The sequence below is a fragment of the Asterias amurensis genome, chromosome 21, assembly GCF_032118995.1.
Source record: "Asterias amurensis chromosome 21, ASM3211899v1".
NCBI lineage: Eukaryota > Metazoa > Echinodermata > Asteroidea > Forcipulatida > Asteriidae > Asterias > Asterias amurensis.
This window is the reverse complement of record NC_092668.1, coordinates 4,366,527-4,654,884: the sequence shown is the minus strand read 5'-3', so window position 1 is coordinate 4,654,884 and position 288,358 is coordinate 4,366,527. Positions and strand designations below refer to the sequence as shown.

Genomic DNA, 288,358 nt, shown 5'->3' with positions numbered 1-288,358 from the left:
TGGTAACATTGGTATTAATGTGAGAAATTCAAGATGGCTGCACCATGATAAAGGTCTATTGGTTATCTGCTTTCGCATTTTCCTCGGCCATTGCTTTGTGCGTTTTGTACAACAATATTTGGTCAGCCACAGTGCTTGGTTATCGTTTGAGCTTCAACTATCTTTATTGAAATTAAATCCCCGGATTGGTTTGTTGACAACAGTTTCACGTGATTAAGTGGTCTTATGTTGCTATGCAAAGTAGAGACAGAAATATGATATCTATTTTCATATAAAAAGGAGACTTACAAAGATGTTTTTCATTTATAAAACGCTTGGTATTATCAACTCTTAGATGTCAATGTCAAACATTGTGAGAAACGACTCCCTCTGAAGTAACGTAGTTTTTTCGAATTCAAGCATATGAAAGCACACAGCTTGTGCGCCAAGGGTGTTTTTCTTCCATTAGGCCAAATCTCTCGCAACTTCGACGACCAATTGAACTCAAAGTTTCACAGGTTTGTTATTTTATGCATATGTTGAGATACACCAATTGAGAAGACTGGTCTTTGATAATTACCAGCGGTACTGTCAAGTGCCTTCAAGTAGCTTATGTTATATAAGTTCTGGACCCAACGCACAACAAGTAGCAAAGCACTATATCAATCATGCGTACCAGAATAAAGTTACCAGCCAAACTTTTATGTCAATTGTAGGCCTACAAGTTGTAAAATGGTATCCTGCGCATTTCTGCTTATTAGCTATAATAAGCACTATATCAAACATGATTTTTCTACCGCAGTAAAGTTACCAGCAAAACTTCTAAGTCTAAGTCACATGTACAACTTGTGAAATGGTATCCTGCTCCTGTCTGCTAAGCAGGAAAATGTTAAGCAATATTTTCTGCGTAAGCAGCTCTATTGACCCAGGTCTTTAATCAGTTCCTTACTGTTTTAACCTGTTTTGTTTCTGTTCTGTTTTAAAATGTAACGTGACTTTCATATGCGTGTTTGCAGTCACGGTTTGCATGGCTTGTGCCTGGATTATGTTAAAGCCATTGGACACTTTCGGTAAACAGTATTGTCCAAAAGCCCACACTTCGTGTATAAAAACTTATATATAAAATAACAAACCTGTGAAAATTTAGGCTCAATCGGTCATCGGAGTCGGGAGAAAATAACGGGAAAACCAACCCTTGTTTCCTCACGTTTCGCCGTGTCATGACATGTGTTTACTATAATCCGTAATTCTCGTTGTCGAGAATTGATAATTGTTTTAATGTTTTCTCAAAAAGTAAAGCATTTCATGGAATAATATTTCAAGAGAAGTCTTTCACCATTACCTTCTGTAAACCCTGTAAGTTATTTGTAAATCTGTGAACTTTTTCTTTTCTGTGCCGAAAGTGTATAATGGCTTTAAAACCGCGGGACAAATACCAATAACGATTGGATGTAACGCTTCAATGGTGCATGTAGTCATGGCTAGCCCCAATCTACCATCAACTTATAACATTTGTTTACGACCACATTCACAATCTAGGTCTACTTAAAGGCAAGGTACAAGTATTGGTAACGAGCATTGGAGAGCTGTTGATTATATATAAAACATTGTGGGAAACGACTCCCTCTGAAGAAACGTAGTTTTAGAGAAAGAGGTAATTTCTAACTAAAATAATTAAAGACTTCTAGCTAGATAGAAGTCTTTTATTCTTTTCTTAAAACACACAAATTCGTCCAACAAGGGTGTTTTTTTCTTGCATCGTTTTCTCGCAACTTCGATGACCAATTGAGCCCAATTTCGAGACCTCAGATTTAGAATTAATTTGAGAACTCGAAATCAACTAACTAAACGCACACAATTTCATGTGACAAGGGTGTTTTTTCTTTCATTATTATCTCGCAATTAAGCTCAAATTTTCACCGGTTTGTTATTTTATGCATATGTTGAGATTCATCAAGTGAGAAGACTGGTCCTTGACAATTACCAATAGTGTCCAGTGTCTTTAATAAAGGTACTCTTTGCAAGCTGTCCACGGAATACGTGACAAAACAAATGAATTACTTGTTATAAATACCCTTTGCTACTTACTCCGATGATTAGGTTCAACCAAGCATGGTCAATTTTATTATTCTTTTTGTTTCCTCAGACAAGCAAGACATATTGTCTTAATCTTCACTGGTCGTTTTGAGTGTCAGTTGTTGTTTTGTTTTTAAATCATATTATTATCAGTACATCAAGGACATAATCTACTGACAAAGAAGTCTCAACAATATAAAACTTTATTGTTGTTATAGTTTTTTAATCCAAGTTGGTTAATATTTTAAAAAGAAAAAAAAAGAAATTAAATACGGAATTAAATACGGAATTAATAAGTATTAAAAGAATGTTACAAAATATTGGTAAGAATTAAAAATCGTGAAGACTACAGATTTACATAAAACTTAACCGGTCTAATGACGATGATAGTAGATAACATCCCTTGAAATTTCTGTCTGAATTTTCGTATTAATTGATGAGAAATAAACAAATCTAATTTCGCGTTTGGAGTTGATCGCTCAGTGGGCGTTTTATTCATGTTTTGTTTTGCCATCGATGCATTAATTTGTAATCGTTTTTTTTTTCACTATTCTCTCGTGATCCAGATGGCCGATCGATTTTGAACTTCTACTTCTTCTAATTTCTTCTTCTTGTTAATTTCACTCTGAGGCCAGAGGATCCAAGTTACCGTGGGTTTAACGCTTCTTTGACTCCTGGTAGGATTCTGCAAAAGAAGGAAATGTTAAGTTGGCTAGAATTTGTTTTTATAAAATTGACAGATTTGCTGTTGCACTTCATTCGATTATCTTTCAATTTGGGAAGACAGCTATTTTTAAATTGAACTATTCACTAAAGTTAGTAACGAATCCATACCACTTAAAAGCCTGTTCCTTCCTGCGAATGTGAACGTGATGCAAATTTTCTGACTTCACATGGATTGATTCTTGCTTTCTGCTGTCTCTATGTGTTTGAATAGGCCGAATAGTTTGCAGAAAAAAATGGGGAAAAAAGGTGTACAAAAATGGGACAACCTTCAAGAGTGTTCAATGTGGTCCATCAGTGCTCAATGCATGATGAATTTCTGTTTTGGACGGTGTTATGACCATCCACACCAGCTATACTCTTATTCATAGTCACGTGTTACTTAATGAGTAATTTCAACTTAATGTGCTTTTTTGTAATGAATTACAGCATTGATATAAAATGTTACTGATTATTGAATATTATGACCCGGCCCTTGTGAGGCTTGGTTTTGTGTCACTTACCCACGACATTTCGCAGAGCTGCAAGATAACCAGCAGGGGAAGTGTCGGTATTGTCGTTCGCCGTCCTTTTAGCCTGGTAAAGATCCAATTCTTCATCGAGCACTCTTTCGACCATCGACTCTAAAATGACAACAACAAAAACCAATAATATTCAAACAATAATGCACTGGTATCAAGTCAATCGATTACCACTTGCATTTTACATGTGAAATGACATGTTTCTAGTCGTTCGTTTACATCCTCCTGTTACCAATGGGTAAAACTGGTGAATCCGAGTTAATTAATATCCCATAGTTTTTAACTTTTTAAAGCCATTATACACTTTCGGAACAGAAAACAAACAAAAAAGTTCACAGATTTGCAAATAACTTAGAGGGTTTACAGAAGGTAATGGTGAAACACTTCTCTTGAAATATTATCGGCACGAAATGCTTTACTTTTTGAGAAAACATTAATACAATTACCAATTCTCGTTGTCGAGAATTTCGGATTTATTTTGAACACATGTCATGACACGGCGAAACGTCCGGAAAGAAGGGTGGGTTTTCCCGTTATTTTCTCCCGACTCCGATGACCGATTGAGCCTAAATTTTTACAGGTTTGTTATTTTATATATAAGTTGTGATACACGAAGTGTGGGCCTTTGGATAATATTGCTTACCGAAAGTGTCCAATGGCTTTAAGTCGAGATGGGCAGACCACCTATAAACAGCTATATAGTTTGGTAGATACGTGCGCTATATAAGACTTCGATATTATATGAGGCATGAAAATAGATGGGCATGCAAAACAACCAACTGAACTCTAAGAAAACAGACAAGAAAATGAGGGCGACAAAACAAAAGATGGGGAGATGAACTAAATGGGGCATTGCTTGGCAACAGACTGCGCAGGATAGAGTGAAATGGAGAATTGGTGAAGAGGTATTCCTCCTGCAGTGGAGTGAAACACGATGAGTTTGCAACCACTTTCTAAATCAGAGTAACCCGGACACGGGCCCCAGGAACATTGATTTCACAATGTGTACTAGAAAAAAAAGACACTCATACCTAGCTCAGCGCGTCTGGCGACGGAGCCTCGTGTTTTAACAACTGATCTTCTTCTATGAAAGCTAGTCATCTCCGCCGATCCTGAAATTGAAAAAAAAAATCAACAATACAATCAATAAAAATAAACAAGTAACAGTTAGTAATAAAATAATAGCCCTGTACAACTGCTAAGCCAAAAAAACAAAAAACAAAAAAAAACAAGCAGAAGCGATGGGCCAGCATTATTCAAATACAAAAATGTAAGCAAGAAAGTTTGGATTTTTTTGTGACATGGCTTATCGAAGGTGAGATTATAGGTAAATTTTAACTCACACCTTAAAAGTAAGTGACGTTTGAAGCTTTGCTTACTGTGGAACATTTTAATTTACTTTGATACAAAGTTGCGGGAACAACCATTATTATGTAATAACTCTTTTGGGGGAGTGTTCTGAAAAAAAGAGCCGAGTATCTTGTGGGCGCGCTACTGAATTAGCAGCTGCACCCACAACTTGCTCTCCTGCAATAGACCTTGACCCAATGTCATAGAGCTGCTTTGCACACAAATTTGCTTAGCATGACATTTATTCCTGGATAAAGACAGAATTACCAACCAAATTTCCATTTGTTGCCTATTGCTTGTTAAACTGGTATTCAGCTTTTGTTTGCTTACTCTGAAAGTCACGCGAAAATTTGTTTGATAATCTTTTATATGGGGGACGGAATACATGGCGGAAAGATTTTACTGGGGACACCGCAATCTATAGATGATGTAACCTATATGTTTACATTCAAACTGTTGGCTGCAAGAAACAATTCCAAGTAACGTTTATTTTCTTATACAAAGGCACTGGACAGTATTGGTACCTAACTCAAAATAATTGTTAGCATAAAAACTTACTTGGGGTGCGTTCGTTTAGCTTCCCTAGGTCGACTCCGGTGTATGACAACAAGAAATTCCAGGACGTGTGCAGATAGTTACCAATGTTCGTCCTGAACAAAAATTTCGCCACATACCGGGGTCGACCCAGGGAAGCTAAACGAACGCACCCATTGTAACGAGCAATAGACTGCTAGAGGTAGTGTAAAACATTTTGAGAAACGGCTCCTCTGAAGTAACGTAGTTTTTAGAAAGAGGTAATTAATTTCTCCCTCACATTTTTTTTTAGGCATTATGAAAGCACAGAAATTTGTGCAACAAGAACCCCTTTTGTTTCATTCTTTTCTTGCAACTTCGATGAACAAATTGTGTCAACATTTCAAAATTTCAAGGATTTGTTTTTCGAAGTTATCCAAGGTACGAAGTGTCCAAGGTACGAAGTGGCAAAGGTACGAAGTGTCCTGACACCGATTTTATGCACATGTTGGGATACACCGAGTGAGAATACTTCCCTACTTTAATTGCCAAATGTGTTTAGTGCATTTAAATGCTTTGAAATACCTGTTTGAATGTTCAGAAATAAGACAAGTGTTTTAATAGGAACCAAAACTATCTCAACTGCTATCTTATAGGTCAGAATCCAGCCCCAAAACTGAATACAAAAACATTTGACTGAATGAACTCACAGAAATTACTAAACTAGTCAGAGTTATTGAGAAGGCCCTGGACATTTGCCCTATTGATAATTACTCAAAATAATTGTTAGCATAAAAACTTACTTGGTAACAAAACAAGCAACTAGCTCTCTCAGAAGTAACGTAGTTTTCGAGAAAGCCATCAATATATTTGAATTTGATTTCGAGACCTTAGAATTAGATTATGAGGTCCCGAAATCAAGCATCTGAAAGCACACAACATCATGTGACAAGAGTGTTTTTTCTTCCATTATTTTCTCGCAACTTCGACGACCATTCTTGAGTTCAACTTTTCACCGGTTTGTTATATTATTATGCGTGTTGAGATACACCAAGAGAGAAGACTGGTCTTTGACAATTACCAAAGGTGTCCAGTGTCTTTAAAAAACTATGAAGTAAACTTACCCGGTGAGTAAGAACGGGTCTTATCGAATGCAGAAACACGATGAGAATAGTGGACATCAAACATGCAACAAGCTGCAAAATGTTTCTTGCAAACTAATGTTACATACACCAGCGGCCGAATTCCAATGTAATTTAGTTGGTTCAAGCCTGAGCGCGTTATTTGAAAGAATGTGTTTGAAACCTTTCACTATGTATGAGCAGCAGAACATGAAAGAAGAGCGTTGGCACTGACCAAACTCATTACTGTAGGCAGGCTACTGTAGAGTAATCCCTTTGCAGCCTAAAGACGTCTTTTATTCTAATAGCTCCAGTCTCCACAGACTGGCCCTCTGGCTTTATTAGTCTGGTTCCCAGACCCAAAAAACTCCGACTAGGCTCTGTCGAATTCAGGGTCCGGTATCACCCAAAAAAGGAGGAATTCCTCCTTTTTCGAAGTTATCCAGAATGTTCAGAATGTGTTGTCGTCAACATTCGGACAGTATCGTTGATGGTCGGTATTAAATCATATTGTCAGTCCTGTCGGCCGTAGATCCAGGAGTTTGTATGCCAGCTATTGTTATTTAAAGCCAATGCAGGCGTTGTACAAAGTGATGCGACAAGTTCAAAATATAAACCTGGGAAATCGCTCCGGGATCTGGTAAGTTTTTGTCCTTTTTCTTCAAAAATATTTTCTCAGTATGAGTCAACTCAATGGTGTTTTGACTTGAGTGTTCAAGTGGTAAAAATGGGGCAAATCTGGTGACTAGCTGTCGAAATTATACGTGTTGAACCAGATTGTCTTTTGCCGATCAAAAGAATCGCGTAACCCTCCGGCAACTAGTGCAGACATGGTTTCACTGGAGATGACCCCGACCCAGACAAGTTGCGCCATGCTCTATTTTTAACCGTGGGTGATACCTGACCTAAGATTTTTAACAAGAGACGTCAAGGAATCTTTGGTCAGGGAATCAGACTATGGCTTTATCCGCAAGTAGGTCACTTTTGGGGGGCTTGCCCCAGGTGCATGACGTGACTACGAGAGCGGTGAGTGTGATCGTTCGATTAGCTCTTGTCAGGGGCTCACCCGAGTGAGCACCGCGGGGTCGACCCAGGGAAGCTAAACGAACGCACCCATAGTTTCATTTGATAAACGTGCAGTGACGTCACAGAGCCCTTTCGAAACCACGGCTTCGACTCCGGATTCAGCTCAGGCTAGCTTGGCCCCACGGTTGCTTTGACAACTGCGCGTGCTTCGCGTACGTGATCATGGCTTCAGACGAGAAAAGGAGACTGAAGCCGAATCCAAAGCCGAAATGGTGGCTACATAAATAATAATAATAATTCAGACTATATTCAGCAGATATAATAACAGTTGTATCCCTAAATTGACTAGTCTGCTTAATCACAAATCTTAGTGTTTTTATCTGTTGTGTTCTGTTTTCTTAACAACTCTCTGGCTGACCCAGTTTTCAGGTTTTTTTGTTTTTTTAAATTGACTGTTCGTTTTTATGTCTAATCTCGTTTTGAGGTATTTTTAGTGGCTTTTTGGATTTTTTTGTATACCTGCTCCCTTGTGTAAAATGCTTTTTTTTCAAATTTTAATATATTTATAGTAATAATTATTGTGTTTACTCGTTGTATATAATATGCATACGCAATTCGGCTTTTTGGTCGCCATGTTTGCTTTTTAATAAACCAATAATGATAAGTAAAGGGCCATGAGCTACTTATATCTCAGTTTTGATTGGTCCGTCTGCATATGAGTGTAGGTGAAATCTGGCACGGATCGGGGGTCGGGGGACCCCCCCCCTTTTTCATTCAGGGTAAGGGAAAAGGATGCAACACCATGCAATGCCTCAAATCATATCATCTATCTGTGAAAGATATTCTTTCACTTATTTAGCTTTCTACGAGCATATCTGATCGAAACGTCGAGTTGAAACAAACGGCTCTTTTCAGAACCACCTGTACTCATTTAGAGATACATGATGGCGTTAACGCAAACCTTTATACTATAATCGTATTTCCACCATGCAAAGTTTCAAACTATTGTTTGTGTATTTTATTTACTTGAACATTTATCTCTTGTTTTCGGAATAACAAATAAAATTGTACTAAATAATTTGAGTTGGACTCCAAACTACATTAAAGTGGTTAATTAGGCAGTGCAATATCAACATGCTAAAGGCATTGGAGACCTTTGGTAGTTGTCAAAAGAAAAACTCACTTGGTATATTCCAACATTATACATAAGATAACAAATTTTAAAAATAGGGCCCCATTAGTCCTCGAAGTTGCACGAGAGTAATGACAGAAAAAACAACCCTGATGCACAATGTGTAGGCTTTCAGGTGCTTAAAGGAACACGTTGCCTTGGATCGGATGAGTTGGTCTTTGAAAAGCGTTTTTTATAAAATGCATATGGGTAGAAATGTTGTAAAAGTTGTTAAAGTGGAGTACAATCATCCACACAAACATACATCGTCGACTAACACGATCGGCTATTTATGGGAGTCAAAAATTTGACTCCCATAAATGGCCGACCGTGTTAGTCGACGAGGTAAAAGGAAAACCACGCAATTGAGGCATATTTGTGTAGGATCGTTTTATTCTACTTTTACAACATCTTTCTAACCATATGCATTTTATAACAAACAGTTACAAAAGATTCATATAAACCAACTCGTCCGATCCAAGGCAACGTGTTCCTTTAAATATACATAGAAATTTCAACTCACTTTGCCTTGTAAAATATAATAAGGGCTTTTTATTCCAAGACTCCCGATTATTATGCAAAATCGTACGTCTGTCATGGCCCATTTTCTCAGGACTCATGTTCCGTAACTTACAGATTTTGGGATCGAATCCTGGCCTGGTCAGTCACGACACTCTTTTGTGTCATTGGGCAAGGCATTTAATCATAATAGCTTCTCTCCACTCAGGAGTACAATGGGTACTAGCAAGAGCTGGGGAATAATCTGCGATGGACTGGCATCCTGTCCAGGGGGAAATAGAAATAATCTCAGTCGTTTAATGCCAATTGAGACTGGGTATAAACATCGGCGTGTTTAGCCATGTTGGCTCTGGGCAGACTTTGTGTGTGTGTGTGGGATTTTTTGTGTTTTTTTTACTGAGTACATCTCTCACAATGAATTCAAAATGCAGAAGTCCCACGATAGATTGTCCTATAAACACCCAATGACATCATTATCATATCGTAGCGTGGCTAGCTCTGCACAGTGTATTTATGGTACCATATGCTCCATGTTTAGGAATAATTGCAACGGGTATAAAGATATTCCCGGCAGTGTACACGCATCATGTGATAATTCATACGCTTGCCTGCCACAAAGAACCCGTACAGAAGAAAAAAATCCATACTGCGCAAAAAAAAGTGTCCAGGTAAAAGATGCACGTACAACTGCCTATGCAGCCTCTGTGTTGCCTGTACCTTGTTTCTACAAAATATGAAAGTTATTTTAATGCTTTAAACACAAAAACAAACTATTTTTTTTCAATGCTTGTGAATACAGACTTACAGAAACATGCATCAGTGTTATAGTGCGCAAGCTTAAAGGCTGTATCCATGTAAAGACACGAGATGTACAACTGCCTATGCATCCATTGTATTTACAAAAATAACTAATTTTATTGCTTTGCATACAAAAACAAGTAATGTTAATGCTGTGATTATAGAAAATTGCATGACATTATGTCCACTGTGCAAGCTTGTGTCCATTGAAGACGCACGTACAACTGCCTCAGATGAATCTATTGTGTTACTTAGCTTGTACTCGTTGAACACAAAAACATGTACTAATTTTAATGCACTGAATACAGACTTAACTGTATTAAAGAAACTTGCTTCAATATTACGTCCACTTCGCGATCTTAAAGGATGTGTCCATGGAATACGCACGTACAACTGCTTCAAATGAATCTATTGTGTTACTTAGCTTGTTTATACGAATACACTCTTTGAACACAAAAACATACTTATTTTAATGCAGTGAATACACACTTAAAGATGCTATGTCAGATTTTTGGCCAATTTGACCCCAAAATTGTGATTTAAAATTAAATAGGTATTTTGATGGGGGTCGAGAAAGTTACAAGCTTTCATTTAAGCCATTGCTCGAAAAAGTCCGCCAATTATTAGTAGCAGTGAAATAAAGTGCTCAAAACTAGTTTTTGTTGGGACCCCGACAATAATTATATCACATGACCAATTCTTATGTGTTTTATAAGAAACGTTTTAAATTTTTGTCATGGTTTCGGACCGTTAAAAGTAAAAGTTAAACTTTGTTCGTTAGAGCGGGTGATACTCTTTGAAAAACCATTCACTCAAAAAAAATCTATTTTTTAATGTTTGGGGCCAAAAATTTGACATAGCATCTTTAACTGTATTAAAGAAACTTGCTTTAATATTATGTCCATTGCGCGATCTTAAAGGATGTGTCCATGGAAGACGCACGACGTACAACTGCCCATGCAGCCATCGTGTTACCAATAGCTAGCTCGTTTCTACTTATATGAAATGCTCTGAACACAAAAAACAAACTATATTTTGAATGTTGTGATTACAGACTTCACTCTATTAAAGAAACCTGCATCAATATTATGTCCACTGCGCACCATGCTTAAAGGCAGTGGACACTATTGGTAATTACTCAAAATAATTATCAGCATAAAACCTCACTTGGTAACGAGTAATGGGGAGAGGTTGATAGTATAAAACATTGTGAGAAACGGCTCCCTCTGAATTTGATTTCGAGACCTCAGATTTAGAACTCGAGGTCTCGAAATCAACCATCTAAACGCACACAACTTCGTGTGACAAGGGTGTTTTCTTCTTTCATTATTATCTCGCAACTTTGATAACCGATTGAGGCCAAATTTTCACAGGTTAGTTATTTTATGCATATGTCGAGATGCACCAACTGTGAAGGCTAGTATTTGACAATTACCAATAGTGTCCAATGTCTTTAAAAGTTTTGTGCATGTAATCCATTGTGTTACTATGCTTGTTTATACATAACACTAATTTTAATGCTTTGAGCACAAAAACAAACTAATTGTAATGCTGTGCATACAGACTTAACTCTGTTAAAGAAATCTGCATCAATATTTTGTCCACTGCGCGATCTTAAAGGCTGTGTCCATGTAAAGACGCACAACGTACAGCTGCTATGCATCCATTGGGTTACTCAACTTGTTTCTTAAAAAATAACACTAATTTTAATGCTTCGAACACAAAAACAAAATAACTGTAAATGCTTTGAATACATGACTTAACTCTATTTAAGAAACCTGCATCAATATTTTGTCCCGTAGCGGTTGGGTTTTTTACATTGCCTCCAAATTTCCCTGAAGAAATGAAGTTGAAAAAGTCACATTTGTATATCTTGATCGTGAATGTTGTTGACAGAAGTAACAAATCCTATACCAGCCAAAATAACCTGTTACAAGACTTTTTTTATTATCAAATCAGCCTGTCCCAGTTATTAATATGAATTTGCTGGGTGTTGAGAATATTGAACCATTTTTATTGTGGTTGGTTAACCAGCCTCACCCGCGTTCCCTCACTGCTGTTTATGTGTTAATTTGACCCCGGGGGTAGAAATCTTAAAGGCACCGGACACTTTTGGTAATAATTACAAATATTTGTTAGCATAAAAACGTAATTGGTAACGAGCAATGGAGAGCTGTTGGTAAGAAAACACATTGAGCAAACGGCTTCCTCTGATGAAATAAGGTAGTTTTTGAGAAAGAGGAAATTTCTTACTCAAATATTAAAAGGCCTGAAGCATTTTATTAGGCGTCTGAAAGAACACAAATGTGTGCAACAAAGGTGTAGTTTCTTTCATTATTATCTTGCAACTTCGACGACCGATTGAGTCAATGACTTGTTATTGTATGCATATTTTGGGATACACAAAGTGAGAATACTGGTCTTTGACAATTACCAAAGGTGTTTCAGCGCCTTTAAAGAAGAAAGAGATAAGATGCCTCGCGAGGTTGTGTTTTTGAGGGACAGACGTTGCAGTCTCTAAACACATGTACTTCAACGCTAAATTGAACAATGTTCGGGATTACTCATGACCATGACATCAAGATGCAAATTGCCATTGATAATGCTAGAGTTAAACATCGTGCATCGTGAATACATCCCCCGTTTAATTACGTAGAGTCTTTTCTCAGAGTAGAGCGGCACTATTTCGAAGATTATTTAAGGCAAAGTTCGATCGTTGTATGTATTCCTTTATACAAACATATTTAAGTTGTATAAATACCTCCAATGCATTTACCACTTTTATGGTCCAGTAATCCACCCTTTCATTACAAACCATCCTTTGTCCTCGCCACTTTTACTCTTTTTGGTTCGAATAAGCCACCAAATTGTTTACAAATTAGTAGCTTTGGTTGGCTATAGTTTTCCCGCTTTTTCTGGATACATTCCCTTTCTCCAAACGTAAAATATAGGCATGCCAGTTTAATTACATCAAACCTTCTACAAATATAGCGGTATTATGTTAACAGTTAAGCTTGTTTGCTCAATTACTGAGTATTATACTCAGTCCAATGTAATTGGTATGTATTCTTGTATTCCAATTGCTATAATGAAGGATTGTTATATGGCATATATTATACATTTACTCGAGGAAAAACAATCCTCACATTTTTAGCTGTGCGTAGAACAATAATGTATGCACTGATTTTAAATAATGGCTTTCAAATTCCTTGAGAATAATAGAACAATATTTGTAAATGTCAAGCTGTTATTGCCGCGCTGTGGCACCCCCATGGGGTTGAAGAATAGTCCATATTTTAAGGAAATCTTCCATCAAAGATTCTGTCTGAAATCCAACCTTAAAGGGTAACGATACCTTTTGTAGATCACGTTTTTGGCCATGACATAGTTCCCTCAACTCACTGTGAATGAAGATGTATGTAATAAAATGTAGAAGTTTCAGCTTCATTAATACTTGGAGAGTTGCGTAAATCCGTACGGTTGTACATGCTTAAATGTTTACTCGTTTCCCAAAAACTACAGCACCTCAGCAAAAAATATTTTAACTGAAGATTTCTAATACCATATTAAAACCGTGTAAGTTTAAAGACACTGGACACTATTGGTAATCGTCAAAAACCAGTCTTCTCACTTGGCAGACCTCAACGTATGCATAAAATAACAAACCTGTTGAAATTTGAGCTCAATTGGTCGCCGAAGTTGCGAGATAACATTAATTATTATCAGCACCCTTGTTACACGAATTTGTGTGCTTTTAGATGGTTGATTTCGAGACCTCAAAATTCTAAATCTGAGGTCTCGAAATCAAATTCGTGGAAAATAACTTATTTCTCGAAAACTACGTCACTTCAGAGGGAGCTGTTTCTCACAATGTTTTATACTTTCAACCTCTCCCCATTACTCGTCACCAAGTGAGGTTTTATGTTAATAATTTTTTGAGTAATTACCAAAAGTGTCCACTGCCTTTAATGTAAATCTATGGACTATTGTGTTTTGCGTCCTACAAAAAGTACCCAAAACCCTTTAGGTACGATCAGCACAAAAGTGACAACTCTTTAAAGTCCTTCCTTGATTACATTACTTGATAATGTGTATCGCAACATAAACTCGAACATTCGGATCGCTACAATCCTCGCTAGATAATTCCAACCTCCAAGACGATTCTAATATTTCCTCCAATAACTGGATGGATTCCGGAAATATTGAGCAAGATGAAAACAGGTTAAGATAGTTGCAACGAAACGGGGTTCTCAACTCACTCGGCACCCCCATCAGACTTTGGTAATCTCAGACAAAATTATATATCCGATGCTTTCATCTGCTTCTTATAAATTGCTTTAAATGTATCGGCTTTCATCCACACTTTCAGTAAATAGGATGCTCTTTATTACAAAATAGCTATGATTCTAAATAGTTCGTATATTAAATAAAAATTTTAAAAAAGCAATAAATTTACAGACGCAGAGACTTTTCCATTGGCACCAACGATATGTTTTTTGTTCTAATTATCTCCAAGCAAACTTTGCAGATGCTCTTTTGTATACAAAAGATAGCGAAAATAAATGTTTCATTTGTATGTCTTTGGAGACTGTTCCGTTTTCTTGTCTTGTGACAGCGATGAATTTGCCTCCAACCACAAAAAGTCCCCGGGTAGAGAATTCAATTATGAATTAGCAATCCTGGGGGGACTTTGATAATTTCCCAATGTCATCTTCAAATTGGTGTTTAGTTTCCGCGCCATTAAGAAGAAGCAAAAAACACCAATGCCACGACCGCCCAAGGGCCAGCAATAGCACATTTAAATTTCACAATCAAAGGTCGCGATTTGTTTCTTTCCCTCTGTTATACTACCTCCGTCTTCTCATTGATTGTCTTGACATATTTTGTTATGGATCTTGAATTCGTGTCTCTTAGCAACGGGCTGAAGATTTCATCTCAATTCATCCCCAGCAGAATCGGTCAAAGGTCAGTCCCGTGTGCAGAATGCGGGACGCTGCCGCGGCCGAGGGAATATTTTGATGCAAGGGGTTGTAATTTGAGAAGCATGTTTACTATACGCACGGTGTCAGATTGAACTTTTGCAAAAATGCGGTAATAATGCGCGGGGATTAGACAGCATGCTGAGGATCATGTGTACTCTCCTCCTAAAACCCTCCCTGATTGTACAGCCATTATTATCTTCCATTCGATAATTAATGAAACCCAAAACGAGGCTGAGAGGCATTGTAGTCTGGTGCATAATTAATGAGTTGAGTTGAGTATTGCTTACATAGGGAATCAGACATTGATTGTGAATTCGATCTCTGATAACTATAACAAAGAATGCACTTTCGTTTCATAATTATATTATTCTCATGTTGTTTTGTAGTTCAGTTTAGCGGAGTACTCTCCATCATCCCCCGCACTGATAATTTCTATAACACTCCGGGACTACTGCATCTATAAATCTTGGGTAATTCAAGATATAGGGTGTAGGGTGTCGGACAGTGAAAGCTTTAAACCACATAATAAAATATTTAAATGTATTCAAATAATATTGGTCGGTCCATTTGGTAAAAACCCACCGCGGTCTCTTAGGGTACACCCACGACTGTCAATATTTGACCGTAAATTCTACGGAATCACGGGATAATTTATAGAGAGTTGACCTGGAAATCTACCATGGGCGTGCATCCATTGAGCTGTTAAACCAAAGTATCTGCGTTTGGTAATTACTAGAAAAGAGTATGAGCATAAACACCTTCTTGCTAACGAGCTACGAAGAGCTGCTAAAGGTATAAAACATCGTGAGAAACAATTCCCTCTGAATTAACGTAGTTTTTGTGAAATAAGTTTATCGCTAAAATATTTAAATAATGAAAAGGACTTCATTGTTTGAAGCCTTTTTCAAGCATCTACAATGACGCTAATACAATGGTGTTTATTTCTTGCAACTTTGATGCCAAATTGTGCCCAGTTATTAACAGATTTTCTTTCGTTATGCATATTATGTTAGAACACACAAGCAAGAACAGGTCCTTGTTAATTACCAATTGTCCAATACCGTTAACCAAACTCGGTCACAAATTACGTTTCCCGGCCATAAAGCTTCAATTAACAGTCAAGTCCAATGATTGAAGTCAATAGGTTACCAGCTAAACTAATTATGGATTGCACATTGGTGATGACTGTTTCCCGTAATGTTTTCCCCTAATAACTACTATATTTCCCTTAATAAGATGACTATTTCAGGTAAGATTCCAACTATGCAGCTGTCTGTTCGCTAGGCCTGACCTCATACAGACCCTTCCATCCTCCATCACCTGTCGACCCCCCCCCCAAAAAAAAAAAAAAAAAAAAAAAAAATCCACGTCTTGCCCGTCCTTCTTCAGCCTGCACCCCCCCCCCCTCCCCAATCACCCCCATGTCAATTTCCGCCACCTGTCTTGACATTTTCAAGCAATTCTTTATTGACCCTTATTTTCTAGTGAAGATTATTCTAAAAATCCAATCCACATCGTCGTTGGTTAAATTGATTTTTTTGTTTTAAAGGTCAGAAGAAGACAGTTGGATATCTGAGGTTTATGGATGGAGTTTCAATGTTAATCGCGTAATCTGTTGTTAAAAAAACATTAAAAAAAACCTGTACTCAAGAACTAAAATTGACAGAGTTGTTAAAATGTTGACCAGAAAATAGCACTCCGTTTGGGGATTGTGATGATTGCATGAATAAGCAAGTTTTCCAGTCAACCATTGTGCTATATAAAAGGTTATTATTAAGATACCCGGACATTTATTCAATAAAGCATACAAAATGGAAAGGTCCGCGGAAAATGTCGATTGAAATTATTAGATATGCAGCTTTTTAAAACCGTAAAGGGAGATAACAAGTATTCTGTTGCGCTTGACGTACTATTATGAGTTTGAGTGGCGCCGCCATTTTGTTGTTCTCGTTCAAATCGACGCATAAACCGATGTTTGAGCTCAATTGGTTGTCGAAGTTGCGAGATAATAATGAAAGAAAAAACACCCTGGTCACACGAAGTTGTGTGCTTTCACATGCTTGATGTCGTGACCTCAAGTTCTAAATCTGAGGTCTAGAAATCAAATTCGTGGAAGAATACTTCTGTTTCGAAAACTACGTCACCTTAGAGCGAGCCGTTTCTCCTATCAACTATGTTTTATACTATCAACCTCTCCCCATTACTCGTTACCAAGTAGGGTTTTATGCTAATAGTTACTGTGAGTAATTACCAATAGTGTTCACTGCCTTTACTGGCCTGTTTGGAAACCATGGATCCTGGTTCTGTGTTGGGATCCGGTTTGTGCGCATCCGGCTTGCTAGGTTCTTGCTAAGAAGGGTCCGGGTCCAGCAGGGGTCTTGTAGAGGATGTCTTGCTGAGGGTTTGGCAGGGGGTCTGGCAGGGGGTCTGGCTGAAGGTTCGGCACGGGGCCGGCTTTGCTAAGGCTCCGTGTCCAGCAGCGGTCGGGTAGGGGTCCCTGCTGGGGCTTTGATAGGGGGGTCTTGCTGAGGGTTTGGCAGGGGGTCAGGCTGATGGTTCGGCACGGGGCCCGGCTTTGCTAAGGGTCCGTGTCCAGCAGAGGTCCGGTAAGGGGTCCCTGCTGGGGCTTTGATAGGGGGTCTTGCTGAGGGTTTGGCAGGGGGTCTGGCTGAAGGTTCGGCACGGGGCCCGGCTTTGCTAAGGGTCCGTGTCCAGCAGAGGTCCGGTAAGGGGTCCCTGCTGGGGCTTTGATAGGGGGTCTTGCTGAGGGTTTGGCAGGGGGTCTGGCTGATGGTTCGGCAGGGGGCTCGGCTTGGGCTCATCCTGGGGGTCAGGCTTGGCCTCTTAGTTGGGGTCCGCCTGAGGCTTCGACAGGGGGTCCGGCTTGGGCTCCAACTGAGAGGCTGGCTGAGGGTCAAGTAGGGGTCCGGCAGGGGGTCTTGGTTTATTAGCTTGTGAGGCCCGGTTTCTTTTTCTATTTGTGTAGGTTTTAAAGAACAAAATCTACACAGCAAGTTAAACACACGGTTACCACAAACCAAATACGTTGATACCACTCTTGCCTCAAAACCCGCGTAGGCCTATACGTTCTTCGTTGTTTTGTGTTTTTTATTAAAGTTTTCTCAAACAAGGGAATAAAAAGCCACTCTTTTTAAAGTGATTACGCGAAGAAAATATGTTTAGCTTGTGTTTAGTAAAGGTAGTTTAGAAAATGCCGACAACATGTCGTAAGTGAAAAACAAATGTTTTTGTTATTTGTATTGATCAAAACTTGCAATCAGCTTCATCGCAGGAAAGAGACGACGATAGAGCAGAGACGACGGACAGTATAATAATTCAAATTGACATTTCTTCTGCCTTTCATGTGCCGATTTATTCATTCTATCTTTATAACGGCAAGATATAGTTCACATTTTACATAAGTACAAAATGTTATACTTCACTTATATCAGTTATATCATAATATATCACGAAATATCAAGGATTTCAATTTCATGTATACCAAACTCTGTGAGAATATAAATAAACACAAACCATAAAGAAATATTACAAGTGCGGTTAACAAAAACCATTTAAAGAAAAACATTACATTTAATTTGTAACCGTGTATTATTGTTCACGCTGTGTGCTTTCCATTAGAACTGTTAATAACATGAAATCATATGTAGAATTATAATATTTCATAAAAATATAAAGTCAATTTATGTCAGCGCCTCATTGCGCAGTCCTAGAAGTCAAACCTTCTCAGGTATATGCAGTGGTGTTCTACAATCTTAAATTAAACATAAGGTATATTACGCTTAATTACATCTCGGGCAAACCTTCCACAGTGCTTGCTGTAATTTTCATAATTCATACATGGGACTGGCAACCTTGCAAATAGAAGTCGACACGGCGCCATATCTAATACCCCGAACGTCTCTGTGTCAAGTGGGGCAGTTCCATCCGGATAAATTCCCTTCTTAAAGGCACCGGGCACTATTGGTAACTTCTCAAAGCAATTCTTGGTAACGAGCAATGAAGAGCTGTTGATAGTATAAAACATTGTGAGAAACGGCTTCCTCTGAAGTAACGTAGTTTTTGAGAAAGAGAAATTTTGTCACTCGGATAATTCAAGACTTCAGCTGAAGCTTTTAGCTGAAAGCACACCAAGTTATGCAACTAGGGTGTTTTTCTTTCATTGTTCTCTCGCAACTTCGACGACCAATTGAGCCCAAACTTTCACAGGTTTGTTAATTTATGCAAATGTTGAGATACACTAAGTGAGAACACTGGTCTTTGACAATTTACCAAACGTGTACGTTGCCTTTAAAACAATACAAACCATAGTCATCTTGAGGAAAATTTTATTCGTGTGTGACTATGAGTCACATGCCCATTTTCCACGCATTGTAATAAAACTACTACCGTCATTTGCAACGTGTGTATGCTCGTCTGAAGGCTATAAATGCAAATTACAAAATTGTTAATGGGAAAAGTGGAGGCGCCATGTAAAGGAGTTAAAATGACCATGTAAACCGTGTTGGTAATACAATGGGTTAAAATAGTGTAGTATTGACTTTTGCAATCCGAACAGTAATGTCCAACAGAGTCGCTGGTATACCATGCTATTCTAGAACAGTGTCTATACATGTTTCCTACATGTGCCGTAATTCCAGTGTGGAGTATGCTATAATCTTTAAAATAAGAAAACCCTAAAAGTTCACTTGCAGGTTTAACCAAAACTTTTATCTTGTCTTTTCTTTTGAAAATTTGTTGATGTTTACAATAAGAACATATTGTGATTTTAATAATATAAACAAAATTGTAGTTAAGTGGCCTGACTTTTCGCCCTAGCAGAGTCTTTCTTGAAGGTATCGAAAAAATCCCCTCTAAAAAAAAATTGTAAACATGCGTTAGCATAATTTATTTCGAGAAACAGTTGCGACAAGATTGGACATGGAAACGACCTTATAGTGATATCTGCTTTGACTTCAAAAGTTAAAGACAGTGGACACTATTAGAATTCGTCAAAAACCAGTCTTCTCATTTGGTGTATCTCAACATATGCATAAAACAACAAACCTGTGGAAATTTGAGCTCAATCGGTCGTCGAAGTTGCGAGATAGTAATGAAAGAAAAACACCCTTGTCACCAAAGTTGTGTGCTTTCTGATGCTTGATTTCGAGACCTCAAATTCTAAACTTGAGGTCTCGAAATCAAATTCGTGGAAAATTACTTCTTTCTCAAAAACCACGTCACTTCAGAGGGAGCTGCTTCTCATAATGTTTTATACTATCAACCTCTCCCAACTACTCGTACTCAAGAAAGGTTTTACAATGATAGTTAGTTTGAGTAATTACCAATCGTGTCCACTGCCTTTAAGCACACTACTGAAAATAATTTAAAAAAATGCTGAGCGTGGTGACAAAAGAGCGGGAAATTTTGTAATGTGTAGTTTGTTGTCCTTTCCTTTTGAAAGAGCAGATGGCCTTTGTTTTCGCGTCCTTGCCCTCAACAAGTTCACCCCAGAGCCCTCCTCCGATGCAAATTTTGACAGCTGACAGTTATTACAATAATCTCAACAGGGTGCTTCAACTAAAAGTGCAACAGACCGTTATGAGTTCATAACTTGGTCATTGGCTGTTTACTTCGAAATTCATAAACAAACCCCAACCATATGGATACGTGTCACGGCATCAGGTTGAGTTTTGTTTCATGAGGAATAGGCCTATACTTCTTTTACTTTACAATTTACAATTCTCCATCTTAGTTATTATAAGATTTCAGACAACTCTCAGTAACAATATTCCCGTATATTATCATAGGCATATATCTGTCACTATTCTTTGTAGTAATATAACAGTTCTAATAGCTATCAGTATAAACTGTTAATAATATACTATTATAATGTTCTCTTGATGCGACTGAAAAGAATCGGCAAGTTCTCATTGATAAACCTACTGCTGATTATATGTTATTCTTTGACTCATTTTTTCCATGTTTCTCTCATCGTTATCGAAACCAGATTTTTACCAAACTGGTCGGGATAGTTTCATGGCTAAATGCAAATAACTTTCGACTTTTATCTTTTGATTCATCGACGTTCTAAAATAGTATTCCCGACCATTAAATAGATCAATATTCTAGGCTCTGGCGACGGAATAACTATATATCAAACCATTTGCGTATAAAATTATCTTTTCATAATAATAAAATAAACTGTAAAATTATGTAAGCTTTTTAATAACTCAGCGTCCAGTTTCAGTAACACTTTTGCGTGTTTTTTTTTGACAGTTTCAAATGAAAAATGTGAAATTTCCCAGTCTGTTTTTTCTGGGTTTGAGTTTAATAAGACATCGAACCAGCGACGAATTGTAAAAGAAATAAATATATTCGTGCAAAAATAATAACTTCAATATATTTTATAGTTTGTGATACTCATTCGTAAAAAATATGATGTCAAAATGTTATAGTCTCAAGTATATCGTTTATGATTTTAATTTTACACTCAACATTAGATGTATATTAATGAAATTGATAATTTGTTATTTTGCATTATGGAACTGGTGATAGTATTTCCTCTAACTAGTATTCGTTCTGTTTAAATAGTTCTTTTATATCTTGAATATATATTTTAACAATGCGGTTCCCAACTCCAACTTTGGAAGAGTTTTAAAAATTGGTCCCTTTTTACTATAAGTGTTCTGCTGTATTTCAGTCAAAATATCACCATCTCCTCTCCAGTCATTAATATGAATACACACATTAATATTGGGTTGTGCGTGATTACTGGTAACACATACGTGATATTTTATGAAGCAAGTTATATAACATTGTCGAATGCATATTACGTTTCCTGTTTCTGCATGGGAGGTACAACATCGATAATGAAGTATGATTTTGTAAAACTTCAGAAGTTGTTTTTACATCTATTGTTTGAGTCAAGTCTTCACTATCAACCCTGCAAGTATTCCAAATGAAATTGTTTTCTCTTAGGTCATTGAAATTTATTTCTCAAAAAGTGAATCGTCAGCACTGCTCAAGAGAACAAAAAGCCAGTAAAAATCTACATCTAAAGTTCATAAATTGTTAGCAGGCTCATGTTTAAGGAATATGTTACGAACCAATGGACTTCAGGTCAATTAAATTGGCTTGCTTGATGAAGCTTTCATGTAAAACAAAAATGTTGTACCTTCCCTTTTATAAAAAAGCAAAAGCAGTTTCGTCCGTCTTAAAACGTCATTCATAAATATTCTAGACATTTTATATTTACAATTTTACACATATGATTATTAGTCAATGTTTAAACAGTTTGTTTGTATTGTTTCAAACGGCTGCAGTCGTTGAATTTTCTCTTCTGAACGGAAACCTGGTGACAAGGTTGCTGATTCTGTTCTGTGTCCACATGTTCTTTATGGATCCGGACCTGCTACGGTCCGGTTTGGACTCGTGTGTTGGACTCACCTTAGCAATGGATAGGTGCCTCTCGATTGCCTGTCCCAAGAGCTCCGGATCAAATCCCGTACAAACGATGGTCTGAGGTGCGGCGGGGGCCTGACTCGTGCTCGGTTGGTCCTCAGCTTCACATTTCGTCACCGGTTTCGGGGTGGGTTCGGTCGGGGTGGTCGTGATGACTGGTTTCTCAACCACCTCGACCTCAACCGTGTTACCGTTATCGTCCTGGTCGCTCTCGACCTCAACCTCTCCAAGCATGGGCTCCAGTTCGGTTGGGCACTGGGCAGTAGTGGGGTAGGACCGGACTCGGCAGTACCCGTTCGAGTTCCTCTTCTCGCCACGTGAGAAGATCTTGGCGGGAAAGTTTGCGGTTGTGGTATTGTTGTTCTGGGTTGCACTGATGTGTTTCGGGGACCAGCCCTGTAAGTCCATGGCACGGGTGTTGAGATCCGCTGCTGAGGAGTGGTTGTTTGTGATTCGCATGCTGTGGTGTCGAGTGGCCCATGAGCGAGGCCCGATAGCTGAGTTGGTGATGGGTGGTGCTTCTACGGTGCTACTCTTTGGTGAGGGTAGCTCACCGAGATTCTCGTCCAGACACGTCTCTGCCTCCCCGTTCACCGATGTTTCCTGTGGTAACTCAGGGGTGGCATCGAGTCGAGATATGATGGTGTTGTTCCTCTTTCTGGAGAACTTGTGCTTCTTGGCATCTGAGAGTATCTTCATGAGGTCTTCATTGGAGCAAACGATGCCTGATTTTGGGGTTCCACGTCGCGGGTCATCTTGAAGCATGTTCTGTGGTCTTCTCAGCATCGATACATCAATGGCGGATTCACTGTGAGATCTGAGCATCTTCTTCTTTGGATGTGGTCCAGTTTTAGGTTTGGGTAGAACTACCTGTTCGACTGAACTTGAGCTCGACATGGTAGTGTCGGACGGACTGCGTGATATCTTACCCTCGCCGTCCATTTTACCGATGATCACAACACTATCAGACGACTGGTGGCGAAGGGATCTTTTATACAGCCTCGTTCGTGATTTAGGTCCAAATCGGGTCTCCGATCGTGTTCGTGGGAGCGATGAGGACTGATTTCGTCTTGCGAATGAGATGGCTCGAAGTGATTTTATATCTACCCCGTCGAGGCTTACACACGAGCGATCGCTGCTTGTGCTACTGGCTGAACACGTTGATAGACTTGCACGCGGTGTATCGGCACTGCTCGTGCTGGCGGATCGGTTGAGTTTGCTCGTTCGTTTCATACGGGATCGCCTATATCTACCTACGTCAGAGATGACTGTCTCCTGATTGGCTGCTTGCTCCGGTACGTCCGGCTCATTTGCATTAATGTCAGGTGTGTCATTGTCCTGGGAGCTCATTTTATTGGGCTCTACGTTGCTAGGCAGTGTAGTGATGACATATTCCGTACCGCTATATCCAACTTGTCTGCTACCGCTGTTTGCCGTGTCGCTGCTGCTACGTCGTGGCGATCGCCTCCTTCGGAACAGGCCCTACATAGACAAGATGATCAAACAAATGTTTAATTACATAACAATTAAGTCAACGGAAATTACCCCGGTCATTAAATCGTGCAAGGTGCGCCTTGGCCAAATTGAAATGACGACCCGATAAACAAATTTCGAAGAAGAAGGAACTCGCTGGAATGCGAATGAATAATTTTGTTCGGCTCGCTTAAAATAAAAAATAATTATAAGTCGTTTAGCAGTAATCACTTCCCGTCTAATTTATTATGTGCAGTCTCTGATGAATAATGTGTGGTAGGCCTTAATGTCAAAGGTGTATCTCAACATATGCATTAAGTAGCAAAACTTTGAAAATTTGAACTCTTGGTCGTCGAAGTTGCGAGAGATTAATAATAGAAAAGAAAAAACACCCTTGACGCACAAGTTGTGTGCTTTCAGATTCAAACACCTTGAATTTGAAACCTCCGCTGAATTCAATTCAAATATTTTAGTGAGGGAGTCCTTTCTCACAATGTTTTATACTACCAGCAGCTCTCCATCGATCGCTACCAAGTAAGTTTTTATGCCAACAGTTTGAGTAATTACCATTAGTGTCCAGTACCTTTAAGGCCAATCTATTCAGTAACTTGATAAATTTGTTTGAGCACATGGCCGTCTACTGTAACATTTCATAAGGACATGTGACGGCAACCCTTGAAGTGGACAGTACTGACGAAAAAAACTTTGCTTCCGGCCTGCCAAAGTCAGCTGTCTAAATTGTTTTCACCAAGCTCCTATAGTTCTTGAAATAGTAAACAAACAAACAACGTCAGTTCCAGTATTATTCATTAATTATGCCGAGTAGGTTGGGATTCACGCCTACTCTGCACCTGGTTTCTTGGTATTTTTGGTTGTTGTTAATCTGTTTTGTTTGTTGTTGCATCATGGTGGTTCTTCTGTTTTTTTGTTTTTTTTTTTGGTTGCGTGTTTTGAATGGATGTGTATTTTTCCCCCGTGTATTAAATTTCTTCGTCCTATTTAAAAACGTTTTTTTTTTTTTTTTTTGTAGTTTTCAAAATGTATGTGTGCTTGGATCTAGTGCTTTTTTAAATGAATGTGCAATGTTTTTCTGTGTAAATTTGTAATATTTTATCTTAAGTTCACTTCTGTACCTTGTTATTAGCTGGGATCCATGGGAGATCAATGAGTTTTTCTTACTGAATGGATTTCCCAGGATAAACAATAAATAAATAAATAAATAAAATAAATTAATAAATAAATGTTATTTTTCGACCGGTTATTTAACCTTGTCTAACTCCCACTCTCAAACCATACACAAATTTTTACAGATGTTTATATTTCCCAGCATTTGCCTTTTCTGGGTGTTCGTGGTGACATCTGGGTCCAATTTCATAGAGCTGCTAAGCACAAAAATTTGCCTAGCACGAAATTTCTTTCTTGATAAAAACAGGTTTACCAACCAAATTTCCATGTGATTTTCAGGATAAGCAAACAAAAGCTGAATACCAGTAACAAGCACTATGTAACAAATGGATACTTGGCTGGTAATCCGGTTTTTATCGGGGAAGAAATTTCATGCTTAGCAAATGTTTGTGCTTAGTAGCTCTATGAAATTGGGCCCTGGTGAGATTTCAGCCGATTAATCTTAAAAAACTGTATTTCAGAATAGTTGTGTGCAATCAATATTTATTGATGGGCAAATCAATACATGCATAATATCAATAGGTAAAGGAAAAAGATTGCACACTTTAGCCCAGGTCATTTATCATGGTCAACAAAGATGCATATTAAATATAAATAAATTATAAAATAAATTGTTGTTAAGTTTTTTGTTCAAACTATCTCTTCAACATCTGGGAACGTTATTAGTTTTGCAAAAAAATATTAAATCAAGACAAATAAGATGTTCACCGTAACCCGATGGTCTACTGGCTGTACATGATGATATTCGTGTACAACTGACAATGGCGTGACATGTTTGGAAATGAAGAGTGAAATCATACATGTAGCCTGCAGAGAAAATTGTGTGAATAGGGAAAACAGTGTAGCCACGAAGACAGTTTGATGTGATTTTTTTCCACAAGGAAATGTGTGTACGTTTGGTAGTCACTCCTACAGTATATACATCAACGGCAATATTAAAACGACTGGTTACAAGCCTATACAACAGCGTTGATAGTATAAAGCAGTTTGAGAATCCTTTCACTACGAAGTAATTTAAAAACATAATAATTGTCAGTTTTACGCCATACACATTTGAACCCGAGAAGCGTTACCGCAGTAACGCGTCTCAGAGTGTGCACACCTATGGGTTATTCTTCGAGCGTGGATAAGTTATTCGCTCCGGACTTTTAGCGATATTTCAAAAACGCTACAAATGCCTTTTGAAATGAAATTTCCCCATTAGTATGACTGTTTATGTGTAAATTTAGATTTTATGTAAATTTAGGATTAAAAGAATCGATTGTTTCCAAAAGTACACTTTGCCTTTACGTGACAATGATAATGAACTACCGGGTTGTGTACGCTTGACTAACATTTAAATTTCTTCATTTTAAATTGTGTGATACCAGCAAAAACAAAAAACCAGCATTTATAGGTTGCACACTTTTGAGTTTAAGTGCTGTATACAGAGGATTGTTAGTGCTGAATCAACAGGGTTTTCAGTCCGTAACGGCTTTCTTTTTTTTTTTGGAGTGTGGAAAATATCACATCTGGATATAGGCGTGCAAATAATAATATTACGACTGACGATGCTGTTAGTGTTTAGTGACTGTGGAGGAACGCTTCAGTAGTTACTTGATGGAACACTGTGAAATCGTTTATTCGTACAGGAATGCAAGCATGACAGAAGAATAAATTTATTATATTTTGTTTAAAGGAGCAGGTTGCCTTTGCGAGTTGGTCTATTAAAGGCAGTGGACACTATTGGTAGTTGTCAAAGACCAGTCTTCTCACTTGGTGTATATCAACACATGCATAACATAACAAACCTGTGAAAATTTGATCGGTCGTCAAAGTTGCGAGATAAAAGAAAAAACACCCTTGTCACACGAAGTTGTGTGCTTTCATATGCTTGATTTCGAGACCTCAAATTCTAAACTTGAAGTCTCGAAATCAAATTCGTGTAAAATTACTTCTTTCTCAAAAACTACATTACTTCAGAGGGAGCCGTTTCTCACAATGTTTTATACTGTCAACCTCTCCCCATTATGTGTTACCAAGTGAGGTTTTATGCTGATAATTATTTTGAGTAATTACCAATAGTATCCACTGCCTTTAAAGGGTCTATGTACTTTTTCCTAACAAAAAACACAATGTCCACAGATTTACATTAAACTTACACAGTTTGAAGATTATGACAGTAGAAAGCTTCCCTTGAAATTTTACTTACTGAGGTGCTGTAGTTTTTGAGAAATGAGTAAAAGTAATAATTTTCGTCTCAGTTTTAGCATGTAAAAACGTATTAACCAGTTATGCTATGGTTTTGGTATAATATCATATCTGGTTAAGGGGATTTTACATGCTAAAATCATTTTGGTCTCATGAGACCAACACTATTTTGTGACTTGTTTACTCATTTCTCAAAAAACTACACAACCTTAGTTAGTAATATTGAAAGGAAGGTTTACACATCTTCAAACCCTGTAAGTGTAATGTAAATCTGTGGACATTTTGAAAAAGTACCCGAATCCTTTAAAAAGCGTTTGTAACCGTTTGTTATAAAATGCATAATTATGGTTGGAAAGATGTTTTAAAAGTAGAATATAATGATACACATAAGTTTGCCTCGAAATTGTGTGTTTTTCCTTTTACTAACACGGACGGCCGTTACTTATTATGGGAGTCAAAAATTCATTGACTCCCATATAATGGCCGACCCTGTTAGTCGCGAGGTAAAAGGAAAACCGTGCACTTTCGAGACATGTTTGTGTGGATCTTTGTATTACAATTTTTACAGCATCTTTCTGCCGATATGCATTTGATCACAAACGGTTATACAAACGCTTATCAACGACCAACTCGACCGATCTAAGGCAACGTGTTCCTTTAACTTGATACCATTCAGCTTGATCAACGATATTCCTGTAACATGACCGTGCTTTTATTTTTTATTTTTGAAATAGTTTCTTCGTATATTTTGTGTTTATTTCCATGCTTATGGTTTTGTTTAATACTATGATCAAGATGACAGTGCCCCTTGGTGGCCCCTTCAAGATCAGTCTTTAATTAACCGTTTCGTATTGTATATAATAATTGAGGCATAATACACAGACCTATATATTAGTGTCCAAGGCGCTTGAACAAGGAACACGGAATACTTTTTTATGACCTTGTTTAAAAATATAAAAAAAAATGAAATATGAGACCCAATTATGTAGCATCATTCAAGAAACTAAGGAACCACTCAATTATTCGCATTCACAATTAATCGAATTCCTTGGAATTAAAACCTCTTCAGTTTAACCAAAAACGCAAAACTACTTTATGATAAACCCTCGTCTCATTTAATCATAAAGTCTTACATACAAATCAAATCTTAATCCATATTTTTGTTCTGTTCCATTTTGCTCATTTCCACAAACCGAGTTCCGATAAATATAGCGTCAGAAAAATAAATTTAATGAAATTTCATTAATTTATTTAAATTTATTAATTTATTCCACCGGTGGTGTTTACTAACAGTTATGCATGATACTGCATCAACAAATAGTTTAACTTTCGTTTAGTTTGACACACAGATGTTTTTATTTCCAATCAGTAGAACAACTGGTTGAATTACATAAGTGATTTAGCTCAAGTTTTAAAATTATAAATCTAATTGTTCACCACAAATTTGTGTGTTTTCAGATGCCTAGTAAAAAGCTTCATGCCTGAAGTTAATATTTGAGTGAGAATTTACCAAAAATTATAGGGGAGCCGTTTCTCACCATTTAACTTTGTACGTTTAAACATCCTATGGCATAAATTTAGATTTTGTTTTTGTATTTATATGCTGCGACCATTGGGTCAGAAAATAAAAACTCTAGTTTTAGCAGTGTAGAGTTCCCCACCCACACCATGCTTTTAGATTGCTTAACAGTGTGTACCATTTGGTTCTTTTGTTTGCAATAGTAACTATTCGAGACTTAGTGCAATACTTGACGATGGCTCGTTATCCAACATGGCCGCTTGTACTTCATGTCACAAGTTATTCCAATAACAAAATATTGCATCTCCAAGTTTGAAAGCAAAGCTTCATGTAGGACAGATAAAACATCTCTCCAACCATACGCATTTTATAAAAAATGATGATTACAAACACTTTTTAACATCTAAGACCAACTCGTCCGATCCAAGGCAACGCGTTCCTTTAACAAATCTGTAGCAATTTCACAATGATTTTACAATTTCACAATAATTTCACAATTTCACAAAGATTTCATTCGTATTGTCCACACAAACACAGCATTTTATTTGGTATGTTGCCGTACCACCATAGAACTAAAATATTCAAACATGTGTTACAAGAAATATCAAATAATTTCCAAACATAAATACATATCACGTAAGGGCCTATCACGATTAAAATAGATCGCTGTAAGAAAAGACATGACCTTTTAAAAGTTTAAACACAGGACCCAATTTCATAGAGCTGCTTAAGCACAAAATTAGCTTAAGCAAAAAAAATCCTTGCTTAGTAAAATCGGATTACCGACCAAGACTCCACTCAACTGTTATGCTAAGTAAACAATAGCTAAAAACCAGTCACAAGCAATGTATATGGAATGACATTTTTTCCAGTAACATGTGAAAAATAAGCGAGCTATTTTCGTGCTTAAGCAAATTGTTTGCTTAAGTAGCTCTATGAAATTCACAGTACTTAGCTAAGTACAAACCAATGCGCGTACGGATTTTGGAAACAAGAACCAAAATGCAATGTTACCAATAAATTTGTGACTGATTGCCTTGAAACAGTTGAGCACTTAAAGACAGAACAGAAACTCCCTTAGATTTTGTAAACCAGAGGAATTTTGTTGTGATATTCGATTCTTTTAAATTAAAAAATAAGTCCACCTTATATTAAACACAACATCGGCTGAAAATATTCACTATATAGTGCTTATTAAAATCAATAAAATATGTGCCCAACACTAGACTGTTCTTGTTATTGTTTTATTACGATCGCCGTCTGTTATTAAAATCAACAGAAAACCTACTTTGGCCTACATATCGAGTCTTGGTAATCTGACTCATTTGTTATTACATGTACATTTCACGAAACGTACAGAGCTATATGCATTGTACATGCAATGCAACTACACCATGCAGTACCCGAACCCCGTAGAAAAAATGTCCATGTAATTATTCACGAACGCCTAGCCTTAACGTCAGTTCGTCCTTTCAATTCTCTCCACACGCCGGGTCGTTTTACCCTTTTTGAAACCTTGATTAAATTATGGCGCGCAAATGATATTCCGCCGTTGTGATTTCTTCCCATCAGAATTATTTGTCCCTTTCAGAGACTCAATGTAAAGGTTAAGTTACACGGTGGTTTGGAGAAGACGTTGAAATAAAAGTGACAGCGTGCTATAGCTCGAATGGATGGGTGGGTCAGGTCACTCAAACACCGTCTTATTACTAGAGAACTATCGTTCTATTTTTAGACGCCGTGTATCGTCAAAATAACACTCTTGAAACTGTGCTGTACAAATGCCAAGTGGTGTTAGATTTTCTATCATTTGTGTGAATGCAGTCGGCATGGTGATATGAAAAGGCCAAAATATTAATAAAGAAGTAATTGATACACGTAAACAAAAACGAAACCGTGGATATGGGGAAAACAAACAGCTGGCCGCTTTTACAAATAAGCAACACGAAAACGAAACACTCTCTCCGCAAACAAATAGCAGGAAGACGAGAAAAATTATGAACAAAAAAGAAGTAGGTCTTTTCTTGTTGTTTCTATCGAGTAGCAGCCACATGTTTAATGTTCGTTTAGACAAATACTAACAGTCTAATCAATATCATTTTATCCTGAATGACGTCAATGCACCTGGATGCATGGAGTGTAGGCCACCGCCTTCATCAGCTATCAGCAGTAGGCAGAGTATGGTATCCCCATATTGCCTCCGAGCCTGAGTGCAATGATTCTGCTACAACGTGCCTGCACAACGTAGCAATTTGATCCTCTGATATATCTTTAGGGTTTGTGCAGACAACTCATCAGAGTTTGTCTGCTGTCAGAATATCCACGACTGATGACAGGTCTCGGGGTTGTTTTTCTCCCAGCTGAATCCCAGCCGAGATGACCCCTGGCTTTCAGACCTTGTACCTCAAGTCGAAAATAACAAAGTATTTCATCACCGCATGGGTTATAGAAATATCACTGACCGTTCATTGAGTTCCTTGACAAAATGTCATTAATTGAACTATTGCTAAGTGTTGTTGTCCTGTTCGTTTAACAAATCTCTGTATCAATTCTTGAAATGGGTGAATTAGTCAAGGAAATTATAATCTAAAAAACGTTTTGCAGGCTAAACGTTTTGAATCAGTTATTTATGGTTGCAAAACCAAAATGCATGTTATCAGTTATGTCTATATTTGTACTATTGGTCTAAAAAAATGTTTCCCAGTCCGTTTAACCAATCCCTTGTCAGGCTCTTGTAAAGGTTGAATGAGTTAAGGAACTTATACTGTAGAAGACTAAACGTTCTGCAGGAAAACGTTTTGAATAAGTTCTCTATGGTTCCAAAACCATAATGCATTTGATCAATTATTGAACTATTGCGAAGTGTTTTCCTGTCCGTTTAAACAATTCCTTTGCCAATTCTTGAAAAGGTTGAATTAGTTATAAGGACATTAAAGTAAATAAATTGTAAGACTTTATAAACGTCCTGCATGGTAAACGTTTTAAAGAAGGTTTCTTTGTTGTTCCAAAATCAAAATGGATTCGATCAATAGTATGTAAATAAGTAAACGTGCCTCTTGAATATTCTGAATTATATATGGTTTAGCTCGAAGGCATTCGTATCCGTTACTATCCTCTGTTTTGTGTAGCATTTAAGACCACAACCCGCGTGCCTATATTATAGCATACCTTAGAGCCCCTATATAAATTGATTTAAGGATAAAAATAGACACACAATCATGTAGATATCTTCGCAACCGAACCAACCATAAAAGCCCAAATGCGAGACCTATTTTTGGCGTGCTATTATAGAGCTAACTGCTGTGTTTACATTGCCGTGTTATTGTTATCCATGGGTATCCCTCGACGCGTGAGGGCGCAGTCTTGTGTGAAATTACAACAAAAAAGGCTCCTCCGTGGCGTGAAGTCCCCTCGACTGAATTGTTACGATAACAGAGTCCTTCTACGGGGAATGAGCGGTCACTTCATGAAACTGACCGAGAACATGGACAGAATATGCAAATAATTAAAAGAATCCATCAAAACTTGTAAACAGAACTCCGGAAATGTATGTTCGTTTCGAATCGTAAATTTACAAACGTTGATGTCATTTCGACACACCCTCATCCTGATACGTCAAATTTGTCCTTAAAATGCAAAATTTAATAATTGTACACTGGTACAACATGGAGGTATAAATATTTCTACCTCCATGGTACAACTGTCGTTGATTTTCCCGTGAGTTTATATATTATTAGGTTGTGCAAATTTTCAACAAGAAGTCACCTAAACCTATAGACGATGTGACCTGTGACATCACTATATTTACAAAAGAGCCACAGAGCCTGGACCTCCTGCAGGCATGATTTGTACACAGCTCAATGGAAGTAAACATAAGATATTATATTTTATAGAGATTGCACTCTGTCTATTAAAGTCGTATCAACTTTTGATGGATGAAAGGGGGCACATCTCAAAACTTGTCCACAAAATGTCAACTTTCCCATATGACCAGTACAGTATCTTGCCGGCCAGTACTCAAAGAATGCACAAGGTCACACTTTTTGTAAACAAAGGTAACGTGGTCTATGGTTTACTTGATCTTATACATTTTTTCTCGTTTCAGTTCTTTTAGATTATGCTTTGAAAGATTCAAAATGGGAAATAAATTTCCGGGGAAAAAAAACTACATCGCAAAGCGAGTGTATGACTTTATAAAAAATTAACATTTGGGTGAAAAAACTCAAGCAAGTTTAATGACCATTATAACAACTTACATGAGAAGAACTTCAGCTGTTGAAAGAGTGTAGGCCTATACACTATTTTGAGAAGGGATTCCATTGGAAGTAATAATGTTTTGGATAAATTGTTCACCCAGAAACATTTTGAATCAACGAAACGATTCGTGCATGAATCTTTTCTCAGACTGATGTCTTGTTAGCGAATGCTGCGACCGGCAAGAGATGCGGTTGGTATCAGCTGTCAACTCGCTAAATACGGATGGAGTCGACGTTCGTGTGAAATACAACGTTCGTGTGAAAAACTTTTTTTTTTTGCTTTTTGTCTCTGCAAGTATACATTGAATTGAGCTTGAAATGTTCCATATAAATCATCATTATATTTGACCCCGAAACCCCAATCTATGACGACTCTACCTTTAACCACGTATATTTTGTGTTGTATAATCTATCAACGGGAAAATTTGTCATAAAACAATCCAACAACGCAAAGCGAGTACAATTTAATCATAATTTAAGGGAAGAGTTCAGACTGTCAGTTAAATTTAAGTAGGCGATTTGTTTCGCTATAAACTTCAACCTGCTCTTCCTTAATAGGCAAACCGACTCGTGAAATGATTATTTGAAGCTCGTCTAGATAAAAAAAAACAGTCATTGCAGAACGATGAGGGGAAAATCGTTTGCCATTCAGAGAGACGGGAAAGAGCAAATTAGGTGAACTGAATTAAATCGTAATTTGGGATGGAGGAAAAAGTCACGTAGACCTTTCTTGGAGAGGTTGATGACGACAGATTAGACCTTTAGATTCATCCAGAAGCGGCCATCTTGTCGTCTGGTTGTCTGCATCCGGTATGCGGTTTAAAGTGCTTCTCGATAGAGAAACTGGATCCGACTATTTTACAGCTCCAGTCTCAGTTTGACGAAATGTGTTAATTTTGAGGGAAACGAAGCATGGCTGCTCTTTCATTATATTTATCATATTTTTGTTTGCTCCGGGCCTTTTCCCAAAGCCTATGTACGCCATTTTGGAAAGTAACATGGGCTAAAGGATGTTGATTAAAAAGAGGGCGCTATCTAAGAAGTTTGTACACAGTTCGCCTTAAGGGGGTACATAATCTCCGGGGAGACCGAGTCTCCTGCCACACCGGCTACAGCTTTGGCTGTGTGTACTTTGCCCGGTTGTTTGAACACCAGATTCAGCATGGAGCCGGAGCCTGACGATGCGACGCTTGGATAACGCCCCAGTATTTTCCTTTTCATGATTCGTTGAGTAATCAGAGAGGGATTTTGATTTCATTCAAAACCGTATTCAAAGTGCCAGCACTGCAAAAACGTTGGTCAAATAGTTTGACACATAATACTATTGTGTACCAAAATCTATGGGGAGGTTCTTTTTAAACACATGGACAAAGTAAAGCAAATACGATGTATCCACAGGAATGCCAAAAATAGAATGTGTGTAGTTTTTGGCACTCGAACTCGAGTACTAAACAGCCACCCTATAGTACTCGGTAGTACTTGGTCCTCAACTTAATGGTAACACTGATATAGATACTCATAAAATCAACACAACCCAAACTACTGTCTTATAGTTAAACTTTATAGAGACTGGGTGTAAGTACCAGTGAGTTGGTACCCATGTTTGAGTACTAACCAGCCACCCTAATTTCTAATTTCTAATTTCTAATTTCTAATTTCTAATTTCTAATTTCTAATTTCTAAAAAATTGAGTACTGGCAGGCAAAATACTGCACTGGTCATATGGGAAAGTTGACATTGTGTGTCATAATTTCCACATCAATCCAAGAGTTATGAAAGTAAAAGCTGGACAAGTTTTGAGATGTGCCCCCTTTCATCATATCAAAAGTTGATAGGAGTTCGACAGTGCAATCGCCATAAAATATAAGATTTTATGTTTTCTTCCATTGAGCTGTGTACAAATCGTGCCTGCAGGAAGTCCAGGCCCTGTGGCTCTTTTGTAAACATGTGATGTCACAGGTCACATCGTCAATACCAAGCTCTCTTGAGTGTAGTTATGTTTTAGCGTGTGTTGACTTTTCTGTCACGGCAAGCAACCTCGGTTGTTTGGCGTCTCACTTTGGCTTGGGGCCATGAAAGACCGGTTAGAGTTTTAATTCCCTAAACATAGACTCTAAGTCAACCAAACTAAAAAGACTATGGGGCACCTTATGCAGTCCGATCAGACGGGCCTTTAATTGTCAATGGTAACCCCAAGAGCTTTGATCAGTGGAACTTGTTAAAATGTCACCGCTAGCCTAGAAGGCAAGCTCCGTAACAATATAAAGAAAACCTCGAAGGTTGTTTCGCCTTCGTCTCGAGTGTTGTTTTTACAGGTCGAGCTGCGAAGAAATGTTTTGTTTATGTCAAGTTTCGATCTCGGAGAATATTGGATGTTTTTTGTGTTTGTTGTGGGGACCGTCTTCAATGTGCCTATAAGTGAAACAATAATTGGTGAGAAGCGTCAAATATTTGAGGGATCCCTTCATGTTTGTAGGCGTTTAAAGTCAGCTTATTTTGATCGTTGTTTGCGCTGTCAGAGTGGTGTCTTCATATTCAAAATCTCGATTTAATAACATTTTCGCGAGACATTGGACCAGATAAATAAAAACTAGCATTTGCTTTTACTAGTCTTTTGCTTAAATCCTCATAAATAAAAGTAAGCCTTAATATTGCAAGTAATTGGTCGAACTAGTCGGTTAAATCAATGCTTGAGGGACTCTTCTTATTGAGATGTAAATAAAACCGACATTTTACTATTACCTGATAGTTTCACAAAATACTGGGCCGTATAAAGGCCAGCATTAACAAAATGTCGATAAGTTTAAGATCAGGCATGAGAATTAGCTCAAATCTCTATAAATAACCTTTTACTGGAAAAACACCATTTACTTGAACGGATTAGTAAGTGGTCGGGGAAAAGCACAATAGCGGGGTATTCAGGAGTATAACAATAGAGGCATGGACTCGCTGATCAATAGCGATTAACTGAAATGCAGGCGGAGCAGTTTCCACTTAGTCAAGTTTTTGATGGCAGCAGTGGCTTTGAGGAAACAGCCAGCCTCTCCACGCCAGAGCTCCAGAAATTGGTTCTTTTAGACCAATTAAAGTACACAACAAATTTATAAGTAACATTTATAGTTGGATCATTAGGCCAAGGGAAAAATAACCCTTCAATACTGACGCGATACCGAGCCATATATGCAACACTTTTGTTTAAGTAAAATCTCAAGCTCCTCATGCAGTAGCTTGTAAAAATACAAGTAATTGCTACAGTATGTTAGTAAACTGTCGTTTTTATTTATATGTCTATAAGTGAAAGGTTATCCAGCGAGCAAAATGTTCATGCCTGATCTTTAACTTTTCAGTCTTCTTGCTAATGCTGAACCTTTAACTTGATAAGTAATTGCTAGTTTTTATTTATCCGGCCCATTGTCTCCACTTGTACTGTCTTTTAAGAAAAGGAAAAGCCAGCCGGGTGGTTTGCGATCTTCATTTAAAAGTTTGTAAAACCTTGTTGTGTTCTTTACATTAAATATATTTTTATATTGTACAGTCAAAATGGTATTCGCTCGTTGACCCGAAAATTCAGAGTGAGCATTCCAGTTGCAAAACGAGTTTGTACATTATTTCTACACTAATTGGAATCTGTATTTTAAAGGATTTTCCATTGCGACATCCGTGAGGAATAACTTGTCTGAGATAAAAGGAGTAGCTGTTGCAAAATGCACAAACCAAAAGACTCTATTATATTAATGCACACAACAGTTGACGTTTTGACCCTTTATCAGAGTTTTTATAAAGGCTTTAATAAATTAATTTGCAAACACATTCATCTAAAGTGGTACTCAACGTTCTTTCGTCTCATCTTTATCATAACTTCCATGACGTGTCAGAAACACTCTACCTGGCCATCGTTTGTGCTGACGTCTACCTTTCTGCCAGCATCTTAAAGCATCTTAGATGTCTATATATATCCCTCGACGCCTCACTGTCTTCCGCTCTGTCTCCCGTTCTCTCTCAAAGATAGTCTTAGTTCTGTGTTTCGCTAAAACGGTTTGGGTATGCTTGATTAGATACAGACATGGCCGCGAGCTTCAATACTAGTGTAAAAGTAGTCTTGGTACAAGACGTCACTTTCTCATACTCGTAACGTAACGTGATGTAAAGTAACGTATCGTAACGTAATGTTACGTAACGTAACGTTTGGTATGCTTGATTAGATACTAACAAGGACAAGCTTCAAGACTAATGTAAGCTTAGTCTTGGTTCAAGACGTCACTATCTCAAACACGTAACCTAACGCAACGTAACGTAACGCAATGTAACGTAACGTCAATTAAAGTAAAGTACTTAACGTTTGGTATTTCAAACGTCTCGGAACCATGACTATTGTAAAAGAGTCATGCAACTCATGATGACAAATCCCTGAAACAACCAATAACTGCTAAAAATTCCAAAATAATACTCCGAAAGTCTTTCCCACCCGAGAAAAAAACCTATCCCCCGGATTTTCTTTTCGCTGTAAAACAAATCCACCAAATCTAAATCCACGTCAAAAACATCCCCCATTAAAGAGATCACTCGACGTCCAATGCACATAATACGTATGTTTGCTGACCAATGCAAATCTCACTTCATCTTTAAAAATAGACTCCAGTGTGGCTCATGACTTGAAACTATTTACAAACCAACCCCTCATTAATACCCATGCATTAATATCTGCTACGCATATCCGTGCATTATTTGTAAAAAGCTTATAGCCATCAATCTTGAGGGAAAACAATAGCTCACCATTCGGAGAAGTAGCTTAAATAATACATCAGTTTTTTGCGGTTTGTATTTTGACCGTTTCTCATTAAGTCATGTCTATTTTTATAAACTGATGACTGAAATACTTTCACTTGATATTTGAACTGTTCGGGCAATGTGAAAGGGATCTACTTCCTTAGGCTTAACTCACCACGTACCATGCAATCACTTAAACAAACAAGCTCCGTCTTATTTTTCTTTTTAGTGCTTGGCGTTTAAGACACTCTCTTAAAACAAATTGTCAATGAGGTGGATAACCATTACTGTTCAATCCTTCAAAGTTAACATGTGTTAATTCGAATTCAATTCAATTCAATTATGTCAGTGAGAAATCACTTCATTCTCAAAACTGCGTTACTTCAGATGGGGCCGTTTATCACAATGTTATACTATCAATTCGGTTCTCCATTACTCGTTACCAAGTTAGTTTTTATGCTACCAATTATTTTGAGTTATTAAAAAAAAAAAGTGTCTAGTGCCTTTAATAAAGTGTTTTGTAAATCCCGTCTGTTGATCTTGAATTGGTTTTAAAGTCCCTTTAAATGACTCGCAGGGAAAAATCGAGTGATCGGATGTTTTTTTACAACTCAGTTACCAATAAAGCCGAACCAGAAAGCTACGCTTGCAGGCAATCCAGCGTATCGCTTTGTTCTATCTAAATGTCAACAAACTTTTTAGATTCTGTTTTGTATATTTTGTGTTTACCTTTTCACATAATCTCATGGGGAAAAGTACTGAGTATACAATGCTTTCAATAACACACAATCGATAAAAGGTATTATATATAACACAAATTGGTATTTATCACCGATGCAAAATAACATCCATCTTTTAAATACCTTTATATTTGTCCCATTCCGCGTTATCTTTTAATTTTATTTTGAGGGAAAGGCCTCGTACAGCCCTTGGCTGTTTTTTTTTTTTTTTTTTTTTTGCTGTTTGATTGTATCTTTTTTTTTCTACGAACTATATGTTTCTCATCATTAGTGCTTATACGAAAAAACGAAGACGTTATCTTGGCATCTTTTTTCTGCATGACGAGTAGATATAAGAATCTTGAGAAATAAGGATGAAGTGGGAGTAATGAACTTGTGACTCACACCTGTGTCCATATTTTTGGAAATGAGCTCAATCTTCTGTTTGTTATTAAAGGCACTGGACACTGTTGGTTATTACTAGAAAAAAAATTTTAGCATAAAAACTTTACTTGGTAACGAGAAATAAAGATATAGGATTTGAGGCATTGCATGGTGAGGTATCAATGTATATTTGGTTTGCGGTAACACCATGTGTGTATCTACTTGCCAGGTAGAGTTGTTCTTAGGGAACTGTCTTGCTTTATTCTACTGCCGTGGAGTAGATAATCGGAGGTTCGGGAGACTTCACAGTTCTGAAAAGAACTATCCTGCTTTTAACTATTACCAGGGCGGATGGTATAGAAATAAAGAGCTGTTGATAGTTTGAAACAATGTGAGAAACGGCTCACTCTAAAGTAACGTAGTTTTTGAGAAAGAGGTAATTTCTCACTCCAATGTTAAAAGACTTCAGGCCTGGCCCTTTTTATTATGCATCTGAGAGTACACAAGGTTGTGGATATGTTGGGACACACCAAGTGAGAATACTGGTATTAGACAATACCAAAGGTGTCCAGTGGCTTTAAACTCGTGGGCTACATGAGGTCAACAAGGTGACTTTGTATATCTAAAAACAAATTATTTCACAAACCAATGCCTAACACTTTTCAACTTTGACGAGCAGAAATTAAACAACAGGTCCCAATTTCATAGATCTGCTTAAGTATAAGATGTGGCTAAGCGCAGCAAAAGTATGCTGACCAACATAAGATTATACCACGTAGCATATAACGTGACTGATATCTTACTTATTGCTTTTTTAGCAGACGATTGCTTAACATGCAATACTTTCTGCTTTAGCAGCACTGTAGAAATATGTCCATAGCCCAATTTCATAAAACTTGTTAGCACAACAACTTGCTAAGCACAGACAAACTCGCTTTTACAGAAATTGGTTACCCGTCAAGTTTACGTTCAGTTGCAACTAAATGCTTTACTTATTTTTTTCTTCTGCTAAGCAGTATTTTCTACTTAACATCTTTATGGAATTGACCCCAAGTTGTTGAAGAAGCTTTTTGGACTATAAACACCCCATTTCACGGAAATGTATTGGAAAATACATTCCAGATGGGGGAAAAAAATACGGGAAAAAAAACACTGATTTAAACTTTGTACAGTGGTATAAAAAGATATCACGTTGTTCAATTTCACGCTCGAGTAATCATATTCTTTTTTTCAACTCTCTTGCCATATCCAGTAAGACGTGTTGAAGATGAGGTCGTTCACATCCGGTGATACTGTTGATGCACTAACGCGCATCTCTCGAGCTCTGACTCTCAGAGGACCACGGTTCGACTCCCTACAGACCGGAGCAGACTTGCGGGTGAGTCTCTGTTTACTTTTCTGCGTGGGTTGCGGTAAGTCCCGAGACTCCTGACTCTCACGTCAACCACTATTTAAATGCAGTCTCATATTATTCAAATTGTTGCACAACTTGTCGGGCTTCATTGCTTATTAAAGCCATAGCGAATTGACCTTTTGTAAACCTTATTTTGGTCGTATCAGTAATGAAGGAGCTTCGTGTACATGCAGCCCCGCAATCGTTTATACAACCAACCGCAACCTTTAAAGGACCTGCGGTCGATTTCACAAAGAGTTAGGACTCGTCTTATCTCGAGTTAGGACGAGTAACTCGACGTCATAACTTAGGACTAATCTTAAGGTCTGCATGCTACAGTGCAGGGTTGGGACTCGTCCTAAATCCATAATATTAGTCTTAATTTAGGGAGAGTTTTGTGAAATCGACGGCTGCTGGTCACTATTGGTTATAACTCAAAATAGTTATTAGCATTAAAACCTACTTGGTAACGAGCAATGGAGAGCTGTTGATAGTATAAAACATCGTAAACAACGGCTCCCTCTAAAAGAAACGTAGTTTTTGAAAAAGAAGTAATTTCTCACTAAAATGTTTAAATCTGATAAAAGACGTCAGGCCTGAAGCCTTTTTGGGGCATCTTGAAAGCAGCCAAATTATTCTCTTGCAATTTCAAAGACCAACAGAGTCAAAACTTTCACAAATTTGTTTTTTTTGTGAAAAATGTTAGGATATAGTTAGTGAGATTACCGGTCTTTGACAATGACCTAAGGCGTCCATTGCCTTTTAGAAGCCGCGGAATAGCTTTTATAACAGCTCGCATGGCGTCAACCTCGTAACCACTCTCTAGTCAACATACACTAAATAAATCATTGAGTGTTCCAGGGGAAGCAAGCTTCGACTGTACTTTTCTTAACCTCTTCCCGAGTCATCCTTGACAAGACGCAGTCCAAAGGATGAAGTCATCAAGCAGTCCATTGCCCTCTTAAGATTGCAGAACATTACCGATCCTTTCCTCCTGAACTACCACCGCGCAAGGTTGCCCGCCCCTTCCCTCTATAGACATAACCGCTTGACATTTCGCTTACAATGTAAATGCACTGGACACTATAAATGTCAATGACCAGTCTTCTCACTTGGTGTATCTCAACATGCATATAAAATAACAAACCTGTGAAAATTTGAACTCAATTAGTCGTCGAAGTTACGAGCGAGAATATGGAGAAGAAAAAAACACCCTTGTCGCACAAGTTGTGAGCTTTCAGATGCTTGAATTCGAGACCTCAGCTGAGGTCTCGAATTCAATTCAAATACTTTATTGATAAATTACTCTTTTTTTTAAAACTTCCGAAGGAGCCGTTTCTCACAATGTTTTATTATACTATCAACGGCTCTCCATTGCTTGTTACCAAGTAGGTTTTTATGCTAACAGTTATTTTGAGTAATTACCAACGTTGTGTACAAGTGCCTTTTAAGTGTCTCTTAGGTTTCGTAATGACTCTGAAAATCAGTGACAAAGAAAAGTAACGTACGTGGTAAGAAGTCCATTATTTTGGATTGTTTAATCATGAAGGTAGAATGCTCATAACGCATTTTGAGAAACATTTCACTTTGAAGTTTGCGATTACGGACAAGTATATCACAAGAAGCGTAATCGTATAGGGATTATTATTCCTGCGCGCGTGAACACAGTTCTGTATTTCAAAATTATGTTTTCATAAAACAAGATGTAATGAAAGGTATGCAGCCGTCTGTGTTGGAATTTCTGATAAAAACGTTCTTCTTTAATAATCCATATTAAAGGCAAACAAGTTTCTGAATCTTTAAGTTTTGAGCGTCAACATCTATGATACAAATTTTACCAACTCCCGTTGTTATAATTCCGTATTTTCTTACGATTTAGTTTGTCTATTTTTCCATGTTCAGCGCCCTAGAGCATGTTTACACATGATTAGGGCGCTATACAAGTTTTGGTATTATTATTATTATTATTACCAAGAACCTTTCTGTTGACTTCCAAACCGGATCTTTCTCTCAACATCTTAACCCTGTTCCAAAAACAAGCACTCGTACCTTCCGTGATTAGAGACGGTCGCAGTCTCTTCAACATTCAAGTGTCCCGCTTGATCACACTCGAGCAGTGTGGGCGGTTCGGTCTCCTCCGTGTTAGACTTGTGTACAAGTCTGATGCCCGGAGCTGAGCGATGGACGCGTTGTAAGTCTACCCAAATAAACAGAATCTGATCGTGTCGCTTTCGTTTTATTGGTCAAGTACCCTACCTACAGTGATAACAACAGCTATGTTGTGCATGAAAAGAACCAGCCTAATACATTGGTGCGTCCATCTTGATTTTGATGTATCACTCATTTCAACCTTTGACTTTTAATAAACCTTTAATTTGTTGGATGAAAAAAATTTAAAGGTTGACTAAACTGTGCACTAGTAAAACAATAAAATAAAAAACAAATAAAAAAAAACACTCGCACGCAACCACGGTGCTGATGACATATCTATCTGATGTTTCACAAGGCTTAGTTGAGTCTGACACAAAAGTGTGGTGTACTCGTATAGAGTGCTTTGGCCGCAACCTTGTCCCTTCGTTCGACTCAACCCATGGTGTTTCTTACAGTACAATCAACTCGCTTGATACGACACTTGAGTATGGGCTGCGGATATCTTCAACCTCGTCCCCGGAGGGTTTCTATGGTTTATTTGGCCACAGAGTGGGCTGACGCTTCACGTTACGTTGTGCATATTAGCGACAGTGATAATTTTGTATAAACACAGTGTTTACGGTTGTCTAATGTCAAATTATGTTTATAATGTTAAAGGTTATACATTGTAGGAGTTGACGGTTATTAATCCAATGTGCGACATATAATGCGTACGGTTATACAATGTATGATAATAAAATATTCATAAATACCTCAGACAGTTTCGCTATTCCTATTGGTGAGAGCCCGTCACGTGGGAGTGTTTAAACCTTTGGTAATGACCAGTGTTTATAACCGGATGTGATCGGATACTGGTCTTTATCATACGGCGATTCGACCCTGCCTGTTTTAAACGGCAGTAAAAGAACTAGTCGCTACCCTTTTATTCCCTTAATAATGAAGGCGAATTATATAGCGCTTAAAAAAGTCTCTGAACGCTTACAAAATAACTCAAATAAATAACCTGTCAATTTACGGTTATCTAACGTACATAAAAATATATACATGAATAATTTTTACGGTTATCGAAAGTAAACAAAATGTTTACGGTTATCAAATGTAAACAAAATGTTTACGGTTATCCAATGTAAACAAAATGTTTACGGTTATCCAATGTAAACAAAATGTTTACGGTTATCCAATGTAAACAAAATGTTTACGGTTATGCAACGTAAACAAAATGTTTACAGTTATCCAATGTAAACAAAATGTTTACGGTTATCCAATGTAAACAAAATGTTTACAGTTATCCAATGTAAACAAAATGTTTACGGTTATCCGATGTAAACAAACCATATACGGTTATCCAATGTAAACAAAAATAAATAGTAACGATTCTCAAATGTAAACAAAATAGTAACGGTTATCCAATATTAACAACATTTATGTTTACGGTTATCCAATGTAAACAAAATATTTGTGGTTATAACAACAATGTTTATATAGGAATATAATGATAAGCTCACAAAATGCTTTGCTTAGGGTATACGGCTTATGGTTAACGTTTAATTCTGGCTATACATAAGGCAACATAAGTATTGTAACCCAACGTGTCGTTATAATGGCATCTGGAATATAGAGGGCGTGCTTTAAGATAAACGGAATACGAAGAAATGACTAATGGCAGAACGTAGAGTATCGTCTGTTTTCTGTTTGTTAGGAATACAAGTATTCAGCCAGTTAAAATCACCGATAAGGTTGTATGTAACCCAAATCGATAACAATCCCATGCAGTGGGTCAGAGAAGCATTGAGAAAGACTGCTGTGAAGTCATGTCCAAACGCACCCAATACCGGGCCCCTCCACCTTATTGTGAATGAAGGGATTTTAAAGAGAAGATTTTTTGACAGGCTTACATAATTATTTGTTGTCATTATGTTTTTGTCTGTGCCATAAACATAATCTAAAAAGGTAGACAAATAATTCCACATTAAGTGTCTCGTAGCCTAATAATGTGTTGTTTCTAAATCGGCACCGAAGGCTTACTTCATAGCAACAGAGGGCGCAACTTCATCCAGCTAAGAACTGCTTGTCACATTTTCCACCCACAATTCCAACAGAGGGCGCTCTACTGCCTTCTCGTTCACGTTCATGTTCTCTCCAAAGATTATGTCGGATCTCGAATAATTCTTTGTACTATGAACAGTGTAGTGCCGAGCAGCTGCTCTGGACTAGTTGTGGGTATACCGCCCTCATTTGATGAAGAAACCGGTATGTAAAACACAGACAACGATGATCAGAATCGACAATAACTTTAATGATGAATGCAAGTGCGTGCTAGACGAAACGTCCACGACCTCGCTCTGTACATAGGTGAAGTTTCACTTGAAATTAGAACAGTGCTGTCGGCTTAAAATAGGTTCATGCTTCATCCTGTATTATGCAGAGTGCTACACCTACCGGTGGGTGTCTCGGGTTAATAATGTAGGAATACGTCGTAGACAGAGGCCCCGATCATGGAGTGAGGTCTCACTTCATGTTTCTTGGTGCTCGAGTTCGAAAGACTTTGACTCCCGTAACCCACTAGACGTGACTCAAAACCCAATCCCGTGAGATTCCCCCAACCTGAGGGGCATTCTCGGGACCATCAATAGCCTTATTTTGACGGAGAATAATGCTTTCCTCTCGCACGAGAACGGGACTTGAATCAAGTCTAGTAACCTACATGTATGAATTACATCACCACCTAGAAGGTTCTCCACGCCGTGCACTTAGTCGGGTCGATGGCAAGGATTAGGGAATTACGAAAACGACAAGTCCAGGAACACAGGAAATTATTATTTGTTTTCTGACTGACAAAAGTTGACGACCATCAGCGTGAAAGTAAACCCCGAAAAGATTAACGCATTGCGATCTTTCAAAAGTACACTCTTTGTAAACAGTGTTCCACTGTTCGATCATACAAAATTATTAATGAAAAAGGGAGCTTTTTTGTTGGATGCGTGATGTTAGGTTTATTATCTGTTCTGAAAGTTAAGTGTGCTTTGCGTTATAACAGATTGGGAGCTGTATTTACTCCTAATAACTTGACTGTTGGTTCGCGGTAACAGTGTGTGTGGGTAAACCTACTTTTCCGGGTAGATGTTCTTTTACAAACTTGTCTTGATATTATTTTACTACCGCGGAGTAGATTTTTCGGAATTCGGGAGAACTTAACTACTACGTGGGCGGAAGGTAGGACATCGATCGGGACTACTACTTTAGCTTTTAGTGGATCGAGTGGACTTCTTGGTATTAACTTCACTAAATAAATGCGGAGTGAGTTTTTAACTTGTAACGTTGCGGCTAACTTGCTCTAATCATCGTCAAAACTATGTAGGCTGTATTGTTTTTGTTTTTCTGCGATCGGTGATAGTTTAAGCTGAAATCCCGTGTAGGAATTCTTAAAAGTAACGTTAGATACCCCCCCCCCCCCCCCCCGTTTACAGATGGATCGAGCAGATTACTTCTCCATTACTATTGACTCATGTTTGATTCCTCTCAAAAAAAAAAAAGGAAGTCACGTAATATTTTTTTCTTCTGCAGACAAACCAAAATTTTATACATACAACAACAAAACACGGTCTTAACGAGATTTCGCCTACACAACATCCCCTGAAATGTTGTATCCCCGTCTGAAACTCAATATACGAAGGTAATAATTCGGCAGAAATTGCGACGCAACCTGTCATAATATAATAACATGTTCAATAATTTATGAGGCGTAGAAGGCCTTGTGATATGTATTGTCTGGTGACAACAACAGTTAAGTAGCGGTGAACATGTATAGTGCAAGCTTGAAAAAGTACAATGGCCGTGAATTTTTGCATTTTTCTTTATAATTTTTGTTTTACTAATCACCAAAATTGGTAGTGGCTGATGATGTTAATAGCTCTACTGAATACTAAAAACAAAAGTGCATCGCGCTACAGCGACACTAAATGTGTTTCGTGAAGTGGAAGTACCGAAATATTTCGTATAAAGTTTACATGTCATTTAAAGATATTAGTTCTTCCAGGAGTCATGAGCGTGGCCGATTCGGAAGAAAACGAAATTACAGAAAAATGGAAATAGTAATATCTTAGTTTTTCTATTACTTTAAAATTTATATTTTTTGCAGTAAGAAGTGTTGGATACCATTTGACCATTCATTTTACACCGGAAAAAAGGGCTTGTGTATTTTTTTATTTTTTTTAGGGCCAATTGAGATCTTTTTTGACTGGTTTGCATATACATATGTTGAGATACACCAAGTGAGAAGACTGGTCTTTGACAATTACCATTTGTGTCCAGTGTCTTTAAAGATAGGAAATATAACTCTTTTCTATAATATATTTGGACAGGATGCGTGTTATTTGCTGTTCGATTCCTGTTATTCTAATGAGCGAAGTTTTTGCAAGTGTAATTTGCTTAGATGGGTCAGCCAGCAACCGGTTCGGCTGGGTTCCGGAATAAATCTAGACCGTGTTTGAATTAAACATTAAAGATCAATTGTCGTGAATTCAAGGGAAAAGTATACATGTGGCCGGTGTATAGGCAGGGGCCGATTTCATGGAGCTGGACACCATTGGTAATTGTCAAAGACCAGTCTTCCCACTTTGTGTATCTCAACATTATGCACAAAATAAAAACCTGTGAAAAATTGATCCTAGTGGGTCGTTGCGAGATAATAATGAAAGAAATAAACACCCTTGTCACACGAAGTTGTGTGCTTTGAGATGCTTGCATTTGTGGCCTTAAAATATAATTCTGAGGTTTCGAAATCAAATTCAAATATTATTCGAGTGGAAAATTACTTCGGTCTCGAAAACTATGTTACTTCAGAGGGAGCAGTTTCTCACAATGTTTTATACTCTCATTGCTTGTTACTAAGTAAGTTTCAGGCTAACAATTATTTAAACAAAAAGGAAAGGGGGTTAAACTGATTTTTTTCTTTTCATTTTATATATATTTTTTTTTTTTTGGGGGGGGGCTGTAATTATGAAAATGGATGGTTTGCTGCTTGATATGCAAACGTTAGCTTGCAACCATCGATTGTGACCCCACTCCTCTCATGCAATGAAGATTTCTTATCGTGGCAACCCCTAGAAGATTTTAATATCGACGTAACAGTGTGGTCTCAGCTGATCGGAGGGTACGCCCGGAGGCTCTGAAACACATAATGTATTACAAGACAAGATTCTGAGGCCCTCTCCCATCCATGAACACAACACGTATAAGACCTTGGCCCAGTTTCATAGAGCTGCTAAGCATAAACATTTGCTTAGCATGACATTTCTTCCTTGATAAAAACAGGATTACCAACCAAATTTCCATGTGTTGCATGTTGCTTCTTATTGGTGTTTACCTGTTGTTTGCTTGTCCTGAAAATCACATGGAAATTGGGTTGGCATTCCTGTTTTTATCAAGGGAGAAATGTCATGCTAAGCAAATTTGTGTGCTTAGCATGCGCTATGAAATTGGCCCAAGATTCTAGGCTTGTTTTGCTAGGGAAGCATGCAAGCATGTCTCCCCCGGCCGGTTTTTCCAAGAGTTTAGCCAAGCCTCACTCCCAAACTCTTTATACGATCGCTGTTAAAAAATATATTAGTCAAAACAACACTAACTAGACATTATTTTGATGTAAGTTAGTCAAAATCGTGTCTCATATGACGTACTATAGTGTTGTTTTGACTAATATATTTTGTTTGTGTGTGTTTCAATATATTTTTAACAGTATAGGGTCTACTGCAAGAAACTGTTATAATCAGAGGGCTTTTTATTGAAAAATAATATGTTTGTTTGCGATCATTACAAAACCAAAGCATTCGCTTTAAGGCTTAACTGTCGACTCGGTTTGCAGAATGTTTACGAGCAATCCCCAAGAATTGAAGAGGTTTTTTTGTAATGAGGAAACGTTGAGGGTGGGCTTAGACGTATCAGATCTCGATGGATTTGTACGTCGCTGATTAAAGGTCCTCTTGAACCGTTATACTTAAAGGCACTGTACACCTTTGGTAATTGTCAAAGACCAATATTCTCTCTTGGTGTATCCCAACATTTGCATATAACAAATCTGTGGAAATTTTGGCACTTCTAATTTGGTCATCAAAGTTGCAAGAGAATGATGAAAGAAGAAACACCCTTGTGGCACAAATGTGTGTGCTTTCAGATGTTTTATTAAAGGGCTACAGGGTTCGATTTCACAAAGAGTTAGGACTCGTCTGATCTCGAGTTAGGACGAGTAACTCGTCCTAACTTAATCTTAAGGTCTGCATGCTAAGTACCGGGTTGGGACTCGTCATTAGTCCTAAGATTAATGAGACGGCAGGTCTGAAGTTTTTTTGCTTTTATATTTTGAGTGAAAATTACCTTTTTCTCAAAAACTATGTTACTTCAGAGGGCCCATTTCTACAACAGCTCTCCATTGCTCGTTACTAAGTAAGTTTTCATGCTACTATTATTTTGAGTAAACTGTCAATAGTGTCCAGAGCCTGGAGGATAGTGTCACGAGGCCACTCTATGATTGATCTATGCGTCATGGTGACACCATGCATCTTGGCCAGACTATTATTATCATGATGACTGTAAACTGGTAATTACCACACAATGACCTGATGGTGATATCTAATATCTGGCCGAATAATTGGAATACTAATCATACATGTGGCCGTGTGCGGGGCCAAATTTCATGGCTCTGCTTACCGCCGAATTCTGCGCTTACGATCACCAGATCACCATTATCCCCTTACGTGCAGCGTGGAATTCCTAGGAACGTGAATAAGCGCAAAAGCAAAAATTCCCCGCTAACCCGAAAATACGCTCGAGTATAAGCACGGAATTCCCTGTTTTCGTAAAAGCCGATTATTTGCAAGCAGGGCCATTAAATTGGGCCCTGGCTAATCAAACGAAGAGACCAGCAATATTGACCAAAAAAACTGTTTTGATAGTTTGCGTGAGGCGGGTCATGGCCTAGCGGTTTAAATGTGCACCGGGTTCAAAATATGGTATTTCTAATCCGAGTGTGGGTTCAATTCCTTTCAGCGAGACACTTAAAACCACGATGCTTCGTCCTTCGGTTTGGACGTTAAGCCATTGGTCCCGTGCTTTGTGTAACGCATGTAAACGTACAACGTACACTTATCGGGAAGGAGAAGGAGCTCGCCCCGGTGTTTCTGGTTTGATTGGAAGCATAGCTGCGAAACTTACCTTGTTAATGAAGGTCTCATAATTCAAACGTAGTCCCACATACCTTTCATATACTGTATGTTGAAGCGTATTAAGGCCGAGTTATAGTCGGTCGCGCGATGGTCGGGCGTCGGAAACATTGACGCGCGATCATAAAAAGACACGGTGTTTAGGCCTCAGTCTTAGGATTGCGCGCAAGATTTCCATCGCGCGACTCGCGCGACCATCGCGCGACCGACTACAAACCGGCCTTTAAGCGTCACTGCGTGACGGATATGCGCACGCTATATAAGAAGCAACTATTATTATTATTATTTGATTATGCCCCATAATGATGTCTGTAGACTGGTAATTACCACAGGATGACCTGGTGATATTTCATCTCGATGCATAATTGGAATACTTATTTGTTTGTTAAAGGGAAGAGTGATGGCGTGTGCAGGTAAATAATACAATAAGACCATACAAGAAAAGAAATCTTGTTTGATTGTATTCGAGAATAGGCAGTTTAAAATAAAAAAAAATTAGTACTCAAAAAAAAGTTCAAAAAGCTTTGAAATGTCAAGACACAGTCATATAATGAAACATAAGCTTTAAAGCCATTGGACACTTTCGGTAAACAGTGTTCAACTTCTGTATCAAATAACAAACCTGTGAAAATTTAGGCTCAATCGGTCATCGGAGTCGGGAGAAAATAACGGGAAAACCCACCCTTGTTTCCGCACCCTTGTTTAAAATAAATACGTAATTCTCGACAACGAGAATTGATAATTGTTTTAATGTTTTCTCAAAAAGTAAAGCATTTCACGGAACAATATTTCAAGAGAAGTCTTTCACCATAACCTTCTGTAAACCCTTTAAGTTATTTGTAAATATGTGAACTTTTACTTTTTTTCTGTTTCGAAAGTGTATAATGGCTTTAAAGAAACTGGACATTATTGGCAATTTTGTCAAAAACTAGTCTTGGTGTATCTCAACATGTCCACAAAGTAATAAACCTGTGAAAAGTTGAGCTCAATCGGTCGTCGAAGTTGCGAGATAATTATGAAATATTAAACATCCTTGTCATCACACCTCAAACTCTAAATCTAAAACTACATTACTTCAGAGGGAGCCGTTTCTCACAATGTTTTATATAAATACTATCAACCTCTCCCCATTACTCGTTACAAAGAAAGTTTTTTGGGCTAATAATTATTTTGAGTTATTATCCAATAGTGTCCATTGCCTTTAAATGCAATGAACACGTTGGGTAACTGTTAAAGACCAGTATTTCCACCTTGTGCATCACAACATATGCATACAAAAACAAACCGGTGAATATATTGACTCAATTGGTCCTCGAAGTTGCAAGAGAATAATGACAGGAAGAAAAAAAAAACACACATTTTACACAATTATTTTGTGCTTTCAGATCTCCCATGAAAGGCTTCAGGTCTGACGTATTTTATTATTTGAGTGAGAAATAACCTCTATCTTAGAAAACGTTCTTCAGAGAATGTTGTATTACTCCATTGCTTATTGCCAAGTTTGTTTGTGTGCTAATAATTTTTTGTTAGTAAAACTAATAAGTATCCAGTGCCTTCATAAGAACTGGACGTAAAAAACAAACGGCTGAGTTTCCTGAATCTTTCTTATGGACTGAATAAATTGATTGTCTGAAACACGCTGCTCAAATAAAAATCCACTGTAAACATCGCACCGCTTTGCAAAACAGCAAATTGTGAATTTTCACGTTTTCGTTTGTTATTGAGAGCTGAGCTACGCAGCCAGTGCAGGCCCCGGCGATCGAGTCTAGTCTTGGGTCTCAGTGGCATTGGTAAATGTCAGACGTGTCAGGTTTGTTTAGGGTAACTTTATGTAAACTATAACGGCTGGAATACGAGGCTAATTACATCGCCTCGCGTGGCCTCCTAATGCAATGGGGGAAAACATTACAATGAGTTGACTGGGTACTAGACCTTGATGGACAGCCATAATTTTGTGTTTCTGTACATAAACACACGCATGTTAACCGAGGCTGGAAGACGAAATGGTCGGGCACTTTACTCATGCAAAGTTCAAAAATATGTGTTTTTGGATCTAAATTTCAAAATTCCAATAAGACCAACTTATTGCGTAGCAAGACTTCTTAAACGGTATCACTCTTTGTTTTCTGTCAATATTTAATCAGCTTATCATGTGTATGTTGAAATTGAAATGAGATTTTCCAAAAACAGATTGTATAGAGAATATGTTTCCGTCCGTTACTAATTAAAATGTTAAAGTCACCTGGAAGTGGTATTTTTTCAAAATAAAGCTTTTGTCACTAATGTTTTGATGAGTTGAATGTGAATAAACAGTTAACTAAGGTTTTAAAAAATCAGTTCTTATGTTATTTACAAATTTAAGAGTAGACCCCGACCCGAGAGGGCGCTGTTCGTGACGTAAATCGAGGCAGACTTTGCCTGTAATGCGTAGAGTAAACACAATTGCAAAGTACATATACGGACCAAGTCGTGAACTTGTACGTTTCAAAAAAAAAAAAAAAATGTTTTTTTTTTTTTCCGGCAATGCCGACCAGGTGTATTGCTGCTGAATGCAGAAAAACACTTTTTGAAATGTACCAACTCACGACTTGGACGTACATGTACTTTGCACGTGTGTTTACTATACGCATTGCAGGCAAAGTCTGCCTTGAATGACGTCACAAAAGGGGTAGGCGGAGTCAGCCCCCACACAACTTTATATATTTTTTTAAACATATAAATCGTGACAAACAATTACTAAAAAAATTGTTTTATTGTTCGTAAGCATATACTCTTATGTTTGAAAGAAAAAAAAATCTATTTCCAGGTGACTTTAAGACCAACTAAATTGGGTATCATGATTTTTTTTAATGATATCACTTTGTTTTCTACCAAAGTTTAATCAGCTTATTTTATGTATGTTGTAGTTGAAATGAGTTTTCCGAAAAACAATTATAGAGAGGATGTATTTCCGTCTGTCACTCATTAAATGTTAATATCCTGATCTCCTATACCTCATTAGTCAGCAGAAAATATCAATTAAAAGAGACAAAATCCAATTATTAAAAAAAAGGAAAAAAAGAAAAGAAAAAAAAAACAGTCCATGACTATAATCCTTCCATAATTTGGATTTTGACATTTCTCTTTCAAAACGTGAATCCTATAGGGCCTTTTCGAAATAACGGGACAGTTGCTCCGGCTCTGTGATTACTAATCAGATGAAGGTGAATTATTCGCGATGCTTTCAACATCAAAATGGAGACCGGAGTCGGGGCATAAACCGAGGTTTCGCTAAAACCAGTTGTGGTGATTTTCCATCTTAGTTTTACTCGGGTGGGATTTGGATTCCTAATATTGCTATACTTTACAACCATGCTAAAATTAAGCGAGGGACCCCAGTTAAATTACTATCGTGTGAATGGCACTTTAGAAACATCCAACATGAGCTACAGATAACACTATTACACCGCTCAAAGCTCACATTATCCACGCTTTACCTCCACGTTTGTACAGGCTGTATGCATTGCATCCACAGCAAGCCCACGGAGAGTCAGTACAAAATTTATGAATGGGGACAAAAATTCTGAATGAGCCGTCGAGAAAAATGTCATAGCATGAAAACCTGTATCTGCGATGACGGGCCCTCGGCTCGGCTCGGGTTACCGTTTTCTCATTCACAATGAGGACGCTGACATAATTTTTGCCAGGAACAGCGCACTTGAGTGTGGTCGGCCTGCTCGATCCATAATGCACACGGAATCATTAGGAGCGGTGTGCGCACGGATTCAGACTAAACATAGGAGCGCTGTGTTTTAAAGGTTTTCGTGAGGTAGTCGGCTTATTTTTTTGAAGAGCCCTTCTCTGTTTCATACTCCATTGCGTGTGAATGAATAAAACATGCTGTAAGCGTGACTATTACGCAGTTTGTCGACGCTATTTCTCTCACGTAAAAAGTATTTTTTTACACCTTTTAAAGTTACATTTTTTTTTCAATGTTGTCCTGATATTTATGTAAAGAAAACCATACCTGTTGTGATACCTATAAGTTGTAATATTTTGGATGCGTTATTCTATAGCAAAATGAGCAGTCTGATCAGCTGTGTAGAGCTGTTGTATCATCAAATGAAAAATCCATCTACGTCTAAAATGTACTTAGTTTAACCTAAATCTGTTGAGTGCTTTTCTTCTTTACCGTGTGACACCATTAAACCTGATCAACATACACCGTGGCTCTGTGCCGTCACGGAAAGCCAAGACTGCTTCAACATGCTCGTTCACATCGACACCAAGCAATCATAGCCATATCCATAAGCCGTATCCATTTCAGGCTAAATTCAGCCACATCTTAAGCCGTATAGCCACGTCTTGAATCATGTTTCCCTTTATCATACTCTCTTAACAGTGAAAAACCATGCACTCGTTTTGTCCGTCATCATACCACTCTTGCAAAGAGCCACATGGCGGGACAACCCTTTTAAAGGCATTAGACACTATTGGTAATTGTCAAAGACTAGACTTCACAGTTGGTGTGTTTCAACATATGCATAAAATAACAAACCTGTGAAAATGGGAGCTCAATCGGTCATCGAACTTGCGAGATAATAATGAAAGAAAAAACACCCTTATCACACGAAGTTGTGTGCGTTTAGATGGTTGATTTCGAGACCTCAAGTTCTAATCTCGAGGTCTCGAAATCAAATTCGTGGAAAATTACTTCTTTCTCGAAAACTATGGCACTTCCGAGGGAGCCGTTTCTCACAATGTTTTATACCATCAATCTCTCCCCATTACTCGTCACAAAGAAAGGTTTTATGCTAATAATTATTTTGAGTAATTACCAATAGTGTCCACTGCCTTTAAGAATGAAAGACGGGTATTTTCAACTCGATTTAGACTCACTTTTGTTCCAATTTCATCCAAAAAGAGTGGCATTGCTTGACTTTCACTCTCAAAAGAGCGAAACTGACACCACTCGGACCAGAGAGTGAAATTGTCACTCTTTTATTAAGAGTCAGAGTACAATTTGCCTATAGGGGATTTGTGACATTTTTCTCTGACCTTTTCGAAGACTCTATGCCGACTGAAGTCAAAAGGGTCACTGGCTAATTTGGTAATACAGAGGTGGAATACCATAGATAAATTATTCACCCCTGATGCTTGCTTTATCCCCTGCTTCAGGAAACAATAGCATTTCTTACACATGATTACTGTATATAAAAGTATCACCATTTCAAGCTGTTTTGTAATGGTTCTTACGTTTTCCGTAAAGTCCATGAGCCAAACCCCAAAATTTAAATTTTAGTTTGCACCTAGGTCAAAGGTTAGATCAGAAACAAAGTAACCTATTGGTTACATCACCAAAGTGGGGTAAAAGTAAATAAATAATATTATTAACCACTTGTCTGAATAAATATCTACATGTAATATCTGGTATGTGCACACCTCAAAGTATTCCTTGCCGAGAAAACGTGTGAAGAGTTCTGTCGTTATCATAATAAAAACACATTGGTGAGCGTTTGTACACAAACATATGGGAAAAGTGATTTTTTTGCAATAACAAAAAATGCTCAATCCTGCCAGCTGGGCATGCATCAGATTTTTAATAGGGACCCCCTGAAGGACTCATTTCAGCAAAAGAATGTTAGTTGTACTCAATGTCACGGTTTATGTTCAGTTCTCCTGGACAAGTTAGTATGTCTCAAGGCCTCTACATACACTAACAAAGTTTTTCGATGCACACATTTCCTGGTGAAAAAAACACCAATCAAGAAATGTATTCGGTGCTAAACTGTCTTCCCTATTCATAAAATTTCTCTGCTGGCTATATGTATGATTTCGCTCTTCCTTTCCAAAACTCTGTTCACTATCACAATGTACAGAGTGAGTCATAACACAATCATTTGATGTTTACCAAAAATGAACAAAATTGTCGATTTCTATTTGTTTACCTTTGCAATGCATTTACCAGAGATGCATTTACCAGAGATGTGCTTGTTTCAACATGGACTTTTTACCTTTAACTAAGTTGTTGACAGCGTTGATCATTTTGGTCCGGGACTAACGTACCGAAAGTGTCCAATGGCTTTAATTGATCATATTTGTCTGGTCATGTTTATAAAGATATTCGATTTTTCTCTAATAACCATTTTTATTGTATCACTGTTAATGATGGTAGATAATGATGGTAGAAAGCTTCCCTTAAAATAGTACGTGGTGAGTAAAACAATGTCATGAAAATTATTTTATCATGTAAAACGTATTTTCGTGACATTCTTTTATACTCACTTTCTAAAAACCATAGCACCCTGATCAAGTAATATTTTAAGGTGAGCTTTATACCATCATTATCTTCAGACTGTGTCAGTTTAAAGTAAATCTATGGACATTGTGTTTTGTGTCACAAAAAGTACCTATGACCCTTTAAGGGCAGAGCATTAAACCGTTCGATTGTAGAGTGTGGGTTCGAATCCCCAGCCGTGACACTGTGTCCTTGAGCAAGACACTTAACCATTGCTTCTTCCTTCGAATGGGTTCGAATCCCCAGCCGTGACACAGTGTCCTTGAGCAAGACACTTAACCATTGCTTCTTCCTTCGAATGGGTTCGAATCCCCAGCCGTGACACTGTGTCCTTTAGCAAGACACTTAACCATTGCTTCTTCCTTCGAATGGGTTCGAATCCCTAGCCGTGACACTGTGTCCTTGAGCAAGACACTTAACCATTGCTTCTTCCTTCGAATGGGACGTAAAGCCGTTGGTCCCATGTGTTGTGTAACGCATGTAAAAGAACCCAGTGCACTTATCGAAAAGAGAAGGGGTTCGCCCCCGTGTTCCTGGTTGTGGCTGCTTAATGCACCGTAGCACCGCGTAAACCCTTATAAGGTGCTAAATAATCGGGTCTCAGAATTCATCACTGCAATAACCTATCTTTCTGAAAGTTTGTACATACTCAGCGCCTTGAGTACCTCGTTTGGTAGATACCTGCGCTATATAAGACTTCGATATTATTAAAGAGTTATACATGTGGCTGAGTTTAATGTGGACGCAGTTTTTGAGTTACTGCAGAAAATCCGAAGCGGTTCAGTCCACACAGGAAGAATTTTCCAGTAAAGGAAATCCAATTCTGAGAAACATTACTGGCAGTAAGGCTTCTCAAATTCAACTTTTGGGCATAAATACCCTTATAGTTTTCCATACCAACATTACTACGAAATGAAATGATTCTCAAAAGCTGTTTTACATGCTACTAACCAACAGTTTGCATTGCCATTAATTTTAAGAGTGATTACCCGTAAAGACAGTGGACACTCACAGTACTCTTCTCACTTGGTGTATCTCAACATATTATGCACAAAATAACAAACTTTTGAAAATTTGAACTCAATTAGTCGTCGAAATTGCGAGATAATAATGAAAGAAAAACACCCTGGTCACACGAAGTTGCGTGCTTTCAGATGCTTGATTTCAAATTCTAAATCTGAGGTCTCGAAATCAAACTCGTGGAAAGTTCCTTCTACTACCAACCTCTCCCCATTACTCGTTATGCAATAATTTATTTGAATAATTACCAAGGAATGAAAACTGACACATACACGCTTGCAGGGGGGGGGGGGGGTTGTAGGAGATACGCCAACGCAAGGTTGCTTAGGCCTATCGGTAACAAGATAACCTGTAGCCTATGCATTTTTAATTAATTAACATGATAGGCATGGAGTGGAGACAACAAGGTTTGACACTGTCTCCTAATGGGAAACAAACCACGTGACACTCAATATGACGCCATTGTGTTAACATTTTAAAGCCGCAATGCAATGTGGGTAAATATGAAAGAGTTTTTTCTGATTGTTTTCTTTAAGTGACTGGCACAGCCCCATGAGAAATCAAATTTAAATATTAAACATAATATTTCAACAAAGGTAGGGATATTGGTACTTTTCCTTGGTCTATTAATCGAACAATCAAGCATGCAAATTGTACAAAACAAAAGATTTGGCGGCAAATGGCGAATTGCGTACTGACGATAATCGCTGAATCGGAAATTTAAATGTTTACTAAATATTTCAACAGAGGTATTGGTACTTTCCCTTGGTCTGTTCATCAAAGAATACAGCCCGCTATCAAAAAAACAAAAGAGATGGCGTATTGACCATAATCGCTGAGTCGGAAGCGTATCTCGCTAATTAATTGGGTACTATCACCCTCTCCACAGGAAGTCAACCCGTTCTCCGCCTAGCGCAACCCTCTTCCGTCACACACACCCCCCCCCACCCCCATCATCAAACCTCTGTCTTGTTGATGTGCATTAGTGCAGACCTTTGTCGTCGTTCGACAAGACAATCTTCAGTGGTCGCCATTTACCATTCGCTAATTGCTTTTTTGTTAGCTTTTCCCCAACAGAGATTTGATTTGCATTTCCAATTTTCGTCTATAAGTCCGTTTTGTATAAATATGACCCCGCTGTTGTGGTGCAGGAATCACGCTATCTATTCTGATTGGTGTTTGCATGTAATAACATTCTTAAGAGCCCCCCCCCCCCCCCCCTGGAACCAGTCCCCCTGCCCCTCCACCCCCCCCCCCCCCCCCCACCCCTCTCTCTCTAAGCTTCTTCATTGAGAACCAAACCAGTACATACTGGAATGCTTTAATCTCGTGGAGGGTTTACACAAATGGAGACATTTATTAGACAAACACAGTTTCTTTTTTTCCTTTTTTTTAAGTTTTTTTTAAAGTTTTGTTTAGATGATCTTCCCGTCAACGGAACTCGCCCCCCCCCCCCGAACCACCCCTGCACAAATCCAACACGAACTGGAATGTTTTAATCACGTGATTAACCGGTAATGTCCCAATCTTTGCGAATCAATGTTCCGGAACAACGCATTTCAATTAATGTATTTAAGTTCTCTAATCAATCTTAATTTATTTATCAACCTTAATTCGACAGGTGGTTGTGCCTAAAACATCCTTCCTGTACGCTTAAATTCGCCAAACCGTATTATACATTTGAGATATTCACGTCAATAATCATGAGCTACGAAGCGTTTCTATATGTTAGTCCAAACATTTTGGCAGAGGAAACTGTTTATCTAGCTGGCCGTAATTAATAGATTACAAGATGAGAATTTGGTTGAAAAAACTCTAAAAGGCCGATTAATATGGTGACTGAAGAGTTTTATACAAGATATTTTAGCGATAGTCCGTGCTTGGGAAGGAACTTATCTGTCAATCTTTGAGAGCAGCAGCAAGTTATCTTCTTTAGTATAGGGCTTTTAAAGCCTCTGGACACCTTTGGTGTTTAAGACCAGTCTTCTCACTTGGTGTATCTCAACGTATGCATAAAATAACAAACCTGTGAAAGTTTAAAATCAATTGGTCTTTGAAGTTGCGAGATAATAATGGAAGAAAAAACACCCTTGTCACACGAAGCTGTGTGCTTTATGATGCTTGATTTTCGAAATCAAATTCGTGGAAAATAACTTCTTTCTCGAAAACTGCACGTTTATACTTCAGAGAGAGCCATTTCTCACAATGTTTTATACTATTATTACCTCTCCATACCATATAAGTTTTTGTGCTAACAACTATTTTGAATAATTACAAATATTTTCCCTTGCCATTAAAGGGTTTTGATACCTTTGGTTGCTCAAGTTTGTGGTCATGACATGAATCCTTACTCGCTGTAAATTATTATCTGTAGAACTTTCAGTCGTCAAGTTTTTTAAAGAAGAAAAATGTGAAAATCACAGAGCAATGTTTTCAGACGAGTCGCGTAAATCCAATGTCACTGAGACGAAAATTATTTTCGTACAGCAAGTTTTATTTTAAGGGAAGCTTTGTACCATCATTAACTTAAAATTTTGTAAGTTAAATATACTGTGTCAGGATGGTATGGGGGTTGTCCGTGTCAGGGTTATCCTGTGTCTTTATTTGCGTGTTTATGTCCCTTATTTTCTATTTTTGATGTAATTTTTACAAGTCTTTTTATCTTCTGGAGGTTTTCAGGAAATAAATGAATAAATAAATAATGTGGACATTTCTGTTTTATGTCATACAAAAGGTACACCAACCCTTTTAAAACGATACGTTTTGTAATCAAACCCAACTGCTTGTTCCAATCCTACATGACCCTAACAGTCTTTATTGAAATGTTTCACACGTTTGGCTGGGATGATGTATCAGTTGAAATGTTAAAGGATTGGAACGACTGAAGTCAAGCTGCCAGTGATGCACAAGGAATACAAATAAAGAGCCCGTACACAGCAATGGCGTTTCATCTGTAATTGACTGATCGCTCATCCCACTACTCCATAGATCCCAGGAGAACTTTTCGCATCTTCTCCAGAGAAAAGAGAAACTGGACCCTGCATGCAAGAGGAGTATCTGGAGCGCATGATTGCATCCTTGCCGACCGGGGCAGACGAAGCGACAAGCCCCTTGCCGATCAGGGACGAGTGTGCCCTCTAAATGGTGCGGTGGCGTTTCAAGTCGTCTCCAATGGGAAATGAGTGCTCTTTAGCTACTTACTGTACTATGGCGCTGATATTTCTCAGTCTTTCTCTTGCCGTCTTGTTTGTGATCAACTGGCTTGTTGTTGTATTTGTGTGTGACATGAAAGATTTCAGTTTAAGAATGGCTTTATTAGAACATAGAGAAAGGATCATGTTAGAACATTAGACCACATTAGCAGAACCTTGATACAACTTTTTATACGTTTTCCTTCTTCTAAATGATTATTTATCAACCAAGTTCTAAGTTTTGAATTATAAACCTACAGTTTGGCTTCCCCTGTTTCACCCCCGCTTCACGAGTGGTTACATTGCTGCAAACGTCTGGTAATGTAGACTAGCTCCAGTATTGCAACACGTTGGTTTAGGTTTACTATAAACCCCATTATATACCTTTCCTTCCTCAATATTGCTACACGACTGGTCGCATTGAAGCTGTTAACGTCTGGGTCAGAAGACTAGCTTCACTATTGCAACCCGTTGGTTCCGGTTTGCGGTCAATTGGTCGTCTCAAATGTGACGTAACAATTATGACTTTTGGTTCATGACGCTTTTAGCTCACATTTTTTACTTTCTATTTCGACTATAGCCTCCTTTCCATATTCTTATCACAATTAAAACTGGAAGGAAACGAAAGTCTATCGATTTTGTTTTGTTCACCCCTGAGACTTCTTTCAGCGTCCACTCTTTCAACAAACTAAACTGTCTTAGCTCAGAAAGTGTATGTGAAACTTAATATGGAAGATGGTTACCCTGGCGGTGTGGGCGTTTTAATCCAACACGCGGGTAAAACCCACTCCGTGTGTTTACACACGATGGTATATAGTAGCTACCTGGGTACACTAATTAAAATACAGACAGTCATACTAAGATGGTTGCAGGCAAACAGCGTAAAAGGGCAGGTGAAATTCGACCATGGCGTGGGCCAATTTATGATGTTCTTTACCCCAGGAGTGCGAGAGGTTGTAGGTTTTGCGTTTGATGAGGCCACCGTGTCCTTTACATTCAGAGTAACATCCAAGAAGGTTGCATTTATAAGATCAAAGATAACTCGCTGCATTCCGTTGATGAAAGATACCATACAAATATATACCTTTATTTTTGTGTATATAGTGAGTATTAAGGTAGATGGCCTTAGCTTTCGATCCAAACTGGACCTTCTTCATAGGAATAAACAAGTACAAACAAAAAGGCCTACATATCCATTAAATTATCGGGGAAAAAAGAAGCAAAATGGACTAAGGGAAGGATAACAAAAACGGGGAAATTATAGCCAATCAAGATTTCTATTTTAGAAACAATTGGTGGCTACATGAACCATTAAGAGTAAATTACATATACATGTATTTTTGTGTATAAATGTATGTGTGACAATAAAACAGGCAATGATTATGACAAAAAATAATGTCCTGTAGAAAATGCACTTTGGTTCGACTTTCAGTGTACGTTGCTTCTCAACCACTGTAAATAAGCAATCACAGAGCAGTTTTTTTTTTTTGAGCGGTTGAACACGGTCGAATATAATATCCTCTCTTTTCTGATTCACTCATATGATTAAAACATACTTTCACGTTGTGACACAGCAATCCTATACTGTAACCAGCGTTGAAGTTGTCCTTACGGCTTATAATATTGACTTATGTATATACTCATAAACCTATTTATTTATTACCAAAATGAGTGGCTATGATTATTCAGGTGGTCCATTGCATGGCCGAATGCTGTATGTAAATATTATTGTGTTCAGGGACTCTTGGGCATACAGCTATAAATGATCAGCAGTAATGAGAGCAATGGGAGACTTTTGGGACGCTTGGTGGCAGCAGACTTACCAGGTAAAATCTATTGTTCTCGGTAACGGCGCGTGCTCAGAACTACGTCAACAATGGAAATTTACCTGGTAAGTCTGCTGCCACCTAGTGTTCAATGTTTTATACAGTTCGTTGCGATAAAAGTTTTACCGTCAGATGTCTCTCTGGGTCGTTGATCTGATTACATGTACTTGATTTTGCACATGAATCATTGCTCATTCGAGTCTGCACAATTTGAATAATTGTTTGACTTTTAGATGAAGTCAAAAATGTGTTGGTGAAGACACCGAGTGAGAGAGAGAGAGTCCAGGAAGAACAGATGGCTACCACCCGCAGACTCAGAATCTATTACCATTACCACATCCTTTAATCCAGGTCCCTGCCTCACACAACGAGGATTAAAGCTTCATTAATCGTTTGAAAACGTGTGCCATACTATATGCTTGATGACGTCACGGTTGCGTACGCACGAAAAACAAAATGGCCGCGGCCTATGGTTGGATTATACATGTACTGTGTAATGTAATTGTGGAAGGACCCAGTGTCATAACTTAATATGCCTACTGACGTCACGCTTGCGTACGGACGAAAAAACAAAATGGCCGCTGCCTATGGTCGGATTGTGCATGTATACATGTACTTTGTAATGTAATTTTGTATGTGGAATCACTGTACTTTTCAGATTATCCTTATCTAAACTAACTCGATACGACGAAGGCACGGCATGGGAAGTTCTAATGTCTGATAGAAAACAGCTGAGACACTTGCCAAACAGTCCGAGAAACTGCCACATAGCTGCTCTATCTGGAGTCTTAAAGACACTGGACACTATTAGTAATTGCCAAAGACCAGTCTTGTCACTTGGTGTATCTCAACATATTATGCATCAAATAACAAACTTGTGAAAACTTGAGCTCAGTTGGTCGTCAAAGTTGCAAGATAATAATGAAAGAAAAAACACCCTTGTCACACGAAGTTGTGTGCTCTCACATGCTTCATTACGAGACATCAAAATCTAATTCTGAGGTATTGAAATCAAATTCGTGGGCAATAACTTCTTTACGAAATCTACGTTACTTCAGAGGGAGCCGTTTCTTACAATGTGTTATACTATCAACAGCTCCCAATTACTCGTTACCAAGTAAGGTTTTATGCTAACAATTATTTTGAGTTTTACCAATAGTGTCCACTGCCTTTAATAATCCAATACAGCCATGGCAAAAATTTCTCATAATAAACGTCCGTACTTCTACAGCCCCCTCCCCCTATAAGCCGCCGGCTTTAAATTAATAAGCGCAAGGAGTGGAGGAACACTGCTGGAGACGCAATCTGCTCCATTCTGCTGGAAGCCTTTTTCTACCTCCATCCATGGTAGTTAGTGTGTTCAGTCACCGTGTATTGGCAGGGAACAGACAACCCCGTGGTTTGTGCAATCATTACCCGTCTCCATACCGCACTACATTTTCCTCCGATTACGCTAATCAAATCTTTCTCCTTTCTCGGCAAGGCACCTTCGGGCCCTAACGGAATATTCATTCATGAGTTGGAGCTTTTCTTCCAGGAGTCTATTGATTAGGTCATCCCACCTTCCCTGGAGGAAAACCTATCTGATAGATTCCTCATGAATTGACGACCTCATGAATTTACGAAAAGGCTGATTTATTTTGGATGTTGAGTGAAATGAAACTGCCATTGTACTTCCGTTGATAATAGAATTACCAGGAATTCCACAAGTAGTCCCCCCTCATCGATATCATACGATTAAATATTTCCGAGAAGTTCTACAATCTCTGTGATCCATCAACCGCAATGATTTTGGTGTATTATTAAAGGCATTGCTCAAACCATCTGACTCGAATTGCAGTCAGAATTCGTGTGGGTTCCTATTTAAAATACGCAAGATTCGTTTAGAGTCAACATAATCTTGAATCATTTTAGGGTCAGTGTCAAACTACCCCCAAAAGACAAAGTATTAATATAATAATAAAATAGTCTTATATAGCGCACGTATTCAGCTAATTTTACTCAAAGCGGTATTCAATGCGCTTTGACAGACAGAAGCATGTTTAATATTAAAGGAACACGTTGCCTTGGATCGGACGAGTTGGTCTATAGAAAGCGTTTGTAACCCTTTTTTATAAAATGCATATGGTTGGAAAGATATTTTAAAAGTAGAATACAATGATCCACACAAGTTTGCCTCGAAATTGCGTGGTTTTCCTTTTACTGTGCGAACTAACACGGTCGGCCATTTATGGGAATCAAAAATTTGACTCCCATAAATGGCCGACCGTGCTAGTCGACGAGGTAAAAGGAAAACCGTGCAATTTTGAGGCATGTTTGTGTGGATCATTGTATTCTACTTTTACAACATCTTTCTAACATTATGAATTTTATAAAAAAACGGCTTTTCAAGGACCAACTCGACCGATCCAAGGCAACGTGTTCCTTTAATATAACTTATTAAAACTGTTGTGTGTTTTGAGGCCGATCGTCGTGTAAGAACACCACTATTCATGAACCCAAATAGCTCTCATAGACTGTGGGCGTTCAACCCATTGTGCCACTTTTCCATAAATAAATCATGCATCAAATAAAAGTACAACACTCTTTTTAATATCTGTACATCACGCCACTCAGATCAACCGAAAGGAAACTTCGTTTACAATTTCCTATACCTGTCAGTGACAGTTAGTGAGTTCCAATAAACGCAACTGCATAACAGTTTTTTAATATGCAAAAAAAAAGAATATATATATATAAAGGGGTACCATTGTAATGGAATTTCGTTTTTTAATCTTGTAGTTGTAGTGGTCATGGCTGTCACAGCATTCTTCGTGACATTTGATTCCTTGTACAGTACAACATCGAAACACAATATCGGCTCCTATCAAGAACTGTTCTTGCCCGAGGCGCTCTACGATGCTATTTTCTTTCCTTTTTTCAGCATTAGATTATGCAGGAAAATATACTATTCTGATTTCTCTTCTTTTTACCCTTCTATCAATGTATGCGATGAGCACTAATTGACGATCAGTAACTTTTAAGAGCGACTTATAAGATTTACTTTGATTTAATTTAGTTTACCTCGGCTATTTAAATTTAGTATTATACCAACATGGGGACGGAGGCTATTAAAGTTAAACTGTACATTAATCTTCATTTTCCTCATTGTATATTTAGATTGGTATTAATGGTTTGATTTCATTAAGGAAGTTATGAAATAACTGATCAAAATGCATGAGTTTTTAGATTATGCAAGGAAATTGGTTAAATTAAATAACATAAATGTGGAAATTATTAAGAGATGCACTGAGTAACCCCTACTATAACTTTGTAAATTAATTTAAAGGCACTGTACAACATTTTGGTATTTCCTAAATATTGTTAGTATAAAAACTTAATTGGCGTGGAGCAATGGAGAGCTGTTGAAAGTATAAAACATGGTGAGAAACGGCTCCCTCTGAAGTAACGTAGTTTTTTTTAAAGAGGTAATTTCTCGTTCAAATAATAAAAGACTTTAGCTGAAGCTTTATACTAATGACATTCCGAAGTAGCTTATTGAGCCCAAATTGGAATGGGATACACCAAGTGAGAATACTAGTTTTTGACAATTACCATAGGTGTGCAGTTCCTTTTAAGCATAATTTCGATTGCCATGATCGCGACAAAACTAAAGAATTTTTCTATTTTAACTGATGGTTTAACCAAATTTTACGAAGTTTTCACATGTGCAACATAATGAACCAATCGAGCTCCTCCAAGAATAACGATGCACCGACTCTAAAACACTCGGACTAGAACTGACGCAGAACTCGAGTAAAAAAAAAATATTTTGCTAGTTATCAGTTGTCTGGGTCAGCCATGCCCAGGAGTGCCCTCTACGACCCAACCCAACACCCAGGTCGAATCTGAGTGTATTGTATGTAAATTTCAATTAACTTTTATTATCCCCGATGGGAATCTCATTTCGGCCTTCACATCAAAATGTACAAAAACTACATGAAATTCATGTTTACCATTAGTACAAATTAAAGCACTATACAAGCCACAAAAAATGTATCAGACAAAAAAGGTGTAAGTACATGTCAAGAGAGCATGGTCCCCGACCGCGTAGTCTGTGGTAAATGCACCTTTAGAGTTGGGGGACTCGTCGAGGTCAATGTAGCCAGCGCAATAGCGGACGTATATCTTTCCATAAACATTAAATTTAGAACTTAACTCGACTCAATTAGGTCTCTGTGAAGTAAACAAGCTTTTAGTGAATGCATTTCACTTACAATCATCATCATTTACAATTACACCGTATAATGTCGATGGTTTTTTTTTTCCCACATTTTTTAAAAGGCCCTTGTCAAAAGGTACACACCAAAAAAAGGCTGTTGAATTACAACCAGAAATGACGTCAATGTGCCTCTGGCGCTCTTTAGGAAAGCTTCCTATACACGGTTCGAAGGAAGTGTACCAAACACGTACGTGCTTCTTATCGGGTCACGCTTATTTTGAGCTGGGTTTTGTCCTAGGTTGCCCATTTGCATTTTTCATAAGGGCCATCCTGCCTTTGTGCTTTGACTGTCTCCTTGCTGTGATGGTGGTCGAGACCTGGAGCTGGAAAGAAATGTCTTGTTTGAAAACAGTGATTTTGGCTTAATCGATGAGTTTGACTTTGACTTGGGTTTCTGGTGTGTCTGAGCATGAAAAGACGTAGTTGACCTACAAGGCGGGAAAACATAATGGACTTCACAGTTTGTGGGAAATCCAAAATGTTTTTGTCCGTGTGTGCGGCACCTAAATGTAGCCCGAGCCCTAAATGTAGCCTGACCTAAATGTAGCCCCAAACATGTACCTATCTGTAGCCCGGACCTAAATGTAGCCCCAAACATGTACCCGCACATGCGTGTGTTTAACAACTGTGTTATCCTGTTGTATTTTGTCCACGTCTCTTTTATGCGTAACTATAGTTTATGTGCCTTCAATTATTTCAGTCTATTCTTTTCCATTGTTCTTTCTCATGGATACGTTGTACACACTAGGGGGATCTCCATCAAACAAGCTTGCTTTTAAGGGATCTCCTCCACTTATATTGTGTTTTTTCTCCTGTAAAGTTACATTTTGTCATTTTGAGTGGAAAGAAATTGAAGTTGAACTTGAAAAAGGTAAATCCGTTTTTCCTTTTTATATAGACGCTCTCAAACGTAAACTAAACACGTTTTATTTTTTTAAAAAGTTCGTACAATTTTGGATCGGACGGAAAAACGACGAATCATCAAAGTGACATTACGAAAAAAAATAATATCCAAAGATCGCATAAAATGTAGACGACTTTTCGAAATGTTTGTTCGTGTACGCTTTAATGTTGCCTTTATACAACGTCTTTTTACAATGATATGGGCTACAGTTTCAATAGACAAGGGTCCAATTTCAAAGTAGCTAAGCATAATAAAAAGATTCTTACCAGAATAAGGTTACCAGCAATTTACTTCTGCTTAGGCAGCTCTTTATGAAGTACGGCCCTGGCTTAAAGGCAGTGGACACTATTGGTAATTGCTCAAAATAATTATTAGCATAAAACCTTACTTACTTGAGAGGTTGATGGTATAAAACAATGTGAGAAACGGCTCCCTCTGAAGTGACGTAGTTTTTGAGAAAAAAAAGTAATTTTCCAGGAATTTGATTTCGAGACCTCAAGTTTAGAATTTGAGGTCTCGAAATCAAGCATCTGAAAGCACACAACTACGTGTGACAAGGGTGTTTTTTTCTTTTATAGTTATCTTGCAACTTCGACGACCAATCGAGCTCAAATGTTCACAGGTTTGTTAGATACACCAAGTGAGAGAACTGGTCTCTGACAATTAGCAATAGTGTCCACTAATAAGGCACTAACTACAAATTTAAGTCCACAAATGACCCGTTAGTCAGTTATTTTGAAACAAACCAGCCATAGTAGTCCGTATAAAAAGACTACATCTCAACCAAGCTACATCAAGGCACGAGCCGAACCTTCGGTGTCCACAAAGACCTCCCATGACACATCTTATGGAACGAACCTGCCACACTATAACTCCACTCTACCCCCTGGGTCATGAAGCCATTACGACTGCTCTAATTATACGCCGCACTGTAATAATGCACGCTGGAATTACTATACACACTGCAACGCGTTTCCCTTGTTGGGTGCGTTCGTTTAGCTTCCCTGGGTCGACCCCGGTGTGTGGCGGGTTTTTTTTCCCCAGGACGAACGTGGGTAATTATCTGCACACTTTCGTCCTTGAAAAAAAAAAAAAAAAAAAAAACGCCACACAACGGGGTCAACCCAGGGAAGCCAAACGAACGCACCCATTGTTACGAATAGACTGGTCCCTGTCTTTATCAACAGGTTAAAGGCACCGGACACGTTTGGTACATGTCAAAGAACAGTATACTCACTTGGCGTATTCAAGAACAAAATAATAAACTTGTGAAAATTTTGACTCAATATTGGTCAACGAAGTTGCGTGAGAATGGTGAAAGAAAGGAAACACAATTTCCGCACTAATCATTCGCCACACTGTGTGCATTGTTTTGTTATGTTTGTGTCTATAATTGTACTATATGTTGCATTACAAGAGTCAAACAACTCAGAAGGAAAACTTCATGTTGGTGATGTATTTATGTTTTCTACTGTTTCGTTAACTGTCTTCACGCTTCGTTCGGTATTCTTCCAGTAACTGCTAATTGGAATGAATAGAAGCTTGCATTCAACCTTCGGTTACCAAGGCAACGTCCCTAATGGTTTAGCTCCTAACACAGTGGCAGTGGTGTGTAGTATGCCACTCGAGAAGTATGCCACTATACTTACCACCGTGTAAATAAATTAATGCTTACTCGTTAAAATTGCGATTATTTTGCTGCGTGTCGAGCGCGAATAATGAACACAATAATTATAATCATAATACAAAGACAATTACTATAATCTAGCTTCGCGTGTATTTCTTTAGTGAGTTGAGTTGGGGATGGCCTAGCTAATTTTCCTTTTGTATTTTGTATTTTAGGAATAATTATTGTCTCTGAACGAATATTTACAGATAATGTTTTTTCATAATTCATTCATTCAATGGTTTATTAAAATTCTATTCAATTCGCTGCCAGCAGCAGAATTACATGAACAATAATGAAAAACCTACGCAAACTTTCGTAAAAAAACGCACACAAAAATGTCGTCTATATGTTTTATTTATGGTTTAAACATTCAAAAGTGCGCTCTGTCTGAATGTTTGCGGACGTGATTTGATTTATCAACCCAAATTCAAATTTGACAAGAAACGGTTCTGTCTGAAGCGCTTCAAATTCAAATTTGACAAGAAACGGTTCTGTCTGAAGCGCTTCTAAATTATGTATTTTTATGAATTCTTCTTCCTGCGTGAGATAACCGCTGTGGATTTTTTAGCGATATCTCAAAAACGCTGAGCCACGTTTTGAAATGAACTTTTTTACAGTTAAGTTTTGTTGCATGTATACATAACGCTGATTAAAATAATTAAAAGGTTCCAGTAGCCACGGGTATACTTTTCCTTTTAATCAGAGAGGTGATAAAATCATCCATCAGGAATTAGAAGCGTCTTACACCTGAAAGCAGTTAGCGCTTATTTAAAAAAAATAATAATAATAGTAATAAAACACCAACCGAACACGAGTAAAACGTACCCAAACCCTTTAAGACAGGTTGAAAAAGTTGGTATGATTTATGAGACCGATTTATGAAGCATCTTGTTAAGGGTTTACAAGGTGATAAACCGCCTACCAATCGCAGTTTAATTAAGTAAAAGTGCAGGGGCGTGACGGGCACAAGGATGACTTGTCTAGCTTAAGGGAATTTTAGTTGTGTACATATAATAAGGAATAATTATGTAATAACTGTCGAACAGGTTGAACATTTACATGTTGGGAGTATAAACAGGTGAGATGAACGATTAAAGGCAGTGGACACTATTGGTTATTACTCAAAATAATTATTAGCGTAAAACCTTTCTTGGTGACAAGTAATAGGGAGAGGGTGATAGTATAAAACATTGTGAGAAACGGCTCCCTCTGAAGTGTCATAGTTTTCGAGAAAGAAGTAATTTTCCACAAATTTGATTTTGAGACCTCAAGTTTAGAACTTGAGGTCTCGAAATCAACTATCTAAACGCATACAACTTCGTGTGACAAGGGTGTTTTTTCTTTCATTATTATCTCGCAAATTCGATGACCGATTGAGCTCAAATTTTCACAGGTTTGTTATTTTATGCATACGTTGAGATACACCAACTGTGAAGGCTAGTCTTTGACAATTACCAATAGTGTCCACTGCCTTTAAATAAAATTGCTCTTTCTGGTGATTCTTTAAATTGCCGTGTAGCTTAGACGACTCGGGCGAGTACCTGATTTATGAACACAAAAGTTTGCGTTTGGTTCACATAAACATGACCACCGATTTCGTTCCGATAACATTCCAGCAGAAAATTAGAGCATTTGACTGGATGTAGCCTACTTCTCCCTAAGAAGTCATGCATATTGCCTTTAAAGGCGCTTGACTGAATTGGTAATTACTCAAAATAATCGTTAGCATAAAAACTTACTTGGTAACGAGCAAAGGAGAGCTGTTGATAGTATAAAAAAAAAAACATTGCGAGAAAATGGCTTACTCTGAAGTAACGGTTTTTTTTAAAAGGTTAGTTCTCACTCCAATATCAAAAGACTTCATTCCAGCCTGAATTTCTTTATTAGGCATCTGGAAGCACACATTGGTGAAACAAGGGTCACGTTTTTTTCCTGCATTATTTTCTTGCAAAATCGATGAACAAAGTGAGTCAAAATTGTCACAAGTTTATTATCAATGTATGCATTTATTGATATACGCCAAGTGACAATACTGGTCTTTGACAATTGCCAAAGGTGTCCAGTGCATTTAAATATGACTGTGTATGCAAACAAGTGCAGACTTTAAACTGATGATGAGATGACTCGTATAGAATCTCGCAGGATCAAAAAGAAAGGAAACAATTTATACAGATGTTTATCTCTCGATTACACTTACCTTCATCTTAGAAGCCTGAATCATGATGGTACCACAGTGATGGTATCTACACACCTATGTACACATTTTACTCATTCACAACGATGCACTGCGTAGTCTATCAGTATGCCCAGTTGTACATTAGAGCGCAATCGATCACCATTCACACACAGAAAGAGACATTCACACAATACGTCCTTCCCGCCAAGCAACCTTATGCAAAATGAACGCCGTGTGATAGCACGTGCGTTCCCAAACCGCTATGGTTAAACCACGCAGTGGTCTGGTGTACACGTCTCGTACGATTACCAGACTGCATTTATTTTGATGTGTCCCCCGAACCCCTACCGCCCCCACCCCCCCCCCCCCCCCCCCCTCTTACTCTCAAATCCTTACGTGGAAAAAAAACTTCATAATCCAACGCCAGATTGTCTAAGTCCCTGTGTTTTTAAAATTGTGTATTGTGTAACACAGCTCGGTTTTTAAATCAGCGGGTTGACGTTTGACATTAGAAGTGGGATTAGATTGATGCTGGGGAGACAATCCTCAATCATACTTGGGGAAGGCAATCTGCTGTGTCTCTTTCCTTGTAGTCTTCACTATCGCTTTACTTGTTTTGTTTTTGAAAAAATGTCTCATGAAAATCTCCCTCATAATGAGGACCGGAGTGTTCTGAGAACCAGGAGAGGGATGTATTAGGGGCTAGTACACACTGGGCCATCAAATTACATAGGAGATTTCTGGACATCTTCTATCTCAAAATATTTGTAATCGCTCACTTTGTTTGTGTTTGAGCAATTTCACCATAGTTTGAAAAATTAGGTCACCATAGTGTTCTGAGAAACAGAAGAGGGGGGCTATTCTGTGTCAACAAAACATACTCTCTTACACGAGATTTCTAGAAAACTTCTGTCTTAAAATCTTTGTGTAGTCGCTGACTTTGTTTGTTTTTGACAATGTCTCATTAAAAGTCCTGTCTGTGTTCTGAGAAACAGAAGACGGGGAAGGGGGGGGGGCTATCGTGGGTCATCAAATCACAATCTACTAAACGAGATTTCTGCTTATTTTCAGTCCGCTTCTGAGTTGGTGAATTCTGCCTAAACTAAAATAATTGCAACGGCTTAGGCCGTGGCCGAGATAGCAATAGCCGTATCCACAGCTGCCGTCTATGGATATGGACATTAGTGTTTTATAACACTAAAGGTACGACGAAACAGTAGTCGTAGCCATAATCTTAGCTTCATTCCGGCGTCCGATCCGATGAGGGCTCGGCTACAATTTGTATTGTAGTCTTGGTTCCGAGACCTTCGCATGGATAAAATCCAACAACTTGGTAGTTCGCACCTTACGGACCAATTCGAACAACAGAGGGCGTTACTATTCTTGGTTCGATTTCAAGCAGACCATGCAGTGCCGTCAATCGAAATGAGTTTTAGACGAATAGCGCCCTCTGTCGGGTTATCACGTTACGTTACGTTACGTTACATTACATTACGTTATGTTACATTATGTAACGTCACATTACGTTACGTTACGTTACACTATGTTACGTTATATTACGTTACATTAAGTTAAGTTAACTTTGAGTATGAGATGGTGACGTCTGGGGCTAAGACTACTAATTTATCCATTCAGATCCTTGTTCTGATTTCTGATTGGCGGATTCTTGCTAAGGACTTCGTCTAGCTGAATGCATGATGACGCGGCGATCCAGCCGTTGCCGTTGCCGCTGACATTAAAGCCATCTTGGTTTTCTGTCAATTTAACCAAACCAAAACCTTTTCGAAACCATTTTGGTCGGCTGATAGGCTTATGGGCTCAGTCGCTGAAAATGCACACTTTCGGCACAGGCTTCAAACAGACAAACGAATGCCTAAGCCGATACCCAAAGCCCGAGCCGTAGTTTCGAAAACAGCCAAAGTTGAACAGAAGACGAAGAAGGGTCTGGCTTCCATTTTGCATAGTAAAAGTCACAAGTTCAGTGATGACAGACCGGGATTAAAGCCCAAGATGGGTAGTCGATTTTACTGTAATCGTTTGTTCGATCGATTAATATAAAGAGGACTGGTCGATCTGAAATTCTGAGGCCAAATGCCGTTTGTCAGGAAATACTAGCATAGCATAATTTCTCTGCTTCGGCAAAAATTGAGTAGAGCATGCACCAGTCACAACAATTGGCGGTAACTTACTTTTAAGCAATACTTTTCTACTGTGTTCGGCAAGTTGTTGTGCTTACAAAGGCTTTATGAAATTGAGCACTGACATTATACCTTCATCATTCTCGGCTTGCAAAGTGGGTTACTCGCCTCTAACATTTTTCCTAATTTTCCACATTTTTCCTCATTTTCTCCTCCTGTCCCGTGTACATGGAGATGAACAACATCTTGGTACAAGGTTTTTGGTTTGCGATGATTCTGATCTCCAATTTTCTTACTGATACGACCCCTTGTAAAACTCTGTTTACCGCCCTCATCGGCGATACTGCAGTTGAGAAAAATCATTGTTCGCATCTTACTATATTTCACAGAGAGAAAGCAGAGTAATGGCCTAATATTTTGTGATTTTAGAGCTCACGAAAAGGGATACTGTTCAGTGTCAGTTGTGACCTTAGGTTTTTGACTTCCGAGTTTGTACTGTGGGGGACATGTGTGTGTATAAGACTCTGTCCCCGCAACGAGCGAGCTGTGTGTAATTTCCTTCTGAAAGCGCCCTCTTTTAAAACCTCGTTCAGCCCGTGTTTCAATTTATTAAGTACATTTCCAAGCAGTAATTATTTGTCGTGTAATTTTGACCATTTAAGCACTTGGCACGGTGTGCTATGGGGGTTTATTAGTGGGGTACATCCCCGGCAGAGGCGATCAACTGACTATTAATTTATCGCTTACACTACCCATGTATTGTCATATAATTATATATTAACACTATATACTGTGTGTGTATATATATTTTGCGCAAGTTCCTCAAATAAGTCTAAATGGCTACTCTGTTGTGATTGTGCGTGATGCGCACACTGTCAGATCGTTCCCATGATGCATCACTACATCCTGAACAAGAATTAATTTGCACAAGTCAACCTCTTTTTCAGCCCATCCCAGCGGTTATCGATGAGCCCGTTGGGACCAGGGAGGGAGACATTAAGAGGTACCGAATAATGTTTACTCGTCCCCTTCAAAAAAAACGCCACAGCGCCCTCTGTCGACAGTGCCCGGCTGCGGACCACATTAATTTTGTATATTATAAGGTCAAAAGCTATTTAGACGGCCTGGTGAGTCTTGTGAACATCTGATAAAATTAATTGCCAACTTTGAGATTACACGATAATGTACAGAAACGCTTCCCGCATCTGGGGGATTGCGGACAGGGGGGGGCAGGGGGTTATAGCCCCAGCGTTTCTGACGGTGGATGTTGAAATGTGCAGCAGCACCTTGTAAACGTCCCTGTAAACGTTTTTTTTTTCGGTGCGAGACTCTTTGAGCAATGAATATCAAAATGAGGGCATATCGAAGATGCATGGTCTTTTATCTTAAAAGTCATACCCACTTTAAAGCTTTAAAGTGCTTAATCACAGCAAAAAAAGGAAGACAAGAACAAAAGCAACAGATTCGTGTTGTTGACAAACTCTTGTTGTCTAGTTATTATTAATGTTTGTATTTCTATTACTATTTGAAACATCTTGCGAACAAGGTCGTGACTGACTGGACAGCGCACTAGACTCGGGGTGCAATGGAACGTCAGGTCGTGGCGCTTGTTTGAAACAAGCTGTTTCCTAGGGCAAGAATACTTTCCCCGGTAATTAACTGCTTTGTCGTTTGGATGGGGCATTAACCGTAGGTCCCATGGAGGCATATAATATAGGAATAATGCACATAAGTGAACCCAGAAGACCTGTCGTGTAAGAAGAGTAGGGGTTGACCCCGGTGGTACACAAAGCAAGCACCCTTGTCAGTGCCCAGCTTCAAAGAGTGTTTTGCAGAAAACTATGTTCAACAACCAGCTTGCTGAACAAAAGTTAGCAGGATACCTTTCACAAATTGTACATGCGATAGTAGTTAAAGGCAGTGGACACTATTGGTAATTACTCAAAATAATTATCAGCAAAAAAACTCGCTTGGTAATGAGTAATGGGGAGAGGTTGATGGTATAAAACACTGTGAGAATCGGCTCCCTCTGAAGTGATGTAGTTTTAGAGAAAGAAGTAATTTTTCACGAATTTGATTTCAAAACCTCAAGTTTAGAATTTGAGGTCTCGAAATCAAGCATCTGAAAGCACACAACTTCGTGTGAAATGTTTTTTTTTTCTTTCATAGTTATCTCGCAACTCCGAAGACCAATCGAGCTCAAATTTTCACAGGTTTGTTATTTTATGCATATGTTGAGATACACCATGTGAGACGACTGATCTTTGACAATTACCAATAGTGTCCACTGTCTTTAATGTCTGATTCACAACATCAATCAACCATTGTTGTTTGTTTTATTTATTTTAAATCTTCGGACATAATTCTTTGTTGGCAGGGGCCGTCCAGAGTAAGTCAAAGGTTTTAAAATCTGTCATCCAAGCGATGTACCCTCCCAGACCCCTAACCCCATCGTAGGTGGGGTAAACCCCATGGAAGGTGGAAAAATGCGGAGCTCGAAGTGAACTGAAAAACAGGTCATCACACTTTATTACAAAAACAACAAGAACAGCTTTAAAGCCACTGAACACAATCGGTAATGACTCAAAATAATTGTTAGCATAAAAACTTACTTGGTAACAAGCAGTAGATAGCTGTTTATAGTATAAAACATTGTGAGAAACGACTCCCTCTGAAGAAACGTAGTTTTTCGAGAATGGAGTAAGTTACCATTAAAAATTTGCATTTGATTTTGAGACCTCAAAATTAGATTTTGAGGTCCCGAAATCAATCACCTGAAGGTACACAACTTCGTGTGAAAATGGTGGGTTTTTTTTCATTATCATCTCGCAACTTCGAAGACCAATAATGACTTAAAGTTTTCACAGGTTTGTTATTTTATGCATAATAAATGTTGAGATACACCAAGTGAGACGACTGGTCCTTGACAATTACCAAAAGGTGTCCAGTGCCTTTAAACAGCATGTCGCTGTCCCTTTTTTTCGAGAAAACTCAATTCCTGCTCGAAGGACATGTGACATACATGTATGGATAAATAGCCTGATCTCAGTAAGTGGTCCTTTCAAACTCCCAGTCAAACAAAACAGGCCTAACAAATCCCACAATTAAACCTTCAGACAACACCCACTTTAGTGCCCATACACAGTCTATGTTGGTCTAGTGAGCAATTATACATCAGAACGATACATGGTAACAATTTTGTCTGTTGCGTGTTTAGAGAAGAAAACACCCACAGCGGGTCCTTGATCGGTGAAACTTGAATAAATTCAATTCACCGACGATTTCTAAAATACAAATTCCAAACATCAATGAGTTTAGAGCAAAGTTTGCAGATATCAGTCAAGCGGTAAATTGAAAAGACAGTTAAAAGTGACACGTTGCCTTGGATTGAGCGTTAAATACCGTTTGCTATAAAATCCATATGGTAGAAAGATGTTTTAAAAGTAGAATATAATTATCCACACACAAGAATATGCCTCGAAACTGCACGGTTTTCCTTACACGTTGTGAACTAATACGGTCGGCCATTTTGTGGAGCCAATTTGTTTTGTTTTACAATACAAACATTTAAATCAATGTTGAAGACTCACTGCTATTCAAGAAATCAAATTTATCTGTAGTTACCCCCAGTCTGCAGCTTGTTAGTTTCGGTTTATTTGTTTACCATCTCATATTTACTTCTGCTTTTTGTTGCTGCACCATTTTTTTAATTTATTATCTCTATATTTTGGTGTTGTTGCCCCGGCTTACCTATTAGTCTTCATCAAGGACACCAGCGCAATAGCGCTCATAGAAACGTAAAGCGAGATATAATTATATATTTATAATGTAATTATTGTTTATGCTGGCTGTTGTTGGTAATTTTTGCCGGGGAAATTCCAAGATTCCAAGAAAAATCTGGACATTATTTCTTAAGACAATGGGAACCATGTAGCACATTATACATAAACAGAACTCGAGTTACCCAAGCTTAGGACAATACACAAACTATATTAGGCAAATGAACGGATTGTGCTGGTATTCGTTTATTTATTTATTTATTTATTTATATATTTATTGCGTCCCCCTGCTGACCGGAATGCTAGTGACCCTCATCAATCACGTGGTTGACCTTGCCGCGCGCCATTTTGGTAGGCTGATCCACCGATATAGGGCTTCTGGGAAAGAAAAAAAATCATATTTTGTATACCCGCTATGTGCATTCAACAGCTTTTGTATTTATCGTTTCAAAATAGCCGCCGCCGTTTGGCGGTGACTTCATCATAAAGAAATACAACAGATAGATTTTGTCAAATCTAGCTCTCAACAGTAAGCCTCGTGTCGCAGAACAACAACCATGTTTTCAAGGCAGTTATATACACAGAAAGCTGCCTATATGGTTGGTGCAGCTCTCACACACAAAATAATTATAAAAACAATACCTTTCAAACCCAATTTTCTAAAGCTATACCTCTAGCTCCCACCTAAAATCAACCATTGTTTTCAAGTCCAGTTTTCCCACAATAAACTGCCGATGGTTGTATCTCTCATTAACAAAGAAACACAACAGAAATATTTTGTCAAGTCTAGTTTTCCAGTGTTAGCTGCCTTTATCTCTTACCGAACAACAACAACGCTTTCCAAGTCCAATATCATAAAGAGTTACTACAAAACAATAGTTTGTCACGTTTAATTTTCAACAGTATAGGTGTTTATAGCTATCTCAACATTTTTCAAGTCAAGTTTCAATACAAAGTTGTCTGCCTATGGTTGATCCAGCTTCCATACATTTTATTTTTGCAAAAACACTTAGTTTGTCAAGTCTAATTTTCAAAAAGTAAGCACCCTCAGATAGCTCTCATCACAGACCATAATAGGTGTTAAATATGCATCGGGGATAAAGAATACTAATTTTTGGTTTTTTTTACCCAACATACACCAAAACATATGATATGATTCGAACTGCCTCTAGCTACCGGGCAATCTCGGTAGTTGGTAAGACACTGCTCTAGAATTGCTAAGGTCATGGGTTCGAATCCCACCCGAGTAAATATGCCTGTGATATTGTTTTCACATGACTCGAGAAAGTAGTGAGTATACAGTGCTAACACACATCGGTGTATGGGTAAAAACAAAAAAAATAATACTTCAAATCCAGTTTTCCAACAGTAAGCTGTCTATGGTTGTTGTATCTCTCGGACACGATTCATACTTCGGTTCCTTTAATAATAAATGTTACACAATAAATCAACCTGATACGGCTTTGGTCATTCCAAAGTAATTAGAAAGAATTAGTGGAGAGTGAAGCATGACGGATAGGGTCACCTCACGGCCTTAGCGAGCATCAGTAAAGACAGTGGGCAGACAGGAATTTTATAGGAATGCGGAATGCCATAAGTCAAAACGGTATTCTGATAATTTTATTCACACCAAAACCTTAACAGTGGCTTTTATTTATTAATCCATTTGTTCATCTTTATTGATGTATTTTTTTTTTTTCTTACTGTAAAGACTCTGCTAGGGTCGAAATGGAGGCCATTAACTATTTTTGCATTTTTATACCATCGGTTCATTTGGTTGGTAAGTCGTTTGCAACAGCGAATTATATTTCATCATACATATTTATTACAGACAAATATTGACAACAAAGGTTACAAAAGGACTGAAATTAAACGAAAGCCGCACAGGTCACGTTCTCCGTTGCATTGGCGGCCGGCGTGAACAAAATCTCCCAAATGACCTTACTTAACTTTAAAATTACTACTAATAACTAGTAATAAAAAAGGGAATTTTCGATTTATATTTTTATAACTCTGGCAATGAAAGCAAGGATGCCTCATAAGTGATCTTAAAGACACTGGACACTGAGTAATATTGTCAAATACCAGTCTTCTCACTTGGTGTATCTCAACATATGCATAAAATAACAAACATCGTGAAGACTTGAGCTTCATTGGTCGTCAAAGTTGCGAGATACTAATGAAAGAATGCTTGATTTCGAGACCTCAAAATCTAATTCTGAGGTCTCGAAATCAAATTCTTAAAAAATACCTTCCTTCTGGAACTACGTTACTTCAGAGGGAGCCGTTTTCTCAGAATGTTTTATATTATCAGCAGTTCCCCATTACTCGTTAAACAAGGATGTATGCTAATATTGTTTTTTGAGTAAATAGCAGTGTCCGTTGCCTTTAATAATCACTGTAGATGGCAAGCCTGAGGAAACCCGCAAGTAAGGGTGCTTGTTAATGTGAAACAGAAAAATCCGGGGTTACTTCCGTGATAAGTGCTCTTGGTTTTGTTCACTTCAAACCCTGATACAAGGGACTTGGCTAATTGCCCCACCAGGAGGACACAGGGTATTAAGTATCTTGCTAAAAAAATGACCAGGGCATAAGTATCACGCACACCATAACGTGACGGTTATGGAAATTTGTATCGCCCCCCCCCCCCCCCCCCCCACTCATCTAAGGACTATATCTATTAAAATGAGTACATCACAAAATTGAATTTGACATTTCCCTTCCCCTTTAAAAATTCATCAAAACCCTAGAACTTATAGACCTGTAGGTATTTAATGACCACGACACAACTGCAGCTGTCGCGCTGTTCCCATCATGTTTGTCACCGATAACCTTCTGTATAGGCTACCATCCTTTAAATTATTGGTATAAGTCCGAAACTCACATTACAAAATAATGACATTTGTTTGAGTACGTCTCAGATAGAAGGGGTATAAGTTATTATGTTGGGTTGGTTACGATAAAAATTACATGTGATATACAATCATTTCGGTTGAACTAGTGCCTATAATTCACAGTAAGAAATACCCGTATTTTCACGGACTCCGTAAAGTGAACTATTCCGTAAATGTTGCCGTTATTTTACGGACTTTCCGTAAATGCAATTATTAAGTATACTTATTAGAGGAGTTACAATCAACCACATTTTGCCCAAACAAAGTACATGTAAGTAGGTTGTTCAGCCACAACCGTGTACCATGTAAAAACCCAGGTTAAGGGACTTTATATTTTACGGAATGAACAACTTTACCGTGTACCATGTAAGAACCCAGGTTAAGGGACTTTATATTTTACGGAATGAACCACTTTACCCGATAAATCCATATTCCCGCAGCAAAATTACCGGGGAAATTGTTTCATTCCGTAAATATAAAGACTCCTATTGAGGGTTGTAGATGTGTACACGGTTGTGGCTGAAATAAAATATGTACTTACATGTACTTTATTACGTGTCGTCGTTTGGGCAAAATAATGTGGTTGATTGTAGTTACGCTAACTAGCATAATTAATATTTGCATATACGGAAATTCCGTAAAATAACGGCGAAAACTACGGAATATTTCACTTTACGGAGTTCGTAATTCTACGGACATTTTTAATAGTGTTGCGGTCGGAGCATTACTCCTTTCCTCTCAATAACTTGTTGTTTTAAATTGTTAATAATGATTTATGTATAAACATGTGTGTGTGTTTGAATGATTCAAAGGCACATTTAATTGGTTGGTTTTAATGTTTTTACGTTGTTCACGTTTAGTCACTTAAATCGACCGTTCGGTTGCGATGTAATTTTTAACAAACCTTTAAAGACAGTGGACACTATTGGTAAATGTCAAAGACCAGTCGTCTCACTTGGTGTATCTCAACATAAGCATAAAATAACAAACCGATGAAAATTTGAGCTCATTTGGTCGTTGAAATTGCGAGATAATATAGGAAGAAAAAACACCCTTGTCACGGTCTAGAAATCAAATTCGTGGAAAGTTACTTCTTTCTCGAACACTACATCAGAGGGAGCCGTTTCTCACAGTGTTTATATTATCAACCTCTCCCCATTACTCGTTACCAAATCAGGTTTTATTATAATAATTATTTTGAGTAATTACCAATAGTGTTCACTGCCTTTAATGAATAAATGATTTAATGAACACTCATTGAAAAAAAAGCAAAACTACGTCATGGTATTTCATCAATATGGTCAAATTACTCTGTTTATTAGTGAAGCGACAACGGGTGTACCAACCACACTTTTTATGCCATCTTGAGGGAGCTTTCAAACGATCACCGCCGACACTTCAGAAACTTAACACTGGACACTTTGGTCACGGTAATGGTCAAAGACCAGTCTTCTCGCTTGGTGTATCTCAACATATGCATAAAATAACAAACCTGTGAAAATTTGAGCTTAATTGGTCATCGAACTTACGAGATGATATTCATGACACCCTTGTCACACGAAGGTGTGTGCTTGAAGATGCTTGATTGCGACGACCTCAAAATCAAATTCGTGTAAAATTACTTCTTTCACGAAAACTACGTTTACTTCAGAGGGAGCCGTTTTTCACAATGTTTTATACTATCAACCTCTCCCCAAGGTGTTATGCTAATAATTATTTTGAGTAATTACCAATAGTGTCCACTGCCTTTGAATAAATGTTTAAGCGACCTTTGAAGGTTTACCTTTTTTAAAACACCCCAGTTTTTGCAGTGTACCAATCCTTAAAGGCAGTGGACACTATTGGTAATTGTCAAAGACTAGCCTTCACAGTTGGTGTATCTCAACATAGGCATTAACTAACTAACCTGTGAAAGTTTGAGCTCAACCGGTCATCAAAGTTGCGAGATAATAATGAAAGAAGATAACACCCTTGTCACACGAAGTTGTGTGCGTTTAGATGGTTGATTTCGAGACCTCAAGTTCTAAATCTGAGGTCTCAAAATCAAATTCGTGGAAAATTACTTCTTTCTCAAAAACTATGGCACTTCAGAGGGAGCTGTTTCTCAAAATGTTTTATACCATCAACCTCTCCCCATTACTCGTCACCAAGAAAGGTTTTATGCTAATAATTACTTTTAGTAATTACCAATAGTGTCCGCTGCCTTTAATGTTTATAATGTGTATACTAAATGAGGAAACATTAATGACGTCATGCATTTCGCAATAACTTAACCATTCTAATTTGAAATTTAAATAGATGGGGCATGTGGTGCTTCTCTTGGCTGGCCCAGATTTGTTAACCTTCGTCTGATTATTGCTTATGGCAACGATTCGATGGTGTTACCGTATGTCCGTAGCCTTTGTTTAAATCTTGCTGTTTTCTGTTATGCTCTTAAAGGCAGTGGACACTAATGGTAATTACTCAAAATAAATTACCATAATTACGAGTAATGGGGAGAGGTTGATAGTATAAAACATTGTGAGAAACAGCTCCCTCTGAAGTGACGTAGTGTTCGAGAAAGAATTAGTAGTTTTCCACGAATTTGATTTTGAGACCTCAGAGTTAGAATTTGAGGTCTCGAAATCAAGCATCTGATCAAAGCACACAACTTCGTGTAACCATGGTGCGACAAGTTTTTTTTTTCCTTTCATTAATATCTCGCAACTCCGACGACCGATTGAGCTCAAATTTTCACAGGTTTGTTATTTTATGCATATGTTGAGATACACCTACTGTGAAGACTAGTATTTGACAATTACCAATAGTGTCCAGTGTCTTTAATAATTAAACTAATCCTAAAAATTAAATTGTGATTTTTGTTTGTAGCAGCTGGGCACCTCTGAAAAGCAGTATTTCACTGAGAGGTCTCGCTGGGGTAAAGAAGAAATAAATATTCAAATCTGAAGCATTTCTGTCTGGATATATCCGAAAACCGACCGAAGAAACATTCAACTTTCAAACACTAATATGAAGAAGGAGAAAAAAATGAACATAAACTACTCAAAAATTCAGTCCGGTGTAAAGATTACAATGATAAGGAACAATAAAGGAACAGGTTGGCTTGGATCGGGTGAGTTGGTCTTGAAAAGCGTTTGGAACCTTTTTTGTGTGAAATGCAAATGGTTAGATAGATAATTTAAAAGTAGAATATAATGATCAACACAAACATGCCTCGAAATTGCACGGTTTTCCTTCTACGTCGTTAAGAAACACGGTCGGCCACTATGTTATACTTTTAAAATATCGTTCTTACCATGATAACGTGTTTCACAACAAACGGTTTTAAACGCTGTTCAAAGACCAACTCGTCCGATCCAAGGCAACGTGTTCCTTTAACATTCTATCTGCGTGTCGGTTTTCCACTAATACACATCAATGTGATTGATCAATTATTCGTCACACAGTGACGTTTTGCAGATGTCATTCTACAACTGAATACCTACTTGTCTCAGACAATAAACAACATGGCACACAACTTTGCAAACACTACCTGCAAATCTGTCGCTGTACTATTTATAGTATTATGATGTCATGACCTTACCTGAAATACTCGTCGATACTGAGGGCTCAACACTCCGTAAACGATGGGATTAAAGACGATACACGACTTGGCGATTAGAGAAGGCGCTGCTGAGGTAGCCTGGGAGATACCACGATGATCACCAATTAGTGCCCACAGTGACACCACACAGTATGGAGTCCAGGCTACTAAGAACAGCACCACACAAATCAGCATCATCATTGTGGTCCGTTTCTCCATCTCGCGAGCGGACGATTGAAGTTGGATGGAGACGGACTGAGACATCTGCTCCCCCGTCCTCCGTCTCAGAAACGAGAAGATGCTCCAGTAGCAATAGCAGATGACTGAAAGAGGAACTGTGAATAAGACAACGAACATGAAAACCACGTAGGAGACGTACAGTGGCGATTTGGTCCGATAGTCAATGTCGCATTGGGTGTAGAAACCTTCAAGTACAAACCCATTCCAACCGTAGAGTGGGGGAGTGGTGAAAAGCAACGTGATAATGTGAACGGCGACGATGGCTCTGAGTATCATGGTAGTTGTTATACGGGGTCCGTTTGGTCGTCTGAGGACCACTAAATATCTATACACAGCGATAACCACAAATGTGTTGAGTGAGATGCACCCGCAATAATAGTTAATAAACCCATAGTAGTAGCACCCGAAACTGCCGTATAACCACCTCCCAGCGAAGCTACTCGAACATGACATGGGTGTCCCAATTAGCGCCATAGCCAAGTCACTCACGGATAAGTTCATGATCAAATAGTTATTGGGAGTCCGGAGTTTCTTTGATTTTAAGAAGGCTGCGATGACGATAACGTTACCGGCGAAACCAGCCAGGATGACGGTCGAGAGGTAGACGCCTATGACCGCATAGCTGCTATACTCCACCATGCTGGCTGCAGTGGAATCCAATCAGTGGATATCGTGAATGTTGCACCAGTTACTTATTCACACACACACACGGTTACTTATTAACACAGGATTAACAGGCATCCAATAATCAGCTAAAAGCTGTATTGGTAATAATCGTGAATAAACTGTACGAGTACTTCGTCATCATTGTGTTTCGATCGTCTGACAATTGCACATGTGGTGCAGGTACCTTTTATTAGTCTCAGTGACCTGCAACGGTGATGACGTCACACTGCTAGCTAAAACTGTGGCGGCCATTTGGATAAACTGCCTCAAGGATTGTCACTTAGTAGCATGTCTCTCTCGTACTATCAAAATCATCAGATCATCAACAAATCTATTGTCATCTGGAAATTGACTTTGTGTATCAAGATATTAGATTTAAGTGCCTCGTTCGAGATACATTGCGGATGCTTTCTGCCGCCGGCCGTATATCACAGGCTTGCGTGCAGTCCTGCGTTATTTCGGAAATCAGTTCTAACAATGAAATCAAGTTCACAGGTCATGTCGTCACATCAGCTGGTGGTTTTAATTGGCGTCGAACTTAAACACTGTAATTTGCAAAAGGTAGGCCTATACTTTTGACGCACAATAATGATTAATGTGAGGCAATCCTACTCTTCCAAATTAGCAACACGTGCAGCAGGCCTACCACCATAAGTGTAATACTGTTCATGAATTAACGAGCTTATAATTAAAGAATGTGGGTTTAATTTTTAGTCAAAAGGACTGTGTATTAACAAGCTATAGTAACATCCTCGTTCTCAGGGTGAGAAATGCTGAAGATGTGCCCTGTGCCGTCAACTAATGACAATGATGTCGTATGTTATGTCTTTAAAGGCACTGGGGTCGATTTAAGACTAGTCTTATCTTGAGTTTATATATAAACTCAAGATAAGACTAGTCTTAAATCTCGACCTATAGGACGAGTTACTCTTCCTAACTTAGGACTAGCTATACGTTGTTGGTATCTCCTAGGACTAGTGGTAGTCCTAAGTAAGGACTAGTCCTAACTCTTTATGAAATCCACCCCTGGACACCTTTGGTAAATTGTCAAAGACCAGTCTTCTCACTTGGTGTATCCTAACATACGCATAAAATAATAAATCTTAGAAAATTTGAACGCCATTGGTCATTGAAGTTGCCAGAGAATGATGAAATTTGCACACAAATCTTGCACAAATTTGTGTTCTTTCAGGTGCATAAAAAAGGGGCTTCAGGCCTGAAGTCGTTTATTACTTAGGTGAAAATTTTCCTCTTTCTCAGAACTACGTTACTTCAGAGGGAGCCGTTTCTCACAATGTTTTATATTATCAACAACTCTCCATTGCTCGTTACCAAGTAAGTTTTTATGCTCAATTATTTTGAGTACTGACCAATAGTGTCTAATGTCTTTAATGAAGTCCCAAAAATACTCTTTTCTTGGTAAGCCAATTTGGACCGAGGTTTTGGGACAAAGCCAAAGTATGCATTAATTAGGTTCGCCTCATGTCACAGCACGTGGATGTATACGGAGCAGCTCCATAAACCTTTTCGCAAATACCCATTGCGCAAGCGCTAACTGTTAAATTAGGTGCATGCTGGTCTAGCTAGGAAACAAACTTGAGCGCTAGCTAGACCAGCATGCACCCCAACCAACGCCTACAGCGCACGTACCGAGTATTTCTGATATGCTGCGGGGCCCCGCATATTAGTGCGGAACAAGCTCAAAAGGGCGGTCCATTGACAGGGGAATGGCCTGGGGAGGGTTAAGCAACAAGCAACCTAGCCTGAACGTCTGACGCCATTCTTTGAGGCTCTTGAATTACGCCAGGGACCGGCATCAAAATACGGCGTGTAGTTTGACCTTTGACCTCCCTCATTTCACACTGAGTGCGTTTGATTAGCTTCCCTTGGTCTACCCCGCGGTGCTCACTCAGGTGAACCCTGACAACAGCTAAACGAACGATCACACTCGCCCCTCGTGGTGACGGCATGCACCTCAGGTCACCCCAAGTGACCCACTCCATAAGCACGGCACTGGGGGGGGGGGGGCTGACCGGGTGAGCCCCGTCAAAGCTATCCGAACGTACCGGGGCAGACCGGGGTCGATCCAGGCATGGAGGAAGGAATAGAAGGAGCTCGAACGAAGGGACTTAAAAAGTCGAACCTGCGGTACCGCGGTCGTTTAACAACACCTCGTAATCACCGACATACCTTAAACAGACAATGGGCGAACTGGCGTATGTGAGTTTGCGCATGCGCACTTGGTTCTTCACTCAACCTTGGTGTCGTATGTCGTATGGATATAATACAGAAAAACAACTTTTTTGAGACCTGATAAAAATTGTGTACACTTGTGCTCACCAAATCGAAAAACACAATTGAATACCAACCACCCTCGTGTGCTAATACCCAACTTTTGAACCACCGCTAGTGACCGGAAAGTCAGAAGAAATGAAAAAATATGCCATGATGTTTCAGTAAAACACCACAAACGGTAAATGAAAACGGGTATATTCACAATTCTTGTCTCCAATGATTCAACTTTACACGAAGGCAACGGCGCAGAGCGGCGGTACCGCACGTTCTGTACAAAGAAATCTAATCCTGCTCGTTAATCGGCCGTCCAGCTGGAGGTCTCCTATCTTTTTCCACTAGTTAGACGGGGGCATTGTCAGGGTATTCTTTTGTTACTCCGCGGTTTTGCGGGTCGTTCGAGCTCCTTCTAATCCTTCCTCCATGATCCAGGGAAGCTAAACGAACGCACCCATTGTGAGATACGCAACGACAGGCGGCAGTACTGCACATGTACTGTTTGGGCATAGACCTTATCGCAAATACCAATGCGCAAGCGCAGACTGTTGAATGAGGTGCATTGTGGGATAGATATGAATCAAATTTTGCTACCAGCTAGACCACAATGCACCTAATTCCAAGCTTTACGCGCGCGCCCCAGTATTTGCGAAAAGGTCTATGGAAAGCTCATGTCACTGCACGTATCCAATTATATCATTGTATCTTCAAGCAACCATGAGGGCCAAGTTCCATGGCTCTGCTCACCGCCGAATTCTGCGCTTATACGATTCACGATCACGATTCCCCGCTTCTCCTTCTGCGCTAGCCTTGTAAGCGTAGAATGCCTAGTAACGTGGAGTACGCACGCACAGAAGCTACAGTTCGCCGCTAATCCGTGAAATACGCTTGCCGTAAGCACATAATTCCCTGCTTCCGTAATTCGGTGCTTAAGCAGAGCCATTACATTGGGCCCTGTGCTTGACGGTCAATGTGTGGAAATACAAAAATGATAACTAACGAGCACTGTTTTCCAAAATTAAATAACGTAAACGAGCGCTCTTCTATAAATTATGGGATCTATCTTGCGTTCAAAAACTATACAGACAGTGTTGAATAAACACGCACTCACTCAAGTGTAGTATCATCTTTCACTGATAAGTAATTACTTTATTAAGATTTTGATTTTCGTAAGAAACTTGATACAGACTTTGCTTCGCATCGTTGACTTCTGAGACGTGTAATGACTTTTTATCTTTAGCACAAGACGTTATAATATTGAGGGGTTTATAAGATCGCGAATTGATGCTAAACTGTGGCGTTTAAAGGGATTGTACACGTTTGGTGATTGGAATCCACTGTTTCTTTAAATTCTACATAATGGTTTTAGATATATATCGACAAAAATAAGGTGTGACACTTTCATTTCAAAAGGTGGTAGCTTTTTGAGATATTGCCTAAAACATGTAGGCCTACCGGTTATGTCCAAGCAGAGAGAACTTCAGTTAGCCTTGCTCAAGGCAGTCGCATTATTCGCTCCGAAAAGACGCCGCTGTAAACCCACCCGTATACCCTGTGCGTGGTGCGTGCGATCACACCGCATGACCCACCCGTATACACACTGTCACATCGTACGACTACTGTGCACACAAGTCATCCGCACTCGTACCACTAACCGCATGCGGAGGCCGTAAGGCCGACACGGCCGACACGGCCGACGCATGCGGATAGTGTACGGGGGCATCGTGTCGTGCGATGTTACGCACAGTGAATACGGGTGGGTTTTTATACAACGGCGGTCTTTTTTCGGAGTGAATAATTCGACTGCCTTGAGCAAGGCTAAACATCAATTGGAATACACAATCTGAGAAAGGTTACTGTCAGTAGCGCTTCTCAGATTCATATGATGGGGAATACAAAGTGATAGTTTTTTTTTTTCCATAACCACAGTACTTCGAAATGAAGTTCAATTTCTCAAAGTGCCTTCCCGAAGCCGCTGTACTTTTTTTATTAATGAGATTAATTTTATTGTCGTTAATTTACAGCATCAGTACTAAACGTAGCCTTTACGGATCCGTTATAACATAAACTATTCATAGCTGTAATTTGTTTACATTATTAATTGTTTGTTTTTTTTGTCTCAAATAAGGTTGTTTTTTAAAGCTGGTTTAAATGTTTAAAATACTTGTGGAGTGTCATGGCCGAGTGGTAAAAGACACCGGACTTGAGCTCTGCTGCTGGGCCCTATGTCTTATTAACCAGTATTGTTTCTTTTAGGTATTGTGCACTGCTTGCAGTGGCTGCTGAATGCGCCAAAGCAACGTGTAGACCATTATTCAAAAATATATTTATTATAGGTATATCATTATTCAAAAACCTGTGTCTGGAAATGACGACAAGTGCTTTGAGATGCCCGCATAAAGCGCTGCATAAAATATCATTACTACTATTATTTGTGTTTTTCCTTGTTTTGGGGTTAATATTTAAATTGAAACCCTCGGGTCTCGTTTTTTTTCTAGAAACACATCATCCACAGCAAAAGCTATTAAACAAATCCGTTAATTAAGCGATCCCGTTTTGAAATACGTATTTTATACAGCATCGTTAAAAAAAAATGATATTTTCAAAGATATTTATTCCAAAGTGTAGGGACTCCTAAAATATGTAATTCAGAGAGAAATAAATTAATTCAATGGAGAATTGGTGCCAATGGAAGCTTATTCATCGGTGTGTCATGGCCATAAGAGCACTGCATTAAAACTACGGTGTTTCTGATCATCAGGGTGTGGGTTCGAATCCCCAGCCGTGACACTTGTGTCCTTAAGCTAGACACTTAAGCATTGCTTCGTCGTTTGGATGGGACCTTAAGCCGTTGGTCCCGTGTGTTGTGTAACGCACGTAAAATAACACAGTGTACTTATCGGATAGGAAGGGGTTCGCCCCTGTGTTTTTGGCTGGATTGGCTGCATATTGCGCAAACCATTTCATGTTGCTATTATGATCTGACTAGTGAATGAAAGTGTTTTGGGAACACAGTGCATTGCAATGCTTTTTCAATTGGTCTGAACAGATGGATAGAAGTAACCGTGCTTACAATTTCTGCCAAATTTACTTATTGGTTCGCCAGCGCCACTGATGATTTGCAAAACAATGTACACGATGAACGGGCTTGGTTGTTGTACGTGTATGTTTCAATGGGGCTTGTTGGGGTCGTAGGTCTATATGGTTGGCTGAACCCAATTTCTCCCAAGGTCCCTGCGGAGACCCGTGACGGTGTAGTTTCTTGAATACTATCTCAATTTAGGGGTATTTAATTAAAGGCAAGACACTCTTGTTAGTTACTCAAAATAATGTTTACCATGAAAACTTACTTGTTGTAAAGCGTTGTGGTACCTTTTTGTGTAAGAACGCTATAGTATAATGCTTATAGATTAATTATTATTAGACTACTGGTAACGAGCAAAGGAGAGCTGTTGATATTGTAAACATTGTGAGAGACCGCTCTCTCTGAAATAACGTAGTTTTTCAAGACAGAGGTAATTTCTCACTCAAATAATTGTTTAAAGCTTTTTTTAAGCATCTGGAAGCAGACAACTTGTGCGACAAGGGTGTCTTTTCTTCCATTATTCTCTTCCAAGTTGAGCCCAAATTTTTCACAGGTTTGTTGTTTTATAATGTGTTTGTCGGGATGTATTTTTATCTTGCTGTGTATCAACATAAAACTTAATGATGTGTAGAAACAGACCACCAGTGAAAAAAGCGTGTAGGTCTTCAGGCGACTGACCGACGAACCTCACTCTTACAAAAACGAAGAATGTTGTGAAAGGCTACAATTAAACAACTCTATTGTGTTTGTCACGAGTGTAGACTTTTACAACATTCCTCAGGGTTTTTTTGTAAGTGTTGGTTTCGCCAGTCGAAAACGCCGCTACAAAATGAATATTTGTTGTGAAAACCACAAGCAGTTGAAAGATATAAGAATTACTTCTCAAGAATACCGCAGTGACGAACTACCAGACAGTCAGGGGGTGAGGGGTGGGGTTGTAAGTGTGGACAAAGAAATACACTTTAGGGGTAGGCCAACATCGCACTGTTCACTCCTGCTCTTTGTTTTGTCTCATTTTGATGAGGGGGCCTGCCGGTAAGTTCTGTGCGAGAGGGACATGGCTGCCCCCCCCCCCACCCCACCCCTTCCTGGTTACGCCACCAAGAACCGCCATATAATGTGAACGGATCAATGGTTAGGCGAAATCGTGTAGCGCAGTCCTTGTAAAAAATAACAAGATTTGTCGTCTTCTTCAGATTGGGCGGCAACATCTAACCCGAGAAACCTTGAGAAGCCGTGAAGACGAGAGTGTAACTCCTATTTGAGTTCAACGTTGTCAGAACAAAAATTGCCATGCGAAAAAGTAGCCAGACTATATGATTTCCTCTTACATGATTTCGCCAAACGAACGACACTTATTATTGAAGATTATAAGGGTTTTTAACACCAGTGTTTTTGGCTCACATAGCAAGCACCCTTCACACAGGTTTCCTCAGGCTTGCGAGCTACAGTGATTTAAAGACACTGGACACTATTGGTAATAATAAATTGTCAAAAACTAGCCTTCACAGTTGAAATATCTCAACATATGCATAAAATAACAAACCTGTACAACTCAATCGGTCGTTGAAGTTGCGAGATAATGAAAGAAAAAAACACCCTTGTCATGAAGTTGTGTGCTTTCCGAAGCTTGATTTCGAGACCTCACATTCTAAATCTGAGGTCTCGAAATCAAATTCGTGGAAAATTACTTCTTTCTCGAAAACTACATTACTTCAGAGGGAGCCGTTTCTCACTACGTTTTATACTATCAATCTCTTCCCATTACTCGTTACCAAGTTAGATTTTATGCTAACAATTATTTTGAGTAATTACCAATAGTGTCCACACTGCCTTTAAGTTAACAGAGGCATCCTTGGTTTAAAATACAGGAATATGTAATCGTAATAGGTATGGATCTCCAGAGACTTTTGTGGCCACGTATACAAATTATGGATAATTGGACGCCTATAATATCAACTACAACATTTAGAAAAATCAACTTTAGGGTGAATATGATGAACACCACGTTCCCCGGTAAATGTAAGGTCAGATGCCTGCAGGCCAATAATGTACAACCTCGTCCCTGACCGCGAACCTGTCCCAATTTTATCTTGGAGGAATATTCAAGATAAACTTAGAGATGCAGGATCATTAATTTAATCATCATTAATCCCCTTGAGCTCAAATCAAGAAGGAGCACAGGAAGACGTGCACGCCTGACCGGTAAGCACGTCACAGAATCCAACCCAGGGGACGGACGCTTTTAACACGTCTATAACGGAAATGTGATAGTTACCTATCATGACTTGTCAAACTCGCGCATTATTTTTTTCTTCAGCTATTATAAAGTCGAGCCGACACTTTGCCTCCTGGCGTGATGTACGTCATTGACGCTGGCCTTCGAATGGACCGGGGTGATCGAATCAATGATAATAATTGGCACATGAGGCACAAAACTCTACGTGTGTCGGTTGCATTAATACCCGTGCACCGTGAAGACAAGTCATGTAACTTTCTATATAGGACTAATCTTATATAGGCTGAGACACTACTGGTAATTACTCAAAATAATTACCATGAAACCTTACATATTATGGGGAGAGGTTGATAGTATAAAACATTATGAGAAAGGGCTCCCTCTGAAGTGAGGTAGTTTTCGAGAAAGAGTAAATTTCTGCGAATTTGATTTCGAGACCTCAGATTTAGAATTTTAGGTTTTTCATAATTATCTCGCAACTTCGACGACCTATTGAGCTCAAATTTACACAGGTTTGTTATTTTACGCATAATATGTTGAGATATACTAAGTTAGAAGACCGGTCTTTGACAATTGCATTGTCCAGTGTCTTTAATGCAGTTGCCTGCCCTGTCCTAAATCTAAGCGTTTGACCCACACTACTCTATATTGAGTTTAAGAGTAGTGTGGGTCTTTATAAAATCCACCCCACCAGAGCCCAATTTCATAGAGCTGCTTAGCACAACAATTTGCTTAGCATGAAATTTCTTCCTTGATAAAAAAAGGATTACCAACCAAATTTCCATTTGTTGCATATTGCTTGTTATATAGGTACTCAGCTGTTGTTTGCTTATCCTGAAAATCTGGCAACTTCGACCACAAATTGAGCTCAAATTTTCACAGGTTTGTTATTTCATGCATAATGTTGAGATCCAGCTGCATGTGAAGACTAGTTGACAATTACCAACGGTGTCCAGTGTCTTTAATACTTGAGTGGGAAAGACTGAGGTTCTCGCTCGAATCTGAAGCAGTTGTGCATCTGAAAGTATAATAAATTAATTTGTGCAACATGACGTGGGTGTTTATTCTTTCACCTTTGCAACTTCGATGACCAACTGAGTCCAAATGTTCACAGGTTTGTTATTTAAACTTTTATGCACATGTTGAGATACAGCAAGTGAGCATACTGGTCCTTGACCATTATCAAAGGTGTCCAGTGCATTCAAGGGCCTAAAGTGGCTTCGAAATGAAGTGGGCTAATTGAAGACAGTTGATTCTCGATAATGACTATTGATTATAGCAACCCGCACTGGGCGCCCACGTGGTATCTTCGTGCAATTCGCACTTGACACCCACCTCCTCAGTATGCCTGTATACCAGGTTGCAAACATCAAGTCAAGTGGTCCTTTTAAAGTTTCCTTAAAATGTTTGTGGCGTGTTTTTTCATGTATTTGGCTAGTTCATCTCTTGGCCAGTGTGAGGTCATTGGCCTTTGCGTCTATAATTATAACACGACTCTGATGCAACTTTTACAGGCATGTGAGCCAACCAATACGGTAATTACTCAAACACTTTTTAGTTTAAAACCTTACTTGGTAACGAGTAATGGGGAGAGGTTGTTAGTATAAAACATTGTGCGAAACGGCTCCCTCTGAAGTAACGTAGTTTTCGAGAAAGAAGTAATTTTCCACAAATTTGATTTCGAGACCTCAGATTATTTGAACAGTGAGGTCTCGAAATCAAGCATCTGAAGAGCGCATTACTTCGTGTGATAATAGATTTTTTCTTTCATTATTATCTCGCAACTTCGACGACCAATTGAGCTCAAATTTCCACAGGTTTGTTATTGTATGTCTTTGGCAATTACCAATAGAGTCCACTGCCTTTAAGATGATAACGTGAACATGTAAATGGATGCTCTTCTTTGAGATTTCCTGGTGCCTGTATAACATTGCTAGGTGTCAACTATTTTTAGTCAAACAATAGCGATTTTACTATTTATATCAACTCAAGATAACACCAAGTCTACTCAAGACAAATACAAGACAAATTGACTCAAACCATTTTAAAAGGGCTTTTAAATAATGATAATTTTCGCCAGATTGTGCATGCAAACACGTCTAAAAACTGACAGGAAAGTTTTAATTAATAGGCAGTGTGCCGGAAAGTGTCTATAAGCCTCGATCCTTGTTTAAATTACAGTTTCAGTAAATTTACAGTTTCAGTAAATATTTAATTGCTGAAACAATTCCTCAAGTTGACTCCTTTTGAGTTATGCACGGTGTAGTCTCTAAGTCCATGCTCCAACACGCTCATCTCCTGCACTGCCTCCCCCCCCCCCCCCCCAACGTGCCTTCTCTCTATTAGTCTGAGCCCCTACCGTAATACAACTTCATTGCTTATCGAAATCAACGCTTCGTTGATGTAAACAGCAACAGATGCAAGACAGCGCAAGTCCTCGTACCCAAACGGAATTATTACCCAACCCCAAACCAACCAGTGTGTACAATGATGGTAAACTCTTGGGAACGGTTACGTAGAGTTTAATATCATCGACGCAGAAAGTAGACGAGATTGAGTGATGTAATTCGTCGTTAATCTTGCTCCTTTTTATTACATTTGTTACAAGTAGGGAATAATATTAAACTTGAACACGAGGTAAGTAAAGACGTTCTCACAGTCGTTTATTAAATAAAGATATTTGGATAGACAATTACACTTTTTGTATGCCTTGTTTGTTGAACCATGGTTGAATTGAACTGAGTTGAGTTTGTCTGCACCTCTACGTACGGTCTATTAACAGAGTCTACGCTGGTATTAATGATACACATGATACAATTAGATAATAAAATATCATTACATTTTGCACTTATTCAAGTTTCAACATTTCAACCAACAATGTAACATAATGACATTAATGTAGTCTATGCCCAGACAGAAGACGATGTGTCTGCACAGTCAGTGAGTGTACAATACAAATGAGAAAAATGTTTTATTTGGAAAGATTTCTGTATCCATCATCATGATCCTGCCAACACTTTTTTTTCACTCGTTTTTGCTTATTTTTAATTAAAGTTTAATTAAGTTAAGGGATACGGAATATTACTCTTTACGGAAAAGTTTCCGTATAGCGCCACCACTTCTTCATTTGATATGAAATAATATACGGGGAAAAGTTTCTAATTTACCTCAATGATCCCTTCGGAGTAACTATAGAATACAGGTACACTCAGAGCTCTATCTGCGCCTCCGCGGAGGCGGAGTCGCGGTCACGTGCGTTTTAAGTAACTTGGTCGTAGCATGGAGGAAGAAAATAGCTCTTTACTACTTGATTGTATTGAGTGCGATTGCTGAATACAGCAGATAAAATGTTAGGGTCGTAGGGAGTCAAAGTGTGACGTGAGTGGTGAGGTAGGTGAAGCAGCCGATAGAGGGCGTTTTAGGAAGACGTGCATTTGATGCAATCGTGAAGACGGGGAAGCTGGAAGCGTGGAGGCGCGGAGGCGCGGAGTCGCGGTGTTGACAATGGCCGATAGAGGGCGTCTTTAGGAAGACGAGCATATGATGCAATCGTGAAGACGGGGAAGGTGGAGGCGCGGAGTCGCGGTGTTGGCAATGGCCGATAGAGGGCGTTTTTAGGAAGACGGGCATTTGATGCAATCGTGAAGACGGGGAAGGTGGAGGCGCGGAGGCGCGGAGATGGGTGTGGACAATGGCCGATAGAGGGCGTCTTTAGGAAGACGAGCATATGATGCAATCGTGAAGAAGGGGAAGGTGGAGGCGCGGTCGGGCTTTCGTCGGGCTTTCTTTCCCTTTTTTAAACAATCCTCTAATGGGGTCAAGTGTATGAGGGCAATATTAATAATTGTACGGAATTCGGGCTTTCTTTCCCTTTTTTAAATAATCCTCTAATGGGGTCAAGTGTATTAGGGCAATCGTAGAGTTATCGTATAAAATAAATTGACATCACAGCGCAGTTGTGTATTTTCGAGCCTAATGAGGGCACTGTTGTGCATCTTTCAGAGTGCCCCCAAGGTTGCCAAATATTTATAGTTAAGCAACAGAGCGCGACCTCAACTCCAGTGTACTGTGTACGTATGAACGTCACCGCGACTCCGTCTCCGCGGAGGCGCAGTGGAAGCTTCGAAGTGTACCTGCATTCTATAGTTGTGCCATCCCTTCTTGTAAAAATGAGTGAAAAGGTGGTGGCCCCATACGGAAAGTTTCCAGTTATCCTCATCTTTAATTCTTGTTTGTGTTAAAAAAATTGAATAACAAAAATCAAGGTCAAAAGATACTAATTTATTAATTAATGAATGAACAAATGTGGTGGCAGGATACTGAATAATGATAAAAATTAAGAACTAGTTCTTAATGATCTTCTCATCCATAGGAAGTCTGTAACGTTCCCACAAACATGTCAATTCAAAGGGGATAATTAATGTATTTGTTGTGTTTATTAAAGATGACTCAAAACTCAACTCATCTGGCAAAGATATTTGTATGTATACATGGCCTTCTTCTAAAAACTAGTATGACCATACATGTCTAGGCTCCCCTGTGAGCCTTATTATAGGGGGTCTATTATTTTGGGACTCCTTAACTCTATACGTTTTCAAAATCGTCGTTGATAGGTGAACATTTTCTGATTGTTTGCCATCAATAACTTCAGTTTCCTTTGTAATACACAACCAAAGCTTTCCCCACACACTCAAGTTACATTCATTGTCTTTTTTTGAGTTAAATTTATCAACATCTTTAAAAATTGAAAATTTTTGCTCGGTAGGCCTACTCACTGTTGTTTTTCTGTCGCATCGCACGCCTTTTGACTTCTCAATATGCAACGCTTGCATGTTTGGTCCCCGGGCGCAATACTACCCTAGTTGGTAGACAAACCACCAAGCTATGGCCGAGATGGACTAAACCATTCTGTGAAAGGGGTGTTACATTACAAGGCAGTGCGTTGTGCGCTGTCCGTTAATGATGCCCGCTGTTCATGCAACTCTTTACCACGTATGCAAATTTGACATCTATTAATTCATTTCCATCAGAATTAACTGAGTGTGGACATCCTTGAGTCATCATGTTTGCTTTAGCCTGTAGAGGCGTCATCACCCTCCCTGCGAGGGCCTCAGTCTCCCTTCCTGCTACTAGAGGGACAACATCATGTGTGAGAACCAAGATCAATGTCTTGGTGGCAGTACAGCGTTACGCCTCACAGAGTAGGATTGGGTTGAAGAGGGCTGCTAAGACAAGGACCTTAAAGGAGATGGCAGGGGCACAGGCTGATGGGTCAGGTATTCATTGTATATGCAACTTAACATTTGTACTTTGATTAGCTGGGCCCAATTTCATCTTTAAGCACAAAAGTAGCCAAGCACACAAAAAAATAAGGTTACAAGCTACATGTACCATTTATTGTCATCTGTACCTTTTGTGACTGGTATCCTGATCATTTCTGCTTAGCAGAACTCAAGCTCTTTTGTTTCTGTTCAGCAGAGTGTGGGTCCCGGTGGTGACACTAAGTTTACGTGACACTTGTGTCCCTGAGCAAGACACTTAACTATAATTGCTTTACTCTCCACCCATGGGTGAATTGGTACCTGTGTGAGAACAGAGATAGTTCTTGTGATTGATTTAGCTTAGTTGATTGGGCATATTTGTTGCACAGGCTGTGTATTCCCCAGGGAGCTGAGTTGATTTGAGGAATGAATTAAATGGCCCAGTGACCACTACAGTTTGACATTTGAGCTGTTTGGGGGGAACAAGAATGTGTAACCGGGTTCACGCTTGGTATGACAAGCCCGCATAGTTCTAAAGGCACCTCGCCTCAAAATGTGTCCATAGTCTCCATGAATTGTCGCGGGTTAGCAGTATACATGGAGTACTTGGAGTGCTCTTAATCTGATCCTTCTTTTGTGTCGTTTCCATATCTATAAAATGAAAATGAGTGAGAACAGACCCTCCCTTGCACTATTAAAACTGTATTTAAAGCTTTATTATACTTTGGATAAATACATCTTTATCACCAACAATTCCACTGTTAATTTTCAAAAAAAATGGGACTCTTTCAAACTATTGGTTCATGGTTAACTTTGTAATTTGTTTATTTCTTTGCTGTCAATATTACGTATTTTCAGCGTATCTGTAATATGAGGAGTGGTCTTAAGTGTGAATAAAAAATTCCTCCGTGGAAAAAAAAAAAAAAAAAAAAAAATGTGTAACTCATTTGTCTCATGGGTAACACTTCAATACACAACAGAACTGAAAGATACTTGTGTTTTCATTTCAAATTAAAAATTCAGTGGTTGTTGTTATTCAAAAACACAAGACCTCTGAACTTGTATTGTATGGTTGTAATTCTACTAACCCGAGGCTTAAATCACTACGTAGCTTCTAATGGTCTGCTGTTCAGTGTGAATTATCCAGCCCCTGCATGTCATTGAAAAACATGGTCTTGTCTAAACACCTGTTGTTCGCCCCCTCTTGTTAACAGCCATAAGCATTGGAAGGGGTGCAGTGGCGGGGGCAGCGGCAATCGGCGTTGGAGCTCTTTGCTACTATGGCCTGGGAATGTCTAAAGATGTTGGCACACTAGAAAGAGCGGCGTAAGTAATTTGATTTGATTCAGTATTGATTTCAAGGACTTCGGGTTAAAGGGGCACTGTCGTCATGATCAATGCAAGTCTGTGATGAGATTCAATACGCACACATGGGTATCATGGCTGAGCCGATGAAAGCACTGAACTCAAGCTCTGGTGTTCTGTTCAGCAAAATCTAATTCTGAGGTCTCAAAATCAAATTCGTGGAAAATTACTTCTTTCTCAAAAACTACGTTACTTCAGAGGCAGCCGTTTCTCACAATGTTTTATACATTGAACCTCTCCCCATTACTCGTTACCAAGTAAGGTTTTATGCTAATAGTTATTTTGAGTAATTACCAATAGTGTCCACTGCCTTTAACTAATATTGAGGTCATGCTTAGGGCATCTAGAGTCTAGTGATGGGTGGGAATATCTATTATACTTTGAGGAATTTTTAGGTGGTTTCGCACAATAATTTTTTACAGCCTGCACTTAATCTCCAATTGAATATTTGGGAAATTCATGAAGAAATTATAGGCAGGGTATACTTTTGATAATACATACATACATACATATAGGAACTAAATATTTATAAAGCGCCTTTACATCAAGATCAAAGCGCTGGAAAGAGCAAGAGCAATGGAACTATAAATACAACAAATTACATCTGATACAAGTGAGTTTTGAGAGTTTTTTTTAGAGTTACAATTTCTGATGCGTACTGGGAGGTTGTTCCATATTCGCGGTGCAATAAAGGAGAAAGTCGGGTTGTGAGCAGATGAGAGTGTTCTGATAATTCACTTACCCTAATTGTTGGTTTATAAACCGGATGATTTATGCTTTAAATTTTGCCTTTTTTGAACACCTGCAGTTTACATGTATGTGCTGAGCGGCTTGCATCCGACATGATAATAATAATATTGAAGAAAAAAAAACAGCAAACATGTTTTTTTAAAAGAAAGATCGTTTGTAAAATATTTTTTAAACAAAATCAAAACAGACACAGGCGTGCCAAACTCACTCAGAAAATTCTTTAAAAAGAAGTTCTTTTATGCTACAGGACGACTCCACCAACCTTGTGGGCCCTAATAAATAAATTTATGCCAGTCGGAGTTTGTTAAATTTTATACGAGTCCTGGCCATATAGTTTTACAGCTTGGGCCGGTCAAGACCAACTGGCGCCGACTGTGTTAGTAGCTACATGTACAATGTCAATCAGTTGTCAACAATATGATACCAATACAAAAGAAAATAGGTGGGTTTTTTCTTCATTAGGCACTGGACACCTTTGGTTATTGTCATCTACCCCCTCACCTCTCATCTTCCCCTTCCATCTTACCACACACCCCCTTCCCTCCCATTTTTCGTTCCTTTATATTCATAAACTCCCTTTAGAACCTTATTATGTTTAAATTAGTCTTCACACTCATTCTACGCACACTAAGAACAGTGATACTCTTTCTCTCAACGGTATGTGTTTTAAACGTTTTATATACCACGAGGTATATATAGGGCAGTTAGACTTTATGTCTTTCTTATAAAAAACATCTAGTGTATCCCAACATATGTATAGAACAAAAAAACTGTGAACTTTTATCTCCATTGGTCTTCACAGTGGCAAGAGTACGTGTGCAAATGTATTTTGAAAGAAGAAGAGGTCAAAGTTCAGTAAATTTGTGGTAATTTTCACCTTGTTTATAACACTGTTTTGTAGGATGTGGCCATCTTATGTTCGTGAGAGAATTCAAGCAACGTATGCATACTTCGGCGTCGGTATTGCATCAACAGCCGCCTCGGCCATAGCGATCTCCAGAAACCCCGCCTTGATGACACGCCTTATGCCTAAATCATGGGTGGTAAGTCTAGGGATGGGGTCTCTTATTAAGTGAAGGGTAGTCTTAAGGGAGGGTATCCCCTTGGTAATGACTCAAAAAAATACCAAAAAATAGATTGTCGGTTTGCGATCTGATTTAAAATGTTACATCAATGGTCGCAACAGGGGTAGCATTGCGTGGTATCGCAACAGGGGTTGCGTTGCGTGGTATCGCAACCCTGAGACCAATTTTATAGAGCTGCTTACACACAAAAAGTAGATTTAGCACAACCATGACAACAAAGTTATGCTCACCAGAACAGGGTTACCAGCCAAAAATCATGTCACATACATGTACAATTTTTGACTGGTTACCTGCTAATTTCTACTAAGCAGAAAATTTGTTAGCAATATCTTCTTTAAGGAAAAAAGTAGGTAATGGCCCGACATTTCAAACCCTAGCAGAGTCTTTCTCGAAGGCTTAAATACTTGCACTAGTTTTTGCTACTTTTTTAACTGTTGTGGTTTTTTTAACAAACCATATTGCTATTTTTGCTCATGTTTTTTATAATCCTGCATTTTAATGTTTTTCTTGACTGCAGCGCTTTGAAACAGTGTTAAAGCACTTTATAAATGCATTTACACAAAATGTAAGTTAAGTTTTAAGTAAGTGCTAGTCCCAGGTTGTATCGTAATTTGGGTGTGATCCCTGGCTACACGGTTGTATGACTTCTGACTGGCACCCCCGAACAAAGATATTGACAACATAGGGACACCGCCAATGTAGGGCTAGATAGCTCAGTTGGTAGAGCGCCAGCACGTTAATCCGGAGGTCGTTGGTTCGAATCCCACTCTAGTCAATTCTTCGTTCAACCCCAAAAATCATTTACAAATTTACCCAGTCAGTTTCCCTTGTGGTTTATACATGTATTGATAAAGTTCTAGTCCTGTGAGATTTCAGACTTGGCTAAGTTAAGGTACAGGAACGCAAGGCCAAGGTACAAGGCCAAAGTGATGGTAACAAGCTCGTTACTGGTACTCGCTCAAGTCTTTTGTGTACTCCATAGAGATTAGCAAACCCGGTCGTCCATACTCTAGTCATTCCGGGGTGTTTTACCAAGATACCTTCAAGGTCTCTATTGGTCCCTCATTAAGCTATTCATTCATATTTCTGTGCGCATATGTTGCAAATATATGTAACTCTTTTGGGTATTGTACAAAATTACAACAACATTATAGATATGAAAAGGTTTGCAGTAACACTAGGCTTATGTAATGACTATCTCTATATGAGTTTGGGTGGTTCTGAAAAGAACCGTTGGTTTCAACTCGATGTTACGATCAGTATAGATGATGTGACCTATGTTTACATTCAAACCGCCCTCTGTTGACAAAACACTGTATACGTCATGTTTCGCCGGGCAAAAAGATGCATAGTCATGGTAAGACTGCATACACTTTCTAGCTGGCTGCCAAAACACATTTGAAGGTTTTGCTCGGCGGTATGCGCGGGAATCATGTTATGGTTTTCGAGTGACGTCAGAGGTCACATCGTCTATACTCTGATCATCTACATGTAACTTATAGAGCACGAAATTCATAGGTTTCTACAGTACAGTACATGTACAATGTATGCCTGCTTTAGGTTTATCAAGTGGTCAAATAGCTTCTCAAACTATCACACATTGTTCTCCCCTATATAGTATTTATAGCACCAAAATCTGCCTAAGAATAGTATGCAAGTCGCCAGACACACAAGGCCTGAAGGCCACTTCAAGGTGTGGACTTCAATCAACTAGTTTTTTCGATCCCATCAAACCCTGCTGTTTGTTTCTAACAAAAAGCTGTTATTTGCCATTAACTTTAAGACTGATTACCAAACGTGTGTACCTTCCCTTTAAAGGCAGTGGACACTATTGGTAATTGTCAATGACTAGCCTTCACAGTTGGTATATATCTCAACATATGCATAAAATAACAAGCCTGTGAAAATTTGAGCTCAATTGGTCATCGAACACCCTTGTCACACGAAGTTGTGTGTGTTAGATGGTTGATTTCGAGACCACAAATTCTAAATCTGAGGTCTCGAAATCAAATTCGTGGAAAATTACTTCTTTCTCGAAAACTATGGCACTTCAGAGGGAGCCGTTTCTCACAATGTTTTATACCATCAACCTCTCCCCATTACTCATCACCAAGAAAGGTTTTATGCTAATAATTATTTTGAGTAATTACCAATAGTGTCCACTGCCTTTAAGACTGATAACCAAACATATACCTTCCCTTTAATAACACAAATGGGAAGAAGCTGACATGTCTGTTTAGCTGACACCTTACGAGGCATTACTAGTTTCGGGTATCTAACAGTAAGTCATTGCGAAAGGTGTGGAGAACACATTGCAACTACAAATATGCGTTTCGAAGTACAGTTCTCACATGCATTTTATTTTTTCATCAAAATTCTTTGCAAGGAAAAGTCTGACGTCAGTAAAGTTTGAACTATTATGATATCATATGTTTTTCCCACATACTGCAATCTTAAAATTTATCAGTATCTTTTTTGTATGGATATAGAAGCTGCCTTTGTCCTTATTAATATTGAAATTTGATGAGTTCAGTTGACACTTGCTGGCATCTCAATTACGTGTTGAAATTAACAACTGATGCAAGACTTGATGATTGATGACCACTCTAGAAGTCCTTGGTTTTGTCATCACTATCATGGAGGGGGTGCGGGGGGGGGGGGGGGGGGGGGGGGGCGTACAAACCCATCCAGAGTCGTTCTCCATACATGTACACGTACCGTAATCTTCAGGAATATTACACATCCTGTACCAGTCCAGTCTTTAATGTCTGTTGGCATTTTGGGGATATTTCCAAACTTTGTTCAGTTTCAAGACTACCATTCTAGTTTTCTTTTTCAACTCCGAGTTTTGTAACATGAGGCTAAGTCCAACTTCAAATCTGTGAATATAATTTATTTGTACCCTCCTTACACCAATGTGTATTAAAGGCACTTTATACTAAATAAGTACTTTCCTGAGTTCTGTGAAGAAGAATTCCACAGCCAAATCGCTTGGATGTGATTGGAACCCATGACCTTTGCATTGCTACAGCGGCTGTCTTACCACTAGTCCACCGAGCTACAATGTACAATGTGTAGCCCCATGGCTAGAGGGAGTTTGAACCCTAGCTTGATGTATGGTGCTGTTGCTATCAGCACTAAAAACCCCATGCATTGAAACATTGAAGTTGCCCACCACACCGCCTTTGCATTGTGGAGCAGCGCTTGATACACTGGACCATAGGGTCGAGGCCAGTCACAAAAGCATTGGACCTAAACCAGCAAACTCAAAACAAAGCAAGTCTTGTGTGTCTTTGTTTTTCAAATGACGAATGCAAGCTATCTGCAATTTGTAGTTTAAAGACTCTGGACACTATTGGTAATTGTTGAAGACCAGTCTTCTCACTTGGTGTATCTCAACATATGCATAAAATAACAAACCTGTGAAAATTTGAGCTCAATTGGTCGTCGAAGTTGCGAGATATTAATAAAAGAAAAAAACAAACTTGACACACAAAGTTTGTGTGCTTCGAGATGCTTGATTGCGAGACCTCAAATTCTAAATCTGAGGTCTCGCAATCAAATTCATGGAAAGTTACTTCATGCTCAAAAACTATGTTAATTCAGAGGGAGATGTTTCTCACAATGTTCTATACTATCAACAGCTCCCCATTAATCGTTACCAAGTAAGGTTTTATGCTAAGAATTATATAGAGTAATTACCAATAGTGTCCACTGCCTTTAATGCACTGACACACGATGAGCAACCTTGAAGGAAGCACTTTATGTAAAGCGCCCCAAGATGTAAATTTTCCCCAGTTTCAGTTTCCATGTCTCAGTGTGGCCAATGTAAAATTGTCCCCACTTTCATTTCTGTGCCTCAGTGTGGCCATCCAGTGTATTTTTTTTTTTTACAATCATTACGGAATCCTATTAAAAAGACCTTGCATCTCTTTCCATACATGCCATAAGATGGATTTATTGCAGCTGCTCTGTTTTTACTGTCGTCGTCGTACCATTTGTAATACTCACACTGTCCATCGACCCCGCAATTATAATTTATTTCCTTGCTCTGCAATCCTGATCTGCAATCCTGTGTCAGGATTGTTAAAGGGAAGGTACACGTTTGGTAATAAGTCAAAACAAATATTAACTTAAAAACTGACTTGGTAATGAGCATTGGAGAGCTGTTGATAGTATAAAACATTGTGAGAAACGGCTCCCTCTGAAGTAGCATAGATTTTGAAATAGAGGTAGTTTCTCACTAAAATAATAAAAGACTTCTACAATGTAGCTAGAAGTTTTTTATTCCTATCTTAAAGCACACAAATTCGTCCAACAAGGGTGTTTTTTCTTTCATCATTTTCTACCAACTCCGATGACCAATTGAGCTCAAATTTTCACAGGTTTGTTAGTTTATGCATATTGTTGAGATACACCAACTGTGAAGACTTGTCTTTACCAAGAGTGTACCTTCCCTTTAAAGGGCAGGCACTGGGGAAGATTTCACAAAGAGTTAAGACTAGTCTTATCTCAAGTTAGTATGGGTTACTCGTCCTAACTTAGGACTACATGTAGCCATACATTTTTAATATCTCCTATGACAAAGTTAAGACTATTCCTACATGTAACTCTTTGTGAAATCGACCCCTGGACACATTTGGTAATTGTCAAAGGTTAGTTTTCCCACTTGGTATAACGAACATGACAAACCTGTGAAAATATTTGCTCAATTGGTTATCGAACTTGCAAAAGAACAAAAAAGGAAAAAACGCCCCTCTGTGTTGCATTACTTTGTCTGGTAACTGGTTTCACATGAACAATAAAAGGCTCAGCTGAAGTCTTTTATTGTTTGATTGAGAAATTACCTCTTTCTCAAAACCGATGTTATTTCAGAGGGAGCCGTTTCTCACAATGTTTTTTACTATCAACAGCTCGCCATGGCTCATTACCAAGTTAGTTTTTATGCTGATAATTATTTTCAGTAATTGCCACTATTTTCAGTGCCTTGAATTCAGTCTCGTTATAAAGAGCAGTGTTGCAGAGGGTACATTGTACATTCTGAAGTCCTAAATCTCATTTCCGCTTTGTGTTTCTTGGTTTTGCTGTCCTCGTATTTGACAACGCACCTGTCATAAGAGGATATACACCTTAGCCAGTCCAAGGGACCTCATAAATATATGGCAAGAATCGAGTGTACATGTACATGTTTGTATGTACATAAAGCTGGTTCGATAATTGCAAAAAAACACATGTATGCTACCGGTTTATTATAAACATGTAGGTTGGCAAAACATTCTTGAAAGGTTGATTTAATTCCGATTGTGATAGACCCACTGGCGAAAGGGTGATCATATAGGAACATCTGCTTGCAACGTAAACTATTGGGGGAAAAAAATGCCTCTTGAAAACTGGTTTACATGAAGCTGAGATCCTTGTTAGGGGAGACAGGCATGACAGGGAAGGAGAAATAATTATGCTAATTTTACTTGATATGTGGCTGTCAGGCTGTTGTGTTTGTACGTACTTGTATTTTTAAAGACACTGGACACCTTTGATTATTGTCAAAGACCAGTCTTTTCACTTGATGTTTCTCAACTTAAAATGCATTAAAAAAACAAAAACAAAATTAACAATTTGAGCTCAAATGGTCGTCGAAGTTGCGAGAGAACAATGGAAGAAAAAACACCCTTGTTACACGAGGTTGTGTGCTTTCAGATGCTTGATTTTGAGACATGTCTTCAAATCTAATTCTGAGGTCTCGAAATCAAATTCTTTGAAAATTACTTCTTTCTACAAAAACTACATGTACGTCACTTCAGAGTAGTTGTTTTTCACAATGTTTTATAGTATCAAGCTCTCCCCCATTACCTGTGGCGTGGGTTCCCTTGGGTTCCAGCTGCACGTTTCAAGAGTACCCCAGGGTTTTACCACTTGCCCCCTTCTCAGGAGCAGGGCTGGCTACATGTATCCTCAGGTAAATGCCCATTCGCCGTGGTAGATCGAGGGGGAGGGGGGGAGACCAGGGTACAGGGTCATATTATGAAAAGGCAAGCCGTTATTCCCGGTGGCAAGCCCGGGGAAAAGAGCATATACTACTAAATTACATGAAGACAAACTGTGCTAGTTGGGCTTATTATAATATTGAATTTGGTCCTCAGGTGTTAGGCCTATAATATCTGGCCATCAGACAGCTGTTAGTGAAGAAACAGTGATCGTATCATTACCGGTCCTAACAGGCCACCAAAAATAGGGTAGGTAGGTAGGGAATTTTTTTTTTTTTTTTTTTTTTTTTTTTCTCCCAGCAATGAAAATGACATGTTTTCTAATTAATTCTAAGCCGGTAGTATTTATGTTCATGAAAACAAAAGAAAACAACGCTACACACAACAAATAGTATATTTTTTAACTTTTGATGACATTTATTTTATTTTTATGTCTTTAATAGATTTTAATAATTAAATTTCTTCCCTTGAAAAAAAATAAAATATCCAGGGTTGGCTGTATTTTTAGGGTAGGTCAGGTTACGTCAGCATAACTTTTTTTTTTTTTGGTTATGCCTTAGAGGATGTTGTGACCATGGGAAGAAAAAAACTAATGTCTTAGCTTATTTTTATAGTCGGTACAAGGTGCTGGCAATTATAGTGTGGTTTGCCTTCACTGGTCTCCAGGGATTATTTTCATCAAGAAATTTGAGCATAGCAAAGATTCTAAAGACTGGACATTGAAACTGAATACCAACAATGAGTTAGCAAATGATGATTTTGTAGCAACTGAACATATATTTTGAAGCATTGCTCTGATAAGCTAAGAGAAATCATTCACTGGTCTCCCTTGTGGTTTCCCCGGCTCCAATGCTAATTAGGGAGACACAATATCGCAAAATTTATGCAAATGACCTCTTTTTTTTTTTTATAAATAGGGAGAGTTTTTCTCAAAGGCTAAAACACAAAATGATTATGAATGCCTCATTTACAAATAATTAACTTCTTTACCTCAGAATCTTCATAAAAGCCTTTCAAATCATGATCTTCTGCGAAAAAAAAACTATTTATTTCCCAGCCATTGGAAGGATGAAGCATAGGTAGCTTTGTGTATTGCTCGAGGACACAAGTGTCAAGACTGGGACTCGAACCCACTCTCTGCTGATGAGCAACACAAGGGCTTGAGTGCAGTGCACTTGACCGCTCGGCCGCAATTCTTCCAACTGACAAATATTTGCTCATGTTTGACATGCTATTAGCATGCGACTGAACCGTTGGACAGAAAAAGTTGACGCAAGAACAAACATGGGTATATGTTTTCCTTTCTACAGAACAATCTCAGACAATCTTGATAACGGCTCCCTACGGCGACAACCCTTATCCAGTTCTCACTGTCTTGTTGATTATCATCTTCAAGATGGGACCCTGAGTACCCCCCTTGAGCAAAATGCTTCATCTTGATTTAAATCCACAAAGAAAGAAGATAACTTGAATGGCCTCAAGAAACTAAGCTTTTTTAAAAGGGTAATATTTATCAATCAACGAGAAACTCCTAATGTATCTGTTTTTGTTTAATTACCGTGTCAGTTTACACATAGAGCTCAGCTGTGGTTCTCTGCTATCATCTGAAATAACTTTTGGAGTGTTTGAGGACGGTTTGTTTTGAACAATCTGTCAAGGGGTACACCATGTACACTGTTGAACAGCACTGTTTGATCATGGTTTTTTCTGCCAACTTAAAGGCAGTGGACACTATTGGTAATTGTCAAAGACTAGCCTTCACAGTTGGTGTATCTCAACATAGGCATAAAATAACTAACCTGTGAAAATTTGAGCTCAATTGGTCAGAAGATAACACCCTTGTTGCACAAATTTGTGTGCGTTTAGATGATTGATTTCGAGACCTCAAGTTCTAAATCTGAGGTCTCGGAATCAAATTCGTGGAAAATTACTTCTTTCTCAAAAACTATGGCACTTCAGAGGGAGCTGTTTCTCATAATGTTTTATACCATCAACCTCTCCCCAATACTCGTCACCAAGAAAGGTTTTATGCTAATAATTACTTTGAGTAATTACAAATAGTGTCCACTGCCTTTAAGTAGTCTCGGGGATTGAATTTTGCACTGGACCACAGGCCCGCCCCTAGTGATTTTGAGTGTCAGTGTCAAACTAATGACTGAACAAGTTTTTTCAATTCATTATCTTTTTTTTAAGGCACTGGACACTATTGGTAATTACTAAAAATTATTGTCAGCATAAAAAATTACCTGGTAATAAGCAATGGAGAGCTGTTGATATTTTAACCTTTTTTTTGAGAAACGGCTCCCTCTGAAGTAACAAAGTTTTTTTTTTTCGCTCAAAAATTAAAAGACTTCAGGCCTAAAACCTTTTATTATGCATCTGGTGTGCAACAAATGTGTTTTTTCTTTCATTATTCTCTGGCAACTGCGATGACCAATCGAGTCAACTGGTGGCCAATTGAGTCAACTGCGATGACCAATTGAGTCAAAATTTTCACAGATTTGTTATTTTTTGCATAATGTTTTTTTATGCATACATGTTGGAAAACACAAAGTGAGAATACTGGTATTTGACCAGTGCCTTTTAATACAAATGATCAGTCAAATCTTGAAATTGAATCTTATAAATATCTTTTCTTGGATTTCAGCATATTATGTTCTAAGGTTTGCCTTAAGTCCTTCAGTGACTAGCCATTGGAACCATTTTGAGATAGCACGTCATTTCACCGGTCCATTAATTTTACTGGTCATTCAATTTGCACCGGTCTATTAACTTTTCCCTGGGTCAATAATGTAACGGTTTCATTTCAACTTGGTCATTTGTTCGCTAAGATTTTGGAAAGATTCAGGCTGTTTTTTGACATTTCTGAGGAAGGGTGAAGATTGTGTTAGTTCGCACAGTAAAAGAAAAAGCACGCAATTTTGAGGCAAACTTAAGTGGACATGGTGGAACATTGTATTTTACTTTAAAACATCTTTCCAACCATATGCATTTCATAAAAAAATTGTTACCAACACTTTTTTTTACATAGACAAACTCGTCCGATCCAAGGCAACGTGTTCCTTTAAGCATAGTGTCACAAATTCCAAAATCTACTCCGCAGCAGTAGACAAGTTCAAGTAGCAAGACAAATTCTCCAGAACAAATTTACACAGAATATTAATTTTTGGTTTTTACCCATATACACCGATGTGTGTAGCACTGTATACTCAGTACTTTCCCGAGTCCTGTGAAATCCCCAATGCAAATGTAACATCTATTAAATTTGCACAGCAAAGTAGATAACTTCGAGAAACATTTCACTCTGAAGTCATACTTTTTTTTATTTCAAAAAGATATCAGTTTTTATGCGTCATAAGTTTAATTTTAGTAATGCTTCTCAGATTTTTTTTTGTTTCCTACTGGGGAATATTCTTTCTGCATGGTTACATTTGCCATACTAAAAATAAAAAAATCTTTTAATGTGTAAAAGTTATTTAAGTGATAGTTTTATTGTTGGTCATCTTCTTCACAGGATTAAATCAAATGGTCCCAAAACAATAGATATTTGCCTTTAAAACAACACAATATTGTACCATCCAGAGTTGTAGAGATGACTTCCGCCAAGTACGTTGATCAAACTCTCTTAAAAACAGTTCCTAAATTATTCATTTTTCTTTAGCTATTTTTGATCAGCTCTGACAATTTGTCAGCTGGGATATCCTGAACTCCTGCCTCAAGCTGTTCTTCAATGAAGCCTGGAGAATTCACCTTGACCTAGACAGTGATTAAGAGGGGTCAAATGAGCTGGTCAAATGGTCACTTAAAATACCAAAGGACCAGTCAAAATTCACCCAAAGTGCTCCGGCTGGCTAGTTCAAAGTTAAAAAGCACTCCTGTTTCATTTGAGATATGGACTATTGCCTGACTAGTATTTTGTATTTCGTCCTCAGGGAGCACTTGGTATGATGGGCGTCGTCATGTGTTCGGGCTTCATCTGCATGTCGGTTCCCTACACCGAAGGCATCATGGGAGGCAAACAGCTCGCTTGGTTGGCACACAGTGGACTCTTGGGGGCGGTGTTGGCACCCATGACCCTTCTTGGAGGTCAGCTTCTCATTAGGGCGGCATGGTACACAGCTGGAGTTGTTGGAGGTAATCACTAGGTCAAAGGTCACTGAGAGGTCACATCTATAATGCTTTTTATACAACAGCAATTTAACTGGGGTTAATTGCTTAATGTTAGCATGGTTGTAAAATGTTGCAATGTTTAACAAGATTATGCGAGAGAACTTGGACAGTAGAAAAAACTGTTGTCCTTTCACAACTTTGTAAAATTGTACACCCATGCTACAGTCTTTAAACTAGTGTTAGTAACTGGACACCCAACTGTTGTACTCTGATTAAAGGAACACGTTGTCTTGGATCAGTCGAGTTGGTCTTTGAAAAGCATTTGTATTCATTTGTTATAAAATGCATGTGATTAGAAAGATATTGTAAAAGTAGAATAGAATGATCCACACAAGCATCACTCGAAATTGCGCGGTTTTTCCTTTTACCTCGTGGACAAACATTTATGGGAGTCAGATTTTTGACTCCCATAAATGGCCGATCGTGTTAGTTCGCAAAGTAAAAGGAAAACCACGCAATTTCGAGGCAAATGTGTGTGGATCATTGTATTCTACTTTTAAAACATCTTTCTAACCATATGCATTTTATAACAAATGGTAACAAGCGCTTTTCAAAGACCAACTCGACCGATCCAAGGCATTGTGTTCCATTAAGGTGTTGGCATGATCAGTTGACTCTGGTAATCCACCAGTCCAACAGAATCAAACAAAACTCTCATTTGGTTTTTGAAGGGTTGTAAATAGCTCAGATTGAGAATACAAAGTTGAACAAAATTGAAATTCCATGATTTTGGATAAGAAAATAACTTTCCTCTTTTTCCCCTCTGACTTGTTTATTAGGATTGTCTTGCGTTGCTACCTGTGCACCCAGTGAGAAGTTTCTGTACATCGGTGGCCCCTTAGCGATGGGTCTAGGAGTCGTTATTGCTGCATCCATCGGTAAGTCCCTACAATTTGAAGATAACTGTTTTGTTTTGAATGAGAGTTCGATACTTTAAATTTCTGTGATTGTTTTTAATCATTGGCTAATAAACCATTCTATTCTATTCTTTAGAAAAAAATTAAATAAGCAAGGTTTTGTGTCATGTCATGTCATGGCTAAGGGGTCAAGCACCGGTCATGAGCTCTGGTGTTTCTGATCTTCAGAGTGTGGGTTTGAGTCCCAGTCATGACATGGTGTGTTGTGGCCGACTGGTCAAGCACACTGGACTCAAGCTCTGGTGTTTCTGATCAGCAGAGTTTGGGTTTGAGCCCCAGTCATGACATGGTGTGTTGTGGCCGAGCGGTTAAGCGGACCAGACTCAAGCTCTGGTGTTTCTGATCAGCAGAGTTTGGGTTTGAGCCCCAGTCATGACATGGTATGTTGTGGCCGTGCGGTTAAGCGCACCAGACTCAAGCTCTGGTGTTTCTGATATTAAGCAGAGTGTAAGTTTGAGCGCTGGTCTTGACACTTGTGTCCTCAAGCAAGACTCAAAGTCTTAAACCACTATTGCTTTGTCCGTGTGTTAATAATAGCAACAATTTATTTAGTGCCTAATCCATCAAAAAACAATGCTCTAATGGTGCTATCAGAGTAACATTTACAAAAGATCTTTATAAAAGATCCCGAAAGTATAAAAATCAGTTATAAATCATCACACACAAAAATACAGACGAAAAATGACAAGCAATTATAGAAATATTATAAGAACCCCAGGAGGCCCTAACACTTATTGCTTAAAAAAGGGTTTACCTGGGCCCAATTTCATAGAGCTGCTAAGCACAAAAATTTGCCTAGCATGAAATTTTTGTCTTGATAAAAACAGGATTACTAACCAAATTTCCAGGTGATTTTCAGGATAAGCAAACAACAACTGAATACTAGTACCAAGCAATATGTAACAAATGGAAATTTGGTTGGTAAACCTGTTTTTATCGAGGCAGAAATTTCATGCAAAGCAAATTTTTGTGCTTAGCAGCTCTATGAAATTGGGTCCTGGTGTTTTTGGTAGTGGCTGCTGAGTGCGTCATGGCAGTACCTTTTAACTCTTATTTAAGGTGCTTCATTAATGGGTCTCGTAATGTAACTCTTAAAAACGTCAAAACGTCTTAAAAAGTGTCTCTCTTTGTTCAAGTTTCTTTAGCAGCCTATTATTGGATACACTGCACAATATGAGACTCCATTATCAATATCCTTGTGTGGTCTCTCTGTCGTCTGGCAGTTTAATTTAAATTTTTAATTTAATTTAGTCATTAGTGCAGTGTTTTTAATCGAGGTTGTTTAGCTTCAAGGACTATTAGAAGGACCCATTATTACAGTTTGTTTTTCTTGTTGAGATTTTTTCAAAACTGATGCTCAAAGCTCACAAGAGCATTTTATTAAAGCATCAATCATTTTATTCCTGCTCTCCAAATGCAACGTCGAAGCATTGGTGGTGATTGTACTCTTTGTACAAATCAGGGACAAGAAATTTCAGACCTTTTTGTGCACAGTTTCAGCCATTTTAGTAAGCGATGACTCTAACCTTTGTAACATCAACATGGTCAACATAAGTTTTTTATATGAAGTACAAAATTCTACAAAACCAACAAAATGTGTGAGGTTGAATTTGAAAATCTACAGTAAGGTTTGAAAAACTGTAATTATTTGGTAAGCACAGAATCAACGCTTACGGAAGCAGGGGAATCTGTGCTTAGGGCAAGCGTATTTCACAGGTCAACAGCGAATTTTGGCTTCTGCGCGTGGACACTATTAGTAATTACTCAAATTATTTATTAGCATAAAACCTTACTTGGTAACGAGTAATGGAGACGAGAGCTGATGGTAGTATAAAACATTATGAGAAACGGCTCCCTCTGAAGTAACGTAGTTTTCGAGAAAGAAGTTATTTTCCACAAATTTGATTTTGAGACCTCAGATTTACAATTTGAGGTCTCGAAACCAATCATCTGAAAGCACACAACTTTATGCACACGTTATTTTACGCAAAACGTTGAGATACACCAAGTGAGAAGACTGGTCTGTGACAATTACAAATAGTGTCCACTGCCTTTAATAACAGTGAACAAAGCGTCTAGTAGTTTCCATAAACACCAGCAATAGGTTTAGTGACGTCCAGTTTACCAGGGTAGAAGAAAGATAATCAGTCACTTTCGCCGTCGTTTCAATGACAAGGATTAATAACCAATTTAGTCTGCTTTTGGGTTTCTTTGTGTCTCAAAATCGTTTTGTTTAGGCCTATAGCTCCTGCGGTTTATTAATTTTGTACAAACATCCATCACAGCAGGGGTGATGAAGATGGACGACGTAGCTCAATAAAGCACTTTCTTCGAGGTCAAAAAGTGATATTTTAATAAATACATACATACATACGGTTTAGGTTGCTAGAACCTGGTCCATCTCAGGCGCAATGTCATAAAGCAGCTTTTTTAAGCAGAGAAATTGCTTCGTAAATACTTAGTACATTCGCTAAGCCAAAGTAAGCACTACTTGGTATTAGGCATCCAGGCCTGTATGTTTTGTTTTTGAAAGGGGAAGGGCACCAAGGCAATTTTCTCCTTGGTAAAGGGCACTCTATGAGGAAATTGTAAATTTCTACTGTAGAGCATTGCAAGGGCACCAAGGCAATGACCAGGGGGCATGGAGGCAATCATTTTGGTTACCTCCGTGAATTATCAGGCCTGGGCATCTATACCTTTGGAATGTCTGCTTTCTTTTTACAACTCTCTCGCCACCAATCAAACTTGACGAACAAGAGCCACTTTTCCCACCAATATTATTTGACTTTTTATTTGGCAGAAAGATGACACAAATAGCTGACTTAGAAAAAAAAACGGAAGAGGGTGCTATTTCTCTGACAGAGACATAGAATTCTTATGACTGATCATGGTCAATAGTTTGAAAAGGTAGACCTTGTCCAAGGCTGAGTTGATGGTTTCTGTAATGGCTAAGGCTATGGCTATCAAATAGCTTAATGTTGTCAATATAGCCGTAGCCGGTGACCGTGTATACACATACACTTGATAATTTGAAATGGAATCACATCTTTATGGACCGATCCGGCCTATCAATCAAACTGTGCGCGTTCACCCATTTGTCCAATCACAGCAATGATTGTGGTCGGACAAACTCGGTCATGCGTGCGCGTATATTCGGCACGCGCGGCAGAATCGTGCAGAATGTCATTGGGAGTGTTCGTACACGTGTCTTGCTCACGTGCGCGGTGGGCGGAGCTTAGTGGGAAGCCGGAACGTTCCATTGCTGTGAAAGTGGCCATAGTGTAGGGCAGACCGTATGCGCGTCTAAACACGTACGTCAATACAGCAAGCAGCACACAGCGTTCCCAGTTTGATTTCTATGGCACAAGCATACACACCCAAACTCACACAGTCGTGTTTGACCATTACGTTTGAGGACACCTATTGTATTGGCATCTATATTGGTTTTGTACACAAATGACTAGTGAGGACCCATGAAAACAAAGAACCGACTAGTGAGGACCTAGTGTCCCTATTAAAAAAATGCCCTCGGAGGGTAGGCAATACAAACCCACACGCTCACGGACGCCATGTTGTAGGGCAGGTATTTGAGTGGTGAGGCCATATTCGTTACACTGTGTAGTCACCCAGGGGACCTCAGTGTTGTTTCTCATGAGTACATCCCTACTATCGGGGTTGGTGACTGTATCTTAACGGCACTGCCCATGGTAACGAGGCTGTATCTTAGTAGCCTGAACATCTGACGTCACATTTCCAGCCTCGTGAATAATGCCCGAGAGTGGCCTCTTAAGTCTAGGTCAAACCCTGTCCTTAATCACTTTTCACCTACATTCATTTCACACAGAGTCGAATCTTAAATACCAACATTACATGTGTACTGTACATAAACACACATGTGGACTCTGCATGCAGACGACCGAAAGAAAGCTCTCAATATCCGTGTTTTGATTGGTGCGAGGTTATGTTTGTAAGCTGCAACCGCATCATCTCGGACCAATCAAAACACAGATATTGAAAGCTAACATCATGACACGTTTATCCAATGACATCATGGTATCCAATGAAGTCACTGGTTCTGAAAAGCAAGTTACCTCAGGGAACCAGTCTATATCTTCAGTAGACTGGGCCCCTGTCTTTATTCGCAAGGATAAAGACAGGGGCCCAGCTTCTCAGATCCAGTGATTCCATTGGATACAATGATATTGGAAAATCGTGCACCCAATATGCCCAAACAGTTTACTGCTCTCATTTCCAAAATAGAATATGACTGGCGTCACACTTTAAGGCTCGTGAATAACGTCAGAGACCGGCATAAAAAAACGGCGTGTGTTTTGACCTTTGACCCCACACATTTCACATAGAGATACGCAGTCAAATTCTGTTGCGGACGTGACAGGATGGAAAGCTCATGTCACTGTTTTTATTGTATCCAATGGAATCATTGGATCTGAGAAGCTGGGACCTGTCTTTATCCTTATACAGGGGCCCAGTCTATATCTACAGTTGTTTGTAGAAGCCTCTGTAGTTATTCATGTCAAAAGAGGGCGCTACATAGAAATCTTCTCTGACCGGGCTCCTATGTTTTCCTGTGTTTGTAGGAGGTATGTTCTTTGCCCCTTCAACTGCTCTGGGATCAGGTCTTTATGCCATCAGTATGTACGGTGGTCTTATTCTATTCAGCGGGTTCTTGTTATACGACACGCAGTTGATTATGAAACGAGCGGAGACATACCCCATCATGGCCCAGCAACCTTACGACCCGATCAACTCGTAAGTATACTCTTAAGAAAATAATCCGTGTTAAACTTTGCAGCTGCTACTTATATAAACTATCAGCTGCGCTTAGTATTTTCAGTGTGCACAAAATGTGTGCAGTCTTAATACTTTCTCAGATTCAAATCTAAGTGAGAAATTACCTCTTTCTCAAAAACTATGCTACTTCAGAGAGAGTAATTTCTCACAATGTTTTATACTATCATCAGCTCTCTGTTGCTCATTACCAAGTATGTTTTCATGCTACTAAGTATTTGGAGTATCTACCAAACACGCCAGTGCCTTTAATGGCTCTTAATCTCAGATTGTTGTACCCCTTGTAATTCTACATCTCCTCCTGTAAAACAGGATTTGTTCCTATAGTGCAGGTGTAGAAACCAGTATTCTTGTCCAAATTGGATTAGTTTCCTGTTCAGCCAAACACCCCTCCCCTTCCACCTCCCATATACCCCATCCTCGCCCTCTTATGTCCCCAACATTCACTTAACATATTCTGGTTGTGAAGCCGAGAACTTATAGGAAAAGAAAATATATTGCAAATCACTTTTTAATAACTGATTTGCAATAGAATGCAGCTATTTATGCGCCCTTTGACTGTGCCAGCAATATTTTTTTCCAGGTTTTTTTTTGTTTTCCCGCAACTTTCAGAACAATTTATTTTATACATTGTAAATATTTGTCTCTCCTTAATCAATTATTTCTTAAATAATGTGAAATAGTGTAATTTTTTTTTTTTTTTTAAATCTCTGTATATTTTCCTGTAATTCGACCTCCGATCGCCATGGGAATTTGTTTTTAAAACAATAAACCAATTATTAAATGAAACGAAATGAAAAAGAAGTTTCAAATTTAGATTTGGGAGGAAAACCTCAGGGAAACCCCCCTCTTGGTCAGGTAGGGACTGAAATCCCAGTGCATGTAGTGCCCTGGTGGGATTCGAAACGGGGGTTCTAGAGGTGAAAGGCAAGGGAAGACACTACTACGCCAACCAACCAACCCTTTTGTTGCTTCATAGTTTCCCCTTCTTACTCTCTTGTCTTTATCGTTCTCCCAGGGCGATGGGCATCTACATGGATACAGTCAACATCTTCATCAGAATCGCCATGATCTTGTCAAATTCCTCTGGAGGTCGCAGGAAATAAACACCGAGCTAAGAAGAAATTTTCATCCATGATTGTAAGATATTCCCCCTTACCTTAAGAAAAAACTGCCGCTTTCTCAGACTTTAAAGGGAAGGTATACGGTTGGTATTTTGAACCGTTCGATAGTTTTAGTCCTATAATATGCAATAAACTTGCATGTGAAAATTTCATTTCAAAAGGTGGTTTTGTTTGGAGATATGGCCAAAAATTCAGAGCGTTTATGTCCCTGCAGGAATACACAATCTGAGAGTTGTTGCTGTCAGGGTCAGTAATGCTTCTCAGATTCAATTTTTTTTTTTTGGGGGGGGAAATGATATTTTTTTCCATAACCACGTTATCTTAAAGTGGAATTATTCTCAAAAAGCTATATTTTATAAATAGCTGTTGTACTTCTGACCAAGTAAGTGTTTATTTCTATAATTTTCAGAACGATTACCAAATGTATACCTTCCCTTTAAGGTTGGGTCAGTGATTGTTTTATGGTCAACGTAATGCTGATATAGAGGCAAACTTATGAAGAAAGTTACAGTGAAGGTCACCTGTGAAAATTTCAGCTGAATACAGTGTCTACTCAGTGAGAAAACAGCAAAAGGTGTTTTCATCAAGAATGTTGAATCTATCCAAGTTTAGCGAGATGACTGCAGGTTCCAACTGCATCTCTAGCAGCAGAATTTACTAGCTGACACCATACAAGTTTGAATTTTAGAGTCAACCCTCTGAAAGCTGAGAAACAATTCCCGCATTAATCGTTTCTCAGAAATGTTTATTTAAAACCATATTACTTTGAACGGAATCCTTCCTCAAAATATATTTATACGCAACAGCTGCAGTGATACATGTACGTTACAAAGTTAATGTTTTGTGGTCATTAATTTTTTTAGTGCTTACAAATATATGACCTTAAGTTGATATTAATAAAAAATCCTTAAGTTGATTCTGTATTTAGGATTTGTTGTGGTTTAAAACATTTCCCTCACAAAACTACTGTCGTAGAGTTAGATAAATAAAAGTTTATCTTTGTGTAATTTTTTATTTCTATTGCCCTATCAACTGCGGAAGCTTCTTCACTTGCCTTGAATTTCTTCTTTGGGAAAGCAGGGGCATTTTGAATATTACAAAGGAACATCCACCATCGGGAAGACCATAATCTATGGGCATTTTTTGAAGGGGCACCAAGGTCAATACCTTAGTGCAACAGGTGTATATCCAACACCTGGAGGCCCTCACTTTTTGTTTACCAACCCCCATAAGCTATTTTTGCGTTAACTGACTCAAATTTAACGAGCACCTTCAACTTTTGAAGTGCTTACTCCATTGTTTCAGATTTAATGATTCCCAAGTCTTTCTTTGTTGTTATTTTGGGGGTTTTTCTTCTCTCTTTTGGGGGAGGGGTCCAATATTCTTCCACAAACACAAAACCTTACTCATCAGTTGTTTTCTCTAAGGATGCATGCTGCAATTCTGTACTGACAGGTTTTTTTTTGTCTGAAACTTGGGGATTTTTGACAAAAACAACCTGTTGCTAAACTTGTTTAAAACATTTTGTTCAAGAAATTTGCTCCACAACCACAAAACCATACTCATCAGTTGTTTTCTCTGAGGTTGCATGCTGCAATTCTGTACTGTCAGGTTTTTGTTGTCTGAAACTTAAGCCAAAAATCATGGCGATTTTTGACAAAAACAAACTGTTGCTAAACTTTTTAAAAACATTTTGTTCAAGAAATTTGCTCTTGCAGGGTGATATATTCACTGATGTTTCATTAAATGTTTGATAGATTTAACTGACAAAACGGAGTGATATCAAACGCAAAGTTTCAGCTTCAAATTAAATTCAAATTTATTATACATGTAAAAATATTGTTTACAATGCTTCATTGGATCAGTTTGTACAAAAATTAAAATGTGATTACAACTTTATTTGTCCCAATAGTTTTTTTATTTATTGTAAGTGGCTAGTAACAAATTCTTCCTTACAACGACCATAAAAATGTTTTTTAAGAACAAAAACTAAAAATTGTACATGTACAAAAGGTGTTTCCAATGCTAATTATGACGATCAGTTTGTACAAATTATAAAATGCGATTACAAAATACAATTGGGATAAATTAAAATTTGTCCCAATTGTTTTATTTTATTTGTTGTAACTTGTAAGTGACTACAAACAAATTCTTCCTTTCAACGGCCGTAAAATGTTGTTGGAGAACAACAACTAAAAAGGTTGTACTAAAACTGTTTCCGGCGAAAAAAGAACATTATAATTGTTTGATAAGAAAAGTTGACAGTGAGCTGCTCTGATTCGTTGTCATTGAAACCTAAGAAGCTGTGATTGGTCAATGGGTCACTGTTTATCTCTGATTAGTTGAAAGTTTGCATGTTATCATTAACATCTAAACTGCATTTATTGTGGTCTCGTAAACAAACAAAATGCCTATAACGACAAGTTTTACATTTATTTTACTCGAAGTGCCCTTTCGGATAACTAAGTCATCAACAGCGCCCTCAGTTGTCGACATTTGAACAACGCCACTATCTTACCCTTTCCAGCAGTGATCGCTCTTCCTGAGCAAACATTGATTGGTCAATTGCTTCATTCCCTGGGTCGATGATTGGACGATCCATCGATGTCTGTCAGCCCTTACCTCGTATTGACAGCGAGGCTGATGGTTGGATTAACGTCCCTCATCAGCCGCAGTGTTAATACGGGGTAAAAGATGGACATTATTAAAGCGTGACTCCGGTGAGCTATACAGAGTAGCAACTTGCTGGTGTCCCAGGGAATTCTGTCCACCGGAGTTTGGTCCCCCTTATGGGTAATTAATTGGGACTTAAGGAGGTAGTTTCAGAAGAGGGCGCTGCCAGAAGAAGGTTGTGGACAGTTCGAAATATGGGGGGGGGGGGGGGACCGAACATCCGGGGGAGGGGGGAAGGGGGGAGAATCTACTGCCTCATCGGAAACTTGGAGGCAACCTATGGCTTCTTATCGCAACTCTCTAAATAAATTAATGGCTCTGCGGGCTATGTATTCTACTGTCATCCCGCGCTCGAACTTTACCCCATTCCCCTCAATTATTGTCACAGACGGTCTGGCTTCCAACTGTTAGCTTAGACTGGTCCCTTGTCTTTATCTGCCACGGGCATCGAAGTGTGACGTCAGATGTTCAGGCTACTGTTGATAGCTCTACTTTGTGGCTCATTCAAATGCTATATCTTCCCGTTGCTTTTTAATCTGCAGAGAGGAAACAAAAACGAAGGAAATGTTTTGTGAGTTGGAGAAATTGCCAGGGTCAAGAAAGGGAGGTCATTTACAATGCTAGATCATGCAAGTTTCACGCGTGTTTGTCCAGTCTTTCTTATGAACCTCGTAATATCGGCCTCGTTCCCAGCTTGTGTGTGATATCGCGCACAACTTCCCCGGAACACCTTGCTCGGTTAATATTAATACAAACGTAAATGCAGGGAAAGAAAGGAAAGTTCTATATCGTGCATGTTTCGCGCCTTTTTTCAACATTGACCTTTACACTATTAAACGTCATAAGAAATGCTAACTAATAAGGACGAAAACAATTCACAGTTTAACCCAAAGCCATTGATATGATCTAGATTTAGTGTCACTTCAAAAATAAATATGGAGACAGCTAAAATGGGGCATATAAATCAGTTAGTAGAGAGCGCCGCTGTCCTAGGGCAATCTCTGTCACAGGACGGAGAGTAACATGTGCCAAATAGAATCATATGCTGGAGGAGGAGGATTCAACAGAGGGCGCTATCAGTGGTACACAGTTCGTCGTATGTGGTGGGGGGACCACGAACAACTGCAATACTAGCGCATTGATCTGGAGGTCACAGGTTCAAGCCCTGCTCCAGTAAATGTGTCTTGTTTCAACCCCATGTAATTAATATTTACCTATAGTCAGTTTCCAGTGTGTTTTATTATTATCTTGATAATAATAATTGAGATCAATGCCAAACAGTCACTCGAACTCTCACGCATTTGCGAGAATTGTACAGTCTTGCGAGAAATCTTGCCGTGCCAACTATACCGAGGAAGACTTTTTAATAATAATTAAGGCTCAATTTGAATTAGAAAATAAAACGACAGCTGTCGCAAACAACGGTATATAAACTTCAAAATAATTGCACAGAGTTTCGACCATGGCAGAGTCTTTCTCAAAAGCTGTATACGACCAATTTTAGGTTTAAATTCGCAGCAACCAGAAAAAAAAACTTTATTACGAGTTCGGCTTATGTTAAGTGAACGATTAGTTTAAAGAATTAATTAAAAAATTGTTTATTACTGGTAATCTCAGGTGATTAAAAATATTGTTTAATAATAAAAGGAGGCTTGGCTGCGTTTAGCATTTCCCCGTTGTCCCCTGGAACGTTTTGTTTGACAAAGAGCGATTTGAAATTCAGTATTCATAATATAGATCGTCGAAAATGTCATGCCAGCCATGATATTTGCTTTACTCTAGCGGTTTGACCGAGTGAGTAAACAAACCGTTGGTATATTTCAATAGTTCGTGGTGTTGACTCTTTCTGATAATCTGATACATCTTTTTGTCCAAGAGGGGGGAAAAACCGCCCGAAGTATTCGGTATTGACATCTCGACAGACTGTGTGTACGGATACAATGTTATCTGTCATAATATGTGTGTGTTTTTAATTGTGTGAACGTTTAGCGAATACATTCTGCCGTGAGGGTATAACCATGAACAACAGAGAACGGCCGGCCGGTGTTATAACCGTGGAGGTAGTTTTGGGTGGTTTTTTTTTTTTGGGGGGGCGTGGGTTGTGAGAGTGAGAGAGAGAGAGAGGTAGGGTGACTTGGTTCTGCATTGTGTTTCCACCTGCCAATGTCGTGAAGGTAGCTAAAAATGGAAAATTATTTTGGGGGCGGGGTTGTGTGTGTGAGTGAGAGAGGGGGTGGGGGAACTTGGGTCAATCCATTGTGGTCCCACCTGCCAATGTCATCGTGAAAGTAACTAAAATTGTAGACTTTTTGTTTCGGGGGGAATGATGGTAGGTTGTGGGAAAGGAGGGCGCGTTTCATTCATTATGTCTCCACCTGCCAATGTCACGCTGATGGTTGTTTGCTATTGGTCAATATTTGAAGATTTGAATCACATTGGTGTTGACTGTGACTCACTGGTGAACCAGAAAACCGAGAAGGTTGAGACACGATTTGAGTTATTGACACAGTGACTTGTGTTTCTTTGTATAATATTCCCCCCAAAACAGTTTTTTGTTAGCGTCCCTCGACTTTAATATTTTTGTGTATACCATATTTTACTTGATACTTTGAGTATTTTTGCCAAGAATGAACAAAGAGAGTTCAAACAACAAAAGTGTCACACTGCAACCTTTTAATTTGTTTTGTGAAGTTTTGCATTAGTTTTTTTAAGCACTTAGCCTCATAAAACTTTATAAATTATCCGTAAAACTCCATCAAAACATTCGTTTGATTTTACTTTTAAACAAATTATATTTAATTTCATATAAAAAATATCAAACAAATCACACAAAAGGATTCTTTGATATAATTTTGGTATGACATCGTTTTGATTACATGAATAGCGATCATGATAGGAAATATCAGGACCCATGTTTCATTGGAGCTGCTTGAGCATAAAAACACAACAACAGAATCATGCTTTACCAGAATAAGGTTACCGGCAAAAATACCATTTCACATGTACCATTTGTGACTGGTATCCTGTTTATTGTTGCTTTAGCGGAAAACAGTTTAGTTTAAGGCAGTGGACACTATTGGTAATTGTCAAAGACCAGCCTTCACAGTTAGTGTATCTCAACATAGGCATAAAATAACAAACCTGTGGAAATTTGAGCTCAATCGGTCATCGAGGTTGCGAGATAATAATGAAAGAAAAATAACCCTTGTAACACGAAGTTGTGTGCGTTTAGATGGTTGATTTCGAGACCTCAAGTTCTAAATCTGAGGTCTCGAAATCAAATTCGTGGAAAATTACTTCTTTCTAAAAAACTATGGCACTTCAGAGGGAGCCGTTTCTCACAATGTTGTATACCATCAACCTCTCCCCATTACTCGTCACCAAGAAAGGTTTTATGGCAATAATTATTTTGAGTAATTACCAATAGTGTACATTGCCTTTAAGCAATATTTGCTGCCCATATTTAAAGCAGCCCAATGAAATAACTGGGCCGTGGGGAAAACATACTTGCGAAAACAACATCCAAATATGTGGATTTTGTTTTCGGAAGTCAACTTCCAAATTTATTTTGATGTTGTTTTCGCAAGAAGTTTTCCCAGGGGCCGGTTGCTGCTTAAGCCACATCATTTATGTGTCACGTGTTGAGTTGCCTTTAGTGAGCTCCAATCATATCGAACTCTAGAACCCATCGAGTTAAGGTAGAAGAGGAAATAGTTTACGTTTAACGAGCAAAGTTAATCATTTAACCTCTTCCCTTTTGCTGGTCTAAGTGAACTATACACGCCCTGTTCTTCGCTGTTTCCTGCATCGCTTTTCCTCAACTACAAAACTCGTAGCTTACGCTAAGTTCGTCGGTTGCTCAACAAAGCAAACTTTTAAGTGATGGTTGAACCTTTGCCCAAACAGTGAAAACTGGTTTCATTGGGGTTCCATTCTCTCAAATTTAACTCTCTTAATAAAAAAAAAGAGTGAACATTTCACTTTCTTGTCCGAGTGGTGTCAGTTTCGCTCTTTCGAGAGTGAAAGTCAATCTGTGTCACTCTTTTTGAGTGAAGCTGGAACGAACTTCACGCTTGAAAGTACTCGTCTTTCACCCTAAAAAGAGCGGTATGGCGCGGGCAAAACAAGTGCTTTTCATTCTTTTACATATAGAGAAATAAATGTAGACATTATTAATTTATGAAAATGTAGATAATATGATCATGGCCATAATTAACCGAAGCAATGCCGCCTGTTTTAGCATCATTCACAGAACCAACCAATGAAAGATGTAGTTCTTGATCACGCGCTCTGTATTAAGCAGTGGGTTTCCTTGAAGACACCGCCGAAACGTCGGTTCGTACGGGTAAAAATCCACATCTCATGACTACAGAACGTGCAGGTTGCGACCATCCCCGGTTCATACTTTAGTTCACAAATTCCCAACGAATAGTTCGCAACATTTTTAATGTGGGCAACTCCTGCGAAACACGCTTCGAAACTAGCCATGTTACGTCAAATTCGCAGCATGAACAGGGGGGCTTAAAACTCTTATAAATTAAATAAAGACATGCAAAGTTACGACATTTATACGAGGAACTAATCGCATACGGGTGTAAACCCAGTCATATACTTTGGAAAATAAACGTAATCACATTCTGCCCGTCACATGTCAATGGAAATAGGCCCAGCCCGGTGCTGATAACCCAAAACACACATCCGAACTGAAGTGATGTCCCTCGTGCTTGACAACAAAGAACGTCACATGTCCAACAAAGACCCATACCCCCCCCCCCCCCCCACCACCACCACCAAACAAACAAACCGCTTCGCTTCGTATGTGTGGCGACTTTAGACAAAGGTACAACGTCAACATTTGCTTTGCATAGAGTTTATTTACACGTGGGATTTGAACCAAGTGCACATTTTTTGAAAAAAGGAAAATTAATTTTGGAAACTCTTTGATTCACCGTGTTTTATTTCACTCTAAAAATCAAACTACCACAAAACATGACAATCACGTTGATCTGCGTTTTCTAAAAAATGTTGGTATCAGCATGAGTTTTTTTTGGGGGGGGGGATGTTGTGTTTTTATCAACATGATGTCGTTTGCAAGTCAGAAAATTAGTGAGTAGATTCGCCAGAATGTAACATGTGATTGGAACAATTTTGGAACAATTTTGTTTTTTCTTCGATCGTGTTAGCATCATAATGCATCCGTGGCAATGAAAGTCATGAACACTGCTAACGAAAATTACATTTGAACCTACGTGAGGCGCTGTAAATTTGTTTGATTACTGAAGAGTTCTTATTCATGAATCAAACTGCTCCCAAATTATAGTTTTTGATTGAAGACATTTTGAATTGGACATAAATATTTCTTCTGAACAAGATAGTTTAACTCTTAAAGGCTGTGGACACTATTGGTAATTATACTTAAAATAATTATTAGCATAAAACCTTACTTGGTAACAAGTAACAGGGAGAGGTTTTTTGTATTGTAAGAAACGGCTCCCTCTGAAGTGCCGTAGTTTTCGAGAAAGAAGTAATTTTCCACAAATTTGATTTCGAGACCTCAGATTTAGAACTTGAGGTCTCAAAATCAACCATCTAAACGCACACAACTTCGTGTGACAAGGGTGTTTTTTTCTTTCATTATTATCTCGCAAGTTCAAATTTTCACAGGTTTGTTGTTGTATGCATATGTTGAGACACACCAACTGTGAAGGCTGGTCTTTGACAATTACCAATAGTGTCCACTGTCTTTAAACGAAAAAGAAAAAACGGGGAAAAAAACAAGGCCAGACTGTTTTATCAAACGAAATATTTGCACCCAAACTAAATCTGTCAAATATGTGTTGCTTTGGACACTGTTACAATGTCTAATTACAACTTGATCAATATAAATTTCGAAACATTACTCACCAATGATGTTCTTTCTTTGGTGTTGAAAAAAACTCGTCAACTGCGATGAACATTTTCACATAGCGAGGAGAAGCTGTGTGAGCTAGGCGGTGGTCTACGTGCGAACCTCCCGGTGAATTGTGAGCGTCTGCAACGACCAGGCCCCGACTGGCCGGGAGAAAACGCGAAGGCCCAGCAAACATTGTCCGGGTTAATTATTTGCCAAAAAATATTGGCTAAACCATTGGCGTGGTGGACCAATAGTTATATAGTAACAGCATACGTACATCTACGGCTAGTATGATTCTGTGGATTTAGACGAGGAAATAAGATATGCATTTTCTTTTCTTTTTTTCGTTTTGAAATAATTATGCATATCATGGGAAGAAATTTACGATTTATATGAACGATTGTAGTTTTTTTTCAGTAATGTGAAAGTGATTTCCTGTTAGTTTTATAGCTGCTGTGAATAGTGTTTTTAATAATGTTGTACTGTTGTGTAATTTTAAAAGTCTTTGTGTGCAATTATCTCTATTTTGATATAACCGTTGGCACGCATCTGCAGTATCGATAACAGTTTCTATATTTGTGTACAAAACCTCTATTCATTGTGTAAATGTCTACAGATTTAGAATAAAATAAGTTGTTTTTTATAAATTGTTGCAGACATGGGACAGGACGGAAAGCAGTTTTGGAATGACAATAATGAATATGCATGACACAATAATTATATGAACTCCCAATTTAAAGCTGTTTCACTTTTGGGTATAATTATAAAACACGTTTAACAACTCTACTATGTTCAATTGTAACAACTGTTTTGCAAATTTGTCAGCATTTTCAAAGCCTTTGAGTTTTGAGAGCAGACGACTTTCACACTCTTTTTTGGCGCCAAATTTATGTACGTTTTCTCGCGTGGTTTCAATTTGTACCATTCAGAACACGGTTAAACTTAAACGCACACCACCTGCTGTGTGGTTATTATTGTTTTAATAGAATTATTCATTTTGTTTCTTGCAAACCGTTTGTGGAATTTTGTTCCGAGAGACTAACAGCTCAACTCTGAGTGCCCTTCAGTGAAACTAGAACAAATAAATTATTAACATGATGGGACAAACTTCAGCTGAAAAGTATATAGGTCGCTTATGGTTGGAAACATGTATTGGTTTCGTTGGATGTGTATTTTAAATTCGAAACGTTGAGACCAATTTAAGAACGAACGCCGCGGTAGTGCAGTTAATAACGATCACATTATAAGCTAAAGTGGTAGCCCAGCCGATTTTCTATACCTTCCGTCCAGTATAGTAGTTAATAAGCAGGGCAGTTCTTTTCAGAACTGAGAATTCTCCCGAAAAATCCCGATTAATCTACTCCGCGGCGGTAGGATATAATACCAAGACAGTTCTCTGAGAACAAACTCTACCTGGCAAGTAGATACACACATGGTGTTACCGCAAACCAAGTACTTTAAGTTGTTAACCAATTATAACACTCTGTTGACAGCGTCAAGTTGGGAGTGGTGATAGGGCTATATCACACGAGTCAATTTGCTGACAACATGTACCAGGCATTCTCAAAGAAGGGAATCAAAGAAGGGAACCTATTCACATCTAAATGTTTCCATAGTTTTCTTGGGGACCGTTATACATTGTTTGAAGAATTACTCAAGCGCTACCAAAGTTGGTTTGCCTCCCAAGTTGCCTGCAAAAGTTGCTTCGTGTGACTATAGGTGCTATGCCTTTGACAAATACCACCCTTATAATGTTGTTTGTGAGATATTTATTGGTATTTCTGTTGATCTTTCTGTTCTTCTTTTTTGCATTAATTTTGTGGTTTGTCAGTCGCGTGTATGCCTTACCTACGTCTTTTTGGCGGTGTGGCTTAAATATTCAAAACAATTATATCGGGTTTGGCGGTTGACTTGGAACTGATGAACTCATGCGTTGCAAAAATTTATTATCCTCGGTCAATAGCGTATCAATATTTATCCAATCATTCATCAATTAATTTTTTTTGTACAAAACGCTTTCTTGAAAGTAATCAAATTTGGATGATTAGCAAATGGTATAATACCGATAGAAAACATAGTAACGGACTATTATGGGGCTTTGTACGATGTTCGATTCATGGTTATCGGGTTTTTGTGACATTTTTTCTCATCTTTTTTTTCTCATATTTTTTTTCTTGCTCAACTTAAAAATAGAACGTCTTATGTTTGATGAACCACACCCATTGCGTAACCCAAGTTACACTCACAGAAAACTCTTAGCTATTACATTTGTTTTAATTCCAAAAAGAGTTTATTTTACAATATTGTGTGAATCGCTTTGTCCCTGAATGTCAATTTGAGTCATCGGTCTTTGTCTCCAAAAACCCACGCTGTTATATTTTCCTTTATGTCTTTATGTCCAACAACCCGTGCAGACGAGAGAGCGAAAAGCTGCACTTTGTACCCGTTGCAGCCCGCCTTTTTCCTGCCCGTTTGTTGAAAAGGGCAGTTCGTTTGTGTGTAAACAAACGATATACACAAGCTGCGTGTACAAACCCATTGGCAATTGTTGCAATGTGATTCTTTGTACAAAATGTCGGCTGAGCGTTGCTAAGTGTGGGCAAAAACTCCTAGTTGTCTGTGATAAAAAATGAGATATTTTTTATCTCGGTTTCTTTTTATAATGGTGAAATGCAAACATCAGTTCAGAATATTAGGCTAGCGTCTGTCGTAATCGAATGGGCGTAGAATGTTACTGTTACAGCTAGGTGTCATTTTTCGGACTTTTAAGGGTGTTTTTTTTTACATTTTCACTGAATCTTAAAAGATGTTAATCAGACAGACTGTTTTTTAAAAACAATACTTGTTTGGTGGCAATTTTCGAAAATATGGTTTTATGACGTATTTCTTCAATGAACACTTTTAAAACCAAAACGTTTTTCATTCCGTTGAATAAGGTATCACTTGTTATAATATGACCACCCAAATTCATCAATATTTACACGGTTATGATTTAGAACGTAATTTTGGCGGGAAAAGAATCTGTGGATATATTTAGCTTTCGATATCGAATAGACGAATGCCTACTCATAAACATGTATTATCAAGATACTCACTGCACTGCAAAAAAAAAGAAAAAAAAAAAAAAAACGGTGGTAAAATTGTCAATTATGTGCTGTCACATAATACAAGAATCCAAACTTACACCATAGGATGTTCAAGTATACTCCAAAAACTAATACATTTGTGTTGTTTTAACACGCTATGATGTTAAATTTGATTATTTTCTTCGGTATCTACATGCGACAAAACCAAGTGTGTCAATCTTTCTAACACCCCGAGTTTTTTGCTTTGTGGAATTGTTTCCAGATATTTACTTTTTGAACATCTATGGCTGACAATGAATACACCTTTTGTAAACAATTTAAAATAAAATAAAAAAAGGTTCTGGTTGTGAAGTCAAGGACTCCCAGAAAAGCGAACTTGAACATAGCCAAGAAACTAAAAAAGTAATAGAGAAGGAACGAAGTTTCAGAGTTATTCTCATTCGACGGTCAAAACCTATAGGTCCATATGAAATGATTTCCTCTCATCAGAACACGGATAACAAACACTCTGTATTTTAAGTAGGTTATCTGAAATAATATGCCATTTTCCTGTGAATGTTTAACTTCGTTCCCCAACCTCGATGGTACTTGGTCTACGACAATGGCTTTGACTGTGGTCGTCAGAGAGGGTTCTTGTCTCTGGGTAAAAGGTGGCACGCTCGCTGAGTCCAAGTGGGAGAGAGGTAAGATGGACCCATAACTGGCTTCAACAGCTGTTTGGATCGCATGGATATCAATCAATCAGTCATTACTAGTCAATCAATCAATCGATACATTTGTTGATTGATTATCATAACTCCAGAAAAGGCAACCTTTTTTCTTTAAAGGCAGTGGACACTATTGGTAATTACTCAAAACAATTATTGGCATAAAACCTTTCTTGGTGATGAGTAAAGGAAAGATGTTGATGGTATAAAACTTTGTGAGAAACAGCTCCCTCTGAAGTGCCATAGTTTTCGAGAAAGAAGTGATTTTCCACGAATTTGATTTCGAGACCTCGGATTTAGAACTTGAGGTCTCGAAATCAACCATCTAAACGCACACAACTTCGTGTGACAAGGGTGTTTTCTTCTTTCATTATTATCTCGCAACTCTGATGACCGATTGAGCTCAAATGTTCACAGGTTTGTTATTTTATGCATATGTTGAGATACACCAACTGTGAAGGCTAGTCTTTGACAATGTGTCCACTGCCTTTAACCGTTCGATGATTTTTAACTAAATATAAATGTAGATATAAACATTAAAACAAGCCTGTAAACACTTCACTTGAAAAGGTGGGAGCGTTTTGAGCAGGTCATGTACTTGCAGGAAGAATAGTCCGTAATTGGAATACAAAATCTGAGAAACGTTTCAAGCAGCAACGTTTCTCAGAGTAACAAGTTTTTCAGTCCCTCTGTCCTTAAAGGCATGGTACACGTTTGGTAATTGTCAAAGACCAGTTTTTTCTTTCACTTGGTGTATCCCATCATAAGCATAAAATAACAAGCCTGTGAACATTTTGGCTCAATTGGTCATTGAAGTTGCGAGAAAATGATTAAAGAAAAACTCCCTTGTTGGACGAATTTGTGTGCTTTCAAATAGGAATAAAAGACTTCTGGCTGGAAGTCTTTTATTATTTTAGTGAGAAATTACCTTTTTCTCAAAAACTACGTTACTTTTATTAGAGGGAGTCATTTCCCACAATGTTTTGTACTATCAAAAGCTCTCCAATGTTCGTTACCTAGTCGGTTTTTAAGTTAATATTTATTTTGAGTAATTACCAAACGTGTCCCTTTCTTTAACCCCAGTTGTTTCTCACCATGTTTTACATTTATCAACAGCTAGCCGTGCTTCATACCAAGTAATTTTTATGAACATGATTTTTTGGAGGAATCACCAGAGTGAACACTATCGGTAATTACTCAAAATAATTATCAGCATAAAACCTTACTTGGTATAAACGAGCAAAGGGGAGCGGTTGATGGTGTAAAACATTGTGAGAACCGACTCCCTCTGAAGTGACGTAGTTTTCGATATAGAAGTAAATCGTCCACGAATTCGATTTCGAGACCTCAGAATTAGATGTTGAGGTCTCGAAATTAAGCATCTGAAAGCACACAACTACTTGTGACAATGTGTTTTTTATTCTTTCATAGTTATCTCGCAACTTCGACGACCAATATTTGAGCTCAAATTTTCACAGGTTTGTTATTTTATGCATACACTGCAAGGTGAGACGCACCAAGTGAGAAGACTGGTCTTTGACAATTACCAATAGTGTCCATGTTTTAAACATAACTGTAATATTTTCAGTGGGATCGGCTGAGGGTTTTGAGTGAAATATCACCCCTCAAAATCATAAGGACACTCGTAGGTTCCCCCGCCTTTTTACTCTTCCGGTTGTTTAACTGCCGCTTTCTAATCTAGTTTCCCTAAAATAATCCTTTATGTCTGCTTCGTCATTATCCATGCGCATGCTCAGACGTCATGCTGAGTAATATTGTGTAATAGTTCTACCACACCCTTATTCTGTGCCCCGTGAATGATTGCGTTGTGAAGTATCGCTTGTGGTTGTCATAGAAACGCATCCCGTCACCAGAGGTTTCCAGACATGGAACTGTTTCATCTTTGATCATTTTGCCTCCCACACGATTTGGCTGTGTAAAGACTGGGCCGTCTGGTGTTTGCTCTATCACCATAGCAACGTCCAAAGTTCTTTCTCGTCTCCAAATTCGATCTCAACTGCTATTTCGTGTGCAAACAAGATACCATCTAAGAACAAAAATACCCACAACTTCATTTAAATCAATGCCTAAACTTTAAGTTGTCAGTTTTTACTTTCGTGTTTAAATTAAGACGCTCGAACCCACTGAGAAATGGTTTACAAGACATCATTTAAGAACGGAATCCCTTCTTATCAGCTTCACACAAAATAACTCAAATATTTGTTCGTTAATTTGAAGAACAGAGCGTTTTCAGCATTCGGGAGTTTGCATTGGAGATTGAGGAGGTGGTGGGAAGTAGTAGGCGCCATTTTAGTGAAACATTAACCATTGGTGTATTGTAGTCGTAGACTGCTGTCAATTGAAAATAATGACATTAACGTCCAATATATGCATATCAATTATATGAAACTAAATATCTGTAGAGATGTCTTTTGACACGGTGTGATCGCGAAACACGCCAAGCCAATCACAGCATTTTTATTTGGCAGAAAGTCTACAAAATTAAGATGATTAAAAAACTTGTCAACGTCATGTTTAACTGATGGTCGGACAACATTTTGTTTACCAAAATGGTTACCTATTGCCGGCTTAAATATTCAAACTGAAACATGCTCTTTTTGTTATTGTCTGAGGGAGAAAAATCAGCAGAGGTTAAAAATCTCCACATCAGTAAAATCAAATTATACTTTTAATACAGTTAAAGGCACTGGACACTATTGCAATTACTCAAAATAATTGTCAGCATAAAAACTTAATTGGTAACGAGCAATGGGGAGCTGTTAATAGAATAAATTATTGTGATAAACTGCTCCCTCTGCAGTAAATAGTTTTTATCTCACTAAAATATTTTATCTGAATTCGAGACATCAGCTGACGTCTCAAATGCAAGGCATCTGAAAGCACACACCTTGTTTGACAAGGGTGTTTTTTTTCTTCCATTATTATCTCGTAACTTCGATGACCGATTGAGTCCAAATTTTCACAGGTTTTTTTATTTTATGCATATGTTGGAAGTGAGAAGATTGGTCTTTGATAATTTTATTACCAAATGTGTCCAGTGCCTTTCAGAAACGTTTTGAATGTTTCGCACTTTCATTCAAAGATTGTCAAAATAATTTATCGATGATTTTTCGACGATATCTGCAGACATCAAAGTAGTACCAAACTAATACCTTTTAAAAATCGTTGTGTAGATTAATTGGTAATTCAGACTAGAAACCTATTTGTTCCTTCCCATGTGCATACATGTAAAGTACACCATCAGTTCAAAGTGCTACAGTTTGTTAATGAGTCTCTGTCTGTTTGTCGATCGCTCGTCATTTTTAGAGCCCCGCGAATAGTTCGAGAACAATTCGAGGTTTCGTATCGAGTGGTTTCAGGCACACGACTCGGGTTAATGATTAACCAAATTAAAACTAATGGTAGTGGTTGCCTCGGTTACTACCTTTTGGCCGTTGGTGAGAAGGTGGAGGAAGTAGAGCTGTGTCTATTAAAACCAATGGGTTGAGGAATCGTATGATTTCAAAGGGGTCATCAGCGAATGTAAACAGAAAATATTTTTATTTGAATTGGGATCTAAATTTTGCTTGAATGAAGGTACGATTGTAATTTATTACAAACATGTTCTTTTTTTTGAGAAAGGGGCATCAAACGTGCTTGGGAATATCTTACACCGCCACATTTAATTTGATATCATTTTAAATTATTTCACTATTTTGTAGAAAGGAATGATCAAGAAACAAATTGAAATGTTTTGCATTCCAAAACAAAGCACAACGCGCATTTAATTGGTTAAGCTGATTTGTTGTTATTTTTTCAAATCTTAGCTAAAAAATAACAATCATTGGTTGTCCGAAAATATAAACAACAACATTTTCTATTGTATTTACATGTCTGAATCATCAACTAGATATTCTTTTTCATAAAAAATATACAGGTAATCTTTTTGTCCTTCTCTAGTCTTGGCCCAAGACGCTAGTGCTCGATACTGGATAGTGTACTACACGCAGTTGTAAGTCGCTAAAGCGCGCCCTCTTACGGTATGATTTATTTTTCTGGCGAGCTTGAAATCTAAACTATGCTTTCGGGCCGAGTCATAGAGTTATTATTATATCCGAGTGAAGAATATATGGCGAGCAACTATTAATAGGCTAGATTTCAAGCTCGACAGTAAATTAAATCATAGTGTAAGAGGGCGCGCTTTAGCGATTTAGAGCTGCGCGTAGTACACCATCCAATATCGAGCATTAACTGACATACATATACTTGTCATTTGATTGGTGGAACTTACTTCACGTGACATTCACTATAACTACCATCCGCACCGGCGATCAAAAAGACCTATTCGCCCATGGGGAATAGCATTTCCCAATCAACAGTTAGGATCATCCTTGTTCCCAATGTTTTCGAGCAGTACAGCGCCGCCGCGCCGCTGCTAAAACATAGCAGCACCTGTGCAAAAGCTTGTGATCCGATTTGTGCATTGTTGCCGCTACGCGGCGGCGCTATATTATTTTTGGTCGTCAGTAATTTGTGTGTGATTGCTCGCCTCGTGAAATGGAACAGTCAAAATTTTACCTTGCGATAATATTCCTCCCATTCCACTCTGAGCCACTCAATATTTGTATACTATCGTCTTGGTTGGGTTGGCCATGGAGGTAGAAGTTTGTAACTCTTTCGAATAATTTTGAAATGCAAAGTATACCTCTGTTGTGGAAATGTTATTTTAATCCCATGTTAATGAAGAAGGGATTTGTTTCTGAAAAATGCTATTATCAACAACTACAGTGCTTCTTACCAAGTAATAACTTGTTATAGTCATAACTCGTTGGAGTAATTATCAAAAGTATACCTTCCCTTTAAAGGCAGTGGACACTATTGGTAATTACTCAAAATAATTGTTAGCATAAAACCTTTCTTGGTGACGAGTAATGAGGAGAGGTTGATGGTATAAAACATTGTGAGAAACGGCTCCCTCTGAAGTGCCATAGTTTTAGAGAAAGACGTAATTTTCCACGAATTTAAATTTCGAGACCTCAGGTTTAGAACTTGAGGTCTCGAAATCAACCATCTAAACGCACACAACTTCGTGTGACAAGGGTGTTTTTTTCTTTCATTATTATCTCGCAAGTTCGATGACCGATTAAGCTCCAATTTTCACAAGTTTGTTATTTTATGCATATGTTGAGATACACCAACTGTGAAGGCTAGTCTTTGACAATTACCAATAGTGTCCAGTATCTTTAATGAACATTTTTTTTAATTCATTATTTACATCGACACAACGACGGTTTATGACGCGTTGCGTCACGAATAATGGACTTTGACCTCAGCCAGAAACAACAGAGGGCGCTAGATCAGTACAAATGGCGCCGCCCACAACACCAACAAGCAACCATCAACCATTTTTTGACATGGGGAATTGTTTTTGAGCAATAACCTCGTGATCCTCCTTTTAGTACACACTCGATGAGTGGTTTTAAACCTCTCTAGCATTGTCTAGAGATGGCTAGGATAAAACTTGAAGGTCGGGAGATCTTCCCTGCGAAGACAGAAGGTGGAAATCCAAACGTTTGCGTCGATACACCGTTCATTCTTGCAAAAGCAAGGCAAGTAAAAAGTAACGTTAACTTTCCAAGCAGTTATTGAGTTAATCTGTTAATAATAACATTTTTGACAGTCAATTGCAATTCAAAATGTCACATTGTAAAAACTTTCTTATTTCTTTTAGCATGTTGAATGAGCGTTGCTGTCTAACTAGCACTGTATAGTTCTGTCAACTGCAGGCTGTACCACTGTTTACTAGGCATGCTACTGCTAGGCCTACTTTATTTTTCAACTGTGTAAAAGTTCACCAGTTCAGTTCAGGGGTTCAGTTGGTCGGTTTGTCTTTTTCTAAAAAAAGTTATTCGTTCTAATTTTTACACAGAGGGGAGTACTATAGCCTAAACAATAAAACTAGCAAAAATAGAAGTGTATTGTCAACAACAGGGTCGAATGTCATTGATAATGATGATGTCCCATTAATTTGTGAATTAAATATTTTCAAATCATTTAAAAATGGGAATTCCGTCCACCGGAGACTCTGTCCCCTCCTTTATGATGAAGTTATGGGCTGGAGGGGAATGATTCAACAGAGGGCGCTATCATCATCGGTAGTTTGTACCTGTTTTCCGTATAGACGATGTGACCTGTGACATCACATGTTTACAAAAGAGCCACAGAGCCTGGACTTCCTGCAGGCATGATTTGTACACAGCCTAATGGAAGAAACCATAAAATCTTATATTTTATGGAGATTGCAAGGTTTAATTCTTATCAACTTTTGATATGATGAAAGGGGGGCACATCTCAAAACTTGTCCAGCTTTTACTTTCATAATTCTTGGATTTATGTGGAAATTATGACACAAAATGTCAACTTTCCCTTATGACCTGTGCAGTATTGTGCCTGCCCGAATACTCAAAGAATGTACAAGGTCACTCTTAGGCCCTATTGTAAACAAAGTTCACATGGTCTATACATGGCGGACATTACTTCTAGAAACTATTCGGTAAGCCATGTTTGCCATAGTTTCTAGAAGAAGGGGGACCAGAATCTCCAGGGAGGGGGCGGGGGGACAGAATGTTCTGCCACACCTAAATATTAAAATTGTTACGCCAGGCAGATCCTTATGGCTCAGCTTGTTTTATTTTTTTGTTACTGATATTAATAAACAAGTAACCAACATTTAGAAAGAACTTATTAAATACTGTGATTTTAGACTACGTGGTTCAGTGAGATACGTGTAAGCTCCTTTTATCCCAATAAGTAAGATATTATTATAGATGTTGTTAAGATATTATTATAAATATCAAATTGACTCCTACATTTAAATGGATAGTTACACTAATACTACTTACGGACTGGTTGATAGATAAACGTTATGGCGAAAGGGGTTTACGATTATTGCAAATATACCTTGTAGTAGCTCAGTATTGAGATTCTTTGGGTTTAGATAAAGTAGGGGCCTAGATACAAAATCGTAATGAGTAATGCACATTCTCTCTTCAATGGACCGTTCCGGCTTTCCACTAAGCTCCGTCCACCGCGCACGTGAGCAAGACACGTGTATGAACACTCCCAATGACATTCTGTACGATTCTTCCGCGCGTGCCAAACATACGCGCACGCATGACCGAGTTTGTCCGACCACAATCATTGCTGTGATTGGTCACATGGGTGAACGCGCACAGTTTGATTGATAGGCCGGATCGGTCCATTATCAGATTAGAAACTAGCAATGATAAAGGTCATTCACTGTTTGTTCTTGCATTTGTTTTAACGACAATCCTTGTCTAATTAAGTTCTTCATTGTTTTTTACTCTAGATGGGTCGGAGATGAAGAAGTGTCTATCTGTATCGCATGCAACAACAAGTTCAACCAGTTACGTCGTAAGCATCACTGCCGACAATGTGGACGAGTACTCTGCGCTAAATGCTGCAAAGAGAAAGTTCCTCTTCCACACCTAGGCCTTGAGGATCCGGAAAGAGTCTGCGATCTCTGTTTGCCGATTTCAGAACTCCTCACAAAAGCTCGCTCAAAAATAACAGTACGTATGGCGTTCTTTCTCCCTTAGCAGGGGTCCGCTGGCCAAATGCCTGTTTAAAGACAGTGTACACTATTGGTAATTGTCAAAGACCAGTCTTCTCACTTGGTGTATCTCAACATGCATAAAATAACAAACCTGTGAAGATTTGAGCTTGATCGGTCTTTGGAGTTGCGAGATAACTATGAAAGAAAACACACCCTTGTCACACGAAGTTGTATGCTTTCAGATGCTTGATTTCGGGACCTCAAATTCTAAACTTGAGGTCTCAAAGTCAATCAAATTTGTGGAAAATTACTTCTTTCTCAAAAACTACTCAGCTTCAGAGGGAGCCGTTTCTCACAATGTTTTACACTACCAACCAACCTCTCCCCATTTCGCGTTACCAAGTAAGGTAATAATTATTTTTAGTAATTACCAAATAGTGTCCACTGCCTTTAAACACCCGAGGACCAGTCAAAGTATGGTCCAAGTGGTCCGGCTGGAAAGTTCAGTGTTGAAAAACATCCCTTTTTAAAATGAATGTTAGGCTAGTAAAAAAGCTGACAGACCTGGGCCCAATTTCATAGAGCTGCTAAGCAAAACAAATTGCTTCTAGCATGACATTTCTCCCTTGATAAAAACAGGATTACCAACCAAATTTCAATTTGTGCATTTTCCTTGTTACTGGTGATATTCAGCTGTTGTTTGCTAAATCCTGAAAATCACGTGGATATTTGGTTGGTAATCCTGTTTTATCAAGGAAGAAATTTCATGCTAAGCAAATTTTTGTGCTTAGCAGCTCTATGAAATTGGGCCCAGGACTTCAAATAAAAAGCTGACTGGTCCTGCTGGCCAGTCAGTCCCTGAAACAGGTAAACCTTAGACATAAAGTAGTTTCATTTAGATGTGAATTTTGTGAATTTTTCTTTTTAGAATAGATTTGTAATTTTTTGAATGTCCTCTTCTCAACAGTCGTTTCAGATCGAAGCGGCAAACGGAATCTCTAAAGGTGTCCAGGACCCTCAGACCATCATCCCCATGGTAGAGCTAGGAGGGATTCAGACTCTGATCTACCTAACCAGAGTCAACTCCAGCGATCAGGTCAAACGAGCCTGTGCCTCTGGTCTGCATATCCTGTCCACGAATCAACCATTGCTTTTTGTCCTGGCAGAGGCCGGAGCTATTAAAGCTCTATGCAGGTAAAGAGATTGTGGGGCTTTAGAGAGGCACACTGGTCGATTTCACAAAGAGTAAGGACTAGTTCTAGGAGTTATTAAAAATTTAAGGCTAGTCCTTTAAGTTGGGACGAGTAAAGCATCTTAAAGGCAGTGGACACTATTGGTAGTTACTCAAAATAGTTTCTAGTATAAAACCTTACTCGGTAACGAGTAATGGGGAGAGGTTGATTGAATAAAACATTGTGAGAAACGGCTCCCTCTGAAGTGACGTAGTTTTCGAGAAAGAAGTAATTTTCCACGAATTTGATTTCAAGACCTCAGAATTAGATTTTGAGGTCTCGCAATCAACCATCTAAACGCACACAACTTCGTGTGACAAGGGTGTTTTTTCTTTCATAGTTATCTCGCTACTTGAACGACCAATTGAGCTCAATTTTTCACAGGTTTGTTATTTTATGCATGAATTGAGATACATCAAGTGAGAAAACTGGTCTTTGACAATTATCAAAGGTGTCCAGTGTCTGTAACTCGAGAAAAGACTAGTCTTAACTCTTTGTGAAATCAACCCCTGGACACCTTTGGTAATCGTCAAAGACCAGTATCCTAACCTAGGGCCTTTCTCAAACCACGGCTTGGGCTCCGGCTCAGGCTCCGCGTGCTGATATCCGTGCAATACGCGCTGCTCCAAAATGCAGGTTACAATGCAAGCTGCATACACAGCATGCGGAGCCTAAGCCTGAGCCGGAGCCCAAGCCGTGGTTTGAGAAAGGCCCTTAGTGTATCCCAACATTATGCATAAAAAACAAATCTGAGAAAATTTGGACTCGGTTGGTCATCGAACTTGCAAGAGAATAATGAATGCAAAAAAACCTCATGTGTGTACTTCAGTCTAAAGGCTTCAGGTCTGAAGTCTTTAAATTTGAATTAGAAAACCTCTTTCTCAAATACTTCGCTACTCCAGAGGGAGCTGTTTCTTTGAATGATTTTACTATCAACAGTTCTCTATCGCTCGTTGCCAAGTACATGTAAGTTTTTATGCTAACAGATATTTGAGTAATTACCAATAGTGTCCAGTGCTTTTAAGCCATTTGGTGAGTGGGATAACTGAAGGATTTTAGGACACTAGGGGGCAGCAGACTTCCCAGGTAACTTTCCACTTACTGAATTTTGAGGTTGGGTCTACTTCAGAGAATGATGCTAAGTCTGCTGCCACCTACTGTCAAAAGTCTCTCTTTACAAGGGACTGGCAAGGACAAGATCATCATGGTCAAGTGGTTAGACTGCAGGACTTGCAATCACAAGGTTGTGGGTTCAAATCCACCAATTAAACGCTGATTCCACAATGACTAAAATAAATACTGTCGTCGAGTTACTGAATCACAATTTCTTGATATGTGTTCAATTCATAATCATAAGACGTTAAACCAATGTCTGTATGAGAGAGATTGGTTGTTGCCAGCTTGGTGTTTATATCCCCCTGTGGGAGTTTGCCGAGTTCCCTTGGTGGGAAGATCATCTAAACAAACTACAAACAGATAGCCAGAAACTGATCTTCTGACCCAATGTTTCATTGGATGTACATGTGCAATGAGGCATTTAGTACCAGAGTGATAGTGATTTTGTGTGTGCGTTGGTAATTTTTTTGGAATGTTTAAATTGCTGATCATCTTCCTTTTGATTTCTTTATATTGTGATTAGAGAAAAACCTATACATGTAATACAATAATTTACAAGGTTTAAAAGATGTTGGCATAGGGGATAAAGCATATTATTTTGTTTAACTCTTACACCGTTGTGTATTAAGCACTGTTTAATCATTACTTTCCCAATTTCTGTAAAAACACATCCACAGGCAATTCACTCGTGTGGGTTGCTAGAGCAAATGTCTTTATCTCCAATGCAAAACTAAACATCTATTGAATTGTTACGGTACCCGCTGCTATCACATAAGATTCAAAGTGCCTCTAGCCACTTGGCAATCTCGGTGGTTTAGTTGGTAAGACACTGCTGTAGAATTGCAAGGGTCGTGGGCTCGAATCCCATCCGAGTAATATATGCCTGTGATTTTTTTCACAGGACTCGGGAAAAGCACTGAGTAGGCCTATACAGTGCTAACACACATCGGTGTAAGGGTAAAACCAAAATTAATATTCTTTTTATCCCCAATGCACATTTATCATAGCTATTACATTTACAAGATGTTTGTTGTTTTCCTTCTGGTTGTCTTTGCAGTGTCTTGACAAACGTCTTGGAGTCCCAAGAGAGAATAATAGTTGATGGACTCAGTGCCTTGATGATCTTCTGCAAATCGGCTGATCTCAAATCCAGAGGTGAGAGTCAAACGTTTGTTTATAACTTGAATACCTTGCTGCCTGATCATTAAAAGATCTGCAGAAATATGTTAAACTCTTCATGGAGCAGTTTTCTGATCTAGTTTTCTAAAGAATTCTGAGGTTTGTAAAAGCATGTGATTCTCGTACCTTAAGCGAAGAAATCTGCTGCAAAGCAAGGCCAAGAAATTTGGCCTGGTATGTTGAATTCAATCTTGATTGTCTCTTGATGATAGTCTGTTCTGCTGCCCTCTTGTGACTGCCTTTTTAATGTTTCTGAATCAAACCAAGAGCTTTGAAAAAAAAGGGACAATAAGACCTTTATCATGGTGCAGCCATCTGGAGTTCTCCCATTGATATCAATGTTACCAAACCGAGGTTGGAAGAACAAAATAGTCTGGTTCCTATTTGCAAAATGGTTATTAGCATTCATTATTGTTACTCGAGACGATACAAGGTTCATGACAAAGATGGATGCAGCATGATGAAGGTCTATTGTTACCAAAGGCGGTTTCATTGTTCAATCTGCTATCTGATTATTTGTAGTAATTCAAGATGGGGCGTTACAGCCTGTTCTTCAACTCTGTGGTGTCTCATCGAGTGCTATCGCTCTCCTGGCAGTCAATACATTGAATCTCATCACTGAAGACACTCAAAGCCACAAAGCCATCATTGAGGTGAGTCAGAAAAAACACTCACTTTGTTTAAAGACACTGGACACTATATATGGTAATTGTCAAAGACCAGTCTTATCACTTAGTGTATCGGAACATATGCACAAAATAACAAACCTGTGAAAATTTGAGCTCAATTGGTCGTCGAAGTTGCGAGATAATAATGGAAGAAAAAATACCCTTGTCACACAAAGTTGTGTGCTTTCGGATGCTTGATTTCGGAAAATCAAAATCTAATTTCTGAGGTCTCGAAATCAAATTCAAATATTTTAGTGGAAAATTACTTCTTTCTCGAAAACTATGTGACTTCAGAGGGAGCCTTTTCTCGCAATGTTTTATACTATCAACAGCTCCCCAGTGCTTGTTATCAAGTAAGTGTTTATGCTTATTTATTTTTAGTAACTACCAATAGTGTCCAGTGCCTTTAAGCAAACCTTAAAGGCACTGGACACTCTTGGTAATTACTCATGATAGTTGTTAGCATAAAAACCTACTTTGTAATGAGCTGATATTATAAAACAGAAATGAAAGACTTCAGGCCTGAAGCCTTTTATTAGGCATCTGAAAGCTGACAAATTTGTGCAACAAGGGTGTTTTTTCTTTTATTATTCTCTTTGATTACCAAATGAGTCCAAACTTTCACAGGTTTGTTATTTTATGCATATGTTAAGATACACCAAGTGAGAAGACTGGTCTTGGACAACTACCAAAGGTGTCTAGTGCCTGGAAATCTATTATTGCATGATACGTTGTTTTTATACAAATGAAAAAAAAACGGGAGACTGAACGAAGGATGAGCTACGTGTAGCAAGCGTAGGAAGGTTAGCACTGGTCAGTGTTGTAGCCATGGTGGGTGGTTCTGGGCGGGCCTGCCCAGGACTCACAACGCGAAGTTTAGAAATTTTGCCCCACTTCAGCATTAATGGTCCCATAATTAAGTAAGAAATATTTTGTTGATCCGCTCTTCCTTGGTAAACTTTGAATAAGAAAAATGGTTTCGTTGCCAACCGTTAAAGTTAGTCTAGCTACATGTACATGTACAACCCTGAAGGTTAACATGGGAGGGGAGGGTGTATATTGTAGAACTCTATTAAAAGGTATTCCCACACGGTTGAAGCTGGTCTCCAGATCCGATTATGTTTACAATAGCCCCCTCTGTTGACACTTTCTGTCCATCTGAAGCTTCACACTGTGTCCAATGCTTCTCTAGTGTTACTCCATTGACATGTTAGAGAGGGAGGCTTGCAAGAGCTGTACCCCAGTCAACCTCTAAAAGCCCCCCCCCCCCCCCCCATCACACTGAACTTTGTCTAATTTCGTTCTGAAAATATAAACTAGTCGAACAGGCTTAAACGGAGTGGAGACAATGTTGTAGAAACTTTTACGATCTGTTTACAAACTTCATGGATGGGCTCGGACTGGTTTGATTGGGAAGGGTGATCCAGTGGCCAAAGCTATACATTTAAAGGCAGTGTACATGTTTGGTAATTGTCAGTGTCTTCACTTGGCGTATCCCATCATAAGCATAAAATAACAAACCCGTGACAATTTTGGCTCAACTGGTCATCTAAGTTGCGAGAAAATGAAGAAAGAAAAAACACCCTTGTTGGACGAATTTGTGTGCTTTCAGGTATGAATAAAAGACTTCTAGCTAGAAGTCTTTTATTATTTTAGTGAGAAATTACCTCTTTCTCAAAAACTACATTACTTCAAAGGGAGTCGTTTCCCTCAATTTTTTATACTATGAACAGCTCTCCAATGCTCGTTACCGAGTCAGTTTTTAAATTAAATTTTGTTTTGAGTTATTACCAAAAGTGTACCTTCCCTTTAAAGCCAGACTGAACCCTTTAGTATAAAAAAATATATTTTAGGAAGGGTTGGGACGTTTTGAGAAATCTACTTAGTTAGGTGTGATCTAGCTTTAAGCGCATTCTAATTTTTGGATGGGAAGGAAACTTACACGTATATTTCTTCATTGCATTTTTATGCCAGCTGTAAACTATGCAAACTTAAGATTTTTTCCAAAATTCTGTAGCTAGAAAAGGGTCTTTTCAATGTTCAAAAAGATAGCAAAAGCACTACATGGTTGCTGTGCCCAGATTTGGCATTTTTCCTAGATTTGACTAAAGGATGAGATATTTCCGACTTTTAGCTGAACTAAACTGCATTTTACTTGGCCCAAAGAACATTCATTTGCCAGATTTAAGACATGAATTGTCATAAAAGTATCTTTTGATGTTTTAATGGAAGCCATCACAACAAGTTAAGTGGTCAAATGAAGTTTCAATTCACAGACTCAATATTAAAGGCAGTGGACACTATTGGTACATGTAATTACTCAAAATATTTATTAGCGTAAAGCCTTTCTTGGTGACGATGACGAGTAATGGGGAGAGGTTGATGGTATAAAATATTGTGAGAAATGGCTCCCTCTGAAGTGCCATAGTTTTCGAGAAAGAATTAATTTTCCACGAATTTGATTTCGAGACCTCAGATTTAGAACTTGAGGTCTCAAAATCAACCATCTAAACACACACAACTTCGTGTGATAAGGGTGTTTTTTCTTTCATTATTATCTCGCAAGTTCGATGACCATTTGAGCTCAAATTTTCACAGGTTTGTTATTTTATGCATATGTTGACATACACTAACTGTGAAGGCTAGTCTTTGACAATTACCAATAGTGTCCAGTGTCTTTAATTAACATTTTTTTAATTTATTATTTACATCTGAAAATGAAGTCATAAATACAATGTAAGCATTATAAACAAGTACATGTGTACGTGTATGTAGATAATAGATGTCAAATTTGCATTGGGGACAAAAATATTAAATTTTTGTTTTTACAATTTTACCCATACAATGTACACCGAGGTTTCACACTGGATGCAAATTATTTGTTGCACATTTGTGCTGTCAAGGGCGCTGTTTAAAGCCATTGTACACTTTCGGTAAACAGTATTGTCCAAGTCCCACACTTCATGTATCACAACTTATATATAGAAAATAACAAACCTGTGAAAATTTAGGTTCAATCGGTCATCGGAGTCGGGAGAAAATAATGGGGAACACCCATTCTTGTTTCCGCGCGTTTCGCCGTGTCATGACATGTGTTTAAAATAAATCCGTAATTCTCGCTAACGAGAATTTATATTGTTTTAATGTTTTTTTAAAAAGTAAAGCATTTCATGGAACAATATTTCAAAAGAAGTCTTTCATGGTCATTACCTTTTGTAAAACCCTGTAAATTATTTGTAAATCTGTGAACTTTTTTTTTTTTTCCTGTACCGAAAGTGTATAATGGCTTTAAAGACTTCAAACAATAGTGGGGGGGGGTACACTTAAAACAGCCCGTACATTGTACCCTGAAGGGACATCACATATCGCAAACGTGTGCGCACACGTATGCAATGTCGTGAAACAATTCGCATATATGTGCGCACACGTATGCAATGTCGTGAAACAATTCGCATATATGTGCGCACACGTATGCAATGTCGTGAAACAATGCGCGAATATGTGCGCACACGTATGCAATGTCGTGAAACAATTTGCGAATATGTGCGCACATGTATGCAATATCGTGAAACAATTCGCATATATGTGCGCACATGTATGCAATGTCGTGAAACAATTCACGAATATGTGCGCACACGTATGCAATGTCGTTAAACAATTCGCGAATATGTGCACATAGGTATGCCATGTCGTGAAACAATTCGCGAATATGTGCGCAATCGTATGCAATGTCGTGAAACAAATCGCGAATATGTGCGCACACGTATGCAATGTCGTGAAACAAATTGCGAATATGTGCGCACATGTATGCAATATCGTGAAACAATTCGCATATATGTGCGCACACGTATGCAATGTCGTGAAACAATTTGCGAATATGTGCGCACACGTATGCAATATCGTGAAACAATTCGCGAATATGTGCACATAGGTATGCCATGTCGTGAAACAATTCGCGAATATGTGCGCAATCGTATGCAATGTCGTGAAACAAATCGCGAATATGTGCGCACACGTATGCAATGTCGTGAAACAAATTGCGAATATGTGCGCACACGTATGCAATATCGTGAAACAATAGGCGAATATGTGCGCAGACGTATGCAATGTCGTGAAACAATTTGCGAATATGTGCACATACTTATGCGAATTTATTTGCAATGTCGTGAATTTTATTGCATACCTTGTAGCATACCTTTCAATTAAATTCCTAATGAATTGGGGAGTTGCCCCAGCTAGTTAGGAAATCCTGTCGCTTCGTGAAACTACTTTGTAATGAAATTCGCGGCTGGCGTGGCGGCTCGAATTAGCGGCTGGACTTTTCGGCCGTAAATTGAGAATTCGTGGCTGGTATTCGCGGCTGGGAATTTGCGGCTGAGAATTCGCGGCTAAAATGTACCTGCATGGTACCCAAGCTCCTGTCTTGATGAAGTATATTTGGTATACAAAATGGGACCAGTGCCAATTTGCGTACTCCCTAGATTACTAACAAATTGACCGCAACTATGACATCATCCCAAAGGTATGCGACGAGGTATGCAATAAAATTCACGACATTGCAAACAAATTCGCATATGTCTGCGCACATATTCGCGAATTGTTTCACGACATTGCATTCATGTGCGCACATATATTCGCGAATTGTTTCACGACATTGCATACGTGTGCGCACATATTCGCAAACTGTTTCACGACATTGCATACGTGTGCGCACATATTCGGGAATTGTTTCACGACATTGCATACGTGTGCGCACATATACCGAATTGGTTCACGACATTGCATACGTATGCGCACACATTTGCGATATGCGATGTCCCTTCAGGGCCACGATAATATTCAGACCAAGTCTTCTCTATAATTTGTATTTTACAAACCAAATATTGAATGTTATTGCAAATCCCAGGTCATTAAATATCAAAATTCATACAAATTGAGCCTACACAGTATAATGCATTTAAAATGAAACAGAACAAATGCATTATGTAGAAATAGTCTGCAACAAACATACATAGACAGAAAGGAAAAGAAGTTTTAATAAAAGTCTAAGCAACTCTCAGTTTCCTGTTCCTTTGGGTAATTAGCACTATTAGCAGTTCACTGGCCAGACATTGAGTTGACTCGGGAACAGTATAACAGTCATTGACATGAAATGAACTTCACTTTGATCATCAGAATCTGACCACTAAGTCACTGACCCTGGTACTTCAGGACAATGCTCTGTACAACGAGTCAAATCAGCTCGCATGTTTACCACAATGTGAACGGAATTTGTTTTATTATTTTTATTTGCCACAAACTCACACTTTCAGTCTGCGCCTCATCCAATTTGATATTGATCTTAGGTTACCCCTGCTGTGTCAATGGAACAATCTGATAATGATCCCTTGGGATCACCGAGTGTAAAATGTGAAGGACTAGTTTTTTTGTAAAGATTTTTTTAATTGGTGGATTGTAAATTCCCATTATGGGATGGATTTTACGTTATATTTAGACAGTTGTGCTTGTCAGACCACATCACTTGAATTTCATATTTGAACATGTTGAGAGGGCAAGGCCATTTTCGTCTTGCAAAGGGGACATCCATTGGAAAATCTTTAATCAAGATGGGAAACTTTTGAAGGGGCACCAAGGCCAAACCAGGGGCAATGGAGGCCATGGTCTGTGGGTAATTCCAAGCCTGATGTGACATTTAGACATCTGTACTTGTCAGACACCAGGGCCCATCTTCATAGAGCTGCTAAGCACACAAAAAACGGGATTACCAACCAAATTTCCACATTATTTTTATTAAGGATAAGCAAACAACAGCTGAATACCAGTAACAAGCAATATGCAAATGGAAATTTGGTTGGTAATCCCGTTTTTATCAAGGAAGACATTTCATGCTAAGCAATTTTTTGTTCTTAGCAGCTCTATGAAATTGGGCCCTGACCTGTCTGCGTGGACCCGCTTGTTTCCTTTAAAAATCAGTGGGGATCCTGCAAGTATGATTTCCTAAACAACTTCGAGGCTTATACAGGGATGAGATTGTTCAGACTTTTGGCTGAATTAAGACTTTTTATGTCGGCGTGGGGAAGAAAATCAGACAACATTTTGTTCTACAAATCAATAAATCCTGCTCATTTGTCTACCTCTGTAGTGCTTTGGATGCTGTTTCCAAAAGCTCCTTGGAATCTACAACCCCAGGGGTTTACCAAAAGTTAGAAATGGCATCATTTCAACATACCTTTGAGTTTGTATTCAAGGTTCAAGCTTTTTCGTTAATGACTCTCACCCCTGCTTATAAGTCATTAGTTCTTGTACTTTGGCAAAGAGAGAAAACAGGCGGCTTAAAATACCGGTATTAGTCCTCCTACATGTTTGCATTAGGGACTTTTCGTTTTCGACGACGGATGGTTCTGCGACGGTAAAGATGACATTTGGCGTCATCTGCGCATGCGTCGGCTTTGAGGACGGTCGTCCCTCAATTTCTACGACAGTACTTGGGATGAATCTTCATTGTGCTGAAAACGACAACGTTTAGCTGAACAACCGTCGCACAACCATCCGTCGTCGAAAACGAAAAGTCCCTATTATCTCAACTACAAGCATTCATTAAATAAGTTTATATGTGTAAAAGAAATGATTTTTGGAATTAACGGGAAAACCCACCATGTGTAATCTGAGAAAATAACGGGGAAAACCCACCCTGTGTTTTTGCACATTTCACCGTGTCATGACATGTGTTTAAAATAAATCCGTATTTCTAGATATCGAGAACTGATAAGTGTTTTAATGTTTTCTCAAAAAGTATAAAGCATTTCATGGAATAATATTTCAAGAGAAGTCTTTCACCATTATACCATATGTAAAACCTGTAAGTTATTTGTAAATCTGTGGAACTTTTTTTTTTCTGTTCCGAAAGTGTATAATGGCTTTAAGAAAGACTCTGCTAGGGTTGAAACGTCAGGCTACTTAACTATTTTGTTTGCATTGACACCAATGGTCGTGTTGCAATCAGCTAAATTACTCTTTTTTGTTTCAACATCGGCCCAAACATAGATGGAATTTTGCATCGGGGATAAAGAACACTTATTTTGGTTTTACCCCTATAAAACACCAATGGTTGAAATCCAACCCGAGTGTAATGCCTGTGATTTTTTTCACAGACCTCAGGAAAGTACAAAGTATGCAGTGCTTACACACATTGGTGTATTGGGTAAATCCAAAAATTAATTATCTCAGACAAATTGTTACAACTAATTCTCCAAAAACACATTAAAAACCAGGATGGATTGTACACTGTCGGGTCGGTGATTGAACCCCTAATGTCAATGACCGCCGTCTCGTTCACCCGGAAGTGTCAACGGAATCTAAAATACAAGGAAAGAAAACAATTAATGGAACATCCACGAATACCCTTTACAACTCTGTCACTCGATGCCTTTCTAATTAGTAAATTTCTTTATCCGATGTAAAAACAAAAATATTTATGAAAAACCTCAAGGCACAATCCAGAGTTAGATTATTCATTAGATTTGCTCGTATTTTGTTTCACTCTCACTCTCTCTTGTTGCAGAGGGAAAAAGTTGCTGAAGATTTTGAGATTGTACTGAATTATATCTCTCATTGCTGATAGTGAACTTTAATTAAGAGTTGTTATCATGATAGCCCAATATGCCAAGGGCTGTTTGTTACTTGTGTCGTTAGCAGGTGCGATGGAGACGCTCTTGATTGCTAAACTATCCACTCAAAGGCCTGGATTTTCATCTTTGAAGGCACTGATGGACACAAAAAGCAGCTAAGCACAGTAAAATTATGCTCACCAGACTAAGGCTACCAGCAAAACTACCATGTCACATGTACAATTTGTGACTGGTACCCTGCCCATTTCTGTTTAGCAGAAATGTGTCAAGCAACATTTTCCGCTTAAAACCATTATACACTTTTGGAACAGAAAAACAAATTCACAGATTTACAAATAACTTACAGGGTTTACAGAAGGTTATGATGCAAAACTTTTCTTGAAATATTATTCCATGAAATGCTTTACTTTTTGAGACAACAATAAAACAGTTATCAATTCTCGACATCGAGAATTACGGATTTATAGTAAACACATGTCATGACACGGCGAAACGTGCGGAAACTAGGGTGGGTTTTCATGTTATTTCCTCCTGACTCCGATGACCAATTGAGCCTAAATTTTCACAGGTTTGTTATTTTATGTATATGTTGGGATACACTAGGTGAGAATACTTGTCTTTGAAATATACAAAAGGTGTCCAGGGGTTGATTTCACAAGTTTGTGATACACGAAGTGTGGGCCTTTAAACAGTACTGTTTACCGAAAGTGTCCAATGGCTTTAAAGCAGCTCTCAGAAATTGGGCCTTGTAGTTGTCAAAGACCGGTATTCTCACTTGGTGATTCTTAACGTACGCATACAATAACGAACCTGTGACAATTTTGACTCAATTATTGGTCATCGAAGTTGCAAGAAAATAAATGAAACAAAAAACACCCTTGTTGCAAAAATTTATGTGTTTTCAGATGCCTGATAAAAGGCTGCAGGCCTGAAGTCTTAATCAATATTTGAGTGAGAACTTACATGTACCTCCTTCTCTAAAATTACGTTACTTCAGAGGGAGCTGTTTCTCACAATGTTTTATACTAGCTCTCCGTTACTCGTTACCAAGTAAGGTTTTATGCTTTAACAATTATTTTGAGTCATTACCAATAGTGTCCAATATGCCTATAAGAGGACAAAGTTATGTTCACTTTGCAAAGGGCACTTTTGGAAATTCGTAAAATCTATTTGAAACTTTGAAGGGGCCCCATATAAGGACAGAGGCTGTGGCCTTTGTGTAATTCCAGACATTAAAGGCAGTGGACGCTATTGGTAATTACTCAAAATAAATATTTTAATAGCATAAAACCTTTCTTGGTGACGAGTAATGGGGTTGATGGTATTAAAACATTGTGAGAAACTGCACTGCTCCCTCTGAAGTAATTTTTCCACGAATTTGATTTCGAGACCTCAGATTTAGAACTTGAGGTCTAGAAATCAACCATCTAAACGCACACAACTTTCATTATTATCTGACGACCAATTGAGCTTAAATTTTCACAGCTTTTGTTATTTTATGCATAAAAGTGTTGAGATACACCAACTGTGAAGGCTAGTCTTTAACAATTACCAATAGTGTCCACTGCCTTTAAAACACACTATGTAATGTTTAAAGTAAAAACTCAAACCAAAATTTTTTTTTTTTTCTTTGAAAGAGAGCTTTCAAATGCTCCCTCATAAGTAAAGTTTTAAGTTGAAACTCAAACATATTGGTGTTTTTTAAACACTACTCCCTAGTCAAGTTTAAAGTCAATAATGCCAACAGTGCCAATTTTAAATTGCACTTTGCATCAGTTTTGCAAACGCACATTACTGCCAGAAATCTTTCAAAAGATCTGCTGTGCCAAAATTTGTGTATTTTATAAGCAGTTAAACCAATCGTGGTTTGTGACCCCCCTGTGAGGCTAGGAAATTGGATGCGCCCCCCCCCCCCCACCTTCATTTTATTCTTTTAAAATTTTCCTTTTTTAGCTTGGTTGGCTCATTGGCTACAAATCTGCAAGATCTCATTCAGAATATTGTTAGAACCCAGATTTTGCATTTGTATACCCCCCCCCCTACCAAAAATGGAAGAGTCAGTCCGTGGTTTGACTTTCGCCCACCATTCCTGCCTATTCCCTGTTTTATAATGGAATGAGCCAGACTTGCAAGTTGTTTTGGTGACACTGTAGACTAGTGGATAATTCAGTGATTGTTTTTTACGATAATCAGATAGTCCAGTCACAGTGATAGTGTAATACACACAGCTCTCGGTGATCGGTGATCGAAGACTGTTTTTGCGTGACAGCTGCTCCAATGCTAGACTGAACATTCCCCTACGTCTCACTCCCCATTTAATGGAGGAATAGTCACCAGAGCAGATTTGCGGAGAGAGTCGGGGCGCTATCACCGCGACAAACATTTAACGACTTGTCAACAAGTCTAGTGACAGGATCGATGCATCCAGCCATATGGTGCATCCTGAAATGTATAATTTTATGTGGAACTTAAAGGCACTGGACACTATTACTCAGAACAGCATAAAAACTTAATTGGTAACAAGCAACCTGTATATTCAGACAACCTTATAATCCTATTTAAAAAAACTGATGCTATAGATGATGTGACCTGTGACATCACTTGTTTACAAAAGAGCCTCAGAGCCTGGACTTCCTGCAGGCACGATTTGTACACAGCTCAATGGAAGAAAACATAAAATCTTATATTTTACAGAGATTGCACTTTTGATATGATGAAAGGGGGCATATCTCAAAACTTGTCCAGCTTTTACTTTTATAATTCTTTGATTTATGTGGAAATTATGACACAAAATGTCAACGTACCAATGACCAGTACAGTATCTTGCCTGCCAGAATACCCAACGAATGTGCAAGTCACACTTATTGTAAACAAATGTCACATGGTCTTTACCTGCTAGGGTTAGGGTTTAGGGTTTAAATTAGGAAAAAATCACTAGCCCTAAAGGGGCATTGAAACATAGTAACCACGCCCAACAGGACCAAAGATCTAGGCAATCACTCTCCCCCCCCCCATCCCCAAAACATCCAGTTTCTGACCATTGGCTTCATGGAAGCAGAATGTAGAAATGCATGTAAGGAAGCAAAATGTAGATTCTGTCTCTTGGCTGCGTCACCACCACTGTTCTCAGAAAGACTATTCCATTTTAGCTGCATTTCCTTGTTTAAATCTCCATTCCCATTCAGTGTACCCCTCAACCCACAATGGAAGAAGCCTGGCACTGGCAGTCCTGCTGTTAAGACAGGCAGTGAAACTGGACTGAACCATTTTATAAGAGGTGAACTGTTCTCACCAATGGTTAATCAGAAGGGAAAAACCACAGTAGTCAAAAGCAATCGGAAAAATTTTGTTGACACATTCATGAAACTGTAACCCCCCTCCATCAGAAAGTAGAGCGCTCCAACAGAATGTACTCAATATTCATTGTTTCTAGATAATACAATGTTGTGTCCTTACTCTATGATTGGCCGAAGTGTCCTGCCAATTCTTGTCCATTGGACCCCCTGTTTAAGAATGGAATGAGGTAGATTTGCATTAAATTTACAATTTGTTTGTCACAACTGTGGAATTATTTAGCCTAATATAATTCAATTCAATTTATTTATGTCTGACAATGAAATGTCATGACATTTGTTAAATATTGAGAAACTTAAGTTCTTAATTATTGACAGTGGGATCGTTAATTGATACACATTTAACATTGAGATAACTGCAAAATCAGTAGTTTTCAAATTGTTGTTCATAAAGTGGACTCAAAAAATACTTTTTAAAGAGTAGGGAGCCTAAACGCCAGCTGTGTAAAGAAATGCAAAATTGTGAAAAAAATATATTTTTACTATTTATTTATATTAAAGGCAATAATTTATTGATTAATGTTATCCATTTTAGAAAAACTAACAAATAATTTTGAAGCAATTCCTAGTTCACTTACAATACATGCAGTCAAATAAGACTCAAGAAATTGTAAAAATTAATTAAAAATTTGTAACCATTTCCAGGCATGATATTCTGCCACCTTAGTCTGAATTTCCGATTTGTTTACCCTTGGAAAAAACGACAAAACTGTGACTAGCGTGAAAGGTCTTCTAAACCTTACACCATGTGTAAACGTAGGTCAGCCCCCTGTCCTTTCTCTACAGTCAGCCCTTGTGCTCTTTAGAAATTATTATTATTTTTTTTTTTTTGAGGACCAAATATCACCTTCATACATGTACATCTCTACGCCTCTTCTGTGAAACAAGTAGACATAATTATGGTCACGAGGTTAGACTAGGTAAGTATTGTCACCCTCCATGCGTACACGGTTTCTGTGTCCTTTGTAGCTAGACCTTGGACTTACCCCAATTGATAATGGATGATTCCAGAGGTCTTGAAACCTTTTTGGAATAGTTGTTTTGTACATACTGTAACATAATGTGATCAGCATACTGTAATCAATGTACTGTAATTAACATACTGTAATCATGGAGCTTTAAAAATAGCTCCATGCTGTTATCAACATACTGTAATCAACATACTGTAATCTTTATGGAACTACAGCTGAAGCCAGAAAGGGCTCATGCTCAATCCATCTGTGCTCAAACTCTCAAAGATTATTATAATTTATGTGAACCCAAAACCTTTTATTGAGAAAGGACCTTTTGAAACTAAAGATATGGCAGAATACATGGAGTCAGTCCTCTTGTAAGGTTGTTGACATCATATGTTGGGCTGAGGGTGCGCTAAAAGGTCCTTAGAACCCCATGTGATAGGTGTTTGATGGTGTGTAGGCGACCTTTTCTGCAGTGGAAAGACCTGTAGTTTGGGATGAAAGGAGGCAAGCCTTTTATCCACTGATTGTGTATACTGTTCATTGCTCTATGGATGCAACAATACAAATCCACATACAGTGTCCTTTGCAACTGGACCTTGGACTTACCCCAATTGATAATGGATGATTCCAGAGGTCTTGAAACCTTTTTGGAATAGTTGTGTGACATGATATTCATCAAGGAACTACAATTGAAGCCAGAAAGGACTCGCGGTGCTCAAACCATCTGTGCTCAAACTCTCCATGTATTATAATAATTTGTGCGAACACAAAACCTTTTATTGAGAAAGGACCTTTTGAAACTAAAGATATGGCAGAATACATGGAGTCAGTCCTTTTGTAAGGTTGTTGACATCATATGTTGGGCTGAGGGTGTGCTAAAAGGTCCTTAGAACCCCATGTGATAGGTGTTTGATGGTGTGTAGGCAACCTTTTCTGCAGTGGAAAGACCTGTAGTTTGGGATGAAAGGAGGCAAGCCTTTTATCCACTGATTGTGTATACTGTTCATTGCTCTATGGATGCAACAATACAAATCCACATACAGTGTCCTTTGCAACTGGACCTTGGACTTACCCCAATTGATAATGGATGATTCCAGAGGTCTTGAAACCTTTTTGGAATAGTTGTGTGACATGATATTCATCAAGGAACTACAATTGAAGCCAGAAAGGACTCGCGGTGCTCAAACCATCTGTGCTCAAACTCTCCATGTATTATAATAATTTGTGCGAACACAAAACCTTTTATTGAGAAAGGACCTTTTGAAACTAAAGATATGGCAGAATACATGGAGTCAGTCCTTTTGTAAGGTTGTTGACATCATATGTTGGGCTGAGGGTGTGCTAAAAGGTCCTTAGAACCCCATGTGATAGGTGTTTGATGGTGTGTAGGCAACCTTTTCTGCAGTGGAAAGACCTGTAGTTTGGGATGAAAGGAGGCAAGCCTTTTATCCACTGATTGTGTATACTGTTCATTGCTCTATGGATGCAACAATACAAATCCACATACAGTGTCCTTTGCAACTGGACCTTGGACTTACCCCAATTGATAATGGATGATTCCAGAGGTCTTGAAACCTTTTTGGAATAGTTGTGTGACATGATATTCATCAAGGAACTACAATTGAAGCCAGAAAGGACTCGCCGTGCTCAAACCATCTGTGCTCAAACTCTCCATGTATTATAATAATTTGTGCGAACACAAAACCTTTTATTGAGAAAGGACCTTTTGAAACTAAAGATATGGCAGATAACATGGAGTCAGTCCTTTTGTAAGGTTGTTGACATATGTTGGGCTGAGGGTGTGCTAAAAGGTCCTAACCCCATGTGATAGGTGTTTGATGGTGTGTAGGCGACCTTTTCTGCAGTGGAAAGACCTGTAGTATGGGAGAAAAGGTGGCAACCTTTTTATACAGTGTGTATGGATCTACATGTATACTATACAAATCCACCTTCATGTATACTGCAACATATCATGCTTGTACTGTATAACGTTCTAATTTTATACAGCAGTGGGTGTGTTTTACAGTGCATCATTTTTAGTGTGCAGTGGAGTCATAGCAGGAAGTTCTGTTTTTTTTCAATGAGGGAAGGGTTGTGTTAGGATTCAATGCATTAAAGGGAAAGTATGCATTTTTTAATGGCAATACAAATGGCTAGAACATGTATAGAACATGCTATTGAATTAGAGTACAGCAGCTATCAGTAGTATATAAAATTTGAGAATACAATTTTAAGCATTTTAACAAAACCAAAGGTATATCTTTTCTTTCATTGGGATGAGAAATTTTAGACTTCTATCTGAAAGTCGGGTTCAAAGTATTATGTCGGTCTGGTGAAGAAAATTGGTGAATATTTCCTCCACATTCCCAGAAGTCCTGCTTTTTGATCTCTTTCTCTTAAGCTCTGTGAAAAAATGTAATAAATTAAATACAGATGTTACCAAAATATAGGCTCAGTTCATGTTGACACCGTGTACTCCTAGAACTTTGAGGTTACCGCTATGTCTCGTTCATGGAGGCGATACCAGAACGAACCGCATTAGTTCTAGGCGTAGTCATGGTGGTGGTTTTCATGAGGTTAACTGTAGTTCCTTTCTCAGTGACTGAACTGACAGACTTTGAGTTGAGGGGCCCTGACGAGGATTGAGCCATTGGAAAGTTCAACACATGTCAGACAGACCAACACTAAAGCTTTTTTTTCCCCTAGTTTTAAATTCACCGATTCATTAGATATGCAACCTTTTATTGCACTCGTATATCATGGCGTGACTTTAATAGCAGGGTATACTTTCAACAATTGTCAGAGACCAGGGTTCGATTTCACAAAGAGTTAGGACTAGTCCTAGGAGATATTAAAAACGTATGGCTAGTCCTAAGTTAGAACGAGTAACTTGTCCTAACTTGAGATAAGACTAGTCTTAACTCTTTGTGAAATCCACCCCAGTATCCTCACTTGGTGTATCCCCATCATATTGCAATTAATAACAAACCAGTGAGATTTTCTTTGGGCAATCCGCTTTAAAGTTGCACGAAAAAGTGAAATAAAAAAATACCTGTGTGACATATAATTGAGAGTAGGAATAAACGTCATATTGAATTGAATTGAACTGAATAGACCCATTGGAAAACACGCAGGGCACTTGCAAGTCGCTCTGCTGTCTGCCATTTTTAGTATAAAAAAAAGTGTGCAAAAGGATTGTAGACTATTTTGCGCGCTACCATTTTGGGGGAAGTCCATTCCTTTTTTGCTCCTTTTGCCACCCTAAATGGCTGTCACAAAGTCACAACAAAAATTACTTAAGCATGTAAAACGTGATATTGTTTTACTCATTTACCAAACTTAAACTACTTCTTACCTTCTCTCTTACCATGGAGGGTTAACGGTGGATTCTTTCAAAGTAAATATATTCCAAGATTGTTCAATCTGTAGACCGAGTTTAAAAACTGAGTAGTACACACATTTTATTTCAAAATCATGTTTTTACTGGAAGAATAAATAATAAATAAAAAAAAGATAGAAACAATGGATGGTCAATACTAATGTACATATATTCCCTAAAGATGAATTTTCACTAGAAATGAAAAAAAAAATTGCTGCGTTTGTTTGCACTCTGACTCAGTTATGTCACAGCTATGCCTTGCTTTCGTAAAGGCTATATCCACACCAGTTTGTGACAATGCGCTGCCACTCTACGTTGCTTGCACTAGTGAGGCCTGTACTATAGGTTGAGCTTTTCTTAGCCATAGAGTATAGAGCGCAGATACCGCAAGGGTTGAGAGCAGGATGAATTTTGAAAAAAAAGAAAAAAAAAACAGTTGACACCATTTCGGCAAGCAACTCTTCTAATGTACCAAAATAGATCAGGATAAACAATGACCATTCTATCAATTTATCATAACAAAACACTTGCTTGCAGAAATTGCGCCCTTTCCACGTTCAAGCAACAGATAGAGCTTCTGTTCCCCACACCCTTGCTCCTTAGGCGCTCTATAATTTTTTAATTTTAGCTGACTGCCCGTCGCTGTTGATCAGCACTCTGTGGCTGACAGGGATTGGTTGATCAGTGTCAGCTGATCTTGAGCCAACCAATTACAAACTAGCTACAATGAATATTTATAGATCACTTCGTGGAATCAGCCCGCCTCTCAACAATTGCTTGAATTTGCTTAATAATAACTCTTGCTCTACAACTGACCTTATTTCAATACAGACACAGCTCAAGACCTTTTCCTCCAAGTTAAGAAACCTTTTTCTAGTGATATATTTTTAGATGGAACATAATCGTTTGTTTCCTCCATGATTATGATCCATCCAATTGGGTGTACCTCTCCCTTTGCAAAGTGGATCAGTCCAAATTCCAGTCAGTCAGTCAGTGAAATCAATCTCCATAACTCTGGTTCTATAACTGACCACATTCCTACACAGACACAACACAAGACCTTTTTCAGACCTTTTCCTCCAAGTTCAGAGACCTTTTTTATAGTGATATATTTTTAGATGGAACTCAAGTGTTTGTTTCCTCCTTGATGATCCATCCAATTGGGTCCCCCTCCCCCTTTATATTAGTGGATCAGTCCAAAATCCAGTCAGTGATAGTGAAATCAATCTCCATAACTCTGGTTCTATAACTGACCACATTCCCACACAGACACAACACAAGACCTTTTTCAGACCTTTTAAGATCTTTTCCCGTCAAGTTCAGAAACCTTTTTCCTTGTGATTTATTTTTTAGATGGAACTTATCCATTTGTTTCCTCCATGATGATCCATCCAGTTGGGTCCCCCTCCCCCTTTATATTAGTGGATCAGTCCAGAATCCAGTCAGCGATAGTGAAATCAATCTCCATAACTCTGGTTCTGTAACTGACCACATTCCCACACATACACAGCACAAAACCTTTTTCAGACCTTTTCAGATCTTTTCCCGTCAAGTTCAGAGACCTTTTTCCTAGTGATTTATTTTAAGATGGAACTCAAGTGTTTCTGGGTGTCCCCCTCCCCCCTGTGCAATAGTGGATCAGTCCAAAATTCGGCCTGTGAAATCAGCTTCTGTCAGTCTATGCTTTTCCCTGGCTCCACAACTGACCACATTTCCACACAGAAGACCTTTTCTGACCTCATCAGACATTTTCTCTTAAATTCAGAGTCATTTTTTCTGTGTGATTTATTTTTTGGCCCGATGAGCAAACTGGGTTTCCCCCTCCTCCCTTTGCATTAGTGGATCAGTCCAAAATCCAGCCTGTGAAGTTAGCCTCTGTCAGTCCTATATGCTTTTCCCATGCTCTACAACTGACCACATTTCCATACATAAGACCTTTTCTGACCTCATCAGACCTTTTCTCTTAAATTCAGAGTCCTTTTTTCTGGGTGATTTATTGTTTGGCCCGATGAGCAAACTGGGTGTCCCCTCCTCCCTTTGCATTAGTGGATCAGTCTAAAGACCACAAGCCTGTGAAATCACTCTCTGTCAGTCCATGGAGGAAGCTTCCTCCATGGTCAGTCCTAGGATCACATTTTAATTTCAACACAGACACAGCACAATACCTTTTCTGACCTCATCAGACCTCTTCTCTTAAAATTCAGGGACCTTTTTCTGGGTGATTTTTTTTGGGGTGAGATGATCAAACTGGGTGTCTGTCCCCCCCCCGCCCCCTTTGCATTTGTGGATCAGTCAAAATCAAATTCCAGTCTACATGTAATAAATATCAATTTTGAATAAAATAAAGGCACTGTTTGGCCAAATATTGTTCACCCATCATTCATTCAATCTGCTTTTTAAAATAAGAATTCTGACTGGACAGCTGACAACATTCCCACACGCGCACAGGGCACAAAACCTTTTCAGATCCTGCCAGACCTTTTGCCTCAACAAGTTCAGAGACCTTTTTCTTAGTGATTTATGTCTACATGGAACTCAACATTTCAGAGTCAGGTGTCCCCGCCCCCCTTTTGCATTAGTGGATCAGTCCAATTTATGTTTCCAGTCTATAATTTGAAATTGTGAATAATTAAAAAGCATGGTTAAGTGTGGACCTTTGTTGGACTGTTCTATTTGAGACTGTAATTATGGAATACTTTCTCACAATATTGTGAGAAAGTATTCCTTTATTAACCTATTTCTTTAGTATGAGCTGTAAAATCTCACAGATCCTTAGCGTTCATGTCTATGGTTTTCTATAAACATTCTTTTGATTTAAAATTTTTCACAAAAGATATTTTTCTTTGGGTAATCTCCTATCTCTGAAATTTGAAGACCTGTTAAAGTAGAAAATCTGAAATGGATAACACACTTAGTAAGTACTGTTAACATTTTGGGCAATGAAAACCTATTCGGTTTATAACACTATAACAGCTTTCTACTTTTTATGGCCCAAAACTTGAATCTAAGAAGCGTTACTTGCTCAAATTGTGTATCCCCTATAAGGGATTTTTTTTTACGATAGGGCATATTTGCTCCAGATTTGCAGTCATATCTCAAAAATGCAACGATACATTTATATAGGATTACTTTAAACAACCGAACAGTTCCTGAAACTAAAGGTAGGCCCTATACTCTGTCTTTTAAAAACTTAAGAATAGATGTATCTTGGTTCAATACAAATCAAACTCGATCATTGCAAGAATTCCTTTATTTCATAATAATTTTGTAAACTTTAACCTCTATGAGGCAGAAAATGTTTCGTCTTTTATATTTTGACATTTGCAAGGCAGCTGTTTTCTTTTTTGCTTTGAGCGCGTCAATTTTGAATCAGAGTTCATTGATTAGGCCTACTTATTGAATTCGTCCTCTAAATGATTGAGTGAGTCAGAACAGAAAACCGGACCTTTCCATTTGTATGCATCAGACGTGTGCGTGTGTGTGTGTGGGTCGCCATTCTACATTCAGCGTGGCAGCTTTTTCTATTGTTTGGTTAGCTCTCGACCTTTGAGCACAGTCCGTTGAGGGACCTTTTAGCCTCATCGGTATACCCACTGCTGCATGTGATCGAGGCGGATGAAATGCATAAAAGCTTGCAACCCAATCTCATGTCTTACTAGAGAGAGACCTTTTTCTTCTGATTGGTGGGTTATCAACCTTTTTGCCCAGTTGAGGAACCTTTTTACAGTACCTACTGCTGAAGATAGACAGTGGATGAAATCCTAACAAGCTTGTAACCCAATCTCATTTCTTACTAGAGAGAGACCTTTTTCTTCTGATTGGTGGGGTACTCAACCTTTTTGCCCAGTTGAGGGACCTTTTTGCAGTTCCCACTGCTTACAAGCTTGCAACCAATCTTGTTTCTTATTAGAGAGAGACCTTTTTTATTGGCTTGTGGGTCCTTAACGTTTTTGCCCAGTTGAGGGACCTTTTCCATATTATCATTTAATACCCACAGCCGTGCAGCCTTTGTGGGCATTTTGGTGCTGGAAGGGCCAGCAGGGTATAGGTGGATTGAGTTTTTGATTGACTGGAAATGAATTAATAATCAACTATCAATGCGGCTGTGTTAATTCCTTGGATAATTCTATGTGACAGAAAAGAGGGAAATGTCTCACACTGAGTCGTAGCCTGGAAAAACGACACGCTACGTTAATCTGAGGAACGAGACAGCTTGGTTGGATATTCACATGTTATTAAGTGCATATTCTTGATCTGTTCTTGATGTGTTCTTGATTTGTTGAATGTTCTTGATCTATTTGTTGGTCTATTTGTTGAATATTCTTGATCTATTTGTGGAATATTCTTGATCTATTTGTTGCTCTATTTGTTGAATGTTCTTGATCTATTTGTTGCTCTATTTGTGGAATATTCTTGATCTATTTGTGGAATATTCTTGATCTATTTGTGGAATATTCTTGATCTATTTGTTGCTCTATTTGTTGAATGTCCTTGATCTATTTGTTGCTCTATTTGTGGAATATTCTTGATCTATTTGTTGCTCTATTTGTTGAATATTCTTGATATATTTGTGGAATATTCTTGATCTATTTGTTAAATATTCTTGATCTACTTGTTGAACATTCTTGATCTATTTGTTGAAGATTCTTGATCTTTTTGTTCAATATTCTTGATCCATTTCTTAAATATTCTTGTTCTTGAATATTCTTGATCTATTTAATGAACATTCTTGATTTATTTGTTGATCTATCTTGATCTATTTTTTGTAATATTCTTGATCTATTAGTGATTTATGTAGAATCAAAATGGTGATTGCAGGGACAACAAACAGTTAACTTCCTTATTGAATGAAGGCAATGGGTTTTATTCTCTCATTGTTGGATTTGATTACTATTGTTATTGAATTTTTCCATCCCTCTAACTGTCTTTGTTTTTCGTTTTTGTTTTTTTACAGAGTAACCATAATGCACTGGTGAAGCTTCTTGCATTAACGGCATCCACAGATGAACAGGTACGTATTGTACTTTCAATAGACCCTTCCCATGAAATATGTAACTTGCACACAGCGCGTGCACACTAACATTTTGGTTGGTAAAATGAGTGAATAGGGCTGTTTTGTACACAGCTTATGGCTGCGTGACGCAGACGCGATTGCGCGTCTTTTTAGTGCACAACTTTATGGAGTTTGCCAACTAATAGGTCCTGTACGCATGCATGAATTTAATTAGCATATTTCATGGTAAAGGTCAATTAGATAGCTGATTTGAGTTGAGGTACTTTGTCTCTGCAGGGTTTTTCCCCAAGTACAAGCTATTGTATCAGGGCAATAAGAACGGCGTATTTGGGCGAAACACACAAATTGTGGGCCGATACGCATTTTGCGACCATTATGAACAAAAGTTCATATTCCCCTAAAGTCATAGAGATGAAATCATTTAGAATGCCCCAGATTGCACTGTAGGGTTTTTAAAACCAATGATGAACACTGAATCAAAAACATTTTGATGACCGTACATGTATTTCAATTCAGCGTGCTCAGACCAATTAAAAAATGTTGGTGCAGAACATCGTTAGGGATGTCGGAATATACATGTAGGGGTGTGGGAACATTAGGGTTTAGGAACGTAGGGTAGGGGCGTCGGAAAATAGGGTGTCGAAACATGGGGGGTGCAAAACATGGGCGTGTCAGAATATATATGGGTGGCGGACGGTAGGCGTGTAACCGCTGCATTGTATCAAAAACTTTAGTTTTTTACTTGTGGTGTTGGAGAGAGTCTATCAATCTTGTGAAATGGGTAACCAAGATGGTTCAGGGGCTGATTTCATAAAGAGCAAAGATTGATCTTAACTGCAAATCAATCGTAGTTGCTTAATAAAGTACGATGTCACAATGCAAATCACTATGGTGTTACAGACAATTTGTCTTACGATGGATTTTATTGCTTTGTAAGATTTGAGGTTCAGGGGAGATATCTAGGCCCACCGTCAAAGTTCTTAATGTAAACCTGTTCTCTGAATATTTCCTCTTCAACAGATGCAAGAGGGGTCACTCAAGACATTGGCAAGACTATCCAAAGGAACAGAATGGCATCGACACAAAATCATCCAGGTAAGCTTTTTTTTTTTTTTTTTTTCCATTATATGGGCTTATTTCTGGTAAGAAAACCATACATAGATGCCCCATAAGTGAACTTGATCGCTGTACATTTTTCCCTGGCCTGAGGAAACCTGTAGACAAGGATGCTTGCTATTTAACCAGAAACACAGAGGTTAAAGGAACACCGTTGCCTTGAATCAGACGAGTTGGTCTTTGAAAAGCGTTTGTAACCGTTTGTTATAAAATGCATATGGGTAGAAAGATGTTAAAAAAGTATAGTACAACGATCCACACAAACATGCCTCAAAAGTGCACGGTTTTCCTTTTACATCGTCGACTAAAACGGTCGGCCATTTATGGGAGTCAAATTTTTGACGCCCAAAAATGGCCGACCGTGTTAGTTCGCAAAGTAAAAGGAAAACCAGGCAATTTCGAGGAACATTTGTGTGGATCATTGTATTCTACTTTGAAAACATCTTTCCAACCATATGCATTTTATAACAAACGGTTACAAACGCTTTTTATTGACCAAATCGTCCGATCCAAGGCAACGTGTTCCTTTAACCCCTACTCTTCAATGTTCAGAGTTCTGGGTTCATTTACATACGTGCACTACCATCCTTTTACACAGGATTCGAAGGACAAAGCAGTTATGGTAAAATATCTTGCCCAAGAGCATAAGTGCCAGCACCAGGACTTGATAGAGTTTGAGTCGCTCAGCAAAAAAAAATTCATGCCACAAAAAGTCGCCTTTCGTGCAAACCCTGTTGTCGATTTCACAAAGGATTAGGACTCGTCTTATCTAGAGTAAGAAGGAGTAACTCGTCCTAACTTAGGATTAATCTTAAGATATGCATGCTACCGTGCAGGGCTGGGACTTGTCCTAAGTCATAATATTAATCCAAAGTTAGGAAGAGTTTTGTGAAATCGACGGCTGGACTGCTTGCTCTTTCAGCGGGCATACAATTACATGTATACCTGGCCAAGTGGTTAGACTGCAGGACTTGCAATCACAAGGTTGTGGGTACCAAGCTAACCAATGATTTCACAATGACTAGAATAAATTTGTTTGCCTAGTTATACTGAAACACGACTTATTGGTTTGGGCATTTCATAATCATATGTTGCCAGCTTAACATTTATATCTCCTCGCAGGAGTTTGCCCAGTTTCTTTGACAGGAAGATCATAAAAACAAACAAACAAACATGGCCTTGGTTGCCCTGGTATTGGCCCTGGTGCCCCTGCAAATGTTTCCCATAGATTCAAATTGAAGTGCCCTTTGCAAAATGAAAATGGCCTTGCCCTTTCAAAGATGAAATTCAAGTTCTGCTTCAAAACACCCCTTATTTCTCTTGTAAGCTCCACCCTCAACCAACCTCTAAATCACTGCAATAAATTTACTGCCACAACAGCGCATTATCTTCATCATCATTTAGGCTGTGTTCATCCAGTGTAAGATGTAGCCCTCCTCATTTCTCCATGGTATGCTCTGTTCTTCTTGAATACAGGAGGATTTCTCAAGCGGGAAGATGATCTTAAGAGCTCTCAAGAATCGACCGAAGAACATCCAAGTCTTGTGTAACGTCTTGTGTCTTGTTGGGAATCTAGCAACATGTGAACAAGATCAGGTACAGGATCAAAGTAAAATCATCGCAATCGTTCCATTAGTTGCAGTGATTTGAAATAAAATCACTTTCTGAAATGTTGTTTCGTGGTAAAACAATTTTCCTTAGTAGGAATAAGGTTATTTAGTTTGAGTTTTGGGGTGGGTTTTTGGGGGCAAATTTTGACTCACCTTAATTTAAACTCGTCTTCGCAGTTGCAAGAGAAAAAAAAAAAACTCATGTTGAAGAAATCTGCGTGCTTTCAGATGCCTAATAAAAGGCTTCAGGCATGAAGTCTTTTAATATTTGAGTGAGAACTTGCCACTTGCTCAAAAACTGTTACTTCAGAGGAAGCTGTTTCTCACAATGTTTTTTACTATCAACAGCTCCCCATTGCTTGTAACTAAGTAAGTTTTTATGCTAACAAATATTTTGCAAAATTACCAATAGTGTCCAGTGCCTTTAAAGATATGCTTCCCTTTTGATGTAGGCCTCATTGATGGAATACATGGACTGTGTTTGCCGACTCATGGTTGAGTTCAGAGAGAAGAATGAGATTGTCCTCCAAGCCTCCAGAGGGATTGCCAACTTTGCCAAATGTCCCCAGAATGCCTACAGACTCGTGAGTATCTTTCGATTCATTTTTTTGAACGCACGTCACACACAGCGACCGTGCCACACTCACCATTTTGGTGGTCAATAGCTTTACGGGTAAACGCTGCGTCACCTAAAATGCGCACTTCACTGAATAACGCACGGTGACATTGACCACCGAAATGGCGCATCTAAGATTATTCTGATGATGATATAGGTGAATTGGGTCAATACTAGCCGAGAAGCCAATGGAGATTAGACGAGGAAAACCCCATAGTTTGTAGAATTATTTGAGGGGGAACCAACGCAGTCGGGTAGGGACTGAAAACCCAATCCACATCGTGCCCCTGGCAGCCAGGATTAGAAGTAGGGTCCTAGAGTTGAAGGTGGGGAAAGATACCACTACACCCCATCCATGGACTGTGGTTGCAAAAGGCCGAGTAGGATATGGGACAAAGATGCGCTATATCTCAGATGGTATTCCATAGGCATGTGATAAATTTAAGTATTTTATATTCAGAGTATCGTATGCCAAATTTAAACTTGTGCAAGGCAAATATGTGACCTACCATGTAAAATTGGGTTGTGAAAATGTCATGCTGCACATACGCCTTTCTTAATATTTATGCATGAGGTACGTCACAATCAAAATAGTATACCAAGAATATTGGAGCAAATGTGTGAACTTAAACATTTCAATTAATCATGCATAATTTTGTTTTAACCATAGGGACAGCATACAGCAGACATCGTGTCCATCTGCATGAAGGTGAGGAAACGTGATTTTCAATAAGTCAACTCACAACTCTCTTCTTCTTTTTCTTCTCTTCATGTTTTATGTGACTGGTTTAAAAAATAACTACATTGTACTTTCTTGTTCAGCGTTTCTACTAATACTCTACAGGGTTTGAAGTTGGGCTCAAATTCCACAAGACTGAGGGCTGTAAGCTCAAAATGTTTTTAATACTGGACCAGATTTGGTTTTTCAAGACCAGAAGTTTCTTAAGAAAGAGCTTTTTACAGAGTTTCAACTTGTTTGAACAAGCACTGAGAGAAGATTATTAGTGCTGGGCGAATAGTGAAATTTTGTTATTCGGATACCGCTGGCCAACTATCCGAAATTAACCGGATATTCGAATAGTTTTTTTTTTTTTTTTTGCCGCTAGAGGGCGCTGTTCGTTTGTGAATGAGATCTTTTGGGCGGATTGATATTAGTTTTAGACAGTGTCACTCGGTTCACTCATAAAAATGACCGGATCTAATTTAAAGATGGCGATTTGCTTTTTCTTTTGATCGTGATTGACTCTACGTGAAGGAAAACTTTTGTAATCTTTGAACAAATTACGTCAGAAATGTCATTGTTTTAACTCTTCACGGAGGTGAGCATAGTTAAATACTTAATATATGCTGTTTTATGCTGTCTTAATAGAAGTTTCATAAGGATTCAGACAAAACATTCATATCAGTTGTCGCCCGACGTCCGCGGATATTCGGATATTAAAGAATATCCGGTTACTCGGTTGTAATTACAGAATTATCCGGTTTGTAAATAGGTATTCGCGCCCTATGCGGATATCCGGTTAAGAAAAAAAAGGCATTCGCGGTTACGGATAGGAAAACCTATTCGCCATTAACCGGATATTCAAATAATTCGCCAGGCCTAAAGATTATCCTGATTGTGTCATGGGTTAAAATATTTTGATACTCTCAATGGAATTGTACATGTATTTATTACCAGACTCAAAGGCAACACTTGTACTTATTTCTTTCTGACTATATTTGGTTTGCGGTAACACCATGTGTGTATCTACTAGGCATCCCAGCCTACAAGCTTTGCTTTAATGGGCCATGCCTTCATACAGTTTTCAGTCTTGTAAAATCCCATTGCTTGTATTTGTATGTTGTGTTTGTATGGAAATAAATGTAGATTGATTTGATTTGGTTTGATTTGGTTTGAGGTAGAGTTTGTTCCTAGAGAACTGTCTTGCTTTGTTCTACTACCTCGAAGTAGATGTTTGGGAGTTCGGGAGACTTCTCAGTTCTGAAAAGAACTGTTATTTTTTTCTGTAACAGATTTTAACAGTGAGGTATCATATACAATTGAAAAACACAAGACTGACGGACTCGTCAGGTTATGAGTTAACTAGCCTGGGCACGTCAACTGGGCAACTCAGACACGTCCTAACAGCATTTTGAATTTGATTTTACTAGATTTTCTTTCTTCTTCTTTTAGTCCAATGTTCCTGATGTCCATTACTACGGTTTAAGAGCCATCTTCTATCTCCTGAAGCATTCTACAGCAATAACTACCATGGATCTTATGAAGTAAGTCAGATCCCCTTGTAGATCTTCCCCAGTCCTTCACAATAAAGCCCGGTTCATACTTCCTGCTAATGCGATAGGAACGTTGAGGTCACAAATTCACAACGAAATTCGCACTGAGTTGAGTTTGAGTTGAGTTTTGCTCAACTATCTTGCGAATATCGCAGCGAAAGAGGGGTTGTGACGTCAAATTCACATCAAATTCGCATCGCATTCGCAGGAAGTATGACCCGGGCTTTATGCTCCAGAAAACCTTATCAATCTCATCCATCCATAAACCTTAGCATACGCCAGACTGCACACGAGCTCATGATGCTTGATTAGAGCGGTCTAGTTCACCAGACTCAAGCTCAGGGCCCGATTTCATGGCTCTGCCTACCAAAAGCAAAGAATCAGCGCTTGCAGAAGCAGGGAATTCTGTGCCTACGTTAAGTAGGACGGTGGAGAATAGTGATCTTGAGCGCACAAGTACGCGGTATGCTGAGCCATAAAATTGGGCAATGGTTTTCTCAGCAGCAGAGTGTGGGTTTGATACCATGATCAGGACTTTTGTGCCCTTGAGCAATGCACTTAACCATAATTGCTTCGTAAAAAAATTGGGAAGGTAGTGCATTCTACCTTACCAGCCAGGCTCCTAGTGGATGTGACCCATGCCTACATCCTTACGGACCGTGAAGGGGATAACCCTGTTTCTGCCCCAGGCGGCAACGTGCCCCAGGTCACTGCTTATTTAGGTTGATAGTCCAAATCAGTCAATTGTAGCCCTTGCCTTAAAGTGGCCATCCCGCCCTCTGATGTTTGGCCATCTCTCATAAAATGCTAGCGCAAACATTTGGTGCTTGCCAGGCAAGCGGAGAATGGTGATCGTAAGCGCAGAATTCTGAAAATAGTTTGGCCATGTTGATCAGGGGTAGCGAGATGTACATCCTGTCATGTTATCTTTTAGCAACTTGTTAATTTTCATGGTCTGGTTAACCTGTCTTTGTTCAACCCCAAACAAATTTTTCACCCTGGTCTGCCAAAATAGGCCTCTGTCTAATTATCTTTAAACTTTATCATCTGTTCCATAGAGACGGAGCAACAGAGGTGTTTACAGCTCTGGCCAGTACCCCGGGAGCTATCGACAACATCCAGCGAAGTCTGTCAGATCACATCGTGGAGATCGTTGGTCCTTAGTGTCCAACACAAGAGGGCACTTTTTATCCACTAGTTTCAAGCCTGTAGTGTAGAAACTGCAGCAGGCCAACTCCATTGGGCTCTATTCAAATGAAAAGAAGTGAAAATCCAACTAGACAGCTCCCCTGATAGTCATACTCAGCTGGCTAGTCAACAGGCCTTATCTGTGGCAACTTTGCGGTGTTTTTCAACAAACACAATGGAAATACAATTTGTATGTTTCTGTTAATTCCAGCCTCATTGAGGACAGTTACAACATCACTTGTACACATGTAATTTTTTTCCATTTCTCAAGCCTCCTCCCACCCCCACCCTAACAATAATACACACAAAAAAAGCCGTATTATTGGAAAGGTTTCTTTATTGTGCTTTTTAAAAACTGTTACTTTTTGTATGTACAATTATAACAACTGGTGAGACGACCAAATATAAAGCTTGTAGCAAGGTGTTTAAAAGTGGGGTGGCCATTGCACTGACAGTCCCCGCAATAATCTGTATGCCAGGACTAAAAAATATAAAAATGTTTTCTTCATTTCACCTGTTATTTTTTCTTTTTTATTCTATTCTTTTTTTGTGCCGTCTGCATATCAAGTAATTGCTCTTAGCTTTTGATTTTAGCTATAGCTTAACCATGCCTAGTTCACTGCCAACACTTTATTATTGGAAAATAAAGTCATAGTCTAGTGAAAACTGTTTTACTCCCATTCATCCCGGGCCGGCTGGGTGCTCAGGTTGTATTCAAATGCCCCAAATAATGTCATGAAAACTATCACAAGAGGGCGGTATAACTTTTGTTAAGGTTTACAAAATAATCATTATTGCAAGAGGGCGCTATAAATCTTAACTTTTTTATTGAATAATAATATTGCTCAAAATTCAGTACAATCAAGTCCTTGTTGTATTTTTTCTCTTTATGCATTATAAATTTTGTTATACCACCATTTGTAAAATGGTCAACTTAAAATATATGTAGTTTTCTCAAATGTAACATCAATAACATTTCCATAACAAATATTTTGTTCTTTAATAAAAAAGTTAACATTGTTTTGAAAGTGAGGTTTCTGTTTGTTTTAAACTTAACACTACTCACAAGTTATTTGCACCAATGGCCAATGCTTATTTTTAATCCACATGTGGTAAAAATGCTCAATTGCAAACGTCATTTATAATATATAGTCGGCCTGACAAAAGTGTACAACAAAATGTTTCCACACTTTTAAAAAAAATGCTGCAAAACGCAACATCGTAAATGTCGATCATAAATCTTTCTTAACTTTCCACAAGCCTTGTTGTTTCGTAAAGAAATTGGAAAACAAATATTTTTGTAATTACATTTCTAAAAGATTTATAGTTACTTTTTATTTTAAAATTAATTCCCATTTATATTGTCAAATACTTCTACATTATTTTACTTGGCGATAGATGCCTACAGTTGTACGAAAATTTGAATTGAGAATCATTTATTGTAAATAATTGTTGAAATAGGTCACATTATATGCTTTTATTTCTAAAACATTTTTTCTGCATTTTGTTAATAGAACGGAAATGCCTTTCAAAAGTTTATAAACTTTCAAATTGAAAACAGTTACTGAAACAATTTAATTTTGTATGCATATCTTGTCATTTTTGTAAAATAAAATTCTTGCAATTGTAACCAATGATGCTAAATAAACTGATAAATGAAATATTAGGTATTCAACCTCTTTGTCGGGTCAATTTATTTTTTAAGTTATTCCTTCTTATCAAAGGGGTTGTATACGCTTGGTATGTTGTGGACAAGACCCAATAAACCAAGACCGTTCTCGAGACGGAAAACCTACAACACGCTGTTAGTAATTTGAACCAAAGCATGGACATTGTGTGTGGGTTGCTGGGAGAGCAAGCTTTCGAATGAGAATTTGCGAATATTCCTTGCGACAACTGGCTTTCGTGCAGTTATTTGCCATTCGCTGTGATTTATCTTTTATTTTGTTGGTTGCCAAACAAAAATTGAAAACTAAGTATTAGCTGATGTAATGAAAAGTTCTGCTTAATCCAAGCAAATAAGGATGGATCTATGGTATAAATGCAAAATATTTAGTTAGGGGCCTAACGTTTCCACCCCAAAAGAGTCTTTCTAGACGGCTAAAAAAAAGGAAATGTGAAAGATTAGTTTATTTTAACTATTTGTTAGCAGAGAAAAACCGGGAGTCTGTTTGCAAAGAAACCTTAAAAGGTAAAAAGTGAGCGTGTGCAAAGAAACCTTAAAAGGTAAAAAGTTTTGAATGGCTCTTCGACAACACTTGAGGGCGCTCGCTATCCACGGCCAGCTCTGCAGAAAACTGCAAAATAAACTAAAAACGAAAATCTCATTCCATTATCAATGGGGATTGCATACGTTGCCGGTCAGACGTGTTGGGACAGTCAACAACAACGCTCACTGATTGACGCAGGAAAATGAGAATTTCAGGTAAATTTCCTTCTAACTTTATGATCAGTAATTTTGCAAATATTTTACTTTGGTTTTGTGTTGTTAAGGGATACTTTTATAATGTGAATAACTCGACTAAATATTAGTGCTCGAGTCGAGAGTCGATGCTCTCACAGTCACAGTCACAGCTCAGTCTCATGGTGGTCTCAGCTCAGTCACTCACGTCATCGAGCTGAGCTGAGGAGTCAGTCGCGAGTCGGTGTGAACACGGTGACGTTGTGTTGCATTTAATTGCACTTTTTCGCACAGCACAGACTCGGACGGATTGGGGGATTGCTTTTTCTATCTATCTTCCAATCAGTACATACCTCCCCCCCCCTTTCTCTCTAGAGGAGTATTGTCGTATTCAATTTCATTATGAAGCGCATTTCGTTTCGTTTGTTGATATTTTTTTTCCATGGAGCCTCCATCATCAATCCCGTCATCATGATTAGCACGCACCCTTGGCCTTACGTCCTCACTTAAGGATTCTGCCGAGTATCAACGTAAACGTAAACGGAGGCTCCATGTCCATGTTCCTTGTTCAGCTAAATAATGAAGCAGTGCAACAACACCGAGCCAATAGACCAAGTAATTAAAATATGTCTGGTAGAATTTATCGGATAGGCCAAACGGGTGGTTTCAGGCATGTTTTGTAGGAGCTGAACTATGACTGAGGTGCGCACTTGGGAGACGATTGCAACGTCATTTTTATAAGACGATTATAGGCCCTAATTATATTAAAATACAAGACCAAGTGCTGGACTTGCCCTGTCAAATATAGAGGCCCGACCCAGCACCAAAACTACTGCCGTCCCAGTATAAAATTAGAGCACTGACTGTGTGAATATAAAACAGGGCTCTTATAAGGCAGGTTTTCAGTTTTGGTAGGGTTGTAATAAAAAGATCCTTACTTTTAAAATACAAACAAACGTGCGGTCTCAGTGTAAAAACACTGCGGTCCCACTCCAAGTGTAAAATTTGAGCACTGACTGTGAAAATTAGGCCAAATAACAAAAAATACCAGTTGATCGTCCGGATTTCTCAAAAAAGAGGAGGATGACGGCCTTACTTACTATATACTACTATTTACTTTTTTTTTCAAGATGGCCGCTAAGTATTTCAAATCAAACAGGCCACCAATTCTTCAGTTTGAATCAACCGCAAAGGGTCGGATAATACTAAACAGATTTGCTGGTAGGCAATTCACTAATATTGTTTTATGAAACAGACGGTTACAAGTGTTCGAGAGCATTTTTTTTTGTTTTACTGCCCTGCCCTGTATTTTCTGGTCCTTGCTATGCTTGTACCAAGTAAGTTTTTAGGGTCTTTAACTTGAGGAGTAATGACCAAAAGTACACCAACCTTAAAGAAAACAAGAAGTGATTTAAAGTATGGCAATGTACGCAGATGGTAGCAAGCGATAATAACACAGGATTTCTGGCCTGTTTATCTCAATTAGGATGATACTGTACTCTTCGTTTCCTGACCAGTTTGTCCTTGGGTTTAACCTTTGGGTTGACATACTCTTTGTACATATTGTACTGAGCTGCACAAATTAACTTCCCTTTTTGTTTGGGTTTGTTGGAACCATGGTTTGAACAGTCAGTCTGGGACTGAGGGTCATGGTGGTAGCAATGACGAATCCAGGGATGTTTTTTTGTGGTTTGGCAGACAAAGAAAAGTTGTTAGTAAATAAAGATGACTCATTCCTTACCCTCTCTCCTTAGGAAATGTATTCAATGAAGAAAATTAGCCTCGATGGTAGAGCAATACATAAATTTGGTCTTCCAGTTCATTGATCTGTAGTGTGCTGGTAATAATGCGTTTGTGTACGGTTAAACCATGGAGGAAGGGTTAAGCCAAGTGCTTCTATCTAGCCCTGAGTAAGAAGTCAAAATACACCAGGGTTTTAAATGAACAATCTCACAAATAAAAAGGGGTCGCAATGTTCACAAATATTTGATCACTTGAATATTTGAGAATCTGCTTTTGAAATGTGTTATTTTGATTAATTTCAACAGTACTGCACAGAACTCATAATTATTACAGTACGTGTGCATGAACCTCGAGTAAATGCCATTTAAAGATGCTTGAATGCTTGAATCTACATTATTACGTATACATGTAATAAATACCCACTGCAGTTGTTCTACAATTATTATTATTTTTTCCTGATTAAGTTTTAAATATTCTAAATTATACACACAAGCTGAATTTTTGATTTTGTTAGTAAACAACACTGATGATGTCCAGTGTAGGACGTAATTGTATTTTGACGTTGGTGAAGTGCGTAAAATTTAACTTATCATCTGACGAGTGTTGGCAGGAAATGCATACAGACATGATTCATGGGTGACTACTCTAAAAGGCTCGAGAGTAAAACTCAATTTATGTTGATGTCTTGCGCTAATGCTGTGCACAGATTTATGCTTTGCAGACAATTTGTTACCGACGCCGTGAACTAGCTCAAACCAAAATATACCAGTGGGTAGAAAGTAGCAATCATAGAAAAGGATGTTGAAAATTTCTGAGTGTGTTTACAGCTATTTTTCTAACGTACATTGGAGACTTGATGCATTATACTTCATGTGTTTATGGTGCTTTTGACTGTTGTTCATTCTGAATGAGAGGGGGGGGGGGGGAAGAAACTGCGTAATATATAAAATGAATGATTTTGTAGTGCAATTACTCATCTATTTTTCTCATGATTTCTAACTCTTTTCCCAACAAATTCACTGTACATAAAACTTGGAATGTGTTTATTTTCTGTTCTTGCAGTCAACTTGTTTTGTCTAAATGTCTATATTAGGTCTCTGAAGGAAGTGAGATAAGCCATGGATTTAAAAGCAATATTTTTTGCGCATTATGGTTGCTATAATCCAGACAGAGTGCTAAACCAACAAGCACTTTAATCTAATCTGGGTTTATATCTTATTATTGAGGAGGCGGTTAAATATGACCAGCCTTTATTGGCTTTGCCTGACTTTAGTTTATTGCTCCATGCTCCTAGAAGCACTATACTACTAAGTGCTATAATTAAGTTTTGCAGCGACTAAGGTTAGCAGCGACCTTCCCTTTTCCCCCTCACAGGGTCATCAACTCACTGTCAAGTTCACGTAGTCCTTTTTTCAGGAGGTTAGCACCATGGAAAATAATCCTGTTGGATTCATTGAGTTGAGTTGATATTAATAAGCAAAACTTTGTGCACATTGGACAGAGTGCTTTAAAACTTAACCTTATTATGGAGGAGGCAGTTTATAGACGATGTAACCTATGTTTACATTCAAACCGCCCTCTGTTGACAAAACACTATACGTCATGTTTCGCCGGGCACTGAGTTGCGTAGTCATAGTAAGATTGCGTACACTTTCTAGCTGGCTGCCAAAACAAGGTTTTGCTCGGCGGTATGCGCGCGAATCATGTTATGGTTTTCGTGTGACGTCAGAGGTCACATTGTCTATAGAGATGGGCCTTGTTTTTTTTTAATGATTGCTTAAAGGAACACGTTGCCTCGGATTGGACGAGTTGGTCTATGAAAGGCATGGGTAGAAAGAAGGTTTAAAAGTATAATATCCCAGACAGTTTCTCTACTCCTATTGGTGGAGAGCGCGTCACGTGGGTGTGCATAAACCTTTTGTAAATATGCACACTGGAGCTCTGTTTATGCACACTAAGCTGGCTTTCGCGTGTCGGGCGTGCAGGATTTTCACGCGGAATGCGCAAATCATAGCTACATGTATCAGGGCGTAATCTAAGCGCGCGCGCGTACGCACAATCCACGCGCCTCGAATAGATTCTTCACAAAGTTTTGGAAAAAAATATTTCAAACCTCGAATTTTCTATTGTTAAAGTGTCTATAACTGTATTTATTTATGTTTTTTAACAAAAGGGCATTTATGAATCTGGGAATAAAAGAGTAGTGACTCGTTCTTCAACATATGTTGAAGGGCCTTTATCACACGGCCGCCGACCCTGCCGTCTTTAAGCGTACAATGAAGAACTCGTCGCTGCCCTTTTATTCCCTTAATATAATGATCCACACAAGTATCACCCAAAATTGCACGGTTTTCCGCGAACTAACACTGTCGGTCATTTATGGGAGACCGCAATTTGACTTCAATAAATGGCCGATTGTGTTAGTTGACGAGGTAAAAAGAAAACCACATAATTTCGAGGCATATTTGTGTAGATAATTGTATTCTACTTTTACAACATCTTTCTACCCATGCATTAATTTTTATAACGGTTACAGATCGCTTTTATGAGACCAACTCGACCGATCCAAGGCAACGTGTTCCTTTATTTTAAGAACATGGTGTTTTCACATACACACAATCAACGTATAACCTAATTTATTTTTGTGTCTGCGAAGCAATTTCTCATTTTTGCCAAGTGGCACATCATCAGTCAGTGGTGAGAGAATGTTAATTTAAAAAAAAATGACCTTGTAAACGTGTGCGTACAGATGTGTCTTTATGCACGATGCACAACAATTGCTCTACGTCCAATCCATCTGCTGTCTGCCGGGATGTCTTCATAATTAATTTTAGTCTACGATTGTAGTACACTGTACATTTTTGTATGTTACAACTAAACCAGAGATATATTTTTTCATTCATCGAGGACATTAAAAATGAACGTGATGACATCATAAGGTTTCAGTCTCGGAGGGGATGACATCAACTACCCTGAAACTAAATATGAACCCATAATGTCAAAAACCCGAACTGATTGACTTTGATCTGTGACTCTTTTAGCTGATCTGAAAGCACATACTCTATATAACATGTAGCTGTTCGCTATATGAACTGTAAAATTACCAAGTCCATGAGTAAGCTGTTCTCCCAGACAGTCAAGTGCATAGTTATTATTCTCTTGTGATCTTGCAAGCCAATATTTAAGATCAAAGGTCTTTATTCCCTGATTCCCTGAAGGAGAATACTGTTTTGAAGAAGGGTGGAACTTGTTTTCGGGAATGAAAAATAATGTACTTTTCATGCCTCAAAATAACCCACAACACCCGCTGCAAGTGCCATGGTGCCCTGTGCTTTTGCTGTGGTGCCCTGTGCAAGGTTCCTGTGCAATGTACATATTTACTTTTTCCTCATAGAGTGAGTGCCCCATACTAAGGGGAAATTTATGTGCCCTCTTCAATTCAAGAACAAAGTTCACGACCTGCTTAATGAATTCAGACTTTAACTCATGGCACCCACTGCAAGTGCCATGGTGCCCTGTGTGCTTTTGCTGTGGTGCCCCCTTCAGTCAAGAACATGGTTTAATTTAAGACACCCCTCTGCTTTTATATGAATTCAAACTTAAACTCACGGCACCCATTGCAAGTGCCATGGTGCCCTGTGTGCTTTTGCTGCATGGTTTCCCCTTCATTCAAGACTTTAACTCATGACACCCATTGCAAGTGCCAGAGTGCCCTGTGTGCTTTTGCTGTGGTGCCCCCTTCGTTCAAGACTTTAACTCACGGCACCCACTGCAAGTGCCATGGTGCCATGGTGCCATGGTGCCATGGTGCCATGGTGCCTGGTGTGCTTTTGCTGTTGTGCCCCCCTTTGTTCAAGAACGACGTTCAAGACCTGCTTTTATATGAGTTCAGACATTTAAAAATTTTGCTTGGTAAAAAAATGCTATTTTGCTACAAATTAAATGAATCACACTCTTTGGTCAACTTTTCTTCTACCTAGTGCTACATTAGTAATTGTCTTATTGGAGATTGCTGGTTGCATGTAAATTGTCTCCGTAAGAAATAACATCAAAATTAATTGAGCCAGTCAGTGTCATGTGAATTAGTAAGTCTGGCTTTGGACCCAGACAAAATCCTGTGTCTGACAATAATAGCCTGACCTTTAAAAAGTAGTCTGGTACACATTGTACAATGTATGCTGTACTGTGGGTTGGGAGGTCCTTCCTTGAATTACACATGGAGTAAACTGTCCCTAGATAATTCTAATCCAACTGGATTTTAAAATCCAATGAATAACCATGACACAGAACTGCAGGTTTAAGTGCTATTTTTGTTGCATGAACATGTACGTACATGTACAATGTACATGTACATAATTGTAGGATCTCTAAGCCTATAATTAGTTAAATGCAATGTGCATGTACGTATGTACTGTAGTATGTTTTCACAACTTGCTGTGAAGTGAAAGACTTAATCAGACATTTCCTTTTGGGCGCTTCTATCAAAAGTTCCCCGGAAAAAAGTTTCCTGCTTTGAGACAAAGCTCTCATTTATAAAAAACTCTTCATGTCTGTTGGCAGATTTCAGCTGGGTATTTTAAGATAAATGTTGGGGACATGTCACACAGGGAAAATGTGTGTTTATATTTCAATTTTTGTGTATTTTTTTTCTTCTTTTTTCATTATAAGAAATAATTAGACAAAAAACTACTGTGCTAACGAAGTTTTCCCTTTGCATGCTGTGCAGTTGGTTGCCTTGTCTATAAGTTGCCAGTGAATATTACTGTTTGTGACCTTGGCCCGAGTTTGTATCTGCTTAAAAAAACCCAGAAAATAATGCTTTATAAATAGAGCTGTCTGCTTAGCTGAAATTTAGCAGGATACCAGTCAAAAATTGTACATGTGACAGCTAAGTTTGGCCGGCAACTTTATTCTTTAAGCACAATTTTGTTGTGCTTAGCTAGCTACACACTTGTGCTAAGCGGCTCTATGAAATTTGGTCCAGGCATTTACACACACAACATTCTGTACAACATAATGTAACAGTTTGAGCTACATGTAGCATAAAGTTTTTACACTTGTGCAAGGGTTTTTGTTTTCATTTTGTCAGACCACCTTGAACAGTCTTGTTGTCAAAACTATATACCCATTAAAATAACAGACCTAGGAATGTTCCAATCAAATACAACTTCCTCGTATAGGTGCCCGCCTTTACCAAGGAGAAAACACCTTTGCGCCCTTGCCCTTCAATCTAACAAAGAACCGGGCCTGCAATTTAACCTCTCCCACTCAAAAAGAAAGGTGAATACTCTGTCAACTAGTTTTAGGCACTTGCTAGTGACTGTCTGAGACCATGTAGGAAGAACCCTTCATGCTGAGACAGCCTCTGCAAGTCTAAAGGCCCGGTCCCACTGAAGCGAAAGTGATAAGGATTACGACGCAAAGAGAATGCGTTCTATTGGTTGAATTGCTCCACGCAGAATAGCACATGCTCATTCAACCAATAGAATGCGTTCTCTTGGCGTCGTTATCGTTATCGTTCTCGTTATCATTGCAGTGGGACCGGGCCTTAAGCCCTGAGCTACATGTACATGTACTTCAGCAAAACAGCTGACATTTGTCTGTAGGTGGGCAGGCAGATTTAAAGCACCTTAAACACTCTTGTTGTCAAAACTATACTGATTAAAATAACAGACCTAGAATGTTCCAATCAAAATTCACAATTTCCTGGAAGAGGTACCCTTCACCAAGGAGAAAACACCTTGGCGTCCTTGCCCTCTTCAGCAAAGATTCGGGCCAGCAATTTAACCTCTCCCACTCAAATAAAGAAAAGGTGAATACTCTGTCAACTAGTTTTAGGCACTTGCCAGTCTGACTGTCTGAGACAGCCTCTGGCAAGTCTTTAAGACCTACTACTTCAGCAAAACAGCTGACATTTTAGAGAGACTAATGATATATTTATGCTGTAATGGCTTCGGCAAGTTCAAGTCTCAGATAACTTTTTCTCCATGGGGTGGAACACTTAGGAATATGCGCTGGAGCATAAGTGGAAAATAGTTTGTATTTTATAGGGTTAACGGTGAGGGTTTAAAGTTGGGTAAGGTTAGGCCAAAGGGGTTAGTGAGAAAGTGTTTTGATACAGATTTTTTTTCAATAAAGCTGTTCAACACTGTTCTTATTTCCTCTCTGCTGGTATGGGTGATTCCTCAAAATTCAGTCCTGATACTTCAGGAAGGCAACAAAGGCGATTGCCTCCATGCCCCCTGGTCATTGCCTTGGTGCCCTTGAAGGATGCCCTTTACCAAGGAGAAAATGCATTGGTGCCCTCGCCCTTTCAAAACCGAAGCAAACAGGCCTGGGAATTTCATCCCAAATCACAAATCTCTTTTGCAGTGGAAGGATATTTGTGAGAACAATCCTAAAATGTTGAGTTTCATCTGGGAAGATTTAAAGTTCTTTTTATTTGATCACGAGAAGTAGAGCACTAAAAGAGCAGGCCTGGAAGTTTGTATGAAAGCACTTGACACTTTTGGTAATTGCTCAAAATCAAAATAATTGTTAGCATAAAAAGTTACTTGACAACAAGCAAAAGAGAGCTGTTGATCGTAGCTGTGACTTTAAACGGCTTCCTCTACATGTAGTTTTTGAGAAATAGGTAACATTTCACTTAAATATTGAAAGACTTCAGGCCTGAAGCCTTTTATTGGCGCCGGAAAGCACACAAATTGGTGCAACAAGGGTTTTTTCCATTCGTTATTCTCTTGCAACTTCGATGACCAATTGAGTAAAAAATGTTAAGGTTCCTTATTTTATGCATATGTTGGGATACACCAAGTGAGAATATTGGTCTTTGACATTTACCAAAAGTATACCCAGCCTTTAGATTTCCCAGTGATGATGTTTTCAAGATGCTTTCACTGAACCATCTTGGAAAATATACCCATCCTCTCACTCTCTCACACCATATAAGATCGCAACAGCTTTATTTAATTCCTCTCCGCATCTCATATCCTCCAGACAGGGCATGACCGCAAAGATGTCTACAATTAATCACAGATAAAGAATCACCAAGAAGCTTGCCATCAAGATGCGTCTTTTTCCATCACCTATCAACCCCGACTACCCCCAGTTGATTCTCCGCGCTCTTTGGAAGCGGTTATGCCAAGAATTTGACAAACAGAACAGTTGGTAAGTGCATTAATCATCCAACGATTTGAGTTTCATCTTTGGAATGCGGGAACCCGGTTCCAGTTTAGATTCCTTGACAAATTGTTTGTGATTGGGAGTATTTAATCATTTTTTATTAACAGAGGATTCCGGTAGTATCTTATTGTGTGCAATGAAGATCTGCTCAATTGGTATGTGATGATGGAAAGTCGGAGTACTGACGTTTTTATAAAGAAACAAACACAGGCAGTTGTATTAATATCAACTCTGGTATGGCAAACCTGCTGAGTTCTTTCCCTACCTCTACATATGCCTTTATAAATACTTTTCAATATTCAGCTTAAAGGGCCACATTGCCTTTAAATCTCTTTAAAATGTTGCTGTTTAGACCTACTCTTTATCCTTTTTAAAGGGAAGGTACTTGTTTTGTAATCACAAATTAATGGTAGTAAAAACTTACTTGGTTAGAAGTACAGTCAGCTTTTGGTACATGTAGTACACAACATTTTGAGAATCATTTTACTTAAAGCCATTGGACCCTTTCGGTACAGAAAAATAAATAAAAGTGCACAGATTTACAAATAACTTTTAGGGTTTACAGAATGTAGTAGTGAAAGACTTCTCTTGAAATATTATTTCATGAAATGCTTTACTTTTTGAGAAAACATTAAAACAATATCAATTCTTGATATATCGAGATCTACGGATTTATTTTAAACACACGTCATGACATGGTGAAACGAGCGGAAACAAGGGTGGGTTTTCCCGACTCCGATGACCAATTGAGCCTAATTTTTTACAGGTTTGTTATTTGATATATAAGTTGTGATACACGACGTGTGGGCCTTGGACAATACTGTTTACCGAAAGTGTCCAATGGCTTTAAGGGATATCACTTGTAATTCTCTAAATTTTAATTTTGAGAAACTTGAGGCCTACTGTCATAAACGTATCTTAGATTGGACACACTTTTCATTGCGTTAAAATACAAAGTCAGTAGTGATTAAAATTATAGATTTGACCTCTGGTACACGAACTATAAATAAAACCTGAAAAGCACAATTTTAGCACAAACACAAAGCGCTCACTCTGAAGGCAACATGCCTAAAGAGAGAATAACATCAGTGCGAAAGAGCAAATTTCGGCTTTTTCTTACGATAAGGGATTTCTATAATAGAAGTTATAGGAAATAAAAATTAAAATTGAAAAAAGGAGCAAAACATTCTTGCCCTAAGCGAAGGCAACATGCCCCTTTACAGTGTAATAAGAGCCGAAGTTCAACACGACAGAGCAAATTAAGGTTTTTCTTTAGATAAGGGATTTCTACTACCCCTTACTTATTTGATTTCAATCACGGTAATTGAAGTCATGCAGCCAGTGTCTCAGTTGATGAAAGATACTCTAAGACTTCATAGAGTATCCCAGGTCAAGTCTTGATTAAAGCCACTTCAGCTTTATGGCTACGGAAGCTGGCTTTTAAAAAGTACATACATACACTTTACATACATATTGGGCGTTTGTATAGCGCTGCTACTACGTCAATGTACGAGAATGTTTGATGATACACTTCTTAAATGTTCGGAGAGAGTCAGATTTCCTGATTGAGGTTGAGAGTGCATTCCTTCCAGGTGTGAGTAGCAAAATGAGAGAATGTGCGACTTGAAGCTAACTTAAGAAGTTTAATTGAGTTAGGTTCCATGAGGCGAGTAGTGTCGAATGCTGAGCGTAGACTTGGGCGGCCAGGCCGATGGAGAGACAGACAAGAGAATAAATAGCCAGGTGCTGTGTTGTTGGGGCATTTGTGCACATAAACCAAGATCTTGAAGGTTATCCTCTCCAATATTAAAACGAATTATGACCACAAAAACTTACTTTGAAAGGAGCACTGCTGCTGTTGATGTGGGTTGTTTTTTTGTTTGTTTTAGAAAGGATCCCCTTCAAAGTTAAATGTACATGGTACATGTATGGTTCAACTATCCACATATCCTCACTGGATTATCTTCATCTTCTTACAATACAAACCACTTCTTGAAAAGCCTCTTCTTTTTTAGGGGTGGGGGAGTGGTGTTTTTTGTGAATGGCAGGTTTTCACTAAAAAAGTACAACAAAGTTAACTTCCCCGTAGTGGAAATAATTTGGTTGTTGCACAGCGGCTTGTGTAATATTAGAAAATGACTCATTGGCAAGGATTCCCTGGGGAGGGGAGTTAGGGAAGCTTACACTACATGGAGGAAACAAACAACTGACCCCTTCCCAATCCCACTTTACCAACTGAAGGTCAAGGTTGAAGAAATCAAATATTAATGTCAGCTTAGTGCCAACCTTGTTCCCAGTGATGTATGATCTGGCTGCGCCATTTCCCTTAAACAGCTACACTGTAAAAGCCCGGTCATAACCCCTTGAAATGTGACTTTGAAATCCAAATAAAACATGCAAAGGCCGTATAGGATTTGTTTATTTGTCCTTTGGGTGGTTTGTTCTGTGTTCAAGACATGTTGCCACAGCACACTATAAGTCGAAGAGTAAGACACCAGCCGATGATTTCACCAAACTCTTCCTAACTTAGGATTCATCTTAGGACTTGGGACGGGTTCAGTTCCGTATCCAGATACGAAGGACGCATTGAACCCATCCTAAGTTAGGATGGGTTACTCGTCCTAAGTCGAGTTAGGATTAATCCTAGCGTTTCGTGAAATCTGCTGCAGGATATAAACTGAATCAAATCCGGAAGATTGGTGGTCTGAATCGATGGTCTAAATTATGTAAAAGACCAATTTATCCTCATCCTGCATAGTGGATGGTTGGCCTTGTAATGATTCGGCAGCAAGATTTTGTTAACCGTGCCTATTGTTTTCAACTGTAAATGTCAGTACCAGGTGCAACACAGTGCAAAACAACATAAACTAGAATACCAGGCTTCAGTTATTACTGTGTGCCCATCTGTAAAATTTAATAAAGTTTGTTTTATTCACGGGTTGAAGTATTGACGTGGGATGAATGTGCACAAACACAGTCAATGTACTCATTTACCGCTGGATGTTTTTGGGATGTTTTTTGAAAGACAATTGTCTGCACAGCTCAACAATCATTTGCCCACTATCTTCAAATGAAATTGCTTTTGACTCAGTTAGTTCCACATTTAAGGTCATTGCTCTACGGGGAAAAGTCTGGCTTTCACAACTAATGATTTGAGACGAGATCTTTAAGTTAGTTTTAAAGCTAAGGTCATGGATTGGCATTTGTGTTTGTACAAGCGTGCTTATTTAAAGGCAGTGAACACTATTGGTAATTGTCAAAGACTAGCCTTCACAGTTGGTGTATCTCAACATATGCATAAAATAACAAACCTGTGAAAATTTTAGCTCAATCGGTCATTGAAGTTGCGAGATAATAATGAAAGAAAAAACACCCTTGTCACACGAAGTTGTGTGCGTTTACATGGTTGATTTCGAGACCTCAAGTTCTAAATCTGAGGTCTCAAAATCTTTCTCGAAACTATGGCACTTCAGAGGGAGCCGTTTCTCACAATGTTTTATACCATCAACCTCTCCCCATTACTCGTCACCAAGAAAGGTTTTTATGCCAATAATTATTTTGAGTAATTACCAAAAGTGTCCACTGCCTTTAAAATTAAAAAAAATTAAATGGCATTGAAACTTTCAGCTGAAAACAATGTCTTTGCTGAGAAAACAGCCAAGAAACTGTCAGTGTATTTTCACAAGACTGTCAAATCCATCTAAGTTAATAGTTTATACCAGGCTATCCAGCACAATAAATGCAATCCCTGCTCAGAGATGCACAACCTTCTCTCGATTGGGGGGGATTTTAAAGGCAGTTGACATTATTGGTAATTACTCAAAATAGTTATTAGCATTAAACATGACTTGGTAACGAGTAACGGGGAGAGGTTGATAGTATAAAACATTGTGGGGATTTTAACGCTCAGCTTTGTCCTACACAGAATCACTCTTCACCTTCAACATGTAGGCCTATACCAATAGAAATTGCAAGCACATGAGGAACTTCATGGAGAAGTATAACCTTGTTGCAACTAACACCAGGGGCCAATTTCATAGAGCTGCTTAAGCAAAAAAATTGCTTAAGCACGAAAATAGCTCGCTTATTTTACACATGTTACTGGCCAAAATTTCATGCCATATACATTGCTTATGACTTGTATTTAGCTGTTGTTTATTTAGCATAACAACTGAGTGGAGTCTTGGCCGCACCGCTGTTCAGAGCTCTACATCGAGTGCCAAATAGTTTTGCGCATGCGCGAGATTTTCAGAAAGTCCAACATTAGATAAATTATTCACAGCAGTGACCCCATCGCTGTTTTGTGCATGTTTCTATGACTTTAACGATGAGTTTTGTTGGCGTTTGTGAGTAAAATTGAATTTCCCTGATATTAAAACAATGTTTGTTGTAGAGGAAAATTATTATTCTATCTAATTATTCCGTTTATATAGCAGCAAACCCTCTGGATTAATTAAAATCAGTGGGATTCCACCAACGTTTTTCTGACGCGGCCCACATGTTTCACATACAAACTAAACAAACGCATACAATGCACAATGTTTATTACAGTTTGCACACGTCACAAAAAGCGCAATTGCCCAATGCTTGTGTACATTACTCTTGATAAAAATGCTTCACCAGAGCGTCGTCATGTGTTACAAAAATAAACAGGGAATTGTTTTCAAAGGGTTTGCTCTCTCAATTTTGAGTGGAAAACATTAGTTGTTATATATTTCTTACGTGTGAGGTCTATTTCTCAACAAGAAAATTCACATTACGTAGATTTTGAAGGATCAATTCGACTCAAAATCCGAATATCGCAACTAACTTCATTGCATATTCATGTTTAGTTTTCCATCTTGGCTTTTAATTGGTCAAAAATCGCGATGACCCCAGATCGTTTTCAACGGTTGAAAGGCTAGGTTTTGTTTACGATTTTGACTCAAGAGAGCGCTCGTCAACAACTTCGCACATGCGCAAAACTAACTGTCAGCGAGTAAGCAGCGGTTGCCGGTTATCTGATTTTACTAAGCAATGAATTTTTTGCTTAAGCAAAATTTTGTGCCTAAGCAGCTCTATGAAATTGGGCCCAGGTTTCAGAACAGTTTTAACTGTTTCGGTTAAAAGCTCTGGGCTCATCGTTTTCCCATTCCCATGCAGAATTGAACCTTCCTACATGTATGAGGATTAGTGAATGGCAGAAAGCCAAGCAAACTTTCACACTCAGTTGTCTTAAAATTAAAAACACAATTTTGCACATTAATTAGTTATGCCCTTCTCTGGTAATTATACACATCCTTCTTCCATGCCAACAACGATACATTATGTACATTTCGTTTTGTAATCACAAGACCAAAGAGGAAGTGCAAGGTTTTATCACGAAACCTCCTCAAAGCTTTTTGGCCACATTCTGCAAAACTTTGTAATAAAGGCACTGGACACATTTATGTCAAAGACCAGTATTCTCACTTGGGGTATATCAACAACAACGTGTATGCAAATATTATGACCACAAAAACTTACTTTGAAAGGAGCACTGCTGCTGTTGATGTGGGTTGGTTTTTTGTTTGTTTTAGAAAGGATCCCCTTCAAAGTTAAATGTACATGGTACATGTATGGTTCAACTATCCACATATCCTCACTGGATTATCTTCATCTTCTTACAATACAAACCACTTCTTGAAAAGCCTCTTCTTTTTTAGGGGTGGGGGAGTGTTTTTTTTGTGAATGGCAGGTTTTCACTAAAAAAGTACAACAAAGTTAACTTCCCCTGTAGTGGAAATAATTTGGTTGTTGCACAGCGGCTTGTGTAATATTAGAAAATGACTCATTGGCAAGGATTCCCTGGGGAGGGGAGTTAGGGAAGCTTACACTACATGGAGGAAACAAACAACTGACCCCCTTCCCAATCTCACTTTACCAACTGAAGGTCAAGGTTGAAGGAATCAAATATTAATGTCAGCCTAGTGCCAACCTTGTTCCCAGTGATGTATGATCTCGGCTGCGCCATTTCCCCCTAAACAGCTACACTGTAAAAGCCCGGTCATAACCCCTTGAAATGTGACTTTGAAATCCAAATAATACATGAAGGCCCTATAGGATTTGTTCATTTGTCCTTTGGGTGGTTTGTTCTGTGTTCAAGATATGTTGCCACAGCACACTATAAGTCAAGAGTAAGACACCAGGATATAAACTGAATCAAATCCGGAAGATTGGTGGTCTGAATCGATGGTCTAAATAATGTAAAAGACCAATTTATCCTCATCCTGCATAGTGGATGGTTGGCCTTGTAATGATTTGGCAGCAAGAATTTGTTAAACAGCTACCTGAGCGGAATGTTTTCAACAAAAATGGTATTTTTACTTGTTTATAATGCACTTGTTCACCATTTTAATGTAATTTTTATATGTGTACACTTCTGAACTTTTCGTAATTATCTGGTAAAAAATCAGGCCCCTACCTAAAGGTTTTTTGAAAAACTAAAAACACTTCTGCCGTTGAGAGCGGGCGTCAAAGGACAATGCCGCTGACGTCACTTGTGGGAGTTTGCTTTGTTATACATCCACGCTGCAACAAAGCGGCTTTATCTACTTATGACGTTTTGAGAGTGATTACGTAACGGGGCTTTTCGCAAATCTCGCAGAAAAGCTCTGGACACGGGCATACAAAATGATTTTTTTTTACACAATTGAAACCTATTTATAATCATATGACTGGATTTCCTTATTCATCGAAAACATTTTAAGTGGAATTCAGCAAAGTTCACGACTTGACATTTTCGTTCAAGCAGGTCTTTAACCATGCCTATTGTTTTCAACTGTAAATGTCAGTACCAGGTGCAACACATTGCAAAACAACATAAACTAGAATACCAGGCTTCAGTTATTACTGTGTGCCCATCTGTAAAATTGAACAAAGTTTGCTTTATTCACGGGTTGAAGTATTGACGTTGGATGAATGTGCACAAACACTGTCAATGTACTCATTTACCGCTGGATGTTTTTGGGATGTTTTTTGAAAGACAATGTCTGCACAGCTCAACAATCATTTGCCCACTATCTTCAAATGAAATTGCTTTTGACTCAGTTAGTTCCACATAGAGCTCATTGCTCTAAGGGAACAAGTCTGTCTTTCACAACTAATGATTTGAGACGAGATATTTAAGTTAGTTTTCAAGCTACGGTCATAGATTGGCTTTTGTGTTTGTACAAGCATGCTTATTTAAAGGCAGTGAACACTATTGGTAATTGTCAAAGACTAGCCTTCACAGTTGGTGTATCTCAACATATGCATAAAATAACAAACCTGTGAAAATTTGAGCTCAATCGGTCATTGAAGTTGCGAGATAATAATGAAAGAAAAAACACCCTTGTCTCACGAAGTTGTGTGCGTTTACATGGTTGATTTCGAGACCTCAAGTTCTAAATCTGAGGTCTCAAAATCAAATTCGTGGAAAATAACTTCTTTCTCGAAAACTATGGCACTTCAGAGGGAGCCGTTTCTCACAATGTTTTATACCATCAACCTCTCCCCATTACTCGTCACCAAGAAAGGTTTTTATGCCAATAATTATTTTGAGTAATTACCAATAGTGTCCACTGCCTTTAAAATTAAAAAAATTAAATGGCATTGAAACTTTCAGCTGAAAACAATGTCTTTGCTGAGAAAACGGCCACGAAACTGTCAGTGTATTTTCACAAGAATGTCGAATCCATCCAAGTTAATAGTTTATACCAGGAACTATCCAACACAATTAATGCAATCCCTGCTCAGATACACAACCTTCTCTCGATTGGTGGGGATTTTAAAGGCAGTGGACACTATTGGTAATTACTCGAAATAATTATTAGCATTAAATATTACTTGGTAACAAGTAATGGGGAGAGGTTGATAGTATAAAACATTGTGATAAACGGCTTTCTCAGAAGTGACGCAGTTTTCGAGAAAGAAGTAGCTTTCCTTGAATTTGATTTCGAGACCTCAGAATTAGTTTTTGAGGTCTCGAAATCAAGCACCTGAAAGCACACAACTTCAAGTGACGAGGGTGTTTTTTCTTTCATAGATATCTTGCAACTTCAACGGCCAATTGAGCTGAAATTTTCACAGGTTTGTTATTTTATGCATGTTGAGTTACACATAGGAGATTGTACTTTGACAATTAACAAATTTTTCCAGTGTCTTTAATGCAACCCCTGCTCACAGTCGCAACCTTCTCTCGATTGGGTGGGGATTTTAATGCTCAGCTTAGTCCTACACAGATTCACTCTTCACCTTCAACATTTAGGCCTATACCAATAGAAATTGCAAGCACATGCAGAACTTCATTTTTTCGTCTTCCCATTCCCATGCAGAATTGAACCTTCCTACATGTATGAGGATTAGTGAATGGTAGAAAGCCAAGCAAACTTTCACACTCAGTTGTCTTAAAATTGAAAACACAATTTTGCACATTCATTAGTTATGCCCTTCTCTGGTAATTATACACATCCTTCTTCCATGCCAACAACGATACATTATGTACATGTCGTTTTGTAATCACAAGACCAAAGAGGAAGTGCAAGGTTTTATCACAAAACCTCCTCAAAGCTTTTTGGCCACAAACTGCAAAACTTTGTGATAAAGGCACTGGACACATTTATGTCAAATACCAGTATTCTCACTTGGGGTGTATCAACAACAACGTGTATGCATAAAATAACAAACCTGTGAAAATTTGGGCTCAATTGGTCATTGAAGTTGCAAGAGAATATTAATGAAAGAAAAAACACCCTTGTTGCACAAAGCTTCTAAAAGGCTTCAGGCCTGAAGTCTTTTATCATTCGAGTGAGAAAATACCTCTTTCTCAAAATGAATACATGTACTTCAGAGGGAGCCGTTTCTCACAATGTTTTAATACTATTAACAGTTCTCCATTACTCAGTACCAAACTGTACACTGTACACACAAGTAAGTTTTTTTTGCCAACATTTTTTTGGAGTAGTTGCCAATAGCGTCCAGTGCCTTAAAAGCCTAACTTGTCTCAAACTGCAAAACCTTGTAAATAAGTAAGGACCCTGCCAATCCAGGTCAGGAAAAGGCTCGAGTTTAGGGAAGTGATCTAGTTTTTAATAACTGTTGGAGTGTGATGATATGTGAAATAATTCAGTCAAGGACTGTGGCCCATATCCTGGTGAGATAATGGTGTAAATAGTTAGCAGGTCCTTGACTGGCCCCAGTATTAAAGGAAACTTGTTCATTATCGACGTGTGTTTGACAGGTGATCTGATGGTAAAGCCCAAAACACTTACAGGTTCTGGGTACTTTTTGTAACGCAACACACAATGTCCACAGATTTACTTTAAAGCCATTGGACACTTTCGGTAAACAGTATTGTCCAAAGGCCCACACGTCGTGTATCACAACTTATATATAAAATAACAAACCTGTGAAAATTTAGGCTCAATCGGTCATCGGAGTCGGGAGAAAATAACTGGAAAACCCTCCCTTGTTTCTGCACGTTTCGCCGTGTCATGACATGTGTTTAAAAAAAATCCGTAATTCTCGATATATCGAGAATTGATAATTGTTTTAATGTTTTCTCAAAAAGTAAAGCATTTCATGGAATAATATTTCAAGAGAAGTCGTTCACAATTACCTTCTGTAAACCCTGTAAGTTATTTGTAAATCTGTGAACTTTTTTTTTTCTGTTCCGAAAGTGTCCAATGGCTTTAAACTTACACAGTTTGAAGATAATTAGGGTTGAAACTTTTCCTTAAAATGTTACTTACTGAGGTGCTGTAGTTTTTGAGAAATGAGTGAAACAAGTCACACAAATAACTTCCGTCTCAGTGAGACGAAAATTGTTTTAGCAGGTAAAACATATTTTCGCGACATTGTTTTACTAATTTCTCAAAAACTACAGCACCTCATTAAACAATGTTCTAAGGGAAGCCTTCTAACATCATTATCATCAAACTGCGCAAGTCTAATCCTACCTCCATGGTTTAATGTAACGATGTGGACATTGTGTTTTGTGTTACAAAAAAGCTCAACCTTTGCCATTGAATGTGCAGCTCCATGGATTGAAGGCTCTAGTAAATAAAGTTTGCTTTGTGAAGCGCGAACTGTTAGTTAACCTTTCCTTTATGTTATATAACCCTGAACCCTTGCTGTTTGGGTATGAAACGGGTGGGTGAGGTGTTGGGGGGGGGGTAGGTTCATCATACTTTCGTGGCAAAACTTATGCTTGGATGGCCGAGAATGAAGGATGAAAGCCAGCTTAAATCTGCTGTACATTGTGTAGACATTATTGTTGGTTCCTTACCTGTACATGGTTCTGTTTGATTATGTGTAATTCTTAAAAAAAAGATTGATTGAACCTGAAAATGCAAGAAGTGTTTGATTGGTTTTAGCATTTTGAGGTTGGAATTCATCCAAATTATTTAGTTTTAGTTTCTCGATGTTCAAAAACATTCATCAAAAATCAATTGCAAAGTCTGCAAATGTCAGATGTGCTAGATTAGTTATATAGCATTTTGAGGTTGGAATTCATCCAACTTTTATTTTCTTTCTTGATGCTTCAAAAACATTCATTAAAGATTGATTGAAACTTCAAATGCATGAAGTGCTAGACTCATGTTGAGGTTGGAATTCGTCCAAATTATGGTGTTTTTTTTTCTTGATGCTTCAAAAACATTTATCCAAATTGATTGAAACTGCATTTGTAAGAAAAGCTAGACTCATTTTAAGGTTGGAGTTCGTCCAAATTATTGTTTTTGTTTCTTTATGTTTCAAAAACATTCATCAAAAAATGATTGCAAAGTCTGCAAATGTTCGAAATGCTAGATTAGTTTTAGCATTTTGATATTGGAATTCATCAAAATTATTGTATTTTTTTTTTAAAAAACATTCATCGAAAATTGATTGAATTACTGTTAACGCAAGAAGTGTTTGATTGGTTTTAGCATTTTGAGGTTGGAATTCATCCAAATTATTTAGTTTTAATTTCTCGATGTTCAAAAACATTCATCAAAAATCAATTGCAAAGTCTGCAAATGTCAGAAGTGCTAGATTAGTTTTAGCATTTTGAGGTTGGAATTCATCCAAATTTTATATTGTTTCTTGATGCTACACAAAAACATTCATCAAAGATTGATTGAAACTTCAATGCATGAAGTGCTAGACTCAGTTTGGGGTTGGAATTTGTCCAAATTATCGTGTTTTTTTCTTGATACTTCAAAAACATTAATCAAAAATTGATTGAAACTGCAAATGCATGAAGTGCTATAGACTTAGTTTTGAGGTGTGAATTCATCCAAATTATTTTTCTTTTTTTCTTGATCCTTCAAAAACATTCATCACTTTGATTTTGACATGTAAATAACATCCTCTTTATTGAATAACATTCTTAAGTTGTGGAGGTGGGAAAAACATGGAGCCAGAAGCTGAGTGATGAATGTCAAGTCTTGAAGATCACTTTTCCCACTAATAAGACGCTCGTTTAGTTTGCTGCTGCAGAGAAACAGCTGCAGTAATAAACCAGTTAGAAGGCTATGGATTTATAAGCCATAAATGTCCAATAAGGAGATTTCCAGATGGGCTCTCAGTCATGGGAAATGGGTAAAAGCTTAGGGTCAGTGAAAATTCTGAAGTTTGTCAGTTGTCATGATTTGGGAGGAACGTGAGGAATGATCTCAAAAAAACTCCTTGAGCCTTAAGATTTTCAGAAAGTTTTTTTTTTTGTCCATTGCTGTATTAACAGTATCAATGTTAGGCTACAAGCCCTGTTGTGTTGTGGATTTTCCTTCCAAATTCAAGGCCTACGCCCCCCCCCCCTCCACCCCTCCCACCCTCCACCCCCTCCCACCATTCCCATGTTCACTACTTTAATAGCAAGACAGTTCTGTGTAAGTCTAGCATGGAGAACACTATGCACCCTCTACCTCCATGCTCGTAAATAAACCTCAACCCAAAATTGGATTTGGTCTTCAAATTACTCACGTTTCAACACACACACAAATTATGTTTGTTCTACTTTGAATATTTACATGCCTGCAGAAGTGTTTGGATCTGTTTTATACACAGAAAATAGACCAATCTTGTTTAATACATGTATGTTCTGATGAATTTTTAATTTTTTTTTAACCTTCCTGATTATGGAAATTTGTTCCTTATGTTGATTGTAATTCCAATTATCTCCCCGATTGTTGTACAAAATCTCCCTGATTGCAATATGCAAGATACACATTTGGATCTGGATAAATATTACTTACGCTCCTTATTAGGGCATAACAAGAACATGAGAACAGTAGGTGTGTGCTGTGTTGTGGGTTGTGGGACTTATTAGGGACTTTTCGTTTTCGACGACGGACGGTTCTGCGATGGTTGTTCAGCTAAACGTTGTCATTTTCAGCACAACAAAGATTCATCCCAAGTACTGTCGTAGAAATTGAGGGACGACCGTCCTCAAAGCCGACGCATGGGCAGATGACGCCAAATGTCATCTTTACCGTCGCAGAACCGTCCGTCGTCGAAAACAAAAATGTACATGTATGGTGTGACCATGGAGGTAGAATTCTACCTCCATGGTGTGACTTATCACAGACCAAAATATCTCCTTGATTTTGTTGTACAAATCTGGCTAGTGCAAATGATGGCACTTCTGGTACTGCCCTATATGGGTCACTGTGTTAGGATTGGTCTTTGATCTTTCTGACCCCTAGTAATAAGGACCAGCCACTGGTAGGTATGTACATGTAGACATGATTGTTCTCAGCAGGTAGGTGTAATTTGTGTCAGAGGTCATAGGTGAAAATGCTAACTTATTAGCAGGCCTTGAACTTCGACCCTTGGTAATAAGGAGCAGCCATTGGTATGTAGAGAGGTGATTGTTATCAGCAGGTACATGTACATGTGTAATAGGTGTACTGTAATTTGTGTCAGAGGTCAGAGGTGAAAATGCAAACTTATTATATTGAACTTCGACCCCTGGTTATAAGGATCAGCCCCAGGTATATGAAGAGAGATGGTTGTCATCAATCGGTTGAATTTGTGTCAAAGGTGAAATTGCAAACTTTTTAGCAAGCCTTGAACTTTGACCTTGGAAGTGGCACAGCAACTTTCCTTTGGTAGTAGAGCATGGAGGTAGAAATAGACTACCTCCATGGGTAGAGGGGCACTTTATAGGGAAAAACGTAAGCTGTATTGGAACTTTGCACAGGGCACCACAGCAAAAAGCACAGGGCACAGGGGCAATTGCTGTGGGTGCAGTGGGGTTGAGGCCTGTCCTGAGCTGCAGACGTGATGGAGCTTTCAAAGTTCATTGCGCGGTCTGCGCTCCAGCTGATGGGGTTAACAACATCGAGCTGGGGGAACAGGGTTAGTGTGTTTTTAGTCATGGTGCCCAAGCATTCTTGCCCAGGGTTTTAGCATCTTTTTGAAACTCAAAAGCAAAAACACGTCAGTATTGCTGTATTTGTAACAGCTTCATGAAAAATGTTTCTGAAAATATATGAGGACATCACTGGTTATAAATCCTGTATCAGAACATCACTGCTTATCTTATATTAAAGTCATGGTGCCCAAACAGTTTTGCCTAGGGTTTTAGCATCTTTTCAAACTCGAAAGCAAAAATACATGGTCTGCTTGAGAAAGTATTGCTGTATTTCTAACAGCTTTAGGGACAATGGTTCTGAAATATAGAACATCACTGGTTATAAATCTTGTAGAACATCAACTCAATAGTATAGTCATGGTGCCCAAACCTTCTTGCCCAGGTTTTTTTTTAGCATCTTTTTTTTAAAATCCTAGCAAAATCACTTGGTCCGCAAATCAGTGTTAGTTTCTAAATAGCTTCATAAAAAAAAGTCTGAAAATATATACTTGTAGAACATCACTGGTTATCTTTTATTTTACACGGACCATTTCCTTCCTCCATGGTTGTTGGTACAATGCAGTCCTTCCATCTGACAGGCCACATTAGGTCGTGGAGGTCTTCGTTCTGATTTGATTCATCATTTCAAGCCCCACGTCATACTGGGGCCTCTCTAACATCAATCATACACTGAACCACGCTGCACTTTTTCTGTGTTGTTATAACCAGTTATCACAATAATCATTTCCCAGTATTGACTTTAAATATTGTCCTGGTCCTACGCCCCCCCCCCCACCCTTCCTTCCTTGCTCTGCATTTTCGTCAGAATGGTTTTGACCTCTGACCTTGCCATTGACATGACCCAGTTGAAATGCGATCTCCGCAGCAGGAAGATAGATTAGGATCTGGCTGGCTGGGTTTTGTAACCTCTCCAGGATATACAAATAAACTAGCCCTGTGGGAAAAGATAACGCATCAAATATTAAATCTTCATCAGTGAATTGATGATGGTGTTATGTTTAAAGGCACTGGATGGACACTATTGGTAATTACTCAAATTAATTGTTAGCTTTAAAACTTGCTTGGTAACGAGCATTGGAGAGCTGTCGATAGTATAAAACATTGTGAGAAACAGCTCCCTCTGAAGTACTGTAGTTTTTTAGAAAGAAGTAATTTCTCACTCAAATAAAATATTTCTGGCCTGAGGCCTTTTATTGGGCATTTTAAAGCACACAAAAACAAAGGTGTTTTAATACAACTTCAATGACCAATTGAGTTCAAGTTTCACAGATTTGTTATTTTCATCATATTGCGTGTATGTTGGGATACACCAAGTGAGCACACTGGGGTGGATTTCACGGAGAGAAAGGACTAGTCTTATCTCGAGTTAGGACGAGTTACTCGTCCTAACCTCGACTAGCCATGCATTCCTGAATATCTCTTAGGACTTGTCCTACGTTAGGTAAGTTAGGACTAGTCCTAAGTCTTAATGAAATCGACCCCAGGTCTTTGACAATTACCAAAGGTACCTTCTCGTGCCTTATACACATGTAAGTGCCTTCAAGTGCGTACTAGGTTAGAGATCCAGCTTGCTAGGGTGCATGGCTTTATTTGACACCAAAATAACTCCTGATTTTCATACTGTCTACACACGATTATCGATAGAGGTATGCAAAATTCAATTTTCCTTCCTCCAAATCTCATCAAATTTTGTCAGGATAACTAGCCGTATGTAAATTAACAACACCATTGCGCAAATTTTATTTTATTAGACGACACTCTCTCTCAACCTCTTTTTTTCAAGTTGCCTTTGTGACATTTACACTAAGGATAACTTGTATCTGTAAATAAACAACACCATTGCGCAAACTACATTTTATTAGACGACACTCTCTCAACCTCTTTTTCATGTTGCCTCAAGAACCCTCGATATTTACATTCAGGAATGTTTCAGATCAAATCTCTTTCCTGCCAGAGGTGTTTATTTGAACCTCCTTTTGTTGCTCATCAGAGCGTAGAGACCCAATTTAGTAGTTTCATTTTTTTCATTTCATTCTCATTGTGAAGTCAAGGACCTTGAACCTCCTTTCGTTGCTCATCGGAGCGTAGAGACCCAATTTAGTAGTTTAATTTATTTCGTTTCATTCCATTTATTCTGGTTCAAGGCCTCTCATAATAGCGAACTTAATCACTATGTACTAGCCACTGCCAGGTGACTGCGGTCGCCGGGTATGCTTTTCCAATGAACTGGAGAGGAAGGTCTGTTTCGTACCATGCACATGAGGGTTTGTTATTTTTTTCCACTGCAGAAATTCTGATCACCATTCTCTGCTTCTAGGTTTATCATCAGGGCCTTATTTCATAGAGTTGCTTTTAAAAGCACAAAAGTTGCTAAGCATAACAAAGTTACGCTAGCTTGAATAAGTTTACAGCCAAGCTACCATGTCAAAGTACAATTTGTGACTGGTATCTTGCTCATTTCTGCATAGCTCAAAATCGGTTAGCAATTTTTGCTCTGCTTAAGCCACTCTATGAAATTCAGCCCTGGAGCATTTCACAGGGCATAGATGCATGTAGATCATTTGCCTCCACGAAGTATCAGGCCTGCTTCATGTTATTAAATGCTTAAAATAATCAGTTTTCATTTTGGTTTTTACTTTTGGTTTGCAGATGTTCTATAGATGACTACTTGTAGGAGTTGGCCATGGCAAACACCTTAGTGCAATCAGGGTCGTCTTCGCATCCATTCTGTAAGATGCGGGTACCCTCGCTGCAGAACTGCATCAAGTTTGGGATCATCTTCTGCCTTGGATTCATCTTCCTCTTGGCAAATACGTGTAATAATACAGACAATGAGGGGATCCCGCCACGACACATGGAACAGGTATGGTGACGTCTGACCCTTTCTGACCTCACTCACTCGGTCGACCCAAGTTGTGGCAGGGCTGCATGTTTGAGTTGGGCTCGATGTCTGACTTGCCCCAAAACTCTATCCTGCATACAACCGATTAGCTCTTCCTCGTTGTTAACTCCTAAATCCTCGGTCAGAGTCTTTGTATTGATTGTGTTTTATTGTTTCAATTTGGGTGATTGGAGATGAACATTTTTCAAAGTGCTCAGAATGTTCTGAGATTATTTCTGTACTAAGAAATCTGGGTGTTCTGAAGCTACTGGTTCAATCTCAGCGAGATCGGAGACGAAATTTGCTTAGAATGCTCGGGAAGGTGACACTAATCCAAGAAGATTTTTAAGTAAAGGAGAGATATTTTTTTCATTCCCCGCATCTAAAACTGAACATTTCTTCATCGTCATCTTTCATACATCTGCAGACCTGTACGGGTCACAGTTAGTCGTGCTGCTGTCTCATGGTTTCATTACAAGAAAATTTTATAAAAATATTAAGTGACTTCCAAGAATTCTTCATGATTTCAAGATTTGCTCAAAACTTTGTCTTCAAATAAGCAGTCACCAACAAATGAAAACAATGTGGTCCACATTGTGTTTCAAACCTGCAGTTTTGTATTTCTGGTGATGCACTGAATCTGAGACGTTACAGGTCAAGAGTATTTAAGGGTACCCGGACCAACAAGCGATTTTTTCATGATTTTTCTCCTTCCAATCCTGTCCTTATAAAAAAGTGTTTTTTTGGTTTTTTTTCATTTTGTACTAAAATCCCCTCCCAAAATAAGACGTTTCCTAATATGAAAAGAGATCCATTTGAAAGTTTTTTAAAAGTATTCTTTTTTTTTTTTTTTTGCAGACAAAGTGTTTTTGACTTTCTAGAACCCAAGCTATTTAATGTCTCCACACTAAACAGTTCCTAATGCTAACTTTCTCTGACTTATTTTACCTTCCTCAAGGTGGACCAGTCTCTTCAAGTGAAGTCTCGCGACATCCAGTACCATGACGACTGCATCGCTGCTCTGAGCGAACAAGAAGAGAAACACAACATCGAAGTCTCCTCCTTAAAACAACAAATCGCCGAGTTGAAACGGGAGCTCAAGAAACATATCAGCAGCACCCAGCAGGTTGAAGAACCTCACAAGTATAAAGATGTTGAGGGCGGTATTCGCGCGCAGCGATCTAGCGATGTGGATAACCATGACGATCTGTCCGATTTCATCCGCCAGCAGATGGCAAAGCTGGAGATGCATAAGCCTCTACATAGTGAGTATGACGTCGTACCGTTCAGCAGCCTCACCTCAAAATTAGTCTACTCGTTACAAAGCGGCTTATCGCACCGGCCATCGGAACGACCACGTGGCGATAAAAAAGAAGACTTAGTTGAAGCAGTCTACTTCGCCATCGACATTCTTAACAAGAAAAAAGAAAACGCAAATAGTTTTTCCATTGATAATTTCGTGGATGGAATCTTTAAAACGGAGAGGACTATTGGAACGTACTACAATTTAGTCTTCCGCAGTGTGCAGGAAAGTTTTTACCATAGCGTCGAGCTTTTACGACCGTTCAGTCCGCTGCAGAAACTTAGAACGCAAATAATTGACACAAGTCAAATACTAGTGAATATCATCATTCCGCTATCAGGTAGAGTAGACAAGTTCCAGTCCTTCATTGAGAGATTTAAATCGGTGTGCTTGGATAATAGGATGCATGTGTATCTGACAGTGGTGTACTTTGGTGAGGAAGGACTGAGTCAAATCCATTCAATTCTGTTCAACATGGCGCATCAGTATAACTTTCACAATTACAAACTTATACGCTTGACCATACCGTTCTCGCGTGGGCGTGGTCTAGAAGAAGGGGTGCAGAATTGGGACGGTAGCGATGTGCTCATGTTTCTATGCGATGTGGACATCGCCTTCACAAAAGAGTTTATAGAGCACTGTCGCTACAACACAGTCCCGGGAAGAACTGTCTACTACCCGATTGTATTCAGTCTGTATAACCCCAAAATCATTCACACGTTCAACGAAGCCATGTCGGAGAGCCCGCAGCTGATCGTCCATCACGAGACGGGATTCTGGAGAGACTTTGGGTTCGGGATGACCTGCCAGTATCGCTCGGACTTCTTAAGCATCAAAGGCTTCAATATGGACATCAAAGGATGGGGCGGCGAGGACGTGGATTTGTACCGTCGATACATTCAATCAGATTTGAAGATTATACGAGCCACCGATCCATGGATCTTTCATTTATACCACCCAAAGGAGTGCCATACGAACTTAACGCCGGAGCAGTACCGCATGTGCGTCATGTCGAGGGCGGTCAACGAAGCCTCACATTCTCAGCTCGGAATCTTGGCGTTTAAGGACCAGGTAAACATGACGTTATTTCAGATGGGATTAATGAAGCAGTCATGGCTAGGAGCTCCTCTTAGGCCAGCCCCCGATAAAGTGTAATGACTCAATCGACAGGCCTGGAATTCCATCTCGGAGAGGGCAAGGCGTTTTAGTTTCCTGCAAAGGGCATTGGGAAAAAAATTTAAAGTCTGTGGGAGCTACTGAAGAGGTGTCAATGCTAAGACCAGGGCAACGAAGGCCACGGCCTACGTGTAATTCAAGGACTGGCTCTGTAAGTGTAATGTACACATGTGTCTGGTGTCTCAGAAAAGACTACAACCTAACCATGGAAAGAGAAAAGGGTGGTCGGGTTGGCTAACAGGTGTCTTTCCTTGCCTTTCACCTCTACATGTAGGACCCTGGTTTGAATTGTCACCTATGGGGCACTACATGTACGTAGATTGGGTTTTTAGTCCCTACATGACTGGGTTGGTTTTCCCTGGAATAATACTAAAGGGTTGTCCTCCCATCTAAAACTGAAACTTCCTTCCTGGTCTTCTCTCCATTTGAATATTGGATAGAACAGTGATTAAAGTTCTCTTTTCTGAGAGTCCGTGGCTTAATGAAATGTTGTTTCTTGCCCTGCCAAAAAAGCAGTTGAGGTTTTTAAAGTCTATTTTCACTTTATACAATGGAGGTTGGTACACAAATTGAGATCAATTGATCTATATGCAAAAACTATTTGAGAAAAAATGTTGAAACTAAATTGTCTTCCTCTCTGATCTGGGCTGAACTTCATATTTAAAAAAGATGTTAAGCAGATATTATGGTGCTTAGCTAAGTTTTCTAAAAGGAGAAGGGTCGACTGTCTATTAAAACACAAACTATGTATCACTAAGCAGTTTGTTTAGCAGTTGGGGCTGATATTATTTTCACAGGTTTGTTACACATGTAAATGCACATAGAAGGGATATATCAAGGCGAGGATACTGGTCTTTGACAGTTACCAAAAGTATTAAGCACAAAAATTAGCTAAGCACAAAAAATATGCTTACCACAATGGTTACCAGCCAAAATACAATTCCACGTGTACCACTTTTGACTGGTTACCTCCTTTCTTTCCTTTTTAGTAGAAAAATGTTAGGCACAATAAACAAATCTAATTGGGAAAATTTGGGGAAATTTAGTTTGGTCAAGAAATCTTTGAATTTATTATTCAAAACATCTTGGAGTTTTATCTCTTCAATTTTGTTGAGGTGTGTTTTTTGGTCACTTCATTTTTTATTTTTGAATTTGCCATAATCTTGTTGTTTTTCTGCCAAAGTAAAAGACACGAGACAAAACAATTGAGTATATCTTAAAGGAAGAATATCATAATTTATAACAGATTTTTATTAAGTTCATTTAATCCTCATAAATACAATAAATTAAAATCGAGCTTTGTGCATACATTTTAAATCACTGACTATGATCAACATTTGAAACCAAAAGAACATTTGCAATAATCAGGTGCTACAAGGAATTTTTTCTCCACAGTCTTCAAAATTGTTTTAGATATAGGTGTTTGGTTTGAAAACCTCTTTTTAGAGAAACCCAAATACCTTTTTGGAGAATTGTTTTTCTTCATCATGATGGCTGTGTGAAATCCAGTTTGGCCAAGATACAGTTTTCCAGTCTTATTTATTTAGCAGTTCAGTAAAAAATATTAATTTCATACACTTAGCCGTTAGGAGTATGTCTAACTCCAAGTTGCCAATCTTTGATATATTGTTTATGACAAAAATAGTTTAGAGTGTTATTGAAAATAGCTTTGTAAATTGTTTGTTTACTTGCCCTCATTTTTTGCTTGCGATATCTAATATAAAACTACTAAATTAGGTTATGAATCTGATGTATTGTGGTTGAATGGGGGGGGGGGGGGTGGCCTACAGCCACTTAATCTTCAAACTACATGTATTATCAGGAAACCCTTACTGTGAGCTTTGTGTTGGAGTTCATGGTTGGCTAGACCATAGAGAAAGAGGCTAGACAAACCAACAGTTGCCCATTCTTATAGTTTATTATACCCTACAGAAAAGACCATAGTGGGTTGCCCTACAGTTGAAACTCTGACTGAAGTACAGCCATTGTGTGTAGTTAGCCTCACCTAACGGATGACCGATTACACTTCCTACAGACATGTATTAACAATTTTGTTCATTCAATACGATTCTGGAGAAAAATTAATCACCGATGTTCTTCGAACCGAGCTCCGTGCTCAAGAGTAATCTTCTCGGATCGGTGTTTTGACACTCACTCTAAAGCACAATTTTTTAATCTGGGCTTCTGTTTATTCAGATCAAATGTAATCAAGTGTCGCAAAGATCAAAGCATTTCAATTTCAGCGAGCTAAAACATCGATGATACAGAAAAAAGCATGTTGCAAAACAAGTTTAAAAAAGCGCATAATATTAGTCTTCTACAGTCAGTGTTTTAACACTCGCTTGCACAGTATTTTTTGGGCTTATGTTTTTTCAGATCAAATAAAATGTGGTCAAGTGTCGCAAAGATCAAAGCATTTCAATGTACGACAAGTTGAAACACCGATATTACAGAAAAAGCACATAGCAAAACAAGTTTTAGTCGAACAGAACAAATAACTAGATTTATCCAGAATGATCCAGTTTGGGGCTAAAATAATCAGTTTCAGACCTACAAACCATAGTAAAGTTCAAGCCCTGTGAGTTGACAGAAAGTTTGTAAAAAAATCTTAAATTTTGGACTCCAAAATAATACATTTTGGACTCCAAAATAATAATTTTTAAAATATCACAGTTTGCAGTGTACTTTTGTTGTTTTGAATCTTAGTTGTTCTTCCACAACTTTTGTTATGCACCTTTTACATATTTTACTTAAACTATGACCTTCGACCTTGATACTTGCTCAGATGCATCGGTCACCTTCAATATAATGTGATAATTATTTTGAATTTGGTCACAATTTTCTGGAATATTTTCTGCGATAATTGCCAATATTATATATAATGCCATAATTATTTTTAAAAAGCCAGCTTACCATAGTAAATGATAAATTTATTTTACTTAACCAAATTGATAAGTTTAATCATAATTATATAGGATTGAAATGATTTTACTTGTTTAGGTTATGTGATACTTTTTGTCTTCTCTCTCTTCTCATAAAAATGTTTGTTTGTTTTTTGTTAAGACCGGTTCAAACTTAACTTGAAAGCGAATGCAAAGTGGATTACAAGACGCATAACAAATAGAAATGGGCTGTAACAGGGAAATTCACTTGGCTTAGCTTATGCAATTCACGTGAATGTTGAACCGGGCTTTAGGCAAAACCACAAAAAACCGTCTAATAGTATAATGTAAATAACCATCACATCTTAAATATTGTTGTCATTAATGTTCCACATTAATCAGAGACTTGTGGACAAGTCATTTATGGTCCCACACGGTGAGATAGTCGAGTTGTGACGGTGCTATGGCGAAGTTCAGTGCTCTTGCGTGAACTGCTGGTTGCCGACTTCTAGTTGTGACAGCTCTAGTAGAATATTGCGGGGAGAGTCGGAACGCTATCACCGCCAAAGAACTTTAACGACTTGTCCACAAGTCTACATACATTGTAAACTGTGGATTGAATTTAATGTGTTTTATAATTTATATTGATGGTCTTATATTTCAATTCTGGAAGGCTTGGTTGTGTTTTGGCGCCATAAGGAAACACTTTGAGACTGTTACTGGTTCTTTGTTACAAACACAGAGTCAGTGACCAAAACTGAGTTTGATCGCAGTCTGCAAAACACAACTTAGCTCACAATCTTTGGTAAATTACCGGGTAGAATTGAACACCTTTTTTTTAACAACAATAACACCATTTTGAGTTGAAAACTGAAAATATGATAGGTCTGGGTTGAAAGGTATCAGACTGGACCCCGAAGAAAGTTATTGAAAACATTCGTAGACACCCAACATGGGTCTAGATAGCCCAGTTGGTATAGAGTGCTGGCACGTTATTCCAGAGGTCACAGATTCAAGTTAGGCTCTAATAAGTTATGTTTTTTCAACCCAAAATTGTTTATATTGTATTTTGAAACCAATGTTGAGTTTTGTTAACAAAACTTTAGGGGGGGGGGTTGCTTTTTTGACCCAAAATCTCCTTTCTTAAGTACAGACTAAAATAAGACTGCAGTGACCATAATGTAAAAAGTAAGTTATGATAAATAACTTTGTTTGTAAACCTGTTTTAATTTTTTTAAGATTTATTATTAATGGAGATAAACTCCATGGTGAGCAATAAAAACAAATCCTAAAATTCAAAATGTTTCAACCATTTTGTGACTAGTTGGTAATGTTTTAACATTCTTATGGAAGTTTTTGCCTAACTTCAATCTTAATGCAAGTCTAACCTCTTATGATTTTTTTCATATTTTTGCCTAAATTCAATAGAAATGCAAGGCTTACCCACTTGTGATTTTTTTCACATTTTTGCCTAAATTCAGTAGAAATGCAAGGCTTACCCCTTGTGATTTTTGTTCATATTTTTGCCTAAATTCAATGGAAATGCAAGGCTTACCCCTTGTGATTTTTTTCATATTTTTGCCCAAATTCAATAGAAATGAAAGGCTTACCCCTTGTAATTTTTTCCATATTTTTGCCTAATTTGTTTTCATATTTTTGCCTAAATTTAATAGAAATGCAAGGCTAACCCCTTGTGAATTTTTTTCATATTTTTGCCTTAATTCAAAAGAAATGCGAGGCTTACCCCTTGTGATTGTTTTCATATTTTTGCCCAAATTCAATCAAAAATGCAAGGCTTACCCCTTGTGATTTTTTTCATATTTTTGCCTTAATTCAAAAGAAATGCAAGGGTTACCTCTTGTGATTTTTTCATATTTTTGCCTAAATTCAATAGAAATGCAAGGCTTACCCCTTGTGATTCTTTTCATATTTTTGTCTAAATTCAATGGAAATGCAAGGCTTATCCCTTGTGATTTTTTTCTTCATATTTTTGCCCAAATTCAATAGAAATGAAAGGCTTACCCCTTGCAATTTTTCCATATTTTGCCTAATTGTTTCATATTTTTGCCCAAACTCAATAGAAATGTAATTTTTTCCATATTTTTGCCTAATTGTTTTTTCATATTTTTGCCCAAATTCAATAATAAATGCAAGGCTTACCCCTTGTGATTTTTTTCATATATTTTTGCTTAATTTTAATGGAACTGCAAGGCTTACCCCTTGTGATTTTGTTTTCATATTTTTGCCTAAATTCAATAGAAATGCAAGGCTTACCCCTTGTGATTTTTTTCATATTTTTTGCCCAAATTCATAAGAAATGCAAGGGTTACCCCTTGTGATTTGTTTCATATTTTTTGCCAAAAAACTTTTGATTTTACCCCTTGTGATTTTTTTCCTTTTTTTTGCCTAATTTGTTTTCATATTTTTGTCTAAATTCAATAGAAATGCAAGGCTTACCCCTTGTAATTTTTTCCATATTTTTGCCTAATTTTTTTTCATATTTTGGCCCAAAATTAATAATAAATGCTTGTGATTTTTTTCACATATTTTTGCCTAATTTTAATGGAAATGCAAGGCTTACCCCTTGTGATTTTTTTTCATATTTTTGCCTGAATTCAATGGAAATGCAAGGCTAACCTCTTGTGATTTTTTTTCTTCATATTTTTGCCTAAATTCAATAGAAATGCAAGGCTTAACCCTTGTTTTATTTTTTTCATATTTTTACCTAAACTCAATAGGCTTACCCCTTGTGATTTTTTTTCATATTTTTGCCTAAATTCAATAGAAGTGCAAGGCTTACCCCTTGTAATTTGTTTTTCATATTTTTGCCTAAATTCAATAGAAATGCTAGGCTTACCCCTTGTGATTTTTTTCATATTTTTGCCCAAATTCAATAGAAATGCAAGGCTTACCCCTTGTGATTTTTTTTCATATTTTTTGTCCAAATTCAATAGAAATGCAAGGCTTACCCCTTGTGATTTTTTTTCATAATTTTTGTCCAAATTCAATAGAAATGCAAGGCTTACCCCTTGTGATTTCTTTCACATTTTTGCCCAAATTCAATAGAAATGCAAGGCTTACCCCTTGTGATTTTTTCATATATTTTTGCCTAAATTCAATAGAAATGCAAGGCTTACCCCTTGTAATTTGTTTCCCTATTTTTGCCTAAATTCAATAGAAATGCAAGGCTTACCCCTTGTGATTTTTTTTCATATTTTTTGCCCAAATTCAATAGAAATGCAAGGCTTACCCCTTGTGATTTTTTTTCATATTTTTGCCTAAATCCAATAGAAATGCAAGGCTTACCCCTTGTGATTTTTGTTCATATTTTTGCCTAAATTCAATAGAAATGCAAGGCTTACCCCTTGTGATTTTTTTCATATTTTTGCCAAAATTCAATAGAAATGCAAGGCTTACCCCTTGTGATTTTTTTTCATATTTTTGCCTAAATCCAATAGAAATGCAAGGCTTACCACTTGTGATTTTTTTTTCATATTTTTTGTCCAAATTCAATAAAAATGCAAGGCTTACCTCTTGTGATTTTTTTCATATTTTTGCCCAAATTCAAAAGAAATGCAATTTTTTTCTTCATACTTTTGTCTAAATTCAATAGAAATGCAAGGCTTACCCCTTGTGATTTTTTCTTCATATTTTTGTCTAAATTCAATAGAAATGCAAGGCTTACCCCTTGTGATTTTTTTAAAATATTTTTGCCCAAATTCAATAAAAAATGCAAGGAGTACCTCTTGTGATTTTTTTCATATTTTTGCCCAAATTCAATAGAAATGCAAGGGTTACCTTTTGAGATTTTTTTTTCATATTTTTGTCTAAATTCAAAAGAAATGCAAGGCTTACCCCTTGTGATTTTTTTCTTCATATTTTTTCTAAATTCAAAAGAAATGCAAGGCTTACCCCTTGTGATTTTTTAAAATATTTTTGCCCAAATTCAATAAAAAATGAAAGGAGTACCTCTTGTGATTTTTTTCATATTTTCGCCCAAATTCAATAGAAATGCAAGGCTTACCTTTTGTGATTTGTTTTTCATATTTTTTCCTAAATTCAATAGAATGCAAGGCTTACCCCCTGTGATTTTCTTTTCATATTTTTGCCCGAATTCAATAAAAATGCAAGGCTTTCCTCTTGTGATTTTTTTCATATTTTTGCCCAAATCCAATAGAAATGCAAGGCTTACCCCTTGTGATTTTTTTTCATATTTTTTGCCGAAATTCAATAGAAATGCAAGGCTTACCCCTTGTGATTTTTTTTCATATTTTTTCCTAAATCCAATAGAAATGCAAGGCTTACCCCTTGTGATTTTTTTTTCATATTTTTTGTCCAAATTCAATAGAAATGCAAGGCTTACCCCTTGTGATTTTTTTTCATAATTTTTGTCCAAATTCAATAGAAATGCAAGGCTTACCCCTTGTGATTTCTTTCACATTTTTGCCCAAATTCAATAGAAATGCAAGGCTTACCCCTTGTGATTTTTTTCATATATTTTTGCCTAAATTCAATAGAAATGCAAGGCTTATCCCTTGAGATTTTTTTTCATATTTTTGCCTAAATTCAATAGAAATGCAAGGCTTACCCCTTGTAATTTGTTTCCATATTTTTGCCTAAATTCAATAGAAATGCAAGGCTTACCCCTTGTGATTTTTTTTCATATTTTTTGTCCAAATTCAATAGAAATGCAAGGCTTACCCCTTGTGATTTGTTTTCATAATTTTTGTCCAAATTCAATAGAAATGCAAGGCTTACCCCTTGTGATTTTTTTTCATATTTTTACCTAAATTCAATAGAAATGCCAGGCTTACCCCTTGTGATTTTTTTTCATATTTTTTGTCCAAATTCAATAGAAATGCAAGGCTTACCCCTTGTGATTTTTTTTCATAATTTTTGTCCAAATTCAATAGAAATGCAAGGCTTACCCCTTGTGATTTCTTTCACATTTTTGCCCAAATTCAATAGAAATGCAAGGCTTACCCCTTGTGATTTTTTCATATATTTTTGCCTAAATTCAATAGAAATGCAAGGCTTACCCCTTGTAATTTGTTTCCCTATTTTTGCCTAAATTCAATAGAAATGCAAGGCTTACCCCTTGTGATTTTTTTTCATATTTTTTGCCCAAATTCAATAGAAATGCAAGGCTTACCCCTTGTGATTTTTTTTCATATTTTTGCCTAAATCCAATAGAAATGCAAGGCTTACCCCTTGTGATTTTTGTTCATATTTTTGCCTAAATTCAATAGAAATGCAAGGCTTACCCCTTGTGATTTTTTTCATATTTTTGCCAAAATTCAATAGAAATGCAAGGCTTACCCCTTGTGATTTTTTTCTCTTATTTTTGCCTAAATCCAATAGAAATGCAAGGCTTACCCCTTGTAATTTTTTTTTCATATTTTTTGTCCAAATTCAATAAAAATGCAAGGCTTACCTCTTGTGATTTTTTTCATATTTTTGCCCAAATTCAAAAGAAATGCAAGGCTTACCCCTTGTGATTTTTTTCTTCATACTTTTGTCTAAATTCAATAGAAATGCAAGGCTTACCCCTTGTGATTTTTTCTTCATATTTTTGTCTAAATTCAATAGAAATGCAAGGCTTACCCCTTGTGATTTTTTTAAAATATTTTTGCCCAAATTCAATAAAAAATGCAAGGAGTACCTCTTGTGATTTTTTTCATATTTTTGCCCAAATTCAATAGAAATGCAAGGCTTACCTTTTGAGATTTTTTTTTCATATTTTTGTCTAAATTCAAAAGAAATGCAAGGCTTACCCCTTGTGATTTTTTTCTTCATATTTTTTCTAAATTCAATAGAAATGCAAGGCTTACCCCTTGTGATTTTTTTAAATATTTTTGCCCAAATTCAATAAAAAATGAAAGGAGTACCTCTTGTGATTTTTTTCATATTTTTGCCCAAATTCAATAGAAATGCAAGGCTTACCTTTTGTGATTTTTTTTTCATATTTTTTCCTAAATTCAATAGAAATGCAAGGCTTACCCCCTGTGATTTTCTTTTCATATTTTTGCCCGAATTCAATAAAAATGCAAGGCTTTCCTCTTGTGATTTTTTTTCATATTTTTGCCCAAATCCAATAGAAATGCAAGGCTTACCCCCTGTGATTTTCTTTTCATATTTTTGCCCGAATTCAATAAAAATGCAAGGCTTTCCTCTTGTGATTTTTTTTCATATTTTTGCCCAAATCCAATAGAAATGCAAGGCTTACCCCTTGTGATTTTTTTTCATATTTTTTGCCGAAATTCAATAGAAATGCAAGGCTTACCCCTTGTGATTTTTTTTCATATTTTTTCCTAAATCCAATAGAAATGCAAGGCTTACCCCTTGTGATTTTTTTTTCATAATTTTTGTCCAAATTCAATAGAAATGCAAGGCTTACCCCTTGTGATTTCTTTCACATTTTTGCCCAAATTCAATAGAAATGCAAGGCTTACCCCTTGTGATTTTTTTCATATATTTTTGCCTAAATTCAATAGAAATGCAAGGCTTATCCCTTGAGATTTTTTTTCATATTTTTGCCTAAATTCAATAGAAATGCAAGGCTTACCCCTTGTGATTTTTTTCATATTTTTGCCAAAATTCAATAGAAATGCAAGGCTTACCCCTTGTGATTTTTTCATATTTTTGCCTAAATTCAGTAGAAATGCAAGGCTTACCCCTTGTGATTTTTTCATATTTTTGCCTAAATTCAATAGAAATGCAAGGCTTACCCCTTGTGATTTTTTTCATATTTTTGCCAAAATTCAAAAGAAATGCAAGGCTTACCCCTTGTGATTTTTTTCTTCATATTTTTGTCTAAATTCAATAGAAATGCAAGGCTTACCCCTTGTGATTTTTTTTTTATATTTTTGCCCAAATTCAATAAAAAAATGCAAGGAGTACCTCTTGTGATTTTTTTCATATTTTTGCCCAAATTCAATAGAAATGCAAGTGATTTTTTTTCTTCATATTTTCTCCTAAATTCAATAGAAATGCAAGGCTTACCTCTTGTGATTTTTTTCATATTTTTGCCCAAATTCAAATACCCCTGTGATTTTTTCTTCATATTTTTGCCCGAATTCAATAAAAATGCAAGGCTTACCTCTTGTGATTTTTTTTCACATTTTTGCCCAAATTCAAAAGAAATGCAAGGCTTACCCCTTGTGATTTTTTTTCTTCATATTTTTGTCTAAATTCAATAGAAATGCAAGGCTTACCCCTTGTGATTTTTTCATATTTTTGCCCAAATTCAATAGAAATGCAAGGCTTACCTCTTGTGATTTTTTTCATATTTTTGCCCAAATTCAAAAGAAATGCAAGGCTTACCCCTTGTGATTTTTTCATATTTTTGCCTAAATTCAGTAGAAATGCAAGGCTTACCCCTTGTGATTTTTTCATATATTTTTGCCTAAATTCAATAGAAATGCAAGGCTTACCCCTTGTAATTTGTTTCCATATTTTTGCCTAAATTCAATAGAAATGCAAGGCTCTACCCCTTGTAACTTTTTGTTCATATTTTGTTTTGGTGCCTAAGTTCAATAGAAATGCAAGGCTTACCCCTTGTGATTTTTTTTTCATATTTTTGCCTAAATCCAATAGAAATGCAAGGCTTACCCCTTGTGATTTTTTTTCATATTTTTTGTCCAAATTCAATAGAAATGCAAGGCTTACCCCTTGTGATTTATTTCATATTTTTGCCCAAATTCAATAGAAATGCAAGGCTTACCTCTTGTGATTTTTTTCATATTTTTGCCCAAATTCAAAAGAAATGCCAGGCTTACCCCTTGTGATTTTTTTCTTCATATTTTTGTCTAAATTCAATAGAAATGCAAGGCTTACCCCTTGTGATTTTTTTCATATTTTTGCCCAAATTCTAAAGAAATGCAAGGCTTACCCCTTGTGATTTTTTTCTTCATATTTTTGTCTAAATTCAATAGAAATGCAAGGCTTACCCCTTGTGATTTTTTTCTTCATATTTTTGCCTAAACTCAATAGAAATGCAAGGCTTACCCCTTGTGATTTGTTTTCATATTTTTGCCCGAATTCAATAAAAATGCAAGGCTTACCTCTTGTGATTTTTTTCATATTTTTGTCTAAATTCAATAGAAATGCAAGGCTTACCCCTCGTGATTTTTTTCATATTTTTTCCCAAATTCATTAGAAATGCAAGGCTTACCCCTTGTGATTTTTTTCATATTTTTGCCGAAATTCAATAGAAATGCAAGGCTTACCTCTTGTGATTTTTTTCATATTTTTGCCCAAATTCAATAGAAATGCAAGGCTTACCTCGTGTGATTTTTTTCATCTTTTTGTCTAAATTCAACAGAAATGCAAGGCTTACCCCTTGTGATTTTTTTCTTCATATTTTTGTCTAAACTCAATAGAAATGCAAGGCTTACCCCTTGTGATTTTTTTTTGTTGCCCAAATTCAATAGAAAATGCAAGGCTTACCTTATGTGATTTTTTTCATATTTTTGCCCAAATTCAATAGAAATGCAAGGCTTTCCCCTTGTGATTTTTTTCTTCATATTTTTGCCTAAATTCAATAGAAATGCAAGGCTTACCTCTTGTGATTTTTTTTCATATTTTTTCATTTTTTTGCCCAACTTCAATAGAAATGCAAGGCTTACCCCTTGTGATTTTTTTCTTCATATTTTTGCCTAAATTCAATAGAAATGCAAGGCTTACCTCTTGTGATTTTTTTTCATATTTTTTCCTAAATTCAATAGAAATGCAAGGCTTACCCTTTGTGATTTTTTTCATATATTATTTTCGCCCGAATTTAATAAAAATGCAAGGCTTACCTCTTGTGATTTTTTTCTTATTTTTGCCCAAATTCAAAAGAAATGCAAGGCTTACCCCTCGTTATTTTTTTTCTTCATATTTTAGTCTAAATTCAATAGAAATGCAAGGCTTACCCCTTGTGATTTTTTTCATATTTTTGCCCAAATTCAATACAAGCGAAGGCTTACCGCTTGTGTTTTTTTTTCATATTTAGGCCTAAATTCAAAATAAATGCAAGGCTTACCTTTTGTGATTTGTTCATATTTTTGTCTAAATTCAATAGAAATGCAAGGCTTACCCCTTGTGATTTTGTTCATATTATTTTGTCTAAATTCAATAGAAATGCCAGGCTTACTTACCCCTTGTGATTTTTTTAATATTAATTTGTCGCCTAAATTCAATATAAATTGAAGGCTAACCCCTTGTGATTTTTTTTTTTTTTTTTTGCCCAAATTCATTCGAAAATGCTAGGCCTACCCCTTGTTGACCCCAACCCCCCTTATTTTGCCTAAATTCAACAGAAATTCAAGGCTTACCCTAGCTAGAACTAACTATGAGGTTTGTTCTTAGAGTGATGAACCGTTACGAACCTCAATCTCATAGGGGACAGTTCAATCATAGTTCCAGAGGAATCATAGTCAAGTACGTTAATGAAACAATGACGGGATTGAGAGATTTTATCCCCTTGATATAAGAAAACATTTCTATTAAAAAAAATGAATGTATTTTATTCCTACTAATTCTAACTAAATTGATTACTTAGTACAGAAATCATAGGCCTAAAAAGGTTGAGATAGTAGTAGTATTTGTTTAGCTGCAGTGCAAAGATAATTAAATTATTTTGTAAATCATCGAAGACCAGCTGACAAGGACCACCTTTTTAATAATTAAAAAAGAAAAAAAACGCAATACAAAGTATCTATAACATTCTAAGATGTTTAAACACATCGAATAAACATAAACATGCGTACTTACCATGTATATGGGTAAAACATTGATTGTGAGGACACTCACTCAAATACAAGCAGACGACGTTGAAAAATGTTGTTTGTGAACAACGCCCTCTAGTGTTTGAAAAATATTTGTAACTTTATTTTGTACAGCGCTCTCTTGTGCTTGAAAAAATAACAACGCTACAGTTTCGCTCGTCCCCAGCGCCGGCGCCTTGCTTTTAGACTGGCCGCTGGGGCCGAGCGAACGCTACAGTATCAATTTGTTGTGGACAGCGCCCTCTTGTGCTTAAAAATAGCTTCTAATTTCATTAATTTAATTTTTCGGGGGAAGTTATTTTAAAAAGATGAGGTATGACTTTATTATCATTGGCACTTAAAGGTGCAGTTCGTCTTAATTGGCACTTAATTTATTTTCAAAATCTTGAAAAATATTTGCTGTATTTTATTATCGATCCTTAGCCAAAAGTTTACTTTCAAATTTTGGCAATATCATAAATTTAAGGCGTTATTTTTTACTAAAAACAACAACTATTGACCCCTTGCACGCGCATCACACGCGGCCACTGTGCCAATAGGTTTCTTTGTAAATGCCGCGTCGCCTAAAATGTGCACTTCGCTGAATAATGCACAAGTGACAGTATTATTATCATTCACCACATTGCCCACCAGTATGGCGCATCCAAGATATTCTGATGATGATTTCAGGGTGGCACGGTTGGCTTGTGCGTAAAGCGCTCGCCTCTCACCAAGGTGACCCCGGTTCGATTCCCGGTCGGGGCCATATGTGAGTTGAGTTGTGCATTGGTTCTCTGCTGTGCCATGAGGGTTTTCCAGACTATACGGTTTTCCTCCCTCAGGAAAAATCAAACACTTTCGATCTTGGCTGTGCTCCGTGGTCATAATGGGTTGATGTGGCTGGCAGCTGAATGCGCCCTTGCATGCCTGCTTCTCGAACACGTTGTAGCCGCGTCCTTCGCAATTCAGCTCTTAGCTGCGAGTAAGGATGATTAGCCCCCCAAATTATTATTATTATTATATTATGTCAGGTGAATCGGGTCAATAACAAAAGAAACCAGAACATTACTTTTCTGCTAACATTTATAACAAGATGACACATGTTTTAGAGCTAAATATACATAATTAACACAGAGTGCATTATTAGTCTATAGAAATGTTAGGTGATCACCCAGAATAATTGATGTCTCCCCCTTGTCATAATCAATCAAACCAAAATGATGCTGGCTGGAGGGAGGAACTTCAGTCAGGTCCCTAGCCTGGTAACATTCAGTATTCAGGATTACGTGATGTGACAAAAGGAACCTGACAATATTATTCAAATTCATCTTGTTGTGTATCCCGTCTGAACAAACTGTTATAGTTACTGATTTTTCTCAGACCAGCAAAGTTGTCGGACTTTTTTGCCACCCAGCCTCACTTTGGTTGCAATGATTAGAATGTGGGGGAAAAAATACCAAACTGGCCGAGCAGTGTTGACAGTCTATTGGAAAGAACTCCTCTTTAAATAAATGAAAAGTCCACAGTCTGAACGCTAAACCATGGAGCAAATTCACATCTTATTGAACACCCAGCAGTCCAAATCAACTCAAACTCGGTCCAGTTTGCAAGGGCTGATTAAGTTGCCCATATTTATAATATAAAACTTTCATTGATCTCAACAAATCTTGTGACCTTAACATGACCTTAACATGATCTTTGTGAAAGTTTAAGGTTGTGACCCGTGTCAACTTTGGGAATAGCTGGCTTTAAACTTGTGAATGCCTTAAGTACTGTAATTTTGATTTTGTAGAAAATAGTATTTTCACAGCTTATCCACCAGCCACCTGTTAAATACAGGACACTGCTGGGGTTATTAATGGGCTCACGTCTTTGGCAGGCAATCTGTTTCTGTACAGGTCTGGAATTACACGCAGGCCACGGAGGATATGGCCTCTGTTGCCCCTGGTCTTGGCCTTGGTGTCCCACTGACTATAAGATTTTCCAATGGAAGTGCCCTTTGCAAAATCAAATGGCCTTGCCCTTTCAAAATGTTCAAAGATGAAATTCCAGGCGTGTACATACCTTGACCAATCAAGCAGATGTGGATTAGGTCCAGAATGAATAAATCTAAACGGAATGTCAAACTAACTGTTTATTAATTTTGAGAGTTACATATAGCCTTGCTCAAGGCAGTCGAATTATTCACTCCAAAAAAAAAAAAAACGCCTCTGTAAAAACCCACCCGTATACACTGCGTAAAATGTGTGTAACCACATCGCACGACCCCCCGTACACTATCCGCATGCGTCGGCTGTCAGCGTACAGCCTCCACATGCGGTTAGTGGTACAAGTGCGGATGACTTGTGCATAGTAGTTGTACGACGGGTGTTGAGCAATATGACAGTGTATGCGGTTGGTTCGTGCAGTGATTACACATACTACGCACAGTGTATACGGATGGGTTTACAGCTGCGTCTTTTTCGGAGTGAATAATGCGACTGCCTTGAGCAAGGCTAAGTTACATAATGCTGAGAATGATAAATAATAACATATACACACCACACGTCCAATAATATACATGATGATAAATAAACAGTGCACATGAAAGCTAGAATGTGATGATATTGCACATTAAAGTGAAAGTGCTAGTGTGTAAAGAATATATAACAAAACATTAATTAATGAAGAATTTAAATTCTGATTTATATATCCCATAAAACAATAATTTTATGTGTGCAATGTACATATTTTATAAGGTGTGTGCTAAAATGTTTCAAATCATGCAAAACAACAAGATTAAAAATGATTCCCTTACTTATAATTCTGTCTTAGAGATGTTTAAAAATAAAATTCACTATAAAAATATACGGATTCTTGTCATGCGATATGGCCAGCTTTCAGTCTTGTTCCCTTTACACCAGTTCCAAACACAGTTCTAATTCACATTCCATAAGAAGGGAACAGACCAAAATGACCACACACAATGAAATCTTTGTTACTTTTGGTGGATTCGTTGATTTCAGAATGTTGGTTTCAATTAGTTATATCATTCACCTTGCAATGAAAACAACTTAAGACTTGGGTAGAATGTCACTTTTTAAACCACGCGGTGACACAGACTGAATGTGCGTAAATTAACTAAAAAAACTGACAAGATCAAGTACAGTTGATGTGCTAAAAATCCCTTGCATATCATAAAAGGCTACACGGACGCTGAGCTCACGCGCTAGTTTTTACGCACAACGAACAGCCGTTGCCCAATCATTGGTCTCCTTTGAGCACTTTTTGTTACCCCACGAGGGCGCTTTTTGACCCTGTGACGTCACATTCAAGGGGTCTATTGTAGGCCTATAGCCTGTGAAAGAAACAGTGTATTCATAATCATGCTTAAAGGTAGTGGACACTATTGGTAATTACTCAAAATAACTATTAGCATAAAACCTTACTTGGTAACGGGTAATGTTACACAAATTTGATTTTTGAGACCTTAGAGTTTAGAGTTTAGAATTTGAGGTCACGTGATCAAGCATCTGAAAGCACACAACTTTGTGTGACAAGGGTGTTTTTTTCTTTCAAGTTATCTCGCAACTCCGACGACAAATCAAGCTCAAATTTTCACAGGTTTATTATTTTATGCATATGTTGAGATACACCAAGTGAGAAGACTGGTCTTTCACAATTACCAATAGTGTCCAATGTCTTTAAAAAGGATCTTAATCAGCTAAATAGTGATCTAAGGAATGTTTTTATAAGTACTGAGCAACGGATACAACTTTAACGACTAACCTTTCCTACATTACATTGAAAGCAACATGCGGCATAATTACGATCTATAAACAGTTAGTTTTCATTTTAGTGTAAAGTCAATCTCAGGAGAAGAAAAATTTAGTTAACCTGACTCAAAATTTAGTTATTATTAAATGGAAGAGATATCAACTTTAGATTTTAATCCTACACTGAAATATCAACCTGATGTCAACCTGATTTGATGTCTTGAAAACAAAATTCAAATAAGTTATTTCTCCATTTCCTTCCAGAAAATCAATTAGCAGGATTTCGTGTTTGACTTATGTTTAGTCTTTACCTAATCTCAACAAATTTTCAATTAGAAATTTTGCTTCGAACCGAGGGCTTTTCCGCTAATTTCATAGTGCTACCCAGCATCCATTTTCATAAGCACTGGAAGGTTTGTATACCTTTTTTGTGTGCTTACCCTTAGCAGTGCTACCTTTGAAGAACAAAATTGACCACTACGCAGCTCTATGAAACTGGGCCAAGGTGTATAATAACAAGCAGTTTGAATTTATTTGAGGGTCGACTTTGTAAACTGTACACAAATTAGATTTGAGTTGTTTTTATACACTGTACATACATGTATAACAAATGGGCTACCTAAAACAGTAAGCCTGTAGTGGCTACTGGCTACAGCTACGACATGAGAACGGCGTAGGAGACCTAGGTTTGACTCCGGGAAGCTACTAGAACGCAACCATGACTTTCATTTACAGACCGACTTTAAAGCAACGTGTACCAGACCATTCATGCAATATATAAATACCCACAGTCTACGTTGTCATGCCGATGATATATAAATAGTTACGACAAATATTGCTTTGGTGTTACCTCACTGCTATAATATGATTCCACAACCAGTAGTAACAATTCTGAGAACCCCAGGAAAGGTGTGAGGGCGCTGGACTTTGGTACTTTGTTAAAGATATTAACCAATCAGAGTGGCGCATGTGGAACACATGTTGCTACTTGACCAATCAGCAGAAGCCTGAGTGAACTGGTTTGGTTTCAGTTAAAGTTTATCTATCATTCTACATGTATCAATAAACGAAAACAACTACAAGACCTGACATCCTAAAACTGTATTTGGGATGAAAGATAATGGCCGCTTTTTACCACAAAACTTTGACCAATATTTTGGAATTTATATTGCGTACACAATCTCAAGCTGTGTTCCTTTCAAACAATGAAAACCTTACGGAATGTGAAGGAGATAGCCTTGTTTTTTTTATCCCCAGGAGTAGGTGCCCCTGGTGACACTTAAAGTGTAGCCCTCACCTTGAAGTGGTCGTCCGTGGCCTTACACGAAGGCGTTTTAAAAAAAAAAAAAGTACAAGAAGGCAATGTGTGCCCAGAGTAGAGCGCCCTCAATGGTTCACTAGGCTTGTTTTTTATCTATATACAGTGATCTCTATAGTTTATGTCACAACATTGCTCACATCACAACCACCCTAATGTTAGAACTGCTTTTACCGTGAACACCTCACCAGTAACACCATGACGTTAGTCCCCACCAATTCCCCTACCACCATCCTTACCCCCTCCACAACAGCTGCTCATGACCAAGTTTTTGCACATGCCAAAAAAATGAAACATCTTTTAAAACAAAACGTCGACTTCAAAACTTTGTCTTTTCTTGTGCATCCCCGATCATTTATTCTCCACTGCTGCATCCCATCCCTTTTCACGATTCTTTTTTATTTTTTAGATGCCCCTCCATAATTTGTCATTATGATTACGTTATGGAAGTTTCAATTGCAGCATGTCAAGTTAGTCTTCCGTCGTAATTTAGAAAATCATTTTTTTTTTTACATGTGTTTCAAACAAAAAAGGAGGATAGTTTTCCTGTTTCATACTTTATACACCATGGATATGTCTCTGTTAATGAAGGCTTTGAAATTATTTCCACAATGCCTCATAATTATAGCCCAAGAGACAGTACTATCCCTGGTTAGAACTTTAGATTATGTGAAGGGAAATCTCTGACCCTCCCCCCCCAAAAAATAAAAATAAAAATAAAAATCCTTAAGAATAAGTTATTCCCTGATGAATACAGTCCAAACGTTACCCGTTTCTTTTCTCGTTTCTAGATGAAGTTCTCCAGTTCTCGTTTCAGAGCCTCCATCTCCTTGTCAGAAACCCCCTTCATCTGTAACTTGTTATTCCTCTCCAAGGTAAAGTCGCAAGATGTCGCTTCGGTGTCTGCGTACACCGTACAGATCTTCGTCTCGGGATAGTAGTTGGGGGCGCTTGCCGTGACAGTGTAATGACGGGGACTCCCGTCTTCGTTCGCTGATAGCAGGCGCCAGTAATCGCCATCAGTTGCTGTTACGGGGAAACCAAAATTCAAATTGAATCAAATGACTTTTTGTACATCAAGTAAGAAACCACAAGGGAAGCTGGTTGGGTAAATTTTGTAAAAAAGTTACCAGAGCAGTATTTAAACCAGCGACCTCTGAATAAACAGGCCGGCACAACTAATGACCTCCAGATTAACTTGTCGGCGCTATATCAACTAAGCTACATGTATCTAGCTTTATGTTTGGGATCGCCCTATTTTGTTACTGATGCAACCTGGAAAGCGGCAGCCAAGAAATCATCTTAAAGGGAATGCCACTTTTCTTTATTTCAAATACCAAATTAAAAACCACATTGGAAGTTGACAGGGTAAATTTAAAACAACTTGGGGTAGATCACAGACAAATTATCTAGAGCGGGATGTTCCAACGCCCTCTGGATTAAGGTGCCTGGGTGCTCTACAAAATGAGCTATCTAGCTCTATGCTGGCAGTTCCTCTTTTTTTGTCAATATTTGGGTTTGGGGTGTCATTCAGAGGCCACACAGCCTTGAGCTGTCATGTTTTTATAATATTTTTATACAATTTTAAAATTTTAATGTGTTTTTAGTTGCTGGGCACCTCTGAAAACCAGTGCTCCACTGGGAGGTTTCCCCAGGGTAAATAAGAAATAAATAAATAGCCATGGATACCACTACAGTTTATGATACAGCATGGGGAGCAGCAGCCACGAAATTACCAAAAGCAGATGCAACTTGTTTACTTCCCGTTTCAAGTAATAAACCACAAGGGAAATTCAATTTTAAATAACTTGGGGCCAACTATAAACCACAAGGGAAATTCAATTTTAAATAACTTGGGGCCAACTAAAATTAAAAATTGTGAGAGCAGCATTTGAGCGAAACCACCTTTAAATTTAAAGCGAATTTACATAGGTTAAATGGATGAATACATGTATCACCAATGGCATGTCATGGCCAAGTGGTTTAGTTCATCAGATTCTGGTGGTTGAGTCATCAGGGTGTGGGGTCAAACCATGGTCATGACGCTTATGCCTTAAGCAAGACACTTAATGCTATTTATTTCTCTTCCATAAAAGCTGATCTATTATTTACCGAAAAAAACATATTTGAGGGTTTGGTATTGATGTGAAGTGTTTGTTGACTAGACATGCTAGAAAGACAAATAAATAAAGAAATAATTCAACAAACGAATAAAAATATACAAGAAAATTACCTGTTGTGATGTAGTGTGTAATTCCGTCGACATCGATGACTGCATGTTCGATTCCATCGCCATACAAATCAGTCACTCGTCCTTTAATTCCAATGTGGCTCTGTAAAAATAAAATGATTAACAATATTAACCAGTGGTGTAACTAAGGGGCGGGGGGGGGGGGGGATAGTGGAATGTCTCCACCTCGTTGATGTGCCCTCATGTGCCCCTTGCCCTCATTTCAAATCTGAAAACCGAATCGTTATACCTAGATTTTGCATAAAGTTGTATCCTGCAAGAGCATTGCACCATGGTTGGTACTTGTTTTCGGTGTACGACAGGGCAATTTTAAGTAAACCACTTTTGACAATTTCTGGAAAAAATTCTGGAGAGAAGGCCTGAGGCTTCGGACCGAGGTGCTACATGTAGAGGTGGAAGGCGAGGAAAGACCACTCTGCCGTGAACCGGCCATTCTAACTGGTACCTGGTTGTTTTAACTAGCTGAACCACTCTTGCGGGAAAACAATTATGACTTCTGGGTTTAAATTTGATCTCCCTAGACCCAAGTCATCTCTTCACCTTTGACAGTTGTTCAACATCTTGAAGGGGCAGAGGGAGAGTCTTACCATTTGGATGTATTTGATGAGGGCAGGCTTGTTATCTTCCCAGTAACCTTTGAGATCTGACGCTTCAGGAAACTTGGTGCATCCCAGCTCCAGGGTTATTTCAAAACAGTTGGTGTGGAGGTAGTTGTAGTCTTGCATTCCTGGAATAACCCAAAATACATAGATCAATTTTTTTATTAAAATAAATAAAACGGTGATCAAGTGAGATACAGGAGCACTTTGAGTAAATCTTATTTCATGAAAGGTTTGCAGTAACACCATGTAATGACTATCTCTAAATGAGTTGGGGTGGTTCTGAAAAGAACTGTTGGTTTCAACTTGACATTTCGATCAGCATGCTCTGATCGTCTTCTGGAGAACTCCAGAAGATGATCAGAGCAAACTGATCGAAACATTTATACACCCGAAGGGCGTCTCAAAGCCCTTAAACAAACAGTATTTCCCTCAAGGCATGTGGGACTATGCTTGAATAATGAGATCTACTCCTTTTACATAGCACCATGTTTATTGCTGTGGCGCAATATGCTGCCAATCCAGCCAGGAACACCGGGCAAACCCTTCTTCTTTTTGATAAGTGCACTGGGTTCTTTTACGTGCGTTACACAACACACGGGACCAACGGCTTTACGTCCATCCGAAGGATGAAGCAATGGTTACGTGTCTTGTTTAAGGGTACAACTGGGACTCAAACCCACACTCTGCTGATCAGAAACACCAGAGTTTGAATTCGGTGCTCTTACCCGCTCGGCCACGACGACACTTCCAAGAATAAAAAAAAGCTAAGCGCACCAAAATAATACTTACCAGTGTAACATTTCCAGCCAAATTACCATGTCACATGTACACTCTGTGACAGATATCCTGCCTTTTTTTTGGCTAAGCAGAAAATATTTAAGCAATATTGTTGCTAAAGTAGCTCTATAAAATTGGTCTATAAAGTTCGGTGATGGTCAGTCATCGTAAATGGCTTACCTCCCCTGAGTGGGTACCAGGCTGCTCCATTGGTAATCCCATCCTCGAACACTGGTCCAAGATCTCCATCACATAACTTTCTGTTTGGGTCGGACATTTTAAGATGGGCTTCGGAATAGGCTGAGGCAAGGTCTCTGAACACTTCATCATCAGGTGATGCTGTGTAATGAAAAAGAAAAGTTTGTGTCAACGTCATGCTGATTTCTTGGCAAAATTATCAAGAAAAATACAATAAAAGTCACATGTGAAAGTTTCGGTTGAAGACAGTGTCTACTTGCTAAGAAAACAGCAAAAAACTTTCAGAAGAGCGTCAAATCCATCCACACTTAGGGAGGTGACAGCTTGTACCAACTGCATCTCTGGCTACAGCATAAATGACTGGACAAAAATCCTACGAAATCTTAGAGATGATTCCACATGACCCCGGTGACTGGGGGGGGGGGGCATTCTGGACCCAAAGTTTTGAATTGAAAGGAGTTCAATGGCAGAGGACACTATTGGTAATTACTCAAAATAATTGTTAGCATCAAAACTTACTTGGTAACAAGCAATGGAGAGCTGTTGATAGTATAAACATGGTGAGAAAAAGCTCTCGCTGAAGTAACATAGTTTTCAAGAAAGAAGTAATTGTCCACAAATTTGATTTCAAGACCTCAGAATTAGATTTAGAGGTCCTGAAATGTTGTCACACAACTTTGTGTGACAAGGGTTTTTTTTTTTTTTTTTTTCTTTATTTCGCAACTTCAACGACAAATTGAGCTCAAATTTTCACAGGTTTGCGATACTTTGCTTGAATGTTGAGATACACCAATAGAGAAGACTGGTCTTTGACAATTACAAATAGTGTCCAGTGTCTTTAAGATTGTTTGTCTTACCTTGGTACTCTGTCTTATCATTGTAGCTCGAGTCCCATGGATAGTTTGCAACCAGATCACCACCGTGAAGATTCGCCGACAAGACAAATGAATATTCCTGGAGCCACTCTATGACTGCCTTAGTCTCTGCTTCCAGCTGCCGACAAAACAGGGGGAAAAAATCCACAAAGGTTTAGAACGAGGGTCAGGACTACATGTACATGAACGTGGAAGTGTTGTGCCCAAGCGGTTAAGAGCATCAAATTCAAACTCTGGTGTTTCTGATCAGCAGAGTGTGGGTTCGAATCCCCAGCAGTGACACTTGTGATATTAAGCAAAACACTTTACCATTGCTTCCTCCTTCGGATGGGACGTAAAGCCGATGGTCCCAAGTGTTGTGTAGTGCATCGAAAAGAGAAGGGGTTTGCCCCGGTGTTCCTGGTAGTGGCTGCTTAATGCACCGTAGTACCTTGTAAACCCTTGTACATGTACGGTGCCAAATAATTGGGTCTCATAATTCATCACCGCAATAACCTACGTTTCTGAAATTTGTGTAATTGAAAGGAAGTCCTTGAATGATTTTTCTACTATACAATCTGGGTTATTTTATAAGTATGGTTTCATCTTTATGATTTTTGTGAATTGGATCTGAAGTCCTCCCCCCCCCCCAGAAAATTAACAAACAAAAAATAGCAGAGAATACATGAATCATTTCTCAGAATTCCGAGGGTTGGTGTCTGTTCTTTTATATTGTGCACAACTAAACTATGCAGTTGATACCCGTTGTCACCTTGATCATCAATATGGATGGATTTAATGTTCTTGTAAAAATAGGCCTACTGTGACGCTTTTTGTTCTACTAGACAATGTAGTTAGCAGACACTTTGACATAAGGCTTTTGTTGGATCTAACTTTACAGTTGTGCCTATAAATTGACACTACGATGACAAAAACCCAATCTATGGCCCTGTCAAATTTAATTTTTTTTTTTTTTTAGAGTTAACTAATTGATCTGTGTTCCTCTTACCAATATCATTAAAGGGACACGTTGCTTTGAAAAGCGTGAGAGTTGATCCATGAAAAGAGTTTGAAACCGTTTGTTATAAAATGCATACGGTTCAAAAGATGTTTTCAAAGTTGCGTAGATTTCATTGTTAACGTTGCAAACTAACACAGTCCACCATTTTGTGGAGTCAAAAACTTGACCCCCACAAAATGGCGTACCGTGTCAGTTCACGACAGATAAGGAAAACCATGCAATTTCGAGGCACATTTGTGTGGATTGTTATACTTGACATCAATCTTATATGCAATTTATAACAAACAGTTTCAAATGAATTTCAAAGACCGGATTGACCGATCCAAGGCAACGTGTCCCTTTAAAATTATAGAGGAAGAAAAAATCCCCTCCTAGATAAAACTAAATATTTACCTCATGTCCGATATCCTTAATGGCTGCTGAAATGTGATGGTTTTTGCCGTGAAGTCTAGAGAAGTCGGTTCTTTTATAGGCCTTCAGATAACGATTGAGGTCTGGAAAGTTGCGATTCAAATCCACGTTGTTAGCGTTCCTTCGTCCAGTCAGCCAATCATCTTTATTACCTTCAACTATCACCTGAGTAAAAGAAAAATAGTTGTCATTATTAAACACCAAATCCCAAATTGGCATCATGATAATTTAGAGTAGAGTAAAAAAATGTGTGCCACAAGTTTTCAAAGTGCACATGTGTACAAATAGACATGAAAAGTGATTCACTTACATGTAGGCCTATACAAAATGAGACCTGCAACTTGAAACCTTACCCAAACAGAAGAAGCTGTTTGCTTATTTATTTATTTATTTATTAATTAATTTATTTGACCATTAATATATTCTACTGCAGCTTTCTAGGCTTATAATGATACTTATTGTGAGCACCAACTGGTGAATTAAATCAATACATGGTAATAAAGGATGAAACATAAGGCGAGACTTGCAGTTGGACACAAATATTTGTTGTGTATTTCATTATTCAGTTTTCATTTCAGCATAGACCCCACAAAACGGAGGAAATTCAGGAAATCTGCTGAAAAAATGTATGCCTTTACCATATTGACTTGTGCAATCGAATATTTGTTTCTTTTTAACTCAGCTTTATTCACACTCCCCCCCCCCAAAAAAAATGGTTTTGTGAACAGTTATAAAAACTATCCCCCAAAATCAAAAAAGTGTCACTATGGGAGGGGGTCTTGAAAAGTTGTGCTTTTGACCCCTTGCACGCACATCACACGTGACGACTGTGCCACGCTCACCATTTAAAAAAATGCTTAAAGCCATTGGACCCTTTCGGTACAGAAAAAAAAAAAAAAGTTCACAGATTTACAAATAACTTACAGGGTATACAGAAGGTAGTGGTGAAATACTTCTCTTGAAATATTATTCCATGAAATGCTTTACTTTTTGAGAAAACAGTAAAACAATATCAATTCTCGTTAACGAGAATTACGGATTTATTTTAAACACATGTCATGACACGGCGAAACGCGCGGATACAAGGGTGGGTTTTCCCGTTATTTTCTCCCGACTCCGATGACCGATTAAGCCCAAATTTTCACAGGTTTGTTATTTGATATAGAAATTGTGATACACGAAGTGTGGGCCTTGGACAATACTGTTTACCGAAAGGGTCCAATGGCTTTAATAATAAGCATTTTCATTAACAAATTGTAAACTCAGGTTTCATGCAAATGCTATTCTAGACTTAGTCACATCCACCTAACAAATACATTTTGGCACGATATAAATTATTAAAAAACCCAAATTTGTGCATGAAAGCTCTCATGACAAATGAATGTGCAAAACCACATGACTATATTTGGATACTTCCCAGGGGTTACGGTCGCGCAAGGCATCCTCGGAAAGAAGACAAAAAATGGCGCAGCGAGATCGAACACCACTGGGTACGAGGTTGAATTCTTACCTTTTCATAACCCTTCTTGTAGCCATCGGGATTCATGGATGGCATGATGTGGATTCTTGTCTCATCAATAAGATGTTTTATCTCTGGATCCCCGCTCTTGTACATCTTACAGAGGTATGGGATGAGGACCAGGAGGATCTCGCGACCTACGACCTCATTACCATGCATGTTGCCAATGTACTTGAACTCCGGCTCACCTGTGCGTAAAATGCACATAACATGTCAAAACATATTTCATACACAATGTATACAGTTTGGAAGTTTTTCCAGGAAGTTCATTAAAGCCCTGTTCATACTTCCTACGATTATTTGTGAATGCGAAACAAACTTGGCACAGAAAACAGGATTTGAATCAATCAGAATAAATAAATTCAGAAAATTTCAAATAATGTTTGATTTGGGGTTATTTAACCTCAAAGGCCAATGAAGATAATACATTCAGAATTCAGAAGGGAATCTCAAAAATTTTTTTTTTAGATTTTAGGCCTACATGTTCTGTAGGATAGTAACAATCCACTGAAGACGATAAAACATTTAGGGTTTTTAAGTGTGAAATGGAATTCTGTAAGTGTAAATGTCAACTGAATCTGCACTTTTCTGAACTGGCAAAATATTGGCCCAACAAAACTGTGCACATATGGTACACAATGTAAGTGTATGCATTCACCACATGTTATCATATCGTGCAGGCTGGCATATTTTTCCCCATATCATTCACAAGTCAACTCAAAACCACATTGGATCATATTGAACGGTCAAACAGAAGCGATTTTTAAAAAACAAATTTGGTAAACGTGACCGAGCTTCCCAGTTCCCACCTGATGAATCAATCTATAAATGGCAACTTCCCAAGAAAAAGGATTTTTAAATCTGATAACCAACCATGACCTTGGACTTGACCACTTTTCCGAGTGTACATTTGAAACAGAAATGACTGAGATGTTTCACAGAGGTGCTAGCTCAGCAATTATCAGAGTGCAGCGGCCTGGAATTACAGCAAAGGCCACGGAGGCCTTGGCCTGTTGCCCCTGGTCATGACCTTGGTGCCCCTTCAAAATTTCCCCATAAGGTTTATTGCGATTCAGAAACGCAATGCATTGTGGGAAGGAATATGGGGCGGTTTCTATGCAGTTTCTATGACTCCTCACGCAACGCTATACCTTGTGTGGGTTCAACAGCGATATTTTGCTATTTGCGATAAACCTTATAGACTTTTAAGATTTTCAAATGAAAGTACCCTTTGCGAAATCTAAATTACATAGACTTGCCCTCTCAAAAATAACTCGACAATTTTGTGGCCCCTGTCACCTCTGATGGGATATTAACCGCTGACATTTTAATTTAATAATAGTGTACACAACTGTACGGTGGTGATTAAAGGACAGGCCTGATACTTCACGGAGGCAACAGAGGCGATTGCCTCCGTTGCCCCTTGCCATTGCCTTGGTGCCCTTGAAATGCTCGAGTAGAAATTTACAATTTCCTCATAGGGTGCCCTTTGTCAAAGAGAAAATGCCTTGGTGCCCTTGCCCTTTAAAAAACGAAGCATACATTGTACAGCCCTGAAAGGAAGTTATATATATTTTTTTTGAGCGAAACAAGTGAGAAAGAGGTACATGTACCCGTAATCACCCGCATGGATTGTGTTGTTTTGGTAACAAGTTGTTCCAAATTGCACGAGTTTTAAAACTCATTCCTAATTTGGAAAACTTCAAAGTTTAATTATCACTTTTTTGACACTGCCACGTTTATGCGGAGAGCCACAGAGAAGTGTTTTAATTTTATGATGATTATTTTTTTTTTATTTTACTGGTGGTACTTGGCTAGGGCTCATTACTTCCATAATGGTTGGAGTTTGCATAAATAGACTGTTATTGTTTAAGGACATGGGAGGTCAGTCTAGCTAATTAATTTTAAAAAGCCGGATTCTGCATGAATAAATGAACACTCTGTGATAACTGTAACCCTCAATCCAGTCTGCTTCAAACAAGAAGGTTATAAAATATGTAAAAGTAACATGAACCGCCAAATTGTACAGCCAGGACAATATGTGCTGCTGTCGTGACTTTACATTTGGCCGAGGCCAAATTAATGAAATTCCTGGGTTTTTAAAAATTAATAAAACTGTACACATTTTGTGTATTATCAAATCATCCTATATGTTTGAATTTGGAGCATTGCAATCATTCTAGAAAATATTATGTGATTGGAATGTTGTTGTTTTTGTTTCGTTTTCTTCACCAAACCAAAATAAACCACCCAAGGCAAGAAGATGTACCAACCAACCAAGAAGAAACAACTGAATCATGAACGCTTTTTTTCTAAAAATATTTAAATGACACATGAATAATTTAATTTCACAAAAAATGCAAACAAACTCACCAGATTCATGTTGTCCAGGATTATCAGTGATCTCAATAACCCATAAATCTTCTCCATTTGTGCTTTTACCCTGGCTGTAAATGTGGGTAATGTCGGGACATTCTGCGTGAGTTTCATCCAAAACCTGCTTCAACTCCTCCGCAGTGTGGTGGTGAAATTTGTAATCATCGCCGGGGAAAATGTCTGCCCAAACGACCCCGAGCAGAAGGAGAAATAAACAAGGTTTCATCTTGTCGACAGGGATAGAAGAAAGAAGGAAAGGAATAAAGGGTCGGAACCGGCTTGCTTTGAAAGACGTGTGATAGTTTTACAAAATTTTCAGCTTTTTCGAAGGTAAAACAGACAACATACGGTGCCGCTCGCGTATAGAGTTGGGTAACGATGACGGCAGATTGCAGATAGGAAATTAACACACGAACGACGAAGATTCAGAAAAGATGGAGTGCAGGTCGATACCATTTTTTAGTAGGGGGTTGAACGTATAAAAAATAACTTGAAATTATTTCACAATCACAATCACAATTAACTTTCCTTAAATACTTTTAAAGACATTTAAATAGCAACACGTTAATATTACATAGGATACTTGATAATTCTCCAAAACATAAAAAACGTAAAAGAGTGACGGGTTGGCTTGACAGCTACCCCTCTGTATTAATAAACTCGACTGATAATTGACGTCAAACTGTTATAGGGGGGGGGGGGTAGTGCAGGTTCGATGTGTAATAAAGGGGGGCTTGTGCTTGAGAAAGAGTGGGGGTTGTGTTGTAGACATGTTTATTATCTCAGCTGACGTACGGTTACGTTGAAGGGATGCCTAAACATATAAAATACGCCCACCACTCTCCAGGCAGTTTTTGACTGATCTATAAGAATTAAGGACCCAATTATTTAATGACAGGCTGTTTACCTAGAGGTTTTCCCGGAGGGAGGCTGTATTAGATGAAGTGAATTTAGGGTGTCTAGCCTTAGCTCATACTTGCAATAAAATAATACAACAAAAATTATATGTGGGTTTTCTCTCCGCAATAGCGGCCGAATTGTTTAGTCATTTTTGGGACTGCTTTTATTTATCGAGGATATGCATAAACAATTATGTCAAGTACGGTCAGTCAATATTAGATCGACCCGAGAAAATGAGATTTCAAGATGATCACGGTGATTTTAATAATTAGAGGCATGGAGGAACCGTTTTTTGGAATTTGGATTGCAATCATTCTGCCGGGACATAACCGCGCAACCATTACCTTTTAAAATATTATAATGTCCGCAGGTATATTTACATATAGTATTTCAAAAATAAATGGTTCTAAAAAGTAATTATGTACATTTCGATTGGGACGCGTCGTCACCAACCATGCTGCCACCAACCAAAGGCGTTGTGTAACAAAAAGTGGGGGCAAATTTTGAACTTTGCTTTCAATAATAAGGGAAGCGGACTTTGAACAGTGACGGGTCGTTGCTTTGATGAGTCTTGTGTATAATCCACTCAACCATATAAGCAGAGCAAGGGCCAGCAATTGACAAGGTCACAATAACAGAAACATAACTTATAGCATTCATTAAAAAAACTTGTCATTTTTTGAGCATTTTGGTACTGCATGTTTTGGGGGGTTCATGCAAAGACAACTGTTGACTACCATGGCACCTCGCTTCAAGTTGACGTATTTTGATATTCGGGGGAAAGCTGAAGTTATTCGTCTGATGTTTGCAGCTAGTGGGGTAGAGTTTGAAGACAAGAGAATTGCCGTTGAAGACTGGAGCAAAATCAAACCAAGTAAGTTCACTGCACTGCACAGCATGCCTGCAGTCGGCTGCTGCTGGAAGCGGAACGAACCTCATCATAGTTCTAAGTAGATGCAACCCCCTGGGCCCAATTTCATAGAGCTGCTAACACACAACCTTGCTTAGCATGAAATGTTTGCCTTGATTAAAACAGGATTACCAGCCAAATTTCCACAACAGCTGCCGAATACCCGTAACAAGCAATATGCAACAAATGGAAGTATAAATAATCCTGTTTTTATCAAAGGAAGAAGTTTCATGCTAAGCAAATGTTTGTGCTTAGCATCTCAATTAAATTAGGCCCTGATATTATACAACTAGTATAGCCTACAAACGTTTGCATCCTGGGCCACCCACAATTTTTGGCGCTCAATTTCGGAGCGTGGTTTTTTTAACTCCCATGGCAGAACGAGGAGTGTTTTAACCCGGACCCACCATTCTATATGGGCCTAATATAATGGCACTGTGTTTGTGGAGTAATGCTTCACACACGATTCGAGGGGGCGGGCGCGGGGAGGGGGGGGGTAGCAAAATAGGTGGGTGGTTTTATGAACAGTTTTGGGTTTGGTGTGTGTCGGTTTTAGGGGAGGGTTTGAGGGGGGGGGGGGGGGGGTCTCTGCCCTTTAACCATTTTAATTGGTATTATGATTCTCTTTCTCACTACCCCCTTAGGTGTAATTATTTTGTTGTCAACATCATGTCATGTTCAAATATTTTGATTAACATACAGGTACTCCGTTTGGCAGGTTGCCAGTTCTTGAGTTTGATGGAAACGTTCTTCCTGAAACGAAGGCAATTGCTGGATTTGTTGCCAGAGCGACAGGTAGGGCAAAACAACTTTTTTTATTTAAAGGAAATATTGATTAAATAAAACTAAAATTATAAATGAAAAATTGGGTTAATCCCCCTATGTTAAGACACCCATGGTGTATTTTCCCAACCCTAACCCCCGAAAAGACATATTTTTTCTATTTCAACGTCACAGACTCACAGCCCAAGTTTTTGTCAACCGAGGTTGGAAAACTATAGAAAGCCATCAATGCAAGACAGAATACAGATATCATCTGTTTTGTAAAAATTGTGACGGATCTGTTGGACAAAGCAACAAATCATGAGAGTGTTTTTTTTTAATGGAAGTTTGCAGAATTGTTAAGTTCCTTAATTGACTAGATTTGAAATGATTAGATTTGTTTCAGGCTGGCCATGACATCCAGCGCTGTTTGTTTATCAACAAAGGAAAGGCCTTTTTTTTAATAGTGTGTAAAGCAGCAGTTTGTTTAAAAAAGTTAATGTCGGAACATGGGTGTCGGACTATAGAGCAGTCACCTAAAACTGTCTTTGGTGGTTTGTAATAAACTATGTCTTATTTGTTGCTCTTGGGTATTTCCTTTTTAGGCTTGTATGGCCAATCAAGCTTAGAGCAGGCCAGAATCGATGTTGTCATGGAGATAATTCATGATCTACAGCTGACATTTTCTATTGGACAAGTGCAGAAAGATGCTAAAAACAAGGTATGACATATTACTCGGGTGGGATTCGAACTGATGCATACAGTGCATCAGTGTACATGGGTAAAAACCAAAAAGACAAATTTAACATCTATTAGAAGGTGCGACATGCATTAACTAAAAAAGAAAACTTAAATATCAAAGAACAGGGGAAAAACCTTTGTGGAACTTTTTACTTTATTTAATTGTTTTTTAAATTTCATATATAAATTCCAAGAAATCTCCCAGAAAAGCAAACTTAATTCACAGTAGCAGCCAAGTACTGCATGGATAGATACTAAAAGGAAGTTTCAGTTTTAGATGTGGGAGAACATTTTTAACGTAATTCAACTATTCAAGGGAAAAATCCACGCAATCAAGTGGGAACTGAAAACCCAACTCACAAAGTGCTCCTGGCGGGATTCGAAACTGAGTACACATTTCAGATTAAATAAAATATTTGTTCATTTTTTATTCTCTTCCCCCATTCTCCTTTGTTTCCATGGACAGGAAGAACTAATCAAGTCTTTTTTTGAGAAGGATTGTCTCAAGTTTGTCAACTGGTTAGAGGGACTTCTTGTACAGAATCAAGGAGGAGATGGATTCTTTGTGGGAGATTCGGTAAGAAAGCTGCATTTTACTCGTGAAGGATTCAAACTACGCCATGCCTCCAAATCAGAGGTCTTATTGTTGTGTATCCCTTTTTGTTTGTTTGTTGTTGGTTTAAGTTTATTAATGACACTGGACACCTTTGGCAATTGTCAAAGTCGAAAGACAAGGATTCTCACTTGGTGTATCCCAATTAATGCATCAAATAACAAATCTGTGAGGTTTTGGACTCAATTGGTCATCGAAGTTGCAAGAGTATAATATGAGAAAAAAACACACTTTTGTACAAACTTTTGTGCTTTCAGATGCATAATAAAAGGTTAAGGCCAGAAGTCTTTTAATATTTGTTTGAAACATTATACTTTACTTTAAGAAATTAAAAATGAGTATAACAATTTCCCTGAAAATTAATTTAGCATGTACAATGTATTTCAGCGACTCCACTGAAAAAATGCTCATTTTTTTTCCTTCGAAAACTTCACAACTTATGAAGCTGAAGCGTCTACATGTAACATTCACAGCGAGTAGTGATTTATATCATGGCCAAAAACGATCCACAAAAGGTATAAAAAAAACTAAAGGAATTTTTCCCTCAAACATGAAGTTTTACTCCAGTTTCTGAACTGAAGTTTGGATAACTTTTTCATTTTTCTAGGTGTCCATGGCAGATCTTGATTTCTATGCCGGACATGAGCTCCTTCTGAAGGGGAACCCAGCTGCATTCCAGAATGCACCCAAGTTAACATCGCTGATAGCTCGTGTTGAAGAGATCCCCAAAATCAAAGATTGGTTGCCAAACCGTCCAGCCAAATTTTCAATTACTATGCCATGAAGTAACTTGAGTGAATTTTATTTCATTTTCATTATCATTTTCATTGTCAATTATTGAATTCTGGTTGTGAAAAATAGTTAATGGCCTGACGTTTCGACCCAAGCAGTCTTTCTAGAAAGCTAAATGACAACACAACAAACATGAACAGGTAACTAAAATGTAGCATAAGCAGTGAAGTGGAAATACATGAATGGAGTTAGAAGACACAACAGAAATTTATTGAAATAAATATTTTTATCAGACATGGTGGTTGAAATGTTGACTTTATTCACTCATTCCCCATGAACTGCACTGAGGTTGTTTGTATAAAAACATTTATTTTTCAAATGTTGCAAGTTTAGATAATGGTCGTGAACTCAGAAACACAGGAAACACAACTGGTTTCTGCTTGCAAGGATAATTTATTTTATATGTACACACAAAAACGTTCCAGTTATTCCAGTAAAAACATGTGTTGTTATATATCTTCAATGGGGCTGTGTCGTCATAATCAAATCAGCCTGTGGCTAAACCTGTACATGGAAAAACTCGCACCCAGTTACAGAACATGCTCTACATAGATATAATACAAAAGTAGGGCACGAGCGTGCTGTGTAACTCAATAGTTCTTAATTAAATGTACAGCCATAGGCCTGTGATCGTGGCTTTCACTCTACCTGGCTGATAGCCACTACATCATTGCACGAAATAGCACCCTCTTGTAGATTAACCTTCGTCATTAGCCTATGGTCATTTTGGAGCGTGACAGCTAATCTGTTGGGGGTGCTTTTCTTGGCTGATGAGGAGATAACCGCAATCCCTGACTTGAAATAAAGTCTAGCTTTGATCATAAGGACACAGCCCCATTTTAAAATTAAAACTGATGACATCACATAAAATTTATTATATTTTTGTTATTGTAAATGTCCCAAATTATACATCATTAATCATGCAGCACTTTACACTTGTCGATATATTATTAGCTTTTTTGAGATATGCTGGACACTGTGTAGAAGTGCTCAATTTGGTATACACAAATAAATTTACCCAAACCTAATAAAAATAGTAAGAAAATAGAATAAGCTGTTGTATACAACTTACCAACCAAAAAAGGACAGTGTATATAGGCCCCCTATGCAAAACAGATTAATGGCCTGACGTTTCAACCCTAGCAGAGTCTTTCTCAAAGGCTAAATGTCTAATGGTATGGTGTCCACCATATCTCAAAATGACGCATTCCAATACAACATTTCAAAGGAAAGTAAATCATTTTTTTTTTTAAAGAGTAGATGCATTCCTATCATCTTGTTTTTAATAAACACAACATAAAACAATCTGTGAAAATTTGTTCTTTATTTATATGATAAAATAGAATTAGCTGTTGCAATTTGCTTATTACCAACCAAACGGACCTATGGTATAAATGCAAACATTTTGTTTTCTAATAAAATAAAATCATCAAAGGGAAACGAAGAAGAGCCAATATCAAACAAATACCAGGAATTCACCAACTTAACTCATTGGCTGATGTATTGTTATGTATGGAAGTGCAGTTCTGTTCACAAAAACAAAATTTTGACTGGATTCATTAGCGACAAGGGCTTAATTTTCTATTGATGGATAATTGCATCGAAGACCGACTGCATCAATTGGCGTTACCATGGTAACAGCATCATCGCTAGGGTGATGTACAGGGCTTTCATGAGCTCACGACTTCAAAGCAAACATAATTTTCTTTGAGCATCATCAGATGAGGGAAGAAAATTTGAAGGGAATTTTAAATTGTCTTTTTTTTATAGGGCTTGGCGAGATAATGAATTGAAAGGATTCGTTAAAAATTGTGACTTTTAATGCCTTTGGTTTTTGAAACCGTTCGATTGTTTTCATCCTCTATAAATGTAGATGCATACAACAAAACTAACCCAAAGAAGACAAACCATTTCAAAAGGTGGTCGCGTTTTTGAGATATCGCCGAAAATCTGGAGCCGTTGTGTCCATGCAGGAAGAATAATCTGTAACATTGGAGTGTACACAATCATGAGAGACAGTACTGTCAGTAAAGCTTCTTAGATTAAATTTTTGGTGGATGAAAACTGATATCCTTTTCCTTAAAGGAACACGTTGCCTTGGATTGGACGAGTTGGCCTATAAAAAGCGTTTTGAAGTTTTGTAACCCTTTTTTTTATAAAATGCATATGGTTGGAAAGATGTTTTAAAAGTAGAATACAAGATCCACACAAGTTTGCCTCGAAATTGCATGGTTTTCCTTTTACTGTGCGAACTAACACGGTCGGCCGACTCCCATAAATGGCCGACCTTGTTAGTCGACGAGGTAAAAGGAAAACCACGCAATTTCGAGGCATGTTTGTGTGGATCATTGTATTCTACTTTTACAACATCTTTCTACCCATATGCATTTTATAAAAAAACGGTTACAAACGCTTTTCAAAGACCACCTCGACCGATCCAAGGCAACGTGTTCCTTTAACCTCACTTCTTCGAATTAATAAGATTTGCAAAATGCTTTATACCATCGAAAGCTTCTGTCAGTTTTTATTGCCATTAATTTAAGGAGTGGTTACAAAATGTTATACCTTCCCTTTAAGACAAAACCTTTCAGCATAAATGAGCATGTAACTCAATAGCGATCGATGATACAAACTCTTCTACAATTCACCTGCCATACTTCTTGCCAAGAACACAGGGGGCAGACTTTGAGGTAATACATTTCTAAAACAGGCAAAACCGGAATATGATATTTTAGCAAATCGATGTACAGAATAGATAAAATACATCCAAATTACACAGTGATAATTAATTTACCCTAAAAGTGGAATCGATGACAAAAACAGACATAACCTGCAGATTTTCAGAGAAAACGGTGGGTATAGATAAAAAATAATTAAATTAAGCAGAATAAGTAATTCACTCTATAAATGGAGTCTATAAAACGTGACTTGTAAACACAGCACCAAAATGAAATAAGTGTCACTTTTTCTCAAAATTCGTGAAAAATAATGTTTTCCCTGGTCCACTCTTGACAAAGACAGGAGAAATTTCTTTCCATCCACAGAAAACTACTCAACATTTATGTACAATTTTTCAGCCTTGTGTACAAATAAAAAATACAAAACCTGTACAAGTACAAACTAAAATTACATTTAAAGCCATTATACACTTTCGGTAAACAGTATTGTCCAAGTCCCACACTTCGTGTATCACAACTTATATATAAAATAACAAACCTGTGAAAATTTAGGCTCAATCGGTCATCGGAGTCGGGAGAAAATAACGGAAAAACCCACTCTTGTTTCCGCGCATTTCGCCATGTCATGACATGTGCATGTTTAGAATAAATCTGTAGCTCTCGCTATCGAGAATTGATATTGTTTTATTGTTTTCTCAAAAAGTAAAGCTTTTCATGGAACAATATTTCAAAAGAAGACTTTCACCATTACCTTCTGTAAACCCTGTAAATTATTTGTAAATCTGTGAACTTTTTTTTGTTTTTTCTGTACCAAAAGTGTATAATGGCTTTAAAAAAACTCATGACTGTAAAACAAGATGAGCTACACATATAAAATAACTGTGGAAATTCAAACATTCAACTTTAAAATCCAGATGGTAAGACTAGCCACCATCATTAAAAGCTGTCAAGTATTACATACATTGTAGTTGTGATGGGCTCTGTCAAAATGAGTCACAAGGGGGAAAAATAACTTATTTGGTTTTCTACAAAGCTTAAAAGAGCATACAGCATCCTTCATTAAAGGCAGTGGACACTATTGGTAATTACTCAAACTAACTATTACATTGGTATAAAACATTGTGAGAAACGGCTCCCTCTGAAGTGACATAATTTTTGAGAAAGAAGTAATTTTCTGCAAATTTGATTTTGAGACCTCAGATTTAGAATTTGAGGTCTCAAAATCACCCATCTAAAAGCACACAACTTCGTGTGACAAGGGTGTTTTTTTCTTTCATTATTATCTCGCAACATCGACGACCAATTGAGCTCAAATTTACACACAGGTTTGTTATTTTAAGCATATGTTGAGATACACCAAGTGAGAAGACTAGTCTTTGACAATTACCAATAGTGTCCACTGTCTTTAAATCACAAAGAATACTTGGAACACGTTATAAAAGGAAAGCAAAAAAGAATGTCAACAATTTGAATAAAAAAATACTGATTAACTGGAATGTAAAATTTTGTACATTTGTGTTTGGTTTTCGAAACTTGTTTCTGGACAAGCTGGAAATATTTCAATAGTCAATACGTTCCACACATAATTTAACAAACAGCACACTGTGTACAAAGATAACCATCTGTTCTGGACTGACTCTATAAGTCAATTCCGTTTCTAAACATGAATAAACGATGTGTAAACCACCAAGAGGAAAACACGTGGTCTTTATTGACTTTTCAGTTTCGTTTTACTTATTTACAATTTAAATGCCAATAATTCCTTTGTCTTTCCTATAAAGAAACAAAGTCACAGCTGCAATTTTGTGTTCTACTTGGTACTTTTACAAAATTTCTAAAGCACAAAATTTGTTGAGGTAAAAGTATCCATGAGATTCAACTGGAGTGATGAGTAAGTACTTCATGTTATTTGTAAAAAAATAACAAGTTGTGCCCCTTTAATCCGTATCAAAAGATGATTAAAAAACAAACCATGGGGCAATCACCATGACATTATGAATTCTTTATGTTTTCTTTCAGTAGCCTTTTTGATATTTGATGGACACTATAGGAGTGCATGGATTGATTTGGGTGTACATGTAATTACAGACAGATTTACCCAAACCTTTAAGTGTCATACCTAATATTGTGTCCACCATAATCTCAACTGCTCAAGATGGATTATTGTGCTGAGCAGCTCAGTACATTCCAAAGATGATAGAATGACAAAGGCCCAAGATCTGGGCTGAACTCTGCACTGTACATCATTTCAGCAAGCAACTCTTTTGATGCAACAATAGATTAATGCCCCAATGCTATCAATGATATAAACAATTATTTGCTTGCTGAAATGGTGCTCAAGCAAATTTTTAGTTCCAACTGTAGGAGCCCCAGTTCCAAGTCTTGCATCTTTGGGGATAATCTTTGCTACAAACAGAAACCTGTAAAAAGTCCAGGCTTTTGTAAACATATGCAAGGATGTGATAGGCTGTTGTCAAGGGTGACATGGTTGACAGACACCCAGACATCCTCTGTCAGCTGTTTTTGTTCACTTAAAGGCAGACTAAAATACAGAGTATCCCTACAGAATAAAAAACAACATTAATGGAAGTTTGAATGGAATATATTTAAATTTACATATTTTTTACAAAATAGAGGTGATTTCAGGTGGGATTTTTTGGAATACAGTTTGATCTTCTGGTCCAAGGAAGAATAATGAAACTAAAGAATTATCAAAACATTTGATCGTTCTTTTGAGTCAGGAAACATTCTGCTAAACCCTACCTCCATGGCTAAACTAGTCTTGGTTCCAAGACCGTTGGTGTTGCGCGGTCACACACAACCAATGTTCCGATCTATGCACGGCAAAAACTGTAAACGCTTGTAATGGTGAGAGAAATCCGGAAATCAGAGAAACAGAGCAACCGCTGGCGTTCGGTCATTACAAGCGTGTACAGTTTTTGCCGTGCATAGATCGGAACGTTGGTTGTGTGTGACCGCGCAACACCAATGGTCTTGGAACCAAGACTAGTCTTGGAACCAAGACTATGGCTAAACAGATGTTTCACTGGGTGGATTTTTAAAATGTACAAATTATATCAGTATCTAATATGTTGAGTACAATAAAAAGCTCGTAAGTCAGACAGCATTTGCTGTTGCACAATAAAAATTTAAAAAAGATAGTTACACATGCCCTTTTTAAGAATAAAAAACAACAAGTTAATTTGCTCTTGCTTTTAGCACAATTCCATTCTAATATACAATTCTGCAAAACATGCAATCAAATACTATAGAGCTTTATATGGTTCATGCACTGGGCCAAATTTCATAGAGCTGCTTAAGCAAAAAAATCATTGCTTTGAAAAATCAGATTACCGGCTAAGACTCCACTCAATTGTTATGCTAAGTAAACAACAGCTAAATATTAGTCACAAGCAATGTACATGGCATGAAATTTTTGCCAGTAACATGTGTAAAATAAGCAAGCTGATTTCGTGCTTAAGCAATTTTTTTTGCTTAAGCAGCTCTATGAAATTGGGCCCTGCTCTTAACAACTAAATGTCCATTTATATGGTACAAAAAAGGCATCCCCACCCCTGCCCAAAATAAATAAAAAACAAAATTTCCAAACTTCATACATGTACTAAAATGGCAGTTTTAGATGAAGGATGAAAACAGTCTGTGCCTTTAATGTTTCCAGGCATAAAACAAGATTGTACTTGTATTCATGACGGCGCTTTAAGATTACATAAAATAGACTCTGCATGTACCGCAGTGGCACTCAAAGAATTAAGACTGCATTCTTGACAACTAAACTTTCTCAGAATGTATTGAGATACTTATCAATGATGCTGTTTGCTAACTCTTGATCCTTCTCACCCAACATCTTATGTTTGTAGAAGCGATTGTAAGATGCAGGAGAAAGCTCCGAGACATCAGGGCTGCTCATTTGTGAGACGGACGTCTTACCTTCTGTCTTCAAAGGCGTCTTTGAGGTGTTCTCTTCATTGGATTTAGTCTCATCGTCTTTCCCGTTTGATAATCCAACCGGAGGAGCTTCAGGTTTTGACGAATGCATTTGATTGGTTGATCGTTCATCCGAATGATTCACATTGGTCGATTGTAGCTTTGGACCATCTGCACAAGACGTAGTAGAAGCCAGGGTGGTATCATCGAGATAAGTTTTTCTCAGCATGCTCCTTGGACTGAGAAGCTCCCTCTCGAGTTTGATGCCGAGCTTGGATCTTAAAAAGCCCAACCTCTGCGGTGATGAGAACTGTGGTTTACTGACGCTTCCCGCTGGCGCCGCTCTTGAGCCAAGTCTTTCCTCTTGAGTACTCGTGTCCCCATCTCCTCTGTCCCTGTCAAGAGATTTCTTACTCACGTCCTTCCTGTTTGCTCCTTCTCTTTTGGTTGTTTCTTTAGCATCTCCCCCTCCTGTTCCTAAGACAATGTTGCGGCGGTCTGGAAGGGATGCGTATTCCTCTTCAGACTCGAAGCTGTTGGATCCCATCTCAGAGTGGACAGAGTCTTGCTGATGCAACGAAGGAAGGCTTGAGGCAGGTTTTAGATTCAGAGAGCTGGTTAAACTATGACTTCGGTTTCTCCAGTCTGGTATTCGATCGGCCGGCATCTTGTGAAGAGATTCAGAGCTCACTCTGTTTTCATCGAGGTAAGACCCGTCAAGCGCCGGTTGGAATCGACTACTCTGCAGCCTCCTCCATCTTGAGAAGCGCCCTCGTGCTGGGCTTAACCTCTGACGAATCATGAACGACGATGAGGGATCTTTTTCAGGAAGACTTTGTGAATCAAAACTACCTCCGTTTGTTGTCAAGTTTGAGCTATCCAAACCAAACCCATTTGTGATTGCGGTTCCTCCGTTTGCGTCAATCTTCAAATCATCTTCTCCCGTCTTCAAAGCAACTTGATCTCCATCTCGTGTTCCCTCAGCATCTCTTGTCTGGACATCGCTCTTTCCTACCTCCTTTTGGATTGTACCTTCCTCAGAAGGTAGCGTTCTCTCTGGGACCAACTTAGCTTTCTGTGTGATTCCTCTGAGAGTTTCAATACTAGCATTGACGGCACTGAATCTTGTCCTTCCTGTCAAATGAGTCCGAGCAGGAGGCACGCTGGTGGTGTTTGCTTCAGCAGCACCTACAATAGAATTTGTCTCACTTTCTTTCTTAGCAACATCCCGATCATTAAGTTTGTCTTCATTCGAAACACGAGACAACATCACCGAATCTGATCTATCTTGGATTTCTTGGTTTGGAGGTTTTTCTTTACGTTCAGGTTGTGATTTAGCTACAATCAGATCTCCCAAGCTGGGCCTCCTGTATGCCTCAGATGAAGCCGTCTTAGCAACCCCTCCTGCTTCTATTCTTGCCTTCTCAGAGTATCCATTTGGGAGATCTGAGAAGGTATCATCGGTGGTTTGTGACTCCATCTCCGAGTCTACCTCTGTATCAGAGTCTCTTCTCGAGGGGCTGGTTTGTAAGTACTTGTCGTCAATGGCGGCTTGGAGTTCCTTCGACCCTACCTCATCAACAGCCAGCTTAATTTCTGCCTTGGATGGTAAACTTGAGGCGGCTGTTGCCTGTTTGATAGACACCTGTTGTGTATTCTCCTTTCTACTCGATGAAGTAACACAAGATGAATGCATTACTTCCTGAAGTTCCCGAGTTTTGACTTCTGTCCCCTCGGGTTTTATTTCAGGATTCCTGGACCTCTGGGTCTCTTCGTGTTCTCTTTGCTCATTGATAGGGAGCTTAAAATCATCCACAAAGGACTGGAACTTCTTACTAGTTTGGACATCCCAAGCTCTTAAGACTTCATCTAGGGTCGTCTTATTCTGGCGATAGTGAGCTAGCTCATGCTTCAGAAGTCCTCTCTCCTCTTCCGCTAAGCCAAGTTTCTCCTTCAGGAGGGTACTCTCTTCCTCAAGTCTTGCCATCACTACACGACTTTGGTCTCGTCTGTCTTGAGACAATGCTTTGAAAGCTTCATCATCAAGTTGCTGAGCTAATCGAGTGTTTCGTTTCTGGGCGTGGGCAAGATACTCCTCAAGGCGCCGGCAACGTCCAGCGACCGTCTCCACCTCCAAGTGACTTGTTTCATTGCTCATCCTTAGCAGCTTACATTCTTTCTCAAGACGTAGATTCTCGTGCCTTGTGAGCTTCAGATCCTCACTGGCTTGGTTTAGTTTCCGTGTCATTTCTTCCTCCATCTCCGTCAGTCTAGCTTGAAGGAACTCTCCTTTACTCTCGGCCCTAGCAACTTGTCTTTTAAGATCGTAAGAATCCGAGTCCTGAAATCTTGATGAGCGTTCTTCCTCCTCAGTTGCTGTGGGCAAACTCTTCACGTCACTCCCTCTTCCTCTTCGTATCTCTACCGATCCCACATCACTCCCAACCTTTGATTTCATCCTCAGGTTGAAATTCTCCGCATTCAAATGCTCAACTTCAGTCTGCAACTTCGTGATGGTCGTATTCAACTTCTCCATTGCTTTCCGATCCTGTGCGTTGGCATTTTTAGAGGTCGCCGATTCCCGGAAGAGTCTGCGGTTTTCAGTTCTGAGCATCTCAAGCTCTTGGACCAGCTTGGAGATGACTTTCTCCTCCTGACTGCCGACCGTCTCCTCCTCAAGCTGTGTCTTCAAGATAGCTTCTCGTTGCTTGGTTTCACTCAGCTCCAGGCGTAGGTGTTGACTCTCCTCGCCGATGGTCTCCAGAAGATGAAGTAGCTCATCGTCAGGGGTGAGGACAACTCCATTTCCTGCAGAAAAAAAAAATTAAAAAAATCCAGACTTATGATGAGCCATCAATGTTAGAGTATCTGCACACTTCAAAAAATCTAATTTAAGACTTTTTAAAATGCACTGGACACTATTGGTAAATACTAGAAATATTTGTGTACAGTGGTGATTAGTTAAATAATAGACATTGGTGTATGAGAAAAACAAATTGTATTCTTCTTCCCTGATGCAATCATCAAATCATTGCAATACCCGCTACTATCACATAAAATTCAAACTACCTCTAAGCACCGGGCTAGCTGGGTGGTCTAGTGGCAAGACAACTGCTCTAGCAATGCAAAGGTTGTGGGTTTGAATCTCAGCCGAGCAGGGGTCGAAATTGCCACTAGCCCGCTAGCCCGGGACTACCAGATTTACAGCCGGGCTACTGATTTTTCCAGTTTGATAGCCCGACGGGCTAGTGGAAAAACAATGCAAAAATCATCATTACAAACAACAAAGAACTGTGCTATGGTGTATTGTAAAGTTTGAGCCGTGACGCGAGACATAATGTGTCTTTCGGGCTACCAAAATCTCATCAGGGCTACTAAAAATTATTGGTAACTAGCCCTGCTGACTACCATGAAAATACACTTAATTTCGACCCCTGGCCGAGTGATTTGCCTGAGGATTTTTGTTTTGTTAACAGAACTAAGAAGAGTATGCAGTGCTAAATACACATCAGTATAAGGGTTAAAACAAATGATATTCTTCAAACCTGATGCAAAACTAACATCTATTAAACCAACCTTGTACTCTAGAGGTATTGATCTGATCAACCGCTTCACCTCGTCTCGTCCTCTCATCAGCATCTTGCTCATCTCTCCCCATCTCACTTGTATCTTTCATCCCACTTGAGGAGGTCCTACCCTGTATCTTAATGTCTTGTGGTCTAGATGAACCACGAGGAAGCCCTGAGAAGGATGAATTCTTTATCGTCTCAACATTTTTGAGACTTAGGTCTGTTCTCCTTGAGACAATATCTCTAGCATCATCAGCTCCTCTCTCTGGAAATCTTGGTTCCGTTCTCACTGAAGATGGAGCCCCATAAGGAGTATCTTTCTTACTGTATTTGTCTTCGCGGGACTGTCTCGCGTTACCAGCTGAGACAGCGTCTCCGTTTTCTCGCCAGTCTAGTCGCTGCTCTCCCAGGGTCCTGGAAGACGTCACACTCGGAAGACTTGAAGATGCAGTGGAAGGAGCATCTGCTGATGTTGAGATCCCAGAGTCGCTTTTCTCTGGTGTGATGTCTTGGGTCGTCGTTCGACTCTGCGATGACGCCACAGATGGGGGTTTGTAACTTAAGAAGGAGAGGTCCGGGCCATAGCGATTGTGGGGAGGTTGTGGAGTGGACAAATGGGAGAAGGTGGTGGAAGAGCGCTCACTGTGTGCCGAATTACCAAATGATAGTTTACTTGTGTTTGGAGACTGTTGGGAAAGAAAAACACGAGTGCTTTAAAAAACTGAATCATATTTACTTTTTATGAAACAATCGTTTGTTTGTTTAATGACAAACAATTTAACATAACTGGCTGGTTATTGTGTAATGAAATCAAATTATTTTAAGAAAATGTGAGTATTGGGATAAAACACAGCAAATTGAGTAAAAGCTATGAAGAAATAATAAAAGGATGATTGATATAGCTGAAAAGGGAGAAAAGTTGAGAAGGCCAAATTGAGCATCATCTTCAGTAATCACAGCAGAGAATGAAAATGCTTGTTCAGCTGTTAGGAAACAGTGTTAGTGAGAAAACCAAATTGAGAAAAAAATGGTTAATGGAAGTAGACGAATCATCCTACCACCCAAGATGATGAGTAGGCCTGGGCGAATTATTCGAATATCCGGTTAATGGCGAATAGGTTTTCCTATCCGTAACCGCGAATGCCTTTTTTTTCTTAACCGGATATCCGCATAGGGCGCAAATACCTGTGTACAAACCGGATAATTCTGTAATAACAACCGAGTAACCGGATATTCTTTAACTATCCGAATATCCGCGGACGTCGGGCGACAACGGATATAAATGTTTCGTCTGAATCCTTATGAAACTTCTGTTAAGACAGCATAAAACAGTATAAATTAAGTATTTAACTATGCTCACCTCCGTGAAGAGTTAAAACAATGACATTTCTGACGTAATTTGTCCAAAGATTACACAAATTTTCCTTCACGTAGAGTCAATCACGATCAAAAGAAAAAGCAAATCGCCATCTTTAAATTAGATCCGGTAATTTCTATGAATGAACTGAGTGACACTGTCTAAAACTAATATCAATCCGCCCATAAGATCTCATTCACAAACGAACAGCGCCCTCTATTGGCAAAAAAAATATATTTTTCTAATATTTTTTTTAATAGCGCCCTCTCGTGGCGAAAAAAATTATTCGAGTATCCAGTTAATTTCGGATAGTTGGCCAGCGGTATCCGAATAACAAAAGTTCACTATTCGCCCAGCACTAATGATGAGCTATATAAACGGAGGGCTAATGAAAAGTTTACAGGGCTGAAGGAACACAGGGCTAAAAGGAACCTAGGGCTGAGGGAGCACAGGGCTACTGGAATACAGGGCTAAAAGAATGCAGGGGCTTAAGGAATGCAGGGCTGAGGGAGCACAGGGCTACTGGAATACAGGGCTAAAAGAATGCAGGGGCTTAAGGAATGCAGGGCTAAAGGCACACATGGCTAAAAGGAACCCAAGGCTGAGGGAGCACAGGGCTAAGGGAGCGCAGGACTAAAAGAATGCAGGGGCTTAATGAACCCAGGGCTGAGGGAGCACAGGGCTACTGGAATACAGGGCTAAATGAATGCAGGGGCTTAATGAACCCAGGGCTGAGGGAGCACAGGGCTACTGGAATACAGGGCTAAAAGAATGCAGGGGCTTAATGAACCCAGGGCTGAGGGAGCACAGGGCTACTGGAATACAGGGCTAAATGAATGCAGGGGCTTAATAAACCCATGGCTGAGGGAGCACAGGGCTACTGGAATACAGGGCTAAATGAATGCAGGGGCTTAATGAACCCATGGCTGAGGGAGCACAGGGCTACTGGAATACAGGGCTAAAAGAATGCAGGGGCTTAATGAACCCAGGGCTGAGGGAGCACAGGGCTACTGGAATACAGGGCTAAAAGAATGCAGGGGCTTAATGAACCCAGGGCTGAGGGAGCACAGGGCTACTGGAATACAGGGCTAAAAGAATGCAGGGCTTAAGGAATGCAGGGGCTTAAGGAATGCAGGGCTAAAGGCACACATGGCTAAAAGGAACCCACGGCTAAAGGCACACATGGCTAAAGGAGCGAAGGACTAAGGGAGTGCAGGGCTAAGGGAACACATCGCTAAGGGAGTGCAGGACCAAGGGAGCGCAGGGCTAAGGGAACACATCGCTAAGGGAGTGCAGGACCAAGGGAGCGCAGGGCTAAGGGAACAGAGGGCTAAGGGAGCACAGGGTTAAGGGAACACAGGGCTAAGGGAGTGCAGGACCAAGGGGGCGCAGGGCTAAGTGAGCGCAGTGCTAAGGGAACGCAAGGCTAAGGGAACACAGGGCTAAGGGAACACATCGCTAAGGGAGTGCAGGACTAAGGTAGCGCAGTGCTAAGGAAACACGGCTAAGGGAGCACAGGGTTAAGGGAACACAGGGCTAAGGAAACACGGCTAAGGGAGCACTGGGTTAAGGGAACACAGGGCTAAGGGAGTGCAGGACTAAGGGAGTGCAGGGCTAAGGGAACACCGGGCTAAGGGAGTGCAGGACTAAGGTAGCGCAGTGCTAAGGAAACACGGCTAAGGGAGCACAGGGTTAAGGGAACACAGGGCTAAGGAAACACGGCTAAGGGAGCACTGGGTTAAGGGAACACAGGGCTAAGGGAGTGCAGGACTAAGGGAGTGCAGGGCTAAGGGAACACAGGGCTAAGGGAGTGCAGGACTAAGGGAGCCCAGGGCTAAGGGAGTGCAGGACCAAGGGAGCGCAGGGCTAAGTGAGCGCAGTGCTAAGGTAAGCAAGGCTAAGGGAACACAGGGCTAAGGGAACACCGGGCTAAGGGAGTGCAGGACTAAGGGAGTGCAGGGCTAAGGAAACACAGGGCTAAGGGAGTGCAGGACTAAGTGAGCACAGGGCTAAGGGAACACATCGCTAAGGGAGTGCAGGACCAAGGGAGCGCAGGGCTAAGTGAGCGCAGTGCTAAGGGAACGCAAGGCTAAGGGAACACAGGGTTAAGGGAACACATCGCTAAGGGAGTGCAGGACCAAGGGAGCGCAGGGCTAAGTGAGCGCAGTGCTAAGGGAACGCAAGGCTAAGGGAACACAGGGCTAAGGGAACACATTGCTAAGGGAGTGCAGGACTAAGGGAGCGCAGGGGCAGGGCTAAGGGAACACATCGCTAAGGGAGTGCAGGACCAAGGGAGCGCAGTGCTAAGGGAACGCAGGGCTAAGGGAATGCAGGGCTATTGGAATGCAGGGCTTAAGGAAAGCAGGGCTAAGGAACACAGAGTTTAAAGATCACCACATGATTAAAGGAACACAGGGCCAAGGGAGTGTAACCCATATTCTCACAACTAATCTACTCTTTGGTACATGTAAAGCCAAGAAAACTTCAAGTGAAGACAATTTTCTTGCGTTATAAATGGAAAATCAGCACGACTGATCATTGTGTCACCAAAAATTTGCTTTGCATTCACCCCCGCTTGAGGTATGAACCCGGCTTTACTCAACACAGAAATATTTGTGAATCTACTTCTAAGAGGGTTATGCCTGTTCCAGTGATAAGCAATTGGAACTGAGTCCCGAATTCTTCAAAGTCAGACAGCTTCCAAAATATGATTTTGGGGGGTTTTCTTTTGCTACGGCTAAATTTGGATTACATCTTTGTACCATCCTGTACAGGGGGTCGAGGGGGAGGAGGGAGGTTGGAGGAGCAAGGAGGAGTAATAAAATTGAAGCTCAAAAGATGTCCACAAGCGATGGAACTTGAAGAAAACTTGAGGAGAAACTTTAGAGAGAGAAAAAATGTCTCAAGCAATGTCTTGAAGAAGGCATCAAAAGCAGTTTTCATTTACACACCTCACTGACCGCATCGTCAAGATGCAGGGATTGTACGGAAGGGTCGGGACAAAACGGACAGGATGCCACCCTGTCAATCCCGACAGGCGTCTTGTGAACTTCAACAACTCTGCTTTTCAAACCTACTGTGCGTTTAGGTATTCTCGCAAACCTAAAGGTACGTGTGTTGGTGAGTGCACGTGTTATCTGTATAAAGGTGAGCTGTGCATTATAAAGAGGGACTTCATGGTTAAATTCAGTTTTGTGATCAACTCATTTGCCAATAGATAAAGTCTGAAAAGAAATGGGAACAAACTTACAAGTTCTCTTATACAAACAAAAATACTGACAAAATTTGGAGACCGTTAACATAGGGCTAGATAGCTCAGTTGGTAAAGCACCGTCACATTAAAACGAAGGTCATTTGTTCACATCCCGCCTGTTTGTTTAAACACCAAATCAAGTCTGTAACCTCACAACAAAATGGTGTAAAAGGTCAAAGAGGAATTTTTTTACACCTGTCAAAAGATCAAATTCAGAGTTGTTTTTTAAGATTTGTATCATCAAAATTCAGAAAATTTACTACAAATTCTTTGTACACAAATATACAGACCATATATTTGAAATGTGACATCTTCAAACATGTTTTTTGTTTTGTATATTGAACTTGAGGGGTAAGAATCAAAGTGGCATTATACAACTTATTTTTACTTAGGTTAGAGACTTGAATTTGTCTTCCATTTCTATAAGGACTGTTTATTGGAAAATGAGTAGATCACAAACTTGACATTGACCATATAGCCCCTCTTTTAATCGAATTGTTAACATAATATTAAACCACTTCTTCTCGTTAGAAAAATCCCAAAACTCAAGTATTTGGTGTTCTTTGGAAGGCTTGGAAAATAACAGTATGTATTTGCTTTTTTAACGATGGTAAAAAATACAACAAGTTAGCGGAAAAAGGTGCGAATTTGCACCAGTTAAATTTGACCGGCCCAAATACTTCCTTTTGGTCTCCATAAAATTTTTTAAATTCAAAATGGTTTTCCAAGTAAGGCCTTTTAAAGCCACAACAAAATTGTAAGTTTTGAAATACTTTTGTCCAGAGTTAAAGGTTAAAAATCTAAAACATTACAGAGCTATTGTATCGTTGACGCTGATAAGTAGTTTTAGCGTGCGAATGTTAGCATTGCGTGAAGTTCAGTTAATATGCAAAAAAAGCCAAACAGACAAATCAGACTTGTACAAAAATGAACACTATAATTTTGGAAGCTGAAATTGAAGCCATTGCAACAAATTGAAATGTAATATTCAGCAAGATTAAAAGATTAAAAATAAAAATAAAAAAGCATAAGCAAACACAAGTTTAGAAAAAAAAGCAAAAAAAGCAAATATTTTGTTCGGAAAGAGGTTATATTTTGGCAAAGCATTTTGTGAGTTTCAACTAAATAGTAAAAAGAATAGTTAGAGGCCTGACGTTTTGACCCAAGCAGAGTCTTTCTCAAAGGTGAACAAAAAAAGCTTTTTCTACTAAAATCTTATAAATCAAATGGTTTTTTTTTTTACTCACTTGTTTCTTGGGAGATATTTTAATAGATTCATCTTCGTCCGAGGATAACGTGCCATGTCTTGAAGTCAACATGTTAGCCTGAAAGTAAGACACAAACAGAAAAAATAATTTTACGACATAAAGCCTGGTCATACTTCCTGGGAATGCGATCAAAAAGACTATAAATATTATTATGTGTCTGTAAAACTCGCGCTGTTGTGGATTTTTCTCCCAAATTTTAACCCTGATTTAGGTAGAGTATAGAGATGGATTATACAAACCTTTCTTCGCAGTAAAGCAATGTAGATCATTAAGGAATGTTCATCGGATGTACCATTGATTACATCAGCCGGTCTGCAACAAAAAGGGAAAGAAATAAGTACACAAATTCTTAAATACACTTCATTCACACTAGACCAAAGAAAAAAAAACAACACTGAGGTGGCAGAGCATCTAGGTTATAAAAACATACCCGAGTAGTGTCTTTGTTATTCCAAAATGATCCTCCGTGGCTAAGATTCCATTGGTGAGATTCACAACGTAACGCTCCTGTCAAAAAGAAATAAAACTACATTAGTTCAATTGTTCAATTCCAGTCAACAATTACTTCATACTACTCTTCATTACAGACCACATCACCAATGACGAAGTACGCAATAGGATTCATCAAGCCATAGTACCATACGAGGAGCTGCTTGCAACAGTAAAGAAGAGGAGACTGAGGTGGTATGGTCACATCACCCGGTCAACAGGACTCTCTCAAAGACCATACTACAAGGCACAGTCCCTGGGAAAAGAAAACAAGGAAGGCAGAGGAAACGATGCGAAGACAACATCCAGGAGTGAACGGGCCTGACATGCAGCACCTCACAGAGATTAGCGGAGACCCCACTTGGCGCACATCTTCAAAAAGACAGCTGTGGTGCCCCTATGACCTTCAACAAGGTTACGAGATTAAGTACTAGTAAGTACAAAGTACTGTCTCAAAATATAACATTTCTACAAAATATTACATAGATAAAGACAATGTGAAACTGAAGATCATATTTACCCGGTTGTTTTTGTTGTTTTCAAAATAGCAGTGATTGGCGAGGAGGTCTGAGAGGAGGTTGTTTCCAGCAAATCTGTAAATAAAATTATAAATAAACAAGTAAATAAATAAATAAATAGTAAGTAAAAAAATAAAAATTAAAAAAATTAAAAATCAATCAATCAATAAACGAATGAATAAATAAATAAACAAATAATATATAATTAAATTAGTCAAATAATCAATCAATCACCCAACCGATCAATCCAAATAACAAATTAATCAATCAGCCAGTCAGTAAAGCAATCGTTTAATCAATAATTCCGAAGATATCAAACAGTTATTCTAAAAATGCATCAAATCAGATTACTTTCAATTACTCAAACAATCTCCCTTGATTTCCTTAAAGATGCTATGTCAAATTTTTGGCCCCAAACATTGAAAAAATTTGTTTCTTGAGTAATGGTATTTCAAAGAGTATCACCCGCTCTAATGAAAAAAAGTTTAACTTTTACTTTTTATGGTCAGGAACCATGACAAAAATTTAAAACGTTTCTTATAAAACACATAAGAATTGGTCACGTGATATATTGTCGGGATCCAGACTAATCCAACTAATTTTGAGCACTTTATTTCACTGCTACTAATAATTGGCGGACTTTTTTCGAGCAATGGCTCAAATGAAAGCTTGTAACTTTCTCCCTCTCGACCCCCATCAAAATACCTATTGAATTTTAAATCAAAATTTTGTGGTAAAATCGGCCAAAAAACTGACATCTTTAAATCCCCTTCTTTCCTGGTAACCAAGAGTAATATTGAGTGGTCTACATACACAGACGCCATGCTTTTGTTGGTATCAATACTGGTACTCAGCTCCTCACAGCACCATTGTAGGAGTAACTTACGACCGATGCGCACCGTACGCTGGTATGAGGCCTGTTCTGTGGACAAAAAAACAAATGATTATTTTGTAAGCATTTAAATTCATTTTGGCTGTCGACTAGAAATCACAGCAAAGCTGATTTTAAAAAAATTACGCCCAGCTTTCTACAGGGTTGTTCTGTAGCTGCAGCAGCAATTAATTATGACATGTTCGTTTCTCAGATTATATATTCAAATTATGGATTATTTTTCCTGCTCTGGACCTTTCGGCAAAATCTCAAAAATGCTACCACCTTTGAAAAGGTGTTTTCACAGGTTAGTTTAACAGTATACATTTAAACAGATAATACATTTGCATCGGGCTAAAGAATATTCAATTTGGTTTTTTACCCATATACATCGATGTGTACTCTCCCGAGTTCGTTTTTTTACCCATATACATTGATGTGTACTCTCCCGAGTTCTGTGAAAAGAATTCACAGGCATATTACTCGGGTGGGATTCGTATACATTTTTAAACCAATTGAACCGTCCCAAAAACCAAAGCTTCACTTTTCCTTCAACCAAAAAGTCCACTATGCCTGTGAGGAACCTTTAAAAATGTTGTAACCTTTAAAATGAAATGCCTCCGCTTTTTCTTTTCTCTTTAACGACAGAACAGTGACAGACATGAAGTTGAGAGTGCCTTGTCAATCATTTATAGTGACATACCTGTAGAATGGATGGTACAATGTAAGATGATGGACCACATCACATCCAGGATACTCTTCAGCTCACCATGAACAACACCTGTCAAGAGGATAGTTAAATCAATTAATTAGCAAACCACTAAGTCAATTGATTAATCAATCAAACAATCAATAAACTAATAATTTAATATATATTAATCAATCAATCAATTAACCAATAAATACATAAATTAGCCAATCAATATCCAAACAAATAAACAAACAACTAGACAAATACATAACTAAAGAAATTAATCATTCAATCAATCGATCATTAAATAAACCAACAAATCAATATCAATTCATCATAATTCAATAAATCGATAAATACAGCTTTAAAAAACTTCACTAACAACAATAACTAGTGTTTTTGTAGCACCTCATCAACCAGCATCTCAAAGCGCATAATATGTTAACAGAACCATTGCTAGATCCATGCTACAGCACCTTAAAAGGGTTAACATGTGATCAGAAATACCAGAGCTCAAGTCCTGTGTGCTTGACCAGTCGGCCAAAATACACTGATAGTACATGTACACACAAATGTACCAATCAATCATTCAACCAATAAGTAAACCAATTAATAAGTCAACCAATCAATCACTATCCAACAATCAATTAATCACCATATAGGCCTAAATCAATAGATCAATGAAGTGCAATCTATAACACAATCCATCATAACAGTCAATAAAATAGCCAGCCAATAAAGAAATCAATAAATCACAGTTCAAATATAAGTAGGCCTATTAGTATACTACGACAGTCAATTAATCATACCATCAATGAAAAACATTCAATACAAAATATACAATAAAAAATATACAATAAATCAACTCAGTCACAATACAATTCAAGCGCAATTCTTGACAGTAAAGAGCTATTTAGCACAAATATACAACAGAAACACGATGAACTTTAATCGTCCCAACATTTCTACTAATAAATCTGAGAATGAAATTTACCTTTTGCTGAAACGCTGACTTTCACACCCAAACCAGACAAGAAATCCAGAACACCTTGTACTGTGTCCAGAGCAAAGCCATCATCAGAAGCTGACAGATCAGACTACAAAGTAGGAAAAATAAACACATCCTTTGTTAAAAATAACCCATTTCTGTAATATGCTCTAGCAAACATAATTGGGTTTAACCAATACACTGATCACTGTGTGTTTAAAGGCAGTGGACACTATTGGTAATTACTCAAAATAATTAATCATAAAACCTTTCTTGGTGACGAGTAATGGGGAGAGGTTGATGGTATAAAACACTGTGGGGAAACGGCTCCTGCTGAAGTGCCATAGTTTTTGAGAAAGAAGTAATTTTTCACGAATTTGATTTTGAGACCTCAAGTTTAGAAATTGAGGTCTCAAAATCAACCATCTAAACGCACACAACTTCGTGTGACATGGTTTTTTTTCTTTCATTATTATTTCGCAAGTTCGATGACCGATTGAGCTCAAATTTTCACAGGTTTGTTATTTTATGCATATGTGTAGATACACCAACTGTGAAGGCTAGTCTTGACAATTACCAATAGCGTCCACTGCCTTTAAAGCACAGTAAACTTAGAACTCCCCTCTCCCAGTATTGAAAAAAAAAAAAGAAAAAAAAAAAGAAGAGATTAACAAAATCTGGCATAAATTAACAAAACTCGCAACATTTCATTCTCTGCTCATCATTCACAAACTATGCATTAAAATATGCCCATGAACAAACTAGCCTATCAAGCTAATACGCACAAATTTTGGCCACAACAAAAAATAACTAGAGCAATTATAAAAAATAATAATAATAGTTTCACAATAACAGCCAATACTAAAAACCATACAGAATGTTCCAGATTACACAGTAGGGCTTAAAACCAAGACAAAAACCAAACAGAAATTATTTCCAAGGAAGACCTTGTTTCAATCAACGTCCTTCAGCCAAACAACAAAAGATTTGGGTCCAGAATGACCCACAGTTTAAAAACAAACCTGGGGAGAACTGAAATGCACAAAGTGAATCTTTATACAACGCTGGTTCGAAATTCTATTGTTTGGTCTACACGGTGTGTTTATCTTACTTGTTCTGGTGGGAGAAGTTGTGTCCCAGTAAGGAGCTCAATAAGATGACAGAATATCGTCCCGTCCCTGAGTTGATGTAAACCATCAATGAGGATGCCATGCTCGCATAGAAGACTGTTGGCCCAGCCCAGGTACATCTGTGAAAAGTAATAAAAACAAAATAACAGTTATATCAGAATTCATGTGATACATGTACAGCTACTCCATATGGAATGCTCGTCTCGAGCCATCTTGGGGGTCTACTGACCAACCTAACCTGCAACTTTTATTTTTGATCTTAATTTATTTTTGTTGCTCATTTGCTTAATCTCTCGGTGTTATGTCTTGCGTATTTTTATGTTTTGTCAGCCCTGCACTGTACCATCATGATTATATGGCCAACTTTGTTGACCATGACAATGACCTTGGCTTCAGTGTACAATCTTTATCTTTTGCCTATTGATGTTATGTATGTATTGAAAAACAACGGGAGACTTTGGAACGCGAGGTGGCAGCAGAGTTACCAGGTAAAGTTCCATTGCTTACGTAGTTTAGAACATGTGCACATTACCGAGAACAATGGATTTTACCTGGTAAGTCTGCTGCCACCAAGCGTCACAAAAGACCCTCTTTGCCATGCCTGCTTCACAGTCACTAAGCTACAGGGTTTGAATCTTGCGCGAAGTACCACAAGACTGCAGAGGGCTTGTAGCTCAAAATGTGTTACTGGACCAGAATTTGCAGTCCTGTTAAATAATTCCTTTTGATCTTGTGCTGGTAGCTTTAAAGGCAGTGGACACTATTGGTAATTACTCAAAATAATGGTTAGCATAAAAACTTACCTGGTAACAATTTTGATTTCGAGACCTCAGAATTAGATTTTGAGGTCTCGAAATCAAGCATCCCCCTACTGTTTTTCAGTATCATCTCGCAACTACGACGACCAATTGAGCTCAAATTTTTCACAGGTTTGTTATTTTATGCATATGTTGAGATACACTAAGTGAGAAGATTGGTCTTTGACAATTACCAATAGTGTCCAGTGACTTTAACTGAAGAGGTTTTTCAAATGTCCTGAAACAAGTTACATACAGTTAGATATGACCTACCTGTAGAACGGAACTGAACGCCATGGCGATGGTAGTATCAGCAGTTTCCAGTTGCTACGGTTACCTCATCCTGACACACCTACAAAAAAGAAATTTGAAAAAAATTGAACCAAAATAACTGAAAGGCGTCGCTTGATATATCAAATGTACAGCTTCATGGCCAACTACCATGAAATCATTAGTTTCCGTTAATATATTGACACTCGTCTAAACCCATTCTGGACCTAAACAAACAAATGCTGGCTGTGCATACACAGTATCCTAGCCCTTCTTAAGTGCTCTATACCTTACTACAGTGCCAGATCACGCTTCGCACATTCATATTTCTATCAACTATAAAAGACAGACAAACAAAAGGGTGAAAATTAATTCTGACCTACTTATTGGTAGTGTTGAAATGATGAAATGATTTGGAATAAAGGGGTCAAGCTGGGTGTATAGACACACTGTGTATTGCTGAGAGTAGTAGTAGTAGATACAGAAAAGTCTCACAACTGCAGCCCTCTGTAAAATTACCACAGAAATTTTTAGGCGCTCTCTTTTGTACACAATATGTGAATTAAACAATTTAAACAAAATTACGCAGTCAGACAGCCACTCTACGAATCCAATAATCAATAAAAGACACCGACAAGCTGATTATGTAACAACGGCAGGTAGCATAGAGCTAGTTGCTCTATGGCCTAATCAATAACTTTTTTACTTCCCTTCCAAAACAGCAGTGTTCATAAAACAGGGGGCACAAGGGGCAAGAGAAAATCCATGGTTTACCTGAGCCTCCCACTCAGTCAAATCAATAAAACATGTTAAAGGAACACGTTGCCTTGGATCGGTCGAGTTGGTCTTTGAAAAGCGTTTGTAACCGTTTTTTATAAAATGCATATGGGTAGAAAGATGTTGTAAAAGTAGAATACAATGATCCACACAAACATGCCTCGAAACTGCGTGGTTTTCCTTTTACCTTGTCGACTAACACGTCGGCCATTTATGGGGGTCAAAATTTTGACTCCCATAAATGACCGACCATGTTAGTTCGCACAGTAGAAGGAAAACCACGCAATTTCGAGGCAAACTTGTGTGGATCATTGTATTCTACTTTTAAAACATCTTTCCAACCATATGCATTTTATAAAAAACGGTTACAAACGCTTTTGTTTTGACCAACTCGTCCGATCCAAGGCAACGTGTTCCTTTAACTACATGTAGAAAAGCTACAGCAAGGAAATGCTTGAAAAAAAATGCAACAAGCAAAATATGAAATCCTGAAATTGTAGAAGGCATGTGAGTAAGAACACTGTTGTGTGGAATAATTTTCAAGGTGGATTTAAGTTGAGAAAGGTTGAGGTTAGGATGGCAAAATCTTCAATAATCTTCAGTGAACATATATTTATTTCTGATGTAGCAGGGGCTCTAATATTTGCACATAACGTTAGATTCTGTAAAATATATAATTTATATCTAACCCGAATTGATTTATTTTTTGGGAGGGATCGTGTGTTGTTTGTGACTTTGGCAAAACCAAGAACTTCAAATTGGACTTCCCAAAAATGGTTTGGTGTTCTAAGAAAGTTATTTTGTCCTTTCCCATCAGAATAAAAAAAATTGGTCCCTGCTGACCTCCTTATGACCTACTGCTGACCAATTTACCCTAGTTGCCTCGGTAACTTTGTTCCCTTTCTGTAGATGTTCGGCATTATAGTATGTCAAGAAGTTTTTCAATAATCTTCAGTGAACCTAAATTGTTTTTATTTATTAAAAAGCACCAGAGAAGATTTATCTCACTTGACTTTTTGATACCAAAAGGAATGGTATTTCATATAAAAAAGAGATCTGCTTTTTAACACTGAACTAGCCAGTCAGACTAATGCATTTTGAGTGGACCTTGTGTGCTTTTAAAACCGCAACCAGCAGACCACTGTTATAGCGGAACGCAGGCATAACAATCCAAATACTGCTTTTTAAATAATTTTTTTAAAGGATTGGGGTACTTTTTGTAAGGTAACAATTATTTTTGTGATGTTTTACTCATTTCCTAAAAACTACAGCACCTCAGAAAGTTCTATTTAATGGGAAGCTTTCTACCATCACAATCTTCAAACTGTGTAAGTTTTAATGTAAATCTATGGCATTGTGTTTTGTGTCCTACAAAAGAAATAGGGTTAAAAAAAGGACAGAATGGCTGTGACACCAAATCAAGTTTTGTTCCTACATTACATTGTACAATGTAGCTTTTTAAAGGGAAAGTACACGTTTGGTAATTACTCAAAACAACTTAATTCAAAAACTGACTTGGTAATGAGCATTGGAGAGCTGATAAAACATTGTGGGGAAACGACTCCCTCTGAAGTAACGTAGTTTTGGAGAAAGAGGTTATTTCTCACTCAAATAATAAAAGACTTCTAGCTAGAGTAGAAGTCTTTTATTCATATCTGAAAGCACACAAATTCGTCCAACAAGGGAGTTTTTTCAAGGGAGTTTTTTCATTTTCTCACTTAACTTTGATGACCAGTTGAGCCAAAATTTCACACGCTTGTTATTTTATGCTTATGATGGGATACACCAAGTGAGAACACTGGTCTTTGACAATTACTAAGCGTGTACAGTGCCTTTAAAGGGAATGTAAGAAATTGTGAGAATTTATCAAAGCAGACAGACTTTAAAGTAGATTAGTGAGACTACTGGGTTTAAAGACTACTGTTTAGCACACAAAGCAGCTCCCTGTTAATGCCTTTATCTTTATAGCCCACTGATAAAGGAATTAAAGTTGATTGTAATGTAAAAGATCAAGCCTTTAAATATTTAGCATACAAATAAAACGGTTGTGTTTACTTAAAGGCCTGTGACAGTGTGTAATGTATGTACACTTTAACAGTACTGGAAATGCTATACATTGACAGTGGGTTTCAATTTCATGGCGCTGCTTAAAAGCACAAAAAGCAGTTAAGCACAACAAAATTATGCTTACTTGAATTTAAGGTTGATCTACCATAGTCACAATAGTACAATGTGAGACTGGTAATGGTATCCTGCTTCTTTTATACTTAACAGATATAATGTCTGAAAGCCATCTGCTCAAAGGGTTTGGGTACTTTTATAAGCAGGACACACAAAACACAATGTCCACAGATTGACATGAAAGTTAGCCAATTTGAAAATACTGATGGTAGAAAGCTTGCCCTTAAAATAATACTTGCTGAGGTACTGGTTTTGGAGAAACTAAGTAAAACGAGTCACAACTAGTCACAACAAGTGAGACGAAAAATTAATAGCATGTGAAACGTATTTTTGTGACATTGTCAGTGTTTTACTAAGCCTTCTACGTACTACCATTATCTTCAAACGGTGTAAGTTTAGGGTTAGGGTTAGAACTTGGGGTTAAGGTTAGGGTTATGGTTAGGGTTAGGCCGTAGTTAGGGTGGAGGGTAAGCAAGTATGGTTAGACGAATGTCAGTAACTGAGGTAGACCGTTCAACTGTCGCCTTGTCGCCATCGTTGAGTTGTCTGAACGATCGAGCTGTCTCAACCGTCAAGTTGTCCAAACGGTCGAGTTGTCCGACAGACGAGTTGTCTGACATCCAAAATTTCAGCAATTTCAGGCACGAAAAAGGATTGTCCGAATGAAAGAAAGAATGGCACTGGACATGATGGTCCGGGCCAGCCGGGCAAGGAAGGACACAAAAACAGATTCGCCCTATTTTTTTATGGGGCTAGGAGATAGTAATACTAATAGTAGTGTATGGCAAACAATCACATCCATATAGGCAGTTTCAGTCAAATTTAATGCAGGTGATTTTTTCTCTGACAAGATGTGGTCTGTTAAGGTGTATTCTTAGAAGTAAAAATCAATTTAAAATTTTGAAATCGGATGTTTGGTTGCAGAGATATACCGTTTTTAATGAGCGTGGATCGTGAAAAAAACGTACCCGTGTTCAAGTTCAATTCTTATGTTTTTCTTCATATCGGCCACGGCCAAGTTTAGTGCACAGCCTATGGCAATAGAGGGCGCACACTAGGCGAGCGCCCTCTATCTCTTACAAACTGTGCTTTGAGGCGCTAGTATGATTTTTTATGAACGGCAAAAAGTGATATTTTGTGAATCAAACTGAGGAGCGGCATCGTTGGGGAAATTGTTAACTATAAAAATTAAATATGTGTTAAGTTTTGCAGGTGTTTGTGTGAATATTCTTTATTAATTATGTCAACAAATAGCATTATTAAATTAACCAGAATGGAATAAAATTAAAGAGTTTATGACTGGTGTTTCCTTTAATTTAAGATCAGTTGATCCTTTGATTTAAAATTGTAGCATTAACACAGTAAAAATTTAGAACAATCTTTAAAAAACTTGAGGATGAAGGCATTGGTATACATCGATTATTTTTGTTATATTTACAAAGACAATGTCTAAAAACCAATGGCTATAATTATACAATCAATTTTTTTGTTCAACTTTCGTTTCAATTAGTATAGGCCTTTAAAAGTATATAACAATACTAGTTTCTTTTGACTCAAGATGAGCAGTCTGTTATTATCAATTCAGAACGTAGAAATTATCAAAGAAACAAGATCGGGCAGCTTTCCAGCTTTCTATTATTAGAGCCCCGGCCTATCAAACTTATTGTAACACACGCCCTCTTGTGGTGGCACATCACGGAAACACGAAGATGTACGAGTACGCGTACATGTACAATCGTGCGTATTTAGGACAACTTTGCATGAAATGGTCTAACAAAACCTTTCTGCGGGAGGAGAAAACATAATCAAATTACACCAAATTTTCACAAGTTAAACTTAAAAGTATGGGAATTAGCACTGACAAAGTCGCATTCAATTTTGATGATTGTCTCTGGAAGAAATCTTGATTCAAAAAATGGAAAACGCCGACAAAAATAGGTTTTTATGGTAAAAGCTATGCGACTAGCTGTACGATGTGCGGAATTTTATCGGCTACACGATGATGTAATCGTTATCTCATTTTGTGTAAACATGTGCTCCCGCATCGCAAAAAACCGTCTTCGGGCTTCTTCGGCGCTTTCCGAAGATTTCCGAAATCTGTTGTCCACGGGGTTCAAAGTTGACGTCATGCACAAACGAATGGGCGCTGCACGCCAGGCCAAGCTTCTGTTTTTTTGTCGTTGCTCTCTTTTTTTTACAATATCTCCGAAACTATTCATCCGATTTCGAATATTTTTAAAATGTAAGCACGGGGAGAGAATGCTCCTGCCTGCTGTCAAGTCTCATAGTTGTGAGTTGTACAAAATGTGAGTTATGATTTAATATATTTCGTTCTTTTTTTTCGGGGCTGTGTGTGTGTGTGTTTTGGTACACGTAAAATCAACTTGATGAAACTGCCTAATCCATGATCCACACATGCACCAACCATTTGCCCACGGTCAATATTTGTGGGGAAAACTCACTATCCCTGCATGCTGTCTGAGTTCTGATGATAAATAAAATGTAATGTCTGAATGTCAAGACTCCAAAATCAAATTCTAACATTTTTCTGCTTGCGTGCGTGAGCACCAATCTGATCACCCCCAACACACAATCATTCCAGATTTCTCGTCATTTCAATCACACAAACCTAACATTTCTTATAACAACCTACCCTCAAAACATCCAGCTTGTCCAGGTTGAGAAATTGATCTTTTCTGCAAACGTGTCTGCTTACTTTCTAATGTTTCAAACCACCTAACTCACCCCGCCGACCTCTTTCATTCAAAACCAACCAACCGATCATTAAAATTAATAGACTGGCTACCGACGCAATATTGACAAACCTAGGTGTTTTATTGTAACACTGCAATTCCGCTGCCAGACTATTATTGAACTAAATGATTTTTTTTTCAAACACGAGAGGGCGCTTCGTTGAAAAGTAAACCAGTTCTATATTTTGAAAAAACACCTCTTCCCTGGAAGTAAAATTTGCAAAACACAATGAAAAAGCCCCTTCTCTTTATGATATTATGTTCTACCAGCTGGTAATATGAAAATGGGATAAATGTGTAAAAAGAGGCCGAAATAGGTCATGTTATTGTTTATACACACAGTATGCTTTTGAAGTTGAAACCAAAATTTTCGATTTTGACAATTAAAGGCAGTGGACACTATAGGTACTTGTCAAAGACCAGTCTTCTCACTTGGTGTATCTCATCATGTACATAAAATAACAAACCTGTGAAACTTGAGCTCAATCGGTCATCGAAGTTGCCAGATAATGATGAAAGAAAAAACACGCTTGTCACACAAAGTTGTGTGCGTTTAGATGGTTGATTTCGAGACCTCAAGTTCTAAATCTGAGGTCTCAAAATCAAATTCGTGGAAAATTACTTCTTTCCAGTAAACTATGGCACCTCAGAGTGAGCCGTTTCTCACAATATTTATACCATCAACCTCTCCCCATTACTCGTCACCAAGAAAGGTTTTATGCTAATAATTATTTTGAGTAATTACCAATAGTGTCCACTGCCTTCAAGTACTGTGTGCCATAAGGGAGGGCTATGCATGCAGGACTTGCAGTCACAAGGTTGTGGGTGGTTCAACAAAGTTACCACTAGAATTATAAGTATTATACACATATTGACTGGCAAAGAGGTAACTAGTATACGTCTATTCCCACGAGGGACTTTGAGTGATCAGAAGAGCGACCTATTTCCCGAGGCCAGAACACAGAACAAGCAAGAGGGGTCTTATAATGTCATCTAGTTACTGAAACATAATGTGTTGGTTTGCCGAGTTCCCTTGACAGGAAGATCATCTTAACAAAGAAACAAACAAATTTAAATAACATAACAAGAGAACGGCGTACACTATTGTTTAACAGTTTAGTTTATTTATATTTGTACAAGAACACAAACATAGAAACCAGCATGTTGTACATTATAATAATTATTGGAGAATTGGTAGTCTTTTGAAAGAGTTACATTGAACAAAAACCCAGTTACAACAAATGTTTGACTTGGGATATTTTAAGTCAAAAATTTAACAAATTGTTTTGTTTTGAAGAGAAAATTGAGGCATGTCCAACCTATGGGTGCATTTATTGCAATCTAGCAACAAACTTCCACATCCCATCAAAAGAAAATTCCAAACTGGAAATCGGTATCTTTTTGATAACATTTGAAGGTGGTACCTGGACTCCCATAGCAGCAGATTTATCTGCTATTTCACTATGAGAAAGCGCCATACTAAATACATCACACCCCGAATGCTGCAACTGTCAATATTACAACATAACATGCTATTTAAGTTCTATAACAATATTAATATATAAAAGATGAAATAATTTGACACCAAATACCTACATCGTTCTCATTACCCACTTTCTATAAAGACATAAATTACTCAGAGAAAACAAAACTTCACCGGTGTCTTTTACCCACTCTGCGTATCAAGATAAAGGAAAATATACAAAGCTATTTACAAATTTTACTTCTAGTTTAAGTTATGATTTATAAATATTAAAGGCAACATTAAAAAATTTGCTTGGGGCCTTTAATTTTGATCAAACATTATTTTTTAGTGACTTTTGATGCTCACCTTGAAATGTATGTAAAAAAACATTAACAATTTCACTGAAGGTTTTTTCTCCATTTCTGTTTCTGTACCTGTCGGGCGTGACAGCAACTTGTGAGGTGCAAAACATTGCTGTGTTCCAATTGGTTCTTAACTGAGTCAATTGTGTGTGAGCGTCTAATGCAGGGTTCAAGTTGTTTTAACTGCCATTTTGGTGAGCGGACCACTGACAAGTGAGAATGCTGTACTACACAGAACCGGCGTCCGAGTCAAGTGACTTGAAGTGCGTTAACAATGTACACATACCAAGCGAGCGGAACATGCACAGAAAAACACGACTGTGTCCCACCTTTGTACACCGATTGCTTGCCAGCTTTGTTAACATTGTATACCCACTGCACCCAACTCCAGACGCTGATTGTGTCTATTGTGGCAGGTCGAGTGTTGTTCTAGCCCTATTGCTAGTAAACTATGATTTCGTTTCACTCATGAAAAATTCATCTCCACAGCCATTCGAACAGGTGCTCAAATTCAATCATCATCAATTATATCATACATAACCAACCTTTTTTTCAATACATTATACAGCCCTGATCATACTTACTGCGATTACTAACCAAATTTTGATGCCACAGGGCTGTTTTCGCAGCGAATGTTGCGCAGGAGTTGAACAGCTCAATTGTGACATCAAAATTTGTGTCGGATTCGCATTTGCAGGAAGTTTAAACCAGGCTTTACTGGTATAATTTTGTTTAAATATATTTCTATGTACATTTATAAGTCTGCCAAAACTTTGAGGACAATTTGTCAATGCCAGGTAAACAAACCATATGTTTTAACCACACATGTACATACATATAAACAAATAAAAAGTAATGTTTCATGCTATATCTCTTTGCATTGCAAATATCAGTAGGTCTGGCCTACATTTTTCAAATTGTCCTTTTAAAGAAGATGAATAATTCTTAAATTCTAGGGGATCACACAGACACTTAAAAAGGCATTTGGATATATTGAACAAAAACTGTAGATGAACATCCTGTTTCACGCAGGGTTTTACTTATTTTTGTGAATATTCTTTGATGGCTGTTGAATATACCATAGGCATTTTGAGTTGCTAATGACAGTTTAACAAAAAGAAAAAATACTGTCTCAACAAAAGTCACAAAATAACTGAGTTTTTTTCCCCCCCCGTATAACATGGATTTCCTATTCCCTCTTCCACTTCTTAAGCAAAAAATATCAAAAACATCAAAAATCAAACCTTTCCTAAAACAAAAAAAAGGTGCCAGCTGAAAGAAAACAGTAATACATGATGAAAAATAAAATTCTATGTATGCTACAAATACATGTACTGCAAAATAAAATTAAAGTTTTTTTTGTTTTTTTCCCAATTTTTGTGATCAATGGCCACATTCATTCTAATGGAGAAACACAAGACAACAAAAGGTAGTAATATTTGCACATAACGTTAGATTCTGAAAAATATATAATTTATATTTAACCCAAATTGATTTTTTGTTTTGAGGGATTAAGTGTAATTTGTGACTTTGGCAAAACCAGAAAAAATTCAAATTTGATTTTCCAAAAATGATAGTAGTGTTCTAAGAAAGTTATTTGTCCTTTCCCAAAGTTTATTCCAGTGGCCTCGATCATTTTGTTCCCTTTCTGTAGCTGTTCCGCATTATAGTATGCCAATAAGTTTTTCCCAAAGAGGGTCTCAATTAAAGAGAGCTGGTTAACTTGACCAACTAAAAACATCACAAGCTCTCAGAAAGCGTCATACTGACATTTTATTATGCTATCAAGAAGTCTTATAGACACAACAAATCAGAACACTGTATAAAATATGCTTTTGCAACTAATAACAAAAAAGAGAACTTTTCATCAATAAGATTTTTAAATTCTTTAGAAAAAGCTTTTCTTTTGGATAAAAATATTGTACACCTATGAGCTGTGCTCTTCATTACTATCTTAAGCTATGGCGGAAAGAGCGTTCCCTACAAATAAAGAAATTGTAATGCTCCATTCAGACCTAGCAAAGCATTTCCCGCTAATCTTGCCTTTATTTGTTCCATCAAATAGACAAGAATCAGAACTCTCAAGTAGCAATATATTGATTTTAGATGACGCGGCGTTAATACCTGTAAACCTAACTTGTCCACCAACATGGTGAGCGTGGCACCAGTCGCCGCGTGTGACGCGCGTGCAAGGGGTCAATATTCTGAAGTTCCCAATCTCATTTCTGCTTTGTGTTTCTTTGTTTTGCTGTACTCTTGTTACGACCTTCAAGTTTATAAAGAAATCATTTTGGCCAGTCCCAGGGTTCTCGTTGTAACGAGAGTAGACTGTAGAATGTTTAGGACATCACATCTCATGGATATAACTGTGTAAAATAGTCTTTACTAAAATTACTTCCTGTAAATTTTAAGTCCAATATGCTATTTACAAGAACTGCTGCTTTTGACACGGGGCATCACAATAGATGAAATGGAACGACAAAGAAATCATTGTGTCTCCTTAAAGCACCCACATTTATGCACGAGTTTGAAATTGTGAATATGTTGTATCTCGCTTAAAGAGCTCGGATGTACAGAAAAAAATAAGTACGCACCAAGATACAATGTTTTCTTCCACAGAGCATTTTCGTGCGAGATACAACTATTTGGCAAAATCGAGATGCGACGATGTGTAGCTAAGCATCATTCGTTGCACAAGCTCTGGTACAAAGTCATTTCCTAAAGAAGACGGACACAAAGAAAGTAGGCACGGATGGATTCGCTGAAGAAGAGGGGAGGCTGGCATGGGTGAAGTCGAAGATGAAGCTTTGAAGCACAGCAAGGGAAGAGGGGGGGAGGTCCAAGGTTTAATTGATTAGCACAAAACCTCTTGCTGCTCGGCATCTCCAAGCCACCATAAGAGTTGGATGATGAAGGTTCTTGTTCAGGGGGGTGGGGTAGGGTTGGGTGAGGGGGTACGTGACCTCAATCGATCTTAACAGTCGAGTAGATCTTTCTAACGAAGGTGCTCGTTCCGATGTATCCCATAGTACCACACATGATGCCTAGTGCTATACTGAATAGTGCCATGTAGCCAAAATAAAATGTCGTCTGGAACAAGCCGTACATTCTGCAGGTGAGGGGGGAAAAAAAGCAATAAATCAGTTTAAAATCAATGATTTAATCATCTTTGTTTTAACATTTCAAACCAATTTTCGGATCTATTATAACACTGATAAATTCTGCCACATAAAACTGTGTGCTAAATACGCACAAATTTCAGCTGATACAAAATATATCAAACGAATGCGGAAGATTGCACAGTAGGCCTTTTAAAATCAAGTTTAACATCAAGAAGAGAAAAAATTCCAAAACCTTGTTTCAATTCCGCGCCCTTTGGTATACATCACAATAAGCTTGGGCGATATCACGATCTTATCGAATATCGCGATACTAATTTGGAAACGATTTTGATATCGGATCGATTTGGTTTTAATCGAAATATCGATATATCGCGATATATTGCGATATCGATTAAGTATCGCAATTTTGCGATGTATTTCCTAGCTGAGACATCTTGAGATTTGACCAAATTTACTCACTTTGTTTTAAACAGGAAATAGTAGAAGGAGTACATGTAAACATAGAGGGCCGTTGAGGCCGCCGCCAAGAAGCTTGTCCACTGCCAGCGATAATCTTCCGCATTTAGTAGGAAGTATGTACAGACGATAGTGACGCAGACGGTGACTATGACCAATATTAGGAAAACCAAGAGCATGAAGCCAAAGACGTAGTAGATCTTGTAGGCCCAGAATGACGTGAAGATGAAATACCTGTGGGGTGGGACCATTAAAAAAGTGGATATATTTCCATAACAAATATCACATCATTTCAGAAATGTAGTTTACTGTTGCCTTCATTTTTATTTACTCTACAAAAATTCAGAAATCATTATACTATATCAATTAAAGCCCGGTTCGTACTTCCTGCGAATGCTTCGTGCGAAGCGAATTTCATTGCGTCACAAAGGGGAAAGATTTAGCTGACCGATTGTTGCATCACCAATTCACATTCGCATTCGCATACACAGAAAGTATGAACCGGGCTTAAGAGGAGAATACAAAATAGAACTATCTCGTTTTTACGTAAGACAAGTTGACTGGAGCGGGATTTGAACCAACGACCATTGCATTAACGTACCAGCATTCTACCAATATCAATATCTTTATTTGCGGGGTGCCAGTCAGAAGCCACTGTTAGGTGTCGTGTAGCCAGGGATCACACCCAAGTTTATGATACAGCGTGAGAAGCAGGGATCAAGGGATCACCTTGAGAGGATACAACTTTTTAATATTTAGTCACGAGTAATAATCCACGGGAGACTGACTGGGTAGTTTTTAAACAACTTGTGTTTGAACAAAGACCAATTTACTGGAACAAGACTCGGATTGTCACACCAGGGCCCAATTTCATAGAGCTGCTAAGCACAAAAATTTGCTAAGCATGAAATTTCTTCCTAGATAAAAACAGGATTACCAACCAAATTTCCATTTGTTGCACATTGCTTGTGACTGGTGTTCAGCTGTTGTTTGCTCATCTTGGAAATCATGTGGAAATTCGGTTGGTAATCCTGTTTTTATCGAGGCAGAAATTTCATGCTAAGCAAATTTTGTGCTTAGCAGCTTCTATGAAATTGGGCCCAGCGCTTTACCAACTGAGCTACCCAGCCCTATGCTGGCTGTCTCCCTAGAAGTCAATATCTTTGCTTGGAGGTGCCAGTCAGAAGCCATTCTAACCGTAAAAAATATAAACAAAAAAAAACACAAAAATCTTACATTTCAATAAAGATGGAGCCAAACGGTAGAACTCCACCGAGCAGGATAATGACAGAGGGCTCCATGAACCATTTCTTCTCTGGTATCGGTCTCGGGACAGCGTTGACTCTACATGGAAAGTTGGGCTGACCGGCTATCGCTCTGCCGACGATGGTCCCGACAAGAGTTAGAGGAAGGATCACAAAGAAACAGATGCAAGTCACTGCAACCTAACAATGGAGAGAAAAACAATACTGTGGTTTAGAAACATGTCAGGCCTGATACTTCATGGAGGCAACGGAGGCGATTGCTTCCATGCCCACTATTCATTGCCTTGGTGCCCTTGAAATGATCCAGTAGAAATTTACAATTTCCTCATAGGGTGCCCTTGCCTTTTCAAAAAAGAAGCATACAGGGCCGACATGTGATTTTTTTAAAATGAGATTTCGCCTAATATCACAAGGACGAACGGCCGCTTCAAGGCAAGTGCTACAGTGATTTTGGCTGACAACCCAAATCAAAGAGGGTACGTTGCCACATACTCCTGGTGCTGACACAGGGAAATCCCCTTAACAGTCCGTGAGAAAGTAGTAATGGGTATCATCCACTAGTTGGTATAGCATTGGTATACACTTTTCAGGCCATTTGTTAACGATTTTTGTTATTTTTTTCAAAGACCAGTCTTCTCACTTGGTGTATTTCAATATATCCATAAAATAAAACATGTGGAAATTTGTTCTCAATTGGTTGTCGTAATTGCGAGATAATAATGGAAGAAAAAACACCCTTGTCACACGAAGTTGTGTGCATTCAGATGCTTGCTTTCAAAACCTCAAAATCTAGTTCTGAGGTCTCGAAATCAAATTCGTGGAAAATAACTTCTTTCTCAAAAACTACGTTACTTCAGAGGGAGTCGTTTCTCACAATGTTTTATACTATCAACAGCTCCCCATTACTAATAAAAATTATTTTGAGTAATTACCAATATAGTGTCCACTGCCTTTAAGTAACCTGGACAATACTCACCATAGTTCCAAAGGGGATGGCTCTGGATGCGTGATAATAAATAGCGATGAAATTGATAAAGAAGGCGAGTCCGCAGACCATGAGCGGCATCAGGAAAGCACTGAGGAGCATCTGCTTAATCCACACTTTACCTGTCGGTCAAAATCAAGAAATTCTGATTGATCACAATCTTAGTACCCCCACATTGTCTAGACATGTCCACTGTCTTTACCCGCAAGGATAACGACAGGCACTGGTCTTACAGGATCAATGATAGTTTAACAAATTTTCTGGACCAGATTTCTCTGTAGAGAAAAAAAAAAACAAACAAAAAACAACAACACTCTCAGCACATGCATTCAACTGTTTTTATTTGAAATACAAGTGGAGATTTATCCCATATGTCTTTCATTAAAAAATATGTCTTTCATTAAAACTTTGTTACAGAATAAAATGAAGGATATTCATCAGACCCAAAGTCAACTTTTTAACTATTTAAAAAAGATTGTTGACATGGTGAGGTATTGTTATTTAAAGCCATTGGACCCTTTCGGTAAACAGTATTGTCCAAGGCCCACACTTCGTGTATCACAACTTCTATATCAAATAACAAACCTGTGAAAATTTGGGCTTAATCGGTCATCGGAGTCGGGAGAAAATAACGGGAAAACCCACCCTTGTATCCGCGCGTTTCGCCGTGTCATGACATGTGTTTAACATAAATCCGTAATTCTCGTTAACGAGAATTGATATTGTTTTACTGTTTTCTCGAAAAGTAAAGCATTTCATGGAATAATATTTCAAGAGAAGTATTTCACCACTACCTTCTGTAAACCCTGTAAGTTATTTGTAAATCTGTGAACTTTTTTTTTTTTTTTCCTGTACCGAAAGGGTCCAATGGCTTTAATTGAAAAATCACAAGTCAGCCGACCTTTTTTGCACTGTGTTTGGTTTTGAATTTACTGGCCCCATGCTAATACTATTGGCCGCGGGCCTGCGGTCCAGTGTAAAATTTGAGCCATGTAGAATTGGCCAGAAGTGAGGAAGGATACTTTCAAACAACCCTTAGGTTTGCGTCGTATCTTACCTCCCATTCTTGAGTAGAGGCCACCCCCAAAGTATCCGTTGACGGGTGCAGCTGCTGCATAAACAAATATACTGGTGCTCAAGATGGATCCCCGACTGTGAACAAACAACATCAACGTGAAATAGCAAACAATAATCATAAAAGGCAGTGGACACTATTGGTTATTACTCAAAATAATTATTAGCATAAAACCATACTTGTTAACGAGTAATGGGGAGAGGTTGATAATATAAAACATTGTGAGAAATGGCTCCCTCTGAAGTAACGTAGTCGCAGGTTTGTTATTTTATGCATATGTGAGGAGACTGGGGAGAGGTTGATAGTATAAAACATTGTGAGAAATGGCTCCCTCTCAAGTAACATAGTCACAGGTTTGTTATTTTATGCATATGTGAGAAGACTGGTCTTTGACAATTACCAATAGTGTCCAGTGTCTTTAAACGCAAAAAGAGTTATCAGGAAATGGCAAATATTTATCAAGGTTTGTAATTGAAAATTTTAAAACAGCCTATTTTGCATTATACATTAAAAATATGCCAAAAGACGAATAGAGAAAATAACTTTCAGACAACTAGAGAAAATTAATATCAGTGGTCTAGAGGTAAGACATCTGCTCTAAGGTAATAGAGCTGCTTAAGCACAAAATTTTGCTTAAGCGAAAAAATCCTTGCCTAGTAAAATCAGATTACTGGCCGAGACTCCACTCAATTGTTATGCTAAGTAAACAACAGCTCAATACCAGTCACAAGCATGTATACATGTATGGCATGAAATTTTGGCCAGTAACATGTGTAAAATAAGCGAGCTATTTTCGTGCTTAAGCAAATTTTTTGCTTAAGCAGCTCTATGAAATTGGCCCCTGCAAAGGTCATGGGTCCAAATCTCACCCGAGTGATTTGCCTGTGGATTGTGTTCACACAGTGCTTAATATACATCAGTGAAATGGTGAAAAACCAAATTGTAATCTTTATACTCAAAAACTTATAAAATACTTATACTTATAAAATTCAAAACAATCCATGGGTGTATCTACTCACTCAGTGTAGAGTTGACCCCAGAGTGAGATGAGTATGACCGCTAGAGCCACTGAGGCCATGTGATAACCGCTACCAATCATAGCTGAGAAGAGCATCGGGTATGAAGCCGGTCTGAAGACATCGCCATGAACCTGTTTCCATCCATACTCATCACCGAGATCACGCTCCTATCAATATAAAAATAAACGATATACCTTAGGATGTGATAGGCTAATGGAAAAAACCGAACTATAAAGAAAAAGCTTCTGTTGGAGCACAGGGACTTTTAGTTTCTCTTTCGAAACCCTCCCCCTAACCCAACCTCGTCCCCATGGTTTACTTTATTTTCAACCATGTTTACAATAGTAAACCCTGGGATGGAAACTCTGTACTTGGACCCTGATGGACAACGACTTTACAATATTAGAATATGTTTCATATTCACAGGTACAGCCAGCCGCCGTCAACCAACAAGCTATTAAATCTGGTACCGTACTACGACATTATGACGAAGATGTGAATTTCGAAAAGTAGCCAGACTATTTTAATATTTATACTTATGATCCAAAACCAGGGTGAGAGAGCGGTCAACCTTGTAACCGCTCGACACACCCTGGGGACTAAGTTGCCCCCCAACCATATTCATGCACCGCGATTCCCAAAACCTTGAGAAATGGCTGACAATCACAAATCGTCCAAAATACTCCCCACTATAATAAACCCAGTCACCTTTATGTTTGGTAAGTTCGATATGCCTGGCCGGATAATGAGCAATTGTATCTACAAAGTCAGGCGACTTCCTGAGAATAATTTTTTAAGGAGACACAGATTTTTGAGGATACAAACAGTTTGAGAATACAAAGATTTTTTGTGGATACAAAGAGGAAAAATAACAACCCAAATCACGTACCATGTCATCCAGGTCGTCATCTTTGCTGTATCTGGCGTAATCCTTACGGAGAGTCCTCATGAGAATCATGGAGACAAGACCAACCAAGAAAATAACCATCATGAAGGAGTTGAAAATTGAGAACCAGTGAATCTACAAAACAAGAAAAACAAAATCTTTAGTCCGTCATCCTGATCATGTTTACAAAGAAAAACGCCAAGGTTTACAATTGTGAGCTCTTATCCGCTCAGCCACGACATCCCAATGTGGGGAAACGAAATAAGTTTGTAATTGTTGAAAAAGAAATGTAGGCGAAATGCGGGCAATCAAAAATAGTGAAAACATTTCTATAGAAGAACATTAGATAAACAAGTATTGATAGCTCATTCACAGGAAAATGCAGTAGACTTGGGCTCAATTTCATAGAGCTGCTTGTATTAACCCTGCCTGGTATCACTCAGTCATGACATAGTGGGATCCTTGATGCACCACTTAAAACAATCCGCATAGGATTCTGTACCAGCTGCACAACCATCCAAAACCATTTGGGGAACCAACTGTGTGCACAGCTATCATACCATTCAAAACCATTCAATTGAATGGTTTCAAATGGTGTATCAACTTGTTACAAAAAGGCACCGATTGTAGGAGGGCTAAAGCAGACAATATTGCTTGACCATTTTCTGCTGAGCAAAAAAGCGAAAATGGGAAGGGATACCAGTCACAGACGGTACATGAGAAATTGTGTTTTGTCTGGTAACCTTTTTCTGGTATGCAACACTATGTTGTGCTTCGTTACTTTTTGCAATTGTGTACTATGAGATTGTGGTTGAAATATCAAGTAGAGTCCTGAAAACAGTATCCTCTATATCTAGAGAAGTAGATCACAGAGTACAATTTCTACACATCTGGAGAAAAACAACTGCGTTTTTTAACCTTTTTTTTTTTTCACCAGGCTTCAGATAGTTATACAGCAGTTACACCCCCGAGCGTAGATATTGACAAAATAGGGAGAACGCCAATGTAGGGTTAGATAGCTCAGTTGGTAGCGCGACTGCATGTTTATCTTGAGGTCACAGGTTCAAATCAAACTTTAGAAAACCTTTCTTTGTTCAATTAATATTGACCCAGTCACTTTACCCTTGTGATTTATACTTGAATTCACGAAGAAGTCTAAAATGTCTCATTCCCACTGTTCTTGGTTATTTCACCGAAGGGGTTACCCAAGATAAACAATAAATAAATAAATAAATAAATAAATAAATGAATGAATAAATAAATACTCACTCTGTGGTTGAAGAAGTTAGGATCCAGGTATTTGTCAAAACGCTTTCTGTAACTCATTGGTGATTTTTTCCAATTAACCTGGCATTAGAAAGAAACAAAAGAGTGAACATTATTATTGTTTGTTTGAAATATAATAAATAAATTAGGCGATTTGAGTCCGAGGAAATTTATAGTTTGATAGCAGCCAAACAAGGCGCTGTATTAAAAATGGACCAAAATTAGCGTTCTTTAAAAAGAATTTGCAAAGCAATATTCCTCTACATGGGTGTAAAAAAAAATCGCTAATATCTTAACAGGCTTAGAGGTTTTTTATTTTATGGCTGAAAACTGATACTAAACTGACAGTTTGGAAAGGCTATCATTGTTTATGGTAAGTTTTGATGGTAAGTTTTATTTGCAAATATGGTGATATTGGTTTTAGTCCCTATAACTGGTACTAGAACTACCACATGCAGGCCTTGAACTTCGATCTCGTGAAGGGGCCCAGCAATTTTTCTCTGGGAAGGGGCACTTCTATGGAACAAATGTTTGTATTGGAATCTTGCAGAGGGTACCTCAACAAAAGCACACGACACCCACACTAATTGCTGTGGGTGCCGTGGGTCATTTTAAGGCCTATAAGTTTGGCTGGCTCATGGACTAAGAGTTAAACTGTAGCCCGCAGTCATTAGACCCTCATACCTGGTATGTGAATGGAACTTTCACCCCTTTCTCCAGTTTGACCTTGACTTCACTGGTCAGATTAACGTCCACAATCTGATTGACATTGTAGCCGATGTCCAACTTCTTGTGTGTCCAGATGTAATAGTCTGGCCCTTTCTCTGGACTATCATCCACTTCACCAACGATACCTAGAAGGAGAAAAGACATCAATAGATGAGTAAACAGAGCAGACGATTTGAGAGTCATCCATCCTTTTCAGGGTTCTCCCAAGGACTTTTTAAAACTGTGGGGCATTCTGGACCAAAATGCTCGGATATTTGGCTTAAGCACGCTGAATGGAAATAAGGTCTTTTGAATTGTTTCTACCAAATTAACTGTCACTAGGAGCGGTGCCAACTTTCCCTTAGACTGAAACAGGGTTACCCCATCACAGTGTGTAAAGATCAGGCATGCAACTGCCCGTTTAAATTTTTTCAAAGGCACAACGCAAGTGCGGAGCGAGGCAGCCGAAACGCCACGGGACATGATACCCACAATGGTACCATAGAAAATGTTGAGGTTTATTATGCTCTTAGGTGCATTGTTAGCATGTACTAGGCTTATTTTACATGATTGTAGTTGTACACTGTTGTTGCCAGGCATGTATAAGGCTAAAAAAAAAAAAAAAAAACACGTAGTTCCGCGGAAACGCGGAAGAGTTGCATGCCTGAAGGATTTAGGCATTAAGTATCATCCATTAGGAGCCTAACTGGTTGAGCAGAATGCACTACCTTCCCAACTTTTTTTTTGAACCTCATGCAACTGACAACACCAGAGTTGGGTAAGGTGACCTGACATCGTTTGACCATGACACGCCACATATTTTGGACTTAATCATTAGCTTGGAGGCAACTCTTAAAGGAACACGTTGCCTTGGATCGGTCGAGTTGGTCTTAAAAAAGCGTTCTGTAACCGTTTGTTTTAAAATCGATATGGTAAGAAAGATGTTGTAAAAGTAGAAAACAATGATCTACACAAATATGCCTCGAAATTGCGTGGTTTTCTTTTTACCTCGTCGACTAACACGGTCGGCCATTTATGGGAGTCAAATTCTGGAATCCCAAAATGGCCGACCATGTTAGTTTGCGACGTAAAATGAAAATCGTGCAATTTTGAGTGATACTTGTGTGGATCATTATATTCTACTTTTAAAACATCTTCTTAACCATATGCATTTCTTAACAATTGGTTTCAAACGCTTTTTTATAGACCAACTCGTCCGATCCAAGGCAAAGTGTTCCTTTAACCATGATTTCCTACTTACCCCAAATGGGAAGGTCATCAATGTACATTTGGTACCAGTAGTGATTCTTGACTGCATATGTAAAGGCTTTGAAAGAATCTTCGGTCATGTCCACCTCACAGTACTTCGTTTGTGGCATTTCCACTGAAATAAAAATAAAATGGTCTGGTTAGTTTGTAGTCTACTGTTTGGCTCAACCAAAAATGTAAGCGACTAGCCATCTTATCATTATCAACATCAAACGTCGTAGCTTCCCGTTGATGCAACAACCATCCACTTCTCCCGGGTTGTGCAGGGCCATTTTATAAAGAAAGCTTTTTGCTCTGCGAACTCTGACTAAAGTAACATAGTTTTTGAGAAAGAGGTAGTTTCTTACTCAAATATTACTAAAATCTGAGAAAGACTTCAGGCTTGAAGCCTTTCTCAATTCTCAGCCTTCCGAGTGTTTTTCTTCCTTATTTTCTTACCACTTCAATGACCAATTGAGTCTCAATTTTCACAGATTTCTTATTTTATGCATGTTGACCTTCTTATTATAGGTATTTCTTACCTGCGAAATCGATGTCCAAACCACTGAACTCCAGTTCGACACCTTGGAGAGCTTCTCCTAATGTCTCGTGATAATGACTGATCTCTACCTTGGGTCCTCGGCAGAATGGAAGCGAGAAGAACCCGTAGGTTTCTTGGCGATTGTGATACGGACCAACTGTGTTCATCCATAGTACCACCTCTTCCTTCAAGGAGTACTGTAAGAAGGTCAAAAGAGAAAGTAAGTTTTGTTTGTGTTATTTTATAAAGGAAGGCCAAAAACAATCACTTCATTTGAGATTTCATACAACATCCAGTCAGTGAGATGAGTATTGTTTAAAGCTAAGCACGGTTAGGAGAAATAGGAAGAAATCATACATAAATAGTAAATTTGCGAGTACAACAATGTGGAACTCTTGCGGGTACAACCATGTGGAAATCTCTTTTGTGTAAGTTTTGGCTCTGAGAAGAGCCAGTTTGGTCTTGACGTTTTCGAACAGTATACTCCGCTCGTCTTCACTCACACAAAAGAGATTTCCACATGGTTTCTTTATATTCCGTAGCAACTTTAGGATAACTTTCCGTATGGCGCCACCACTTTTTCACTCATTTTTACAAAAAGGGATATCTCATTGAGGTAAATTAGATACTTTATATTTCATGTCAAATGAAAAAGTGGTGGCACCATATACACATTAGCTTTTCCCAACTTTATTATAGCAAGGACGGTAGACTGCTAGTGCTACATTTTTAATGGGGACCAGATTGATTTACTGTGCGAGCCAAGCGCAACCAAGATTTTGTGAAACTATTTGTGTACATTTATTAAACAATAAAGCAGTGCGCAGGTGTGGCAGCACATCTCACGCCTCGCTAAGAACATGGAAGAAGGAAATAAAGATTGTGCTAGTCAGTTGGTTGTTGTCATGGTTAACAAGTGTCGCAGGCTTTATTTTATTTTTAGGTGCGAACCTTGTGAGACGGAGAGGTTTGGAATGCTCCATGATGAGCAAACACACCGCCTAGCAACAGACACCAAGTTAGCAATAGAAGATTGATATACAGACTGAGCAAAAGCCACTGAAAAACAACACTGAACTTAAAACAATGTTAAGTTATTTTGAGCATGCCCAGCCACACTGGTTACACATTTTTTAAACAAAAATAACCAGACATTTTTAAGAAAAATAATCATCTTCATAAACATCATCATCATCATGTTCAATAAAAGCTTCTTTCTTCCTTTTCCCGACATGTTTAATTTGTTTGTTGGACTGCAGTTTTCGTAAATTAAGCTAAATTGTTAAGTTCAACTATAAGAACGTACCCTCACAAAGGAACAAATGGTTATCATTTAAAGCAAACAATAGGATGAAAATATAAAACATCAAAATACCATTATCACATCACATAGACCTAAAAAAAAAAATGTCAGGACGTAGAAAGTACAAAATTAATCACTTACTGTGTGGGTGTGTTCATCAGCTTTCACCGTCAAAAACACAGCAGAAAGTACACATGATAATCTTAAAATTCCCCTCCACATTCTGCATGTATTTGGCTCTCAAATACCACAGGACATAGACGATGATGAATGATTTAATAAACCTAATTTCAACCTTCCTACGTGAAGATGAACGTTAAGAATGAACACACAGAAAAATGGCTGCGCCACGTCATAAACGACCGGCTGGCATAAATAACATTATTGGTGGCGCTCCATAACAAATTCATTCACACGCGTCAATATTTATTAATAAGTGGGCGTTTCCAAGGTGCCATCTGCTGTTGATTTAAGCACCCCCCCTCTTTGCATTATTTTTGCTCTGTTTGTTCTGTTTGGACAAAATACATAATTACTGGAGCAATGCACTTAAACCTTTTTTAAAACAGTTCAATTGTTGTATACTGTAGGCTCTTATTATACACACTCTGTTAAAAAAAACTAGCCCGTGGAAAAACAAAATTTCCAAAAGTGTTTTTGAGATAATTATGATAAGCGATAATCTCTGAAAACCGGAGCGGTTTAAAGACAGTGGACACCATTGGTAATTGTCAAAGACTAGTCTTCACAGTTGGTGTGTCTCAACATATGCATAAAATAACAAACCTGTGAAAATTTGAGCTCAATCGGTCGTCGAAGTTGCGAGATAAATGAAAGAAAAAAAACACCCTTGTGCTTTCTGATGCTTGATTTCGAGACCTCAAATTCTTAACTTGAGATCTCGAAATCAAACTCGTGGAAAATTACTTCTTTCTCAAAAACTACGTCACTTCAGAGGGAGCTGTTTATCACAATTTATCGTAATCAAGAAAGGTTTTATGATGATAATTATTTTGAGTAATTACCAAATACATGTAGTGTCCACTGCCTTAAGTCAGTCCCCGCATGAAGATTATTCCGGAAATTGGAATACACAATCTGAGATACGTTCTGACAGAAACGCTTCTCAAATTTATTTACTCCTAATTGAAATGATTCTCAAACGAAAGCTAATTGTGGTACCTCTATCAAACTTGTGTTCCAAGTAATAGTATGCTGCTGATGCATGTAAATAATTTAAACATTGGAAAAACAAAAACAATCATAACAACTAATTTAAACAATTTTTTTTTTTACAAGAAAAAATAATGTTACGTTCAAGCATGGAGGTAGAATTAGCCTCCATGGTTCAAGGAACAAACTATTTGTAAATAGCTTTTATTCTGTAAAATGGGTAACATCTGTGGCTGCCAACCATTTTAATTTACAGCATATTAAAAAGTACTGGTTACGTAATGGGCCACACTCTATGGCCGTGTCCGAAACGACGACTTTGGCTACAGCTACGTCTAGACCAGCGCGTCTACCAGTGTTGAAGAATAGGCAGACGCGCGCGATCTAGCCGTAGCTGTAGCCAAAGTCGCCGTTTCGGACACGGCCTTAAAGTCCTTCTGCATGTTCACTATTTTAATATAAATATTATTGCTTTAATGATTGTCATTGTTAGCAATCACTTTTTACACGTGCAGCAGTACATTTGTATAAACAACAATAATAATAATTGTAAGGGTTTAATATTTTTTTGTGCTTATTAATTTGTTTTTTAATTAATAAATTAGTTGGGTTCAATCATGTATAGGTAGAAAATCTACCTCCATGATTCAATTGTCTTTAATTATTTGCATTTGTATTTTCGGAGGATTGTGTTATTTTTTCCCCATCTAGAGAGCTGGACAAAACTCCACTTGCTACCAACTTCTTATCTCTCTCATAAACACCGTTGTTCTATGGGGCCTAATGTCTCAAATTGTTAGCTGAATTGTTAAAATCAAGAATTTTACACTGTGTTCCATTAAAGGAACACGTTGCCTTGGATAGGTCGAGTTGGTCTTTGAAAAGCGTTCTGTAACCGTTTGTTATAAAATGCATATTGGTAGAAAGAAGTTGTAAAAGTAGAATACAATGATCTACACAAATATGCCTCGAAATTGCGTGGTTTTCTATCCTCGTCGACTAACACGGTCGGCCATTTTTATGGGAGTCAAATTTTTGCATGCAAATTTTCAGCAGTTAGCATGGCTGGGTTCAAACCAGTCACTTTTAATTACCTTGTAGGGGAAATGTAGATTGGGTAAAAATACATGTAGTTGTACAGTGTTTTGGGGTTTTATTGCAACAGAACCAAAGAAATAGAAAATAAGCTGACCCAACAAGAAAATAAAACAAAAACAAAATCAAAAGTTCCAATATTTTTCAGCAACTTTATTCCCCCACCCCCCCCCCCCCCAAAACGAACATCATGGCACAAAGAATAATATTTGAACGCGATACAATTGATACTATTTGTAAATCTTTGGGAAATTCAATGCTTGATTGACGAAGGACAAAAATCGCAGGAATTGTTAATTTTTCTAAAATCTAAAAGTTTGCTTGCAGTTGTTACAGTGCGCTTCTTTGGTAAATACACTGAACATGAAGTATTGACCATAAGAGCTTACTTGGTAAGAAGTACTGCAGCTATTAATTATAACATTCTGAAAATGATTCCCTTTCAAAGAAATGTGGTTTTAGAGAGATGGAGTAAAAAACAATTCAATCTGAGAAACATTTCTGCATGAAACGTTTCTCAGATTGCGTATTCCTATTCTTTCTGCAGGGACATAACCACCTCAGATTTCGGCAAAATCTAAAAGAAAAAAACGCTACCACCATTTGAAATATAAATTTCACAGGTTAGTTTCATTGTTTTATTCTATACATCTACATTTGCATTATAGAATTTGAGGCATTGCATGGTGAGGTATCAATGTATATTTGGTTTGCAGAAACACCATGTGTGTATCTACTTGCCAGGTAGAGTTTGTTCTTAGAGAACTGTTTTGCTTTATTCTACTGCCGCGTGGTAGATAATCGGAGGTTCAGGAGACTTCTCAGTTCTGAAAAGAACTGTCCTGCTTTTTAACTATTACCAGGGCGGATGGTATAGAAAATAGACTGGACTACTACTTTAGCTTATAGGATCGTGATTAACTGTACTGCCGCGGAGTCAGTTCTGAATTGGTCTCAACGTTTCGACTAGCTTGCTCTAGTCATCGTCAGGAGACTGAAGAGGTAAGAGAAGAGTTGGCTTATTTATAGGGGGTTCAGTGGATCCTCTGCAGGTCAATCAATGCTCTGATTGGTTGTGTGGTTACATTTTCATTGTATAGGATTAAAACTGATTCCCAAAACCAAAGGTATACTTTGCCTTTAACAACTTTGTACAAACTAATGAAGGAAAGATAATTGCACATGAAGCTCAACTAAAATTAATTTCAAACTCTAAAGACATGTTTTCGCTGTCATATTCTTCAAAAACAAATTTTCTTCAAGCACATTTTTGTTATAGATAATATCAGGAAACAGCTCACTACAAAAACATACTTTTGTTTTCACAAAATGTTTTTAAATGTCAATATTCTCTAAATGCCTCCTTCCCACCAAAAACAATTTATCAAATTTGGTTGCAGTGTTCCTAAAGCACAGTATGCGACTTTTCAGATGTAATAGACCTATTATACCAGAATTTTGTCACAAGTTTGGAAAACATTATCTTGCACATTTGACATGGTCTTCAAAAACTTAAATTTGATCTTTCCTTGCGGTTCATACAGCATTCCTTAAAGACAGTGGACACTATTGGTAATTACTCAAAATAATTATTAGCATAAAACCTTTCTTGATAATGAGTAATGGGGAGAGGTTGATAGTATAGTGAGAAACGGCTCCCTCTGAAGTGACGTAATTTTTGAGAAAGAAGTAATTTTCCACGAATTTGATTTCGAGACCTCAGAATTAGATTTTGATGTCTCGAAATCAAGCATCTGAAAGCACACAACTTCGTGTGACAAGAGTGTTTTTTCTTTCATTATTATCTCGCAACTTCGACGACCGATTTAGCTCAAATTTCCACAGGTTTGTTACTTTATGCATGTTGAGATACACCAACTGTGAAGGCTAGTCTTTGACAATTACCAAGAGTGTCCGATGTCTTTTAAAGATTTCCTCAAAAAATGTTTGGTTTTTGTCCTCATAGACTCGCTCTAGGAAAGATAAGATTTGAGGCCTTCTGAGAGATATGGTGGTAGCCTTTTGGTGAGCGATGGACAAACAAAAGTAACACGAATCTTGAAGATAATTGATTACTTAGCAGCTTTAGATGATCCTGTCAAATAATTTCAAAATCTTTCCAAGTTCCTGAAGCTGATTACCCCAGTATAAGCCCGACTGCTAAAACTACTTCAATCACTCCATGAGTTACAAGAAATACAAAGAAATAAAGGGCTAAATCCGCCATTGCATCATTGAGGACAGACATGATAAGTTGAAGCTTGGTGATGGATGCTACGGGAATGTTGCTAAACATGGCGGCCATCCTCAGGAGGTTGGGTAACATCCCACCAGTAGGCTGCGAGAAGAAGAAAAAAGGACGAGAAGTTACCTCCCACAATACAGAAATAATACATAGATGTAGCAAGCTGCTTACCAATGAGGACATATGGTATAAATGCACAAACATTCTGAATGGCCTGACAATTCGACACTAGCAGAGTCTTTCTTAAAGGGTCTATGTACTTTTTGTAGGACAAAAAACACAATGTCCACAGATTTACACATAACTTACACAGTTTGAAGATGATGATAGTAGAAAGCTTCCCTGAAAATATTACTTGATGAGGTGCTGTAGTTTTTGAGAAATGAGTAAAACAATGTAATGAAAATAATTTTTGTCTCAGTGATCATGAGACGAAAATTATTTCAGCATGTAAAATATGATTTTCATGACATTGTTTTACTCATTTCTAAAAAAACTACAGCACCTCAGCAAGTAATATATTCAGGGAAGCTTTCTACCATCATTATCTTCAAACGGTGTAAGTTTAGTGTAAATCTGTGGACATTGTGTTTTGTGTTACAACAAAATAACCAAATCCTTTAAAGGCTACATTACAACTGAAACTCATAATTTTGATCCATTACTCACCTTTGACCCTTTATTCAAGGAGAAGAACAAAGCCTGCATTGCTACAAATGGAATGAGGATCGACTGGCAAGAGATGGAAAAAACAAATATATGATAATATTATTTAAAACATAAACAAATCCAGATAAAGACAACAAAGACACTGAAAAAACCTTTGGTAAATGTCAAAGACCAGTAATCTCACTGCATCAAATAACAAATCTGGGAAAATATGTATCAATTTGAGTCAGAAATTATAACCTCCTTCTAAAAAAAAAAAACGTTACTTCAGAGGGAGCCCTTTCACTGATGTGTTAAACTATCAACAGCTCTCCATAACTCGTTACCGAGGAAGTTTTTATGCTAATAACTATTTTGAGTAATTACCAATAGTGTCCACTGCCATCAAAGGGACGGTACAAGTTTGTCAATCACTCTTGAAGTTAAACATGTAATTACTTAGCCAGAAGTAAAGCAACTATTAAAAGTATAAACCCTTTTTTTGAATAGTTTAACTTTGAAGTTTGTATGTGGTTATGGAAAAACATAATTATTTACCACAACAAATTTGAGTATGAGAAGTGTTACCGACAGTATTACTGCTCTCAGATTGTGTATTAATAATAATAATAATATCAAAGTCTTATATAGCGCACGTCAATCTAACAAACAAGGTACTCAAGGCGCCGAGTATGTACAAACTTTCAGAAAGATAGGTTATTGCAGTGAAGAATTCTGAGACCCAATTATTTAGCACCTTGTAAGGGTTTACAAGGTGCTACGGCGCATACAGCAGCCACAGTCAGGAACACCGGGGCGAACCCCTTCTCTTTTCAATAAGTGCACTGGGTTCTTTAACATGCGTTACGCAACACATGGGGCCAACGGATTTATGTTCCATCCGAAGGACGAAGCAATGGTTAAGTGTCTTGCTTAAGGACACAAGTGTCACGGCTGGGGATTCGAACCCACACTCTGCTGATCAGAAACACCAGAGCTTGAATTCGGTGCTCTTAACCGCTCGGCCACGACACTTCCAAATACCGATTATTCTTCGTGCGTGGACATAATTGCTCTGGATATTTGGCAATAATCACAAAAACATAATCACCTTTGAAATAAAATGTTCACAGAATAGTTCGTTTGTATCCATATTTTGTATAGGATTAGAACAATCAATTGGTGCCCCAAACCAAAGGTGCACTTTCCCTTTAAAGGCAGTGGACACTATTTGTAATTAATCAAAATAATTATCAGCATAAAACCTCACTTGGTAACGAGTAATGGGGAGAGTTTAATTGTATAAAACATTGTGAGAAACGGCTCCCTCTGAAGTGACGTAGTTTTTAAGAAAGAAGTAATTTTCCACGTATTTGATTTCGAGACTTCAGGTTTAGAACTTGAAATCAAGCATCTGAAAGCACACAACTTCGTGTGACAAGGGTGTTTATTCTTCCATTATTTTCTCGCAAATTCGAAGACCGATTGAGCTCAATTCTTCACAGGTTTGTTATTTTATGCATATGTTGAGATACACCAACTGTGAAGTCTGGTCTTTGACAATTACCAATAGTGTCCAGTGTCTTTTAGAGTTTACAGTTTGAATTATTAAAAATATCAAAGTATGCTCTAATTCAACACATTTGACAATCTCACCTGCGTGCCAAAGTGGGTCAACCAATCAGTAGCTAGCATTACACGCATCAGAAGTGCCACAAAAGCAACAAACACCTCCCTCGTTGTCAAGATTCTGTCAGTTGGGGCAGGTAGGGCGACTCTGCTAGTGTCTTGGACAGTGTTTGTCTGTGGTAGTGTTGTCGATGATGATGTTGCCGAGGGCAGTAAAGAAGATGGAACATTTTGAGATGGTGGTGGTCTCGATGGAATGTGGTAAAGAGGTTTGGTCGGAAGATGACTATGCGGAGTCTGGTTGCTAGGAAACGGGGAATGTAGGGACGGACTACAGCTGCTCAGGATGGGATTGTCTTGTTCGCTACTGGTTACCGTTTCTCGTTGTTCATCAGAATTTATGTCTTGAGTCGGACAGGATGTTTCCCTGCTGTCTGTTACTGATGATGAAGGAGACTCGACATCAACATTCGACTCAGATTTTGACTCAAGATTTGGATTTCGTTCTTCAGTGGCTTCTTCACAATGATCCGTTTCCGCCGTCTCATTTCTCTGAGATGATATCTTCGTCTGGATGTTCTCTATTGGAGCAGACCTTGAGATCTCCTCCTTCGTTGTCTCCGTTGATAAGGAGGACTGCCTCTCCCCTTCTTCAGCATTCTCAGACTGTACGGGTGGAGCTGACGCTGTTACAGCTACTGCTATGTCGATCACTGGCTGTGTCTTAGTTTCAACCACGCCCTTTTCTTCCTCTGTGTCTCCTGACAAAAAATAAGTACAGTGTAAGTCTTTTTACATCCTACAACACTATTACAAATATATAATTGGTTTGCGGGAACACAACATGTATCTACTTGCCAGGTAGAGTTGTCCTAGAGAACTGTCTCGCTTTTTAAACTATTACCCGGGCGGATGGTCTAAAAAATAGGCTGGGACTACTACTTTAGCTTATAGGATCGTGATTAACTGTACTACCGCGGAGTCAGTTCTTAAATTGGTCTATTGCAAATCTTTGTGAACCAACTGATTCAGAGAGGCTTTGAACCCACAAGCCATCACACAACATTAAAGGAGCATTACAGAATTGTTTTTTACTAACCAAACAGTTGCTGGTAGTGTAAGTACTTTATGTAATCCACCATATACATAAACTGACAAACCTGTTGAAGTTTGAGATCGATCGGCCATCTAGGTCAAGAGAAAATAGTGAAAAACCGACAACAATTTTTTGCATGGCATCGATGCAAAAAGAAAAATTAACAAAGCGCTCACTGAGCGATAAACTTCTCACACAAAATAATAACATTTTTTTCTCAACAAATATGACATTTCAGACAATAATATTTTAATGGGATGTTTTCTTCCATCATCATCATTAGACCGTGTAAGTTTTATGTTAATCTCTGATCTTCACGATTTTGGTTTCTTACCAATTCTGTAACGTTCCTTTAAGCTATCAGGTACATGTAGATGGGGTCCTGCCTGCTATTGTTGTATTCCCTTTTCTAAACAATTGCCTTGTGGGGTTCAAGTTGAATGAAGAAATACCTTGTGGGATGGGGTCCATTGCTTCAACCATTTGTCATAAACAATGGTTGATGTTTGGTGGGAAGCCTTCTTTAAGCTTTCATTTTTGCAAGTGTATGTAGTTTTTAAGGCTCAGAATTAATTCCTTGTAAAGAGCAAGAATATTCTGAAGTCCTTAATTTCAATCCTGCTATGTGTTTCTTGATTTTACTAACAGTCCTCTTATTACGATGTTCCTGTTATGATGGTCACTTGGCCAGTCTCAGCATAGAGAAAGTTCTTTCTCTATGGTCCCAGCGACCTTGTATTAATGAGAGTTGACTGTACATTTTGTTTTCATGTTTTGTTTGTAACACACTGGCCTTGAGAAAAAATAGTTGGTCCTTCATACCCAATAATGAGTGAAATTATACAAAATACAAACAGCACGTCAAACAATTTCTTCTTGGGTAATGTTTGTGTGTTTTAAAATCTGTCAAAGTTTGTCTTGTCTTTAAAGGCACTGGACACTATTAGTAATTACTCAAAATAATTGTTATTATAAAAACTTTTTTCATCCATTATTCTCTTGCAGCTTCGACGACCAATTGAGCTCAAGTTTTCTAAGGTTTGTCATTTTATGCATATGTTGAGATACACCAAATGTGTCTAGTGCCTTGAAGAAAACAATCTCATAGTATTGTTTTGAGTAAAATCGCTAGAGACAAACTCCGGACTCTTAATCAAAACACAATCAAACATTGATTCAACTGCAAAGTTTTTTAGTAGTTTGGCGACAACCACCCCTGGTTTTTAATTGTTGGCGAGGGAGCTGCTTTCAGCCATCATTATGTACATTGTAAATAATAATAATAAAAATAGATAAATCTTATATAAAGCACAAAACAAAACTGGAAGAAATCTCAATGTTCTGTACAAAAACTTAAAATTACAGAGAAGTAGAGAATGCTAGTTGAAATAGTTGTGTTTTTCTGTTTGTATTTCAAATTGTCCAGGGTAGCAGCTTTTCTAAGAGAAGATGGTTGGGCATTTCACAACTTGGTGGAGGTGTATGAAAACGCCTTGGAGCCACATGATTTAGTCCTTGGTGTGGTGGTGGTCAGGAAGTTTTAGGAAGAGGGGCTGAGAGATCTAGGAGGAGGATGTCGCCAGAGCCGCTCAATCATGTAATTGGAGCTGTCTGGGTTTGGGTACTATGTCTTGGACACAAAAAAACAATGTCCACAGATTTAGACTAAACTGACACAGTTTGAAGATAATGATAGTAGAAAGCTTCCCTTAAAATATTACTTGCTGAGGTGCCGTAGTTTTTGAGAAATGAGTAAAACAAGTAACACAAATTATTTTAGCATTTTAAACTGTTTTTTGGTCCCATTGTTTTAAACTCATTTCTCAAAAACTACAGCACCCAAGCTTTCTGCTACCATTATCTTTGATATAGTGAAAGTCTAATGTAAATCTGTCGACAGTGTGTTTTGTGCTACAAAAAGTACCCAAATCCTTTAAATGCGAGGGGAAGGATTTTGTAATCAATGCGCTGTTGGGAGAAAGTTCGGGTGAGCTACTAGACTTGTCTACACCGACTAGACTAACCAGAAACCATAGAGCACAGGGAGATTTACTATATTGAACCATACACTGGTGCATGGTCGATATTGTCAACTCGAGGGCTACATGTATGTCACAGTCAGTCTAGACACTCACCCAAGCTTGCTCATTGTTGACATCCAGTTAACATTTATTAATTTGAAAGGAATTTTCTCCTTTTAATTTCTTCAAGTAATTTTAAACTAGGAAACTAGTTTCTCTACACAAATTATTTACAATTATAACAAACATCACACACAGTCTGCGGTTCTTTCCTCTGAAGACGTTCTTATAAAGAAGGGCCCACAACAAGTTTAAAAAACTGATTTGAAAGAAAAACTCGGAAATCATTTTATAAATGGATCAAATTCAGATGTCTATGGGTTCCTGCTTTATGGGAAGAACTTTCTTTAATTGGTAGCGAGCTCGCTTACAACATTCGTTCATTGCTTCAACTGTCTTGCAATTTGTATCGGTGTACCAATCCGTGAAATCTGGAAATTGCGTTTGTGCTTGTATGAAAATGCTTTGAATAATGTTCCTGTCGAGTTGTGGGATTTTACATCTTTTGTTGTTATCGTCTCTAGAATTTCCAGTCAAGTTCTTTCGGGCAAGTTCATGTCTGGGAAACTCACACTTTAGCAGGTGTATGCACAGAAATCTTGCTTTTTGCTTGTCCGTTGCAAAGCGACGTTGTGTCTGTACTTTATGCAGAGCTGTATTGTAGTCTACTACAGAACGGACGAGAGTTTCTGAACCACCGAGAAGAAAAGTTTCAGACTCGGGCCCAGCGACGAACCTCGCTGGTAGAGGGAGGGAGTTTGAAAAGCTCGATACCACAGATTGAGTGCCTATAGTTGCCGGAAATAACGTGGTGGTTGAAGTTGATGGCACTGGTGCATGGGCTGGGGTTGCAGGAAGAGATGACGATTGGGCGGTTGAGGTTGAAGGCTGGGCTGGAACTGGTGTTTCTACGAAAGATGCCTCGGAGTGCAGATCTGGAGCAGCCTTCAAACCCACGATCATGTCATGGAGCCGATCTTGTTTGTGGTCCATGATTCCTTGCATGGTTTCCATCGCACTCTGCTTTTGCTCGATTCTGTCAACTTTGTCTTGGAAGGTCGCCAGCCTTGACTGAATGTCACTGAGGAGATCAATGATGAGCGTGGAAGACTGCTCCTGACGACTTGTCTGCTCCTCGCCGGGAAACATGCTCTTGACTTGCTTGACGCTGTCTGTACGAATTTGCTTTCTTGGACCATCAACAGAAACATCACTGTCAGAGCCAACAACTGCAACAAAAGTAAAACAGAAAAAGGGTGTTCAGTTATTTATACAGCCTCAAAACATTTGTTATAACTAACTTTACTGAAGATGATAGTCAGATATTTCCATGGGCCTCCGTTTATAACAATGGGTTGATTTTTTGTCCGAGTTGATGGGTGGGAAGTGCATTGGAATCAATGAAATTTTGCATTTTTGGGAGTACGATTTTGGCAACAGAAACAAAGTCACAAATAATAATGGTTGAACTTACATCTGTGTTTATTGAAGGCTGGTTCACTGCTACCGCAATCCATATTGGTCACTCCGACGATTGTAGACAAATCCAGACCTAGTAAATGTAAAATATCTCTGAAGTATATCTATCTTGACAAGTTCCTCTGAGCTCTGTGAATGATTTCTTGCAATAATTTAGGCTGGTTTTCCTAGAGTAAACCATCCACACTTGGTCAGTTTTCAATGGTATTTTCTTTATAGGTTACCTTTTGTAATTGTATAGACCTTGAGATGTTGATACGCCTTGATGCACAACATCTATTGGGTATCACTGATACTGAGATGTGGTAGCATCTTTTGTACACCTCCCCCTTTTGTCTCCCTATTCATTGTTTACCCTCTTGCTTTTTTTCAGAGTGCTTTGACTCTCTCTCTTTATTCATGTACATTGTATATCCACTCACACTACACTCTACTTACCTGGGCCCAATTTCATAAAGCATGTAAGCACACAAATTTGCTAAGCATGAAATCTCTTCCTTGTTGATAAAAACAAAATTACCGACCAAATTTTAATTTGTTGCATATTGCTTATTACTGGCATTCAGCTATTGTTTGCTTATCCTGAAAATCAAGTGGAAATTTGGTTGGTAATTCTGTTTTTATTAAGGAAGAAATTTCATGCTAAGCAAACGTTTGTGCTTACTACAGGCTTTATTTATGAAATTGGGCCCTGGTCATGTTTATACTTGTGTGTTGTCATTTAGTTAGCCTTCGTCTTTGAGAAAGACTCCTATAAGATAACTATGCTAGGTCGAAACGTCAGACCATTAACTGCTTTGTTTGCACAACAATATTGATTGAGTCTTGAGTTGAGATTTATTTTAATAATGTAAATGAGGGATAAGCAACCCAACCAAACTGAAACTGAATTTCATGACAGTTGACACCAACGCGGAAACAACTTCATATAAAATGAAAACTGTACAAAAGATGTGTGATGCCAACATGTGGCCAAGATGGGTCCCGAATCCAGGATGGAAAAGTTTCCGTTATGGCGCCACCACTGTTTCGTTCGATATGAAAAACATCATAATCATTCAAATTCAATCAACTGATCAATGAATGAGAATGCAGAATGAGAATGAGTGAGATATTTCTTTTTGAAAAAATGAATGAGGGAATGAAAAGTGGTGGCGCCATACGGAAAGTTATCCATATCAAAATGAAATATACTTAGTTAGTTAGGTAGAGTCAGAGAGTTTGACACAACATCATGGCTACGTCCGTCAGTACGTCAGACGTTGTAGCGTGCGTGTGAACTTGTTCATCTGCGTGTCATATGAACACAAGTACAAAGTAGGCCGAGTCCAAATCCAAGTCCAACAAGTTCACATATAAATGTATTTCATTTAGATTTGCCCGTGCGGCGCGGCGGCTCGACGTCATAAAAAAAACATTCGCAAAACATTAAAGGAACACGTTGCCTTGGATCGGACGAGTTGGTCATAACAAAAGCGTTTGTAACCGTTTTTTATAAAATGCATATATGGTTGGAAAGATGTTTTAAAAGTAGAATACAATGATCCACACAAGTTTGCCTCGAAATTGCGTGGTTTTCCTTCTACTGTGCGAACTAACATGGTCGGCCATTTATGGGAGTCAAAATTTTGACCCCCATAAATGGCCGACGTGTTAGTCGACAAGGTAAAAGGAAATTTCGAGGCATGTTTGTGTGGATCATTGTATTCTACTTTTACAACATCTTTCTACCCATATGCATTTTATAAAAAACGGTTACAAACGCTTTTCAAAGACCAACTCGACCGATCCAAGGCAACGTGTTCCTTTAATCTATATCACTACATAAATTTCTCTGAATACGACAAAACAAAAGAAATCCAGAGCTGCCCATGATTCTCACCTTTTGCGTTTTCATTCAGCTGGATGATTTTCTTTAGCCTTTCCTCCGAACTCAGTAAAAGTCTTCGCTTTCTTGCCTCTCTTCTCGCGGAGGCCGAATCGGCCATTTTTGATTAGTTTTATGCTTTCGCTTGAGGGCGCTGTTTAAGATTACGCGTTTCACAAACTGAAAGACCCCACCATTGATCTCCATTAATGGAGATCAATGGACCCCACCCATCCCACCCAGTTGATACTCACCTACATAAAACCATGGAGGGAGAAGATTAGAAACACATGTCTTCTTGAAAAGAATTATAAATTTTCCTGAAAGAATTGAAGCACTCATACCCCTACCGTCTGGAAATTATTAAAGGTTGTATGGAGAGGAAGTTTTCCTTGCTTTGTTTGAGCGGGGGAAAAAAAACCGCCATGTCGCCCTCCTCTGTGTATGAGGGGAAGAGAACTCTGTGATTTGAATAATATTATCAGTTTCTATGCTGATGAGCGAATGTATTTGATATTTTCAAACAATAATCTTCACGCACGCGGTGCGTTGTAACCAATAAATTATGAGGCTGACATTGTTGCAACTGGGCCACGGGGTTTACTCAAAATAGTTATTAGCATAAAACTTTACTGTAATGGGGAGAGGTTGATAAACATTGTGAGAAACGGCTCCCTCTGAAGTGACTTTGAGAAAGAATTAATTTTCCACGAATTTGATTTCGAGACATCATAGATTTAGAATTCGAGGTTTCGAAATCTGAAAGCAAACAACTTCGTAATTAACAATAGTGTCCAGTGTCTTAAACATAAAATAACAGCCGCACTGAATACCTGGGCACAGGTAGGTCAGTTCGAAAACGGGGCCGGTGGCGCTCC

The 288,358-nt window shown here is 38.3% G+C and overlaps 10 protein-coding genes across 12 annotated transcripts; 4 read left to right on the top strand and 6 right to left on the bottom strand.

Moving 5' to 3' along the window:
- Positions 1-18,142: 18,142 nt before the first annotated feature.
- Positions 18,143-70,961, bottom strand: LOC139952968 (uncharacterized). The gene is made up of 2 exons (XM_071952316.1): positions 70,837-70,961; positions 18,143-23,722 (listed from the first exon to the last, which is right to left on the bottom strand). The coding sequence occupies exons 1-2, from the start codon at positions 70,858-70,860 to the stop codon at positions 22,088-22,090; spliced, it is 1,659 nt and encodes a 552-aa protein (XP_071808417.1). The 5' UTR covers positions 70,861-70,961; the 3' UTR covers positions 18,143-22,087.
- A 12,236-nt stretch (positions 70,962-83,197) lies between these two features.
- Positions 83,198-84,088, bottom strand: LOC139953354 (melanopsin-like). The gene has a single exon (XM_071952862.1). It carries the CDS (start codon positions 84,086-84,088, stop codon positions 83,198-83,200), a length of 891 nt encoding a protein of 296 aa, XP_071808963.1.
- A 10,156-nt stretch (positions 84,089-94,244) lies between these two features.
- On the top strand, positions 94,245-119,804 carry LOC139952970 (growth hormone-inducible transmembrane protein-like). 2 transcript variants are annotated; one of them, XM_071952319.1, is made up of 9 exons: positions 94,245-94,365; positions 96,759-97,004; positions 98,204-98,315; positions 100,006-100,147; positions 110,106-110,307; positions 111,123-111,221; positions 115,859-116,030; positions 117,088-117,209; positions 117,635-119,804. In XM_071952319.1, exons 2-8 carry the CDS (start codon positions 96,791-96,793, stop codon positions 117,173-117,175), a joined length of 1,029 nt encoding a protein of 342 aa, XP_071808420.1. In that variant the 5' UTR covers positions 94,245-94,365; positions 96,759-96,790; the 3' UTR covers positions 117,176-117,209; positions 117,635-119,804. The 2 variants fall into 2 exon arrangements, with proteins under 2 accessions (XP_071808420.1, XP_071808419.1); XM_071952318.1 differs by having other exon boundaries at positions 117,088-119,804.
- Positions 119,805-134,919: 15,115 nt separating this feature from the next.
- Positions 134,920-170,135, top strand: LOC139953258 (uncharacterized). The gene is made up of 12 exons (XM_071952730.1): positions 134,920-135,161; positions 136,922-137,144; positions 138,096-138,322; positions 140,534-140,631; positions 141,178-141,308; positions 161,597-161,653; positions 162,677-162,751; positions 164,249-164,368; positions 164,835-164,966; positions 165,669-165,707; positions 167,172-167,263; positions 168,331-170,135. Exons 1-12 carry the CDS (start codon positions 135,058-135,060, stop codon positions 168,434-168,436), a joined length of 1,404 nt encoding a protein of 467 aa, XP_071808831.1. The 5' UTR covers positions 134,920-135,057; the 3' UTR covers positions 168,437-170,135.
- A 622-nt stretch (positions 170,136-170,757) lies between these two features.
- On the top strand, positions 170,758-202,663 carry LOC139953257 (chondroitin sulfate N-acetylgalactosaminyltransferase 1-like). The gene is made up of 4 exons (XM_071952729.1): positions 170,758-170,885; positions 179,601-179,771; positions 195,790-196,003; positions 196,980-202,663. The coding sequence occupies exons 3-4, from the start codon at positions 195,824-195,826 to the stop codon at positions 198,477-198,479; spliced, it is 1,680 nt and encodes a 559-aa protein (XP_071808830.1). The 5' UTR covers positions 170,758-170,885; positions 179,601-179,771; positions 195,790-195,823; the 3' UTR covers positions 198,480-202,663.
- Positions 202,664-212,183: 9,520 nt separating this feature from the next.
- On the bottom strand, positions 212,184-226,615 carry LOC139953256 (carboxypeptidase D-like). The gene is made up of 8 exons (XM_071952728.1): positions 226,211-226,615; positions 223,829-224,025; positions 222,301-222,483; positions 220,890-221,025; positions 220,015-220,173; positions 219,043-219,182; positions 218,438-218,537; positions 212,184-217,230 (listed from the first exon to the last, which is right to left on the bottom strand). The coding sequence occupies exons 1-8, from the start codon at positions 226,437-226,439 to the stop codon at positions 216,992-216,994; spliced, it is 1,383 nt and encodes a 460-aa protein (XP_071808829.1). The 5' UTR covers positions 226,440-226,615; the 3' UTR covers positions 212,184-216,991.
- A 1,084-nt stretch (positions 226,616-227,699) lies between these two features.
- LOC139952972 (glutathione S-transferase-like) lies at positions 227,700-233,171 on the top strand. The gene is made up of 5 exons (XM_071952322.1): positions 227,700-227,987; positions 228,726-228,818; positions 229,391-229,506; positions 229,993-230,103; positions 230,747-233,171. The coding sequence occupies exons 1-5, from the start codon at positions 227,828-227,830 to the stop codon at positions 230,921-230,923; spliced, it is 657 nt and encodes a 218-aa protein (XP_071808423.1). The 5' UTR covers positions 227,700-227,827; the 3' UTR covers positions 230,924-233,171.
- An 85-nt stretch (positions 233,172-233,256) lies between these two features.
- LOC139952967 (uncharacterized) lies at positions 233,257-258,504 on the bottom strand. Its single transcript, XM_071952315.1, has 12 exons — positions 258,367-258,504; positions 252,759-252,837; positions 251,670-251,807; positions 250,565-250,667; positions 249,583-249,660; positions 248,822-248,930; positions 248,011-248,083; positions 247,432-247,508; positions 247,241-247,313; positions 246,981-247,058; positions 241,131-241,809; positions 233,257-240,362 (listed from the first exon to the last, which is right to left on the bottom strand). The coding sequence occupies exons 2-12, from the start codon at positions 252,780-252,782 to the stop codon at positions 237,409-237,411; spliced, it is 4,386 nt and encodes a 1,461-aa protein (XP_071808416.1). The 5' UTR covers positions 252,783-252,837; positions 258,367-258,504; the 3' UTR covers positions 233,257-237,408.
- A 1,064-nt stretch (positions 258,505-259,568) lies between these two features.
- Positions 259,569-274,522, bottom strand: LOC139953040 (transmembrane 9 superfamily member 3-like). The gene is made up of 12 exons (XM_071952436.1): positions 274,309-274,522; positions 272,866-273,061; positions 272,337-272,459; positions 271,052-271,221; positions 270,371-270,448; positions 269,105-269,236; positions 268,216-268,382; positions 267,179-267,273; positions 266,113-266,243; positions 265,108-265,316; positions 263,875-264,105; positions 259,569-263,402 (listed from the first exon to the last, which is right to left on the bottom strand). The coding sequence occupies exons 1-12, from the start codon at positions 274,387-274,389 to the stop codon at positions 263,258-263,260; spliced, it is 1,758 nt and encodes a 585-aa protein (XP_071808537.1). The 5' UTR covers positions 274,390-274,522; the 3' UTR covers positions 259,569-263,257.
- Positions 274,523-276,666: 2,144 nt separating this feature from the next.
- On the bottom strand, positions 276,667-287,617 carry LOC139953173 (uncharacterized). 2 transcript variants are annotated; one of them, XM_071952608.1, is made up of 4 exons: positions 287,496-287,606; positions 280,985-281,718; positions 279,350-279,412; positions 276,667-278,773 (listed from the first exon to the last, which is right to left on the bottom strand). In XM_071952608.1, exons 1-4 carry the CDS (start codon positions 287,599-287,601, stop codon positions 278,573-278,575), a joined length of 1,104 nt encoding a protein of 367 aa, XP_071808709.1. In that variant the 5' UTR covers positions 287,602-287,606; the 3' UTR covers positions 276,667-278,572. The 2 variants fall into 2 exon arrangements, with proteins under 2 accessions (XP_071808709.1, XP_071808708.1); XM_071952607.1 differs by lacking the exons at positions 276,667-278,773; positions 279,350-279,412; positions 280,985-281,718 and adding exons at positions 282,451-285,363; positions 285,609-285,686 and having other exon boundaries at positions 287,496-287,617.
- Positions 287,618-288,358: the final 741 nt, after the last annotated feature.

Bases quoted from the DNA above. Each gene is read 5' to 3' on its own strand.
- LOC139952970 (XM_071952319.1), top strand. From the start codon at position 96,791: ATGTTTGCTTTAGCCTGTAGAGGCGTCATCACCCTCCCTGCGAGGGCC. The intron at 97,005-98,203 runs GTATTCATTGTA...TCTTGTTAACAG, and splicing joins GGCACAGGCTGATGGGTCAG to CCATAAGCATTGGAAGGGGT. The intron at 116,031-117,087 runs GTAAGTATACTC...TCGTTCTCCCAG, and splicing joins CCTTACGACCCGATCAACTC to GGCGATGGGCATCTACATGG.
- LOC139953258 (XM_071952730.1), top strand. From the start codon at position 135,058: ATGGCTAGGATAAAACTTGAAGGTCGGGAGATCTTCCCTGCGAAGACA. The intron at 135,162-136,921 runs GCAAGTAAAAAG...TTTTTACTCTAG, and splicing joins TTCATTCTTGCAAAAGCAAG to ATGGGTCGGAGATGAAGAAG. The intron at 138,323-140,533 runs GTAAAGAGATTG...TTGTCTTTGCAG, and splicing joins GCTATTAAAGCTCTATGCAG to TGTCTTGACAAACGTCTTGG.
- LOC139953257 (XM_071952729.1), top strand. From the start codon at position 195,824: ATGGCAAACACCTTAGTGCAATCAGGGTCGTCTTCGCATCCATTCTGT. The intron at 196,004-196,979 runs GTATGGTGACGT...ACCTTCCTCAAG, and splicing joins CGCCACGACACATGGAACAG to GTGGACCAGTCTCTTCAAGT.
- LOC139953040 (XM_071952436.1), bottom strand. From the start codon at position 274,389: ATGTGGAGGGGAATTTTAAGATTATCATGTGTACTTTCTGCTGTGTTT. The intron at 267,274-268,215 runs GTGAGTAGATAC...GTTTGTTCACAG, and splicing joins TGGGGTCAACTCTACACTGA to TCGGGGATCCATCTTGAGCA. The intron at 266,244-267,178 runs GTAAGATACGAC...TTTGACCGACAG, and splicing joins CCTCTACTCAAGAATGGGAG to GTAAAGTGTGGATTAAGCAG.
- LOC139952968 (XM_071952316.1), bottom strand. From the start codon at position 70,860: ATGATTCAGGCTTCTAAGATGAAG. The intron at 23,723-70,836 runs GTAAGTGTAATC...TTGTCTATGTAG, and splicing joins TTCAGGCTTCTAAGATGAAG to GGCCTGTTCCGAAGGAGGCG.
- LOC139952972 (XM_071952322.1), top strand. From the start codon at position 227,828: ATGCAAAGACAACTGTTGACTACCATGGCACCTCGCTTCAAGTTGACG. The intron at 228,819-229,390 runs GTAGGGCAAAAC...TTTCCTTTTTAG, and splicing joins ATTTGTTGCCAGAGCGACAG to GCTTGTATGGCCAATCAAGC. The intron at 229,507-229,992 runs GTATGACATATT...TTCCATGGACAG, and splicing joins AGAAAGATGCTAAAAACAAG to GAAGAACTAATCAAGTCTTT.
- LOC139953256 (XM_071952728.1), bottom strand. From the start codon at position 226,439: ATGAAACCTTGTTTATTTCTCCTTCTGCTCGGGGTCGTTTGGGCAGAC. The intron at 221,026-222,300 runs GTAAATATTTAG...TTTTGTCGGCAG, and splicing joins TTAAGGATATCGGACATGAG to CTGGAAGCAGAGACTAAGGC. The intron at 218,538-219,042 runs GTAAGACTCTCC...TTATTTTTACAG, and splicing joins TCATCAAATACATCCAAATG to AGCCACATTGGAATTAAAGG.
- LOC139953354 (XM_071952862.1), bottom strand. From the start codon at position 84,088: ATGGTGGAGTATAGCAGCTATGCGGTCATAGGCGTCTACCTCTCGACC.
- LOC139952967 (XM_071952315.1), bottom strand. From the start codon at position 252,782: ATGGCGTTCAGTTCCGTTCTACAG. The intron at 248,084-248,821 runs GTATGTAGACCA...TTTTATTTACAG, and splicing joins AACAAAAGCATGGCGTCTGT to ATTTGCTGGAAACAACCTCC. The intron at 241,810-246,980 runs GTGAGTAAAAAA...CTTTCCCAACAG, and splicing joins AAATATCTCCCAAGAAACAA to TCTCCAAACACAAGTAAACT.
- LOC139953173 (XM_071952607.1), bottom strand. From the start codon at position 287,601: ATGGCCGATTCGGCCTCCGCGAGAAGAGAGGCAAGAAAGCGAAGACTT. The intron at 285,687-287,495 runs GTGAGAATCATG...TACATTTACTAG, and splicing joins GCTGAATGAAAACGCAAAAG to GTCTGGATTTGTCTACAATC. The intron at 285,364-285,608 runs GTAAGTTCAACC...CTTTTGTTGCAG, and splicing joins AGCCTTCAATAAACACAGAT to TTGTTGGCTCTGACAGTGAT.